The sequence below is a fragment of the Gobio gobio genome (assembly GCF_949357685.1).
Source record: "Gobio gobio genome assembly, chromosome: 4".
NCBI lineage: Eukaryota > Metazoa > Chordata > Actinopteri > Cypriniformes > Gobionidae > Gobio > Gobio gobio.
The window spans coordinates 57,609,577-57,828,927 of record NC_137100.1 but is presented as its reverse complement, the minus strand read 5'-3'; the positions used below and the strand labels follow the sequence as shown (position 1 = coordinate 57,828,927).

Here is a 219,351-nt window from a genome sequence, read left to right as displayed (position 1 = left end):
AATTTAAATATAGAGCATAAGTTGTGAAGATTCCTCCAAATTCTGTTTTTGTTCCACAGAAATATAATAACATCATACAGGTTTGGACCGACACGAGGGGGAGTAAATAACAACCAAATTATCTTTTTATTTTGGGATGAACTATTGCTTTACTTTGAATGCAAGTCATTATTTCTAAGAAAAAGTCATTCAGTTCAATCCGTCACAATATATATATATTTTTTTAAAATAATTTCAATGATTGAGTGGTGACTCACATCACAGTGTACAAGCTGTGAACATAGACTTCAGTTCCCTCTTTCCTTTCTGTTGACAAGCCAGTAGCATTTCCTTTATGAGCATCATGCTCAGTCTCAATTAAGCGTTCATGTAAGAAACACTTATTATCTACATTCTTCCTGCATCTCGCCTTTCTTGGCAGCATGAAACGCATATGGCCTCGTGTGAACAACTACTGTCCAATTTTGTCGAAATGCGACATTTCTAATTCAGATTTAGAGTCGTGGAAAGAGACATTGCAATTATAGAGACTGTTTTGCAATGAAGAACAGGAAAAAAAACACAACTAACAATTGCACTGCAGCTTCACGGCATGATCTAATAACTTTTTTATTTATAATACACTTGTTTTCAAGGACTACTTGTGGATGATAAAATAACAAAAACGCATTTGTTATAGACTACAATGACATATCCCACTGAGAAAAGCATAAGCTCTTAAAGGAACACAGTACATCCCTCTATTAGTATAGACTTATTGACATTTTGCTGGTAGGACGCACTGTGAAAAATCTGCTTCATTGTGGTGTCTTACCTGGTTTTATTCAAGACAACATTTTTATTTGAACTATTTAATATGTCTGAATCAACCTGACTACACTCGGTTTCATTATTGAAAGCAATTTAACTGTCAGATCAGGTAAATAGCTCATATTTGTTCAAACATGTATTGATGAATCTTGTGATATTATCCTAATAATAGCATGATTTACCAAGATGTATGATACAAAATTCCCAAAGTAAGAAAGTTTGTTTTACTATTTTTTATTTGATTTCATCAGATACAGATGCTTTGCACACAGATAACGAGGTAACTATTAATTAATTGATGAAATCAGTAAACCATTGGAATAATGTTTAAATAAATCTCATGCACATATATTTCTGCTATAAAGCAGAAAAAGGTAAATAAATAGGCTACTATAAAGAGCATACTTCAAACCTGTTCAAGTTCCCTAATCTTAATATAGAAACACATGCTTACAGTTCTCAAAAGCAGGCAAGAACTTCACATGCAGAAAGACACTCAATCACTTTTAGCTTATAGTCCTTTTTTTAAACCAAATGATAATGTGCGTTAACTATATGAGGAGTTATCAGAAGCACTGACCTGCAGCCATGCATGCATGTTCAACAGGACACACCAGTTGCATCACGAGCTACAGCAACACCACATGCCCATTTCACAAAGCATCGTCGTATATACAGTATGCATTTCACAAAACATGTGGAGTTAATAAAAAAATATACTTTTGACAGTAAAAAAAAACCGCGAACGCAACTTACCTTTCCACTTTCAAAAGCTATAAATATCGCCTCAAACAGTGCGGTTATCCCCTTGCCAATATTCCGATGCAAGGTTAAGACTTTTGTTTCTTGATGTCCCACTCAGAAGACTCGTGGCATGTCTGAGCGAGCCGCTGTGCAGCGCGTGAGAAGCTCTGCGCTCCTGCCGCTCCGGTACGCGAGCATTTATTCCGCGCGCACTGCTGTCATTCTGTCATCCATCCCTCCCGACGCTCTGCCTCCCTCAATGGGAGGGTTTTACAACCCCAGTGCACTGGCAGATATGGGAATGAATGATATGCACAGTAATATGTCTTCATCTTCAGACTAAACACGATGAATAATATAACTGAAACGTCTAAAATTACAGCAGAAATCAATATTATTTGAAATGGGGGAGGAGAGGATTGTAAGTTGACCAAGTTGAACCTTAAATATTAGCTAAACAAGTTAAATCACTATCATACATGACCAACACAGTACAAATATATAGCTACAGCATCTGCAGGATAAAAATCAATTTTGAGGTAAGCAAGTAAAAGGTCAGGTCTGGTTTATAATGTGATTTGTGATGAGACATTCTGTTATGTTTTTAGATGTATGCTTTTCTACATGCATTTGCAACTTAACTTTTGTGTAAGCAGATTAGCACAACTGCATTTTTTTACGGTTTCAACTCACCCTGGTCCTGTAACTACAGTACTTGTTGTATATTTGATATTAGCTAATATACACTATAGATTTCTAAACTATTTTAAATTGACAAAATGCTACAAAATGTAGTACTGCAACAAAATCACGCATGCATTTTGCAGCCTTTTCAATGAGTTGAAATAATTCAAATACAGTTTTCAGTGACAATGCTGAATTCATATGCAACATGAAGATCTGTTGATCAAAGTTTTATTTTTCATTTGGCATTTATTTAAAAACACTTTGGCTTAATCAGCAGATAAATTATTAAGTTGATCAAAAATAAAACTGTCCAACGGTCATTCTTAACATTCTTGTTATGAAAAACAGCAAGATCAAATGAATGCCTTCAAAGATTGTGTCAAAGGTTTCCAGCAATAAATGGTCAAGCAGCAGAAGAGAAGAACACACCATGAACCACACACATGCACGCACACTATCACACGCACACACACATCTTTTTGGGGACTCTCAATAGACGTAATGGTTATATACTGTACAAACTGTATATTCTCTCCCCTTACACTAACACTACCCGTCACACAAAACACACTGCATTTTTAAATTTTCAAAAACACTCATTCTGTATGATGTATAAGCTTGCTTCCTCATGGGGACCTCAATTTAGTTCCCCACGGTGGCACGAGTCCCCATGAGTCAGTGTGCATTCAGGTTAAAGTCCCCACCGGGGTAGAAAAACATGTTTTTTCCATAGACATGATGATTTTTTTTTTATACTGTACACAGTATATTCTATCCCCTAACCCAAATCTACCCAAAACCAAAAACGTTCTGCATTTTTACATTTTCAAAAAATATAATTTAATCAGTTCCTCATGGGGACCAAAAAAATGTCCCGACATTGACATTTTGTCCTCATAACGTAAGGTTTACCTGAACCACACACACACTTTCCATAACACATTACGTACTGTAGTGTTAATTAGCACAAATTATACAAAATGAATAATTATGCATTATGAATGCATTATGAAGTTTAATCTGCCAATTTTCTATATGAGAACAGCTTGTATATTTGAGTTTACAACTTTATTTTAGCAACACCCACACAATGTACAAAAACATGTTTTCATTCAATGAGAGGTTAAACCTAGGTCATAAGTTTTTTATTTTATTTCGGGTTTTTTGGTAAGATGCTTTTTCCACTAAATAAATCTCTCGATGCAGCCAAACAAACTGAATCTAGTCTTCATTCAATAGTCATAATGAATTTGAATGAAGGTTTTTGGTGTCAACGCCTGCTATGCATACATTGCAAGCTAGATGTCCTTTCATAAGCCCTAATATTATTTTTGCAATATATCATTCAGACGGGATCTTTATTTAAACAGGCAGCATAAACAGAGGAATATGAATTTGCACTGCAGGAGGAGAGACACGTTTAACAAGATCCAGACTGACCACAGACTCACATCAGAGATTCTGATTACTTTATTAATCAAGACTGTATTTATTACAAACAAAACTTATAAGAATAAATAAGTTATGCAATGTGCAGGGGGGTCCTCCTATTACTCGGCCTACATTTAACTGAGATGATGCCCCCACTCTGAGTCTCCCGGCCACCAACACCAGACGTCCAGATCAGCCTGACTACCATCCCCTTCTCTCTTCCCCTTCATCCTCTCCCTATTCATCCCTAACTCCTTCGATAAATAATTCTCCAACATTCATGGTTGTGGCGTGGTCCTTTGCTCGTTAATCAAATATTAAAAGTATTAGACTTATGTGAGAGCACCGGATAATGTTTTACTCATCTACTAACTTTCAAAATAACACTTAAAGGCATGTTTACCAGCTATAAACGCATAATTGTTTTAAACACTTTTAAATTAAATTATTTTCCTTTTCTACCCATTAAATTATGAAATTAACCTCACTCAAACACATGAATTAAACAGGCAAAATCTGAGGGGATTCTGTGCATGGGCAAGTGCATAGGAGATTTTCAATCTGTGAACAAATGCAAACACACACACACACACACACACACACACACACAGCCTGTCGGCCTGGTCGAGCCATTATGTCAGTCACTTCCGACTTGAGTGCTGCCATCTGCCCCCTAATGAAACCGTGCACTGTGGCTCATCACTCACACACACACACACACACGCTTTCTTCTTACACCCATCTAATTCACACACACACACACACACACACAGCAGCAGCAAACAAACATTTACACATGCACTCTCTCAATGAAAGCTGAAGAAACTCGAGACGTTTAGCTAAAATTACAAATGTTACTATTTTGGCATTTCTTTTTATAGCCGTATAATCAGTTTGCGAGGGATTGTGGGTAGTGTCACATTGCAACACATTGCCAGTTCTTGTCTGTGGTGATATATAGTATGCTTGCCGTGAATTTACCATACTATATTATACTCATCCTACATTCCCAAAAAATATGATTTGTCCTGTTTTGCCTCAGATTTCACACAGGTAAAACACACACACATGCACAACAATATTTAAAGTGCTCAGGTATGACTAAAACATAATTATTTCTGTGACTGTATCATTTTTTCTTTACCTCTGGTTGCCATGGAAACTTTTTTCATTGTTGTTATGTCGTTCTTTCTCGTAGTCAGAAAATTCCCCCTATTGTTTATTTCAAGTAACACATTTTTATTTATTTAAAGGTTTATATGCTATAATAACCCTGGGTAGTACAACATAAAAACCATTTAACCTTGTTAAAATAGTGCAAGAATTTTAATTTGTTTCATTTTTTCAGTTTGACCAAGGGAACTGAATGAAGCTGAATGGTAATATTTCACATGACAAATCTATGATAGCAGCCCTCTGACGTCGTAGCGGTGTATTTTTAACAAAACTCGTATATTTGTAGAGTGCCCTTCGGTAGATTTGTGACAGGTCAGCTGCATTTCAGGTAGATAACTGTATGTTCGAGATAAATGTGACAGATGTTGCCTGTGATCATAGTCTCAGTGGCATGTCAGGCATGAGAGCGACTGCAGTGCAGCCCCTGGACCTCTGAAGTCAGAAACGCTCCTCACTCACTCATTCTGCTCTCATGCGATGCTCTGATCTCATAGTCTGAAGGGTAACAGTATAGTATATTATACATAACTGTTTATATTCCACTCTTGCATATCTATCTGATGAAGCTTCAGTTGTCAGACCTCCACACAACTGATTTATACAGGGATGTAGCAAAGGGTTTCACATCGGCTTTCGAAAAGTAATGCATATCTCCCATAATTATGATGGTTGCTACCGATTTAAAGCAATAGTTCACCCAAAATTATCCCATAGTTTACTCACCCTCAAGCCATCCTAGGTGTATATGACTTTCTTCTTTCAGCCAAACATAATCAGGGTAATATTAAATAATATCCCGGCTCTTACCAGCTTTGTAATGGCATTGAATAAAGTTTCTGAAGCTCCAAAAAGCGCATCCATCCATCATAAATCCATCCTCAAATACAGTAATCTGACTCCTGTGGGTTAATACATGCCTTCTGAAGTGAAACGATGGGTTTTTGTAAGAAAAATATCCATATTTAAAACTTTATAAACTATAATCACTGGCTTCTGGAAGCAGCCGTATATGCACGTTCACAAGAGAGTCGAGTTCGATCCGACTTTAACGTGCAGACGTGGCTCCTCCAACATTTTAGACTTCTAATTCATGACCGATGTTTTGTCTTGCTCTATCCGCTTTCGCATTCGTTAATTGTCACCTAGGCTAAAGCTACACCTACATATCACCCTGTATTCCAAAGCCCTATTTGGATGGGATTAGTTTTACAAGGGTAGATGGAGAAATTTAATTTTACCACAGGACGTCTGTAATATTAAATGGCCAATGCGTACGGGATAAGAAATCTCAGTAAAACTAGCAGAAGTGCACCGCCGTCACCTCCCTGTCGTCATGTGCAATTGTGCATATTAAGTTGCTTCCTGATATCATGTACACAAACACATATAACCTATATACAGGCATGACATTATGATCTCTTCAGCACGGCACCTGTAGGTGGGATATATTAGGCAGCAAGTGAACATTTTGTCCTCAAAGTTGATGTTAGAAGCAGGAAAAATGGGCAAGCGTAAGGATTTGAGCGACTTTGACAAGGGCCAAATTGTGATGGCTAGACGACTGTGTCAGAGCATCTCCAAAACTGCAGTTCTTGTGGGGTGTTACCAGTCTGCAGTGGTCAGTATCTATCAAAAGTGGTTCAAGGAAGGAACAGTGGTGAACCTGCGACAGGGTCATGGGCGGCCAAGGCTCATTAATGCATGTGGGGAGCGAAGGCTGGTCCGTGTGGTCCGATCAATCAGACGAGCTACTGTAGCTCAAATTGCTCAAGAAGTTAATGCTGGTTCTGATAGAAAGGTGTCAATACACAGTGCATCGCAGTTTGTTGCGCATGGAGCTGCATAGCCACAGACCAGTCAGGGAGCCCATGCTGAGCCCTGTTCACTGCCGAAAGTGCCAACAGTGGGCACGTGAGCATCAGAACTGGACCACGGAGCAATGGAAGAAGGTGGCCTGGTCTGAGGAATCACTGCCATACATGTGGATGTGACACGTACCACCTACCTAAGCATTGTTGCAGACCATGTACATCCTTTCATGGAAACGGTATTCCCTGGTGGCTGTGGCGTCTTTCAGCAGGATAATGCGCCCTGGTTCAGGAATGGTTTGAGGAGCACAACGAGTTTGAGGTGTTGAACTGGCCTCCAAATTCCCCAGATCTCAATCCAATCGAGCATCTGTGGAATGTGCTGAACAAACAAGTCCGATCCATGTGCGGTCGAACGATTCGTTAATTAAATTCTGATTGGATTCTGTTGATAATTGGCACTTACCTAGTGCTAAAAGCAGTTTCATGCCACTGACAAGGGCTTTCAACTTTTTTGTTTTGTTTTTTCTGAATGTAACCAGAAAACATTGAGGTTTGCCACAGACTTGTCCCACTGCCTATAATCCAATGGAATGCTTTTTCCAAGCTCCTCTATACTATTGAGAAAAATCGCTGAAAACTACTTTTAAACAGGAAATGACGGAATATTAACTTACATATTTACAACAGGTCTATTCGCAAAGGATTAGTACTACCTGAGGTAATAATCTTTTTACAGAAGGTAAAAGTCATGAATCATTGGGAAGCTCTGATAAGAATTACTTTACCCCACCTCTCCATGTTAAATGAATCACGTCCGAATAGGGCCCAAGTCTGGTGGCCCACTGAAGCTAAGCAGGGTTGAGCCTGGTCAGTACCTGGATGGGAGACCTCCTGGGAAAACTAGGTAGTTGCTGGAAGAGGTGTTAGTGAGGCCAGCAGGGGGTGCTCACCCTGTGGTCTGTGTGGGTCCTAATGGCCGAGTATAGTAATGGGGACACTATACTGTCAAAAAGCTCTGTCAATTGAATGAGATGTTAAACCGAGGTCCTGACTCTCTGTAGTCAAAAAAAAAAAAAAAAAAGAGTAGGGGTTTAACCCTGGCATCCTGGCCAAATTTGCCCATTGGCCTCTGTCCATCATCATGGCCATCTTATCATCCCCATATATAATGATTGTCTCCTCTCCACCAATAAGCTGGTGTGTGGTGGGCGTCCTGGTGCACTATGGCTGCCGTCGCATCATCCAGGTGGATGCACACACTTGTGGTATTTGAGGAGATTCCCCCCTTCTATATGTAAAGAGATTTGAGTGCCAAGAAAAGCATTATATAAATGTACCAAATTATTATTATTATTATTAGATCATACATCCAACGTCATACATTGGGTCAGGTCACCCTTCCACCAGGAATCAGTTGCTTTCATTTGGAACAACCCCACAAATACCATCCCTTTCACGAGTGCCCTTCGAATGCAACCCATTCTCACTCCCAAGGTGTCAAAATCTGAAGCATGGTCAAGTGCCTTCCTTGTCACAATGAAGACGCTAAAGGTACCCCTAGGTGTCATTTTTCAACCTGCAGGGTGCTCCATTGATTTCAATGAGAAACGTTTGGCGTCATACACAGACACGTTGGGCATGTTATTGTCAAAATTTCAAAAATTGCCACCCGAAGAAACGTTACATCAGATTTCATAGTGAAACGTCATTGGCTCTCGTATGTCTCGTGACCAATTGCGTCATTACGTCAGCTTTGATTGTAAAATGTCATTGGCTCTTGTGTGTCTTGTGACCGATTGTGCCATGCTCAAGAGTCAGGTGTATCTTTTGAATGAGATATGACTGACGGCGGCGGGATCATCATTTCAGCGATTAAAACATTAAAATCAACTCTGTTCTTTGCATGAAGATATCATATTACTTCAGAAGACTTGGAATGCAACATGAGTTAATACTTTTATACTGTTTTTGGTCAGTTTTTTCAATAAATACCTGTGACTGGACTTTTATTTGCCTGTTACGTGTTTTATATTGTTTAGAAGTGGGTAGGTTTAGTAGATCTGCCGATGATTTGATTTCGCCCTGCAACTCAGTCTGGAAACCTGTACATTCATTTCTACTGCTTCTGTTACACTTTTGCGGGAACCAATCACAGACTGGCTTATCTACCTGGCGTGCTATTGGCAGGTTTAACACGATGATGGATAGAGAAGCGATGGTTCGTTGCCCATTGATTGGTTGAAGGACTATCCAATTGCATACAGAGTCATTTGAATTATGCTCGTTTATCACGCCTCTTGTGGTCTGATTGGCTGAAGGACTATCCAATTGCGTACAGAGTCATTTAATTTATGCTCGTTTATCATGCCTCTTGTGCAGTAGAAAATACACAGCAGACTACCCAGACCAATGTTCAATCTTAAATTGTGCTTGGTCTTGTGATAGCCAGACAATAGGTTTGGGGTAGGAGTGGGGTTAGTTGCTCCAAAATATAAAAGTAGCCTATACATATTTATAAAATCATGTCTGCTTTTACAAATGCAAAGAATTAAATGTGTCTTGATCTGACGCAGTGGGCAAACAATTGAAATCAAGGTTTGAAATCAAACCTTTAGCGTCTTCATTGTGACGTGGAGGGCACTTGACCATGCTTCAGATTTTGACGCATTTGACAAATGACATTTGGAATTGGCTTTTTTTTTTGTATTGTGTTGAGTAGCTCCATCTACAATTTAAATCTCACTGGTAAAAATTTGTGCTCTACATCATTAATGTTGTCAAACATTTATATTTTACATTTGCTGGAGTAGACTGAGTGCTTGCTTCTTGCATTGTCAATACAAGATCTTGACCAAAAATGGATGCACTGTATCGGTTTTCTCCACGCACCACAGGATCAGACCCAAATAAAGAGAAACACCAGCAATGCCTTTTTTGGGTGTTTACTGCAAACATAAAATGTCCATTAATCAAGACACACACCTCTCTTCAGAGTGCTACCCGCAAACTGAAGAGTTCTGTACCATTAATCAAAGAGAGGGGGTTATACCAAATTGGCTACACGATTTTTCAAATCAAGCACATGTAATACCGGGCAGTACGCAAATCATTATGTTCGATAGGCACCTGGAATAATGCTGTGTATAACAGTTACAATTCCCATACTGTGTAAATGTTATTATACCAACCTCCTCCCCCACCTTAACGAAATAATGGATCAACCTTTGCGCAATCCCTCTGCACTTGATTGAGAAGCAACTTATCTATTTAACAAAGTTTGATGAATTATAACATTTTCACTCTATTACAGCACCTCTTGATGGAAATTACTTCATAACATTTATTTCCATGAAGAGGTGCATCAAATTTTGGTCAAGATCTTGTATTGACAATGCAAGAGACCAGCACTCTGTAAAGTCTCCTCCAGCACATCCCAAAGTCTTTCAATGGATTTAAGGTCTGGACTCAGAGGTGCCAATTCATGCGAGAAAATGATTCTTCATGCTCCCTCCCAACCATTCTTTCACAATTTGAGCCTGATGAATCTTGACATAGTCATCCTGGAATATGGCCATGATGTGTCTGCCTACATGGTTGTTTAAGAAATGAAAAACTACACACTCCATTAATTAGGGTTGGAAGAACTGTTGCCAAACATAGCACATGCTAGAAACATAATAATCATTGCAATAATGATCCAATCATAGATTTCTGGCCAGGCAGTGTACAGGTTTATGAGACAACTAGGAAGCAAACGAGAGAAGAGAAGAAATGCAGACAGGAAACAGTTATTTTTTTCTTATTTTTAGACAGCGTGTAGACTGATGTTCTATCATTTAAAAAAACAAGCATGTTTTTCTTGTGAAGAGTGCTTTCTTTTAAATAAATGGCATTTGGTTTGACATTTAATCTAATGCAATGACATTTTTGCATTTAAAGAATGTGTGGCTTAAGTGTGCAAACATGTTTAAGGGCCACCGTAATGATATATCATTAAATATATATATAATTTCTGCACTACTTTCACGGGTTCAACTGGGATTCACCTCTTTTGGGGCAGCAAATAGTTTGAAAAGGTATGTCAAAAGAACATGCCATGAATTGTGATTGGCCGACTGGCTTTGATCTTCCTGGGCAATGCTTTTTGGACAACCTGTCAGGCCACTATATATACATACAAACATCAATAGCTAACCTGGAGAAATATCTGAGGAATGCTTTAACCAATCATAAATATGTTTTTATTGAGTCGTGGTGCATGACAGGCATGGTGATGGTGTCCTTATATCTTTACTTTAAAAATGAATTACTACATGAACTATATGTGCCATGCAAATACATCATATGGTTAATGCATTCAAACCAATGGACGATGCATGAATTATCACCATTATACCCTTGAGCAACACACTTAACCCCAGGTTGCCCCATATAGTGACTGTCCCTGTTTTTCAACCTGTCAAGTTTGCAATTTATGGTTAAGATTATATTTATGGTTGACCACTTAGTGACAGTGCCCACAAGCAATCGGTGACATTAAACGTAACTGATAGGAAAAAAGTCCATTTGATGTTGACCCTTACTAACCAGCCCTACCCTGGCCATCTGGATTCATGTAAATTCTCAACTATACGAGAGAGAAAAGCTTTTAAGAAACCCCAATCTTTTCTGCATGAACTAATTTATTCCAGTAAATAGTACAACCAAATGATTCTTAAACATCTGGTTTCTCTCCATATCTTGCCAAATAAATGTACTTTATATTACCATTCTTAAGATTTTTTTGAAGAAATTAATACTTTTATTCAGCACGAATGCATTAATTAATCAAAAGTGAGAGTAAAGACATGTATAATGTTAGAAAAGATTTACAGTATATATTTCAAATAAATGCTGTTCTTTTGAACGTTCTATGAATCAAAGAATCCTGAAAAAATGTATCACCGTTTTCACAAAAATATTAAGCAGCACAACTGTTTTCAACATTGATAATATTAAGAAATGTTTCTTGAGCAGCAAATCATCATATTAGAATGATTTCTGAAGGATCATGTGACACTGAAGACTGGAGTAACGATGTTGAAAATTCAGCTTTGATTTTATAAAATATTAAAATAGTAACTTTTTAAAAATATATATAAATAAAAGAAGTCCTTGTTGAGAATAAGATACTTCTTTATAAAGCATTTTACCAACCCCAGACTTTTAGCCTATGTTCCATAGAAATTATCTTATAAAAGACTTCATTACACTTTTTGCATAATGATGAATGCGTGAATACGTCACACTATCAATCAGTTCATGTTGAGGGAAGCACTACAGTATATCTGTTGGGACCTTGTCTTCACCGCTTTATCTAAGTACTAAGATTTACATAACGTTGATCTGTCCAGACCAGTATACCAATATATTATATAGTGACTATCTTATGACTAAAAACTGAACATCACGGCCCGGTTTCACAGACAGGTCTTAGACTAAGCCAGGATTAGTTTAATTAGGGCAAAAAAACATTACTGGTTTGCATGTTGAGTCATATTTTAAGATATGTCAGTGTAAGTTCCTTTCAGTTAAAACAGCTCAAACATGCATTTTAGTCTGGGACTAGACTTATGCCTTTTTTGTGAAACCAGGGGTAAACATGGCAAACTCTGCAACAAAAAAAAATATTACTCAGTTGTCACGAGTAAACAACTATACATTTAACAAACAATTAAATGAAGAATGAAACTACATTTATAGCAATTGATCAATTATATGTATAATGGAGGCACATAATAAAACAAGCCTTACCTTAAAGGTAGGGCAGGTAGGATTTGGTTAAAAAAGTTTTTTTTCCAAATTTGTTTAAACTTTCTTTATATATCAATACATAATTAAAATGTAAGTGCTCAGAAAAAGAAAGTATAAAAATTGAGTGTCTGTAAACCTCTCACGACTGTTTTAAAGACAGCTCATTATTTCCATTCACTCCACCTTCTCCCTTCTGGGCTCTTTCCAAAGCCACGCCCCCAAAACACATGAACGCGCTACGCCGACCGCGATCAGCTCAGCTGAAAGACGCATTATTTACCTGAGACGAGCGGAGAAGAAGTGCATGTAGTGACATCATGTCAGAATCACATGTAATAAAAAATCGAACTTTATCATTATGAATATAAACAAATAAGATGTCTTTTAGTACTCACTATCAAGCTAGAATAATGATACTGGTAAAATTTAAAATGCACACACAACACTGTCTACGACACACACAGATACAAGATAAAAACATCAACATAAACATTGGTAGAGTATATAAAAACAAACCAAGGGCCAAAATAAACGTGCAGGTAAAGTTCCCGGTGAACATGGTAAAAGAGTTTAGACAGAGGGTAGTAGCTAAAGCTAACTTAGTTCTAAAAAAAAGTTCCTGGATGTGGTGTACTAGCTTTTACACATGCATTTTGTTATCTAAAGTTACATTTTGTGCAATTTAACACGACAGCGATCAACTTGAGCTAAAGATATTGAGTATTTATCATCTCTACTAATGGTTCGCTAAGTGTAGCTATAACATTGTAACTTTATGCTAAGTAATGTTATGTTAGCTATGTAAACATAAACCAAAAAAATATATAATCAAAATGAAAGATTACCTGTCCAGCAGAAATACAGCCTCTTGAACTCAAATCAAACGGGTGCGCCAGGGTTGCCAGGTTTTCACAACAAAATCCGCCCAATTGCTACTCAAAACAAGCCCAAAACAAGCCCAATCGTGTTTCTCCGGTAAAAATCGCGTTTGGGGGGTAAAATATGTGTCTTTTTGGTAGGGCTGCCTGCTAAAATTCGCAAATCCCGGGGCAAAACATCACATAATTGGGGTCGCTTCAACCCGCGGACATGAAAAACAGCCCGCGGCAACAGTGTTTGAAGTAGCCCGACTTGGCAACAGTGGGGTGCGTGCATGTGGGCAGATCCTGTAGCAAAAGCGGTGGTAGCCATGGTAGCGAGAGAGAGTGACAGTCGCCCAAGCCAATCACTTGTTTAGGCCCGAACGAAAATAATGAGCGGTGTTTATGGCAGATTAAAAAGTCTAGAGTCACTCGATTTTTATACTCTCTTCTTCAGAGTACTTCAATTTTAATTATGTATTGACATATAAAGAAAGTGTAAACAAATTTGGACAAAAGTGTTTTAGATCATTCTTACCTACCCTACCTTTAAGCTGACATAGATGGTCCGCAAATGTAACAATGAATTTACATGTATGGTTCAAATTCGATGATTTATTTGTGCATTCAATGTCACAAATTGATTTGTGTTTTTGTATTGTATTGTTATCTCATATTTGTGTATTTTAATGTGCTTTTTAACCATATTGTGTACATGCAACTGTCTAAAAATTAATAGTCAATTTAATAGTCAGGATGTTGAGAACACTTACATCCTTATCTTTTCCAAACACTGCCCATTTTAGATTCCTCCATGACCTGAATATAACCTACTTGACCTGAAATGGTGGTGTCTACGGAAGCCCTGAAGTGAAAAAATTAAAGTACCTTCATGAATCAGCTTTTTTTGCTGTTTAACAGCACAACACATTATAGATCTTTCCCTAAATATTAGTTCAATGTCACTTGAAGTTATAAAAAATATATATATTTATATGAAAATTAATTCATTAGATTTTTGCAAACAATATGCATGCAGAGTCAAACTTGTATTTTTGGTTGTAACAAGCCTTCAGGTTAGAGACAAATTAAATTGATCTTCAAGGGCTGGATTATATGGAAGCTTGTTTCCACCACATAATAATAATAATAATAATAATAATAATAATAATAATAATAATAATAATAATAATAATAATAATAATAATAATAATAATAATAATAATAATAATAATAATAATAATAATAATAATAATAATAATAAAAGGCATTTGTGACTTTTTATCTCACAATCCTGACGTTTTTCTTGCAATTGCAAGTTTACATTTTATAATTCTGACTTTTTCCTCAGAATATAAACTCCAAATATAGAAATTGGACTTTATAACTCAAAATTGTGATTTTATGTCATGAATTCAAGTCAGAATTGTGAGGAAAAAAGTTTGAATTGTGAGATATAAACTCACAATTGCGAGAAAAAAGTTTATATCTCGCAATTCTGATTTTATAACTCAAAATGTATTAATTATATCACGCAATTCTGTGTTATAAAAAAGTCAGAATTGTGAGAAAAAGTCAGAAATGCGAGATATAAACTCGTAATTGCGAGAAAAAAGTTTATATCTCGCAATTCTGACTTTATAACTCGCAATTGCAAGTTTACATCACACAACTCTGAGAAAAAGGTCAGAATTGTGAGAAAAAGTCAGAATTGCGAGATATAAACTCGTAATTGCGAGAAAAAGTTTATATCTCGCAATTCTGACTTTATAACTCAAAATTGCAAGTTTACATCACACAACAAGAAAAAAGTCAGAAATGTGAGAAAAAAGTCGCAATTACCTTTTTTATTTTTTATTCTGTGGTGCAAACAAGCTTCCGTAGGATTGAGAAACACTTTGGCAGTATTATATATCTAGAATACTAACAAATTATATTCTCTCATTGGGTTGATTGCATCCAGGTGTTTTATACTTATACTAATGCTACGTTAGCATTATGTGTACTTAAAAGTAGATAATATGGATTGACAGAATTAATTGTGTAATATAGGAAAACAAGCATCAGCATTTCTGTTTTTTTAATATGCAGATTCATCACCAGTTCAATATGGCGTGGCCTTTCTGTTTGAAGGGCCTTATGGTTTTGTTCCCGCTGCACCCTCAGATAATATGCTACCATAGTAATTTTGTCCAGACTCTAAAGGGCAAGCCTGGCATTTGTTGCAATATATGCTGAAGAATAGCAATTATCTGTATTTGGATTTAAAAATAGTTTCATGCAGAGAAACTGGACATGTGCATGCTGAATTCATGAGACAAGACTGTGGCAGCACTGAAGCTATCAATACTTTTGGAATCAAATTAGTTTTAGGTACAATAAAAAGTATACTAAAGTAGTAGTTTCTCTTGCTTCATCCATCATTTTGAATGGAATTGTTAACAGAGGTTTTTGCACTGCATTATGGGATTGTCTTATCTGTGAAGGATACAGTAATTTTGAATTTGGCTAAAATGTTGCAGATAAGATCCAGTAGTTTTTGTTCTGCTGAAAATGACCAGCATCAGTATAGATACCCTTACAAAAAAAGAAGTTTATTAAATTGTGCTATATGCTTCTTTTAATCTAAAAAGAAGCAAGTGTACTTTCAGTCTACTTTTACGTACTTCTCAGAAATATAACTCAAATTACACTTAAAGCTGCAGTCCGTAACTTTTTGCGCTCTAGCGGTTAATAAACAGAACTGCATGCGTCTTGCGGAAGAACATTGCAGCCGGAGCTACTTCTCTCTTTTTATGTATATGGCGAGTCAGGGAATGACAGGGAATGTGCTCCTCCACAGCGGTTCCTACCAGAACGGTCTGAAATAGTCCCAATATAAACACTTATTATAAGTGTACCATAAGGATTCAGGGTAAGACAAAAACACAGTTTGGAAAATGGATTCACGTTGTACATTCTCATTATATATTTTTTGTAAATCTTGAAAACAAGTATACTTGACTTATACTGACAGAAACTAAGTATATAGTTATATTTGGCCTATTTGTATCTTTTGATTGAGATACTTAACCTTTAACTGTACTTTAAGTAGATTTGAAGAAAATTCCTATGTACACTACCAACAAGTGAACAACACAAAAATTCACATTTGCAGAATTAGGAACATATATGTTTCACAGACTAAATAAAATGTGCTTACAAACTTAATCAGTATACCTATAATTCCCTTATAGTTGCAGTTCATATGAAAAAATATGCATAAAAGTATACATTTATACACTAAAAGGGGAGCCTATTTAGTCCCAGGTAGTATTGAAATAGTTCACTTATGGCAGTGCGGTACGGTTCAGTACAGTACAATTCGGGACCGTAAACCCTGATCCGGCTTGTGTTTCCACCGCCAACAGTACCCTTATAATAGGTGTGGTGTAGCAATCAACATCATTCTTGCATGAAGAAGAAAGCGACACAGTCAACAACAATGGACGACATACAGGTCTTGTTCTTGCTTCTCGGCATGTGGCTGTTGTCACAAGAAGAAGACACACTTTGTTTGAGCCAAGGCTGCAGACTGCAAGGAAAAACACAGCCGAAAAAGCACGCGCAAGTGACAATTCTCTGTCAACCAATCAACGTTCTGCAGTGAGTCCAGCTCCACCCTTTAGTACCGGAGTACTGTGCCAGGTACCCCAACGGAAGGGTGCCAAAAAAGTGGTACAGTACGTTTCAGAATTAGGGTACCATTCACAATTTCTGACAATGGAAATGGCAAAAATTGCATACCGTACTGAACTGGGCTGCGTTTCCCAAAAGCATCGTAAGCCTAAGTTGATCGTAAAAACGATCGTACGAGTGATCTTAATATTATGGTCTGTTTCCCAAAAGCATCTTAACTTAAGTAGCACTTGAAAATGATCGTAGATCTACGAGTGCTCTGGAGTAATAGTAAAGCTCTAAGTGTATCGTAAGAAGACAGAGTTATGAGGTCACCTACAGGACAACCGGCAGATTACACCTTTAACTTTATTCAAGTGCATGGTGATAATACTATAAGGTTTTGATTGTACTTTATTGTACACTTTTTTATTATTATTTTTATTTTAATATTCTCATTATTATCAATGTTGATTAAAAAAAACAGTTCTGCTGCTTAATATTTTTGTGGAAACTGACTTTATGATCACTGGATTTTTTTTTTATTTTTATGAGGGCAGGTAACAAACAAAAAAATATATAAATACACATCTGAATTAAATGAGGATATTTATTTCGTCTTTTTGAAAGGTATCTTTTCTTGGGTTTTTTTGTTCAGCCATTTTGTCAGTGCCTCAGCCCGTAGGTAGTTGCTTTATACAGACGTGTTTTGATTGCTAATCCACATCAGATGACAATTATTAGGTGAAACGTTCAGAGGAAACGATTCCATATAAGGTTATATTTCAGCACTTCGCAAATGGACAGCGACTCTTAAGTAGCACTTAGAGCGCGTTCTCGCGCGTTCATGTTAAGTAAATTTTTGGGAAACGCACGTGGAATTGCTGCGAGTGATCGTAACTTCGCTCGTAGAACATGCTCTTTAGAGCTAAGATACATCGTTATTGGGAAACCCGGCCCTGTACTGAACCGTACCGCTCGGTGGAAACGAGCCATTACAAGTATACAAGTAAACTTTACTTAAGTAAACTTAAAAAAATGAAAACATTTTCACAATATTACTGCATTCACTGTATTTTTGATCAAATAAAAGAAGCCTTGTTGAGCATAAAGAGATAGCCTATCTTTAAAAAGCATTTCAAAAATGTTTACCTCCCCTAAACTTTTGAACAGTACACTGTAAAAAAAAAAATCAGGTCTCCAATTGAACATTTTCTAGTGACCCATCACATCAAAAAAAATTTTGTTGGCCAAATTGAATTTCTTAAATTTTAACTGAATTAAATTGCATCAATTCACAGAAATTCAATTTGGCCAACTGAAAAATTTAGATGTGATCGGTCACTAGAAAAGTTTTTTTTTACAGTGTAGCGTAAGTTCAGAATGTGTGATTATGTTCAAACAATCAGTCAATAGATGTTGAGGGATGGACCAATGAACCTTGTAGACACTTTAAAAATGTGTGGGTGTATCACAAGTTAGAGAGTTACCTGTCAATGAGATTAATGGTTTTTATGACAGGTGCAAGACAAGTTTAACCAGACTGCCGGTATGTTTGAACAGTAAACTTCAGTATCCTGTGATTATGTTGTGACTTTCTGCTCTTTCAAAATGATGATGCTCCCCGTTAGCGCAGGGTTGCATCACTTTGGGCTTCAGAATGTAGAGAGAGCAATGTCATAAGTTAATCACAGCGTTCGGAAATATATGTTCCAATGGAACATTCAGTGGCTCAGAGAGAGCAAAAGGCATAAAATTTAAATGTTGGCAGAGTTCTCTAGTTCTCTATTCATGTCATTGACAGAATCCAGTTCCTTTGCTCAAACACTAAAAGAGATTGACTTACTGTATAAAATTGTATGAAACCCACACATACCACAGGCATGTATCATTACATCATTTTTTATATTTTATATTGCTGCATGATGGCATGATGTATATATATATACATTTATATTACATTAACATTTTATTTATTTATATTATTTACATTATATATATATTAGGCATAACATTATGACAGGTGAAGTGAATAACACTGATTATCTCTTCATCACGGCACCAAAGTGGGTTAGTGGGTGGGATATATTAGACAGTAAGTGAACATTTTGTCCTGAAAGTTGAGGTATTAGAAGGAGGAAAAATGGGCAAGCGTAAGGATTTGAGCAAGTTTGACCAGGGCTCATTGATGCACGTGGGGTGCGAAGGCTGGCCCGTGTGGTCCAATCAAACAGACGAGCTACTGTAGCTCAAATTGCTCAAGAAGTCGAATCCTGGTTCTGATAGAAAGGTGTCAGAATACACAGTGCATCGTAGTTTTTTGCGTATGGGGCTGCATAGCCGCAGACCAGCCAGAGGTCCCATGCTGACCCCTGTCCACCACCGAAAGTGCCAATAGTGGGCACGTGAACATCAGAACTGGACCACGGAGCAATGGAAGAAGGTGGCCTGGTCTGATGAATCACGTTTTCTTTTACATCACGTGGATGGCCGGGTGTGTGTGCGTCGCTTACCTGGGGAACACATGGCACCAGGATGCACTATGGGAAGAAGGCAAGTCGGCGGAGGCAGTGTGATGCTTTGGGCAAAGTTCTGCTGGGAAACCTTGGGTCTTGCCATCCATGTGGATGTTACTTTGACATGTACCAGCACTGTTGCAGAACATGTTCATCCTTTTATGGAAACGGTATTCCCTAGTGGCTGTGGCATCTTTCAGCAGGATAATGTGCCCTGCCACGAAGCAAAAATGGTTCAGGAATGGTTTGAGGAGCACAACAATGAGTTTGAGGTGTTGACTTGGCCTCCAAATCCCCAAATATCAATCCAATCGAGCATCTATGGGATGTGCTGAGCAATCAAGTCTGATCCATGGAGTCCCCATCTCGCAACTTACAGGACTTAACGGATCTGCTGCTAACATCTTGGTGCCAGATACCACAGCACACCTTCAGGGGTCTAGTGGAGTCCATGCTTCAATGGGTCAGAGCTGTTTTGTCAGCAAAAGGAGGGACCAACACAATATTAGGTGGTCATAGTGTTATGCCGGATCTGTGTATATATCTAATATATTGAGTTCATCACATGGACATGTCCAATTTATATATATGAAATCAACCTCCTTAAAATCGTACAAAAATATGAATCTGTTAGATAGCCAACAGGCAAAATAGCCTATGTCAATTCATTCAAAATAAAACCATTTTTACAAGAATTATGTTGCATTAATGATCTAATTTCAATATCAGTACAAGGACGGAAATTTGAAAGATTAATACTTTCTGGAGGCAAGTTATGACTCACACCACTGAGCCACTATACAGTTAACCTGCACTATACTTTTTGCTCAAAAACGTATTCCTAGCAGGGTGTCACATGCAGTGCCTGAACAAAAAAAGATGGCTAACTTCATTTCAGACCCTGCAAAGTTTTCAAAACTCAACTTTCATCATCAATCCAATGTGACATCTGGTCACGTATTCTTTTTCTAGGCCACTGATATGACTGCCGTTTTCTTCTCATGTGCGTTTTCAAAGTTTTCAAAGTGCACGCAAAATCAATTTGTCGCTGGTTTCGATAAATAAGTCTTTATTTCTGCGGGCAAAAGTAGAACCTGACCAAAAGCAGCACAACAGAAACACATATTTGGCAACAAGGCCTGCAGCGGTCCAGAGCTGACATTCATGACATCTGCTGTTATAAATACAAGAGTAGAAAAACTATAGAAATATCACTGTACAATATGTACACAGCCATTTATCCTCATTTTTTGCACAATATGTGATTTTCATTCACAATGTTTTGTGAAAGGAAACTCTGAGAGTAGGTGAAATGTGTGGGAAAGGAGTTTGGAGCACAGTTAGATTGACTTTGAGATCATTAATCATTATGAATGGCATGAAAAAAAAAAAAAAGGTTTTGCTTCTGTGAAAGCTTCTGAAGAGGCCTGAAACAGAAACATGTTGTATATGAAATGTAATTTTTGTATTTTACTTCATTTTAGGTTCATTATAATAACCATTAAAAAGCTCATTACAAATGTATACTGTACGAGTGAATGGAGTCGTTTTATAATGAATTCTGGAGAAGTACCTTTGCTCAAGCATGGTGTGAATGCTTTTCCCTAATTGCTCTAGGGCAGGGGTGTCCAATCCTGCTCCTGGAGGACCACTATCCTGTAGAGATCAGCTCCAACCCCAATTAAACATACCTGGACCAGCTAATTAAGGTCTTAGTCATGCTAGAAACTTTCAGATTGGTGTGTTGAGGCCAGTTGAAGCTAAACTCTGCAGGACAGAGGCCCTCCAGGACCGAGTTCGGACACCCCTGATCTAGAGTATTTAAGTAGAACTGAAGCTCCCCTGCGGTTTCGCTAGTTGTTTGAGTTTTAATGGTGAGAGTCTTTGGCAACTATGCCGCTTTCATCTTTGCATTCCTTCTTTGAAGTTGAGGGTTGCATTCTCCCCCTGGAATTACTGGTATATCGAAGGTCTTAGTTGATATCCTCCCTTTGGTAGGCTACTCCCTTAGGAATTTGTCAAAGTGCTGACATAGCTGGGCCATCTTCCCTTAGAGTTCTGCTCTTGGGACCTTATAAGGCTAACGCCTGTCCCGCAAGACAGAGGGGGAAGGTTGTATAGCCCGGGACTTCTATAGAGAATAGATGCTTGGGTATCTTCTCTTGCTGTTGGGGGATTTTGGCTTATGGAATAATAGTGCCACCAAGTAGTCTTTGAGTCATATTGGATGCGCCCTTGGGGTTGATGCGCTTTGACTCTAGCTAGGTAATCCTATGCTATGCCCACTATCTTTGTGCACATTTTTATGCTGTGGGAAGTGCCATTCCACTTCGAAAGGGAATGTCTTGGTTACACCAGTTCGCCGTGAAGGGGAACGAGACGCTGTGTAGGGCTTGTCTGTGCGTCTCCTTCAGACGAAAGAGTTGATGATGTTTATACTCATAGGCACCAATGAATTGGTGTGTTTGGTACATGTGCTTCAGACACCGGTCACGAGGATGGTGTTCCCCATAGCATGAACTCCATGATGCAGCATCTCGTTCCCCTTGTCAGGGAACCAGGGTTACTTAACCTAGACCAGGGGTAGGCAATGTCGGTCCTGGAGAGCCACTGTCCTGCAGAGTTTAAGCTCCAACCCTAATCAAACACACCTGAACACACTCTAAAAAATGCTGCGTTAAAAACAACCCAAGTTGGGTTGAAAATGGACTAACCCAGCAATTGGGTTGTTTTAACCCAGTGAATGGATTGTTTTAACCCAGCAATTGGGTTGTTTTAACCCAGTGAATGGATTGTTTTAACCCAGCAATTGGGTTGTTTTAACCCAGTGAATGTTTTTTTTTTTAACCCAGCATTTTTTAGAGTGCAAGCTAATCAATGGCTGCGTCCGCAATCACATACTCTCTTGAGTAGGGACTTATTTTGAATAAGTAATTACTTCACGATCGCTTAAAAAAATCTGTTCTATATAGTATGAATGTGTGTAGTATGAATGTAATCTGGACATAGCTACTACATTCGCCATGTTGTCTTTATCATGTGACCTACCAGTGTCAGTTTCATCGCTTCACTGCCATTCATAAATCCTCTCCTGTGGCCTCATGGGATAGTAAAGTGTCCATTGTATGCACACTTCAGAATCTCACCAGAAGTAGTAGGTCATGCAGGTACTTTTTGTCTACTTTTATGAGTACTGTGAATTCGGACATACTTCTTTTATCATATATTGTTTTTCGCCTACTATATAGTACCCAAATGTCTTCAAGATTACTAAGGATGCAGGCAGGTGAGTTTTTTTCTGGGTTGGAGCTATACTCTGCAGGACAATGGCTCTAAGGGACCGATGTTGCTTACCCCTGATCTAGACATTATGAAATAAATCTTACAACACTTGAGTATTTACAGCATGTAGTAAAAGTTTAAAGGCCCCACTTTATATTAGGTGGCCTTAAGTACTACGTACTTACATCAAAAAATAAGTACAATGTACTTACTGTATTCAAATTGTATTGCAAAACACCTTTGCTGATATTGAGGTGGGATATGGGTAGGGTTAGGGACAGGTGTGGTGGTATGGGTAAGTTTAAGGGTAGGGTTAGGGACAGGTGTGGTGGTATGGGTAAGTTTAAGGGTAGGGTTAGGGACAGGTGTGGTGGTATGGGTAAGTTTAAGGGTAGGGTTAGGTGTAAGGGAAGTGTCAACTGTGTAACTACAAATGTAACAGAAATTAATTACAGACGTAATTACATGCAGGTATTTTTAAAAATGTAAGTACAATGTAAAAACATGTATGTACACAATAAGTGCATTGTATCAAATTATTAATTAAAATGTTAGTACATAGTAGTTAAGGCCACCTAATATAAAGTGGGTCCAGTTTAAAACATGTTATAAAGTATTTCATAATTCACTGATGTAAACTTATATATATACTCACATTGGTAACTCGTTTGAATGCACATTATTTAGGAATATCTAAAATAGAATTTAATAGTCAAGTTCTAATCTGGTTGGTTGGCATTTGCAGCTTCTGAGAGGTCAGTCAAATGCTCTCTTACCATTTAAGTGGGCGGTTCTTGGCCAGACTAGTAATATTTCTATCAATGGTTGATGGTGCAACTCTCTGCAATGATGTTTATTTACGTGTTTCCTTTCATCCTTTTTTTGCAGCACAAGGGAATCTGGGATACATTCGAGGTTCTCACGGCAGGAACTTTTCCCGTCCGCCGCTGCACTTCCAGCAAATACAGCACAGTTTACTGACCCAGGCCGTATGACTATTCATGGCAAGTATACTGATAATAATTGCCAAAATCTTGGGCAAATCAAGCACTGTGTACACAGGGAGGCCATAGGGCACATTTCAGAATACAGATTTACAGGAAATCTACAGTAAAGGTTGAATGTGATTCATTACTTAAATCACATTCAACAGAACGGGCCACATGAAATGAAATGTAAATAACCGTAATGAACTGATTAAAGAAAAACAAAGATTTCTCTAGGAAACGTTCAGAAAGCTAATCAGATGATATACAAAGTGTCTTACAAATGAGATGGAATGTGTGATATGCCTTTCAAGCGAAGCATCAGAGGTGAAGATTGTTAATGAATTCTCTTGCTCACAGGGTTGTTTGGTCTAATTATCCGGAATGTGAATTATTTGCTAATTATCAAAGCGGCAAATCATTCGCCTACGTTGAAAATTACATGAAAATGTGCCTCAAAGCATGGTGCATTGAAAAATTAACAATTTTGCATTGGTTAACGACTTGTGGAATTATAAAATCAGCTGTTGTGTGTGTTTGTGTGTGTGTGTGTGGGGGGGTATTTTATGCCATAACGGGATGGTAAACACGTCCCGTCATAAGTAATTAAATGCTTTGCATTTTAATCAGATGCTTCTGAGAGGCATGTTGACTGTGCGGCGGGTTCAGGTTATTGTTGACGATGTTAATGCTGCACAGCTCAATCAGCCCATCTTCCTGCTCTACAAATGCTAATAATCAAACACTCCCACTGTCAGAAAAAGAATGAGAACAATGGTTAAAACTTCATACATTAAGATCAAACATTATTACATTGCATATTGCTTATCAGATCATTAGTTAATGTGCATTTTATAGAGCCCCTAAATGGACATGGAATAATTTGGTTGATTCATTTTGGTTGATTGTTTGAAACAATCTGTATTGTATAAAGGTGCTATAAAAATAAAGGTGACTTGACTTGACCTTTGCATTCACTCGCAAAACCTTTGCATTCCCTTGCAAGTGAACGTGAAAGCATGAAATGTATTTTTTTCTCCAATCTCATATATTTTCCATCACCATGTCCCTTTAGGCCTCTGTGGCGTTCAAATTTTCATATTTTTTTTATTGTATTCCTGTAGCTGAAAGAGTTGTGCTATGTCAGGGTCATGGGTTAGATTTCCAGGGAACGCATGAACTGATAAAATGTATATGTACTGTAAGTCACATCTGCCAAATGCATAAATGTAAATTTTCATAAAAATTAGTTATATATATAGTGATGTTTGACTGTGCAAAACTCACTGCCACAGTGGCAGGGTGTTGTCAGTGGTCGCCTATTTTATCATCCATCAGAAGAAAATCATAAGTTTGAAAAACAAAATAATGCACAAATGATATGGTATCCCTTTAACTTGTTACGTATGTGGAATAGTAATTGTGATGTTTGGCTTTGCAAACACCACTAATAATGTGTGCTGATGACTTATAAGTTTTACCAAAGATATTTGACATTACTCATAAATTAAGCACATCCCACTTGTCTGCCCTTCCTCTTACCTCTCTTGTATGAGTCTGACTAATGCAATAATTTATTATGCTGAAAGATAAAGTTCAACTAGAAATGTCTGTCCAATGGGCAGAAAATGTCAGTGAGATCATTTTACTGTCCTGAGTGCAAAAAGTAATGTAATTAAATGAGGGCTTGTGCGGCTGCATACCTGAAAAGCTCCTGCCTAGACACTGACTCATCAGACGACAGAGACAGAGCATAGTTTGGGCAAGTGTAAGCGCCTATTTGTGTATGTTTTACCTGTTTAAGTCGCCTGGGCATTGAAGCAGCATATGCAGTGATGTATAGCACAGAGGTAGAAATGAAAATAAAGATGAAAGGAAGCCGATATTAAAGGTGAAGTGTGTAATTGCATAAATAATGAGTGTTTTCAAACAGGTTTCTCAAACAGTTGTTCCCTTCTCATAGTGCAGCAGTTGGTTTCAAAAGTAAATATTCTTTCCAGCTGGTGAGAATCGGTTATTTTATACCTAGGTGTGTCTACTTCTGTACTAGCAACAAAGGCTATCCCAATTCGAAGGCTCCTTCAAATGCGGCCTCCAAATGCATCCATCGGTTTCCGTGAAATGAAGGATACAACAGATGGATCCTTCACTACCCCAGAATTCATTGTACGCTAGTGATGATGGGATTTTTTGGGAGAAATTACCGAATTACACATTTAAACATAAATATTAGGTTTCAATTTACTCAAATCTCTAAAGGGGTAAAATTTTATGAAAATTTAACAACGCTCAATTTGATCTTTAATGGGATTCCGCTCTCACACTAAGGCTGTGTGTCCACCAAAGCGGTTTTTCGCAAGGCTGGCTGGCGTATCCTATTGTTTTCAATGGGAGCGCCACGTTTTTAGAACGCCATGAGCGCAACGAGGCGCTAAGTGTCTAATTTATGCTCAAGCGCATTTTTACTGGTCGCCGAGAGTTGAAGAATGTTTAACTTTAAACACAGCGCTCAGCACTGTCACTTTTTATCTAGCCGACCAATCACAGTGGAGGAGGGGCGGGACAAATAAAACACTGACCAACCGCCGTACAACTTCAACAGATGACAACAACAAGCATAATAACGGAACAAATGTATTTAAAACAAGAGCCAGAGCATTATATCGGCATTTTTCTTTTTGTTCACTTGATTTGTACCAGTTTTCTGATGTTCAAATATTTTTTTGATTTGAATCTAAAGTGGTAATGTGATTCATCTTAATGAATGGTGCTCTTGATTCAAGGCTCAGAACACTATTTGAAGAATTATTGAAATCCCTAGAGGAAATGAATGAGTGAAATACCTAGAGTGAAATATCTAGAGTCGTGGCTGCTGAAAAAGTCACAGTTACATTCAATTGCTCGAATAAACGAATAAACTTGTTTATTGCCTTGTCTTTACACATTTAACTTGGATATTATAGCATAAAAAAAATCACACTTCACCTTTAATACAGCATGAATATCCCCAGAATGGTTGTGATGTTGATAGCTGACATGTTTGATATGGAGGACAGATATGGGCTTTGTCTATGCAGATTACGAAGAGGATGCAGCTTTTTGAAATCAAAATCTAACCAATGGTACCAGTCATATTCCGCATAGAATAACAGAGCAATACTGAACTTAGTCCGTCAATCATAAGGGCCACAGGAAGCCATCGTCAAGATTTCCTGTCATGTGACTGATGAGGTAAGAACTCGCTCCAGGGCTTGATTGATTGTGACAATGCAGTCCAGATGAGATAATAAGAGAGAGAAAGGCCTTCTGAAGAACAGGAACCCATCGCTGTCACAGCCTATGGAAAGGAAAACAGATGAAGTTAAACCAGCAAGAGAAAATATGCTTATTTCCTCCTCTTCTGATGGGACACATTTAAAAATATACACATAGAAACACATTAACTCCAAATCCTAGTGAGCTGCCTACCTAGACAACATTTTGTAGACATCATGGAGTGCATATGACACAAAGCTGTTTCTAAACGTATCCAGCAACACCATGCCTTCTTTAGTTCAGATTCTAAGTCTATGTGTATGCTTATTGCGTTGTGTCAATAGCTTAGCGACATGCTAACATAAGCCATTGGAATCAACTGTGAGTGTTTGCTGAGTTAAAGATGAAGTTTTTAGGCTTTTAGTATGAATGTTAGCCTTTATATATAAGCTAGTGTGCTCCAAAACAAGGCAGTGGCTATTTGCACTAAGTGAAAATAGCAATAGGGGGCAAGCAAAGATTCGCATTTAGAAGATATAAGCATTCAAAACGTATAGTCTCTCACTTCCGCCAATATGGGTCAATGATTTTGATGACATCACTCTGTCTAATATTGGTCACTTGTTCACACGTTTACTATTTTCTACATGGTGAATGGCACATAGTGCACTATATAGGGGATAGTAATGAGTCAGACGAATTAAGTCTGTTTTCACGTTAGGGCACACAGTCTGCTCTGGTCCAGAGACACATTAGCACAGAGTGGATGATATGCTCGAGTCGGCGCAGACCAGAAAATGTATATCGGACCCATTTGATTTGCACAGAATTCTATATTTTAAAGCGATATGGAGGAGGAAATGTTTTCCTATTTCAGTGAAAATTAGATCAACACATTGAATAATGCTGTGCGTTTCAAGTACTTTAGTGGGCCTTTAATTAAGGAGCATTATTTGTGTTCAGTTAGCATTAGTTAAACATTTAACTATAGTCCCCTTTAGAAATCAATGGTCCTCCTTAGACATTCCACTAACTGTCAGTTAACTCGAGCCTGTTCACACGAAAATGCGTATAAATAATACGGGTGTGCAATGTCGTGGAATGTATACACCAAAATGAGTTTTGGCGTGCATATGGTACACAGTTCCCATTCAGTCGGTCACGTTCGACGTACGTCGGACGTACCGACGAATTGGGATCACTTCTGGGAGCCCCTATCAGCTTCGAGATATCTAGAACCGGCCAATGAACAATTGGCGTGCAAGATTTGCATCTCGCGCTCCGCCCCACGCCGCGGGTATAAACAGGAAGCGAGAGCGAATGCACGCTGTCATTCACTTCGGAGCCAAACGGCGAATCGAAGACCACTCAACATTGAGTTAAAACTGCTATCAGCGAGACAAGAGAGTAAGGAACCGGAGAAGAGGAGAAACGCGTGTTGGAGAGACGGCACATTCCAGCGGGATCGCGGAAGACTCATCTGCTGCCTCTGTAGTACAGAGAAAACTGCTGTTCTCACAGCAACAAATTTCTGTTGGTCTGGTGGGCGTTTTCCCTGTTTGAGTACAGGCACGGGCTGCACTAAACCCCGTGCGCTGTCGCGTTTCCCCCTGAGTGCTTCAGCACAGAGCATTTCCTCACAAAAAGAGCTTCACGGGTGACGTGGCGTCTTTTTCAAGATGTCTTACCACCCGTGCGTTTCTGGATGCGGTCGTTCCCTGTCCCCTGCTGACGGTCACAATCGCTGTCTCACGTGTTTGGGCACTGCGGGAACATGACTATCTCGGAGCTAAGATCGAGACTCTCCTACCTCCGGGCTGGGGGAGTCCCCTTACCCATCCCACGAACTAGTTCTACCCCTAACCCGGGTAGACCTACTTCTTTGGATGGCCAGGGTGATCTGAGGATTACGTTTAGGGCAAACCCGCCGAGTGAACCTCCGCAGGCCCCTAATCCCTCAGCTCCGCAGCCGGTAGAGCCTCCGAGAGAAACCGCTGGACCCTCCCACGGGAGACCAGTGGTGACTTTTGGAGCTCCAGCGGACGAACAGATGTCGATCGCTGCATCGGAGGGGGAGTTTCAGTCCTCGGAGGATGAAGGGTCAGTTGTACTGCCTCCCTCTGGGAGAGTGGCAACGGCTGCCCCGGACCCCGAGATGGCTGCTATGCTTGCCCGGGCCGCCGACAGGGTTGGGCTCGTGTGGAACCCTCCACCGTGTCCCGAACCCTCTAGGTTGGACGATTGGTTCCTCGGGGCGGGTCGCGCTGGTTCTCACCTTTCTTCCCAGAGGTGCATGAGGAGCTCATGAGGTCGTGGACGGCACCTTTTTCTGCCAGAAACCGACCGAGTGACTCCTCCCCCCTCACTACCCTCGACGGCGGACCAGCCAAGGGTTACGTGGGGATCCCGCCAGTGGAGCGCGCCGTCGCGATGCAACTGTGTCCGGCAACCGCCTCTAACTGGCGCGGTGACCCACGTCTCCCATCCCGGGCCTGTAAGTTCTCTTCCGGTCTGACCGGGAAGGCTTACAAGGCTTGCGGACAGGCTGCGTCCGCCTTGCATGGCATGGCGTTGCTGCAGGTCCACCAGGCCCAGGCACTCCTTGACATGCACGAGGGTAGGCCTGACCCAGAGCTCCTCCGGGAGCTCCGGACGGCGACGGACCTCGCCCTCCGGGCGACGAAAGTCACCGCCCGTGCCATTGGTTAGGCGATGTCCACACTTGTGGTCCAGGAGCGGCATCTCTGGCTTAACCTGGCTGATATGAGGGAGACCGATAAATATCGGTTCCTGGACTCCCCCATCTCGTCAGCTGGGTTATTCGGCGACGCGGTCGAGAGCTTCGCCCAACAGTTCTCGGCCGCCCAGAAGCAGACGGAGGCGATCAAACACATCCTGCCCCGGCGGCCCGCTGCTGCCTCCACCCCGCCGCCGGTGGCAGCGCCTCCGGCTACTCGTCGCCGAGGACGTCCACCAGCCGCCGCCTCCGCCCCCGCCAAGGCACCGCAGCAGCCTAACACCAGCCGACGGTGTGGGGCCGGCCGTGGGAAGGATGTCCAGCCCGCTCAGGCCGCTGCCAAGCCAGGTGGCAAGCGTCGTCGCAAGCGACCCTGAGACAGGCCGCCCAGAGATGGAGGAAACTGCTCTACGGGAGATGGCTGCAGCACCACTCCCTTCCCCGGAGGAGGGCCGGGGGAGAATCTTTTGTTTGTCTGTTCAACCTTTTGTTTGTCTGTTCCAAAACTTCAATAAAAGAGCAGTTTCCAATATCTCTGGGTGCCAAGAGAGCGCGCTTGGCGGTGGTCGACGCTCCCATGCCTTGCCACCCTCAAGTACCTCTCCCTTCGCCAGCAGGGGACGTCGGCTGTCGGGACGCACACAAGCGGCCTCCCCACACTCGCACGTCCCCTCCGCGGATGCAGGTAAGTGTTGCACAGCACACTCAGATCCCGCTTCGGGCCGCTCCCATGCCATCCGAGCCGGATCCCTGTGTTCCGCCTTGCTGCCCCGCTGCGGGTACGTCTGTGGTGCCGATGATCCCCCTTGCTTGGAGTCTGGGAGCCTGGCTAGCGCTTCCCAGCCCGTCTCGGTGGCTCCTCCGTACCATCAGACTCGGCTATGCGATTCAGTTCGCCCGGTGTCCCCCCAAGTTCAGGGGCGTTCACTTCATGACTGTAGTGGAGGCGAACGCCCCCGTGCTCAGAGCGGAGATCGCTGTCCTACTGGCGAAGGACGCGATAGAGCCGGTCCCTCAAGCCGATATGAGGTCCGGGTTCTACAGCCCGTACTTCATTGTACCCAAGAAAGGCGGCGGGTTACGACCGATCTTGGACCTGCGATTCCTGAACCGGTCCCTTCACAGGCTGCCGTTCACGATGTTAACGCAGAATCGCATCTTCAGGTGCATCCGTCCCCGAGATTGGTTTGCAGCGATCGACCTGAAGGACGCGTACTTTCATGTCTCGATTCTCCCTCGACACCAGCCCTTTCTGCGCTTCGCGTTCGAGGGACGGGCATATCAGTACCGCGTCTTACCCTTCGGCCTGTCCCTGTTGCCCCGCGTCTTTACGAAGGTTGCGGAGGCGGCCATTGCTCCCATGTGAGAGCATGGTGTTCGCATCCATAACTACCTCGACGACTGGCTGATCCTTGCCCAGTCGCAAGAGCAGTTGTGCGAACACAGGGACAAGGTACTCAGTCACCTCAGCCAGTTGGGACTTCGGGTCAACTGGGAGAAGAGCAAATTCTGTCCCACACAGAGGATCTCTTTTCTCGGTATGGAGCGCGTCCAGTCAGTGTTGAACTGCTTGAATTCGTTCCAAGGCAGGACAGCGGTACCACTGAAACATTTTCAGAGGCTCCTGGGGCATATGGCATCCGCAGCCGCAGTAACGCCGCTCGGGCTACACGATCGAGTCCCGAGATGGGCGTGTCACAGCGGTTCCCTCCGCGTCCAAGTGACTACACGATCGTGCCGCCAAACCTTCGGCCCGTGGTCGGACCCTCCGTTTCTCCGGGCGGGAGTTCCCCTAGAACAAGTGTCCAGGCACTCCGTTGTCTCCACGGATGCCTCATCCACGGGTTGGGGTGCCACGTACAACGGGCTTGCAGTTTCGGGTCTGTGGACGGGGCCTAAACTGCAATGGCATATCAATTGCCTCGAGTTGTTAGTAGTTCGTTTTGCACTCAGCCGCTTCAAAGTGCCGCTTAGAGGCAAGCACGTTCTGGTCCGGACGACAACACTGCGACCATAGCGTACATCAACAAACAGGGTGGTCTACGCTCCTGTCGCATGTCGCAACTTGCCCGCCATCTCCTCTTCTGGAGTCTGAAGCATCTGAGGTCGCTTCGTGCCGTTCACATTCCGGGCCTGCTCAGTCGTGCGGCCGACGAGCTGTCACGTCAGCAGGTGCTTCCGGGAGAATGGCGACTCCATCCCCAGGCGGTCCAGCTAATCTGGAGTCGTTTCGGGGCCACACAGGTAGACCTGTTTGCCTCCCCAGAGACGACCCACTGTCAGTGGTTTTATTCCTTGACCGAGGGGACCCTCGGGTCGGATGCCCTGGCCTACAGCTGGCCCCGGGAAGAACGCAAGTATGCGTTTCCCCCAGTGAGCCTTCTTGCGCAGACACTGTGCAAAGTCAGGGAGGACGAGGAGCAGGTCCTGTTGGTCGCTCCGTATTGGCCCAACCGGACTTGGTTCCCGGAACTAGTGCTCCTTGCGACAGCACCTCCCTGGCCCATTCCTCTGAGAAAGGACCTCCTGACTCAGAGACGGGGCACCCTATGGCACCCGCGTCCAGACCTCTAGAAACTCCATGTCTGGTCCCTGGACGAGACGCAGAGGTTCTAGGTGTCCTACCGCAAGCGGTAGTTGACACCATTACTTCCGCTAGAGCTCCCTCTACGAGGCGCCTCTATGCGTTGAAAGGGAACCTGTTCGTCGATTGGTGCTCTTCTCGCCGAGAAGACCCCCGAAGGTGTTCGATCGGATCTGTGCTTACCTTTCTACAAGATGGGTTGGAGCAAAGGCTGTCTCCCTCCACCCTCAAAGTCTATGTTGCTGCTATCGCCGCTAATCATGAGCTCGTAGATGGAAAATCTCTAGGTAAGCATGATGTGGTCGTCAGGTTCCTTAGGGGAGCGAGGAGATTAAATCCGCCTCCGCCAACTCTGGTGCTAACTGCACTACAGAGAGAACCCTTTGAGCCTCTGCAGTCAGCTGAGTTGAAAGTTCTGTCGTTAAAGACAATACTCCTGACTGCGTTGGCCTCCATCAAGAGGGTAGGGGACCTGCAGGCATTTTCGGTCGACGAATCGTGCCTGGAATTCGGGCCCGGTAACTCTCATGTGATCATGAGACCCCGGCCTGGATATGTGCCCAAGGTTCCCACTACTTCCTTCCGGGACCAAGTGGTGAGCCTGCAAACGCTGCCTTCGGAGGAGGCAGACCCAGCCCTAGCTTTTCTCTGTCCCGTCCGTGCTCTCCGGACTTACGTGGACAGAACGCAAAGCTTCAGGACCTCAGAGCAGCTCTTCGTCTGTTACGGAGGACAGCAGAAGGGAAAGGCTGTCTCCAAGCAGAGGATGGCCCACTGGATAGTGGAGGCCATCGTCTTGGCTTATCAGTCCCAAGACGTGCCCTGCCCGCTCGGGTTAAGAGCCCACTCCACTAGGGGTGTTGCCTCTTCCTGGGCGCTGGCTTGTGGCGCCTCGCTGACAGATATTTGTAGATCTGCGGGCTGGGCGACACCCAACACGTTCGCTAGATTCTATAGCCTCCGTGTAGAGCCGGTATCTTCCTGTGTGCTCACTTCCCATAGTCAGTAACACCGACGTGCCTGTTCTAGTGTCGGCTTGCTGCGCCATTCCCTCCCCTATGGTAGACGGATTGCGTACGCTTATTTTGCTCCAGTCGAGTTCCCCTGAACGGCGAACCCTGTAGAGTCCTCCGCAACCCGCGGCAGTCGGACGTGGCGGAGCGTTCGACGCCAGGTCTAACACTCGTATGCATTGGTGGAACTTGTGTCGGTCAGCCCATACGTGTATTCTCCGTGTATAACTCCCTCTGGGCATGATGTGGCTTCCGCAGCTGCCTTCACAGGCACGCTTTCCCAGCGTTATCCAATACAGTCAGCTGAATGGGTCTTGCGGAACAGCAGCTTGGACTCTCCCTGCGTGAACTTTCCCGCCCGCATCAGATCGGGGTCTGAGGGGCTCATCGCTGGGCGCTGGAAGTGGTAGTAACTATGGCGTTTTCCATAGGGATCCCAATTCGTCGGTACGTCCGACGTACGTCGTACGTGACCGACTGAATGGGAACGTCTCGGTTACGTATGGTAACCCTCGTTCCCTGAAGGAGGGAACGGAGACGTATGTCCCGTCGCCACAGTTGCTGTACCATCACTGCAGGTTGAGCCACTACGTTTGGCTCCTCAGTGAAAAACAGGGTGCATTCGCTCTCACTTCCTGTTTATACCCGCGGCGCGGGACGGAGCACGAGATGCAAATCTCACACGCCAATTGTTCATTGGCCGGTTCTAGATAGCTCGAAGCTGATAGGGGCTCCCAGAAGTGATCCCAATTCGTCGGTACGTCCGATGTACGTCTCCGTTCCCTCCTTCAGGGAACGAGGGTTACCATACGTAACCGAGACGTTTTTCGCGTGCATATGATACGCACTTATTGGCGTATTATACGCGCTAACCTGCCACCCTCCACCCCCATCCTACCCAAGAGCGTGTCATATACACACCTTAAAGTACGTATCATATGCACATGAAAAACTGCGTACCATTTGCATGCCAAAACGCATTTTGGCGTGTACATTCCACAACATTGCACACATTCTCATGTGATCGTGTTGGTTAACTCACATTACTTTCCAACTATATGTCAACTAGAGTATTAGTAGACCCTTAAGTTAGGTTTTAGGGTTAGTAGAATAAGTTGACATGTAGTTGCAAAGTTACTTAAAGTTAGTAAAATGTCTAAAATGGACTATCGAAATAAAGCGCTACTGACACTTATTTTATTATATAGGCAACATTTCTCATTTTAGCAGGTTCAGTTGAGCTTCTGTGTATGTTCGCTGATCAATGTTTAAATGTGAATAAAGACCTTTTTCAATCTGTAAATCATATAAAGCGATCGAGTCTCTTCAGACAATTTGGACTAAACTGCTCAATTCATTTGATTTGTTTTACGATCTCTTTATGAACTTTTTAAAGAGTTAAAGAAGGCAGTTTAATTGTCAATTTCATTGACCTTCAATGGAAAGTCCTGCTGATCAAGTTAGAAATGTATCAAACTGTCAAGGTGTAGTTAGCTATCTGAATAACAACAATAATTACGTAAAGTTATTTTTTGCCACAAAAATACACACTTACAAGGACTGTGCACTTGCAATGCTTTGGCCACAGGATTTACATCTGCATTTGTGCACTTGTGTTGAGTGTGTTTTTGGCCTTAAACCCTAAAATACGCACAATATAACAATAAACACTGCGTTAGCATTCTCGCCCATCATTGCTAGTGGATCTCCAGCCTGCATAATGTGTTGTACAATATTACCACTCTTTTATCACCCACTTTTAAATCTAACCTTTTCTCAATCTCTCACAGCTCTCTCCTTTTTTGTCCCAAGTTCGTGACTAATCAGCACAAGCTCAGTGAAGTGTGTGGGTGTCATCAGCGAGGTAAAGAAAAACCTTGACTCTCCTGCGCATATGACTTTTAAACTAGACACCTGAAGCATGAAATTGGTCAGATAGTCCTCCCACATAGACAAGACATGTATTGATACAGTACCTGTGACTGGACACCTTTTAGATTGGAGTGAAAATGCTCATTTTCAGTGCAAACTCAGCTTAAGGCCATGAATCCAGTTCCAACTTTCACAAATGTGAGTGAAGTAGCAACAAGGTTTGGAAATGTAATTTACCCCCAGGCCTGTTTTTTGCATCCCAGTTCATTCAGAACGACTTATTATGGATGAGAGAAAGGATATGTGGAGGTAGGTAAAACAGTTGAAAAGTTGACAAAGAAAGGTTCAAAACTTTTCAACAGAAGGCCAAGTTCAACACTTGCAGTTTCGGACATTGGACAAAAGCACAAAATTATCTCTTTTAATTGATTTTTGTTCTGTGCTTCTGAATACAAGCTCTGTTACGAATCCTAGTGTGCCACCTTTCTGTCTGCTGTCTACACAGGCAGCTGCCTTCTAAGGGAGAATCATAAATTAAATGGAACCTCATAAGTGACACTCTGTAGAGTCCTTCAAGCAAAAAGTCTTGTCAGCGACTATTTACATAAATCTTTTAACCAGCCATGAAAATTCACAATTCTCTTTTCCAATTTTGATACCACAACTAATACTACTATTAACTAATAGGCTATAAATATAAATATACTGAAGTCTGCATTGTCTTCACTATATAAATTAAACATAAATGAATTATATGTAAAACTATGTTTTTTCAAATATCCCCTTTCATGCAGTGTGTAATATAGCTGTTTGTTAATGTAAGCATTCTGCAAAGTGCACAATAAATAAACGTATTGTCTCCCAAAAGAAAGAATCGACTCTGAACCACGTATACGAGTCATTTGTAATTTGAATCTCACTGTGTGACGGTTCTACATACCTAGAAAAATCAATTTGCATAATTCCCGCCTATGTTGTACGTTGTCAAACACTTACGACTGCTTCTCAAATCTCGAAGTTCAACGCCGGTGGACCAGGATATTTTACAAACGCTTATGTTACATCAGTCATTCAAGTTAGTCCTTGGCTTGCTCAGTTGGGACACAACATTTTCAACTAAATATCCAAATAAATCTGATTAGTAAACTAAATTAACAATATAAACTAAATTACTGATCTGCCCACATTGTCACTGTATGATAATTGAAATGAGCTGATGACATCACCGTTTTCTTCGGAGCGGCTGTACGGCCGAATCAAATTATGTTGCATTATTTTACTGTTTAACACTGTGAAGTTGCTTTGAAACAATCTGCATTGTTAAAAGCGCTAGATAAATAAAGTTGACTTGACTAGTCCTTGGTTAACGTTAGCCCTTGGCTAATTATTGATACAGTTTCCGCATGTGTACCGCAATAAATTAGAAATATACGCATGGGTTTGTTGATGGACATACAGTTGGTGAGGAATTACAGTTGCATCATCTCCTAATATACCTCAAAATGAGTAGTGTATCACTGAGAAACGTCCTGCTCGAGTCCTCCTTGTGATGGAGGTTCGGGTTGAATAACTAGTTCTTCCAATGTTTTAACAATGGACTCGCGCTCGGATTGATGCTCAACATCATCATTACTGCCTTTATAGAAGCCTCCGGAGCTGAAGTTCAGTTATGGTAATGGGTGTTTAGCTTTTGAAACACGTGGTAGACCAATCACAACAGACTGGGCCATCTGGCCAATCAGAGTAGAGTAGGCTCTTGAAAGGAGGGATTTATTCCTTCGAGTCGTTTGAGAATCATTGAAAAAATGTGGTGATGTGCAATGTACATTATGAGAAAATAAAACAGTTTTTTGACCTTTGATGCATGTAAACATGTTGTAGGAGACTTCCATAACAAAATTAGGAGCCTTTAAAATAGCATAATAGGGGCAAGTTACAAAAGTTATTTAGTCAAGAGCAGCGAGTGATTTTTACTTTGTACTTTTTTGTTTGATGAGCATTAAAAACGTAGACAGCAGCAGGAATGTTAGGCTGCTATCACTTTAAGACCTAAACATGCATTTTATTTCTCAACTGTTTACATTCACTTAAGACATAATCGGCTATGTTTACTGGGATACTGCCAGAGATAATTTTGTAAATTTGTCCGTTCAAGTGCAAGAAGGTGTAAAAGAGAGCTCAGTTTAGTATTTGCGTGCTGTCTGAGAGATGCAGATTTCTGGGCGCACTCTACAGATGTGTGAGTAAAGAATTGAGTTTCCTTTTTGCGTCTTCTTTTGCTTGAATAACTAAATTGGCAAGGCTTAAACGTTTGTGATGATGCAGTGCTGGCTGTCAACTGTCCCAAATGGAATTCAAGTTTGTTCACGTTCACGTTATCACAATATTGCATTGTAGGAATTCATCATAATGTTACTGGCCAACTGGCAATTGACACCATTTCATATACTTATCAACGCATTATCGATTGCATTCCCTGAAAATGATACAAGGCAGCATACACTCTCAAAAAAAAAAATACAAAATTGCACCTTTAAAGGTACAAGTGGCTGTCACTGGGGTGGTACCCTTAAGGGTAAGTTTTTGTACCTCTAAGTCAGGAGTAGGCAAGTTCGGTACTAGAGAGCTGATGTCCTGCAGAGTTTAGCTCCAACCCTACTAAGCCACCATAGTATAAAACTCATGGCTCCCAGCATGCATTGCAGCATTAAGTATGTCCCCATTGTTGCGATTCATATGCTGATTCTTGATATCTGTGTGCTTCTAAAAAAAATTCCCCCTAGAATGTATTTAAAAATCTAAATTCAGAATGTCTGATCTGTGGCAAGAAAGTATTGTTGGTGAATATTATTTATTAACATTTTTAGTCAGTGATGAGTTTAATCAAACATTTTTCTTCATGATAATTTGTGTGTGGCTTCTTTTGATTTGAACAGACTATGTGTTTTGTTAACACTGTAACAAAAACGTCTAAGGTTACGTATGTAACCTCTGTTCCCTGAGAACAGGGAACGAGCGCTGCGTCTAGCTGACGCTATGGGGGGGAACGCCCTCGGCGTGACTGGTGTCTGAAGCTACTATCGAATCACGGCAAAGTCTTTGACCGACGTCAGCCCATGACGTCATCAACGTGCGACCCGGAAGTATAAAAGGGCGCCGTGCCAACACATACACATCTTCTCGTCTGAAGGGACTGTATGGCAGATAGGCCCTGAAGCATGGCAACGCGACGCAGCGCTCGTTCCCTGTTCTCAGGGAACAGAGGTTACATACGTAACCTTAGACGTTCCCTTTCGAAAGGGAACTCTCGCTGCGTCTAGCTGACGCTATGGGGAACGATATACCAACGCCGCCATGCTGAGGGGAGTGTCTGCCATTGGCAGTGACAACTGTCAACTCAAGTAATTCATAGAAAAAACCTGAGCGATTCCCCCTCAGGTCCTGGGCTGACAGTGACAGCACTCCCTACGGTCATAGCCCAAGCTATACAACTAAACGGAACCCTAACGCACTGCGTGGAGTTCCATCTAGACAGCTCGAAGGCCCGGGACCACTACTTCCAAAGAAGGGGTCCCTTCAAGGGAATGTGGCTAGGGGACCCGAAGGAACCCCAGCCAGTCACTACTCGGGAAATGTTCTCCCGAGTGCCACCAGGGAGGCCTGACCTGGTGCCCTAAGTGTTATGGACACTTCGGTTTAGCCAACCCTGTCTGTTCAAACAGAGCCTCTGGATGGTGCCCAAGGGGCGTCCAAGCTAAGGGACTGAAACACAGGCAGTCTTACTTAGCCCGGAACTCAGAGACGGGTTATCCAAGAGAGCAACACTCAGCGTAGTGCTTTTCAACCCTTGCTATCGAGGGGAGTCTGCCTGCTCAAATCAAGGATCTACCAGGTGCTTGTGTTTCAAAGCAGTAGGGAGGCCGAAAGGGCCTTAATGACTGATCTAACAGGGAGGCCTCATGAGAGGCCTACGACCGTCTGACCAGGCTCAGGCGGCTGAGCACTCATAGACGACCCTCATTGAGGGGAGCAGCTGAGCCTGCCTGGCGAGTAACCTCCAGCTGTAGGCCCAACTACCACAAGTTCTCACAGAGAACTGGTAATCAAAGTGCCTAGCTCAGGAACTTCAACTTCAAGGAGGCCCTGTGGGCCTACTACTTGATAGCGGGTATTCCAGGGAGGCCTATAGAGGCCTACTACCTAACCGCAAGCCATGCTGGAAACCCAAGCATCCAGGCTCGGGACTCCGTCCTCAGGGAGGCCTTAGTGAGGCCTACTACCTGACAGCAATACCGCCTGCTGAGGTTACCCTTGTTTTCTCAAGGAGGCCTAATGGAGGCCTACTACTTGACAGTCAAGCTACGCAGGCTAGTCGGGCATCCTGTTTAAGGAACCCGTCCTCAAGGGAGGCCTATTAAGGCCTACTACCTGATAACCAGCCTTTAGGGAGGCCTGGAGAGGCCTACTACCTGATTGCAATACGTGCCAAATGACTGGGTCCCAGGAACACCTCAGGGAGGCCTGATGGGGCCTACTACCTCGTTCGAGTGACCACCATCTGGGACTCGACAGTCAAGCTACGCAGGCTTTTCGAGCATCCTGATTAAGGAACTCGCCCTCAAGGGAGGCCTATTAAGGCCTACTACCTGATAAGCAGCCTTCAGGGAGGCCTGGAGAGGCCTGCTACCTGTATGCAATGCGTGCTAACTGTTTTCAGATGACTGGACCCCAGGAACACCTTAGGGAGGCCTGATGGGGCCTACTACCTTGTTCGAGTCAGGGAGGCCTATTAAGGCCTAGAATTAACAGCAGGCTCTCAGGGAGGCCTGATGAGGCCTACAACCTGCCTCTGAGAGTGACCACAATCCGGGAACTCACCCTCAGGAAAGCCTAGTAAGGTCTTAGAGTTAACAGCAGGCCTTTCAGGGAGGCCTGATGAAGCCTACAACCTGCTTCTGGTAGTGATCACAACCTGAGAGCTCACCCTCAAGGAGGCCTAGTAAGGCCTTACACCTACCAGCGGGCCTTCGGGGAGGCCTGATGAGGCCTACAACCTGATAGCCTCCAGGCTAGCTGTCCTGATGCGCACATCGGTACATACCTCCAGTGAGGCCTGTTTGAGGCCTTCCAACTGATAATGCGCCTTGTTCAAGAGGCCTACTGAGGCCTACAATTGACAGCCGACCTTCAGGAGAGCGTATTCACCCCTATTTAACCTGATAGCCAGCTAGGCTAGTAGTACCTTGATGCTTAAGCATTGTCACCTGCCTTACTAGAGGCCTGATAAGGCCTACCACTATCACCGTTATTCTTGAGAACGGTGCAATCCTTCCTGCTAACTGGGACAGCCATATTTGAAAAATGTGGGTTGTAGTAATATTAGACCCAACGGCTCGTTTTCATGGAGGCCTGCTGAGGCCTAACACATGATAGCTACCCATTACAATGGGGACCCGTTCCAGGGAGGCTTGTAGAAACCTACAAGCTGTACGAGTTTCGCAAAAACGAGAAATAACTGCCAGACAAACAAACTGACTGCTATTAAACCCAACGACTCTCAATGAGAGGAGGCCTCTGATCTAAGTACAACACAAAAGGTGACGGTGCCTCAGCAACGCGCCTCCTTTACCCACATACCAACTGACGCCGTAGCGCTCAGTCGTAACAGAGACAAACTAATCCAACCTGCAGTGGCTTAGGGGACCGAAGACACATAATAACCCTAGGCGGTAGACAACCACTACATTCTAACAGAAAAGTGTGCTACCGCCTAGTAATCCGCAAACATTTCAAAGAAAAGAGCGGCGGCCTAACAATACTCTCAAATGAGAGGAGGCCCATCTTCTGATAACCATAAGCGGTGGCCTATCTGGCGCCATCTTGACCAACCAGGGAAAGCCAACACACGCTCACACACATAGCCCAGATAATGGTGCTGTGTTGAAGCCTAACTAAGCAGGGGAAAGACAGTTCTCTCTGATGAATACCCAACTCTATACAGGAACCTGGGGTCTGTAAGAAATACATATTTTTAGTATAACATACAAAAAAGACCACTCTCACCTGCGGCATGCTGAGCGAAGACTCATTGTGCAGTTCTCACCACCATGTTCTACCGCCCATGAATGCCTGAAAGGGGCGTTCTCACTTTCCGGACGGGCCATCAGAACATAGTACTACTCATCATAGGCCCGCCTCAGGCCTGATGTAAGAAGCGCCTGGGTAAAAAGTCATAAAAAGACATAGAAAGGAAAAAGGAGAGGGCTATGATGTAACCGCCCTCAAGGGAAGTGACCCATTACCAACGCCTTCGTTGGGAACGTTTGTCCTGGATTACCTCCCTTAAATCCTTTTTCCCCCCGCGGGAGTCCCGTCTCCTCTGTGCCCTGCTCCTCCAAGGAGGGGGGGCACGAGAGGAGACGCTAGCCCTCTGGTCCTGCCTACGGTCCTCAGACCGTGAAGGACCAGGTCCCGCCTGCCTGGGTGGGGGCGCGGATCTCAGCGGTATGCATGTTTTAAATGCCGCTGAGCGCGCCTTCGCCTCCCTGAACTTTCCAACCACCGCCTCCACGGAGGTGCCGAATAGCTCAGTAGGCGAAACCGGTGAATCGAGGAGAAAACCCTTTTCTTTCTCCCCGATATCAGCCAGGCCCAACCACAGATGCCTCTCCGTAACCACCATAGCCGCCATAGAGCGGCCGATAGCAGCAGCAGTCTGCTTGGTGGCCCGGAGAGACAGATCTGTGGTGCGGCGCAGCTCAGCAACCGCCTCAGGGGACAGCCCGGCCCCCTGGTCGAGATCCTCCAGCAGGTCCGCCTGGTACGCCTGCAACACCGCCATCGTGTGCAGGGTCGCACCAGCCTGACCTGCTGCCGCGTATGCCCTGCCATTCAACCGCGAGGTAGTTTTCAGCGGTTTGGATGGCAGAGATGGAGCTCTCAGTGTCGACACCTGCCCAGAGACGAGATAGTTCGCAAACGTCTCGTCTATGGGAGGCATCGACACATACCCGTGCTTACCCACTCCCTCGACATCAGCAAAGCTTGCCCGCTGATGTCGGTGAATGCGGGCAGAGAACGGGTTCTTCCATGCCGCCTGGACCTCAGTATGGAGGTCCGGTAGGAATGGAAGGCTCATCTGAGGTGCTGGTGTATGACCGGGGAGAAATCGATCGTCGAGCCGTCCACGAGCGACCTCTCCCCCAGCGCGCAGCCAGGGCAGCCTCAGCCTGTCCGTGGCGCGCTCCATAGCATCCAGCAACTCGGCATACGCGGGACAGGGTGGCTGAGAGGGTCCAGGCAGGTCCTGGTCGCTCTCATCATCCTCCTCAGCCATCTCCTGCCCGTCCCGAAGAGCACCCGCTGCAGGTCTCGGCGGAGAACCATCGTTCTCCACATCGACCTGCAGGTCGCTCTCGTCAGCCGTTTGATCGTCCGAGAGTACCACACCTCTCTCCAGACGATCAGCGAGCTCCATCTGGGAACCCCATGAAGTGCGCCGCCGCTCCGCCTCAGCGCGAGCGGAACTCACATCAGCAGCCCCAGATGTTGCACCCTCTTCCCTCGAGAAGAGGGCCAGACGAGAACGGAGCGTTCTAACTGGAAATTGCTCACAGTTTGCACAGGCAGCTCCCTCGAGAACTGCCTGTGCATGCTCTTCGCCCAGGCAATAAACGCACAGAGAATGTGTGTCTCCCGGTGTCAGAAATCTCTGACACGGGTCAACACACTTTCTAAAGCTCTGCCTCTTCTCTGTGCGTTTCATCCTTTTCCTAGTTTAGTAATACTTTACCAGATCTGCAGATACCGCTTCAAACAAACAGTCCCTGAAGACGAAAAAGATGTGTATGTGTTGGCACGGCGCCCTTTTATACTTCCGGGTCGCACGTTGATGACGTCATGGGCTGACGTCGGTCAAAGACTTTGCCGTGATTCGATAGTAGCTTCAGACACCAGTCACGCCGAGGGCGTTCCCCCCCATAGCGTCAGCTAGACGCAGCGAGAGTTCCCTTTCGAAAGGGAACCACAAACTCACATAAAAAACAAAGAGTCAAACTGCCCAACTAAAGGAAACACTGATCACCATAATGATGATTTTCAAACATTTTCATTAAAAAATCAACATCTAAACCGCTATTCATTCTCAATAAGAGCTTCTATAGATGTCTTTCAGGGTTGGAGCCAAACTCTGCAGGACAGCAACTCACTAGAACCAAACTTGCCTACCCCTGTCTCTAAGTAGAGGAAAACAATGGTATAATTGTACCATAAGGACCAATTGTGTACCTTTAAAGGTAGTTATACGTTTTGTTCACCAAGGAACAAAATTGTACCCCTACTGTACCTTTTTTTCAGAGAGTGTAGTAAAGTTACTAATCGAAACAGCCTTAGCACGGTAACGTGATTATGACGCCTCAAAATGCTCCCTCTTAAAATGCTCCCCCTAAATCTACTATGAAATGCAGCATATATGCATATGTGGTTTACACTGAAAAGACAGCTAGTTACAACATTCCCTATTCACTTCCTTTTCTCTCTCTCTCTCTCTCTCTCTCTCTCTCTCTCTCTCTCTCTCTCTCTCTCTCTCTCTCTCTCTCTCTCTGCTCCTAATTCAATTAAGGATCCCCTGCTAATAATCTTGTGTGATTTGGCGATTTATCGTCTTTTATGATAGCACTCCACGGGTCTTTCTTTAGCACTAATGCTCACCTGACTCTGATCCAGGGAATTTGTAATTGAAGGATCTCAGAGGTGCTTCTTGTTGAAGGCTTCAGGTCGGTTTGTTCTCTGAATATTTCTATTGTGTTGAGTGAAACCAAGGTTTTTGAAACAAAACATTGATATTTTTATAATCGCTGTTAGATAATCTGTTTTGAATTGACATACTTATTAACTACTTGTCTTACTTGTAATTATAGGAGGCATTAAAAATATGTATTATATAGTATATTATTACTAATAATTATTTAAACTTACATAATTTTAAAAATTTCAGACTCACCTCATTTAGCATTTTACACAGTGATTTGCCCTAATTAAACTCATCAGCTGAGGGAGAGATTGGGAGCAACAGGAGCAGATCATTCTCTCATTATAGAAAGACTAGCCAATAGACATTTGCAGTCACATGCTGTCTGTTTCCCAGAACCTTAAAGGGATAGTTCACCCCAAAATGAAAATGACATGTAATTTCAAGCATGTATGAATTTCATACTTCTGTGGATAACGTAGGGGTGCGTAAGAAAAACGGCACGGGAATGAGCAACCAGTACATTATGTAATATGCGCATTTTCCCACAGAACAAAGAAATGCATAGGTTTGGAAGGACATGTCAACCTTTTAAATACACTACATTTTTAGCTCTGGATGTTGGCCCTTCTTGTCTTAAGCCTTTGAGATTTAATAAAAAAAAAATGGGTTACACTTTATTTGATGGTACCCTTTTGACATTCTGTAAGCAATGTTGCTCCTACATGTCTACTAACTCTCTTTATAGAGTATTAGTTGAGTACCCTCACGAAAAATATGTTTATTCAAGTGTGCAGTAGTATTAGCCTGGCTAAATAGCTAACGTTTTGGTCGTGACGTTTGTCATCTTAAACTATAGCTTACAACATCAATGTCATCGTTCTCAGCCACTCCCTCTGTTCGCTGATTGGACTGGTTAAAATTTGAAGTGAACTGAAGGAAAATGAAAAGTGAGTGGAAGTACGTAGGAGGGCGGTCCTACGTACTTCCACTCAATTTTCATTTTCCTTCAGTACTCCGTCTGGGAATGTGGTATATTCTCTGGTTTTCTCTGGTCAAATTTTAATCAGTCCAATTAGCGAACGGAGGAAGTGGCTGAGAACGATGACGTTGATGTTGTAAGCTATAGTTTAAGATGACATACGTCATGACCAAACGTTAGCGATTGGTTATGGCAGATCCAGAGTGGCTCTGGGAAGATCCAATAGTTTTAAACTTCAACAGAGTACCCGCCTTCAAGGAAGTTAACGCTTGTCAATGGAGAGTGGCCAGACTCTCTGCACAAAGGAAAATGAAATGTACAAGAGTCTGGTATAGGACCAAGCTACATTAGTATACTTATTTTAAATACTGTTTTCAAATAGTTTTATATACTGTCATATAAACTTATATTGATTTATAAAGAAAACAGATATGTTCCTAATTCTAAGTATCTGAATTTTTGTGTAGACTAGTCCACTGGTAGTGTACATAGGAATTTACTTCAAATCGATTTTACTACTTTACTCTTTCCTCACCATTGACTGAATTCTATGGCTATCCATATGCTATTATGCATCTTCTGAACGAGTACAGAATCTCCGGATTAAAACATAGGTGAAGAAGAAGCAGAAACAAGTGATAGAAGATTGCTTCCGCAAATGTAAAATAACACAATCATCAAGCATTAAACGGCATACAAATCAAAACTGGCAAACGTTACCGAATGAAATGTCGACCCATGAAGAGGAAATGACTGTGAGCTTTGGGGGTGTTGATGGACTCGATCTACTCCATCTGTGTTTTGATCATCATACTGAATCCAGTCCGGATGTTGTCTTTGACAAAAATATGCTTTTCTTGACTTTTTGTTTGCTTTTTTTTTTTAATGAAATTTAAGTGTTAAAGGAACACGCCACTATTTTTGAGAATAGGCTCATTTTCCAACTCCCCTAGAGTTAAACAGTTGAGTTTTACTGTTTTCGAATCCATTCAGCCGATCTCCGGGTCTGGCGGTAGCACTTTTAGCATAGCTTAGCATAGATTATTGAATCTGATTAGACCGTTAGCATCTCGCTCAAAAATGACCAAAGAGTTTTGATATTTTTCCTATTTAAAACTTGACTCTTCTGCAGTTACATTGTGTACTAAGTAAGACCGACGGAAAATGAAAAGTTGCGATTTTCTAGGCCGATATGGCTTGGAACTAAACTCTCATTCCTGCGTAATGATCAAGGAATTTTGCTGCCATACCATGGGTGCAGCGGCACAATGATATTACACAGCGCCTGAAAATAGGCTAACTTCCGTCAACATAACCAACATGACAACCTGCTTGCACAGGAAGTGTACTTGGGACAATTTTCAGGCGCTGCGTAATATCATTGCGCCTGCTGCAGTGCACCCATAAACAAATTTTCATAAACAAAGTTCAGGAGGAGTATGTTCAAATTATCTATCCAATCATATGTATATACACACATACAGCCGACTCACCTAGTTACCTCAACAGTTTTCTGCATCCCTCTGCCACCCCGACTCCTCACTCTCGGCTGGTTCCTATTCCCACTCTGGGTATGGGCTAAATTCAGAGCTTGGAGCTTCCCCTCAGACACTCTATTTGATCATTTGTAAGTTTGATCTTGTGAAACAACTCCAACCGGTAATCAGGCCTTATTTTCCTATTTATTTAGTAATTTTTCAAATTAAATTTTTAATTTTGCCATTTTTATTATGATAGGACAGTGAGTAGACAGGAAGTGAAGTGGAAGAAAGAAAGGGGGGACAGGAACGGGAAAGGTCCATGAGCTGGAACTCGAAATCGGATCACTCGAGCTGCCCACAAGGCTGTAAGCGCAGACGGTAGGACATTATATTCAAATTGACTACAATGTTTTATTCTCCATCATTCAATGCATATTGCCTGTACATAAATTAACCTTTATGTTATGTCATCAGAGATTCAAATCTATGAATAAAAATATTTATTGCATTTATGAAGAAAATTCTCAGCACCCAAGCCTATACACAAGGTGTATAGTGTCTTTTGGCGGATTGCCATCAACAGCCTTTAGGATTGTTTGTGATTTGGTCTTAGTGATTTAGGAGTCCTTTTACTCCTTTTCATAGATTTAGGAGCTGGTTTTAGCACTAAAATGCTTTGTGAAATACTCTTAGAGCTAAAATTTAGGAGTCCTAAAATTAGGACTGACACGGCCATTATTTTTAAGAGTTTCTCCTAAATCTGCAAGTTAGGAGCTACTTTTAGCCTGAAAGGGTTAGTTCACCCCCCAAAAAATAAAAAATTAGCCCATGATTTACTCACCCTCAAGCCATCCTAGGTGTATATGACATTCTTCTTTCAGACAAATACAATCAGAGTTATATTAAAAAATGTCCTGGTTAATCCAAGCAGTGAATGGGAGTCCAAAACGTGCATCCATCCATTATAAAAGTAAGTAACTCCAATTTTATTTGCCTGAAAGAAGAATGTCATATACACCTAGGATGGCTTGAGGAGGGTGAGTAAATCATGGGCTAAATTTCATTTTTGAGTGAACTATCCCATTAAGTTATGTGAATACGGCCCCTGAAGTTTTAACCCATATGTTTATCTCATTATGAATTCTTAGGCTAAATCTGATATCAAGAATCATTTTAATAAATACATTTTATTAATTGGGAATATTTGTAAATATTTATAGTGTGATTGTCACTTTTTTAGTATAGTTGGTCAAAATTGTTAAAGGGATAGTTCACCCAAAAATGAAAATTAGCCCATAATTTACTCACCCTCAAGTCATCCTTGGTGAATATGACATTCTTCTTTCAGACGAATAAAATCTGAGTTATTACATAAATCCAGGCTAATCCAAGCATCAGAATTGGATTTATAGTTGCTCTGTTTTAAAGTCCATAAAAAGTGCATCTGCCCATCAAATAACGTTCTCCACACGGCTCTGTGGTGTTAATAAAGGCCTCCCAAGCGAATCGACGCGTTTGTGTAAGAAAAACATCCATATTTAAAACTTTATAAAGTAAACTTTCGGCCTCCGCCTTCCATGGAAAATTGTTGAATGTTGAAAGTGAAACTCAAGATGCGTTCGTGACGTCATGACGAGCGGACCTGGTCGCGTTAGTCTTTCGATCGGCAGGGGAACTTTCAACAATTTTTCCATAAATTGAACAGGGAAGGCGGTCGGCCAAAAGTTTACTTTATAAAGTTTTAAATATGAATATTTTTCTTACACAAACACATCGATTCGCTTCAGAAGGCCTTTATTAACATTTTCTTACACAAACGCATCGATTCACTTCAGAAGGCCTTTATTAACATTTTCTTACACAAACGCATCGATTCACTTCAGAAGGCCTTTATTAACACCCCAGAGCTGCGTGGAGCAGTTATTTGATGGACAGATGCACTTTTTATGGACTTCAAAAACAGAGCAACTATTAAATCCAATTCTAATGCTTGGATTAGCCTGGACTTTTGTAATATAACTCTGAAAGAAGAATGTCATATACACCTAGGATGACTTGAGGGTGAGTAAATTAAAGGCTAATTTTCATTTTTGGGTGAACTATCCCTTTAAGTTTAAGTGAAAGACTTAAGAACTTATCATACAACGTTTAAAGCTTTTACATAATGCAATATAGATTTTCTGTGAACATAAAACATGAATCATGACAAGGAGCAAAAAGAAATGACGAACAAAAAACTAAAGTCCAAAATCAACACCTTTTTATTTATTTCATAAAGGATGAGTGCAAAGAAAGAGCTTGTGATGTGTACCAGTCGCTAAGCCATGGACCATAAGGCATCAGTAAATACAAGCTTTATATATACTTACAACAAATACAGAATACAAAAACTCAATCATGGAGGCCATCAAAGAAATCTGCGAAGACACGCACACAATATCAGAAAAGAAACGTAAACCAGAGCGATGGTAAATAATCAACGACCACCAAGTAAATGCATGGATGGATGGATAGTAGGACAAAAGAAAAGAAAAGAAAACAACGTTAACAACAACACACACACACACAGGACAATTCATACATTCATAATGGGGCAGAAATAGATGACAATGAGGTCGGATTCAGTGACTGGAATATTAATTACAGCAACAGATTATTAAGCAAAATCTACAGCCTGTTAAATAGGCCTGATATGGAAGCTGCTAATAATGGTCGTTAACAAGATCCCATCTTCTCGTGATTTCCCATCATTCCCAGCGTGAAAACACTGTCCCGACACATCCTCATAGCCCCCGTTTCAAAAAAATATATATAAACATTATAGCACAGTTATTTATTTATAGGTTTAAAATTGTGCCTTGCAATGCCTGATCATATTTGTATTACTTTCTCAGGTTATCACATAAGCTGTCATTTTATTTAGTCATAGTTTGTAAAACTACCACGTGTGGTACTGTATTCGGGGGGAGGGGGGTCCGTAACATGAACAAATCCCCTAAAAATGTTCTCATGCATGTAAAAACGGTCGACCGTACAAATATAAACGCCCACTTAACAACATCTGTATTTTTGTGATCCTAAAATATACTTCAAAAAGAACAGCAGCAACAAGTTTTGTGAGCACTGGCACTGTTTATGACCCAAAAACCATGGCTTTACAAGTGAGCAGATTGTCTGTACCCAGAGTGCATGGTGCGGAGATGGATAGCGGTTCTGTTTAAGCCATACCTAGCTAGCGACACCAACCTTCACACTCATTTTGACATGATCACCGTTCCGTGTTACAACATGGACACTCCAGAACTTGCAACATGCAACAGTCATATTAATGAGATGTGATCTATAATAATATACAAATGCCGTCGTGGGTGAAAAGTGCACTATTACTCGTGGTACTGTATATTCTCTACGATAGAACAATGTGTAGCCTAGTACAAACAACGCAAAGCTTTAAATTATGCTAAAACATTCGTAAGTATGCACTGATAAGAAAAGGTTTGTAAGTGTGATAGATACAGTCCGTTATATCTATCCCTTTCTTTGTAGGCTCAGGAATAGCAGTTCTGTTTTTGTCACAGTTAGGCATGATACAATTCAAGTGTCGATAATATACATACGTAGGTGCCTCGTGGCGGCACGCTCGATTGCGGCGCCATTGTACGAGCGCATCTTTCGATATAGGCGACGCTGACCGCGCAAGTAAATGAGTGACGGCTGTACGCACTACCTTATCTACAATGCGACAGGAAGGGAGAGAAATGATTCACATTCCCTGCGTTGCGGTAAAGCTTTGTGATCGAACGGATGGAATTCTGTGAAACATATACAGCATGGATGACAGAGAAGAAACAAGTGTCAAACAACTCCAAAGGGTACATTTTTCAAAATCGAAACAAAATTAAATACATTCATCCAATGACTAAATTCAGAAAGGAAAAAAACAATACAGACAAAAACTCGAATAACACTAGTTTCAGTTGTTTATAAAAATGCAGTGCAGAGGTTCAACGAAAGAAAACATTCACTGAAAGTGGACTCGTTCAAGATAATGAGAAATAATCACAAGCAGTTGATATATGCAAAACAGATCAAACATTTAGCAAAAACAACAACTGGAAAAAAAAAGAGAAGAGAAAACAACTCTCTTTCATGACCAAACGATACACCAGAAAATACTGTGTGCTCTAAATATTTTAAATGACCACTGCTTTTAGGAAACGCTGCTAAATACAGCAGAATACATGCACCATCCAGCAGCGACTCTCGCGTCGACTGACTCCATTTTAACGTTACCTCATGATTGTTTTGTTGGGGTTATTTTTTGAATGAACTGGCATTTTTGAGTTTAGCTCATTTCACATACTCAGCTGATTTCCAGAAGTGTACTGGGTGAGACAGGCGACGGTTGCGTTTCGGCAGTTTCTCTAGTAGATCCACGAGCTTGGAGAAGCTGGGCCGCTCTTCCTGTTCATACGCCCAACAAAACAGCAGGATGTCCTACACAGGAAAGAAGAATCTGTTCATAAACTTCGACGCACTCTAAAAGCCAGGCAAGCATGCCTGAGTCCGGCTTTTCCAATAAAAATAGATTGAATAGCCTCTTTCGGGACATTCATGCTCCATAAAAGCACAATAAAAGTGGTTCATGTGACTCGTACGCTATATTCGAACAGCTTTGTTGCTAGTATTCAGACTTTCCCATATGTTTTGCTTATCTGCAATAGTCTGGACTCCAGAGCCTGTGAGGTATATGGAAATACTCACGGATATCTCCTTGCCCATGCCTATCTGAGTGAGGTTGGGCTTCATTCCACTTCCCACTTGCCAGATAATGACTTCAGCTGGCTGGTTCTTAAAGGGCCACTCACGTGCATGGAGCTCGTACCAGATAGTTCTGAAACATATGACACAAAGAGTGTTAATATGCATGTACTGGTTTCTCTATACTTGTGAGGGACAATTGTATAAAAGGGTTGTAACTAATATAATAAAACCCGTCAAAAGCAAATAAAAAAGGTTTGTGAATGGGCTTAAAGTGCCCCTATTTCAGATAAAGTGCCCATATTTTAACAAATGTAACTTTACATTTACATTTATGCATTTGGCAGACACTTTTATCCAAAGTGACTTACAGTGCCCTTATTACAGGGACAATCCCCCTGGAGCAACATGGAGTAAAGTGCCTTGCTCAAGGACACACTGGTGGTGATCGAACCAGTGACCTTCTGCGTATCAGTTCCATGGTTTAACCCACTGGACCACCATCTCACAACTAATGTAAAAGGTCTGTCGTCAGTAATTCCAGTCTTACTTCCTGCGTGAATCGAACAAATTTGAATAACGCAAGCCTATGGGCTTCAATTCCCGCAAACGTTGGGTGTGTTCGACATCGGCTGCGGCTGGATGCAAGCGATCGGCGAGAGTAGCCGCGTGCAGGCGGGGAGGAACTGCAAACGGAGACGTGAAGTCGGACAATTTCTGCTTCCCGCAGTGACGCTCGCGCGGTGTTTGCATACTTTATCACAGCTGAAGTGAAATAAATGCAATATTTGCCAAATACACAGATGTTTCAGAGACATTTTCATTTATGTAGGCTACTGCTTAAAGGGTTAGTTCACCCAAAAATGAAAATTCTGTCATTAATTACTCACCCTCACGTCGTTCGAGACCCGTAAGACCTCCGTTCATATTCGGAACACAAATGAAGATATTTTTGTTGAAAGCTGATGGCTGAGAAAGGCTTCAGATAGGCCTCCATTGGCATTCAGTACACTTATACTCCCAAGACGGATAAAAGGCACTCAAAACATCGTTACAAAGTCCATCTCACCACAGTGACTCTACAATAATCTTACGATGCGACGACAATAGTTTTTGTGCACAAAAAAAATCAAAATAACACCTTTTTCCAACTTGTTCTTGTCTTCCGTGTGTGCCTCCACGACGCATGCGCGAGAATATGACGCAGATCCGGCGTTCGGACAGATGACCCAGAAGTGATTTGTTTACAATCAGAGGAAGACGCGCGTGTCTAAGCTGTTGGATTCTACATTGATCGTGCTTTAGGTCTCGGCGTAGTGCTCAAAATGGGGTTAAAGTGTGCATTTCATGGAATCCCGAGCCCCGGCGCTACGTCATATTCTCGCGCATGCGTCGTGGAGGCACACGCGGAAGGCAATAACAAGCTGGATAAAGGTGTTATTTAGATTTTTTTTTGCGCACAAAAACTATTGTCGTCGCATCGTAAGATTATTGTAGAGTCACTGTGGTGAGATGGACTTTGTAATGACATTTTAAGTGCCTTTTATCGGTCTTGGGAGTATAAGTGTACTGAATGCCAATGGAGGCCTAACTGAAGCCTTTCTCAGCCATCAGCTTTCAACAAAAATATCTTCATTTGTGTTCCGAATATGAACGGAGGTCTTACGGGTCTCGAACGACATAAGGGTGAGTAATTAATGACAGAATTTTCATTTTTTGGGTGAACTAACCCTTTAATACAGCGTCTGTTTGTAAAGTTCAACATATAAGCCTACACTATTAATGAAGTGGGGTCTACTCTATCTTTTTTATCCATTTTATTTTGATTAACATGACAATATAACATTGCGACTACATGACAAGCCATTTTACTGTTATAAAAAACTGATTTGTGAGCATTAGTGGAACTGAAGGTTTTAGAATAAACACGAAACACACGTGATCGCTGTCATGCGGTGAATCCGGCCAATCGTGGAACAGCTGTGTCCTTGTGCAGTCGCTCTGGAGAAGCTGCGCAAAATGCACCAGCCGGCTGCTCTCGAATCGTTTTAGCGGCACTTGGTTGACATACGTCAGTCACGTGGCAGCACTGCCTCAAGTCGGACAAAATTTCTAGCCGGCATGCACTGCTTCAAGTCAGCCACCGATCGGCCTGCGCATCGCTGCATGAAGTCGAACAAGCCTAATGCTTACTTTGACAAGCCCCAAGGAACAACAGACTAAGCCATCTGGCCAATCAGAGCAGAGTAGGCTCTCAGAAAGGAGGGGTTTAGAGCAGGGCCGTGCAGAGAGTTCTTCAGAGGCAGGGGCTCAAATGTAAAAAAGGGGCAATATGTAAATATATTATATTAGGGGTGTAACGGTACACAAAACTAACGGTTCGGTACGTACCTCGGTTTTGAAGTCACGGTTCGGTACGGATTCGGTACAGCAGTTTTACAAAATTGCGTTTTATTAATTTTTATTCAACAGTGGTTTAATAAAAAAAAAAAACTGTCTGTCCTTAAATGAATTCAATTATAACTAAAAGTTTCTTAAAGATAATGCTGTAAACTATATAGGGAGCCCTTACATATTGCTATTAAAGATTAACAACAGAGCCCAAACTATTAGCCTAAATTAATTTGCTATTTATTTTTAGATATAATAATCAACACTCATAAGCTTCACATAAGGCAGTTTTTGCATTAATATCTAAATCGAATTATTATTATTTTTTTATTTATTTGTTGAAATATAATCATTTAGTGGCTGTAATTTTCATGACAGGTTTATTTAAACATACATTAAATAAACAAGACATCACTAACAGGCAAAGTGGAATATAATGAATATACTGTATATAGGCTAATATAACGAATATATAGCCTAATATAGTGCATGTATTCAGTGAAAGAGTTAACCTCTCTAGTGAACTCACAGCTGTAGACACTGAATGACTTCTGAGGTAAATGTGATTCTACATGACATTGTTTGTTTACAAGCTATTTTATTGTCTTTCCGCGGTTGAAACACCGATGGAGCGATTACACAACACATGATACGTTTCAGTAAGTTGTAATGTATCCTCAACATACCTTTAGATATTCATTTCTTTAGGAAGAGATGATCACGTTCAGCCGCGCTGCCGCTTGAAGTTGAACTGATACGCGTCTCTCTGTCACGTCACATAATAGAGCGTTAAAAAGGCATTTATGGTTTGAATTTCGTGATAAAATGGACTGAATACTTAATATGTTCGTGTGGGATCTCGGATTGAAGTGTGTTCCGCGCTTTAAACAAGCCGACTGTTATACTGACTGTTAACTGTTTGTTACATTCATAACCGTTCGGTACACGCGCGCACCGTACCGAAACGTTAGTTCGTCTGTCCATGTAGTTTTCAACCGATTTATGAATAAGAAAATAAAATTACCGCTCCACTTCACATGCCCAATGGAATTTGAACTTGCTTTGCCAGATCACGATTGGTTGGTGTATATACATGACAAACGGCATTGGTGAATTGTGTAATACTTTAAAATATATAATATATAGATTTGTAATTAAATCAACACATTAGCTCTGATTATGGATGAAAAAAAATATTGGTTTACTTTTTTCCACGTAAGGCCACACACTCTCTGAAATATTTATTTCAGACCATATTTGGCTCGAGAACAGCTTCCGAACAGAGGAAAATCAGCTGTCAATCAAAATGCACGCAACCCATAGCAACGCGTTATGGCAACGCCTCAACAGAAATTGTCCGACTTTTGAGCCGTTCGTTACTATTGTATACATTGTAATCAATGTCATGTTATAATAATCACATTTATGTAGTTTTATTGACCACGGTATTATCATTGATATTTGTCTGAGAGGGGCACTTTTGATTCTTTTTGAAAAAGGGCAGGGGCTCGAGCACCCAAAGCCCCCCCCTCTGCACGTGCCTGGTTTAGAGAGACTGAATCACTGTGAGAAATGAGGTGATGTGCAATGTATGTTATGAGAAAATTATAGTGTTTTTTAACTTGGATGCATGTAAATCTACTGCACTGTAAAAAAAAAAAAAAATCAGGTCTCCAATTGAAAATTTTCTAGTGACCGATCACATCTAAAATTTTCAGTTGGCCAAATTGAATTTCTGTGAATTGATGCAATTTAATTCACAGAAATTCAATTTGGCCAAATCATTTTTTTTTTATGTGATCAGTCACTAGAAAATTTTCAATTGGAGACCTGATTTTATTTTACAGTGTGTAGGAGACCTCTAAAACAAAGAAATAGGAACATTTGAGCATAGGGAAAATCACTACATAAAATATTAATACATCTATAAATCTTAATTCTAATATGACTTTTAAGAACCTTTAAGAACAATAGTGATTATTACAAGTCTATTTGCATAAATGTGAGTGTGGGTGTTGTGAGGGCCAAAAATAAATAAATAAATAAATAAATACACAGTAAATGTCTTTTATATGCATGTTATTTATATTATATAAAATTAATAAACCTACAAATCCTAATAAATTTAATGTAATTCTTAATTTAAACGTAAACATACAGTAAAATTCTTAAAATCTAAATGTTTGTAAATGGGTCAAATAATGTCTTTATTAAAATGTATTATTTAAATGATACAAAATTCTTCAAATCCTAATACATTTAATTTAATTCTTAATTTATTTGGTAACACTTTAGAATAATGGTCATTAGTTAACTACATTAGTTAACATTAACTAATAATGAACTGCACTTATAAAGCGTTTATTAATCTTTGTTAATGTTAATTTCAACATTTACTAATGCATCATTAAAATCTTGTTAACATTAGTTAATGCACTGTGAACTAACATGAACAAACCATGAACAGCTGGATTTATATTAACTAACGTTAACAAAGATGAACAAATACAGTAACAAATGTACTGCTCATGGTTAGTTCATATTAGTTAACACATTAACTAATGTTAACTAATGACCATTATTCTAAAGTGTTACCATTTATTTTTAATATAAATGTAAATATACAGTAAAACTCTTGAAAACAAAATGTTTGTAAATGAGCCAAGTAATGTCTTTATTAAAATATATTATTTAATTTTATAAAATGAATAAATCAACAAATCCTTGTAAATTTAATCTAATTCTTAATTTAAGATTGCATTTCTGAAAATGCCCTGACGTATTTAGTAAACCCTCTCAAAAACAAATAAAAGGGTTTATAAATGGGCAAAAAAGTCTTAAATGAGTAATATTATATTATTTATATAAACTAAAACAAATTAATATATAATTCTTAATTGTCATTTGCTTAATTTAAGAATGATAGGATATAGTTATTTTCCAAGTATGTGTTTACAAGTTTTGTCTACACCTGTTTTGCATTTGCATTGCATTTGCATTTGCATTTATGCATTTGGCAGACGCTTTTATCCAAAGCGACTTACATTGCATTCAAGAAACACATTTTTTTACATTTTTTCTCAATTCTTGCTTTCCCTGGGAATCGAACCCATGACCTTGGCGTTGCTAGCGCCATGCTCTACTGTTTGAGCTATAGGAAAGCTAAAGTTTTGCTACAGTATATATGCCCATGAGGGCCAAATTTCTAAGAAATGTTCCAAAAATATAGTAAAATCTTTTTAAGCTAAATATTACAGATGTGTGATGTGCCAAATAATGCATGTTAAAATCATTATATAAATTATATATTAGATCTCAATTATAATTTGTTTAATTTATGAAGAACTAAAAGTCAGATGGAACTCCTCACAAGCTTGAGTATGTGTGTGCGTGTGTGTGTGTGTGTGTGTGTGTGTGTGTGTGTGTGTGTGTGTGTGTGTGTAAAGCCGAGGACTCGTGCCTCCCAGAGGGGCCTCAGTACAGCATTTCAAAAGCTTTAAAGCACTTCTGATGCATCACATCACTTTGCATTCCCTGAAGCCGATATAGTCAGAAGTCATCAGAGATAATTAATAAATGACTTTGAGGTGCTGTTGACTGCTGGAAAACACAGTATTCTGCTCTAAAGAACATGCTCGTGTTAAAGTTTACTAAACCGCACTTAAGAGCTAATTAACAATCATTGAACGAAGAGCCCTGCTGAAAAGGCCAATCATCCCAGCTCTGCAATTTAAAGCCAAACGTGAAACGTGCAGCTTGCTGAGACTGCTGAGAAAGGGGAAAAAATGCTATAATTGAGATGGCTTTTGCGATACTGAAGTGGGGAATTCACTAAGAATGAACTGCATTTGCAACCAATGATAGTGTCATTTATTTGCATGTAAAAAACCTGTGCTGAATGCAGTTTTCATGGCACATTTCCAGTCTTGCAGGTGCTTTCTTAGTGCTCGGTTGTAAATGATGCACCAGACTACCTGATCTGGTGTATACTTTACTGAGACTGTATCACTTTGCCACTGTGATCCAGACACCTGAATCATCTCTTAAAAATGCTGAAAGTGCGCTGGTGCACACCGCGAATCTGGACACATGCCAGGTTATAGTCTTCTACACCATTTGATCATCATTTCATGAATTACCACTGCCATGATCGCTAGAAACCGTATATGTATGTGTGTATATATATATATATATATATATACACACACACACACACACACACACACACACACACACACACACACACACACACACACACACACACACACACACACACACACACACACACACACACACACACACACACACACACACACACACACACACACACACACACACACACACACACACACACACACACACACACACATCTCCTTTAATCATTTACCGCCCACAAGCCAAGTTGATTGTACCAGGCAAATAGTGCTGAATAATGCGCATACTATAATTAGCCTAATTTACATAGAAAGAATGACAATGGATTGGTGGTTAGAAAATAAGGCCATTTAGTACATTTCAGCACAACATACTCTACAATACATGGTTAAAATTGTAGAATAATTAGGGTTTTTAATGTTTTTGAAAGAAGTCTCTTATGCTCATTAAGGATGCATTTATTTATTTTATCATATCATTTTCTCAACACACTGAGGAAGGCATGTGAGCCAAAACATCTGTTTTATTCCCCTGTTGATCATATAATTTTGTAAAATATAATTTAAAACTGTTTTCTATTTTAATACATTTATTAAATGTAATTTATTCCTGTGATCAAAGTTGAATTTTCAGGATCATTAATCCAGTCTTCAGTGTCATATGATCCTTCAGAAATCTAATATGATGATTTGCTGCTCAAGAAACATTTCTTATTATTATTAATGTTAAAAAAATATATATTTTTGCTACTAAATATTTATGTTGAAACCATGATACACTACCATTCAAAGGTGTGGGGTAATAATTTTTTTTTATTTATTAATACTTTTATTCAGCAAGGATGCATTAAATTGATCCAAAGTGACAGGAAAGACACTTACAACAGAAAAAAAAATATATATATTTTGAACTTTCTATTCATCAAAGAATTCTGAAAAAACATTGATAAGAAGAACCGTTAACCAATATTTGAGCACCAATAATTACTGATATTATTTAAACAGCAAATCGGCATATTAGAATGATTTCTGAAGGGTCATGCGACACTGAAGACTGGAGTAATGATGCTTAAACTTTAGTTATTTTAGAATGAAACAATATTTCACAATATTACTGATATTTTTTAATCAAATAACTGCAGCTTTGGTCTGCCTAAAATACTTCTTTCAAAAACATCTTAATTCAAATCCTAATTATTCCAGACTTTTCACCAGTAGTGTATTGTACAGTACATACTGTATGTACAGATAAATGTATATATCAAAAAAAGTCCATAAAACAGAACACGAGAGCGTTACAGGCATAAAATATCCCACAGCTGCTGCCATAAGCTAATGCGAACTCTCTGCCGCATTAAAACCCGGCACTCGCAGAGAACAACGGAAGTGAAAAGAGGAGGCAGAAGGGACAATAGGGAGAATCGCTTTGGGGTCACCTCTAGGTAATGTCCCTTTAGTGTGACCAGCTGGACAGCTTGCGTGGGTGCTGTATTTGGCTCCCATAGAGTGACAGTGTGACAGAGCCTCCATATGGAGAGAACAGCTGAGGACGCAATTGTGTTAGGACCCAACAGAGCAGCATTCCTTCATTTCGTCAACCGCCCATCCATCCATTCTTTTATTCATTTGGCCCACACACTCACTGCCTCTGGAAAGGCCCGGGTCAGGTAGAAATAAGTACAGATGGAGGTTCAGTTCTGCATACGGTCTCGTGTGAATACATTCTGATTAGTGAAGGCTGAGCACTGCGTGAATCAATTCTGATAATACTCACCCTAAACGAGCCATATACTCTTGATGTGTATTATTGTGATTTCATGATCTTGTGAGGTCATTCACAATGTCATTTTCATATCGTTTGATACTATAGCATATGTCTACTGTATAGCAATTAATAGGACAGATTTAAATGGAAAACATTTCGGTTGATCTGATTGGATAGACAAAATATATTTATTTTTTCATTTTCATTTAAGTGAATCTAGTGTTATTATTGCTGGTGCCCAGTCACGAACCATGACTCCACAGCAAACAGAACCGAACCGTGGCTCCAAAACTGTAGCATTACTGTCACTTTTGATTATTTTATGCATCCTTGTTGAATAAAATGATAATTTTATCAAATATTTATATTAATTAAAAGATATATTAATTCCTTTAAAAAATCTTACTGACCCCAAACTTTTGAGCAGTAGTGTATATCTATTATTATATCATTTAACCCTTGTGTTATGTTGCGGGTCAATTTGACCCGTTTTGATTTTTAAGTTGTCAGAAATATCAGTTAACCTATGTTTTTTTTTTCTTTAAATTTTGTGACTTTTTCTCATTTAGGGTCATGAACATGCATGCAAAGTTTCAACACGCTGATGTGTTTTACACCCAAATATAAATGTGACATACACACTAGTACTGTTACGTTCGTGATGTTCATATTTTAATGTTCTAAGGCAATTGTAGAGACCCAAAATAATAACATTTCTTGGTTATATTTTGTTATTTTAGTTTTTTACTAACCTATGAAGCTAAAACAATTAGCTTTTCCCAGTTTTTTCAATACAGAAATATTTTTTGTATGTCACAAATGGTAAAAATTAGCTATAATTTCTTTTTTCAATCTATCTGAAATACTATCTAACCTACATTGTTTTTCTTGAAATTGTGTGACATTTTCTCATTTAGGGTCATTAACATGCAGGCAAAGTTTCAACATGCTGATGCGTTGTGAAATGTGCATATCAAAATTGTATACACTCTTGCTGTTTGTGGGTCAATTTGACCCATATAGGACAGCTATTCAAAAGCAACTGTACAGACACAAAATACAAAACACTTTGTTGTATGTCAGAGCTCTTCAACTCTAGTCCTGAAGTGCCAGAGTCTTGCTGATATAAACAACTTCATCAAGCAGTGTTTTGAAATCGGCCATCACTGTATAAGTAAGTTATAGAAGTTTATGAACATGTAAAATATATAACATATATTTATTTTTATTTTATTTAAAATATACATTTTAAAAAACATGTTCAATTCTATAACCTCAAGAAAATCAAAGCTAAATATCTGAACAAATTCTGTACCACATTTTCGGTTGATATCTCAAAAAAAAAAAGTTTTTGTGCACAGTACCGTTTTCCACTAGATGACGTGTAGACTCTTCAATTTCCATATATGGTTTGAGTGATCTGAACGTTATATTTTCATACTTTTCAAAATATCTATGAAGTAGACATTCTATTCAGAAGTAGTTTGGGCAGTAATGTTAACATTGGATTTGAATTCAATCTCTAAAATGCATATAAAAAAAAATCAGTTGAAAATCAGTCACCAAATATGAAAATTAGAGTCTGAAAGCTTTAAAATGCTATATAGTTGGTCAAGATTACTTTAGGTTTAGACTAAGATATTATTGTTTTAAATGTATAAAGGCAAGTGTCCTAAGGGCCAATCTTAAAAACAGTGGTTAAAAGTATTTTTATAAATCGTAAATTCAGATATTTATTCTTTGTAATGTGTGAAAAGTATTGATATTAAAAGTGAATTGTATGTGTTTTTTCATAGTGTGATTTTTGGGGAATTGTATTGAATCCAATTAGGGTCAATTTGACCCGGACCATAACGAGTGTAACCAGAAATCGAACAGTGCACGAGGGTTAAAAATAAACAAACCCAAACAAACTTATTTTTGATAATTTTTTTGCTTACTTTCAAATAAATGCCACTTAGTTTGAAACTGTCCTATATTAATGCAATGCAAAGTTTTAAACACTTTTTTCCAAACAAAATGTTATTACATTCTAGATTTAGTATCCAAAAATGGTTTTGCTGACACTATAAGGGCACATTAAATGTGGCTTATTTATATAAATAAAAAAAAATGGATTCTGTTGGTTTCCTGAGTGACAAAAGGCAGAGAAGTGAAAACACAGGTTCTGAGAGGGCGACAGAGAGGGACCCACCCAAAGGCAAAGACGTCAGACTGTTTGGAGAAGGGAAGCTGGTTTTCTGCCGTCTCGGGGGAGAGCTGACGGATGAGCTCAGGAGCGAGATGACACAGCCAGCCGCTTGGGATCCGCAGCTTATCCTTTCTCCTGCTGGAGAGAGAGACAGAGAAGAACCTGGAGTTTAAAACATAATCAGTCACAGCACACTACTGCTTTGAGTTCGATTTATTTTGTACTATGCAAAAGGTCAGAAAACAAACAAGAAGACCATTATAGTGAAACAATACTGTCAAAGAAATACAATAGAGGGCAAGAAACTATTAGTCTCACATAGTCTGATTATCGACAAAGTCTAGTCTACAAATGAGATCACTTTTTGAACTTTCCCCCCCGACAGCAATGAGATCAAATGAAGAGCAAAATGGAGACTTTTGCTTTAATCTCCTGTTTCAAACATTTTCTCCTAAAACAGATACTCAGAAATCTCAGATGTATCTTCTGTAGTGCTTCAGATCTCAACAAAGAAATTTCTCATCATAATCTGAGCTACACAAATCAGTTTTTAGCTCCATACGCCTATTGTATGTCTACTTTTATTTCTAAATCGATTTCTAATTTAAAATACAAAAAATGTTAAATACAAAGTCGACACGTTACAAAGATTGAATGGCGAGAAACTAGCAACTTTTTTTTTCTTAGAAGTACACAGTGCTGCAGTTTCTACACAACTTTGTTTCCCACTGGACCGATTAAAAACCTGTGAACCCTCTACAATGATAAAGTAGTTGCCTCGTTCTCAAGTGTGAGACATGGACTTGGAAGTGGTCTATCACTGACAGACATAGAGCTGTTTCAGCTTGACTGAGTCTCTGATCCAAGTAAAAACAAACTCACTCACCCATGATATATAATATACCTTCAAAACCAGGGGCAGAAATGAATGGGGGCTTGGGGAAAAATGTCATCGAAATTGACAAAAAATATTTGACACAATTATTTTCTTAACATATTTTTTCTTATTATTATCAATGTTGAAAACAGGTGTGCTGCATAATATTTTTGTGGAAACCATATTACACTACCAGTCAAAACTATGATATTAAAAAAATTGTTATTTAGCAAGGACATTACATTTTCAAAAGTGAAATTTATAATGTGACAAAACATTTCTTTTTCAAATTAATTATTTTATGTTGATAGAAGAATCATGAAAAATAAATGAAAATAAAAATAAATACATTTAAATGTTTCCACAAAAATATGAAGCAGAAACTTAAAAACATTGATATATACATTATATTGCCAAAAGTATTGGGACACCCATCCAAATCATTGAATTCAGGTGTTCCAATCACTTCCATGGCCACAGGTGTATAAAATCAAGCACCTACACATTCAGACGCTTCTACAAACATTTGTGAAAGAATGGGGCGCTCTCAGGAGCTCAGTGAATTCAAGCATAGTACTGTGATAGGTTGCCCCCAGTGCAATAGGTCCATTTGCAAAATTTCCTCACTACAAAAAATTCCATGGTCAGCTGTTAGTGGTATTATAACAAACGTGGAAGCAATTGGCAACAACAGCAACTCAGCCACGAATTGGTAGGCCACGTAAAATCATAGAGGGGGGTCAGCGCATGCTGAAGTGCACAGTGCGCAGAAGTCGCCAACTTTCTGCTGAGTCAATAGCTACAGACCTCCAAATTTCGTGTGGCCTTTAGATTAGCTCAAGAACAGTGCATAGAGAGCTTCACGGAATGGGTTTCCATGGCCGAGCAGTTGCATCCAAGCCTTACATCACCAAGTGCAATGCAAAGCATCAGATGCAGTGGTGTAAAGCATGCCACCACTGGACTCAGTGGACCAGTGGAGACGTGTTCTCTGGAGTGACCAATCACGCTTCTATGTCTGGCAATCCAATGGACGAGTCTGGGTTTGGCAGTTGCCAGGAGAACAGTACTTGCCTGACTGCATTGTGCCCAGTGTAAAGTTTGGTGAAGGGGGGATTATGGGGTGGGGTTGTTTTTCAGGGGTTGGGCTTGGCCTCTTAGTTCCAGTGAAAGGAACTCTTAATGCTTCAGCACAGTGGTCTTCGCTATTTTTTTCAGGAGAGCCACACTGATAGGACAAAATCAGTAGGAGAGCCACTTTTACCGCAAAGTTTCAAGTCTGCTTATCAGTCTGTCATCCCTGAACATACAATATGCTCTGCAATAAATACAAAAGGTAGATAGATAGTGGGTAGGCATAATATATTTTTAATGTCAACTTTCTTTTCATGTGCCCAGTCTATTCTCTGCTATATGCGTCAACCTAAAATGAACACTTTTCACAATGTTGAAGTAGCCTATTAAAATCATTCAGATATTGCGTGCCCTTGCGTTATGCATATTGCGATATGTACATTTGCGATATTTCGATCATTTCTATATATTGCGCAGCCCTAGTAGTTAGTGCTGCTGTGACTTTAAGATCTGCCGCTGCCGAACGTGACACAGATCTGGCGCACTGTCACACGAGCGTCCTCACAACTCTTTAAGTTAATTTAAGATGTTATTTAACTAATTTAAAATAGTTCTTCTGAGGATACTGGACAAACGGACATTTAGGCATAATTCTGTGTGTTATAGTTTGTTCAAGAGCGAAAGAGAACTGGATTCTGGCACACTGTCTGTGCTCATGATGCTGGCACGTAACCCACACCACTCAACCTAGTTGACAATGCGTATCATATGCACGTAAAAAGTCATTTTGGCGGATAAATTGCACGATAAATACAAATTGTGTTATAGATACGCATTTCATGAGAACGTGTTGATCTATAAAGGCACATTCGCCGTTAAAAGGGGGAAAAACAGCCAAAACGGACATCTCTGCAGTGAGTCATGGGCGTAAGGGCAGAGCAAGTTTAAATATCCTTTCTAGTCTGTATTTCCATCTTGTAATGCCGCTGTTTTGGGGTATTTTTTTGGGACACTTTGAGTTTTTGTTAAAGCCCAGCTTGTCTTTATGAAATATGACTGCATGATCATTTCACCGTATTATGTACTGCCATGCGAGCCGCAGATTACGCTGGTGCGAGCCGCTCAATGAGTAACACTGCTTCAGCATATCAAGACATTTTGGACAATTTCATGCTCTCAACTTTGTGGGAACAGTATGGGGATGGCCTCTTCCTATCCCAACATGACTGCGCACCAGTGCACAAAGCAAGGTCCATAAAGACATGGATGAGTGAGTTTGGTGTGGAGGAACTTGACGGGCCTGTACAGAGTCCTGACCTCAACCCGATTGGGATGAATTAGAGCGGAGACTGAAAGCCAGGCCTTCTCGTCCAACATCAGTGCCTGACCTCACACAGTGCTTCTAGAAAAATGGTCAAAAATAAAATTCCCATTCCCATAAACACACTCCTACACCTTGTGGAAAGCCTTCCAAGAAAGGGTGGGCCAACTCCATATTAAAGCCTACAGATTAAGAATGGGATGTCATTAAAGTTTATGTGCATGTAAAGGCAGGCGTCCCAAAACTTTTGGCAATATAGTGTATATATAAAAAATACTATATATATATAAAAATGTCAAATAAATATTTTTATATTCAAAAACCTATTCAATTATGCAGGGTAAGACTTGATTTTAATAAAATAATGCAATCTATCAATTTGGCATAAATATGACATACAGTGTTTTTATTTTATAACAAATAAATAATAATAATAAAAATCTAAATCAGGGGCAAATATTGGCCCTTAATTACGACAAGAATCAAGACTAAAGACAGCAGTTATATTATGGAAGACCTAAGAGGTCGTACTTTTTTCTATCGTCTCAAATCTGAGCAGCCTGTCAGACTGTCCGGAGTAAAATTCCAATGACTTTACCTCTCAAAAAGCATCATGAAATGTCATGGTTTCTTTATGAGGGTTTGAGTTCATCCACAGCCTCACTAGCCTCTCGTACCTGCTAAAGGTTGACTTGCATGGATGTGATTTCAAACAGAATCCCAGAATAATCAGATCCTATTACAATACCCAGTCAGGTCCTGAGTCATAATACATAACTAATGTAAAATCATGTTATTAAGATCCAGACGTGTGCCTTACAGATAAACAAATCATAATTATGCTAGAGCTTGCATGTCTCTAATGGCCACTCTCAAATACTATCCCTTCCTCCTAATAACTCCTGATAATAATTCACATGGCTGCGGAGGTGTTGAAGTGGGCTGATCAGAACGGCAACAGTGAGCCGATCCAAGAGACTTCATCAACAATGGCTGCAATGTAAACCTGTCGCTGTGGAGACGTCGTTTTTTTCCCGGTAATCACTGCCAACATACGTAAACACACTTGTGCGAAATCAGCCTCATAATCAGATGAACCGATGTGTGCGAGTGTTTGTAATATCGCTCCATCGGGGATGTTGATTTACTGCTTGCAATGCCAATGAAAACATTTTCAAAGAGGCGAGATGCACAAACACAAACGGGACGAGCGCCAAAACAACATCATCACGGTCATCAGTGGTGGCAAACGCTTCATGTTGCCCCAGATAATTTACTCTCATTTTCAGCACTTACAGAGCCAAAGAATTATAAACATATAAAATCGAAACAAAGAAGTAGAATTTCTTCATGAAAAGAAATTGGGTTTCAGGACTGTTAATTGGTGACTGCAAGAACTGAACACGTTGCTGAATCTCACTAAACCTGTCAAGAACATATTTCATCTCAAAAGAAAGAAATTATTCTGTTTTTGATGCTTAAAGTCTCATTAATTGTCCATTAAATGACATCTTATTTATCACATTCATCATATTTTTACTTATTCTCATTACTGTAACTCTGGTAAAAGTCATTACTATACATGTTAAAGATAAACAATTATTTAAATAATTAAGTGTGTATAAATCATGGCAGTATTAAAATATATTAGCATGGTAACATATTTATCACATTAATCATATTTCCCACATTCTCATTAATGTAATGCTGAAAAAATAAAAAAAACTGTATTATTATAAACGTACAAATTATAAAATTATATAAGCATGGTAAAGTTTGTATAAATCATGGCAGTATTAAATTACATTAACATGACATTATATTTAATAATAATAATAATAAATACATTTTATTTATAAGCGCCTTTTACGACACTCAAGGTCACCTATTTATCACGTTTATAATTTATCTCATTCTCATTACTGTAATGCTGGGAAAAAAATATTATTATAAAATATAGTATAAATGGCAGAATAAAATAAAATAAAAGGATCATGACATCGCATTTCCCTCATTCTCATTGCTGTAATGCTGGAATGTTATTACTATAAAATGTAAAGATTATATGATTATATAGTTATTATATGGTAATGTATATATCATGGCAATAATAAAATGAAAATTAACATGAAATGTTATTCCATTCTAAAAGTAATTATTATACATTTAAATGTTTTCAATTATATATTTATTCAAAAGGAGAGTGTGAGGTCAAGACAGCATTATTAAATTAAATTAAATAACACGTGCTTGAAAATAATGTCAATGCCAGAACATCTTAATATTCCTAAACTGTTTTTCTGCCAAATAAAATATCCTATTTTTTGTTGTGATTTTGCAGTGTAACCTGTCAAATTCAATGCACTGTAACATACTCTTATAACTCTTGCCTTTGCTCATTCAAAACTGATGAATAATCAAGATATATGAAGTATGTCACAGATTTACAAAACAAATCAAACGTCTGCCACTGTTCTCAGTGATTCAATGGCCTTGCCTGGAGGAAGGAATGTCTTCGAGTTCATTCGACCTTAAAGAAGAGGATGTTTCATCTTCACACATTTCCTCTTCATACATTAAGACAGCAACAAAACGCATACATCAGACACCCTTTTCATGGGATTTCCTGTTCAAAGGAGTGTGGCGGAGAAAGGCTTCTTTTAAGTCTTTGTCTCTTGAAGGAGACAGAAATAAGGTCCTATCTGTAAGGACTGTGTGGTGCTCAATTAAGAAGGTGGTGGAGGTGATTAGTACGGAGCCAAACAGCCTCCCCCTCAGGTAGCTGTTATTCAGCACTGATCTGAGAATTTTTTTTTTTTTGCTTTTTCCTTATGCTCTGTATTATGACACTCAATCATAAATCAATTTACGCCAAAATCCTCATCCGCATCACATACACAGGCGGAATTGAATTAATTCCTTGCCGAAAATGGCAATAAAACATAATTAACTGAATATTTGTAACACTGAATATTGATTTGAAATTTAAACTGAAATGAAGTGACCCTAAGGGAAACGCTTGCTCAGTTGATAGACCAAAAAATATCGCTCATCGTCATCTGAACGGAAACGCCTCTAGCTGTGCAAACTCGATTTCACAGATTGTTGCGTTCTGTGTAACGTTAAAGGGATGGTTCACACAAAAATGAAAATCCTGTCATCATTTTCTCACGCTCATGTTGTTCCAAACCTGTATGATTTTCTTCCTTTAGTGAAACATAAAAGAATACATTTTGGATGTTTTTTTGTCCATAAAATGTAAATCATTGGAAAGTCAAACAATGTTGTTTTTGACCCGAAACATTCTTCAAAATACTTTCTTCTGCAGATAAAATGAAGTTGTACAGGTTTGGAATAACATGAGGGTGAGTAAAAAAATAACTAGAATAGGGTTTCATGCTTGAATGATCAAAAAACAACTTATTTTTCATATATTTATACATTGTAGCAGCACCTCTCTTGCAGTCTGTGAGTAACGCTCTGTTTAGTTCCTGTCTCTGTGAAGCCCCTCCTTCTGAAAAGGGCAACTTGCTCTGATTGGTTGGCTGGACTGTGTTGTGATTGGTCAACTGCTTCGAGTGTGTTTCGGAAATATCACGCTCCTAACCACAATTGCGAGATTCAATACACTACAGCTCAACCAGGCCTCGTCCCCTTTATTTTGCAATTGCCTTGGGCTGGAATTATTTAAATGAGGAATATTGTGATGTGTACGTTCCTGGAAGAAAATTCCAAAACTACAATAGAGGCAATTCAGGGAGTACAGAAACCGTGCTTACTGATATTGAGAATAATTCCCTTTGGAGTGACTTTGTAGGGCTGTAGACCTTTTTCATGCTCAAACAACATTACACACTAAAGAAAGCATATAAAAAAGCATAATAGGTCCCCTTTAAATATGTAAAATGAGAATGTACTGTAAGATTACAAATTTATACATTGTTATATCTAGGTTCCAATGTAATAGAATATAACTGAAAACATTATCTATATTTGTGTTTTACATTTTGAAGTAAACTTGAGGAAATTCTAAGGAGATTACGTCAGGCCGTGTAAGTGTTTGAGACATTAAGTATTTTGTCTTTATGCACTTCCTGACTATTTACCATGACAAGTTTAGAGAAATACTGCCTGAGTGATTGGATTAGCATCTATGCATTTGAATGACACTGTTATGCTGATTGAATTAGGACGGGTCACACCGTTATGTCTAAGGTTTGTCCTTTACCTACACAACATTTGCATTCCTTTGTATTCATTTGCCCGTCCTTTGTATTGTCTCCTCCCATGGTGTATAATCCCTCCCCCTGAAATGTAGATAAATTGCATTGTTTTGTACTGTTAAGTTAGACTTGATAACCTCAGCCGAAAGACAGCACGTTTTCTCATAAACGAATCCTTCTGAAGAACCTATCCAAGTCTCCTGGCCTCTTCTTCAAACGAGGAAAAGGAAATTCACAACAGTACGTATACAATCTGTTGGCCAGGCATTCAAGTTTTTCATGTAATGGCGTGAAGTGTTTCTGGCTTTATACTGTCAAGCTTTAGAAAGGACAAAAACAGCACCATATTGTGCATTGTATATAAACTTTTTTCTGTTTAGACATGAATATCTGGTTGATGCAGCCCTTTTCATCTATTCATTATTTTTGCAGTGCATTGAAAATACCTTGCTAGAGGGTGTTTCCCTGATAAAAGTTATTGAAGTCATGTAAACGCTTGTGTGTCGATAACATCTGCTGCTACTTCAACTCATTGAAGCATACATTTATCAAAAACCATGAGAAAACTGAAGGTCAAACTGCATTTAGCTCTGTGGCCCACACTCTAATAATTACAGGCCTTGGTTTTAATAAGCAGTTCTGAAAGTCATTACGGGATTTAAGGATGTTATTAATGGCCTGCCGCAAGTATAGTGTGATGGGTTCTACATTTGTCACTCTACAGACGACAGATCAGAGCTCAGGCGACTACTCTCGATTTCAGCTAGAGAACAACCTATCTAGACAGCATTTTATGGCATCACAGGATCACACACACGAAGAGAAGGCAGTTAAAGTTGTTGCCTTCTTAGGCTACGTTCACACTGCGAGCCTTAGTGCTAAGTTCCGACTTATTGATCAGAGCCTATTTTTTGTTTAGCCGTTCACATTGTTGTTTTAAATGTGGCCAATATCAGATTCCAATTTGAACAGATCATGGTCCTGAACTGACCCGCATGCGGAAAATAAAAATAAAAAAATGTCCCCCAGCACGCTGTCATACAGAAGTAAACACGGAGGACATTAAAGGTTGGGTCTAATGCTATTTCATGCATTCTGACTTATTGGATTCTCATGCTAAACATGGCCAAAATGTTAAAAAAAATTATTTGGACGTATGACGGAGTATTTCTGTGCCAAGTACACACCTTCAGAATTCAAATACGTTTCGTAAAGTTTTTTTTTTTAGTATGGCCCTGTATGATGTCATAAAGGGCAGAAATCCTTGTATGGGCATTTGTCCCGGATGAGCGTGTGCACATGTAAGAGATGCTCTAGCGACTGACGGTAGAGGTTGCAGCCTTTAGCCTCCTTGTTAGAGCGTCCGACTCTCATGCCGGCGGACCCGGATTCGAGTCCCGCTTCGAGCGGGCGGTTTGAACAGGAGGGGTTACATTGGTTCCGTGACCCGGATGGGAGTGAGGTTTAGGGGGGTGAGTGTAACGGAGGCCAGCTAGTAGTTGCTGTGCGAGTAAACCTCACTCCTCTGATCTCAAGAGATGCTCTAGCGACTGACGCTAGAGGTTGCAGCCTTTAGCCTCCTTGTTAGAGCGTCCGACTCTCATGCCGGCAAACCCGGGTTCGAGTCCCGCTTAGAGTGGGCGGTTTGAACAGGTGGTTACACACACATCAACCAGAGCAAGAGCACGTCCATCAACGAGTTTTATTCAGGTTTACGGAAACCTTCGGCAGCGCTGTCATTTTGTTTTTAGACCACGAAATCAAGACCACTAAAGAAGTGTGTTTCTGGTTGTGAGGGAAAGATAACCTTACCCAGTGTTAAGGAAACAGTGGATGCAGTTTGTTTTTTTGGAGCAGCGAGTTCTGCAAGTGTGTTTGTTTGTTCCCGGTCATGAGTCGCTGCAGGCGGTGAGTGCAACTGCATCAAATGTCGCTGCCGCCGAAGCCAGCGAATTTATGCACAGGTAATATAAAAACAAAGACAAGGGTGTGAAAAAAAGCAGGGTTTTTAAATATTTATGATACGAGCCCTCATGTTTTGCTTGTATATAGAGCTGTCGCTGTAATACTTATGAGTTCTGACACATCACTGTCCTTCACTGACTACCTTTCGCAACTGTCTATACTGTATATATATATATATATATATATATATATCTGTCTGATAACATCAGGTATGTAAAATCGTGACTCCCATGAACGCACAATTGTGATGAATGATGATCTAGGGTGACATAAATGGGAGTGGCACAAATCAGAATAGAGAAGATCAGATTTCATGTGGTTTATGCTGCTCACACTGTCATGAGAAAAACAGATCTGAGTCACGTGAGAAAATTTGGGACGCATTTACCTGCAGACTGAACGTAGCCTTATACACCTCATTTTGGCCAGTATTTAAGGCAATTTCAATATGTATTCTATGCAAACGAGGCAATTACAGAGTACACTACAATAAGCTCAGTGATAAAATTAATACAAGATGAAAATGTTGATTTATTCGATAACAAAAGTATTGATAAATTCACTAGTGGTCAAAAGTTTTTGTCTCTTCTGGTCACCAAAGCTGAATTCATTTGATCAAAAATAGTGCAAACAGTAATATTGAGAAATATTTAATGATGCTGAAAATCCAGCTTTGCATCACAGGAATAAATTACATTTGAAAATATATTCACATAGATAACAGTTATTTTAAATTGTAATACAATTTCGCAATATTACTGTTTTTACTGTATTTTTGATCAAATAAATGCAGCCGTGGCGAGCATAAAAGACTTCTTTCAAAAACATTAAAAGTCTTAATGTGTTTTATGAATGTTTGTGCGTATTTTTACGTACCTGCCTGCTTGTAGAACACCAGATATTGTGAACAGGCCAAAGTCAGTGATGACCACTTTCCCGTTGTCATAAAATACATTCTTGGATTTCATATCTTTGTGAAGGATCCCTTTGGCATGTAGGTAGCCCATGCCCTGGAAAAAAAGAAGTTCATGTAATTAGGGCTTTTCTGATAAAACTTGCAATTTAAAATGTGATTAAAAAGGGGGGGCTCCATGTTTGCTATGCTTGTTTGTAGCAAATTCCCAAATGCATATTATAAGCAAAAAATAAATTATTTTGGTTTTATTTTGATTAATGCCCAGCCCTAAGTGTAATCACATGCTGTATAAAGGAACAGCACATGTACAGGTACACTTCCCAACACGAAGCTTTCAAAATCAAAGCCAAAGACTGCAAAATGACTGCTGAATCAATTTTAGCTGACATTTAGCAAACAGTCTTCACATTGACTTCACATCAATTACTCTTACCTTCACCATCTCTTGTGCGATTTGTCTAGTCTTATTCACGTCGAGAACAACTTTTGCATCTCGTACCACTGAGTAGAGGGTCCTGCCCTTACACAAGCTACAACAGAGAAAAACAACAAAAAACACTTATTAGACATCAGCCGTGACAATAACATTAAAATATGTTCATTTCATGTAGACTGGAAAGCTGCTTGTGCTGATTACAGGTTTTCAAAACAATCTTTGCAGAAATAAAGAACAGTAGCAGTACAGTCTCATACAGATTCAATGCATAAAACAACACCCAAATATGAATCTAAGGGTCAGATTTACTAACAGCTTGCACCAACGCAAACCATCTTTTTGCCTTAAAAAACTACTGTCAGGTTTTACTAAGGACATGCAGTGAAAAAGTAGCACTGAAAAGGTGTGGATAAAGCAGTGGTCCCAGTCCCTTTAATCATGAAAGTGCCCTTTTCGTTTGTACCGCAGTGCCCCCGCGACGAACGCGATTTCTAATTTCTACCGGAGGCATTCGTCATGGGAGCACTTTCACTTTCACGATTTCTAAACCAAAGTGTGTTTCAACATGTCAGCGGGAAACTTACAAACTCATATATTCTCCTCTCATGCAGTTACAGATGCATTATTTTGAACTTGGCACTTCTGCACGAGATGAAACACATTTGTATGTCTTGCGTCAAGAAAGAGTCGGAGTTTGCGATTTATTTCCTCCTACCCCTACCGCGAAACACTCACTCTGTCTGGATGTGTTTAAATACACAGTAAGGATGCTTTCCTGTAGCCTGACAAGCCAGACCCACATCAAGATGTTGGGTCTGGGAACACACCATTGGCAGGACTAAATCCGAGGGGTGGGATAAACGGTTGTCTTTCAAATTCCCTCTGCACGCAATTGGATAGCGCTTCAACCAACCAGAACGCTATCAGTGGTGACAACAATCACAAGCGGGTTGTGACTGAGTCCCATGTGTTTTCCCACCAGTGGAGCTAGTTGATAGATTAAACTTTTGCAGTATCCGGTCGGCAAAACTCAGAACACGTCTTCTTTTTTTAAGAATGACTTCAGTGCCGTAACGTTATTTGTTAGCACTTGGATTTCACACGGAACCATCACAACTCTGCCGTCATTATGTTAAGCCCGCCCACCGACTCTACTGTATACACGCGGTGATTGGCCAGACTAGAGTTTGGTTTTTCAAGCTCGCAAGCCAACGGAGAGTTGCTAGACGACCCTGGCTGCAAATTACATTTGCTGCCGCTAGGGTGCGTCTAGATTTCTAGGCTAGCTTTCCTGTCACATATCACAAATGCGCATTTCAGTAAGCCGACAGAATGCAGGTTAATACGTTAACATGCCAGGAGAAATTGAAGCAAAAATGTAGCTGTGTCGATCGGTTTATGCTTAAGCCGTTACTTTACTCCAATAAGGAAAACGGGTTCATGCGTTTACATGACCAAATGCATTGCCGGCTTATTAAGCATAATCAGGGTAAGTGCACGTAGACACGCTCAGTGTCAAATATGGAGAAAATAAAATAGTCCCATGACATGAAAATGTCACTTCATGAGGTTTTTTAACATTAATATGAGTTCCTCTAGCCTGTATATGGTCCCCCAGTGGCTAGAAATAGAGATAGGTGTAAACCAAGCCCTGGGTATCCTGCTCTGCCTTTGAGAAAATGAAAGCTCAGATGGCCAATCTGGAATCTTCCCTTTATGTCATCATACGGGGAAAGGTTACCTCCCCTTTCTCTACTTTGCCTGCCCAGAGAATTTGGAGAAAATGGATTCAGTTTATTTTTTACATTAAATTAAGTCAAAATGTCAGCACAGGCTTTACAAACAGACTTTTACGATATGGAATCGACAGCACCGCCACAAACAGTGAGCAACAGTGTTCATTAATGCCTGATCTGTGATCAGTGATTTCTGATGTGTAGCTAATTATTCAAGTTCACACAGACTTTCTTTCTAAATCGTTTAATACTGTTTATGCATCAGTGAATCAAGCCAGTGACTAAACGATCAACTTCACATTGTTTCTCTTAGTAGCATGAAACAAATCTGTTATTTAAATTGTGATTAAACTACAGAGATTGATCAAAGAACACTCTCTTTATAATGGCTGAGGCTGTCAATCACACGTCGCGAGTGTATCTGCACACTTTCCCAAACCGCCGTTATAATGCATGACGCTGTTATGCTGCACAACGAAGCTCTTACTGTATTCATATCGATGTTGTGTTTGCTGTTAGTTGAGGTGAAAGCATTTTGTGAGAGAAATAGTGTTGCAATGACGAGATCACTGCATTCACGCGATAAACAGACTCAATGCTCATCACTGCAGCCTTTCATGTGATGGGAAAAGATCTCAAAATAATGCTATAAACCAAAACATTCACGATTCGTTCATCTTGACAGCTGTAATAGTAAAAAAATGTAGTACAAGTATTAGAGAGGGGTTCCACATGTAATACTAATTTCAAATGTAAAGATGTCAGCCAATCACAACAGTGGGCGTTTACACTGAAGTCTTACTGCAGACACGCCCCTTCAAACAGAGCATTCAAGCCAGAGGGCTAAAATCAGGATAGAAAAATTATGACATTTTATGATGTAAAAATCATACTAACTATATAATTACACCTACACCTACACCTAAAATAATAAAAAATCCACATCATGGGACCTTTAACATTTAAGCATGAAAACCTATTCTAGTAGACCCCAAAAAACAAAATCAAGACTTTGGAAAAGTGCATATGTCTTTTTTAAAACATTCAAACTTTTTTTGCCACGCTTTCTCAAGCCAACATCAAAGTTTGCTTTGGACGTTTTCATCTAGTTAAGTTTTAAATTATGCGATGTTTAAATTGCAATAAAGCTCACCAAAAAATACAACTCATGAATGCAGTAGTCAAAATACATTATTATGTATTTTATCTTTTTTTATTATTGTACTGCATTGACACAGAGAATGATGGGAAATTAAGTAAGGGTCATTTGACAAGCCAGCTCAAAAAACCTGTGGTTGAACAATCTAGCTCACTGATAAAAGTTCATGGATCACCACTTGCAGTGTTTGAACCTACAACCTACATTATCATATGACATGTGTTAGCACAGGAATGATACGTGTTCATACTTCAACATGCCGTTCTGTATTTACATATAGCAGATTTGTGCGCTGTCACTAATGATGCTGAGTGAGCCATGAACTTCACCTCGGCAGGAAGGAGAAAGATACCCAAGCTCCTACTGTGCCACCTGACAAAGACGTGTGCGTCTTTCCCCGGGCTGCCCTCTTCCTCCATTTATACATATTCATAAAGGCATCAGGGTACGACGCTCATTTTTAGCATCACTCTGGCCTTTTGGCCTTCTGCAGTGTGGGACCGCTCAAATATGTGACGTACAAATGCAAATGCTGAACTCTGTATATATGCCGTCACCAAGGAAATGTCTTGCGTGCATCACAGTTCAGCTGTTAGCACTAATAATGTCAAGGCAGGCTATTCCAAATAATGACAGGCTCTGACATTCCAGTGCAATTATGTTATATACGCTGCATTTTTTGAGAAAAAGCCAAACTTTCATTCCACACTGCAGGGGTGATATGGAAAGCAATCAATGCATAATGACTCATGACAATGCTAAGACAAACAATCAATATTTATGTCAATGTTTATTTTTAAGAAAGAGCCCATTTCTAGCAATTATTTCTCAATTTGTTTGTTTGGGCCTGCTTTGCTGTGATTAAGGACTATGAATAAAATCATTAGAACTTTTGTCTGTGTTAATAGTAATACACAAAATCATGCACTAAAATTTGTTAGGATTAGACATTAATAAATGTCTACCAGTGTCTGGCCAAATGAAAACTATTTATCAATAAGGTAAGAACAATAAACTGAATTGATTCTTGTTTAACTATTTTTACTGGAAATGAACAAATACTGAAAAAGTCAGATCAACATTAAAAAATTGGCTAATATATTATTATTCATTGTTTATTGTTTGTGTGTGTGTAAACACACTCACCATCCACTTTATAGAGTGGTGCAGGTATCACTTTGTAGGCCAATCGGCAGTTAGCATCACACTGGTTCCCTCGAGAAAAACCCAATAGGATTTTTCCATAGGCTTTTGGATTATCTCAATCTCTGTCAAGCACATACCTTATTTCAGCCATTTAATTAAAATCCCATTCAAAAAACCCTTCGGGACCATGGAACCAGAAGTGCTAAAATGCTAACTCATACCTGCACCACTCTTTTAGGTACACCTGTTCAACTGCTTGTTAACACAAATATCTAATCAGCCAATCACATGGCAGCAACTCAATGCATTTAGGCATGAAGATATGGTCAAGACTATCGCTGCGTCCCAAACGGTGACGGGATGCACGTAACTAAGCAACAGAGTCCGTTAAAGATGACGAAATAGTATGTCCCAAAGCTTGCATACTCTTTTGCTACACACTCAAAAGTATGTACTTTTTCTACACAAAAAGAGTACATACTTTTAGGTCGTAGTATAAGTAGGCGAATTGGGACGCAGCATAGGGGTGGGCGATATACCGGTAAACACAATAAACCGGTAGAAATTTGTCAACAATTTTGGAATACCGTCTATATCGCGGTTACGCTCACGTGGCGTTGCTGTGCTGCGCCGTCACAAAAGCTTATCATTTGCATGCGCTTTTAAACATTGCTGTTTAAAGACAAGTGATTTTAAACCATTCAAGTGCAATAAGAGGCGAAAGAGAACGCATTTCGGTATATGCGCGCATTGTCTGAGAGACACGCACACATGAAGCCGCTGCTCATAGAGAGAGTTCTTTTTGCCGCCTTAATAGGCTGAAAACGGTCAAATACACACACTTATGTGTCATAATCAGGGGTGTCAAAAATAGGGTTTAAAGGTGAACTATGTAGGATTTTTGCAGTAAAATATCCAGAAACCACTAGGCCAGTGTTATATATTTTGTTCAGTTGAGTACTTAGAATATCCCAAATGTTTCCAACTATTTGTAAATCGTGAGAAATTGCTATTTTAACCAAGGAACCGGGACGTGTGAGCTATGCGTGTGAGGGAGTCGCCTGTCGATTGCGTCATATCTGCGTCACCCTCGGTTTCCGGTTTTATTCAGTGAAACACTTTACTCTCACTGCAGTGTGAACAAGTGTCATAGCAGCCGCTGAGCGAACGTCATAACTTCCTTTTCAACACACTCAGATATATCTAATACGATTAACAGAGTTGCGTTGCCTCATACTCATGACTGGAAAAGAGGAAGTGGCGCCGGCAACCGTGTCATAATAAAAGTCCCGCCGGCGACTATGCCATAATAAAAGTCCCGCTCTTCAATCACTCCTGCAGCCTTGCTCAGCTCCACAACACTCGGTCCTGCTTCTGCTTCATCCTACAGTAATGTTAATAATCGCATCCATGAACATGATTTCTGCCCGAGGCTGGCTGTGAGGTGAAGACCACATGTCCCAAGATTCTGCGCTCAAACGTGGCGTCATCAAATACGCCTTTGTTTTGAACAGGCGACCTCTAGTGGACGGAAAAGTTACATAGTGTAGCTTTAAAAAGATTTCTGTAGAAGTTGAAGTATCAACTCAAGCTTTTTACTCAAGTAAAAGTGTAAAAGTACTGGTTTCAAAACTACTTAAAGTATAAAAGTAATGTAGGCCTAAGGGAAAAAATGCCATTAAGGACAAAAGCTTAGGCCGCGCCACAGGGGCCTATAGTGCACAACCCCACCATTTCTCTAAAGGCCATAATAATTTAATAATGATTTGTGTCATGTGCAGGTGCGATGGATCACGTACAAACCAATAGGGTGTCGGAATGGTATATGTTTATACTTCTCATCCAACCACAATCAAATTCACTCAATCTGGATGGCGTGATTTATCTGGATAGGTTTTTTTTTTTTTGAGCGATGACAAGCCGGAATGAAAACAATCCAAAATGAAATCGCAGTAAAGAGGCTATTTTTAAAATGTAAGGAGTAGAAAGTACACATAATTGCGTGAAAATGTTAGCCTAGAAATCTAGACGCACCCTAGCTGCAGAAAATGTATTTTGCCGCGAGTGTAGTCTAGCAACTCTCGGTAGACCTGAGAGCTGGAAAAAAACAAACTCTGGTCAGGTCAATCACAGCGTGTGTAGAGTCGGTGGGCGGGCTTAACATAATGACGGCAGGCTATGAAAATGTAAGGAGTAGAAGTAAAAAGTCGGCTGAAAAATAATTACTCCAGTAAAGTATAGATACCCAAAATTTCTATTTAATTAAGGTAACAAAGTATTTGTACTTCATTACTTGACACCCCTGGTCATAATGGCCATCTTTGCTTGTAGCCTCGTAAACACAGTCATTTTTGTCTTAAGTGAACGTAAACAGTTGAAAGAGCATGTGTATCAGTATATATTAGATCAGTGCATTCGGTCTTAAAGTGACAGCTGCTGTTTTTATCATTATTGTTAGTCAAACAACAAAATACAAAGAGAAAATCCCTCACGGCTGACTATGCAGTGTTTTTTGTATACATTTAATTACTTTAAACAATTTATGTAGTAGGCTATTTCTTATTCATTGCTTGTAGTTTTTCAGAAAGGTCTATTTCATTTGTGTCTTTGTTCTATTCTAGTTTTGTCCTATTGCTGTAATTAGTTTCTTTGTTAATTTATAACTGACTGTTTACTTGTCTTCAGTAAGTTTGAGTTGGGTTTTTTAAATTTTTTGTATTAGGCTAGTATTAGTTTTTTGTGATATTGAAGTTGATGATGAGAATTATTAGTTTCAATTGTATCAAAAATTGTTAACACTTTGATTATAGAAAAATATAGTTTTTATCTTTTTAATCATTTATTGGCTGTGGCCATGCAGCTCAGCATCTGCTTGCAGACAAACAAACAGGAAGCACCAATTTGTATTGCAGGAGGAAGGAAATAATAATGGCCATCTCCTGTTCAGACTGTAAAGTAGCACTTGTTTTTCATAGCTCTCTCCATTCCTACGCTGACATGTCTTCCGAGAATCATGAGAAGTGAAAAAATTCAGCCACTTAAGTTTACATTTGTGGACAATGACATGTCATTTCATTTTAGGCTGAAAGCAGCAACTAATGCAAGCTATGAGGTCATGCTGATTAGAGAAGATCAGGAAAATTGAGTCAACTTCCCACTGAGATATAGTCAGGCCCCTGGAAATATTGAGCTGTGGTTGCTCAAATTCTGTTCAAGCCTACCTGGTGATGATGGCCAGATGAGGGGGTCTCATACACGCTCCCATGAAGAGAACCACGTTTTCATGCCGCGTGTTCCTGTATGCCATCACCTCTCTTTTAAATGCTTTCAGCTGTTCTTCATTGTCTCTTTCAATGTCAATTAGTCGTATGGCCACTTCTCCGTGCCAGCGTCCATGGTAGACCTGTCCAAACCGGCCTTTCCCAATCAGCTCTCCGATCTCCAGCTGCTCCATGGGAATGTCCCACTCTTGCAGGAAAATGCTGGTCTGGCTGGCCTTACGTGGGAAGTTTCGTGCGGACAAGAGGGAGAGATTCATCTCCTCGAACTCATCCGCTGAGCCCTCGGCCTCATCGTTGCCTTCCTCGTTCTGATAGTTCAAACAGACATACAGATCATAGAGTGATAGAAATAAAGAATAATAGATAGAAACGATGGATGGATGGATGGACAGATTAACAGACAGATGATAGAGCGATAGATATAAAGAATAATGGATGTATGGAATCTTCAAACTCTTAAATATAAAGGTTCTAAAAGGGGTCTTCACAGCAATGCCATAGAAGAACTATTTTTGGTTCCCCAAAGAACCTTTCAGTAAACAGTTCTTTAAAGAACTAGTTAGCTTACTGTGAAGAACATTCTAATACAACGTTGGGACAGTATGGAAAACGCAAAAAAAAAAAAAGAAGTGATTTCTAAATTTACTTTGACTTGTATTTCATTGCAGACAATATGAACAAAAATATTTCATGTTTTGTCTGGTCAACTTCATGTCATTTGTAAATATGCATCCTTTCCTGTCATTCAGACCTGCAACACATTTCAAAAAAAGTTGGGACAGTAAAGCATTTACCACTTTGTAATGTTGCCATTCCTTTTCACAACACTTAAAAGACGTTTAGGGACTGAAGACACCAAGTGATGAAGTGTTTCAGGTGTAATTTTGTCCCATTCTTCCTGCAAACAAGTCTTAAGGTGGGCAACAGTACGGGGTCTTCGTTGTCGCATTTTGCGCTTCAAAATTCTCTAATGGAGACAGGTCGGGACTGCAGGCAGGCCAGTCAAGTACCCGTACCCTCTTCCTCCGCAGCCAGGACTTTGTAACGTGTGGAGAATGTGGTTTTGCATTGTCTTGTTGAAATATGCATGGACGTCCCTGGAAAAGATGTCTTCTTGAAGGCAGCATATTATGCTCCAAAATCTCTATGTACTTTTCAGCATTAATGGTGCCTTCACAGAAGTGCAAGTTACCTTTGCCAAGGGCACTGACACAACCCCATACCATGACAGACCCTGGCTTTTGGACTTGTTGCTGGTAACAGTCTGGATGATCCTTTTCTTCTTTGGTCCGGAGCACACGGCGTCCATTCCTCCCAAAAAATACCTGAAATACTGATTCATCTGACCACAGTACACGTTTCCACTGTGATGGTCCATCCCAGATGCCTCAGAGCCCAGAGAAGTTGACGGCGCTTCTGGACACTGTTAACATAGGGCTTCCTTTTGGCACAGTACAGTTTTAACTGGCATTTGTGGATGTAACTACGTATTGTGGTACTTGACAAAGGTTTGCCAAAGTTGTCCTGAGCCCATGTGGTGATAGCGCTTATAGATGAATGACGATTCTTGATGCAGTGCCACCTGAGGGATCGGAGATCACGGTTGTTCAGATTAGGCTTGCGCCCTTGTCCTTTACGCACTGAAATTCCTCCAGATTCCTTGAATCTTTTAATTATGTTATGCACTGTTGAATGCGAAATATCCAAATCTCTTCCTATCTTTCTTTGAGGAACATTGTTTTTAAACATTTCAATAATTTTCTCACGTATTTGTTGGCAAACTGGCGATCCTCAGCCCATCTTTGCTCCTAAAGTATTAGACCTTTCTTGGATGCTGCTTTTGTACCAAATCATAATTACAATCACCTGTTGACATCACCTGTTTCAAATCACATCATTATTTAACCATTTGACCTCATTACTAGCCCTAAATTGCTCCTGTCCCAACTTTTTTTGAAATGTGTTGCAGGTCTGAATGACAGGAAAGGATGCATATTAACAAATGACATGAAGTTGACCAGACAAAACATGAAATATTTTGTGTTCATATTGTCTGCAATGAAATACAAGTCAAAGTAAATTTAGAAATCACTTCTTTTTTTTTTTTTTTGCGTTTTCCATACTGTCCCAACTTTTTCTGATTTTGGGTTGTAATATAAAGGCCCTTTTTCACTATAAAGAACCTTTTGTGCAATGGAAACATTCCATGAGGAAGGGTTATCGATGCCAATAAAGAACCTTTTTTTTTTAAGAGTGTTTGTATTCAGGTTTTAGCACATGATTGTACACATTTGCTATAGAAGCAGGATGACTCACATCAGATGTTGGCTCAACTTCAATTTGTAGCAAGGGACTCACTTTGGTTCTGTGTGAAGAGAAAACAGAAAATGTGTTTGCGCAGGGAGGGTCATTTACCTCAGCAAAATGAACCAATGTTTCATTTTCAAAGACCTGTAATCTAATTAAAATCCATTGTTTACTTAACGCCACCTAAAAGGATCACATAAAAAATTCTGCTTTCATCTTCGTATTTTTAGCTTCTACACAAGTGGTTCATATAGGCTCTACAGCTTAGTCAGCTTCAGTTAGCATCCTAAATGTAAGGTAACCTCTCCTATAGCTAAGCTGGCAATAGAGTGGTGCAGGAATGACATCAAAACCCAGAAGACTAAGGCCCTGTGTACACTAGTACGTTTTCGTTTTAGAGGCCGTAACTCTTGTTATACTTGGAGTCCACACTACTCCAGAGTTTTCGACCCTCGGAAACAGACATTTGGAAATGCTGCAGACCCCGTTTTAGTAAACTCTGGGGCTGTGTTTCAGGTTAGACGGACCACATTTCCCTGGCCTCAAGAGACACGCTAGTGGCTGCAGTCTTTAGTGTCTTTGTTAGCACGCCACCTCCCACGACGGGGACCCTGGTTCAAAGCCATGACCCGGATGGGAGTGAGGTTTAGGGGGGTGAGTGTAACAGATAAATGTTAATTTATATAGAACGTTTCATACACAATGGTAATTCAAAGTGCTTAACATAGAAAAGTTATCAAAATAATGATTAAATAATCACAACATATCCATAAGAAATTAAAATAATTGTATTTAACAAAAGGCTAGAATACTATTCCTGACTAAATTCGGGGCTCCTCTGTCTGAATAGAAGAGTCAGAGAGCTTTGGTTTGTGATACACTTGTAGCAACTAGGCTTCCTTGTGACCTCCTACCCTTCAATAGGGAGGAGTTATTCCGACACCTTCTGCCTCTGATGGCTTCCAGTGCCCCTCTGAACCCTCAATGGAGTGGAGTCCTCCATCCCATTTATGGAGTGGAGTTATCACCCACCGTCTGCCTCTGATGGATTTCGGCAATACACCCAAGGACCTGATGTCCCACACACACATCTGAGCATGTACATAAACTCACCGTCTCACTTCCAAATTTTCTCAACTTTTCCGACCAGACAGCAGGGGCAGCCCTAACCAAAAATAAAAAAAATCTAGGCCAGTAAGAGCTGTGCGTGTAAACATCACTCTCTTGATATCAAGAGGCGCTGATCTCAACTGACGCAAGGGGCTGTGGTCTTTAGCCTCCTTGTTAGAGCACCGCTTCTGACGCCGGAGACCCTGGTTCAAATCCTACTCGAAGTGGGTCAAGTAGGACCTGTTACATTTGGTGCCGTGACCTGGATAGGAGTAAGGTTTAGGGGGCTTGAGTGTAACAGACCTAGGCCAGTAATGCCGCTTTCCCACTGGGTGGAATGACTCGGTGCGGTTCGCTTTATTTTGGCTCGGTTTGTTTTTCCAAAGTAGTCAAACTGATGTAGGCCAGAAAGAGCTGTGCGTGTAAACCTTACTCCCCTGGCCTCAAGAGGGTCACTAGTAGCTGCAGTCTTTAGCGTTCCTGGTTCGAATCCCGCTTGCAGTGGGTTGAGTAGGACCAGTTACATCTGCATTTTATAATACAGCAGCTGCCTACATGCTCAAGAGGCAAGCTATTATTAGAGCAATCTGCAACCGTTGGCAACTGTTAAACTTGTGTTCATGAATATTTCATTTCACATTTATTTGTATAGCGCTTTTCACAATACATATCGTTTCAAAGCAGCTTCACAGAAAATGCATGCGTCTACATTACAATTTAAAGTGATTTCTCCACGTTATACATTTCAGAAATGCACATATACAAAGCACACAGATTAGCTAACAATGTATTATTAATCAATATAATAATTAAATTAAGGCACAGAAATAAGTGAAATAAGAATAGTCATGTGGCACGACCTCAAGATTTTTCTATGTGGTTTTATAATGAGGTTTCCCTTTCGTTCAGTCACTACGACGTACGTTAGTGACTAACGAATGGGGGTTTCGCTTAGAAGCCAATCATCTTCATCGTATTCAACAGCGCCCAATGGCAGTGCCAATGCCATGGGCATGCGGAATTTGCATGCGTAACTCCGCCCCACCTCGTGGGTATATAAGGAAGTACGCTGCGAACATCGCATTATGTTTCTGCTTTGGAGCCAAGAGGATCTCTTCACTCCTACAAGCCTGATCTGAGTCATCGACAGCTTTCGAGACGAGCAGCTTTCCAGAGGCGTTGGTGTTACGGCGCGTTCCAGTGATCATCATACTGCCTGCCTGCTGATCTGCGCAGTGGTCCGCTAGACAGCTGGTGTGTGGTCCCTGGGCGCTTCGGCGTTCTCTGCGAAGCTTCCTCTCATAAAAGAGCTTACACGTGACGCGTCCTTTTCAGGATGTCTCGTCCGTGTACTTCTGGGTGTGGTCGGTTGCTTTCCTCTTCTGATGGGCACGAACACTGTCTGATATGTTTGGGCTTTCAGCATGCTCAGACAGCGTTCGCGGATGAGTCATGTTCTCACTGCGGGAACATGACCATCGCAATGTTGCGGTCAAGACTCCATGACCTTCGTACTGAAGTGAGAGTCCCCTCTACCACACCCCGATCTACTGAGTCCCAGAGGCCCAGTACTTCGGCTGGTGGTCAGGGTGACTTGACGGTTACGGTGTGGAACAAAGCCCCGACGCTCATGCCTCGGGCCACACCCCCGTCTTGCACATTGCAACCCGCGAGTGTTCAGATGCAGATCGCGGGGCCGGCTCCGGCCCCCCCGCGCATCTCATTTGGCGCTCCAGAGGAGGATGCGATGTCGATCACCGCATCACAAGGTGGGCTCGAGTCCTCTGGAGATGACGACTCGGCTGTGCTGCCGCCCTCGGGCGTGCCAGCATTGCCCGAGTCAGATCCAGAGCTGACAGCCATGTTGTCTCGGGCAGCCGCGAGTTTAGGGATCGAGTGGAACCCTCCACCCTGTCCCGAACGCTCAAGGCTCGATGATTGGTTTTTGGGGGCTCGCGCTGACACCCGTCAGTCCTTGCCCTCAATACCTTTCTTTCCCGAGCTGCATGAGGAACTCACGCGGTCCTGGAAGTCCCCGTTGTCTTCCCGTGACCGTTCACTGACTTCCTCCGCCTTCTCCGTCCTCGATGGGGCGGCAGCTAAAGGGTACACTGGGGTCCCTCCAGTTGAACGTTCTGTTGCGATGCAACTGTGTCCTCAGAGCGCTTCAACCTGGCGTGGTGATCCTAAGCACCCCTCCAAAGCCTGTCGATTCACATCAACCTTGGTGGCGAAATCGCACAGAGCCGCGGGGCAGGCTGCCGCTTCGCTGCATGCCATGGCGATCCTCCAGGTCTACCAGGCCAGGATCCTCAAGGACATGCACGAGGGTGGAGTTGATCCGGGGCTCTTAAATGAGCTGCGTGCCGCCACCGACCTCGCTCTCCGGGCGACGAAGGTGACCGCACGCTCCCTGGGTCAAGTGATGTCCACAAATGTGGTCCAGGAGCGTCACCTGTGGCTGAACCTGGCCGATATGCGGGACACCGAGCGAACCCGGTTCCTCGATGCCCCCATATCCCAGGCCGGCCTCTTCGGCGGGGCGGTTGAGGACTTCGCCCAACAGTTCTCAATCGCCCAGAAGCAGACTGAGGCTATTAAGCACGTACTGCCCCGGCGGCCAGCTGCTGCCTCCACCCCGCCGCCGGCGCAGTCAACTCAGTCTGCTCCACGCCGAGGACGCCCTCCTAAGGCTCCCGCCCCTCCCACCCGGTCCAAGCAGCAGCCTTCACCCGGGCCGGGTCGCGGAGGAAGCCGTAGGAAGGCGTCCAAGTCCCCTCAGGCCGCCCCGCGCCCCGCTAAACGCCAGGCCAAGCGGCGCTCCTGAGACGGACGGCTCAGGGATGGGAAATTCTTTCGAGGAGATGGTAGCAGGACCACTCCTTCCCCCGGTGGAGGGCCGGGGGAGAATCCTTTGTTCAGCTGCTGGCCCCCGGGTCAGCAGCACCCTATGTTGGTCAAAGAAAGAATTAACACTCCCATCCCTGAGCCCACAGAGTCCGGTGATGACGGTGCGCGCCACCCACGGGTCCCGCCACTCGCATCCCACTCTGTCGCCAGCCTCCTGGCAGAGCAGACCCCAGTGGAACGCTGGTCCTTCCCTGGTCTCCTCTGTCAGGACGCAGCTGTCAACCGTGCCCCCGCACCGGGACGCCCCACAGCCTCCCATGTCCGGGCCGGTGACGCTGCATCGCTGCAAGCCCACACCGGGTACGTCTGTACACCGTATGACCCCGCTGGTGCAGTTTCTGGATGTCTGGCTTCAGCTTCCAGGGCTGTCCCGCTGGGTCGAGCGGACCGTCAGGCGCGGCTATGCGATTCAGTTCGCACGGGTTCCTCCCTGCTTCCAGGGAGTCCGTTCCACCATGATCGGGGCCAACGCCCCCGTCATGCGAGCGGAGATTGCCACCCTACTGGCGAAGGGTGCGATCGAACCTGTCCCTCCAGCCGAGATGAATTGCGGGTTTTACAGCCCGTACTTCATTGTACCCAAAAAGACCGGTGGGCTACGGCCAATCCTGGACCTGCGCATCCTGAACCGTTACCTTCACCGGTTTCCGTTCAAGATGTTGACAGCGAAACGCCTTTTCGAATGCGTTCGTCCTCACGATTGGTTTGCAGCGATCGACCTGAAGGACGCCTACTTCCATGTCTCCATTTTGCCTCGACACAGACCGTTCCTACGGTTTGCTTTCGAGGGGCGGGCATATCAGTACGCAGTTCTACCATTCGGGCTATCTCTGTCCCCTCGCGTCTTTACGAAGATTGCCGAGGCAGCCCTTGCGCCCCTTCGGCAGCACGGGGTCCGCATCCTGAACTACCTCGACGACTGGCTCATACTGGGTCCCTCTCGAGAGCAGGTTTGCGGACACAGAGATCTGGTGCTCCATCACCTAGCCCGTCTGGGCCTTCGGGTCAACTGGGAGAAGAGCAAACTTTGCCCCGCGCAGAGGATCTCTTTTCTCGGTATGGATATCGACTCGGTCGCCATGTGCGCGCAGCTTTCGAGCGAGCGCGCGCAGTCTCTGCTGACTGCCCTTCGACAGGTCGAGGGCCAGAGTGCGGTTCCACTGAAACATTTTCAGAGGCTCCTGGGGCATATGGCATCTGCAGCCGCGGTAACGCCGCTCGGATTGCTTCATATGAGACCGCTTCAGCACTGGCTACGCGATCGAGTCCCGAGATGGGCATGGCGGTCTGGCACGCTCCGGGTCCCAGTGACTCGGGCCTGCTTACAGACACTCACCCCGTGGTCGAACCTCAAGTTTCTACGGACCGGAGTGTCCTTAGAACGAGCTTCCAGGCATGTTGTTGTGACAACAGATGCATCATCCACGGGCTGGGGTGCCATGTGCAATGGACAAGCAGCCGCGGGCTCCTGGACAGGACCCCAGCGCCTTCTGCATGTCAATTGCCTCGAGTTACTGGCTGTACGGTTCGCCCTGCACCGCTTCCGAGCGTTGCTGAAGGGTCAACATGTGCTAGTCAGGACAGACAACACGGCCGTAGTAGCGTACATCAACCACCAGGGCGGTCTACGCTCCCACCGTATGTCTCAACTCGCCCGCCATCTCGTTTTGTGGAGTCAGAAGCGCCTGAGGTCCCTTCGTGCTGTCCACATCCCTGGAGACCTGAACTGTGCAGCCGACGAGCTGTCACGGTTTCAGCCTCTCCCCGGAGAGTGGAGACTCCACCCCCAGACGATCCAGCTGATATGGGAACGGTTCGGCGACGCACAGGTAGATCTGTTTGCCTCCCAGGACTCTTCCCATTGCTCCCTGTATTATTCCCTGACCGAGGGCACCCTCGGCACGGATGCACTGGCGCACAGCTGGCCGTCCGGGCTACGCAAGTATGCGTTTCCCCCAGTGAGCCTTCTTGCACGGGTACTGTGCAAGATCAGGGAGGACAAGGAGCAGGTCGTCTTGGTCGCCCCGCTTTGGCACGGCCAGACCTGGTTCCCAGAACTCTTACTCCTTGCGACAGCCCCTCCCTGGCCTATCCCTCTGAGACCAGACCTTCTGACTCAGAGACGGGGCACCTTTTGGCACCCGCGTCCAGCGTTCTGGAAGCTCCACGTGTGGCTTCTGGACGGGACACGGCAGGTTTGAGTAGCCTTCCACCTGCGGTGGTCGCTACCATCACTTCCGCTAGAGCTGAGTCTACACGACGTCTCTACGCGTTGAAGTGGAACCTCTTCGTCACATGGTGCTCTTCCCGCCAAGAAGACCCCTGGAAATGCCCGATCGGGTCCGTGCTATCGTTTCTCCAGGAGGGGGTGGAGCGAAGGCTGTCTCCCTCCACCCTGAAAGTGTACGTGGCCGCAATATCTGCCTACCACGATCTCCTGGGAGACAAAAAGGTAAGTCAGCACGACCTGGTCATCAGGTTCCTGAGGGGAGCGAGGAGACTGAATCCTCCTCGCTCTCCTCTCGTTCCCTCTTGGGACCTCTCAGTAGTCTTAAGTGCTCTGCAGAGGCCTCCCTTTGAGCCTTTGCGGTCGGCCGAGATTAAGTTCTTGTCTATGAAGACGGCTCTGCTGACCGCATTGGCCTCGCTTAAGAGGGTCGGGGACCTGCAAGCATTTTCGGTTGACGAAGCGTGCCTTGAGTTCGGGCCGGCTAACTCTCACGTGATCCTGAGACCCCGGCCTGGATATGTGCCCAAGGTTCCTACCACTCCGTTCCGAGATCAGGTGGTGAACCTGCAAGCGCTGCCTTTGGAGGAGGCAGACCCAGCCTTGGCATTGCTCTGTCCAGTACGCGCTCTCCGCGCCTACGTAGACATGACGCAGTGTTTCAGGACCTCAGACCAGCTCTTTGTCTGTTATGGTGGAGAGCGGAAGGGAAGTGCTCTCTCAAAGCAGAGGTTGTCTCACTGGGTGGTGGACACCATTGTTTTGGCTTACCAGCAGCAAGGTCGACCATGTCCCCTTGGTGTGAGGGCACACTCCACCCGGAGTGTGGCCTCCTCTTGGGCTCTAGCGCATGGCGCCTCGCTAACAGACATCTGCAGAGCTGCAGGCTGGGCGACACCCAACACATTCGCCAGATTCTACAATCTCCGAGTGGAGCCAGTGTCCGACTTTGTACTCGCCCCCCCGAGGGGCCGGTAATGGACCACGCTCAGGTGTCTTCGCTTGCTCGCCATTCCACTCCCATGACTGGATACGTGCGATATTTTCCTCAGGTGAGCTCCCCGAGAGCCCTGAGCTCCTCCAGCACTGTCGACGCCGACATCAGTTCAGTCTGCCCTTTCGAGCCCAGACCCTCATGTCCGGCCAGGTGCTCCGTGTGCATGGTTCCCCTCTGGCGACCCCCACACGAGTATTCCCACCGTAAGCCTCCTCAGTGAGCAGGTGTCTTTCCCTTGGCAAGTCCCTGCCACCCCTAGGGTTAAAAATCCACCTTCGGCTGGTACCCTAGAGATCTTCCATATGCAACCCTCAGCGGGTCATATGTGTATTCTCTAAGTCCTCCCTACGGTAGGCATCTTGGCATTCCCTCACTGGGATATGCTTCCCAGTGTACCTTGGTAATCCTGTGATAAGTGGGAGTCCTAGGGCCTTAAGTGGCGGGATCTCACACTTACGCAGGGCACTGGTTGACAGCTGAGTGGCGCTGTTTTACAGGTTCCCCCATTCGTTAGTCACTAACGTACGTCGTAGTGACTGAACGAAAGGGAACGTCCGGTTACGTATGTAACCCTCGTTCCCTGAGGAGGGAACGGAGACGTACGTTTCCTTAGCCACGTCAGCTGTGCTGCCTGGAACGCTAGGAGTTCAGTCTTGGCTCCTGCAGCAGTAACATAATGCGATGTTCGCAGCGTACTTCCTTATATACCCACGAGGTGGGGCGGAGTTACGCATGCAAATTCCGCATGCCCATGGCATTGGCACTGCCATTGGGCGCTGTTGAATACGATGAAGATGATTGGCTTCTAAGCGAAACCCCCATTCGTTAGTCACTAACGTACGTCTCCGTTCCCTCCTCAGGGAACGAGGGTTACATACGTAACCGGACGTTTTCCATTTATGAGGAAAATAAGGTCTGTGGGGAACATAACTTGACGATACTTGAAAGTTTTGCGCAACAACACAAATTACACTCACCTATATAAAAAAAAAACTATATTAGGGGTGTAACGGTACACAAAACTGACGGTTCGGTATGTACCTCGGTTTTGAAGTCACGGTTCGATACGGGTTCGGTACAGCAGTTTTACAAAATTGCTTTTTATTTATTTTTATCAAACAGTGGTTTACTGAAGAAAAAAATGTCTGTCTTTAAATGAATTAAATTATAACTAAAAGTTTATTTGAGATATTGCTGTAAACTATATAGGGAGCACTTACTTGCACATTAATATTAAAGGTTAACAACAGAGCCCAAACTATTAGCCTAAATTCAGTTGATAGTTATTTTTAGGTATAATTATCAACACTCAATTAACACCGTATACAAACATGTAAACTTCACATTAGGCAGTTTTTGCAATAACTTCTAAATCTAATGATAAAATAGTTTTCTCCAATTCGTTGTTGAAATATAATCATTTACACACAGTGTCTGTCATTTTTCATGACAGGTTTATTTATACATGAAATGATCAAGACGTACATCACTAACAGGTTCAGATGAATATAATGAATAGGCTTATATAGTGTATATATTTAGTGAAAGAGTTGATTTCTCTAGGGAATAAAATTCTGTGGACACTGAATGACTGCCTGAGGTAAATGTGATACTACATGACATTGTTTCGTTTACAAGCAGTTATATTGAGGTCATTCCGCCGTTGAAACACTGATTTAGCGATTACACCACATATGATAAGTGACAGTAAGTTGTAATGTATCCTCAACATACCTTCAGATGTTCATTCATGTTTATTCTTTAGGAAGAGATGATCGATCGCGCTCACAGATGATCGCGTTCACGCGCATCGCACGGCTGCTGGAACTTTGATCATTTATCAGTCACGTCACATTAAAGAGCGTCAAAACGGCATTTATCGTTTGAATTTCGTGATAAAATGGACTGAATACTTAATATGTTCGTGTGGGAACTCGGATTGAAGTGTGTCCCGCTCTTAAAACAAGCCGACTGTTAACTGTAAAGATTGCACTCGGAACCGTTCGGTATGCGCGTGCACCGAACCGAAAGCCCTGTACCGAAACGGTTCGGTACGAATACGTGTGTACCGTGTACCGTTACACCCCTACTTTCTATATATATATATATATATATATATATATATATATATATATAGCCCCGTTTCCACAAAAATTACCCGGAACAATTTGTACCAGGAACTTTTTTTACAGGACCCCCTCGCGGTACTACCAAGTACTACCTCGCGAGCAGGGACTCTCGGAGGGGGAAATATTTTCATTTAGACCCTGGTTCCTGCAGTCGAAACACACACCCACTCACGAGTACCACCCCAAAGTTCCTAGTTCCTGGGGAAAGTTCCTGCGGTGGAAACGCAGCTTATATATATTTCTAATATGTAACTAGACAGGGCGTGTGAGTGTGTGCAGTTTACTTTGTAGAACAAAACTTTCAAGTATCGTCAAGTTAAGTTTACCACAGACTTTATTTTACCTATTATAAAACCAGTGGCGAATTAGTCTTCCAGGTTTTGACATATCCACAAAAACCAGCAAGCCAAATCGACTTGACCTGTACAATCAGTTTGAGTTGATTTACCTTTTTCTTTAGGAAACAAGGTATCGTAGAAGGCAGCTTTGTGACCTTATTTGCCAGTACAGCATATAATCATCATCATCTTCCACTTACAAAAAGAGATTCAGTGTCTAAAACTGCATAAATCTCAAGGCCTTATTCAGTCTGGATGACTTGCCTTATACTTGTCTGTGGTAAGAAATGTGTTTGTTAATACGCCTTTGACCCTTGTTTGAGTTGAAAAATATGGGAGGACAGTGCCGGAAGATCTGTCAGGGCATTTATCCGTACATGCCTGTAAACAACTGCACTCTACAGCTATGTCAAACAACTAATTTCAGCTGCATTACGATACACCATAACGCTACATACTGCTGTCAAAGCACTACAGAAACTGAAATGCATTTTTTTTTGTTCATTATAAAGTTTTTGCATCTTGATTTAGTTCATTAAAGAGGCAATTTTTCTTTATGGGTCTTCGAGTTTTCCAAAACATACACAGATATGGTTGACATCATCGCTGTAGCTTGAAGCCCCACTCTTTGTTTGGTGAAAGAGTATGTGTGTGTGTGTGTGTGACTTGTCTTCAGTCACATCAACTATTGCACCACAAATATTTTTGCTCTAATAATTCTGTAATCTAAAATGCCCATATATGCCATAAATAGACACAAGCCATGGCGTAACTGTCTGACATGTCTGTGGCCTTTCACTGGGCATCGCTCTAAATATGCACACTGACAGTACAGGACAGAACATGACATTTCAGACACTTTTGTACATTAATAAACAATGTTAAATGGTCTTGGCATGTCTTTATAAGTGACAAAATAATAATAATTCCACATTTTACAGTGTTTGACCTTGATCTAAAGCGGCAAGAAATCAACATAACAATATATACAGTAATTACATTTTATGCTACTAATTTTGCATTCAGAATGAACAGAAGCTGATTAACATGTGACCTTTAGAGAACACTGTTAGGTTAAATAAAACTAGAGATAATTAGAGCCTTTTTTAGCTCATGCTTTAGCTCATCTAGACTGTTTTAGGTTTGACAGTGAACAAATCTTTTTCCGAAAACTAGATTTTTTTTTGCCAATCAGAATCAAAACATGACCAGAATTTATTTTTACATTACAATAAGGTTCAATTTCTTAACATTAGTTGACATGAACTAACAATGAAAAATACTTCTAAAGCATTTATTAATCATGGTTAATGTTAATTTCAAATTTTACTAATACATTATTTAATCAAAAGTTGTATCGGTAACACTTTATAATAAGGTTGTGTTAGTTAACATTACTTAATGCATTAGTTAACATGAACTAATCATGAACAACACCTCTGTTCATCATTAGTTAATCTTTGTTAACGTTAGTTAATAAAAATCCAGCTGTTCATGGTTTGTTCTTGTTAGTTCACAGTGCATTAACTAATGTTAGCAAGATTTAAATAATGCATTGGTAAATGTTGAAATTAACATTAACAACGATAAATAAATGCTTTATAAGTGCAGTTCATTATTAGTGTCACGGCGGGTATGGGTGAAAGGAGCGAGGACTCATATGCAGGAAGAATAGTGGTTTATTTAATAATAAACAAAACACCCACGAGGGGGAAAACCAAACTTGACTATGACAAAACACAAGGATCAGGAACATGAAGCAGATCAGAAGCACGTGATGGGAACAGAAACAATGATCCAGCACAGTATAGCAAACACAAGGACACCAAATAGGGAACAAATCAGTAAAATGATTGTTAGGCTGCATTAACTAGGTCAGCCGTAACCGGGAACACTTCCCATAACACCTGATGTTCTTGTTACATCATGAAAAAAATGGCATCTACGCTAATGTTAGTCTCTCTGTTTATCCCGAGGTTTACTGCAGTCAGCCGGATCTGGGCCGTATCCAGATCAGATGGTGGACCTGCGCCCAGACATGACCAACGCATCCCTGAAGTGTCTGCAGAGACGTTTAAATTAGACTCCCTCCTGAAATTGCCTCATCAACATGGCATCCTCAATAAACCTGTCTCTGGTGTGATGACTCCGATCTTTCGAAGAATCCAATCTAATAATTGCCTCACCCGTCACGGCATCCTCAATAAACCCGTCTCCGGCGTGATGACTCCGATCTTTCGAATATTCCTATCTAATAATTGCCTCACCGACACGGCTTCCTCAATAAACCCTCTCCGCGTGATGACTCCAATCTTTTGAATATTCCTATCTAATAATTGCCTCACCGACACGGCATCCTCAATAAACCCGTCTCCGGCGTGATGACTCCGATCTTTCGAATATTCCTATCTAATAATTGCCTCACTTGACACGGCATCCTCAATAAACCCTCTCCGCGTGATGACTCCAATCTTTTGAATATTCCTATCTAATAATTGCCTCACCGACACGACATCATCAATAAACCCGTCTCCGGTGTGATGACTCCGATCTTTTGAATATTCCTATATAATAATTGCCTCACTTGACACGACATCCTCAATAAACCCGTCTCCAGCGTGATGACTCCGATCTTTCGAATATTCCTATCTAATAATTGCCTCACCGACATGGCATCCTCAATAAACCCGTCTCCGGCGTGATGACTCCGATCTTTCGAATATTCCTATCTAATAATTGCCTCACCTGACACGGCATCCTCAATAAACCCGTCTCCGGCGTGATGACTCCAATCTTTCGAATATTCCTATCTAATAATTGCCTCACCTGACACGGCATCCTCAATAAACCCGTCTCCAGCGTGATGACTCCGATCTTTCGAATATTCCTATCTAATAATTGCCTCACCGACACGCCATCCTCAATAAACCCTCTCCGGCGTGATGACTCCGATCTTTCGAATATTCCTATCTAATAATTGCCTCACCGACACGGCATCCTCAATAAACCCTCTCCGGCGTGATGCCTCCGATCTTTCGAATATTCCTATCTAATAATTGCCTCACCGACACGGCATCCTCAATAAACACCTGATGTTCTTGTGACATCATGAAAAGAATGGCATCTACGCTAATGTTAGTCTCTCTGTTTATCCCGAGGTTTACTGCAGTCAGCCGGATCTGGGCCGTATCCAGATCAGATGGTGGACCTGCGCCCAGACATGACCAACGCATCCCTGAAGTGTCTGCAGAGACGTTTAAATTAGACTCCCTCCTGAAATTGCCTCATCAACATGGCATCCTCAATAAACCTGTCTCTGGTGTGATGACTCCGATCTTTCGAAGATTCCAATCTAATAATTGCCTCACCTGTCACGGCATCCTCAATAAACCCGTCTCCGGCGTGATGACTCCGATCTTTCGAATATTCCTATCTAATAATTGCCTCACCGACACGGCATCCTCAATAAACCCTCTCCGCGTGATGACTCCAATCTTTTGAATATTCCTATCTAATAATTGCCTCACCGACACGGCATCCTCAATAAACCCGTCTCCGGCGTGATGACTCCGATCTTTCGAATATTCCTATCTAATAATTGCCTCACTTGACACGGCATCCTCAATAAACCCTCTCCGCGTGATGACTCCAATCTTTTGAATATTCCTATCTAATAATTGCCTCACCGACACGACATCATCAATAAACCCGTCTCCGGTGTGATGACTCCGATCTTTTGAATATTCCTATATAATAATTGCCTCACTTGACACGACATCCTCAATAAACCCGTCTCCGGCGTGATGACTCCGATCTTTCGAATATTCCTATCTAATAATTGCCTCACCGACATGGCATCCTCAATTAAGCCGTCTCCGGCGTGATGACTCCGATCTTTCGAATATTCCTATCTAATAATTGCCTCACCTGACACGACATCCTCAATAAACCCGCCTCCGGCGTGATGACTCCGATCTTTCGAATATTCCTATCTAATAATTGCCTCACCGACATGGCATCCTCAATTAAGCCGTCTCCGGCGTGATGACTCCGATCTTTCGAAGATTCCAATCTAATAATTGCCTCACCTGTCACGGCATCCTCAATAAACCCGTCTCCGGCGTGATGACTCCGATCTTTCGAATATTCCTATCTAATAATTGCCTCACCGACACGGCATCCTCAATAAACCCTCTCCGCGTGATGACTCCAATCTTTTGAATATTCCTATCTAATAATTGCCTCACCGACACGGCATCCTCAATAAACCCGTCTCCGGCGTGATGACTCCGATCTTTCGAATATTCCTATCTAATAATTGCCTCACTTGACACGGCATCCTCAATAAACCCTCTCCGCGTGATGACTCCAATCTTTTGAATATTCCTATCTAATAATTGCCTCACCGACACGACATCATCAATAAACCCGTCTCCGGTGTGATGACTCCGATCTTTTGAATATTCCTATATAATAATTGCCTCACTTGACACGACATCCTCAATAAACCCGTCTCCGGCGTGATGACTCCGATCTTTCGAATATTCCTATCTAATAATTGCCTCACCGACATGGCATCCTCAATTAAGCCGTCTCCGGCGTGATGACTCCGATCTTTCGAATATTCCTATCTAATAATTGCCTCACCTGACACGACATCCTCAATAAACCCGCCTCCGGCGTGATGACTCCGATCTTTCGAATATTCCTATCTAATAATTGCCTCACCGACATGGCATCCTCAATTAAGCCGTCTCCGGCGTGATGACTCCGATCTTTCGAATATTCATATCTAATAATTGCCTCACCGACACGACATCATCAATAAACCCGTCTCCGGCGTGATGACTCCGATCTTTCGAATATTCCTATCTAATAATTGCCTCACCTGACACGGCATCCTCAATAAACCCGTCTCCGGCGTGATGACTCCAATCTTTCGAATATTCCTATCTAATAATTGCCTCACCTGACACGGCATCCTCACTAAACCCGTCTCCAGCGTGATGACTCCGATCTTTCGAATATTCCTATCTAATAATTGCCTCACCGACACGGCATCCTCAATAAACCCTCTCCGGCGTGATGCCTCCGATCTTTCGAATATTCCTATCTAATAATTGCCTCATCAACATGGCATCCTCAATAAACCTGTCTCCGGTGTGATGACTCCGATCTTTCGAATATTCCTATCTAATAATTGCCTCATCAACATGGCATCCTCAATAAACCCTCTCCGGCGTGATGCCTCCGATCTTTCGAATATTCCTATCTAATAATTGCCCCATCAACATGGCATCCTCAATAAACCCTCTCCGGCGTGATGCCTCCGATCTTTCGAATATTCCTATCTAATAATTGCCTCATCAACATGGCATCCTCAATAAACCTGTCTCCGGTGTGATGACTCCAATCTTTCGAATATCCCTATCTAATAATTGCCTCACCGACACGGCATCCTCAATAAACCTGTCTCCGGCGTGATGACTCCGATCCTTCGAATATCCCTATCTAATAATTGCCTCATCAACACAGTATCCTCAATAAACCTGTCTACGGTGTGTTGACTCCGATCTTTCGAATATCCCTATCTAATAATTGCCTCATCGACACGACATCCTCAATAAACCTGTCTCCGGCATGATGACTCCGATCCTTCGAATATCCCAATCTGATAATTGCCTCATCGACACAACATCCTCAATAAACCTGTCTCTGGTGTGATGACTCCGATCTTTCGAATATCCCTATCTAATAATTGCCTCACTGACATGGCATGATGGCCAGAGGAGAACTGGCACCCTGATTGAGCCTGGTTTCTCCCAAGGTTTATTTTTTCTCCTTTATGCCACCTGATGGAGTTTTGGTTCCTTGCCACTGTCGCCTTTGGCTTGGCTTGCTCAGTTGGGCACACTAAATTTTCAATGAAATATTCAAATAAATGTTCAATTAAATTACTGATCTGCCCACATTGTCACTATGTGATAATTGAAATGAGCTGCAAAACATCACTGTTTTCTCCAGAGCAGCTGTACAGCCGAATCAAAATCTGTTGCATTATTTTCCTGTCTAACACTGTGAAGCTGCTTTGAAACAATTGGCATTGTAAAAAGTGCTAGATAAATAAAGGTGACTTGACTTTACTTGACAAACAAGGCAGGTAATGAGGGAGAACAGGTGGGGGAAATAAATCAATAATCAGATAACAAGATGGGCGGGGTTAGACAATAGAACAAGGAACATGTGACAAGCCATGTGCTCACACCAAACATGACAAACACAAGCACATGGCCAGCAATGACAAATACAAGCCATGTTCTCACACAAAGACAAGACAGACATGTGAAAAATTAGTTCATGTTAACTAATGTAGTTAACTAATGAACCTTATTGTAAAGTGTTACCAAGATGCCATTGCAACAAATATGTAAAATATACTGTCTTTAAGTTGTTTCTACATTAATTTGGAGAGTAACTGTGAAATTACAATGTACAAATATTAAAAACTCTGATTTTTTAATTGCAATTAATTACAGAAAAACTGTGCAATTAATAAGTTAATTGTTTTAATCGACTGACAGCACTAGTTTAAATGCATCCTAAAATGTCATATCAACATAAACTCACATACACATATGAACACACACACACACACTTACCCAGGCTCAGTCAGAACAGGGTGTAGAATGACTTGAGGGGCCCTGGGGGGAACCTCAGGGGCCACATCTACAAAGAAGAAGAGTTCAAAGATAAGTCATGAGGTAAAGATGAGAGAGAAAATACCATAATTTGTAAAAGCGTGTATTTTTATAGACTAATAGAGAAATAAATTAATGGAAACAGGCAGAGGTACTGCTGAGAACAACATTTAACTCTTTACACTGTGACAGTCAAAAGCTGCTTAGATGTCAAATGTTTGGGGTCAGAAAGATAGATATAGAAAATAGAGTAAAGACATTTATAATGTTTATATTTCAAATAAATGCTGTTCATCAAAGAATTCTGATGAATTAATCACTTTTCTATGGGGTTTTATAATAGGGTAATGGGGTAAAATAAAGTCTGTGGTTATGATGTTGAAAAATCAGCTTTGCCATCTGAGGAATATATTACATTTTAAGATATATTAAAACAGGAAACAGTTATTTTAAATTGTAATAATATTTCACAATATTACTGTGTCCACGCCTTTTCATTGCTATTATTGTTTGCTATTATTCATTGTAATGTTTTTACTGTACGTTTGATCTAATAAATACATTATTCAGTTGAAAAACCAACCAATGATTATGTCTAATGGACAAAACTGTCCGTATGTTCCCTTCTTAAAGGTACAATGGTGACTGATCTCAGTAGCTCACATAGGTTACCTCTCATTGGAATTAAACCAGCGAAATTGACTTTATTTCAAACTATCAGGCTAGCAACAACATCATGGCTTTCCTCCCTCCACACGCTCATCAAAAACATGCAGCGAGCTGAGTGCCTCCCACAGAATACAGGCACTTATCAGCCTTTATTTGTCAGCGAAGCGCAGGCGACCTCGCCTTTAAAAGAACCATCATTATAGAATACAGCATTGCTGGTTAATAGACGACAAGAAGAGGAAAGAAAGACAGAGGGAGAGGGTTTGTTGCACCTCAAAGAAAAGATGGCATAAAAATGACATCAAAAAAGTTTGCCTCTGCATGTCATGGTGCATTATGGGTAGGAGTAATGACCAATTATGACACACTTACCAGGGAAGATGAACTGCTGCTTGTATTTGTAGAAATGAGAAGCTGAGAAGAGCACAGGAGAGAAGCAGGAAGAATTCAATAAAATTCAACAAACCCCCAGATGATTATTGGTGTGTGTTATTGCTCTGCACAATTCACCACAGTTTATCACAAAGAGAACATAGAAATACTGACTTTTAGGATACAGAAAAGTCTGAGACCACACTAAAAATCTGGGATTTAATCATGCACATTCTTAAGCGTTTATGCTTGATAAGCCAACAATGCATGTGGTCATGTAAACGCATTAACCCGTTTTCTTTTATCGGACTAATGTCATAAGTGTATCCTCCATAACTGGCTGCAAACTGGCATTCAGATCTGCATTTAGTTAGAAACGCCCAACTTCCTAGCATCCAATCAATTCCAGAAGGACGATTTTTTTTTTCTCATTCCAGAAGCCGTTTCACTCGGATATGCGTCACAATAGGGAAGAAAAGACTAACGCAATTTCCATGTCATGGATCGATCGACAGATTTTCGCCCCTTACCCTGATTTCGCCTGGCATTTAAACACATTAATCTGTGTTCTTTTGGCTTTTTGAAATGCACATGTGTGATATGTGACAGGAAAGCGTCCTTACTGTGGATTTAAACACACAGGAGTGAGTGTTTCGTGGTAGGGGTAGGAGGAAATATATCGCAAACTCGGATTCTTTCTTGACACAAGAAATTATAAAAATGTGTTCTCATCTCATGAAGAGTGGAAGAGTCAAAACGCTACATCCATAACTGCATGAGAGGAGAATATGAGTCCGTACGTTTCCTGCTGACATTTTGGAATACTCTTGGGTTTTCAGTGCTTTATTTAACATCACAACTGACATAACATATGAAATACTCAGAGTGAGATACATGAATGATTACACTTTGATATCACCACCGCGGAATAACCTGATTTATTAATAAAGTCTTGTAAACGTGGTTTACTTGCGTTGCCGGGTTATTGGTTTGCATGTAAACTGGGACAACGGGTTATTTCAATAATCATTATCAGCATATTGGTGTGCATGTAAACGTGCCATCTAATTTAAATCAGGAAATAAATAGAACATTTTATGATTTTGAAAAATTTATAACATTCAATTCAATTCAATTCACATTTACTTGTATAGCGCTTTTCACAATACATATCGTTTCTAAGCAGCTTTACAGAAAATAGCGATAGATTATTTTTACACTATGTAAAAATAGCAGTATTTTCTTTGCAATAAGTGTAAATAGACGTTAGATGCTATTTATACTTATCAATAGTGGCATATACTATTTGCACCTCACTGTTGTTGTACATCAAACGGTATGCTATAATAACAGAGTGTAAATTATTATATTTATTAAATGGATGGCACCTTATTGGGACAATAAAGCCCCCCAAAAAACATTTTGCCATGCGCATTAACCCTGCACTATTGCTACTGTTGACAACCCCACATCTTCCGTAATTTTGTCTGGCCCAACCAGACGTCAGTGAGCGGAGTAAGTGTAAATAGCCTCTGCCAACAAGGCAGACTATTTGACCTTTGACCCATTAACAAATATTTATATTCCTGGTCATATTTCTATATCACTCATCCAATAAGCAATTTATGATGATGTCATGTGAACTAAAATGTTCTCATTTTCTATTCTTTGGCTCATTCTCAAATTATGCTTGCAGGGCTCCATACCACGATTAAAAGAATATTTAAATGGCACACGTGCAACAATTTAAGGCCAGTTCACACTGCACTGACAAACGGCAACCAACAACGACAGACACTTTGGGTTTTGGGTTTTTCCGATCAGTGTGTTACCCCTGTCGACGTCTGTTGCTTTTGGTCATCTTTTGGTCACCAAAAGAACATGCTGAATCGGCATTTGTCAGGTCGTGTCTAGGAAGGCGTCTGTCGGTGCAGTGTGAATTGTCCTTTAAAGCCTAGTTGCCATTAGCAACAGTAAAGAAAACTTTGGCTCTTTACTCTCTTGAGTAGGTACTTATTTTGAATAAGTAATTTAGCCTTTGTGTGTGTCCAGCCTTTGTGTGTGTCCATACAGTATAACCATATTAGACTGCGCACTAGTGTTCCCTGCATGCAACGCAACAACAAACACAGTCAGTCCAAAAGATTCACAAAACGTTTTGAATCTGACTCACTAAGATAAGGGCTGTATCTGAAATGGCATACTTCCCTACTGTATAGTAGGTGAAAAACAGTATGTGACAAAATAAGTATGTGTGCATATGATGGACACTTTACTATCCCATGAGGCCATGGTAGAAGATTTATGAATGGCAGTGAATTGACGTAACTGACGCTGGTAGGTCACATGGTGACCTAATGACAACATGGCGCATGGCATGTACGTCCAGATTACATTCATACTATATAGAACATACTTTTTGTGAAAGTCGTGAAGTAATTATTTATTCAAAATAAGTACCTACACAAGAGAGTATACAATTACGGATACAAATTATCACTCAAATTGTTATGCTGATATAATTTGTAATGCATTTTTTTGCATTGTTTTACTAAATAAGATAATATAAGCACTGTCTTTAAGCAATTATTATTTGAAATTCAGTGGAAAAAATCATCTTATATTTTGGGTTGGTACCTGTAAGGTTGGACTGTTTCTGCTGTCTGGCGCTCTGTGGGGAAGGGTGCAGAGGAGACGGGGGCGTCGCGCTGGGCGGCAGAGGGGGAGCAGGAGATGAAGGGGTGGAGGAGGTGGTGGAGGAGGGGTTGCTGCTGGAGTCGGGCTGATATGGCACAGGGATGTGGTCCTGAAACAGAGAGAAACAGACCTTTCTTAACACACAGAAACACTCCCTACACCTTGCTCATTACTGGCACGGTCAGACATCAGTAAACCTGGCTTCATTCTCACGGTCAGTTAAAGATTAATCAAAAACCAGGGATGTGGCGGCTGTAGACCAGATCTCCCATGGGCTGAAAACTGGACAGTCGTGCTATATTCGAAAAAAACGTCCAACATTGTGTTAGAAAGAGGAACACATCATTAGCCAGCATGACTGAGTGCCCTGTATATTTGATAAGACAACAAAAAAAGCAAAAGAGAAAAGACCTATTCTATGCTATGCCAGTCGTTATGCCAAGCTTTTTGCTTACTATTTCTGATGATTAAGGGCTAAAAAGGGCACATTAGTGTGAGACCACAATCCCATAAAAGTGCTGATGGGAGTGTAAAGTTATTTAGGTGATCTACTGACAATGATAAAAAAAAAAAGAACACAGACGCAGCAGCTCAATTCCATTATGACTAACACAATCTACAGAGAGCAGCGTAAATTAGCATAGGGTCCCAAACAATCAAAGCCGTTGATAATCAGGTAATCTACTTACTAACAACACAGTGTAAAGGCCGCTACATACTCTGCAAGAACAGAGAAAAAAGTTCTCGCTCCCAGGGCTGCGAGAACAAAATTACGTAATTTTGTTCTCGCAGCCCTGGTTTGGGAGTTCTCGCAGCTCGTTCTCGACACATCGTCTGAGCAGAACTTTTTTCTTGTGGGTGTCCGAGAACTATTGTGTGATTGGTCAGAATTTTAAAGTGGACGGGGTTAATGCGGAGAAACGATACTCGGTTACTTAACGTAACCTCGGTTCTCTCTAGAAGAGGGAACGAGTATTGCGTAAGTTCCTTATGCATCGGGAAAGTATTCTTTCTTCGAGATTTCTGAAAAACCCAAAATTATCCTTAATTTTGTAACATTGTCAACGCAGTGCGGCAGCCTGGCAGACCATAGCAGGCTATTCCAGCGTGCTATTGCCTGCTCTGCTGGCAACTGCAGCAGCCTATCGGTGAGCCCGCGTGACGTGGCGACCAATGAGGGCGCTTCGCGCCCACCTGGCTTCATTTGCCTACAGGTGGGGCGTGGCCACGTGTATATAAGCAGGGCTCACGGGCTGCATATTCGGTTTTCGTAGTTCTGAAGCGTAAAAGCCCACGGGGCGCACGGCAAGGAACGCAATACTCGTTCCCTCTTCTAGAGAGAACCGAGGTTACGTTAAGTAACCGAGTATCGTTCTCTTACGAGAGGTTCTCTCGTATTGCGTAAGTTCCTTACGCATCGGGAACACATTGTCAACGCCGTGCGCACCTCGCGTACAGCATATGTATCCCAGGGTACCATAACACTGCTCGGGCAGGGTGGCCGGTAAGGAAAACGGGCCACCACATATACAGACACTTCGTTCGAACTGACGGGTGGTTACAACGGGTGGTTACAACACCCTGTCTTATGAATGAGGGAACGGCACCTGCCGGTCGCCTTCAAATTCACCACACCTTGTCTCATGAATGAGGGAACGGCAACGCCGGTCGCCTTCAAATTCACAATATCTTGTCATATGAGTGAGGTAACGGCACCGCCGGTCACCTTCAAATTTACATAAGCCTCGTACCGAACTTACTACCAGTATGTGAGCTATGTCTGCGCAGAATCACTGGGCAGAACCAACAGCCTTATTGAACTGATAACACTTTCGCCTGTAAGGCAGGAACTTCCAGATTGTAAAATCTCACGAACGTAGACGGGGAGGCCCAGCCTGCCGCCATACAGATATCGTGGATGGAAATCCCTCTGGCCCAAGCCCACGAAGAGGCCATGCCTCTAGTGGAGTGTGCTCTGACACCTAGCGGGCACTGCAGGTGTTTGGAAGCGTAAGCTACTGCAATCGCGTCCACTATCCACCTGGACAGGGTCTGTTTCGAGGAGGCGAGACCTTTAGTGCGCCCTCCAAACGAAACAAATAGCTGCTCAGAACGCCTGAAGGTGGCGGAGCGTGTGACGTAAACCCTCAATGCCCTGACAGGGCAGAGGACATTGCCACCGTCCCCCTCGTCGGGTGCTGGCAGAGCCGAGAGGGAGACAATCTGCGCCCTGAAGGGAGTGCCTATCGCTTTGGGGACATAACCACGCCTCGGCCTAAGAATGACCTTGGAGTCATTTGGGCCGAACTCCACTCACTGAGAGCGCGTGTAGATCCCCCACACGTTTTACTGAAGCCAGAGCTATCAGGAACGCGGTTTTTAGCGAAAGGAACCTTGGTTCCACAGTCTCGAGCGGTTCGAAAGGATGAGCCTTCATGGACGGATGATGAGCTCGTTCCTTCCTAGCGTGCTGCCTAGCGTCGTCTGAGCGAACGCTGCTATGGCCGCTACATACACTTTGAGCGTGGAAGGGGACCTGCCCAGTTCCAACAGCTCCTGGAGGAAGGAGAGCACCCGCTGGACCCCACATTGCTGTGGATCCAATCCCTTGGAAGCACACCACTAAGTGAACACCGACCACTTAGAACTATATAACCGCCTTGTCGAGGGGGCTCTAGAGTGTGAAATCGTGTTCATAACCCCTTCGGGCAGGTCAACGGGTATCCGTTGGTCACCCATACATGCAGAGACCATCGCTCTGGATGGGGATGCCAAACTGACCCTCCTGCTTGAGAGAGGAGGTCTGCTCTCAGCGGAACTGGCCAGGGGGGTGAGTGCGACAGCTTCACCAGCTCTGGGTACCAAATCTGGTTCTCCCAGCGCGGCGCTATAAGGAGCACCGGGCGGCGCGTCTCCCTGATTTTCGCAAATCGGAAATCGGCGGGAAAGCATACAGCAGGAGGCTGGGCCAAGGTTGGGACAGCGCATCCTCGCTTTTGGACAGAAACGTCGGGCAGCGGGCGTTCTCTTTTGTTGCAAAGAGGTCGAGCTCCGCTCTGCCGAATAGGCGCCATACCAGCTGGACTGTCTGGGGGTGCAGGGACCATTCTCCTGGGAGAATGAGGCCCCTGGACAGCTTGTCCGGGCCCACATTGAGGTGGCCCGGTACGTGCGCAGCTCTCAGCGAGCGCAGCGAGCTGTGTGCCCACACAAGCAGGCGTTCCGTCAGATTGCCCAGACACCTGGACCTGACACCGCCCTGCCTGTTCACGTAGGACACCACCGTGGTATTGTCCGACCGGACCAACACGTGGTGTCCTCGTATAAACGGGAGAAACTGCTTGAGCGCGTTCTCTACCGCTATCATCTCCAAACAGTTTATGTGTAGGAGTTTTTCTCCGCTCGACCAGAGGCCCGAGGCCCGAACGGAAGGACGGTGTATTGATAAGCCTGGCCGTCGAAGGCGAATCGTAAGAATGGCCTGTGACGCGGCGTTATCTTGATTTGAAAATATGCATCTTTCAAATCTAGGGAAATTAGCCAGTCTCTCGGGCGAATATGCGCGAGGATCTGCTTGGTCGTGAGCATCTTGAACGATCTCCTCATAAGAGCTTTGTTCAGACGCCTCAGATCCAGAATCGGTCTGAGCGACCCATCCCTTTTTGGCACGAGAAAATACCGGCTGTAAAAGCCTGACTCGCTCATAGAATGGGGAACCGGTTCTATAGCCCCTTTGCACAGCAGCGTGGCTATCTCCGCTCGAAGTAGATGTGCTACTTCCTCGCTCACTCTCGTCTCTGTACGCGCACAGAAGCGCGGAGGGCGGCGAGCGAACTGCAGAGTGTAGCCGTGCTTCACTGTTCTCAGCACCCATTCTGATACACCTGGAATGGCTTCCCACGCTTTCGCGTGTGCCACACGGGATAGAACGGCCTCCGGGCTCGAAACGCCGCGCTTCGCGGGTTTGACGGCCTGTATAGGAGGGGCGGGCGCGGTGCGCGCGCTCTCTGTGCTGTGGGCCAGCCGATCGCTCTCGATGGCTGGCCGCCTTACACACTGTATCTCTGCCGCTTTGAGCGGGGAATGGCTTGTGTGTGGCCCTACACTCATCGCTCCGGCCACCCTGGACGGAGAACAAATGGTGTGTGGCGCGGCGCGTAGCGTCTGAGGCATAATGTTCGCGAAAATGTGTGAGCGTGTTTGAGCGGGCACAACTCTTACGCGTGGAACATGACCGGTAAAGAGTGGCTGTGTGACAGCGCGTGTGGTGGCTAGGCGTGGATGCAAACAAGCGGACACGTGACCTAACTCTAGCACTCGAGCGGCCGGTGGCCGCTTTATGTGAGTGGGGGACACGGGGTTTATAGTGCTTGTGTGCAGGGGTGAACACAGAAAAGTGGGCACATTTACTGCATTTGAAACACATATGGCGTGAGCCGTGCAACCAGAAATAATGCAACTTTTGTGATTTCTCTGGTTCGCCGTAAAAACGGCAGTTATTGACAGGTGAGAGGGCATTTTTGCCGGCTCGTTGGCTGCGTGAAATCCATCTGCAGCAGCCACAGTGGTGGGGGCTGACAGGAAAGAGAGTTTTGACGGTGGTCCGGCCGCGGCGGGACTTAACCTTCGTTTCTTGCCTCTGGCTAGGAGGACTTTGGAGGCTCGGACTTCAGCGTGATCCTAGGCCGGGGGCCCCGAGGGGGAGGCGGCTTACCACGGCTGGAAGAGCGCGATCTGGGGCGGCCGCTCGGTCTTCGCTGAGACGAAGGGGGGCCGCGCTGGGCGCTGCGCCGAGCTCGGTGCTGGCTGGTCGCGAGGACGCCGAGCAACGGAGCTATTGCTGGCGCCGGGGCATCGAGGCAGGAAGAGGTTCATGGCCTGCGTCGTTTTCTGTACTTCAGAGAAACGATCGACGATCCCCTTGACCGCTGGTCCGAAGAGCCCAGACGGGGAGAGCGGGGCGTTTAGGAAGGCCAGAGGTGGCGCTCAGCTACCGTGAGGGAGGCCATGGAGCGTCCGAGGGCCTGTGCTGCGGTCTTGGTAGCGCAGAGGGAGCAATCCGTCGCGCTTCGCAAATCCGTGATCAACTCAGCGTCACAGCTTTTCTCGTCCAGGTCGCGGAGGAGATTGGCTTGGAGGATTTGCAGCACGGCCATAGAGTGCAGAGCAGATGCAGCTTGACCGGAGGCAGCGAAAGCGCGGCCGATCAGCGATGACGTCACTCTGCAGGCCTTAGACGGGAGGGCAGCCTTTGAGCGCCAACCAGAAGGCGGGCAAAGGTGCGCTGCGACCGCCTCTTCCACCGGAGGGATAGCATTGTAGCCTTTCTCAGCCGCGCCGTCAACTTGTGAGAGCGTCGAAGAAGCCTGAGACGAGACCCTCGCGGAGAATGGCGCGTTCCAGGACTTCGCGAGCTCCTCGTGAAGCTCTGGCAGAAAAGGTGCAGTCCTGGAGGTGGGCGCACGGCGGCGACTGTTTAGGAAGCATCTGTCAAGTCGATTCGGCGCTGCCACCTTGGGCGGGGCCCATTCGAGGCCTAGCTGCTCGACAGCCCGGGTGAGAAGGCGCAACAGTTCGGCGTCCTCACCCGCTCGAGAGCGTCCGGAGGCTCGGACTGAAGAGGTCGCGGAAGACCATTCCTCGCTGTCGGAAGCCATGATGGAGCAGCTGTCGGCGCGTTCCGCGGCCGCATCCGCCTCATCCCCGGAGGCGGCAACAGAAAAGGCGGCCTGGGGTGGGGGCGGGGAAGGCGAGAGTGAAGCGGGCGGGAAGGGATCCGGCGAGCTTCTCTCAGCGAACTCTGGAGTCCGCTGCGAGCGGCGCTTCTTTCTGCGCGGCTTAGCAGAGACTGGAGGGATGTCGTCCTCGAACTGATCGAGTCGAGCCCGCAGGGTCGACATAGTCAGTTCCTCGCACTCCGGGCATCCGCCGGCGAGAAGTGCGGCGGCGGCGTGATCACGGCCCAGGCAGAGAGCGCAGATCACATGGCGGTCCCCGGAACTGAGCTGCGCGTGACACGAGCCGCAGGTGGAACGAGACATTTTGGAACAAACGCTCGGCTCTGTTTGAGAAAGTGTGACGCAGCGGCGACAACACTGAGCGAGAAAAAGGATATGGGCTGCCGGATAGCAGAGCAGGCACGGATGGCTGAAGGTGGCGCGATGCTGCCGGCTTCTTCAGGCGCTATCCTCTGCTTGCTCGTCTGCACGATCACGGCGGCGGGTTCCAGATCCAGCGATGCGAAGGGCTTCGCTGAAGAAAAGAAAATCGAATATGCAGCCCGTGAGCCCTGCTTATATACACGTGGCCACGCCCCGGATGTAGGCAAATGAAGCCAGGTGCTCATTGGTCGCCACGTCACGCGGGCTCACCGATAGGCAGCTGCAGTTGCCAGCAGAGCAGCCAATAGCACGCTGGAATAGCCTGCTATGGTCTGCCAGGCTGCCGCACTGCGTTGACAATGTTACAAAATTAAGGATAATTTTGGGTTTTTCAGAAATCTCGAAGAAAGAATACTTTCCCGATGCGTAAGGAACTTCGTAAGGAAAAGAATCTCTCGTAAGAGAACAGAGATGTTCGGCACCTGCTTTTCGCGTGAAGTATGGAATGTCCTGGCCAGAACGAACTTTGTTCTTGTTCTTGCCACCTCGAGAAAACGAATAAATTTCTTTGTTCTTGCAGATGTATGTACCAAGCTTAACATGTATGTTCTGTTTTAGGGTACCTTTACAAAACAACAATATGCTTAAAACGGAGACGGTTTTTCCTTTGAGTTTTCTGTGTACAGACGAGACCACTGTCAAAACCATCACCATTCACATGGATCTGCGAAAATGACAAAAAACGATGTGCATACCGTCATCGTTTTCACAGATTCAATGAACAGCCAAAACGCATTAAAAGTTTTACGTTTTTAGTAGGGCTGGGCTGGGCAAATGAACGCGTTAACGCAGGCGATTAATTTTTTCAGCTTAACGCATTCAAAATATTGTACGCAAATAACGCAGCATCCGTTTTTATTTCCATTTTTGCCTAGCGTTAAATGATCACGACTGTCGTGAGGTGTTCGTGCAGTGTACAGGGGGAAACGAGAGGCGACAAACCTCTCCCAATCAGCAATCGGATGGTCGGGTGAATTTCTGGTCGCTCCTCGTGAGGTTATTAAACAGCTGAAGCAGAGCTACGAACTGATTGCCCTATTTCTCATCACTGCGCCTGCGCGAAAGCAGAAGTTGAACCATGAATCTTTAATGCAGCAAGAAAGAAAACGAAAAGAGGGAGATCTTTAAGTTCTGTAGGCAGTTATCAAATAGCAGAAATTTAGCAAACTGTTGCTTGCCTCCAGTTCGTGTTGTAAAATGGATAATCTAAGACGTTCAAAATGCCGTGTTTAGCCTATGATCAGTGCCTCTTTTATTAATTTAACTTTGAATATTAATTTACTTTATTTACTTTATTTTATTTACTATTATTTAATATTTACTTAATTTTATTATCATGGGAAAAATGTGAATCGTTGTCCATCATTTGACAAAAGAAAAGAAGGAAAAATGTCACGGCGCAATATAGATTTTTTTTTTTTACTTTTCGTTTTAAATCATGAATGCGAGTCAGTGGATATCACACAAAAACACAATGTGCGCGAAAGTCGGTGAAAGTGAAAGTAAAATCTGACGAGCTTTCGGCGCATATATTCTCACAGAGACAAGATTCATTCATTCAGTCTTAATTTATATTCTTAATATTTCTCTTGTGGCCCATATTGTGAAACAAATTATAGGCCCATTTCGTGTTAAACAAGTTGTTTTTGAAATAAAGCTGCTCTTACTTTCTGATATTATTGCAGTGTTATGAAATATTTTAGACTGATAATCATTTTAATTATAGGCCTATAATTCCTTGTTTAATTGGGCAAAATGTATTTAAATAATGAGGAGTAATTAAACTAATCTATCTATTCTTTTATTATGCAGAGTATCGGTTATGCATTAATGTTGTAAAATTAGCGCGGGGCAATAAATGTAATATCAATTTAATAATAAAGTAGGCCTACCCTAATAATAATGTTCATTTATATACATAAATTGTAAATGCTAAATGCTCTTGATATCGATAGCTGATGCATTTGATAGGCTATCTCTCTATTATAGGTTTTTTCGCGCATATTTCACTCGTACAGTATGAGCAGACAAGTCGCGCTCGACAATCGGACCGCACAGTGGCCCTCATTTATCAATCTTGCGTAGAAACGGGCGTATATGTTGGCGTAAGATTATGCTTACACTCCTCTCACCGTCTGATTTATGAAGCTGTGCGCACCTCTGAAATCCAGGTGTACGCAAAACCTGCCATTGTCATTAGAATAACACGCCCCTATATATTCAAGTCTCTGCCTCCCCCACGCCCTCATTTTACGCCATGGATACACGGAAGACGGCAAAGAAGCGAAACTTCTCTGACGTGGAGATCGAGACCATCACCGGGGAAGTGAAAAAAAAAAAAAAAAAAATTATTTGGGAGTTTAAAGAGTGGGATTAAAGGCGCCCACAAAAAGGTGTACGGTGGAAATCCAGTTTAAATAGCTGTTTGGATGAGAAATTACCTATCACAATTCATTATTTTACAGCACGTGTTTTGAAATAATTAGCATTTAATTTCGTATCACGTCACATGTATTGGGGTGTACAATAGTGATGATGATGATAATGATGTGATGTGGAGTACCATTCATTCACATTAATAATTGCATGACAATTTGTAAGATTCTTATTATTATTATTATGATTTGTATTATTAATGACGCTTATTGTTATTTAGAAGAAGAATGTCGTTATTATTATTATTTATTTTATTATTATTTAAATGAAGAAGAATGTAATTTTTATTATTTTGTCAGTCTGAATTATTTTCAGTCCCAGTCCGTGCGCAGCTGCCGGGCCTGAAACGTCAGGTAAAGCACACAGGCTCGCAACTGGAGGAATACATATACAAATCAAATGCTTTGGTAAAGTCACACAAATTAAACATTGAAGTCCATGTTGCACAAAAATAAACACTGAAGTTTATAATTACTATATCCCTATTCGCACGGGATTAGTAGCCTATTATGTGGGGACCTCTGGTGATTTGTAATAATTGCAGAGAATGTCTGTGATCTTAATCCCGTGCGAATCGGCCATGTCTGTAATATGTAAAGTAAAAATTCCCCCGCAAATGACCTACCATATTTCGCCAAACACTGAGGTCCTGTGATAACATTAGTCCTGTGCGAATCGGCATCTATTTGGCCGGGATTAGGCGGATCGTATATCATTTTTGCAAGGTTTTTGTTTCCTGTGCGTATTTTTATCTTTATCTTTCACGAAGAATGGAGCTAGGCTGCATATAATGCGCACCGTTATGAATTCCGTGCGGCCGCGCGGATTATACTTTCACTTTAGAATGAGCAATTTGGGAGTAAATTGCTTGAATGGTGTGTTTAATATTATTCTTAATGAAAAACACAAAAACAGAACAGTACAATGACAACTCGCTTAAATGGGCGCTTTTACATTTAGCTTTGAAACTGAATCTTCCGTCGTATATTGTTATTATATTGCTCAGTTACGTTTTTAATTGCGTCTGTTCTCTAACTGAACAAAATTATTTGTATTACTATAAAACAATCAAAATGATATTGATACGACTGTTTATAATTTCATACAGCTATATCTATAACGAAAAAACATTTTCAAGTCTTTACATCATATCCGGGAGATAAGTCAGTAAATTCGAGTAAAATCACAGGCTTGCTTATATCGTGCGAATGCGCCACGCAAAATTCAGATGATGGGTAGTCATTTCTAAATCACACGAGGTCCCCAGATAATAGCGTAGGCTACTTATCCAGTGCGAATAGGGCTTTAGTTGTTGTTGTTTTCACAGTGGGTCATAATATAGCATATCTTTGTCAGTGCGTTTTGTGGTGTTAGGAATTGTTTTCTGCGCATTTTCGCACTAACTCAAAACATGCGTCCACCACCTCCTGAGCTGGCGTAGGATTTGAGCGTGCCGTACGCCAACGTCCATATTGATAAATCTCAAAGTCACCGTGGTTTTGGGTGTACGCCAGGTGTACACTGGAAATTTGGTGTACGCACTTTTGATAAATGAGGGCCAGTGTGAGCACATAAATCGTGAGCTTTGGCTTTACATCGCATGCGATCTACTCGTACAGTGTGAGTAGGTAACATTGCTGAAATCGCACAGAAATCGCACAGTGTATGTCCAGCTTTACTATATAGAACAAACTTTTTTAGTGGTTGTGAAGTAATTACTTATACAAAAAAGTACCTACTCAAGAGAGTATGTGTTTTCAGATGCAGCCTCTGTTTGTCTGAGTTCCTAGTTAGTTCCCTTGTTTGTTAATTAGTACCCACACCTGTTCCGTTTTATCCTTGATTATGCTGTCTGCATATAAGCCCCGAGTTTCCTTAGTTCATTTATCTGTTATTGTCTATGCTAATGTGGTGTGCTTGATTTATTATTCCTGTTATCTCCAGTGATCTCCTGAGTGTTCATTTTGGATTTATTAAAGACTGTTTTTGTTCCTACTCCGTCGTGCATTTCAATACAGCCACCGTGACACACAGGTGCAGCAAATTAAATATAATGTGGCTTGTAAAACGATATTCTCTGACATTCTAAATAAATGAACACAAGTGGAGAAGAATTCTCCCCTTTCTCAAGCGCAAAATGAGTTAAGACAAGCTTTTTTAGGTGCTAAATAATGGCACAAATACCAATAATTTGACTACCACAAAACTTAGTGAATCATGTTGCATAATGTATTCAAATACTCTCCTCTCATACATTTTGTATCTGAAAGGGAAACTCCTACAAATACAAATGCAATATGATCAGGCAAAAAAATACTTTTTCATTGCAAAATTTTCACTGTGTCTTCCATAAATCCTGACAGTAGTTTTTAACACCAAAATAGGGTTTGGCTTGAGTCTGAGGTTTTGGGGCAAAACAAAATGCAGATATGAAACATAATGCAATATAAAATCCTGTGATATAAAACCGCCACTGTGCTCAAAAGCACCTGCAAGAGTGGAACAATAACTGTTGTATTGAAACTTCAATATTGTCTGAAAAGGCTCAGAGACTGAAAATGCAAGGAGATTAAAATAGCAGTTTAGGTCAGGTTAACCCAGATATGATACAGTTTTCAGGACCACAAAATAAAGATGTTTTTACGGCTCATACAGTGGTTGCAAAAAGTATCACTTAATCTACACTTGATTTATAACAGTCATTGCATACATCATTAAGATTTTTTAAATATCCGTTCCATACACAATTTTCCATAATAAATAGACATAATTTTACATATTAACTGAAAAAGATGTAGACTTAGTTTACCTAGATCTCTTTCATTATAATTCTAATGAGACTTATAAGTATATCTAACATATTTTGCAATGCAGAAGTAAGCTATTTTCTGTGAATGTGTGAGAATTCCAAATTATTAGCCGCTACAGAACCAAAAGAATAACAAAGTACAATAAAGGGTAAAACTATTTGTCTACAAACCAGTGTGTTTATGATTATGACTATTATGAAGAATATGATAAATACCAGTTTGCAATAACAAGCAGCACAGCAGGCTGTTTTTGAATTGCAAGTTTATATCTCACAATTCTGAGAAAAGAAGCCCAAATTGCAAGATACTGTATAAATGTGAGTTATATCTCGCAATTCTGACTTTATAACTTGCAATTGGGAGTTTACACAATCAGGCATAACATTATGACCTAATATTGTGTTGGTCCCACTTTTGTTGCCAAAACAGCCCTGACCCGTCGAGGCATGGACTCCACAAGACCCCTGAAGGTGTGCTGTGGTATCTAATACTATGATGTTAGCAGCAGATCCTTTGAGTCCTTTAAGTTGCGAGGTGGGACCTCCATGTATCTGACTTTTTTGTTCAGCACATCCCACAGAGGCTCGATTGGATTGAGATCTGGGGATTTTGGAGGCCAAGTCAACACCTCAAACTCGTTGTTGTGCTCCTCAAACCATTTCTGAACCATTTTTGCTTTGTGGCAGGGCACATTAACCTGCTGAAAGAGCCACAGCCACCAGGGAATACCGTTTCCATGAAAGGATGTACATGGTCTGCAACAATGCTTAGGTAGGTGGTACGTGTCAAAGTAACTGGCATGCAGGACCAAAGGTTTCCCAGCAGAAAATTGCCCAAAGCATTACACTGCCCCCGCCGACTCACACGCACACACACCCGGCCATCCATGTGATGTAAAAGAAAACGTGATTCACCAGAACACATTCTTCCATTGCTCCGTGGTCCAGTTCTGATGTTCACGTGCCCACTTGTTGCTGCTTTTGGCGATGGACAGAGGTCAGCATGGTCATCCTGACTGGTCTGCGGCTATGCATCCCCATACACAACAAACTGAGATGCACTGTGTATTCTGACACCTTTCTATCAGAACCAGCATTAACTTCTTGAGCAATCTGAGCTACAGTAGCTCGGACCACATGGGCCAGCCTTTGCTCCCCACGTGCATCAATGAGCCTTGGCCACCCATGACCCTGTCACTGGTTCACCACTGTTCCTTCCTTAGACCACTTTTGATAGATACTGACCACTGCAGACCGGGAAAACCCCATAAGAGCTGCAGTTTTGCTCTGACCAAGTCGTCTAGCCATCACAATTTGGCCCTTGTCAAACTTTCTCAAATTTTTGCGTTTGCCCATTTTCAATATTTAATAATAATTTAATATTTTATTCCACACAAGCTTCCATACACCAGAACTGTCTTACTTTAAAAATAAGGTGGTGGTGGTGGTGGTGTTGGGGGAGGGGGGCGGGGGGGGGTGCTCTGAAAGTCACCATGAAATGTCAAAATTAACATTTCTTATTTTATTTGGAATATTGCTTATTTTATTACACATGATTTACCCATGCATATCATTCTTTTTTCTTTTTCTTTTTTTATTACGTGCCCTCAATTTTTAATCAAAATAACTTCCCCTCCCTCTTGCATTGACATCTCTTCAAGGGCGGAGCAACTTGTCACTCACATGAGATCCACCAATAGCAAACCATCCAAGCATCCAATCAATTCCTGATGGACAAAATCAAGTCCTGCATAAAAACATTTTCTTGGTCGAGAAGCTTACACTTAAATATACACAAATTCAAAATAGAGAAGAAAAAATACCACAACTTCCATTTCATCCCGACATTAAGACTTCCATACAGTACAAGGGTGCCAAACTGAAAGTTACACGTTTCATACATTAATGCAATCGTTTCAAGTTTTACATGTATAAATTATATATTTGTCTGTCATTAAACATTTTTTAAATCTGTAGTGAACTACAGTCACAGTTATTCTACAATATCGCCCCTTTGACAGATATATTAGGTACGAAATATCAAACATACTGTAGCAGCATATTCTTTTGCAATTACTTTTTACCAGCTTGTTCTATCAAGTGATTTTTATTTGATATGAAGTCAGCTCCCTTCACACAGGAGTTTATGGAGAGCACAGACACAGGACGTGTTCTTGCATTTAAAAGCAGCTAAATAAAGCGCAACGGAGCGGAATTGAAAGCAGGGTTTTCAAGACACGTTTTTAAACATAGGCTTGTTTTAAAAATGTCACGCTCATCTTGTCGAGTTTTTCAATATACATATAAGAAAACCAGTTGTGCCGAAAATTACAGGAAGGTTGTTTGGTCTTGGTCTGCAAAAATTGCTTTCGATGAAAGTTGTTTCAATAAAAAGCAAATGCAAACATGTTGTGCTAAAAATTACAGGAAGGACCTGTAGTGCCAATCTGCCTGAGATAGTTTTGTGATAATGTTGACAGTGGAGGGATGTAACCGGGGTGAGATGTGTTTGCTTAGACGTAATGGTGCGTAACTATTCTTACCTTGTTGATTTTGTTGGTCTTGGGGAGAGTCTGGCTAATGTGGAGGTCTGAGTACCTGAGGGGGTTGTTTATGTCACATGGTACCGACTCGGTCCTGACGAGCTGACGAGCTGAGAGAGAGAGAGAGAGAGAGAGAGAGAGAGAGAGAGTGAGAGAAACAGCATAGTATCCACGGTAACAAGAGGCAGTTGTCACGGTAACAGAAAAACTCTGAAAAGTCTTGTCACATTTTAATGGAAGAGCCACTAAACCATGTATTATGTACAGTATATATCAGAAATATCATATGGAAATTCAACAGCAAAGACCAGGGCATATGAAATATCATAGTTCACTTCTTCCAGCAGAGAAACGATCCATTAAATTTAAGTGGAAAGAATTTTTTACGTTTTACATTTTTTCATATATTGTAATACGTACATGTGAACCTGGACCCCAAAACCAGCCATAAGGGTACATTTTATAACAAAAGAGGCAGGTCTTGAAAGCAACTCTCTATATTTGCAGGGCTCAATGCAAAGGAGCTTTTCTACAGGTTCATTCTGGTCCAGATTTTTACTTGCTCAGCAAAAATTTGAACTGGCCCCACCACAAAAAAGTATTAGTATTTTAATAAATATTAAGACTAAATTAGAACAAATTACAAGCAGTAGCACAAATAAATAGAATCACTGGGGGGGACTTGGGGGCCCTGGGCTTGAGTTTATGTTTGGGCCCTATACGCTTCACATGACCTCAACTAGACCTCAACTAATCGTTATAGAGTAGCAAAAAATTGGGATTGGGCTGTGCATGCATATACGGACAAGTTCTCCGTTTAGGATTAGAACAAATTCAACAAAAATGCTCTTTGGTGACATGGATGATTACGCTACTGTTGATCATCTGTCCATCATCGTATAAAGCCCGCTCTGACAATTTGATTGGTCCGAACAGCTCTGGTTCGAGCATAGTTGCTCCACAACGGATCAAATCCAGTCCGAACTTCCCGACCTCAAATGTTGTGGGCGGGGGTTGGGCTGGCATCCAGGCTAGTATTGTTGGCTATTGCCACAAATATATCTGTGTTACTTATGACTGGTTTTGTGGTCCAGGGTCACATATTGATATACAATACCTTTCAAAAGAATGGGGTCAATACGAATTTTTCTTTAAAGAAATAAATACTTTTATTCATCAAGGACACATTAAATTGTTCAAAAATGACAGTAAAGATATTAATAATGTTAGAAAAGATTTCTACATTAAATAAATGCTGTTCTTTTGATCACTTCATTAAAAAATCCTGATATCACTGTTTCAAAAATATTAAGCAACACAACTGTTTTTTTAACATTGATAATAAGAAATATTTCTTGAGCAGCAAATCAGCATATTAGAATGATTTCTGAAGGATCATGTGACACTGAAGACTGGAGTAATGCTGCTGAAAGTCCAGCTTTGCATTACAGAAATAAGTGACATTTCAAAATGTGTTATATAATATTTCACACTATTACTGTTTTTTTTTTTATCAGCTAAATGTAGCCTTGGTGAACAGAAGAGACTTCTTTTAAAACATTAACAAATCTCACAGACCCCAAACTTTTGAACGGTAGTGTGTATATTTTGTCTGGCTATCACCAGACCAAGCTCAATTTAAGATTGAACATTGGTCTGGGAAGTCTGCTATGTATTTTCTACTGCACAAGAGGCGCGATAAACGAGCATAATTCAAATGACTCTGTACGCAATTGGATAGTCCTTCAGCCAATCAGACCACAAGAGGAGTGATCAACGGGCAACGACCCATCGCTTCTCTATCCGTCATCGTGTTAAACCCGTCAATAGTGCGCCAGGTGGACAAGCCACTTTGTGATTGGTTCACACAAAAGTGTAACAGAAGCAGTAGAAATGAATGTACAGGTTTCCAGACTGAGTTGCAGGGCGAAATCAAATCGCCGGCAGATCAGGCTGGGTTTACCCCACTTGACACTTGGAACATAAACACAAAACTGAAGGAATGAACAAGGACATAATGTGCTTGAAGAGCACAAACCTGCTCCCTCACCTTGAGATGTTCCTTGATCTGCAACATCACGAATGAAGTAAAGATGAGGTGGTGAAAACAGAAAAAAGGAAGAGAAAAATGGTAAGAAGTTTGCAGAACGAAGGTTTAACATACTGCTTTACAGGAAACAAGACGATTTGTTTAGTCCATTAATACAATGTGAAGTCACTAACAATGACAGTCTTTTAAAAAATACATTCTTCATTGTTCCAAGAATTATTCCCTTTAAATGCATTCTCTTGTTTGGGAACCAATTTTCAAAAATGCAATGTCTTCAGAATATACAGATAAAGCCTGTAATTAAATATGTTCAAGTGAATATAAAGGAATTATGAGGTTGAAATAAGAATGCTGCTGTTTCTGAAATCATATTTGAACCATAATTAATGGCCTGCCTTGTGTATAGTACTTATGGATTTAAGCATTCATGGAGTTCAAAAAAAGAAGAAAAGAAGAAAACATTAAAGTTTAAATACCTCTGAACGAGTCCCTACCTCCTCTGTGGTATATGAGTAAATGACAGGGCGGTGCTTCTTTGGTGCATTTGTTGTGGCACTTCAATCTGACAAAAGAAAGCATGACAGAAATGTTTATTAGTTTGCTCTTGTAAAAGCAAATCAATGAATATTCAAAACAAACACTTAATATGCAGCCATCATTTTGAGGGTGTCAAAAGCCAGCAAGTATCTTAGTAACAAGATGCCATAGTCAAGGGTGGTAGAGTGGAAACTATTAGGTAGGTAATTTATTCAAATAATCTTTTAATGATAATGATAATTATGCTCAATTTGAATGTTCAGACACTACTGCAGGCACAAAGTGTCTAGCGCTGAATTCTAAAGAGGCTTTGATGCAAACCAAAACATCAAAAAATCTAATCTTTACAAAGGAATTTTCATTTTCAGAGATTTGTATGATCATAAGAGATGGTTTAAGAAATGGTAATAAATAGTGGAGTATATATTTAACATTTGACATTCATGGTCTACATGATGCACAAAGATTCAGAGTGTGATTTCATCATCAGAAGCGGCACCAGACAGAATTACAACAATAACTTGATTTGTATGATCTTTTGCTCTAAAAGAAAACGTTAAGTGGTGTTTGCCCATGACAAACTCATCAAAACGATTGCTAGGGTGCTAAGATGTGAATTTTAGCACTCTGCTATTATAAAAAAAAAAACTGGTTACTCGTCCAAATTGTGATCTACAGATATAGTTTCGATATCAGTCTATGGGATTTTTTGCCCGTTGTGAATTTTCAGCTGATAATAAAACAGGTGAAAAATGTCACATACTAACATTGAAGGAGCCATATTCTAATTAGCTAATAATCATTTCCTAACAGGTTTCTCAAACACAGCCCCTCTTTTGCCATTGTTCCGAATCAGACAGGTTGTTGAGCCGTCTATGCTATGCTAAAACAAACAACAACACTGTTTGGTGCCACTAAAGGGTTAGGAAATGACACACAGCCAAAATAATATGAAATTATAATGTTAAATTATCTAGCATTTATAGGCGTTGAACAGGCTAATCAAGGTCTAGAATTATTTTCAGACACCTTTGGAACAATTAACAAACATAATTAATAAAACGGTGTGCTCTGTCAATTCATTATATACTTGAACATATGGAAACCCATTTATACCACATAAGAAAAAATTACTTGAAAAGTCCCAATTATGACATAAAGGCCCAGTTTCACAAACAGGGCTTAGACTAAGCCAGGATTAGTCCTTAGTTCAATTAGGGCATTTTAGTAGCTATTGTTAACATACCTTAGAAAAAAACATTACTGGTGTGCATGTTGAGTCAAAACAATGGCAATGATATATTTTAATATATTTATATATTTGTCAGTGCAAGTTGCCTTCAGTTAAAATGGCTCAAACATGCATTTTAGTCTAGGACTAGCTTAAGCCTTGTCTGTGAAACCAGGGGAAAATGTCGAAATTATGACATAAAAATTATTTGGAATTATAAGATACATTATAACTGTTTTATGACCAACATTTTGTCTCAATTATGACTTCTTATATCAATTTTGACTTGAATTTTGTCACCATTGAGTTATCTAATAATAATGTCATAATTATGAGATAAAACGTCACATTTATGACAAACATTTTAATTATGAGATAAAAAGGTCATAATTATGACATAAATCATAAAGCCATAATTTAGAATTTTGTCTCAATTATGACTTTTTTATACTTATGTCTGACTTATCTAATAATTTCGACCTTTTGTGTCATAATTTCGACCTTTTATCATATAATTACGACAGTATGTGACTTTCTAATAATTTAGATTTTTTTAAAGTCATGATTGTTTTTGTCACAACTAAAACATTTACATCATAATTTCGACTTTTTATCTCATAATTAAGATTTAGTATCTCATAATTGAAACTTTTTATGTCATGCTTATGATTTTTTTTTTCCTTTTGTGGCATTTTAGCACTTACTTGCAGTTTTTGCATTTCAAGCCGAATAGCATTCCTTTCCCGCACACGATACACGTCTGCGACATCCAATACTTTGTGGAAAACCTGCAAAGCACAAATGAGTGGCGCGATTCATTACTGACACTTTTTGAGGCACTTTCCCAGGGAAAAAAACGGAACTAATTTCATCCATTTTTAAAATGCATGCGGCCATATGGGTTTGTTTTGCTTCGCTGTCAAACTATCAGCAGATGGTTCTGACCTTTTGACAACCACTCCTAAACTCTTCAGATGAAAGAGCGAATGTGTCACTGCAGCGATCAGCGATGCAGCGTTTGCCAAGTAACCTTTTCATCGAGAGACAGATATGTGCGGCATATGCCCAAAGATAGACACTTTGGCGTGGAGAGTAATTTAATTGTAACTGAGTGTCTCTGAATATCTCCTTTGCACTCAACTGTGCATCCGCACTTGACAAATATACGTGAGGACAAAGGCCATATGGATGCATTGGCGATTGTTTAGCAGAATTGCATAGAAAGCGCTCATTATTCTTAAGTTTTTTCTATCTCTATCTCTTTTTGTTTACACGTAGTCGCCGCATTTACCGTTCTCCACAAAGAAAGGGCCATTCAAATCTCCTGCAATGGAGTTCCTCTGAAGGGTCACTGTGCATTTGCCAATCTATTTCTCTGATATGAACAGAAGCTGACAGTTAATCGAATATGACTAATGGGCTCTGACAGTGTCAAAGTGTCTTCATTAGATTGAAGGCGTGCTGTCTCATAAAAGAAGAGGCTGGCTTTAGTACGCAGCTCACATCACCGTAGCCATCTCAGTTTAAAGTTGACATGAGCGTTTCAATTTTTTGGATCTGTTTATCTGCTTGCGTTTTGAAACTGTGGCGGTTGTCCATCTATGATGAGATGAATTTCCACACCTGCGTTCCAGTCTGAAGGGCTCATCCCTATATGCCCTAATCCCTTCCAAAGGGCTTCGGAGGGATGAAGGGTTTAGTGGACCAAAAAACTTCTGAATCAAAAAACTGAATCAGTTATACCTTTCGAAACCTTTCATTCTGGCCCTGTCCCAAATGGCACCCTAAACACTTGCAGTCTTTCCTATGAGTCCGCACTTTTGCAACGGTGCTTTGACTGTCGGGTAGAGTTCTGCTGTGGAGCTCACTTCTGTGCGGGCTCTGAAAAAATGTGCATCGAGGGTGCATACTGGCTGCAAAGGGGGCACTTGTGAGAATCTTTCTGAAATGTAAAATGACAAATGGGACACCCTACGGTCTTGAGGACTTACAATGACCGCCACATGACCGTGAAGTCCACAAGACCATAGGGTGTCCCATTTGTCATTGCATATGAAATAGGGCTGGGTATTGAGACAAATTTCACGATTCGATTTCGATTCGCAAGCTTGCGATTCAATTCTGATTAATTTCGATGGATTATTTTGGATATAGATATAAATCAGGTATAGTACATTGCAAATTTTCTCAAGGAAAACAAATCTCTCAACTAATGCTTTAAACTATATGGGAGTCAGTTGGTACTATAGAGACAGAGCACATTTAGGCCATGCCCCCACACCGGCAATCCAACGCTCTTCATTGACTTTGAATTGCGTGAAGCGGCCTCCTTGTCATTTCTGTCTTATAACAAAAAACGGAACAATGTCTAAAAGCTGATATGTGACAAGGTGTACAGCAAACAAGCTAAAAAACACAGAAATACGTTTTTATAAGCTGTAGACCCAAAAAAAATTTGTGTTTAAGGAGACAAAAGTGGATACAGGCAATGCGATGTAAGGCATCAGCAGGAAGAATGGGTACATTTTGGGATCCTGACACTCAGTATGCCTGTGTGTGCAGTAAACATGTTGTCACTGTTAAGTCAAATATCCAAATGTCAGTTTTATATATTATATTTCCTGCCGCTGATTACATTCTCCTCCAGTGGGTGTAGTTCTCAGTGTAATATAACATGATGCGCTCTGTCTCAATTGCCTGTATCCACTTTTGTGTCCTTAAACGTTCGTTTTTTGGGTCAAGAGTCTCAGGGTTCTCCTCTGACAGCTCTGTATGTTTTGTCTTTGTTTAATGTGTCTTTGTTTGTGTTGTGCATGAACACATGGCTTTGTCTTGGTTTGTGTTTGCCATGTGCTCCCTGTGTCCTGCCTCCTTGTTTCCTGTTACCTCGCCCCCTTGTTTAGTCCTTGTCTAGTCCTCATTGATTAACTGATTGTGTGCTCACCTGTTCCTTGTCTGAGTGTGCTCACCCTTTCCTCATGTTTTCTGCTCCTTGTTTGTCTGAGTGTGTTCACCTGTTCCTCATGTTTTCTGCTCCTTGTTTGTCTGAGTGTGTTCACCTGTTCCTCTTGTTCTCTGCTCCCTTTATAAGGTGTGTTCTTTCCCTCATGTGGTTGCTGGTTCGTTATACGTTATACCTACGTGTGTTATACTAGTAGTGCTAAGTTTTGTGCTGCCTTTTGGTCTTGTCTCCTCTTGTTTTCTGTCTCTAGTTCCTGTCCTGCAAGTAGTGATGGGCAGACCGAGGCTTCGTGAAGCACTGAAGCAGTTGAAGCAAATGTGTCATATTGTTTCGAAGCTTCGAATCAATCTGACACCTGTCTCTACGGCGCCATCTAGTGGTCATTTCCATGTGTTGATCTGAAATACCTTGACAATTATCGACAAAAAAAATGTTTAACATCTGTCTGACAACTACATGATCTTGGTTTTGTAACCTGTAGCCTCGTCATTGTAAAGAACTATATATATTTTGTTTGTTATACAAAATGAACATTAATAAAATAAATAAAGCCACAATGTGTCACATTTGTCACAAAACATTTTTATTCAAAAATATGAATTGCTCTGCTGTTGAAGGACTCAGCTGACTTCTTTTTTTACATATAATTTCTCCAGCCTTTGAAAAATTCCTCTCACAAGGGACACTTGTTGCTGGCATGCACAAATATTTTTGGATGATGTAAATACATGGATTATGTATTGTTGCAGAAGGCTAGCTGCCTATCACAATACACACATCTCACTTTATTTGGTGCTTCCAAATGGAAATGCTCCCACACCACAGATGTACGGCATCTCTTGCGTGCAGCCTCCATTTTTATATATTCTATTAATATATCTATCTATATATCACCTATGTATCTATATCTATATAATTCTATATATCTAACTTATGCTGTGCTATCTATCTGTCACTATCTAACTTAGCCTATATGAATGTGTCACTATATCTATCCTAACTATATGTCACTGTCTACCTATCAGTCAATATATCTAATTTAAATCTAGCCTAAATATAACTAACCAAAGCGCACTATAAATCTCACTGCTATCACAAAATCACTGCTATCACAAAATCACTCTCCTCTCACAAAAACCCACGAGGTGAAGATGGATTTACTTCACTTTTAAACTGTGGTGAATTAGGTTTATACAGATGTGTGGCTTGTTCCCGCCCCCTTTAATCAACGCAGTTTCGGAAGGCGCCACCTGATGAAACACTTTGAAGCTTCATTTAGCCATAGTCACGTGACATGGGTGTTTCGAATCACAGTTCGGAGCAGTGTTTCGAAACATCTGCGCTTCGGGATCTCGGCAAAGCCCCGAAACGTCTGTTTCGCGTCTGCCATCCCTACCTGCAAGTAGAGCTTCCCTGGCAGCTTGCTTTCCTTGCCTAGCTGAAAGCTTGGTGAGTTTCCTGATATGACCTGACTGCATTACCCTAGGAATCCTGCCTGGCCATCGCTGGTATCCTCTGGTCTCATGCTGCTCTGTCAGAACTGCTCTCCCATCTACCACCTTCTGGAGCTAGTTATTGTGGCTGCTCTTCCTGCCTGTGATTGTGCTCCTAACCCGCCTACTGTTTGGACTGTTCACCTCCTCACCATGTCTTGTCTGCTGTTTGTCAATAAACCCCTGATCACTCATTCCTGCATTTGAGTCCTCTCTCATAGAACTGTGACAAAGAGCTTATAAAAACTTCAAGGTTTTTGGTTCTGGGTTTTGTTTAGCTTGTTTTCTGCACTCTTTGTCACATATAAGCTTTTAGACATTGTTCTGTTTTTTTCTGTTATAATACAAACTTTACAATTACATAATTATATTTCTACTCAAATTAATATTTTGAAATATAACCATTTAAATGGTGGCTTTCAACTTGACGGATTTAGTCAAACATGTATTATATAGGCTATTGAAGAACATAAAAAATGATATTGATGTAATATGGTGCATAGGCCTATATTCAGCAAAATGCTCCTCTCAAGAATAATAAATTTTTTAGTTTATGGTCACCGAATATGGTTTTTCTGAGGTAAATGTGATGTTACGTGACATTGTTTGCAAGCTTTCCTTTGTTGAAACTCTGATTGAACGATTACATGAGAAGGTAACATACCTTCATATGTTCATTCATGTTTATTTCGCATTGTAACTGGTATTAAAGCGGAGATGATCAGTTTATGTGCGAACTGAGGCACTACAGCGATGCCACACTAAACAGAGCCAAAAACGGTATATATTTTTTGAATTTCGTAGTAAAATGGACAGAATTTGAGACTTTGTTTCATTTCAAAGGTAACAAAGCACAAAGCTTATTGCAATTTATTTGTACATGCTACAATGTGTAAACAGGATAGATTAATCAATTCTTGGGATTTAAGTATCGATATCAGTTCCTAAAAAAGAGAATCAATTAAAATCGAGAAATCAATAGTTTTTACGCAGCCCTAATATGAAGTGAGCCATTTGGGGCAGAGCCTCTGTAGGGCCCTTTGAAGTGGCCAGTTTTGAGCACTTCGGTTTGCAAAGACCCTTCAATATGGTAGCCATGATTGTTCTCATTCAAGTGCCCTTCGGAGATGGATTTATCCCATTTGGAATGCAGCCAACATCCAAAGTATGAGAAAAAGGAAACATGAAAAAACAAGATTTTTTTTAGCCTTGGTGAACTTTACATGTCTTTTGACGGGTAAACCATGGCAAGATCTCATCATAACCTTTATAAATTGCATCACAAAATCTGCCGTGTATCCTGGTCTAAACGCAAACGCAGGCTCTTTGTTTGACGTGGGATCGGTGGTATTTAGGGTAATCAAGTCGTCAGATGTGAGAAGGCATGACTGGAGTTGCACAACCACATGAGTTAATTGGCTTGACATATTGTAACCGCTACCACACACTCACACGTGCGCAAGACTCACCTGTGTTTTATAGAGTTGCCGAGGTCTCTACGAGGTATCTGAGGGGACCAGCGCGGAACAGACAGAGTATCTAAAACAGACAAACACGAGAAAAGAGAATTAAAGCTTGCAAACACAGATTACAAAGTATTAAAACACCAAGACCTTAAAGGGCACCTATTATGCCCCTTTTTACAAGCTCTAATATAAGTCTCAGGTGTCCCCAGAGTGAGTCTGTGAAGTTTCAGATCAAAATTCCAAACAGATATATATATAGCCTGCCATTTTGAAAATGCCAATTTTGGGGTTTAAGAAAAATTAGCTGTTTTGTGTGTGTCTCCTTAAAATGCAAAGGGCGGAGCTTTCACAGCTCGTGAACACGAAAACTGAAACATGATACATCTTTTTATTTTGATGATCATATCTATCGCAGACACGCTCAAGTGACATTGCAGTTCCTCATCATCATGAAATATTATCATTTGCATGCGTTTTAAAGCCTTATCACTCTCAACTTGAGCACACACACCCGACGCATGCGCACAGAGAGCTGGATGTCGACGTGTCCATGAGTAGGCTTTTAAACTAGACAAGTTCTCTTTCATGTGTCATTGCGATTAAACTGTCAAATGCTCACAAGGTTATGTCAGAAACACACAAAGTTCACATGAACTTGGTTATGTCTGTGCACGTATGCAGCAAGTAAGTAACAGAAATCCCGTGTGTATATTAGATCTGTGTAACGTTACTAAAGTGAAAGCAGTGCAATATACAGTACCTACTGCTATATCTGCTGTTAATATGAATCAAACAACAGAAGATAAACAGAAAATCACTCACTGCCCTTGACTGAATTAACTTTAGTAACTTTAAGAACACATTTCTTACTTGAATGCTGCTGTTAAATGCTCTGGTGAGGAGATAAACATGGAGGACTGTGTACAGCTCTCTGAGGGCGGGGTCTATGCTAATACAGCAGTGTCCATAAACACTCGTGGGCGGGGCCTGTGACATGTGACGTCACTTTGCCAGGAATCTGCAAACGGCTTGTTCTGAGACACTGCTTATGATTTATGGGGATTTAAAAAAAAAGGAGTGGGTGGATTTTTACTATTATAAGGTGGTTGTGTACACACGCTGCCAACACACATTTATGTTCAAACACCTTATAAAAGTGAATTTTGCATAAAAGGTGCCCTTTAAAATCACTTTCATAAAGTGCATAAAAGAGGTATTATAATTCTGGTTTCCCAAACCTGACTGGATGAGCTCAAACAGTGGTAACAGTAATATGATAAAATACACAAATGTTTAAAAATATATATATATTTATCAATCATGAACTATTACTTGGATTAACAAAGGTTGTTTATGAATACCCAGAATCTTGACACATTAATTGTCACATCCACGCCTGTCCCGGACTCCAGTTCCCATGATCCTCCCTGTCTCACACCTGAACTCACTTCCTCATCGTCTCGCCCACTCTCCCTGGATTCCCTGCACCTGGTTGTCCTGTCATTAGCACTCCTTTATATTGTACTCCCTCCCTGCACTCCTTGTCTGTTCTTAATGTTATGTTGGCTTGGTTATTTGTTCCTGGTTTGATTAAACCCATCTTTGTTTGAAGTTCTGATTCTGACTCTTCCCTCCTGCACCCAGCAACTGTAACATTAATATGGAATTCAATTTATTTGCAGTCAGACGTTTGCACATATCAGGTATTGTACAAGCAATGTATATATTTTTATTTATATATATACACTCTAAAAAAAGGGGGTGCTATATGGCACTAAAAGTGGTTCTTGGCTCGTAATCATAGGGGAACCTTTTAGCACCAATCTTGGTGCTTCAGTGGTTCTTCAGCGGCGTAGTGTGTTACTAATGGTTTTCTTTGAGACTGTGGTCCCAGCTCTCTTCAGGTCATTGACCAGGTCCTGCCGTGTAGTTCTGGGCTGATCCCTCACCTTCCTCATGATCATTGATGCCCCACGAGGTGAGATCTTGCATGGTGCCCCAGACTGAGGGAGATTGACCATCATCTTGAACTTCTTCCACTTTCTAATAATTGCGCCAACAGTTGTTGCCTTCTCACCAAGCTGCTTGCCTATTGTCCTGTAGCCCACCCCAGCCTTGTGCAGGTCTACAATTTTTACCCCTGATGTCCTCACACAGCTCTCTGGTCTTGGCCATTGTGGAGAGGTTGGAGTCTGTTTGATTGAGTGTGTGGACAGGTGTCTTTTACACAGGTAACGAGTTCAAACAGGTGCAGTTAATACAGGTAATGAGTGGAGAACAGGAGGGCTTCTGAAAGAAAAACTAACAGGTCTGTGAGAGCCGGAATTCTTACTGGTTGGTAGGTGATCAAATACTTATGTCATGCAATAAAATGCTAATTAATTATTTAAAAATAATTCAATAATTTTGTTTTAAATTCCGTCACTCACAGTTGAAGTGTACCTATGATAAAAATTACAGACCTCTACATGCTTCGTAAGTAGGAAAACCTGCAAAATCGGCAGTGTATCAAATACTTGCTCTCCCCACTGTATGTATGTATTAGTATATTTATTATATATTGTATTGTATTTACACAACCGTTCAAAAGTTTGGAGTCATGAATTTTCTTCTTTTGTACTTTCTATTCATAAAAAAAATCCTGAAAAGATTGATCATGGTTTCCAAAAAAATATTAAGGAGCACAACTGATTTCATCATTGATAATAATAAGAAATGTTTCTTGAGCAGCAAATCATCATATTAGAATGATTTCTGAAGGATCATGTGACACTGAAGACTGGAGTAAAGATGCTGAAAATCCAGCTTTGCATCACATGATTAAATTACATTTGATAAATATATTAATATAGAAAAGTTATTTTTAATTGAAATAATATTTTACAATCTTTTTTTTACTGTATTAATAAATGCAGCCAATAAATGTTTTAAAAAACATTTTAAAAATCTTACAGACCCAAACTTTTGAAAAGTAGTGACTTAATTATGTTCATGGAAATAAAATAAAAAACTGGGATCGTTATTTAATATATAAATCCTTAAGATATATCTGATAGAATTTGATGATTTGAAATTTGATGTCTTCTGTCATTGCTCAAATGGAAGAGATCTGATAAAACCTAAATGGAGACTTGTAAGACAATAATTGCATTTGCTTCCCACAGCACTGGTAGTTCAAAAGACCATTCATCAGATTGTCCACACTCAATTATACTCCATTTGTTTATGATCAACAGGGAGATACGAGGACAAGTACACATGCACACACACAAACAGGATAAGCTTCTCTGCCTTATTCTAAAAGCATACAATACTGTATATGAGCCTTGCGTTCATAACCAGATTTCTGCATTTGATCGCATCCACTTATTCACTTGCGATTCCTAATGACTGCCTCTGTCAATGTGCATTTCATGATGCTTATATCAAATATGGATGCGAGTGTGTCTCTATTGTGACCACTGCATTCTGCTCGGCTGCATCTTTCAGGTGGATCAAGGATGTACACAGTGTTCCAGATTAGATCAGAGCTTTGATATGATCTTTGTTCTGGATTCCTGGACCTCTAATGAAACACAAGTGATCTTGAGGGGAAAAACAACATAAATATAAGAGTGTTTCTCCGACTATGGACACTTTAATGCCCCAGGAGTTGATTTGTATCAAAACTTTTCATTTAAACTTTTTGTTATATGAAGCAATTAACTTTTTTTACATTTTACTTTTGCTTTTAGTACTTTTGCTTGTTTTACTCTTGCCCCTGTCCCAATTATTTAATCTACAATATCACAGTCTGCAAGCTCTGATATACATGAAAGCTAGAAAATAAGCTGACATGTTTTTCAAAGAGGATGGAAGAGTACAAAAAAGGAGTCCTTAAACCTTCTAGAAAATAATGAAATTGAATGGAGAATAATGGTGAAGTGAATAACACTGATTATCTCTTCATCACGGCACCTGTTAGTGTGTGTGATATATATCAGGCAGCAAGTGAACATTTTGTCCTCAAAGTTGATGTGTTAGAAGCAGGAAAAATGGGCAAGCGTAAGATTGAGAGAGAGTTTGACAAGGGCCTAATTGTGATGGCTAGACGTCTGGGTCAGAGCATCTCCAAAACTGCAGCTCTTGTGGGATGTTCCTGGTCTGCAGTGGTCAGGATCTATCAAAAGTGGTCCAAGGAAGGAACAGTGGTGAACCGGCGACAGGGTCATGGGCGGCCAAGCCTCATTGATGCACGTGGGGAGCGAAGGCTGGTCCGTGTGGTCCGATCAAACAGACGAGCTACTGTAGCTCAAATTGCTCAAGAAGTTAATGCTGGTTCTGATAGAAAGGTGTCAGAATACACAGTGCATCGCAGTTTGTTGTGTATGGGGATGCATAGCCACAGACCAGTCAGGATGACCATGCTGACCCCTGTCCACCGCCGAAAACAGCAACAGTGGGCACGTGAGCATCAGAAATGGACCACGGAGCAATGGAAGAAGGTGGCCTGGTCTGATGAACCACGTTTTCTTTTACATCACGTGGAAGGCTGGGTGCGTGTGCGTCGCTTACCTGGGGATCACATGGCACCAGGATGCACTATGGGAAGAAGGCAAGCCGGCGGAGGCAGTGATGCTTTGGGCAATGTTCTGCTGGGAAACCTTGGGTCCTGCCGTCCATGTGGATGTTATCTTAACACATACCACCAACCTAAGCACTGTTGCAGACCATGTACACCCTTTCATGGAAATGGTATTCCCTGGTGGCTGTGGCTCTTTCAGCAGATAATGTGCCCTGCCACAAAGCAAAAATGGTTCAGGAATGGTTTGAGGAGCACAACAAAGAGTTTGAGGTGTTGACTTGGCCTCCAAATTCCCCAGATCTCAATCCAGTCGAGCCTCTGTGGGATGTGCTGAACAAACAAGTCCGATCCATGGAGGCCCCACCTCGCAACTTACAGGACTTAAAGGATCTGCTGCTAACATCTTGGTTCCAGATACCACAGCACACCTTCAGGGGTCTAGTGTAGTCCGAGCCTCAACAGGTCAGGGCAGTTTGGGCAGCAAAAGGGGGACCAACAGAATAATAAAATAATGTTATGCCTGATCGGTGTATATATAAACAAACGGCATATATCCATTATAAAATATCACATTCTAAATGCTCTGATATATATGGAAGCCACGGAATAAAAAAATAAAAAAGGTAATGGTGACTATTTAACTCACAACTGCAAGTTTACATCTCTCAAAAAAAGGCAAAATTGTGAGCTATTACTTAAGATTTTTAAAGTAGTGCTATGCACTATGATTAAAAATAATGAAAAATTATTTAAAAATGGTTAAAGTGAGTCAATACTAATAGGTGAAAACAAACGACCAACACTAGTATTACAAACTACATTATACTGCAGTGATAATGTTAAACAAAACCCTACCTTGCCTGTTTCTATGGTAACCCCTCAAAGTTTTAAAGGAGATGATGCAGATTATAACGAACTCCTGAAATTTGACAAAACTAATCTTACATTTACTATAGTAATAAAATACATAGGTAAAGATTAAACTAAAACAAAAGCCAATTGAGACTTTCAAACAGCAGTTTGAGAGCATCCATCAAAAAAATTACTGCGGCGACGAAAAGGTATACGGAGGGTTTCAAATAATACCTGTACCATAATAGTACTTTGATATGGTACAGAATGATTACCATATACCATGGCAAGTACATGCTACTTGAGATCCTTTCATCCTATGAAGAAACGGAGAGAAAGAGAGTCTTTCATTATAGACCAGAGTTAAAAGTTTACCTGACAAACTCACATCATCTCACAGCAGGTAAATGTTTCATCCGCAGGCGTAGAAACAGACTTACTTGTCAATACAAACCAGCATCAGTACAGAGCAGGCGAATTTGTGTTTAATTGGTGCAAATATTGCTAAAAATAACAAAACTACCAGAGGCAGGTGTCTAATTTGCAGAAAAAAAACATTATATGTTTCTCTCTTTCGCTCTTTGAACCAACAACCAGTCATTAAAAACCACCATGTTGACTCAATTAACTATCAAATTGAGACATGACAAGACCAACTGGAGTTTGTTCAAGCCAGATGAAGCAACAGTTGGACAATTTTCATGATCGACCAATCACATGCCAGTATTAGTGATATAAATATCACAGGCATCTCACAAACAGACAGACTAAACAAAATTATTTGTAAAACAATGACTAACATAGTGAACCGCCTCTCAGTCCTCTCCAGAACACAATAAAGCTCCATTATTAGATTTAAAGTTTGATAAGATTTCAACTGAGAGGTTTTTTTCAATAGGGAAATATGAGTGAGTGACGGTAAGTACATTTAACATCTGCTATTGACCTGCTCTTAAACAACTCTATGGATTTGACTGACAGCCAGAAAAATGACGTTATAAAGGTGCTGCACTGCGTCTTTGTGTCATGAGAATAAATTGTCAAGAGTTGGCTTTTGCATTCGTTTAAATTCTTTCTATATAACTAGAAAATAAGCTGACACATTCTTTAAACTGTATGGAAGAGTACAAAAAGAGTTTCTAGAAAGTAATAAAATCTGCACTAGAAAATGTTATTAGGTATGGTCTGTCTACCTAAGGAAACCTCACAACAAAGTTATTGTATATCATATGAACTGTTAGGAAAACAATAGGGCATAGAGACTATCTTAGCATTAAGTCTCTTGTTTATGAACAATATGCATTTAAAGGAACACGGCACTATTTTTGAAAATAGGCTCGTTTTCCAACTCCCTGATATTACACAGCGCCTGGAAATAGGCTAACTTCCGTCAACATAACCAACGTGACAACCTGATCTTCAGTGTACTCAAATATGGCTCAGGATCTACACCAAAGTAAATATCTTCTGAATCGTTTCTCACAAATGTCTCCATGGTTATAAGGCACGCTCCCTGTGCAAACAGGTTGTCACGTTGGTTATGTTGACGGAAGTTAGCCTATTTTCAGGCGCTGCGTAATATCATTGCGCCTGATGCACCAATGGTACGGCAGCAAAGTTCCTTGATCATTACGCAGGAATGAGAGAATAGTTCCTAGCCATATTGGCCTAGAAAATCGCAACTTTTAATTTTTCGTCTGTCTTAGTACACAATGTAACTACAGAAGAGTCAAGTTTTAAATAGGAAAAATATCAAAACTCTTTGGTCATTTTTTGAGCGAGATGCTAACGGTCTAATCAGATTCAATAATCTATGCTAAGCTATGCTAAAAGTGCTACCACCAGACCCGAAGATCGGCTGAATGGATTCGAAAACAGTAAAACTCAACTGTTTAACTCTAGGGGAGTTGGAAAATGAGCCTATTTTCAAAAATAGTGGCGTGTTCCTTTAAGGAAGGATTTTGAGGGATCCGTCCCATGTACTCCATTCTTGCTATGAACTGCTACCCTTGAGGAAAAGGTACAGAATTCCTCGATGTAAATTGAACAGGTTTAAAAATGTGTTTGTGCCAGTATCAATTAAACTGTTAAATAAGGACTAGTAATACTTCCTATCCTTTTATATATTAGCAGTCATCCGCGTGTGTGGTGAATGTGAATGTACGTAGTTGTAATGTAATGTATGTAGTAATGTATGTAAAGTATTGTGTGGCCTTCAGATTAGCTCAAGATCAGTGTGTAGAGAGCTTCATGGAATGGGTTTCCATGGCCGAGCAGCTGCATCCAAGCCTTACATAACCAAGTGCAATGCAAAGCGTCAGACGCAGTGGTGTAAAGCACGCCGCCACTGGACTCTAGAGCAGTGGAGACGTGTTCTCTGAAGTGACCAATCACGCTTCTCTGTCTGGCAACCTGATGGACGAGTCTGGGTTTGCCGGTTGCCAGGAGAACAGTACTTGCCTGACTGCATTGTGCCAAGTGTAAAGTTTAGTGGAGGGGGGTTCCATATTAAACCCTACGGATTAAGAAGGGGATGTCATTAAGGTTCATGTGCATGTAAAGGTAGGCGTCCCGAAACTTTTGGCAATATATATATATATATATACTTTGCACTACTGTGCAAAAGTCGTAGGCACGTTAGTATTTTCACCAGAAAATGGTTTTAAGAAAATGGTTATTTATATTGACATTTATATGTCATTTGGAAAAATAAGTTTAAATTTTCAAACATTCCTTTTGCCATTAATTGTAATAATCCAGTGAGATTGTTTTGTATACACAATGAGTCTGACAACTGTGATCTGATCTCACCATCATCGAGTCTGTCTGTGATTACATGAAAAAACTGAGACAGACTAAATTCAGAAGATGCTTTAAGAAATTGCCAAGATATCAAACAAGATATCAAAATCTGCAATCAAAAGTTAGAGATTTCAATAAGAATGCAAATTATTTGAATTTCAAGAGAAACAGATTCTTAAATGAAACAAACTCCATCAGGTCTCCAGAGCTATGAAAGAGCCAAACAACATTTCATTTCAGTTGTGATGTTAACACAGTTAAACTGCACGTAAGCATTTCATAGCATTGCACACACTATTTGTATCCTGTATGCATGTCAAGAAACTTGAAACCGTGAAGCACAGGCCCCGGGCACACAGTTGCTTGCTGTGTACAATAATACTGTCACCACATGCAGAAAAACAGAGGACGCATTACCAGGGCTGACGACACTCGTGAGGCCTGGTTACTGCCACTGTGTCCGGCCTGGAGCCCCATCGGGAGGTCCAGAACGCGAGTAATGCCATTACAGAGGCTGCCACAAACCCAATGAGATTATAAACCTGCAGCTGGTTTATCGGAAATTCAACTATAACGTTCTTTTTCATCTTGTTTCACGACAAGCCCTTGCGTCCCAAACTCTGGAGGAATTTGGTTGTTTGGGTCAAAAAGATTTTTTCGCTTATATGTATGATTTAATTGGATCATCGAAGATCAACAGCAAGGATATTGGTTAATAAAGTGAGATTAAATACATAAAGTCAAAGCACTAAAATTACTCACTGGAAATAAAATTTAAATAAAACAGAAATAAAAATAAATGAAACCAAAATACTAATATTTAGACAAACAAAGACTAATACAAATTACAAAAGCACATGAAAACTGAAAGTATAAAAATAAAAGCTAATTTTAATAAATACCATAATAGTATATAAATAATACTACAACCCTAAATCAGAAAAAGTTGGGACAGTATGGAAAACGCAAAAAAAAAGTGATTTCTAAATTTACTTTGACTTGTATTTTATTGCAGACAATATGAACACAAAATATTTCATGTTTTGTCTGGTCAACTTCATGTCATTTGTAAATATGCATCCTTTCCTGTCATTCAGACCTGCAACACATTTCAAAAAAAGTTGGGACAGGAGCAATTTAGGGCTAGTAATGAGGTAAAATGGTTAAATAATGATGTGATTTGAAACAGGTGATGTCAACAGGTGATTGTAATTATGATTTGGTACAAAAGCAGCATCCAAGAAAGGTCTAATCCTTTAGGAGCAAAGATGGGCTGAGGATCGCCAGTTTGCCAACAAATACGTGAGAAAATTATTGAAATGTTTAAAAACAATGTTCCTCAAAGAAAGATAGGAAGAGATTTGGATATTTCACATTCAACAGTGCATAACATAATTAAAAGATTCAAGGAATCTGGAGGAATTTCAGTGCGTAATGGACAAGGGCGCAAGCCTAAGCTGAACAACCGTGATCTCCGATCCCTCAGGTGGCACTGCATCAAGAATCGTCACTCATCTATAAGCGATATCACCACATGGGCTCAAGACTACTTTGGCAAACCTTTGTCAAGTACCACAATACATAGTTACATCCACAAATGCCAGTTAAAACTGTACTGTGCCAAAAGGAAGCCCTATGTTAACAGTGTCCAGAAGCGCCGTCGACTTCTCTGGGCTCGGAGGCATCTGGGATGGACCATCACACGGTGGAAACGTGTACTGTGGTCAGATGAATCAGTATTTGAGGTATTTTTTGGGAGGAATGGACGCCGTGTGCTCCGGACCAAAGAAGAAAAGGATCATCCAGACTGTTACCAGCAACAAGTCCAAAAGCCAGGGTCTGTCATGGTATGGGGTTGTGTCAGTGCCCTTGGCAAAGGTAACTTGCACTTCTGTGAAGGCACCATTAATGCTGAAAAGTACATAGAGATTTTGGAGCATAATATGCTGCCTTCAAGAAGACATCTTTTCCAGGGACGTCCATGCATATTTCAACAAGACAATGCAAAACCACATTCTGCACACGTTACAAAGTCCTGGCTGCGGAGGAAGAGGGTACGGGTACTTGACTGGCCTGCCTGCAGTCCCGACCTGTCTCCAATAGAGAATGTGTGGCGCATTTTGAAGCGCAAAATGCGACAACGAAGACCCCGTACTGTTGCCCACCTTAAGACTTGTTTGCAGGAAGAATGGGACAAAAATACACCTGAAACACTTCATCACTTGGTGTCTTCAGTCCCTAAACATCTTTTAAGTGTTGTGAAAAGGAATGGCAACATTACAAAGTGGTAAATGCTTTACTGTCCCAACTTTTTTTTAAATGTGTTGCAGGTCTGAATGACAGGAAAGGATGCATATTTACAAATGACATGAAGTTGACCAGACAAAACATGAAATATTTTTTGTTCATATTGTTTGCAATGAAATACAAGTCAAAGTAAATATTAGAAATCACTTCTTTTTTTTTTTTTTTTTGCGTTTTCCATACTGTCCCAACTTTTTCTGATTTGGGGTTGTAAAATAACTGCTCAACTGTGGTTGGATTTCACTAACAGTCAAAAAATCAATTGAAGTATCAATTCGTCAAAACTATCAAAACAGGAGTATGTGGGAAAAAAATATATACTAACAGTTACCTCTCCGGATATTTTACAATGTACAAAGCAGATTGCCAAAGCTTGGAGGGGATCTATCATTCATAATTCTGGAAAACTTTTCCCTCCATCTGTACAATAATCTCATTCCAAAACGGAGTCTTCTGCGTCATTCTTGTGTCATTCCCAGTCTTCTCACATCCACACTGCTTCCGTTCGGCCCATTATTCCTCTAATAGCCCATGCTAAGAGGCCCCCGGAGTAGATATTGGGCTTGGACAATATGCGCTTACACGCTGCCAGGTGTCCTGGGACACGTGTAGGTTTGGGACGCTGCCCTTTATTAGGTGATGAGATGGGAAGTCACATTGTGAAAGGAAACGACAAAGAAAGTTGTAATTGCTGATGTGCGTCATCAGACATCTATTCATTCATTTCAATCATTAGTGTATCTTTGGGTAAAGCATCCTTGATGCTTCTGTGTTTACTTGATAATGATGATGCCAGATTGCTGTAGTGTTCAATCTGGATATTCACACGTTTGTTTACAAGCAAAGAATCACACGTACCATGCAGGGAGGCATGCAAGATTATTCAGAAGTTAAATCATCATCAACTGTGTTTAAGGTAGGACTGAACTGAGAAGCCAAAATAATGTATTGTCTCACACAGAGGTTAATGGTTGTGTTTACTCACTTGCTGAGGGGGTGTCGGAGTGAACCGGTGGTGTCGAAGGGACATAATTAGGGAAAAAGAAGGAGCGAAGTGAGTGGTCGGAATGGAGAGGAGAGCGCTGGGTCGGCAAGTTTTCACAGCTCCCAGCCACACTGCTGTGGATCTTCAGGTTCAACGGCTTGTTCTTTTTTTTTGTTCTACAAAGAGAGTCAGAGGAAAAACAAATGAGCCCAAAATAAGACAAGAGCACAATGTTTACAATTGAAGAAAAAAACAAGCACTTGCACGTCAAGCTCCGGGACAGATTTAGCTTCAAAATGGATGGAAACCCAACTGAGACTGTGCATATGTTCCGTTACACTTCCCTACCCCACTAACTTGCCAGATCCGTCACCCTCCAACCTTTTAGAATTTACAAATTAAGCACTGATTATACCATTCAAATCCAGTTAGATCCATTTATTTTCTGTGTATGGGTGCATGTTTGCAAGTGCACATCTCTTGCTGTTTAGAGAATATCTCTGAAATTGTCATCATGTCACCTTTCTCTTAAATTCAGTAAGTCTATCATTTTAATAATCAACACAATAATCTAATAATTAAATAGACTTGTATGGAATCCACTATGAAATTTGCTCCAAATAACTGTAAAGTAGGCCTGTCGCAATAATCAATATATTGCACAATATATGTACATGACCTCAATAATTTTTTGGGATACAATATATCGCCCATTATGTTTACATGATAATGAATGTCACCAACATTTTACTCGATTGTGCTGTCATCTTGTATGTTTTCTGTGACGGAGGCGAAAGTGGTTCTCGGGGAGTTCCTTCATACACAGAGCGGTTATCGACAGGTGCCATTTGAGCAGGGGCGGGTCTAGACAATTTTTTGTGGGGGGGCCAGACTGGGGCACAGACTCAGAGAGGGGTGGCACATTTAAATGCATGTAAACAGTGAACCAGTATAAATAGCCCTACACTGGAGGTAATAATACTGCATATTATTGATAACAAAACGTATTATAATGAGTGAAAAGGAATTCAAAATGAGCAACTTCAAATGTGATTTGAAATAACAAATAACTCAACAGTAGTAGAAGCACATGGACTGTGGTAAATGCAATGCAAGCAAGATTTTTTCCATCATAGTTGTATAAAGTTTTAAACAAGATACACCAACATATTTGACAACAGTAGAAAGGCTTTTGAGCTCAACAAGAAGCTGTAGCAGTGTTTATTCATATTTATATTACATTATAAGTATATTATTTTTGTTTCCCACAGGATTTTGTGAGACTGTGCTGGGTAGACATTGGTCCCTCTAGGCTAGGGGGTGCTCCCCAAAAGAAAATTTTGTTCATTTTAAATTTAAAAGCATAAATCTGGTGCATTTTGAGAGCAAAATTAAGTGACTAGATCCATGAAGAAATTTGTTTTTTGTAAACAATTTAGTACTTTAGAAGTAATTTTTATGGTTGCATAGATATGAATGGTGATGGTATCGGGCACATAAATGATAGTTCATAAATGGTAAAACATGTAGGAGTATGCATTCGAACCATCAAAAATATGTAGCAAAAGAGGTTACCTTCGTTGAATTAACTTATTTCTAAATAATTAGTGGGGGCCTGTAATACATATTTATTATGGGAATATTTAGGCTACTAGGGGTCTAACTGTTCAAATTACTAATTATGGTTCAGTCTGTATGTGCTATATTCAGGGAAAAAAGAACTACTGACAAATAAAAATAAAGAAAATAAAAACAAATAATCTAACTATGCAAAAGCACAAATAAATACAATCAGAGCAAAGATACTTATAAAATAAACAGTGCTTTTCAGGTTTTTCTAGTAGGTCTAACATTAGTTCTCAGGTACAGAAATTGAAAATCAGTAATCAAATTTAAAATAGCATTGCATATTTGACTGTATAAATGAAAGATCGTTATTAAAGTTACAAAAGCTAGAGCAGTGAGTGAGTCTTTTGTTGTTAGATTAACATTAAAAACACAGACAGCAGGAATATTAGTTTGCTAGAATACTCCGTTCATCTGAATTTGTCCGTTTAAGCCCAAGACTCGAAAGAGAACCAACTACCGCACTTCGCCGTCCGTTTGCGCCCACTATTTACTCCGATAACAACACGTCACGGTAGAGTGGTTCCTCCCCAGTGCGGAGGCGCTCCACAACAACAACAGGGGGATGAGTGCAGTGGCCACTTGCATGCATAAAATTAAATATAAATAAATCAATGCACTGTAAAATATTAGTTTTAGTTAAGAAAACTGCTAAAACTACTAGTAAAGAATTAATACTGACAAGTCCAACAACATATTACCTTCCGACTCTGAGTGGGGGGGCACTTGGGGTGGCCAATTACATTTTGGGGGTGGCAAAATGTATGGGGGGCCAAGCCCCCCCCCCCCCTCCCCCCTCTGGCCCCGCCCCTGCATTTGAGGCGTTATAGTGTTTTCCTGACAACTACTGACAGTTTGGAAGCCCAAATGGACTCGATTTCAAAGCCGCAATACCCTGTTCCGGTGCACATATAAATGTCAACGCAGAATGACAAGTGTTAAAGCGTTTCACAAGGGAAAATGATTATTTACTATTTATTCAAAAATAAAATAAATTATTAAGGATAATATACTTTTTTACCCTTAATTTCCACGATCTAACGAATTAAAAGGTTGTCATTTGAAAGTGTGTAGGTCTACTTGCATTATTATGCTGTTATATTAGGATTATATATTCAGTGGCATAAAATAGTCTTAAAATGACAATAATACCATTTATCGCAACTATTTCTGGGACAATATATCGCGAAACAAAAAGTAGTTATCGTGACAGGCCTACTGTAAAGGCAAATATTATTGCTTTGAGCGACCCAGAGGGAAAATGAACTGTGCTGTTTTAAGACAAATTTGCACGTATGTTCAAGTGCCATGCGTAATTAAAAGCGTTTCTTTTACATGCTTGCATGCATTTCTCAATTCTATGTACTCTTTTTCAAAATGATTCAAATTCTTCCAGCATGCATTTTCACACGTCAGTTTATGTTATTGCAAAATGCCTTAATCAACCCCATTGTTTCATAGAGCAAACATTCCAAGACAGTCCTGTGTGTAAAGGTGATGATACACAGGGCAACTTTTTGAGCAATATTGCTCGACAATGTTGCCATCAACATGCAACCAATTGAGACACAGGGCCCACGACTGATCTAAAGTATCCTGAAAGAAATTTGTTGACCATTCTCAATGGTAAAGTGCCCAAGCAACATCGCTTGGCAACATTAGAAAGTTGCCTTGTGTATCATCACCTTCACCTGGTTTCCCAATGGCGGCAACATTGCCCAGCAACATTCCTAAAAAAGTAGTATCATCAACTTAAAAGGGGTTGTACATTTTGAGTGAGATAACATTTTATGAATCCAAATGTGGTGATTAAATGCATTATGTATCAAAAGAAAGACAAAATGATCCAGAGTTTACTCCACAGACACCGTGGTTATTGAGAAATGCACATAAACAATTGTTTAAAAAAACAAGAATGTAAGATTTAGGGCCCTATCTTGCACCCAGCGCAATTGACTTTGTACACCGACGCATGTGTCATTCCTATTTTGCACCCGCGCAAAGCGCGCTTTTCCCTCCACAGAAGCACGTCGCTAAACTAGTGAATGAACTTGCGCTACCTGGGCGGTTCAGCGCAAAAAAGGAGGCGTGTTCCGGCGCAAACAATCCCTGGTGCTATTTTGCTGTTCCATTAAACAATTGCGCCACTGACCAGAAAAAACCTAGTCTAAAGTCAGTGGCGCGTTGCGCGTTGTTCATTATGCTATTTTAAGGGCGCATGCTTGACCATAATGTATAGCGTGCACAACGCGCATACACTTTGCTCATGTAATCTACACAGATGCAACAGTTATTTTTGCAAATCATAAATTGTTACACTAAAAAATATTAACACATGAGATGACGGAAATCATTGTGGTGTGCCACGAAGATGTGAAAAAATAGGCATAAATCTAGCTTACAAATGATTCAGGCTAATTGTAGTCTAATAATTAAGGAGACCTGTTTGCCCAATAGTGGCAACTTCTGGCAAGACATATATGTATATAAGGACATCTGACAAATTGGTTTGTCCGTCAAGAACCAGGAAAAAAAATCGGTGAGGGTGGACGCAGCGATGTCCTCTGCTGGCGTCAGGTCCTGAGTAGAGGCAGATCCACCTCCCGTTACACGGCGTGCCCGATTGATGCTGGCAAGCTTGGACTTTCCCCGTCTTCTGATGTCATTGTAGCGCTTGCGGCACTGGTGCGACGTCCTGGGAATGCCAGCTGATGAAACAATTGTGGCTATTTCCTCCCACGCCTGTTTAACCGACGCTATTTTGGGTGGGTTTCTCCCATCCCCATACAACACAACTTCTCTGTCTTTCACTGCTCTTACAAGAACATCAGTCTCCTCGGCTGTGAACCGCTCCTGGCGTGCGCCTGGTAAATACGCCATAATAATAGCAATCCATAATGGAACTTGCGCACCTGCTTTTACAGAGAATGTTGGATGACGCTCTGATTGGTTTATTCACGTTACGCCCAAAGCACACCTATGAATAATGAAGCTACTTCAGACCAACCCATTTTAGATTTGCGCCGGGCGCAAGAGCCATTTATCCCGCCGGGAAAATAGCAACAGCGCCGAGACCCGCCCACAAAGTTACTTGCGCTTCGCGCTTTGACACTTGCATTTCAGATCATTAAAATAGGGCCCTAAATGGGATAGTTCACCCAAAAATGACAATTCAACCCTCAAGTTGTGCTAAATCGTATAGATTTCTTTCTTCTGTGGAACACAAAAGAAGATTTTTTTGAAGAATTTCGGTAACCAAACAGTTGATGGGGCCCACTGGCAGATTTTTTTTTTCTTTCTTTCATATGGAAGTCAATGGTTTGGTTACCCATATACTTCAAAATATCTTCAGCAGAAGAATGACATTCATACAGGTTTGGAACAGCTTGAAAGTATGTAAATGATGACAGAATTTAAATTTTTGGGTGAACTATCCCTTTAACAAAGGCTTCCTCAAACTCAGTCCTGGAGGGCCGCTGTCCTGCAGAGTTTAGCTCCAACCCTGATCAAACACACCTTCCTGTGATTTTCTAGGGATCCTGAAGACCTTGATTAGCTTGCTCAGGTGTGTTTGATCAGGGTTGGAGCTAAACTCTGCAGGACAGCGGCCCTCCAGGACCGAGTTTGAAGAGTCCTGCTTTAACACATAACACATCAAATTGAAAAGGTGTATCTGTCCTGCTGTAACTAAAGATACAACATCATGAATATATCATATTGATATAATAAATAAACAGCATAATAATAAAACAAATCCTCTCAAATCATCTTCTGGGCCAGATTGGACTCCGAATTTGTGTTTGACAACCCAATATTAAAGTCTAACTAGACTGCGAAACATTTTTTATCATAAGAGAAAGAGCTTGAGTTGACATCAAAAGAAAAGTGTGGGCATCAAAACATCCCTGATTGGTTCTTTTCATTGGTCAGATTGCTCATTGAAGCCACTTCTAAATGTAATCAATGACCACATTGCATTTGATTTGACCCTGTTTAAAAGTGTTGTAAAAGCATTGACGTTTATGAAGCTTTGAACTAGGAGGGAGAGACAGACATGTGAACTAATAGTGATTTAAAATGGAAACACTTCCAACATTATGCAAATCATTAACATGAAGATTATTTTAATCCAAAAAAGAGAACTAATGTTCACCAATGGTTAGATATTTTGGTGCATTGTGAGTGTGTATCTACCGCCGATGACAAAGATGTGCAAGACTCTGAGAGGCGAGCACAATGCATTAATGTGTGGATATGACAAATACTGACAGTGTGTGTGAGAAGCTTTCTTATTGTGCAGGTATAAGCAGAACGGTGAGGTGTGTGAATACAAAAGAGAAGAAAAAAAGGGAGATGGAGAACAGGGGACAAACAAACAGACAGACAAAAAAAGATGGATCAACAGGGTGACAGGCAGAACAACTGACTGGCAGCAAACTACTGATGACAGTGTTTTATTCTTTCTTTTATACATTTTTCTTTTTATTTATTTATTTATTTTTTGCCATCCCGCTTTTATTTTGTTGTATTGCAGTTTAAGACTAGGTGTCAAGTGCCAAATAGTCTGACATTTTATTAAAATGTTACACAGTGTGAGGTCTGACATGGATGTTACAACAAAACAAAAATCAATAGGGCAGTCAACTGATTGATACAAATTGTAATTAAATAAAATCACATGTGACATTTGCTGAGAAAGGCCCCCAAAAATGAAGATAATTCAAACATAACCAAATCACTTAATAGACTTTTAAAAAGTAAAATCAAATTAGTATATTAATAAATAATTTCCATATCACTAAATATAAGTCTATAACTGACCTACAGGACACAGAACAAACAGAATGTTCTAATTAAAATAATGTCATTATTCTCATGATGCATTTTTGCATACGAATTGTTAATTTGGGTGGAACTATCCTTTTAAATGTAAAAAAAAATTATTCTAATTTAAAAATGTATAATTTATATTACATTTTAGAAACATAACTGTTAATGGAATATATATATATAAAGAGAGAGAGAGAGATTATATATGTGCGTGTGGGTGTATGCGTGCGTGCGTGCGTGCGTGCGTGCGTGCGAGTGTGCGTGCGTGCGTGTGTGCGTGTGTGTGTGTGTGTGTGTGTGTGTGTGTGTGTGTGAAGAGAGAGAAATATATCTAAAACATTTATTGTTTTTGCTTTTACATTTAAAGGGATAGTAACCGCAAAAACAATATAATGTGAAATAATCCAAAAAAGAATGCATTTTAATAACATATATTAAATTAATATTTATAGTTATATATAAATAAAATGTATTTCCAAATAGGGAAAATAATGCAACTCCAATGCTTTACTGACTGCGTTTATGAAAGCAGCCCCAGTGAGCGTGTTGTTTTTGTAGAGCTGTCAAAGTTTTTTGGAAATGATCTGTTTGTTTTGTGCGTGTGTGGCAATGCTGTCACTGATGACAATGATATGAAAGTGTCCAAGCGCACAAGGCGTCAGTGTGTGGATATGACACATACTGACGGCAGATGTTCTTGAAGGTGTGAGTGTGTGAGTGAATGTGTGTTTGTGAGTGTGTGTTTGTGAGTGTGAGTGTGTGAGGAGGTACTGAAGGTTTTTGGAACATGACGCAAGCAGGAAACAGGTGACAGGGAGAGACCTTGACATGCTGTTACTCCTAACCTCAGAAACTATATTTAAAAGAGAAAAAGATCAAGCAGCTAGTAACTTGAGGCCATCTCTACAAAATGAAACCCAATTAGCTTCCCTACAACAGGTATTTTTAGAAATCATGCACATGTGATACTAACAGTTCACATATCAGGAGATAAACTAAATGTAAAACAATGAACGCAACTTTCACAATGTGAATTAAAGTTTAATCCTTAAAATTGGGGGTTTGTTCAAATAACTAACTCATTAGCAATAATATTAGTTACGCCTCCCTTCAAAAGCACCACAAATAATCGAAATAACGGATACTTTAAGGGCCTCAGTAAAACTCTAGTCTCAGCATCAGACATCACACCCACAGACCGTTGGCTGAACATCTGATACATATGGCACACAAAATGGGAAACACTTAAGGAGTTTCAAAGTCGTCATCTGATTGGTTAAATTCTACAGGATTTCCGAGAGACATCTTTAACGGTTCGCCTGGAAACAAAGCTGTCGTGACACCAAACCCCCCATGGTGTTTACAACTGTGACAATGAGCACTTATCAGGATCATCTAAACACTGGGTTTGGCTGGCTTTCCATCGATCTATCCATTCACCCACCCACCCTTCCATCCACTCATCCATCCATCAATCCATCTTATTTCAAAACATTCAAAAAACATTTTGTCAAGCCAGCATTCATGTATATTGGCAAACTTTTCTTTTCTACACTGTAAAAAAAGATTTTTCGAACACTGCAAAAAAAGTAGCCTGACGTCGTCATACTCAATTCTAGTCAGAATATGAGTCTGATACTGCTCCATTGGGCTGTGATTATGAGGCGTGTTTCAACCGAACCAGGAAAGAAAATGCCTCTGCACTCAATTGGATAGACCTACAACCAATCAGAGCAACGGATTAAGTGACGTTTTGAGCGACGCAAAGTTGTCAACAGAACTCAACTGCACGCACGCTGGAAGTAGAAGATGAGTGTAAACAATCTTTGCTGGTGTTGTAAAAATAATTTAGGGATACACGGAGTACTTATCAACACGATCATCATTTTTGAGAGAAATAGTAAAGGTGAATGCATTTACGAACAAGTTCTCCGTTTAGTAAACAAATTCAACCCAAGTTGAATGTGGATGTTTACATTACTGTTGATCATCTGTCCATCATTGTATAAAGCCTGCCCTGACAATTTGTTTGGGACAATTTGATTTGATTTGACAATTTGATTGGTCCGAACAGCTCTGTTCGAGTATAGTTCGAACAACATAGGGTTCATAGACAATTGGAAAAGCTTTTGGGGCAGACCTGAACTGTTGAAGAAGGATGGCATCCATCCTTCTTGGGGTGGTGCCGCTCTTCTCTCTAATAATTTGGCACATATTCTTAGAGCTAAACCTTGACTAACTAGGGCCCAGGTCAGGAAGCCGACAAACTGGCTAAACCGACCGTCTGCTAGCTGTCTCATGTCACAGAAGTCAGATAAATCCCAGCACATAGAGACTCTTTCACCTCGATATAATCACATAGAGACTACATCTGTTACCCGAATTACCAAATACAAAAAAACACCAAAACCATTCAACAGTAAAAATTTAATTGATGTCCAACAAATAAACAATAGATATAATACAGATGAATGAATTATAAAGCTCGGGTTGCTGAATATTCGATCCTTCTCCCCGAAAGTGCTTACAGTTAATGATATGATTACAGATAATAATCTAGATGTGCTGTGTTTGACAGAAACCTGGCTAAAACCTGACGACTACATTACTTTAAATGAGTCCACCCCCCAAGATTACTGTTATAAACACGAGCCGCGTCTGAAAGGTAAAGGGGGAGGGGTTGCTGTAATGTATAATAATATCTTCAGTATTACTCAGAAGTCTAGTTTCACATATAATTCCTTTGAAGTCCTGGTGCTTTATGTAACGGTATGTAGTGTAACTGATAAATCCCGTTTAACATTTGTGTTGGCTACTGTATACAGGACACCAGGGCACCACAACACTGTGAAGCTGCTTTGAAACAATCTGCATTGTAAAAAGCGCTATATAAATGAAGTTGACTTCACTTCACTTCACTTCACTTGATAGTTGCTTCACAACGGATCAAGTCCAGACCGAACTTCCCGACCTCAAATGTTGTGGGCGGGGCTAAGTTCGGCTGGCATCCAGGCTACAAAAACAGTATTTTTGTCTCGTTTCTAGTACAAATATAAAAAAAATCTTAAATCAAGATGCATTTACTAGATAAGTAAAATGGCATTAGATATTATGTCTTATTTTCTGGAAAAAGAGTTCAAAACAAGCTAAATTATCTACCAATGGTGTAAGAAAAATAATCTTGTTACCGTTTGAATTTTTGCAGTGAAGTTGTAAATAAAAAACAAAGATTAGATTTGACAAGACAATACTATTTCAGTTTTTCTACTTCAAAGATGTTTAATACAAGGAGTTGCTTACAGTTTACTAGCAATATCAGGAGTGAAACATTTGACCAATTATTTTTCAGCATAGTTCCATATTAGTTTGTATTAGTTAGTATTATGAATTCCTTTGAATTTGACCTTTCAAATTTGAATTGCAATTCTGTATTTTATTTGCTACCTCAATTATAGGAAATAATTGGATTGGAATTCAAAAGGCATTCTCAATTCAATTCTGAATGGCGCACAACCCAGGCCTACGACACAAAATCTGCCCATAAACATCACATTATTGAAACAAACTGCAGCTGGCCACTTTATATCGGTCAAATGGCGTCTTCCTGCCTAAGTGGGCGGTTCTTATCTGGACAAAGCAGTAATGAGCAGCAGACTCCATGCCGCTACACTGGTTATGTGAGACTGAAGCGTAATGCCTGCCGTGGACTCTCCCCTCAGTAAGACCAGTGCTAATAGGGAGGAACATGGATAGTTAAGCTTCATTACACCTCGGCTACGCTCATTATTTGCAACTCTGCTCTGCGGAATGAAGGGAAAAATGTGCCATATAAAGGTGAAAGAGGAGCAAAAGGGCAATATAATTTATCTATTCAATTTATCTCTGTGTTTTACATTCAAGAGAATCACAACATGGACTGTAAATGAGCAAGAAACTAATTTCGTAATTAAATTTGTGTGCGTGAGAATATGAAAGAGTGAAAAAGAAAATGTACCATGGTAACCATAGTTTCAGCTATTAAACATCATATTATTATTTCTCACACTTGTTTTTTTAAAACACCTAAAAGTAACAAGAAGCAGTATTTATTACATTTTTCAAGGTGAAGATAGGCTAATAACTTTGTTGTGGCTTTTTCTTCTTTTCTTATTAAGCTAATGAGGACAGTGAAGAAATAAAAAAGCGATATTATATAAAAGGGAATTTCATAACATAAACTAATAAATTACTGCATGTCTCTTTAAATGAGAAACATTTCAAACTGTGATGGACGTAATAATTCAGATCTCAGTCAGTCTGCACTGCATACATATGACTGAGATGAAAGGCAGATAGGAAGTGGGATCTGATTCATTGATATAGCTGGTCTCTAGATAGTCGTTCAGGGTCTCCTGGCAGGTTTGTGTCCGACAGCTCGACTCCCATCAGTAGGGCACGGCTGTGATAAATCAATGATACGCAGGGATGCAACTGAGGCCCGGGCCCTCTTAAACACTCATTTAAATTCGCAATCATGACTCCAATCTGCGCGGGAGGGAGAAGAGAGCGGCTCATTACGAAGGCCAGACTGGGGAAAGGAAACCAGCCACACTGGCGCTTATATGCCTTTAACCTGACCGCTCATTAATGGGACGGAGAAAGAAAAGGCCTGGCATTAACATGGATGAGGTTTGCTTAATGGTCCAATCCCTCAAACACTTAAACACATGTGCAGAGCAATGTACAGCTTAACACATATAACACATAGAAAAATTAAGAGAGAAAAGTCAGAGAGAAGAGAGTAAGTCAGATTCACTGTAAGAAAAAACTGTGGCTGGGTGAAACTCATGACGCCTGTCAAAGAACACGCTCAGGTCTTATTTAAAGGGTTAGTTCACCCAAAAATTAAAATTAGCCCATGATTTACTCACCCTCAAGCCATCCTAGTTGTATATGACATTCTAATTTCAGACCAACACAATCAGAGTTACAGTGGGTAAAGAAAAGAATCACCCCTCTTTAAAATAATCACATTTTGTTGCTTTGCAGCCTAAAATTAAGAGAGACACCGTTTTGTTTTATTCAGCTGTATTTACTTATAACTTCCAAGTGAAAGATATAACACCAACAAAAAAAAAACACAATCACTGAGTTGGAAAAAGGATCACCTCCTTGTTTCAGTATTTTGTTGAACCACCTTTTGCTTTACAGCCTTTAGTCTGTTGGGATATGTCTCTACTAACTTTGCACATCTAGACGTTGCAATATTTGACCACTCTTCTTTGCAGAACTGCTCAAGTTCAGTTAAATTTGATGGTGACCGTTTGTGGACTGCTGTCTTCAAGTCATTCCACAGATTTTCAATGGGGTTTAAGTCTGGGCTCTGACTAGGCCATGCAAGGACATTCACTTTTATTATTTGACGGACAGATGTACTTTTTACGGACCTTAAAAAACAGAGCAACTATAAATCCAATTCTAATGCTTGGATTAGCCTGGACTTTTGTAATATAACTCAGATTTTATTTGTCTGAAAGAAGAATGTCATATACACCTAGGATGACTTGAGGGTGAGTAAATTATGGGCCAATTTTCATTTTTGGGTGAACTATCCCTTTAACTTCACCTGATTGGTCTTACAAGTCATTTTTAAGAGGGGGGGGGGGGGGGGGGGGATTCTTTTTCCAACTCAGTGATTCTGTTTTTTCATTTGGAATTTTTTTTTCGAACAAAGTTGGTATTATATCTTTCACTTGGATGTTATAAGTTGTATATACAGCTGAATAAAACAAAAACAGTTTTGTCCGTTTTCATTTCAGGCTACAAAGCAACAAAATGTGATTATTTTAAAAGGGGGGTGATTCTTTTCTACACCCACTGTATAGTAAAAATGTCCTGGCTCTTCCAAGCTTTATAATGGCAGTGACTGTTGGGTCATTTTTGAAGTCCATAAAAGTGCATCGCCTTCCGTATTCAACTTACGGAAAAAGTGTAACGCCTCTCGCAGTTCAAAATGCTTACGCTACGTCTGACGAGCGTAACTGGTGTGCAATGTCGTCAGATTGCATTTTTTTAAGCATTTTGAACTGCGAGAGGCACAACATTTTTTCCGTAAGTTGAATACGGAAGGCAATTCGCCGGAAGCTAGATAACTTACTTTATAAAGTTTTAAATATGGATTTTTTTTTTTACACAAATGCATCGATTCGCTTCAGAAGGCCTTTATTAACCCCCCAGAGCCGTGTGGAGCAGTTTTATAACGGACAGAGGCACTTTTAGGATGGATAGATGCACTTTTATGGACTTCAAAAATGACCCAACAGTCACTGTCATTATAAAGCCTGGAAGAGCCAGGACATTTTTATATAACTCAATAATTTTTAATATTTAATATAACGATGTTATTCGTCTTAACGAAGAATGTCATATACACCTAGGATGACTTTAGGGTGAGTAAATCATGGGATAATTTTCATTTTTGGATGAACTAACCCTTTAACACTAAATTGAAAAGGAGAAAAAAAATGAAATGGACCCTTTTCACATTTCCGGCTTTCTAAAAAAAGAAAAAAAGAGAAAAATCCATGATAGCATTTCCCAAAAGAGGAAAAATAAAAGCGAGATTGATTATGTTGGTCAGAAGAGATGCATTAGAAACACTCACACAGCAAACTAACTGATAAACTAGTTTTCTGAAATTGAATCCCAACTTGCCAAGGTTATAAAACACAAAGTATAGTGTTATAAATTTACATGAAATTAAAAAAAGTAAATATATATATATATATATTTACTTTTTTTAGTTTCATGTGAATTTAACATAACCTAATTTTTTAAATTACAAATATTCCAAGTGTTCCGAGGCCAAACAATTGATTTGAGTGAAGAAAATCCCCAAAAGCGATCAGCGTTGAGTCCATCCGCCGAAGATCATGAACACATTTAAAAAATTGCCGCCTGAAGAAACGTTACGTCAGCTTTGACAGCATTGGCTGTCGTATGTCAAGTGACCAATTGCGTCATTACGTCAGCTTTGATTGCAAAATGTCATTGGCTCTCGTGTGTCTCGTGACTGATCACGTCATTTGAATGCATTTGAATGAGATTTGACTGAGTGTGTGTGTGTGTGTGTGCGTTCACGGAGCGGCGGGATCATCATTTCAGCAATTAAAACATTAAGATCAACTCTGTTCTTCACATGAAGATATCGTATGACTTCAGAAGACTTGGAATGCAACATGAGTTAATAATTTTATCCTGTCTTTGGTCATTTTTTGCAATAAATACATGTGACTGTACTTTTATTTGCCTGTTATGTGTTTTATATTGTTGAGAAGTTGATTTAGGGTAGGAGTGGGGTTAGTTGCTCCAAAATATAAAAGTAGCCAGCCTATAAATATTCATAAAATCCTGTGTACTTTTACAAATGAGTCTTGATCTGATGCATTGGGCAAACAACTGAAATCAAATAGAGGACCCTGTGCGTCGGAAAAAGACGCTAAAGGAGTACCTGTGCGTTAAAAAGTGACGCAGAGGGGTCCTGGCCAAGCGTCAATATGTGACGATAGGAGTGAGACCGTGTTGGTTCACTACTCACAACTCTAATGTGTGTGCACTAACTTGGATGGGTTAAATGCAGAGGACAAATTCCAAGTATGGGTTACCATACTTGATCTTCACATGTCACTTTCTAAATTTCGAATGAGTTCCAGGTGTGCGTGGTTAGGTGCCAGAGAGGATGATGGGAAATGCAGTCCATGACACTAACATAATGATATTTTTCTTACAAAAACCCATTGCTTAGCTTCCGAAGGCTTTTTTTGGCCTTCAAAATCTCCCCATTCACTCCCATTATAAAGCTTGGACGAGCCATGATATTTTTAAATATAACTCTGATTGTGTTTGGTTGAAAGAAGAAAGTCATATTCACCTAGGATGGCTTGAGGGTGAGTAAATTATGGGATAATCTTCAGTTTTGGGTGAACTAACCCTTTAAAGGGGTCATAGAATGACATTTTTGTACAAGTTAATATGATTCTTTAGTGTCTAAATGAAAAGTTTGTAATATACTTTAATTAAAAATTCTCATTAGTATTGTAAGAAAACACTCAATTTACCTGGTCAAAACCAGCCCAGTTTTCAGCAAGTCATTTCAGTGTATGTGACTTTAAATGATAATGAGCTTTGCTCACCCCGCCCCCTCTGCTCTGTGGGGCGTTCGGTTCGACCCGACACAACACCACAACACACGTGGAGTGTTGCCTTGACAACATTTGAGGGTATATTTTCGAGAAATAATGGCAACGGGAGTCTCTGAGGACACATCTAAGCAACCTTATCATTTTGAACCGGAGTCGGACCAGGAACAGATGACGAACGTTTCTGAATGGTTGGTTAACGTCATGTCACTTTGATCTATCTTTGTACTGGCAGAGTAGTGTAGTTGCTATGTGTTTACTGATGTATATGTTAGTTCATTGACAGATTGATGTTATGTTATAAGATTTTTTTTTTTACATTACTTCTTAATCAGTAACAGACACCGTTATAAACCATGTACAAAAGTAAGCTTAGTGTAGTGTTACCACGTTAACTCTATCACCCGAGTACACAGTTTGTAATAACAAACATAACGCGTTGTTCATTATAAACGTGGGATTATGAATTATATTGAGAACGTCATACACAGAAAGCATGCCGTAATGTAACTTACCCTGTAAACTTTAGCCTCATTCATCGTGAAGCGTGCAAGCGATTTGCAAAGATTAATATAAAGGTTAATAAAACACAACACCACAATCGCTTAGACGCCATTCTGCTGCAGCGTATCAACAATGGCGGACTGATGACAGCTCGCTCAGGGCGGGTCTGTGTTGAAACGCTGCTGTCAATCAACAATCTTAGGAGGGGCGTACACCGTGTAACGTCACACGGTCAGACGGCTCGATTTGAGACAGGGGAAAATATATAAGGAGATTAAAAAAAAACACTGGATGTATTTTTATCATTATAGGATGGTTGTGTACAGGCACTGCCAACACACATTTCCGTATAATCAACTTGTAAAAGTGCATGTACCATTCTATGACCCCTTTAAGTGTCAAAATACCTGTATATTGAGTTCTATACAATTCTTCACCAACCTCTAAAAACAAACGTGCATGATTCAACACCAGCCTCAGTCACTCTATTTCACAATTACTATTTAAAAATTGACTATGCAACTCAATACCACAGAAAGTCTTTTATTCATAAGCAACTTCAATCTTCCACTGACCGAGAACAAACATTTGCTGTTAGATCAAAATGTTGATGGAAGTACAATACTAGGTAATAGAAATCGATTTCCCAGAACCAGAAATTTAGAAAAGATTTCATCACACATCAACTACAAATTTAATGTAAATCACTTTTCATTGTGTAAAGGTGATTCTGTCTGTGTGTATTCTTTATTGAACATTACATGACTCCCTCTGCATGATAATACAGTATTTTGGATTTTCAAAAATAACGTTTCATTAAAGTCTTTATACAAAAATCAGTATGATTACACAACTAAAATTTGGACTTTCAGTTTATACAATGTTAATACAAATCTAATATTTATATACATCTACACAAATTGTGTATTGGCATTCCGTTGCATCATAATATGCTTGATTCTCTCACTTTTGTATGACTTCTGTGAGCCCAAGGCAACATGATCCCATTTCCATATCCTTTAGATTGAAGCCACGATGCCGCAATAGACCTGAACTAAACACGATGATCAAACACAGGTCTGCTCCTCATCTCATTTCAAAAGTTTTCAGCAATAAAAAACACTCTCATTAAAAGTGAGAGCTGTGGAGGGAGAGGGAGTAAAGGGGAGGTAACAGACCTAATCAATCCAAACACAGCGGCTCGTATTGAAGCGAATGCAAATTTCTCAATTTCAAGTAATCCACGGTGGAATTACTTGAAGAAAAGGCTTCACAGCGTGATTCATGCGCCTCCTCCTTCGTCTTCCACCCTGTTCCCTGTCCCCTCTCCTGTATTTACTCCATTTCTCCATCAGAGTCTCCCGAGCTCATCAGAATAAATAAAGGAGTGCTTAACATTTGCCATAAAGACAGCCGTTCCCACGCATAGACACACTCTCATTAAGTACTGCGCAAACACGTCTTAACTTTCATAAAGGAGTGTGCACACATATATTCTTTTAGACAATTTTATAAAAGTAAGCTTTCTCACATACAGTACATGTATAAAGTTGGATGCGCTGTCTAGCGTTCACTCGTTTTCAATAGGATTAGTAAATGTCATCTGCGTGACGAAGTTCTAGACTTCTACAGGGCAACTTAAAGAGGTCATATTGAGCTCTTTTACAACGTCTTGAATTTTTTGGGGGGGTCTACTAGAATGTCCAAAAAACACTTTATTTTTCACATATTTTACATTGATGCAGGCTTGAGGCTCCTCCCTTCCCAGTCTGTCAGTAACGCTCTGGGGTGCGTTTTCCGAAAACATCATTAGCCAAGTTCTGTCGTTAGTCCCAAAACCATAGTTCCAACGAACATTCACAAGCAGCATCGCAAAGTTATGTGGTTGGAACGACAGAGATGCGGTTAGAAGTATAGTTTTAGTTTTTTATGACATGTGGACTCAATAAATCCTTATCTTGAGCAAAATAAGCAAGCTGACATTCAGTACAATCTATAGCTTTTATTTAGAATATATACATATGTCATTTACATCTTTTCGTATGTCAAGAGATTTAACCCTCTGGGGCTCTTCGGTCATTTCTGACCCGAATTTTTTAAAATATATATATATATATTTTAATCGTAGCTTCATCGGAATGTTACGAAACTAGGTGACTTTATTGGTACTTGGTATATGAACACACACAAAAATTGGGGACAGGATTTGAAAAGTCTTAGTGGTCGTAAAAAAAATAGTCACACTCAGGGTCTTCAGGTCAAAAATGACCCCCATAGGAAATTAATGGGAAATTGGCAAAAATATGAAAATACAGTTTTTTTGAAAAATCTACAAATCAGCTATGATGCAGAAACAAAGCAGACAACAGTTAAGGGGTGAATCTCTAAAACATCAAGAGTGCAAAACAGACAAGTACACTCACACACACACACACACACACACACTTATACACACAAAAACACACGCACACACAAATGAACGTGTGTCATTGCAAAAGCTAATTTTGTGAAAAGTGTGAAATAAAAGCAATTATTCATCAATGTAAGAAATAAAGCGCATAGCAATGAAAGCATGTGTATTTATATATATATATACATTTTCTATTATATTTAATGGGAAAAAATTGATCATAATTATTGCATAAATATGAATTATTATCATAAAATTCTTTCAAAACACAAAAAAAAGAAAGAAAAATATTATTGAACAAAAATACATTTAATTGATTTTTATCAGGGGCCGGGTCACTTTTGACCCGAAGGTCCTGAGTGTGACAACGAAGAACCTCAGAGGGTTAAAGCACTGTTTTTGCACACTGAGGCCCCGATCACACAGAACGCGTTTTTCAGGTTCGAAAACACGAGGTGCACCGCACTGCCTTTTTTGGTTGACGTTTTTTCATTTAGAAACGAGCATTGAGCTGCGGTTTTTTATGTTGCTAGGAAACCCCCGAATCAGCTGTCCTGTCAGTCTAATCAAGGTAACGGTCGCCACAACGGAAGACCCGCCTCTCCATTAATTCGATTGGACAATAGAAAAAAAACGTGATGACGTCGGGCACTTTTCCACTCAGAGTTGATTTTTTTCAACTTCATGCGCTCAGAGCGCTCCTTCTAAAACGCGAGGCGCAGTAGGCGTTTAAAACACGCGGCGCCTGGGGCGCATAAGCAGCGCGCATAACGCTCTCTGCCAACAGAAATCTATTCAAAAAAGGCGTCTCTCACTGCAAAAACGCGTTCTGTCTGATCGGGGCCTGAGTGTGCATGTGCGTAGGTGCTCTAGTATGTAAGAACGAGCCTATGATTGAATATGGAAATAAAGCAAAATAAGAATTATTCCTCAGAGGCCAAGTCCGTAATTTATAGCAAAAAAAAAACATAATTAACCACCGTGAACGTTGAACGACAAACTTGCGACAATGCTGTTTCGGGAAGCAGTCATGACTAGCTAGTCGATTTCTATGAAGATGCATCGTACTATGGTAGTTAAAGGTGTTTGAAATGGTTACAGCAGTCCAAATTCAAAATATTGTTTGCCCCGCCCCCGCCCCCTCCTCCTCTGACTAATGCACGCAACAGGAAAGAACGCAATTGACAATAGAAGGCGAGGGGACTTACACACTGGAAGTTGATGAGTTGATTTGACTGCGTTTAATGCGCCAACTGGCAACCTGTGGTGTCGAAATACTTTTGGGTAAAATGGCAACGTGGTATCGCACAGAGCAAAACAAAAATAGACATTCCGACACGGAATGCACGTAAAATAACTGGCTGTAGCATTGTTTTTCAGAGAAACAAGTATGTGAACTTAGCATGTTTCCTAAATATCTGCAAATATATTATGGTATTTTTATGCTTTAGCAGTTAAAAACTTACACACAGCACCGTTAAGCAGCGAGTTACGTCGTTGTACGGAAAACACACCCCTGTTTAGTAGCACAATGTGCTCTGATTGATCAGCTGGACTAGTGTGTTGTGATTGGTCAAACGCGTTCCCTGGGAATCAATCCTATAAATATTAACTTTAAAAAAAATCTTCAATGCAGTTTGACTGTATAGTTCCTTTAAATCACAAGTAACATGTAACTTGGGAAATTACAGTTTTAAAGTAGCTAACTGTCATCCGGCTCATCAAATAGTTGACTAGCACAGAGGCCTGGAGAGACATTGGCCTTTATGCAGATGCATGTTGACGCTCATTAGCATAGCAAATAAGCCTTGCTAATTATCTCTACAGCTGAGAGGAGCACTCAGCTTGAAAAGGGCAGAGAGAGAGGTGGCCCGGGTACATAAGCAAAATTAATAGCCATCCACTCCACACTAAAAAAAAGTTTAATAGGGGACAGGAGTGTGTTTAAATTGAGAATGTGACGACTGCTGAGCGTTGCAAAGATGGGCTGAGAATCAAGTGAATTACCTCAGGAATTCACCAAAATGTATTTTATTTATGTATAGTTTTTAATATATTATAAAGGTATATATAAAAATATATACTTTTTAAAATATATATATATATATAGAAATATATAATATTTGTTTTAATTTATAACAAACATTTGATATCTACAAAAATATATATAGATATAGACATATAGAGACATACATATACACTACTGTTCAAAAGTTTGAGCTTGTTAAATGTTTTAATGTTTTAGAAAGAAGTCTCTTATGCTCATAAAGGCTGCATTTATTTGATCTAAAATACAGTTAAAACAGTAATATTGTTAAATATTATTAAATTTTAAAATAACTGTTTCTATTTTATTATTTTTTCAAATGTAATATACTACTGTGATGCAAAGTTGATTTTTCAGTGTCTTCAGTGTCACATGATCCTTCAGAAATCATAATATGCAGATGCTGATGTGTGTGTGCATATATTGAAAACATTTTAATTAAAGATAAAAAAATTCACTAATTAATTGCAAGTTTTTTCTGTAATGAATTGTGATTAATAGCGATTAATAGACCTAACATTAAAGTTTTAATATATTTTATATTGTAATAATTTCACATTTAATCTCCAAATTAACGTATAAACAACATAAAGACAGTAGCCTATATTTAAAATAAAATGATGTTGCATTATTTTCCTGTTTAACACTGTGAAGCTGCTTTGAAACAATCTGCATTGTAAAAAGCGCTATATAAATAAAGTTGACTTGACTTGACTATATTTAAAATATCTGTTTAATGGCATATTTACATGAAAGAAGGCCAGTATCACCATTACCAATACTTTCTCTACTAGATAATAGTTTTTTTTTCCTCAGTTTTAGACATTATAGGAATTCAGCATTACAGTACAATTGAAAGCTCTCATTTTCTTTAAACATTTATTAGACTTTAAATAAGATCATATTTAATTGAAGTGAACTTAAAACAATCTTCACATAAACCTATTATAATAAATGTCACATTTACCTGTGTTGGGTACATTACCCAATATATCAGGGCTCAATTTTTTCTATTGGCCCAGTCAGACCAGTTCAGATTTTTGCTTACCCTGTCAAAATGCATAAAAAATTATTGTTTTCGTTATTGTTTACCCATGTAACCTTGAAAACAGTACTTTAAGATTCTCAGGTAGGACTAACAGGTAGGATAAGCCTAAATACAGAAAATTAATAAAGTTATTAAACACTTCACAGTCTTCACTGCATACATTATAAATTATATAAAAGTAAAAACATTATTCAGTCAAGAGCAGATGAACTTGAATGATATCCCATTCTTAATCCGTAGGGTTTAATATGGAGTTGGCCCACCCTTTGCAGCTAAAACAGCTGCAACTCTTCTGGGAAGGCTTTCCACAAGGTTTAAGAGTGTGTTTATGGGAATTTTTGACCATTCTTCTAGAAGCGCGTTTGTATGGTCAGGCACTGATGTTGGACGAGAAGGCCTGGCTCTCAGTCTCCGCTCTAATTCATCCCAAAGGTGTTCTATCGGGTTGAGGTCAGGACTCTGTGCAGGCCAGTCAAGTTCCTCCACACCAAACTCGCTCATCCATGTCTTTATGGACCTTGCTTTGTTCACTGGTGCGCAGTCATGTTGGAACAGGAAGGGGCCATTCCCAAACTGTTCCCACAAAGTTGGGAGCATGAAATTGTCCCCCTCCAACAAACTTTACTCTTGGCACAATGCAGACAGACAAATACTGTTCTCTTGGCAACTGCCAAACCCAGACTCGTCCATCGGATTGCCAGACAGAGAAGCATGATTCATCAGGGAACACTTTGCATTGCACTTGGTGATGTAAGGCTTGGATGCAGCTGCTCGGCCATGGAAACCCTTTCCATGAAGCTCTCTACACACTGTTCTTGGGCTAATCTGAAGGCCACACAAAGTTTGGAGGTCTGTTAGCGAAGTTGGCGACTTCTGCGCACTGTGCACCTCAGCATGCGCTGACCCCGCTCTGCGATTTTACATAGCCAACCACTTCCTGGCTGAGTTGCTGTTATTCCCAATTGCTTCCATTTTGTTATAATACCACTAACAGCTGACCATGGAATATTTAGTAGTGAGGAAATTTCACACATGGACTTCTTGCACAGGTGGCAACCTATCACGGTACCACGCTTGAGTTCACTGAGCTCCTGAGAGCGACTCATTCTTTCACAAATGTTTGTAGAAGCGTCTGCATACCTAGGTGCTTGATTTTATACACCTGTGGCCATGGAAGTGCTTGGAATAGCTGAATTCAGTCATTTGGAGGGGTGTCCCAATACTTTTGGCAATGTATATGCACATGCATGTAAAAGAATTGCAGAGATTAAACACATTCTGATTTCATCCTAATTCACAACCAACAATTTGAAAACCCACTAATATCCTATTTTGAAAAGGCTCTCAAAAACACTGAAACTGACACACTTCATACTAGCCGATGCTGATACTGTCGAATACTGATGAATCAGGCTGGCCAATATATCTGTCTACCACAAACACTGACATAGAATATGTATGATACATAAAAATGGACACAGATGAAAGACCATTGAAATCATATTCAACAGATTACAATGGCAAACGAATCTTAAAAAATCCTATCAGTTACAATCCAATCACAAAGGCGGAATCAGATGACATGCAAATCAAACAACACTAATTTCATCATCTCCTGCTTCTCCGTTCCAGCCAGTTTTCGCCTTCAAACCTGCCAGATATAATAGAACAGCTGTCACACATTCTACGTTTCAAGCGCCTTTCTAAAATATCTCCATACACACATACACATGATACAATACAGGAGCCAGCAAATAGAAAGAATGCTGCAGAGTGCAAATGACACCATGAATGATGACCAGAGAGAAAATAACATTCATGTTAGCTCTTTACGAGACGACGAAAGGATAGACACATTCTCACAGTCTCCATAAAAAGGATTCTTCTCATATAATCAGAGGGAATGCCGTGCTAGATTCACATTTGAATGGTGAGAGAATTCCTCTGTCCGGACTCATTAAAAATCCCTCATTAGGAATTCTGGGGTGAGTGTGAGCGTGAGTGCCTCAGTGTGTGAGGGTCATAGGTTAATGTAAGCTGTCAAAAGGTCTGTAATTATGAGGAAGAAACATGGTAAGCTAAGGTTTATGACCACTTTTGTCCCTTGAGACGATGAACATTTTTCCAGAGCGTCGAAAAGAGCCCATTCCTGAAGAGAAACACAATTTCAGACTCCAAACAACCTGTCTCTGAGCTCTCGAATATAAAAGTTCTTTAATAAAGGTTAGTAGATGATTGTTGAGTTTTATCTTGGGTTTTTTTTAATTAACATGGAGCAGATTTGGAGTCGTGATATGGCAATATTAGTCTTGTGTGTATATGTATATATATATATATATATATAGATATAGATATAGATATAGATATATATTAGGTAGAAACAACTGTACAACTGTTTCATCACCATCAATAAATGTTTTTTGAGCAACAAAACGCCAAATGATTTTTGGAGGATCGCGTGACACTGAAGAATAAAAGTAATGATGCTGAAAATTAAGCTTTGCCATCACAGGAATAAATACATTTAAAAATATATTAAAACAAAAACGCTTATTTAAAATTGTAATAATATTTCATAGTATTGCTGTTTTTACTGTATTTTGATCATATTAATGCAGCCTTGGTGAGCAGAGATTTCTTTCAAAAACATTACAAAAATCTTCCGGACCCCAAACTTTTGAACAGTAGTGTAAACAATAAAAAACAGTGGACTTGTAGAATTATTCACAAAATTCATTCATCCACAAGACAAGCAACATGCTTTAAGAAAGTGCATTTATCATTGAACTGTCAATATCGGACTATGACAGTGCCTTGCCAAGATGCATTCATAATCAATCTGCATATAGCACATGCTGCACACAAGCTAAGCATCTGTCATTCGTTGTGATCCTATCAAATCAACAGAAAATCCAAATCCATTGTGACTGAAAAAGGAAGTCGGTGTACCTGTCCTGACAGTTTCGTCTTTTTATGATTCAGCTAAACAGCTGTTCTAATGAGATATCTGTAGCACCACACGTCATTTATTAAGGTAGGAATTGAAAACACAGCTTTCTCAATCAGCTTAAGCAAATATGTAAATCCGGCCATAAAATATTTGTGGTTTGAATGTCCTGCAACTGGTGATGAAACGAACCATTATGAGGCACTAAGGCTTTATACAGAAAGCACACCTCGACAATAGCAGTGAAACAATGTGGGTTTGACAGACAAGCTCATTAGCTGTTTCAAAAAATAAATAAACCTCCATGAATATCTAATATTCTGGAAGAATTGTGGAAAGTTGTTTTGGAGAGTCTTTAGGCCCGTTCACACCAAGGACGATGACTATAATGATAGATATAGTTCTAAAATTCATTCTAAATATAAAAGACCACCACAACTATAACAAAAACGGCAATCACTTTCAGAATAATAATTGTTTTCAGCTAATGAGTGGTAAAAACATTAGAATCCACCCTGCTTTAAAGAGCTTGTGCATTTAAGGCTGCAGATGACAAAACTGCAGCACGCGCTTAGAATAAACAGAACGATATTGTCCGCTGGTGTGGACACTAATATAGTTATCTTTATAGTTATCGTTCTTGGTGTGAACAGGCCTTTTAGCACAATATTTCATTTGGTCTTCACATAAGATCAAAGATGCTGGAAAACTAAATCAAGGAGATTTGACGAGAACCTAAAGCAGGGCTCGCAAAATCCCTAACCCGACGTCCCGCCGCCTGCGACTAATGTGTTTTCCAGTTGGACTACCAAAATGTATCACCGCCCTGCCCGAAGGCCTATCTTATACAGTGAAATAACATTCCTTTCTTGATGTACGTTGTTCACTCTCTTGGAACAATACGATCGTGGAAGTTTTGATCATGACGATTTGACCACAGTGAAGTTTAGCTGATCGGTTTCACACCGCACGCACAAGTAGTGTGGAGGCAGCGCAGAAACTGTGCATATGGAGAGCGGGAGCAGCGCACGCCCATTGTGCTTTTCACATTGGCAGCTTTTTTTGCATGCAGCTGAACCGCTGCGCTTGTTAACTATATAGACGAGTATTGTCCATTCTGTCACATTTTCCGGTGTTCTCCTCCGACCCTCGTCTGTCTCGTTTTGATTTATTATCAGCAGCATACAACCCCAAATCAGAAAAAGTTGGGACAGTATGGAAAACGCAAAAAAATAAAAAAAGAAGTTACTTCTAAATTTACTTTGACTTGTATTTAATTGCAGACAATATGAACACAAAATATTTCATGTTTTGTCTGGTCAACTTCATGTCATTTGTAAATATGCATCCTTTCCTGTCATTCAGACCTGCAACACATTTCAAAAAAAGTTGGGACAGTAAAGCATTTACCACTTTGTAATGTTGCCATTCCTTTTCACAACACTTAAAAGACGTTTAGGGACTGAAGACACCAAGTGATGAAGTGTTTTAGGTGTAATTTTGTCCCATTCTTCCTGCAAGCAAGTCTTAAGGTGGGCAACAGTACGGGGTCTTCGTTGTCGCATTTTGCGCTTCAAAATTCTCTATTGGAGACAGGTCGGGACTGCAGGCAGGCCAGTCAAGTACCCGTACCCTCTTCCTCCGCAGCCAGGACTTTGTAATGTGTGCAGAATGTGGTTTTGCATTGTCTTGTTGAAATATGCATGGACGTCCCTGGAAAAGATGTCTTCTTGAAGGCAGCATATTATGCTCCAAAATCTCTATGTACTTTTCAGCATTACTGGTGCCTTCACAGAAGTGCAAGTTACCTTTGCCAAGGGCACTGACACAACCTCATACCATGACAGACCCTGGCTTTTGGACTTGTTGCTGGTACCAGTCTGGATGATCCTTTTCTTCTTTGGTCCGGAGCACACGGCGTCCATTCCTCCCAAAAAATACCTCAAATACTGATTCATCTGACCACAGTACACGTTTCCACCATGTGATGGTCCATCCCAGATGCCTCCGAGCCCAGAGAAGTCGACGGCGCTTCTGGACACTGTTAACGTAGGGCTTCCTTTTGGGACAGTACAGTTTTAACTGGCATTTGTGGATGTAACTACGTATTGTGGTACTTGACAAAGGTTTGCCAAAGTAGTCCTGAGCACATGTGGTGATATCGCTTTTAGATGAATGACGATTCTTGATGCAGTGCCGCCTGAGGGATCGGAGATCACGGTTGTTCAGCTTAGGCTTGCGCCCTTGTCCTTTACGCACTGAAATTCCTCCAGATTCCTTGAATCTTTTAATTATGTTATGCACTGTTGAATGTGAAATATCCAAATCTCTTCCTAACTTGAGGAACATTGTTTTTAAACATTTCAATAATTTTCTCACGTATTTGTTGGCAAACTGGCGATCCTCTGCCCATCTTTGCTCCTAAAGGATTAGACCTTTCTTGGATGCTGCTTTTGTACCAAATCATAATTACAATCACCTGTTGACATCACCTGTTTCAAATCACATCATTATTTAACCATTTTACCTCATTACTAGCCCTAAATTGCTCCTGTCCCAACTTTTTTTGAAATGTGTTGCAGGTCTGAATGACAGGAAAGGATGCATATTTACAAATGACATGAAGTTTACCAGACAAAACATGAAATAGTTTGTGTTCATATTGTCTGCAATGAAATACAAGTCAAAGTAAATTTAGAAATCACTTATTTTTTAATTTTTTTGCGTTTTCCATACTGTCCCAACTTTTTCTGATTTGGGGTTGTATATCTGCTGAGAATGCAACCGTGTTCCCCTCTGTCCCAAACACATATGCATATACATGCTGTATATAGGTAGTTTACATGATAAAAGTAGCCTTAAAGTTAAAGCTACACTGTGTAACTTTTTTAGTTTATTCTTAGCTAAAAACACTTAGTTCTTTCAAAAATATATGTGCTCATTAATGTATATTTACTTCTTTCAAGTAATAAAGTATTCTCGTAAGTTTATAATATGCCATTGAAAATACATAAGGGTGAGGGGTTCGAATGCGGGTCGCCATGTTGCCCCTCCATCTTGAAAGTACATTAGCCAAAGAGGGACATACCCGTAAATTCAAGCTTCGCCTTTCGCGTTTTAACACTCGAAGGCACCGTGTCGAATGTGGACGAGGTCGAACTGGAAGCCATGTTAATCTTGGACTAAATATAATAGTAAACTAATATAAACTAATATTCACTGGATGGTCATATACCTTTTCACCGCTAGATGGGGGAAAATATCACACAGTGTAGCTTTAAGATATGCCTCTAGTTTGAATCATTTAAAGACGTACTTCAGCGCTGGGAAGAATGTGTATTTAAACTGGGTCATTTATGCAGTAGAAATGTGAAATTATTTTTGAATTTAGTGACTTCTAGACCGAGAAAAGTATCATGTGGATGAAAGACAACAACTCCCAGAATGCACTTGCTTCGCTGCCCTTCGAGGCCATTCCCAAAGCCACGGCTACTGGTTATCACTTGCCCACCATGACACCGCCCCTACCGTTGTTTTGATATTCATAGTAATAGAATAATTTCGTTCAGTTAGGCAACAGACACTACAATTAAAAACTGAACGTGTCTTTTCAATAAAGTGTGAGTGAGCCGAACGAAGATTTCATTCATCACGAGAAGAGCTGAGCAGAGCTGAGGTAAGCGCGGCTGTCATTCTCAGCGCCTGTCCAGTCTGGCGCGTTTTCAGATCATGCATATGGAAGCTTAACTTTCATAGGAATTCATTGAAAAGTTGAAATACTCACTTTGCTCCGTACCGCTCCGTTAATAATGCCCGAGGCCATTTTTTTATTTGTTGCTGAATGAAAGAGAATACATGCGCAATCGATGACGTGTGTGTGTGTGTGTGTGGGCATGTTTTTGTGAAATATCAGGACACAAATGTGTATAATGACATGGGTATGACATAGGTATTACAAAAAGAGGGTGAAATATGAGAACGTTACCCATGTCCTCACTTTTCAAAATGCTTATAAATCATACAGAATGAGTTTTTTTTCACAGAAAGTAAACTGCAGTTTCCTGTGAGGGGTAGGTTTAGGGGCAGGGGCAGTGTAAGGGGATAGAAAATACGGTTTGTACGATATAAAAATCATTACGCCTATGGAATGTCCCCACATTTCACAAAAACCCCCCTGAGTGTGTGTGTGTGTGTGTGTGTGTGTGTGTGTGTGTGTGTGTGTGTGTGTGTGTGTGTGTGTGTGTGTGTGTGTGTGTGTGTGTGTGTGTGTGTGTGTGTGTGTGTGTGTGTGTGTGTGTGTGTGTGTGTGTGTGTGTGTGTGTGTGTGTGTGTGTGTGTCTGTGTGTGTGTGTGTGTGTGTGTGAGAGAGAGCAAATGTTAAGAGGCGCATGGATTCACACCGATATTTCAGTTCGGCTGATCCAAAAAAGACAGGTCAGGATAAAAATTCATAAAAATTTCAGTTCAGTTAGAACCAAATACATGTGTTTTTGTTTTTGTTTTTGATTGATATTTCGACTCCAGTCTAATTTTTTTTATTTTGGCTAGTTAAATTGTTTTCGGGTTACCAAAATCTTAAGAGTGCCTGCCCGAAGGGCTACCAGGGATTTCAAAATTTTGCGAGCCCTGTGAAGCTAAAATGTAGTACAACTTGATTCACAACTGATAGCTAGACAACTCTGATTTACAAATGACAACCAAATTCCAGTTCTAGTCATAAATTTACATCCAACAACAGGCCATTACAAAGAGACATGCTTGGCATTTTTTGTATGCCATGCATGTTCACTCCTAAATGTACTGCTTCATAAGACAAAGGTTGATTATACAATACGATGACCTCTTTGCGCAAACATATCAGTGCCTGGTCACAAACAGTCCTCTGCATACAATCAGCGAAGTCTCAAATGAACAATACAAGTCCCAAATCAGGTCTAGTGGAGGTATCGAAATAGCTTTGTCCTGATTGGATTTCCCTATTTGCTGGCATTCTCAGCATCCAGGCCCTTATTAAAGGGACATGGAAAGGGTCTGGATCACATCAGAAGAAGGGGACTGGTAATCACTGATCTAATGCCATTTAATCCAGTTTACTGATCTAAGTTAGGACGTAATGTCTCTCTATTCTTCTATTTCTCTCTTTCTCTCAAGACAACACAAGGCACATGAGCATCATGAAACCACATACATTACACTCTAAAATGGTCACTCATGCACGCCACACAATAACTGCACGAGAATCTAGAGACTCTTTGCATGTTCCTGAAATTTTACATGATACTAAAATAAAACTAAATATACAAATAGTTTAAATCAGCGTTCTTTTAGTATTATTGATATACTATTAAATTTGTATTAATATTTTGAATTAGTTAAACATTTTATATTTATTGTTTTATTTTTAGATAAAATTGTAGTGATTTTGTAATGTTTTTGTCATTTGTATTAGTTTAAAAAATATATATGTATATACTTATTAATTTTAGTTTTTTAGTTAGTTTAGTATTTAAAGTTAAACTAAATGAAAATAAGAAATGATGTCTAGGCAACTAGCTGAAATACATTTAGTTTATTACACATATGTATGTGTGTGTACTGTGTATAATTGTTATGTATACATAAATACACACACATGCATGTATATATTTAAGAAAAATATGTTATATTTGTATAAAAAACTTAGATTTATATATACAATAAATTATATATACAGTATATATATGCAAATACATAATTATAATTATACACAGTAAATACACATGTATTATGTACACACAAAATTTTATTTTGGATGCGATTAATTTTTCCCCAGCACTAAAAATATATATATATATATATATATATATCATTTAAAACAATCCCAGAATGCATTACACTGAGCTTGTCTGAACTTTCATTCAAGATGGGGAAATTGCATATATTTACAATTTTTTTTTAAATGAAATACATATATGCTGATTAATTAATCAATCAGTGCATTCTGGCATTGTAACTGTGAAGGATTACATGCAATGAGCGATGTATCTTAGAAGGGAAGCCTAATTTTGCTTCTTAACTTTTGGCCTTTGTGTCAAAAGCATGTTTATGACCCATTCAAATGCTCTCGAAGTGGGTAGCTCACTTGGTTTTGCTGAGCTATAGACTAACATGTGGCCCTCACACCGAAAAAAATATCTACTGCACAATGCATTACACTGAACACTGTATAATGTAGTGTGACTCACTTGGGTGTCTGTGCGTCATCTATTCTGTTCCCCAGCTGGAACTCGTGGGATTTGCTGCGGTGCAGAGCCGTGAACCCCGGCAGAAGGTGAATGAGCTTCCGGCTGGCGGGCGGTGGGGTTCCGGGGGCCTTCAGTTTATTCCTACGCCTGACCTGTGGCGTCCCTGGAGGGGTCATGGTGTTCACTACTAAGGGAGTCCGCGGAGGGGTGTGGGCAAAGTGCCTCTGTCTGGGGGAAGGAGGGAGAGAGTGATGTCCCGTCTCCAGAGGCGAGGGGAAGAGGCCAGAGTGAGGGTCTACGGTCAGCCGGTCCGAATGCAGGTGAGGGGAGTAAAAGGGGGGCACCAAGGCCTGGGGACTCTGGCTTAAGTGCTGGCTATAGCGCGAGTGCAATTTGGGGCTCTGGGAGAGCTGGAGACGGACCCACTGACTCGGGTCCGACGGCCCCACTGGGGTGTTCTCTTTACCCGACTCAGACGTGGGCCACTGAATGGACCAGTCCTGCTTGGATCCTGTGGACACAGTGTGAGAGGTGGAGGTTTGTACTGGCCAGAATAAAGAGGCACAGGTAAGGTAGAGAAGACGCACTTAAACTTAAAAAAAGAAGAGATGAGATAAGATGAGAAGAAATAAGAAAAGAAAAGATGATCAGTTTGAACATATAAATTAAACTGGACCCACTTTATATTAGGTGGCCTTAACTACTATGTACAAACATTTTAATTAATAATTTGATACATTGCGCTTATTGTGTACATACATGTTTTTACATTGTACTTACATTTTTGTAAATACCTGCATGTAATTACATCTGTAATTAATTTCTGTAGTTACATTTGTAATTACACTGTTGTCACTTCCCTTACACCTAACCCTACCCTAAACTTACCCATACCACCACACCTGTCCCTAACCCTACCCGTATCCCACCTCAATATCAGCAAAGGTGTTTTGCAGAACACAGTAAGTACATTGTACTTATTTTTTGATGTAAGTACATAGTAGTTAAGGCCACCTAATATAAAGTGGAGGCATTAAACTTCAAAAATAATTTTGAACAAATACATTTAACTTGATAAAAACAAATATGTAAAAGTAATATTTATTTTACATATTTACTAAATTAATTTGAAACAATTAATTTGGAAATTAATCCATTTGAAAATAAAAACAAACAAAAAACAAATCTGTAAATTAAACGTTTATTTTTACATCATATTTACTAATATAATTTTACATAATTAAAAAAAATCTATTTGAACAAATGAACTTGAAACATTTAAACATATTTTACATTATATTAACTACAATTATGTGAAATTAATTAATTAATTAATTAATTAATTACTGAACTTGATAAAAATTCTGTAAAATAAATATCTATATTTTACTAAAGTAATTTGAATTCATTTGAAAATGAATTTGTTTAAACAAATAGATTGAACTTGATTAAAAAATTAAACTGTAAAATAAATATTTATTTCACATCAAATTTACCAAAATAATTTAGAATAATTCAAAAATGTATAGATTAAAAAAAGACGGCTTTAATCATAATAAAAAAACAGACTCTGTAATCCTTAATCAGACGAACAGAAAAACTTACCGGCCGATGCCGATAATTAAAAAATGATTGGCAATATATGACCACCAGACAAAAAGAGAAGAGACAGCGTGAGATGACTAGATAAAAGAGAAATGAAAAGATGAGATTGAGATGAGATGAGCCTAGAAGAGAAGAGAAGAGAAGAGGAGAGGAGAGGAGAGGAGAGGAGAGGAGAGGAGAGGAGAGGAGAGGAGAGGAGAGGAGAGGAGAGGAGAGGAGAGGAGAGGAGAGGAGAGGAGAGGAGAGGAGAGGAGAGGAGAGGAGAGGAGAGAAGTTCGATACCAAGTGCCAGATGAAGGATGTCAACAGTGAAGAGACTCAGACTGCATCTATCATGACAAACAGACAGAAAGATGAAAGGATACGTGTGATTGAGAACAAAGTGATTCTGAAATGTCTCAATGTAATGAGTACTGAAGTTGACTGATACGCAAACACACTACTATGACAACAGACAAACTTGACAAAGAGAAACTGATGGTGCCTCACCTCCATTACTGTGTAATTTGTCATCCTCAAGTTGTTCTTGAAAAAAAAACATAATGCATATTCATTAATACATATTCAAATGCAATTCAATACATATTCATTTGATTTCAAAAAACAAAAGAAAAAAACAATACTAATGCAATTAAGAAATGATGCCATCTGTGAGTATCATTTATATAAGTTATTAAATTCAGGTAGATTTGTCTTTGGATTATCATTAATGATTATGTTGAGCACAAAACAATCTTATATTTAGCCCTCTTTGAATTTCTGAGAAAATCCGATTTATAATGGAACCACCAACACCATTAAAGTAGAAGAACTAAAGAGGGAAATTAAAAGATGACACAAACACAAAGCTCATAGTGAACTTCATCTATTAGTGATCCACCTTTTGTTCCATTATCCATCATGTCCTGTTTTTCACAATCTCTCTAGCTCTCTCTATTTATTTTCCTTCTCTCAAAAATGATTTTGTGTTGACGTAAATTTCAGTGCATTGACGGTAAACTCTGCATTACAGCGAACAAACAGAAAACCAGCAGACTGACATTAAACACGTCTAAACTCTAGAGTCTATGGGGTTCTTTTAGGTTTAACCCATTTTCTGAGTATATGATTTGTCTGGAGACTGAAAAGTGAGCGAGCTGAAGAAAATGTCTTCAACTCTGGGAGAGCAGCTAGGCTGCTGTGATTTGATTGATGGTGGCTTTATTTAGAATAGCTGAAAGACAGGAAGATGGATGGAAACCCATACGATCAAATGTGCTACAGAATATCAATTCTTTTCAAACAAGATTAATTGTAAAAGTGGTTCAATTTTTCATTTAAGTATATTGTTTTAATTCTGCACTTTATTAAATTATGTATTCCCAATTTCGTTGTAGATACAGTCAAGGCCGTAACCATGTCTTGAATATTGGGGGGACCAATGTTTTTATTTTTATAAAGCATAAAGAAACAGAACAGTGAACGAAACTCGCGGTCTAATTCTAGGTGGGAAATAATCATTTTGGGACTATTTGCAAGTAATATTTGCACTAATTTGCATCAAATATGTTGTTAGTCTCAAGATTTTTCCCGTTAGTGAATAAATTCACAGATCTGCTGTTGATCAGGGGCAGTCGTGGCCTAATGGTTAGAGAGTCGGACTTGTAACCCACAGGTTGCAGGTTCGAGGTTCAGGTCCGGCAGGAATTGTCAGTGGGGGGAGTGAATACCAGCGCTCTCCTCCACCCTCAATACCACGACTGAGGTGAGACCCTTGAGCAAGGCACCGAACTCCCAATTGCTCCCCGGGCACCACAGCAATATGATTGCCCACTGCTCCGGGTGTGTGTTCACGGTGTGTGTGTGTTCACTACTGTGTGTGTTCACTAGGATGGGCACAAATTCCAAGTATGGAATTCCACACGTCACTTCACTTCACTTGACATTCGAATTCCTTAGTGGTCTGGTGGTCAAATTTTTGTAAACCGTGTCAAAGGTTCCAGGCTCTAATCCACCCTCATATAGTTTTTTTTCTTCATTAAATTCAAAGATGTTCAATGATTGTATATTAAGAGCAGGGACACGTTTGTGGGCATTTTGTTTTGTGATTTCACCGGAAAGAATGGAGTCTCTGCAACGGCATTAAGCAATATATTGACGCGCTCGTCTGTGTGAAGACTGTGCACGAGCCAAAAGAGAATGTACACCCTGCTTACTTTGATTTGATTGGCCATCTCAATCATTTTGACATTGATGAGCGCTGTTAGACCTGAGGCAGACCAGACTAAAAAAGTAACTTTAAAACCTTTTTGTCATCCTAACATACAGAGCGCTGCGTAATGAAGTGCAGTGCAAGAATTTCAAATATGGGGGGGGGGGGGCAATTTGGCCATTTCTATTTATTGGGGGGGGACTTGTCCCTGGTCTATGTCACTTGTCCCACTTGTCTATGGTGTTTACGGCCCTGGATACAGTGGCCTCCACAAATATTGACAACCTTGGTAAATATGAGCAAAACTAATTGTGAAAATGAGTTTTTGCTAATTCTCCTCTTACACCGTGTCTACACCGGACGCGAGTAGTGCGATGCGACAAAAGACAATATAACCCATTATAATCAGTGATGTTGTCTACACTGGATGCGGCATGACGCGACACGACAAATCCCTGACAGTAAACTGATGCCTCGTTCTATTTAATGACGTACAGACATGAAGGACAAATAATAATAATAATTTGTTAAATTTTATTTTATTTTTATTTTACCAGCAGCAACCTAGTTTTCCCAGTTGGTCTCCCATCCAGGTACTGACCAGGCTCCGCCCTGCTTAGCTTCAGTGTGAAACCAGTGTTGGGCTACAGGGTGATATGGCTGCTGGCATATGCTTTGCAACGTTCGCTTTGTCGCGTCTAGTGTAGACAGCTTCTAGCGCCTCAACGGTCCCATCCGGTGTAGACACGGTGTTAGTCTTTCATTCAAAATATTCATAAAAAAATACCTTTAATTAAATTCAAATAGTGGAAAATAATAATAATTTTGTGCATGAAATATATACTGTGATTTAGAATCCTTTTGCCCTCACATGAAATTCTAAATCGCATGGATTCCTATTGCAATGACTGCATTTTATCCATGAAAATTCCCTGAACAACAGACACATTAGATAAGTTTCAGCCTGGTTTTAGACAACATCACAGTACAGAGTCAGCTTTACTGAAGGTGTTGAATGATCTTTTGTTAGCTGTAGACTCAGGTAACTGTGTAATTCTGGTCCTCCTGGACCTCAGTGCGGCTTTTCACAACATTGACCGTGCTAGTCCTGCTTGATTCTTGAATTCGATAAACAAGAGCCTTTTATCTGATCGATTGCGAATTTGAAAGCGTTTTTATCAGTAAAGGATTTGGAGACTTTATTTCCTCTAGGCTGGATTACTGTAACTCACTGTACCTTGGTGTACTTTTTTTGCCTACATTTTATTAATAAAGAATAAGGTCAGGAAATATCACAGGCCAGATTTGAATGCATGACACTCACATGGGCATCAGAGATGTCAGGGTAAATGTAGTAATATTTAGGCCACATTGCAAAACACATTTCAAAACTATAGCTTTACTAAGTTATGGTTTACAAATAAAACTTTCTGGAAAAAAGAGAGAAACATTTCAAAAAATGGTCAGTTTCCGTCAGAGATTGTTAATCAGTAATTGCTTGGAATCCACAATCCACCAACTCCACACACACAAACATCATTACAGGACCTTCCCTCTTGAGGTTTCTACCTGGACCGCGGCTCAGCGGTCACCGTTCACTGCGCACAAATGATTCCAAGGGCCCTTAACAACCCCCCAACCCCCTTACAAGACACGCTTGCTCTAGGGGACACACTCCCACTCTTGGAGCATGATGGGAGATAAGTGTTTGCTACTCCTAAGGAGGTCCAGTGGGCACAGCTGAAGGACACTTCTCATAGTCCCCCCATGACCTGGAAGATGCTCAAATTAGCATTTTTAATTACAGCAAAGAGATGACAAACAAGCTACTCGAAGTTTCAAAGTTTCAGGTATGGCCACCACTTGACCCGCTGAGAGATGTGTGAAGTTTGCGATGTCTAGGTGCGTGCATGATTGAGAAATCAATCACTAACTACTTGGCTAGTTGACAAGTACTGATACTTTGCATAGCCTCGAAGGAACATCAAACAACATCATTCTCCTTCTTAGTGTGATTTCTAAGGAGTGACAAACAAACAACAACCCTAAACAATTACCCTACACGTGTAGGTCATTTTAAAAGTGTGACATTGACCAGAAATGACAATATATTAACTTAGAATGAAGTTGAAGACTTTGGGCCAGATTTACTAAACAGGGTGAATTAGCGTGCAGCTGCAATCTAAAAAAAGTGCCAATGGGAGTGATGATTTACTGGCAATGTGAAAATTCAGTGCCATGTCTGGCACAAAATGGGTTAAGACATTTTTTCTTGGGTGGTAAATAATGGTGCAAATACCAGTAAATTGACTACCGCAAACCTTAGTGAATCAGGTTGCACAATTCATTAAAATGCTTTCCTCCCATAAATTTTGCATCCGAAAGGTAAACTCCTACAAATGCAACATGGTCGGCCACAAAATAACTGTGTCCATGTCTAAGTCCTCTGTACAGACCCTATGGCCAGCTTCAACTCCCCTCCCACCAAGGATGAAGCTGGATGAAATTTTGGATGAAAATTTAATTGAATTGAAAAAGTAACATTTTAAACAAAAAGCTGAGAAAAATCGCATTTTTGTCAAAAGCCGCGTTTCCACCGAAATTACCCGGAACTTTTTCCCCAGGAACTTTTTCTCCCCCAGACCTGCTACTATCTGCGTTTCCACCGTGGTCTAAAGTACCGGGAAGATTAGGCAAATTATTCCGGTGACGTGGGAATGCGCGCGACTGCTCCTCCAAGTCACCGACGGACAGTAATAACTTTTGCGCGATACTGTCTGCTACAATAACAAGTGGAGGAGATGCAAGCAGCGCTGCTTTTGCTAGTATACACATTACCAACACTGCTTATTTAAACGTGCACTTTCACCTGGTTTGACCATTTTAATGCAAAATGGGATGATGGGCAATCCAAAATCTGAATGTGTTGTAATAGCTCAATTCCAAAACAAAATATTTTCTATAAAAGGATAATGAGGTTTCAATCATTCATGACAGATGTGTGAAAAGTTAATTGAATGAAAACAATAGACTGAATTAAGCGGTTGAAAGATTAGGTACTAGACTGCAAGTATTTTATTTTTTATCACAATAACATCTCATAACATTCACAAAAAAAAAAAAAATCACATGACTAGTATTACAATATGCTTCATTAAATGCATAATTTTAGAGACTTCTTCCTCAAATTTGAAATGAAGCAGGACCACACTTATGGCTTCACTTAAGTTGTGGTTATAAGTTATTATACTACATTCACATAGTTATACATTTAAAAATATAATATTTGGGTTTTCTAGATATGTTTATGTGCATATTCAGAAAGACTTGCGAGCAGCAGCCCTTTTATTTGCTTCCTACACTATATGTATACAATTAGAATGTGGTTATATAGTTAGAATGTGGAAATTAAAGACACAGTGACATTTTAGACATTTTACTTTATTTTCATATACTATATTTTTATAACAGCTGAATATATTGGTCTCGCTGTTCTTGGCCATGCTGCAGGACGGCCCGGTTAACATCCTCCATGTCCCTCAGTGCATCAAGAAAGTCACAGTCCCTTTTCCTTTTCTCTAAGAAAGATTGCACAGAAACACATGGAAATTAATACACAAGGCAACCATGAAACAATAGAAACCATCAATTAATTATTTAAAGTGTTTTCACTACAAATAATGAACAATTGTTTGCCCAGCTTGAACAATGCAGTGTGCAATTTTTATCATGGCCAATTTAAGTTTACAATTAAAAACAACAAAACTACTCAAAACCATTAAGGATTACACATCTTTTTTTTATATATATTTTCACATTTTTATCAGCTTTATACCTCGGTGTGTGTGTGTTTCGGCAGGAGACACGGGACGAGGGCTAACGTGTACTGGTGACCGCGGGGGAAAACACGCTGGTCTCCGTTGCCATCTGGAAAAGCACGTTGAAAAAAGTTACTGCAACGTGTTTAAACACTGCAACAAGTTTAACAGATGATACCAAGATGAGATATTTACCTTCAACCCACTCGGATTCCTAGATGGTTTCCAATAACGCACTAGCCGAGTCTTTCGTTACCGCTGCACCAGAAAAGGACGCTCTGTGTCCCAACAACGCGTCCAGGCGGTCATACCACTTGTTGATACACCGGTCGGAACCGCTCCGGTTGTTATGATCCTTTAATTTCTTGTAATCTTGTCTTTAACTTCTCTCTGCACTTTTTTCCAGTGTGACTGGAACCGAGTCGATATCTTCAGGTATACCTTTTCATTGCGGGTCGCCGTTTCCAGTTCCCGCTGGATGTCCTCCTCCGCATATATGCTCAATAAAGCCTGAACCTCGTCGTCGGCCCATCGGTCGAATTTTTTGTTGAACTCCATTGTTGCAAAGAAAATATTTACTGAACGCAGAACCCACCTCGCAAAAGACTTGTAAAAATGGCGGTGGAAAAAAAAAATGCTGCGAGAGCTCAACCAATCAGCATGTTCAGCGCCCAAGTCCCACCCCCGAAAGTTCCAGAACTTTTGAAAAGTACCACCTCGCAAGCAGGGCCGTTTGGAGGGGGAAATATTTACCCGGAACTTCATTTAGACCCTGGTTCCTACGGTCGAAACACACCGAGTTCCCCCCAAAGTTCCTAGTTCCGGGGGAAAGTTCCTGCGGTGGAAACGCGGCTAAAGACTACATCCAGTTCGGATTCAGAACAATGATCAAAACACAGATGGAGGAGATCGAGTCTATCAACACCCCCCAGGTTAACCATTCCTGGGTCGACATTTCATTCTGTAACATTATGCAGTTTTGAACTTATATGCTGTTTACCCCTTAAATACATACCTCGGGTCTTTAGTGATCCGGGATGTCATTCACTACCCTACTCCTCCTCATTCATTTTTTAAAGTTAGATATCAACCTTCTTTGTATTTCTCAATCAATTCATTAAAACAATATAACAAGAAAAACATAACATTTTTAAAGAATGCCTGTTTTTCCATTAGTATTTTGTTAAAGTTGTATAGGGTCGCTAACGGCCCAAGGTGTGTAAGAGTGTAAGTATATATTTTTTTCTGCACAACAATAAATTAATCTATAATGACAAAATAAGTGCAATTCACCTTTATTCTACAAGGTGGCTATGATACACAATGATGAAGTGACGTTTCACTCATAGTTACTTCAGACAGAAAACGAAACAATAATAATTAAAATCTGCAAAACCTGAAATGGCTCAGCGATTTACTGCAGAGCTAGTACAGAACACAATCAAATATTAGTGTCACTGTCACTTGATGGTGGATCTGGTGAAGAAGCTGTCAGCGATCAAAATATTGATTTTGAAGACTTGAAAATTAGTTTTGAGAATATGTTTGAGATCGCGAATATGAGCGAGATGCTGAATGTACTGGGAAATGAGCTCTAATGAAGACAGTGATGATGATGGTATAAAACATCTACTCAAACTGAACCCTTCAAAGCTCCAAAAGGTAACGAAATATGCTTTATTTTATTCTTCTGTAATTGTTACTCTAATATAAGGAGTTTTATATGTTATCATGACAGGTAGAGATCTATCCATGTTAGATATAGATCTGGGTCGCTAAAGACCCGAATATGTAAGAAAGATTGGCGAAACATTCATGCATTTAAGGGTTAATGTTTGATGATAGGGTTTATTACATTTGCGTGAGCAATCTTCTATCACTTGTTTCTGCTTCTTTTTCACTTGTGTTTTGATCTGGAGATTGTGTACTAGAAGAAGCGTAATAGCACCCCCCTACCATATAACAGTGTAAACATAGATAGCCAGAAAATTTGTGGAAAATTTGAGGCAAGTGAAAAATACTGCACCATTGACCAACAAAAACTTGGTCTAAAGGCAATATTTTTTGTGTTATTTAAAGGGCGTGTTAGTAATATGCGCCTATAGACAGTGTTACAGTCGAGACCAGCTCGTTCGAGTCCGAGTCAAGACCAAGCCAGAGAGGTTTGAGTCCGAGTCGAGGCCGAGACCAGAGAAAATCCACAAACAACATTAGAACTCAATTTGATTAACTTTTTAGCAATGGAGGGTGTGCACAAGAGTGACTGCAAAAAAATTGCAGGTGGACACAACTTAAAATAGAAGCGAGAGAAGGGTCATGGGTGTGGAAGAGAGCCTGGCAGGAGTCAGCGTAAGTCTCAAGTCATGCACATAGGGATGAAACTATTACCGGTTTCACGATAAACCACGATAAAATTTAGTGACGGTTAGTAATATCGTTTAAAATTTAATTATCATTAAAACCACGTGTGATTATCACGATTTTGAAAACTCGTGGTAAATCTTGTCCAGTCAGCGTCAGTCTGGTGCAGGCCGCAGCGCACCGCTGTTTTTTGAATGAGAAGAAATGGCAGAAGGCAGTGAAAGCACTCACAGGATTGTTCAGCCTTCTAAAAGGACCAAATCTGAGGCGTTGTCATATTTTGGCTTTTACAAAAGTCCTGAGGGAAACTTAATCTAAGATGGTCACCCTGTCTGCAGAACATGCCAGAAGAAAGTCGCTGTAATAGGGGGAACACTTCAAAACGCAAGGCAAGTGGACTTTGACCTCAATACCAAAACTACGTCTAGGAAATAACAAGAAGTGAACGAACAAATTCAGACAAGACTAGGGTGACATTTAAGGGATAATAATCAGGGCTTGACATTAACAACCGCCATTTGCGGGTGTAACGTTTCGGCTGCACACGACACTAGCCACTTTGGCAGTTAAACTTATTATAGTCTTCTCAAAAGTCATCTGTTATAATCGCGTTGCACATTATAACCACTCACACGTGTTTCTATTGAGTTTATGAATGCAATGTCTCATAATCAGAGGCGTTCAGATTAGCTGGAGTTTTGTTCAGAGCGCGCGCTCACTCGCTGAAATCTACACTCAAAGCAGAGATAAACGTGCGATGTACGCAGGAGATTCCCTCATCATACAGTGGTTGACTGTTTTTGTTCTATTTCAGCAGCGAAAATAGTTTCAAACAAACACAGCAGAACCACAGCGCATCTGATATGACTGGCATAAAGTTGGCGAATTTAGGGACCGTCTCTAAAGTGACATACAACATTGTTAACGTAACAGTTACACGTTTCAAACTTCAATAGCATTTGAAGGGAATGACAGTCATAAAACTGACTGTAAAGTGTTCATCTAGGTGTCAGGTATGATGCACACATTTTGATATTTAATCAAATAAACTGTCAAATCATATGGAAATATGGATATGCATTATTTCACTAGGATACTGTTTGGGCTCTTACACAAAATATGCTAGATTTAAATGCATCATTGCTGAACACTGTAAATATATTCTCAAGCAATATTCTCATCAGAGATAATATTAGAGATTATATTTACACCAAATGATTATCATTTATGCGTTGTTATTGACGACGGCCATTTTAAGGAAGGAAATCCCACAGAATCTTGCTTAAAAAAGTGCATAGAGCTGCTTGATTTATTTAGTTTGTTGATTTTCAAATATAAAACTTGTTGAAATGTTTTAAGTGTGTGCATCTGTTCTTTTTGAACACTTTCATCTCATTTGAACAAAACCGTGATAATATTGAAAACATGATAATTTGGGTCACTATAATCGTGATGTGAAATTTCCATACCGTTTCATCCCTACATGCACATGTATCAGAATTACCTATTTGCTGTAATGACGAATTAAATTGGCTACTTATTTAACCAATTGTGGCAATACACACATGTATTTAAACTGACTTGTCAGGTTGAGGGTGTCTATATTCCACCATGTAAATAGCACTCTATGGTGGTGCGAGCGCAACTGGCTCTTAAAGGGAATGGGAGATGAGACTCTGATTGGTTTATAGCACGTTATGCTCAAAACACACCCATTACTCATTAAGCGAATAGAGACCATGCGCTGGGCGAGGCGACCATTTGTCCCGTCGTTAAAGGGATAGTTCACCCAAAAATGAAAATTAGCCCATAATTTACTCACCCTCAAGTCATCCTAGGTGTGTATGACATTCTTCTTTCAGATGAATACAGTCTGAGTTATATTACAAAAGTCCAGCCTAATCCATGCATTAGAATTTGATTAATAGTTGCTCTGTTTTTGAAGTCCATAAAAAGTGCATCTGTCTGTCAAATGACGTGCTCCACGCAGCTCTGGGGTGTTAATAAAGGCCTTCTGAAGCGAATCGACGCGTTTCTGTAAGAAAAATATATATTTAAAAATTGATCAAGTAAACTTTCGGCCGACCGCCTTCCGTGGAAAAGCGTTGAATGTTGAAAGTGAAACTCAAGATGCGTACGTGACGTCATGACGGGCCGTCTGGTCGCGTTAGTCTTTCGATCGGCAGGGGAACTTTCAACAATTTTTCCATAAATTGAACAGGGAAGGCGGTCGGCCGAAAGTTTACTTTATAACATTTTAAATATGGATATTTTTCTTACACAAACGCATCGATTCACTTCAGAAGGCCTTATTAATACCCCAGAGCCGCGTGGAGCACGTTTTTTGACGGACAGATGCACTTTTTATGGACTTCAAAAACAGAGCAACTATTAATCAAATTATAATGCTTGGATTAGCCTGGACTTTTGTAATATAACTCTGATTGTATTCGTCTGAAAGAAGAATGTCATATACACCTAGGATGACTTGAGGGTGAGTAAATTATGGGCTAATTTTCATATTTGGGTGAACTATCCCTTTAAACTAGAAACAGTGGATTCGGACATGCCCTAAGTGCTCTTGCGGACCATGCGCTTACAACCCCAAATCAGAAAAAGTTGGGACAGTATGTAAAACGTAAATAAAAAAAATTAATTTACTAAATTTACTTTGACTTGTATTTCATTGCAGACAATATGAACACAAAATATTTCATGTTTTGTCTGGTTAACTTCATGTCATTTGTAAATATGCATCCTTTCCTGTCATTCAGACCTGCAACACATTTCAAAAAAAGTTGGGACAGTAAAGCATTTACCACTTTGTAATGTTGCCATTCCTTTTCACAACACTTAAAAGACGTTTAGGGACTGAATACACCAAGTGATGAAGTGTTTTAGGTGTAATTTTGTCCCATTCTTCCTGCAAACAAGTCTTAAGGTGGGCAACAGTACGGGGTCTTCGTTGTCACATTTTGCGCTTCAAAATGCACCACACATTCTCTATTGGAGACAGGTCGGGACTGCAGGCAGGCCAGTCAAGTACCCGTACCCTCTTCCTCCGCAGCCAGGACTTTGTAACGTGTGCAGAATGTGGTTTTGCATTGTCTTATTGAAATATGCATGGACGTCCCTGGAAAAGATGTCTTCTTGAAGGCAGCATATTATGCTCCAAAATCTCTATGTACTTTTCAGCATTAATGGTGCCTTCACAGAAGTACAAGTTACCTTTGCCAAGGGCACTGACACAACCTCATACCATGACAGACCCTGGCTTTTGGACTTGTTGCTGGTAACAGTCTGGATGATCCTTTTCTTCTTTGGTCCGGAGCACACGGCGTCCATTCCTCCCAAAAAATACCTCAAATACTGATTCATCTGACCACAGTACACGTTTCCACTGTGTGCTGGTCCATCCCAGATGCCTCCGAGCCCAGAGAAGTCGACGGCGCTTCTGGACACTGTTAATATAGGGCTTCCTTTTGGCACAGTACAGTTTTAACTGGCATTTGTGGATGTAACTACGTATTGTGGTACTTGACAAAGGTTTGCCAAAGTAGTCCTGAGCCCATGTGGTGATATCGCTTATAGATGAATGACGATTCTTGATGCAGTGCCGCCTGAGGGATCGGAGATCACGGTTGTTCAGCTTAGGCTTGCGCCCTTGTCCTTTACGCACTGAAATTCCTCCAGATTCCTTGAATCTTTTAATTATGTTATGCACTGTTGAATGTGAAATATCCAAATCTCTTCCTATCTTTCTTTGAGGAACATTGTTTTTAAACATTTCACTAATTTTCTCACATATATGTTGGCAAACTGGCAATCCTCGGCCCATCTTTGCTCCTAAAGGATTAGACCTTTCTTGGATGCTGCTTTTGCACCAAATCATAATTACAATTACCTGTTGACATCACCTGTTTCAAATCACATCATTATTTACCTCATTACTAGCCCTAACTTGCTCCTGTCCCAACTTTTTTTGAAATGTGTTGCAGGTCTGAATGACAGGAAAGGATGCATATTTACAAATGACATGAAGTTGACCAGACAAAACATGAAATATTTCATATTGTCTGCAATGAAATACAAGTCAAAGTAAATTTAGAAATCACTTCTTTTTTTATTATTTGCGTTTTCCATACTGTCCCAACTTTTTCTGATTTGGGGTTGTAGATCATTAAAATAGGGCCCTTAGACTTTTCTGTCAGTATAAGTCTTGTATACATAAGTGCAATTTTAAGTATATTTCTGAGAAGTACATAGAAAGTAGACTGAAAGTATACTTAAAAGTAGTATAATAATAGCACACATCAACACTGTCAGAAAAAAGGTACATTGCTGTCACTGGGGTGGTACCCTAAGGTACAAAACCAAAAAGGTACTAATATGTACCTTTAAGGTACTAATATGCACTCTTAAAGTACTGATATGTCCCTTTCAAGGTACTAATATGTACCATTTAGGGGTTAAAGATGTACCTTTTCACTTTTGTATACCTTAGGCTACCGCCCCAGTGACAGCACTGTACCTTTTTTTTCTGAGAGTGAATAAACTTCTTTTTCGTAAGGGTAGTAACACCTTGAAATGAGTACAAAGATAAAAAATAAAAAAACAGTTTGTTCTCCAAAAAAGCTGTTATAAGTATTTTTTTAAACATCCTCATCTCAGCACCCCATGGTAGTTTTGTCTGTCGTCAATTTTCAACCTTAAGATTCACCTCTGTCTTGCTACAGAAAGGTGCGAATGAATCCGTCTGTTGTGCAGTAGATTGTGTCAACAGCTGTCAATAATTCCTCAGTGTTTGCTCTCCTGAAATGATGAATGTGTCTTATTAAAGCAAGCAACAAAGGTTCAAAGATTTAGTTCTACATAATCAATATCACTTGAAGACGCGTTGCCTCGTAGTAAGTGTTGCAAACATTCTTCCTGATTAGTTTCATCACATTTTTGGGTTAGAAATCAACTCCTCTCATGTGTAGAACTTGACGCCACAAGGCTAGAGTTTTCTGGGAGTTTGCCAAGGCATTGCTATGAGGTTGCTAAGGTGTTTTGAGCGGTTGTTAATATATTGTTATGCAGTTGCTTGGTATTCTGCATGCTCATTCGTTTACAAATGCAAATCTATGGGATTATTTTGACTGGTTCATCATCCACCAGGTCAAAATTATTGCACAAGTGCTAAAAAATTAAGCCGCTCCATTTTAAATTTCATTTAGGTCTGTTGCACAAACAGTGTGTGACGAGTTGCATGACTAAATTGAATACTTAGGGTAAAAGGTAAAATCCTTAATCCTAACTACAAGCCTTATAACACCACTAATGACATAATGCCCAGCCTACAGAACACAAAGTAGAAAAGTCGACCAATAATGATCCATCCAGCAAATCCTAATGAGAACAAGTCAACATTTCTGAAACAATACATTTGCAGTCACAACCATTGCCTAGCAACAGTGCCTTATGCAACTGCTACAAAGGGACACATGGATACTTCTATTAGCATCTCGATTAGCAATGCCATTATCACAAGTCAAAGATACTGCCATTAATGTCACAAAACAACTCATGAGAGGTGTCAAGACGACTCGTCACCCCCGTGGTTTGCCCATACATTATCATTTCGCAATACCGTTAATTAGGTTCTGCTCTAATAATAAAGCAATATGACTTTGATTACATGACACAATGACTATGCATATGACTTAGCAGCGATATTTGTGTCAAGACAGAGCTAATTATAAAGGCTCTCAGCCTACAGAGTGGACAGAATCCTGAAAGACAGGAAATGACACATGCATCAGATCAAAAAGACATTTGAAGTATTTTGAAATGACTAAGTCTCTCCAACCAAAAATGCTTTTAACCAAGAGGATCTGGATAGGCTTCACTGAGACAATGAACAAACCTTCTGTCAACCTGCAAATCAAGTATATAATTCCTCTGTAGACTTTTATTTATTTATTTATTTTTACTATTTTTCTACTACTTCTTTGCTTTACATGCATATAAAAGGCATTGTATGTGTTACACTTTACAATAGCATCCAAAGGTTTGGGGTCAGTAAGTTTTTAAAAAAATATATTTTAATCAATTTTATTCAGCAAGGATGCATTAAATTGATCAAAAGCGCCAGTAAAGACATTTATAATGTTACAAAAGATGCAAAATGCTGTTCTTTTGAACTTTCTACTCAAGGTATCCTGATAAAATAAATTTAAAAAATCATCACAGTTTCCACAAAAATATTAAGCAGCACAACAGTTTTCAACACTGATAATATTAATAATGAGAAGAAATGTTTCTTGAGCTGAAAATCTAAATATTAGAATAATTTCTGAAGGATCATGTCTGAAAACTGGAATAATAATGCTGAAAATTCAGCTATGCATCACAGGAATAAATTACATTTTAAAATATATATTCAACGAGAAAACAGCTATTTTATATTGTAATATTTCAGAATATTTTACTGTGTTTTGATCAAATAAATGCAGCCTTTGTGACTATACAGTAAGAGACTTCTTTCAAAAACATTAAAAACTTTGAACGGTATAAAGTATAAGCTCTATTGACAGAATCTTTTCCTAGTACAAAAATGTAGTCACACTTTAGGGTTCAATTCTCACTATTAACTAACTATTAACTATGACTTTTGCTTCAATAAACTCCTAATTACTTCTTATTAATAGTTAGTGAGGTAATTGTTACCTCGGGTAGGATTAAGGGATGTAGAATATGGTCATGCAGAGTAAGGCATTAATATGTGCTAATAAACAGATAATATCCTAGTAATATGCAAGCTAATAAGCATGCTAATTAATAGTGATAATTGGACCCTAAACTAAAGTGCTACCAAAAATTCGAACAGATCGTTACACTGAAATTCTAAATGGAATTTTTCCAGGTAATTTTGTACCATGATGTACAATTCTAAGTACTGGACACATATTGTGTTTTTGTTTAAAGCCAGGTATAATGAGAAGTAAAAACATCATGGTTTATATAAATTCTTTTTACTGTTTGTACATGTTTCTTTTATGAAAACAGCCACTTTCGGCCAGATATTTGTGGCAATGACTCTTCTGAAAAACAGATTACTTGTAAAGCTGTTTGAGGGGCTGCATTTGTGGGCAATTGAAAACATACTTCCCAATTACACACTAATATGGATGATAAGCAGCATTTACAATGAGGAAGCCTGCAGGGGAGGATTGTGGGTAAAACAAAGACACAATTAGAATCCTGAATGTGACTCACCAGCATGCTAACTGACTCAAGAAATATTTGAACAGAATTTTTAGAAGGCGTTTATCTCAATGAAAAATATATTCTTTTCCGATTACTTTGCTTACTTAAAGGGTTAGTTCACCCAAAAATGAAAATCACCCTATGATGTACCCCATGAATCACCCTCAAGCCATCCTAGGTGCATATGACATATACACTTTCTTCGTAAGCCGTATGGGTTACTTTTATAATGGATGGATGCACTATTTTGGTCTTCACATTTTGGGCTGCCATTCACTGCCATTATAAAGCTTGGAAGAGCCAGGACATATTTTAATATAACTACGAATATTATTCGTCTGAAAGAAGATTGTCATATACAGGGTGGCTTGAGGGTGAGTAAATTATGGGATAATTTTCACTTTTGGGTGAACTATCCCTTTAACTCACAAGTATTTAAGCGTTGCCTCCAGCACAGCCTTCAAATCAGATGCGCTCAACATGAATAAATATCTCTACAAAGTCAGTAAAGTAGGGTTTTTTAACTCTTGGTATAGATTGAAAACAGCACTAATAATTTATTTAGTGCTTTTGAAAACATCATACTCATCTGGAGCAAATACAAACAAGTAAACTCATTTTGTACAAAAGGATTTTTCTGAGAAATTTTGGGCACTTAATGTTGGAAATAACATTATGTGAACACATTAATGTTTTATGCCGATTATGGTGATTTGGTCAAACAGCTGCTCAAGGGGAAGGTAGTAATAAACAAAACTGCTGAACAATAATGTATAAACTGCCTGTTCAAAAGTGAATTAGACGAAGCCCAGTGAAAGAGAGTTTTGTCTGTCAATGGGAGGTCAATAAAATAGCAAGATGAGCAGTATTATACACCTGATCTTTATAAACTGTAGATATATAAATGCTGACATGCTGAACATGAAATTGGTACATGGAAAGGTCTTGGGAAATGGCTGAGATGTGACTTTCCACTTTCGCTATGGTGTATGTCTTTTAAAAGATAAGACAGAAATCCCTCAAACCAGAAAAAGTGCTTTCTCCCCTTTATATCGAGGGAATGTTACAGCAGCCGACAGATTCTATTCTAGAAAGAGTCAGAACCCCCTACAATTACGGTGTGGATAAATGTTAAAAAAATATTTGAGAGAACTTTGCTTTATATATATATTTAAATTGAATTGTATTAGGTAACAAAAAAGGATAGATTATTGATTCCCTCGCACTGCTTTGCTCTGCCAACAAGAACCCTGTTTAGCAAAATTACTTTTTTTCTCTGGAGAGCTGTGAGGTCTCAAACTCACTAAAATCACATGGAACACAAAACGAAAAGTTTAAATTAACATCTGAGTTGCTTCTTTCTTACACTTAAGATGAATGGTGACCAAGGGCTACACAAAAGTTCCATAAAGCATCAAAAAGTAGTCCATATGACTCATGTACAGTACTATATTATACACTGATCAGGCATAGCATTATGACCGGTGAAGTGAATTACACTTATTATCTCTTCATCACGGCACCTGTTACTAGCGGGTGGGATACATTAGGCAGCAAGTGGACATTTTGTCCTCAACGTTGATGTGTTAGAAGCAGGAAAAATGGGCAAGCGTAAGAATTTAAGCGAGTTTGACATGGGCCAAATTGTGATGGTTAGACGACTGGGTCAGAGCATCTCCAAAACTGCAGCTCTTGTGGGATGTTCCTGGTCTGCAGTGGTCAGTATCTATCAAAAGTGCTCCAAGGAAGGAACAGTGGTGAACCTGCGACAGGGTCATGGGCGGCCAAGCCTCATTGATGCACGTGGGGAGCGAAGGCTGGTCCGTGTGGTCCGATCAAACAGACGAGCTACTGTAGCTCAAATTGCTCAAGAAGTTAATGCTGGTTCTGATAGAAAGGTGTCAGAATACACAGTGCATCGCAGTTTCTTGCGTATGGAGCTGCATAGCCACAGACCAGTCAGGGTTCCCATGCTGACCCCTGTCCACCACCGAAAGTGCCAATAGCGGGCACTTTAGCATCAGAACTGGACCATGGAGCAATGGAAGAAGATGGCCTGGTTTGATGGACCACGTTTTCTTTTACATCACGTGGATGGCCGGGTGCATGTGCGTTGCTTACCTGGGGATCACAAGGCATCAGGATGCACTATGGGAAGAAGGCAAGCCGGCGGAGGCAGTGTAATGCTTTGGGCAATGTTCTGTAGGGAAACCTTGGGTTCTGCCATCCATGTGGATGTTACTTTGACACGTACCAGCACTGTTGCAGAACATGTACATCGTTTCATGGAAATGGTATTCCCTGGTGGCTGTGGCTCTTTCAGCAGATAACGCACCCTGCCACAAAGCAAAAATGGTTCAGGAATGGTTTGAGGAGCACAAGTTTGAGGTGTTGACTTGGCCTCCAAATTCCCCAGATCTCAGTCCAATCTAGCATCTGTGGGATGTGCTGAACAAACAAGTCCGATCCATGGCATGGATGCCCCACCTTACAGGACTTAAAGCATCTGCTGCTAACATCTTGGTGCCAGATACCACAGCACACCTTCAGGGGTCTAGTGGAGTCCGTGCCTTGATGGTTTAGGGCTTTTCTGGCAGCAAAAGGGGGACCAAAACAATATTAGGTCATAATGTAATGCCTGATCGGTGTATTTAAGTCTTCTTAATCCTTATAATAGCATAATGTGAGGAACACACCGACATCTGTATAAGTGTTCATTTAATGATAATCTTGCTCGACATCTTGGTCACCATTCACTTTCCTTGGATGATAAGAGCAGCTTGGATCACAGAAGAAACAATGTCCCAAGTGGGTTTGGAATGACATGAGAGTGAGTAAATGGTGACAGAATTCTCATGTTTAGGTGAACTATTCATTTAAATGAATCAGAGTCTGAATAAAGACACAGCAGAGATAAGAACAAGGGGGGTATAGTGGCAGACGGAGAAGGAGAGCGAGAAAGAAAAAGAAATCAAGATGAAGAGAGGTGCGATTTCTAAATTATACACCATGCTCTCGTGACAGCTGGAATCCCCCACAGTCCATGTGTGGCACCTCTGATGAACCCTGAAGGAGCCCGTGCTGTGTCCTCAACAAGCTACCCGCATCTTAAAGGCATCTCTAAGCCTGTCTTTAAACAAAGCAATCGGTGGTTAGCGCTGTGTCTGAACACTATCACAGCGGGAATCCACGTTTGAGAAAATCCAGACACTCCAAGGCGGCCGCACTAACGCTACTCAATGCAAACACAGAGTCAATAGAGGAAAGAAATATCCGATGAGAGGGTACCACGGAATTGGTGAAGAGATTCAATGACAACAAACTGCATTACATTTTATCGCATTTACATACCTGCAGTTTTACTTTTGTAAAAAAGCACCATAAGGCTTGTGCAAAGTAGTATGCGTGATATAATTCACCTGCAAAAGAACATGCCAGAATAGTTCTCCTTTGTTTTCTCACAGTCCTTAGTCTAACATTTACACCACATATTATCAGACCGAAAAAGCTTTGCTGCCCTCTGTTGGTCAACAGAGACATTTTTAAATTTCCCAGAGGTAACTTTTTGTTTTTGACCCTTGGTAAATATGAACAAAGACTGTGAAAATGTTAATCCTTTTGACCGTTTATTAAAAAAAAATCATAAAAATCTTTCATTAGATTTTAAAGTAAAACAATTGAAAATGGGGGGGGGTCTCTTTATTAAATAAATGTTTTTCTCTAATGCACATTGACCATAATAATTATATTCCATACGTTTTGCAACCTATTTTTTGCAAAGATAACAGCTCTGAGTCTTCTTCTATAATGCCCGATGAGTTTGGAGAACACCTGACAAGAAATCAGAGACCATTCCTCCATACAGAATCTCTCCAGATCCTTCAGATTTCCAGCTCCATGTTGGTGCTTCTTCTCTTCAGTTCAGCTCACTCATTTTCTATAGGGTTCAGGTCAGGGACTGGGATGGTCATGGCAGAAGCTTCATTTTGTGCTCAGTGACACACTCGTGTGTTGATTTTGATGTTTGTTTTGGATCATTGTACGATTGTACGATCATACGATTTCTAGCAGAGGCCGTGAGGTTTTTATTTTTTATCAGTTTTTTTTTTTTTTATCTATTTGCTAGAATCCATGATGTATCTGAACAAGATGTCCAGAATCTCCAGCGAAAAAATAGCCCTACAACATTAAAGATCCAGCGGTATATTTAACCGTGGGCATGGGGTACTTTTTATCCCCGTTTGCACCAAACACATCTGGCTTTTTATAATTTCATCTGACCACAGAATCGGGTCCCTTTTGAATTTACAGTCGTGTCTGAAACCTGAATATGCTGGAGTTTGTTTTTTGTTTCTATTATTAATTTGGCTGATATATCAATCAAATCACTAAAGGTACATTTGCAAAATATTAACTTACATGCATGCATCGGTGCAGGATGTGGTATTATAATACGTGAAAGATGTGGTAACACTTTACAGATCTATGGATCAGTTAAGGACAATATGCAAAAATCACTAGAGTTCATTAAGCAGGAGACTCCAGTCCTTCAAGTGATTTAGCATCAGTTATCAAGCTCTATCAACATCTGCAGAAATTCCTTCCTAAGAGAAGGAACAACAATCATCTGCAGCTTTGAAGGCAGAGGACAAACACTGCGAGAACGATCTTTCCGTTCATTTAAAGTGTGATGTTACCTAACGCCGTTATCAAACTGTGCTGTTTTTCAGAGCATTAGGCTATACAATGCTGCCCTCCAGTGGTAGAAACACTGAGCAGAGGCTGTATAAACACAGCCCTGAAGCTCACTGTAATGAAAACATCTGGTGAAAAGCCTGAAAATCTTTCAATTGAATGAATTTATGAACTAGAGATTGAATTAAGTCACTCATTTAGTTGTTTTTTTGTTTGCTTATTCCAAGCATATCATATAGGCTACTGCTGGAAATTAGATCAAATGTATAATTTGTTGTACTATGGCGAATGATTTTTAAATATGAGATTTATGGGGTAACAGATTATAAAATTTCTGCAAATAATTTCCAAATATTAATTATTTGTATTAATAGTGGCAGTAGTATGGAGGGTTTGCCGCTGAGTGGCAAAAAGATTGGCAGCACTAGTGTTCAGCGTTAATGCCGCGAAAAACACACAAAACACATCTGAAATGGGAAAGAGCTTTGTGATTGACTGTAAAAATTATACCTCAGATTTCTTATCAAATCTATTTGTACAGACAGCCGAAAGCTACAGAAAAGAGAAGCAAATGGATGGCTGCAATTCACAGAAACAACTGGACTCCATGCAGCCAAACGTGATCAGCCGGATTTAGACATGCCTATATTGTATGTTCACAGGCAAAATTTGCTTCATGTATTTCCTCTGCGTTGAAATCAGGCACATATAAATGTCAGGAAACACGATTCCTGGATGCATGTCAATATCCATGGATCACTGGATCTTTGGTTAGTTGTAAGGAACACTATATGAAGTCCAAACTTTAGTTTAAACTGATAATTTCGAAATTTTCCCCTATTAAATCCATTCATGCAGCAACTCTTCTGCCACTGTTCCGGCAGGAAAGTGACGTCCACTTTATTAGGTATACATGTTCAAATGCTCATTAATGCAAGTATCAGCCAATCACATGGCAGCAGCTCAGTGCATTTAGGCATGTAGACATGGTCAAGATGATCTGCTGAAATCCAAGCTGAGCATCAGAATGGGGAAGAAAGGTGATTTAAGTGACTTTGAACGTGGCATGGTTGTTGGTGCCAGACGAGCTAGTCTGAGTATTTCAGAAACTGCTGATCTCCTGGGATTTTTCACGTACAACCATCTCTAGGGTTTACAGACAATGAAGCGAAAAAGAGAAAATATCCAGTGTGCGGCAGTTCTGTCTTGTTGATGCCAGAGGTCAGAGGAGAATGGCCAGAATGATTCCAGCTGATAGAAAGGCAACAGTAACCACTCGTTCCAACCGAGGTCTGCAGAAGAGCCTTGATGGGCTACAGCAGCAGAAGACCACATCAGTGCCACTCCTGCCAGCTAAAAAGGACTTCCATTTCAAATAAATGTTCATCAAAGAATCTTGAAAAATATCCCGGTTTCCACAAACATATTAAGCAGCACAACTGCTTTCAACATTGATAATAATGAGAAATGTTTCTTGAGCATCTAATCAGTATTTTAGAATGATTTCTGAAGGATCACGTGTCACTGAAGACTGGAGTAATGATGCTGAAAATTCAGCTTTGACATAACGGGAACAAATGGCATTTCAAAATGTATTTCCGGACCCACTTTATATTAGGTGGCCTTAACTACTATGTACTAACATTTTAATTAATCATTTGATACAATGCATTTATTGTGTACATGCATGTTTTTACATTGTACTTACATTTTTAAAAATACCTTCATCGGTAATTAATTGATGTAATTACATTTGTAATTACAATGTTGACACTTCCCTTACACCTAACCCTACCCTAAACTTACCCATACCACCACACCTGTCCTTAACTTTACCCGTATCCCACCTCAATATCAGCAAAGGTGTTTTGCGGAACATAGTAAGTACATTGTACTTATTTTTTGATGTAAGTACATAGTAGTTAAAGGGATAGTTCACCCAAAAATGAAAATTAGCCCATAATTTACTCACCCTCAAGTCATCCTAGGTGTGTATGACATTCTTCTTTCAGACGAATAAAATCGGAGTTATATTACAAAAGTCCAGGCAAATCCAAGCATTAGAATTGGATTCATAGTTGCTCTGTTTTTGAAGTCCATAAAAAGTGCATCTGTCCGTCAAATAACGTGCTGCACGCAGCTCTGGGGTGTTAATAAAGGCCTTCTGAAGTGAATTGACGCGTTTGTGTAAGAAAAATATTCATATTTAAAACTTAATCAAGTAAACATTCGGCCGACTGCCTTCCGTGGAAAAGTGTTGAATGTTGAAAGTGAAACTCAAGATGCGTATGTGACGTCATGACGAGCGGACCTGGTCGTGTTAGTCTTTCGATCGGCAGGGGAACTTTCAACAATTTTTCCATAAATTGAACAGGGAAGGCGGTCGGCCGAAAGTTTACTTGATAAAGTTTTAAATATACGCATCGATTCACTTCAGAAGGCCTTTATTAACACCCCAGAGCTGCGTGTAGCACGTTATTAGATAGGCAGATGCACTTTTTATGGACTTTTGTAATGTAACTCAGATTTTATTCGTCTGAAAGAAGAATGTCATACACACCTAGGATGACTTGAGGGTGAGTAAATTATGGGCTAATTTTTATTTTTGAGTGAACTATCCCTTTAAGGCCACCTAATACAAAGTGGGGCCGTATTTACAAATAACTTTATTACTTTATCACAATATTACTGTTTTTACCATATTTTTGTTCAAATAAATGCAGTCTTGATGAGCACAATAGACTTCTTTTAAAAACATTGAAAGATCTTATCGACCCCAAGTGCAAAGCTCCCTCCCCAGTCCACCCCATTGTAATTCATAAACTGAAATACAAAATAAACACTTCACACAAAAACAAAAACAACCTTCTATACCACTAAATGCATCATATCAAGTAAAAATCAGATGCATGATATGAAACTGAGTTACATAAAGATATTTTTACACCCCGGTCCATAATAATGAAACTCAGCATTGGGTTGCCCTCTACTGGATGTTCACACCAGATGTTTTCACACCAGAGCTTAACTATGTGAACAAAAGTATGAATACTCCATTCTAATAATCTATTCCAGTCATTCTCTACAATGTGCTTTTATACTTTTCTGTACTTTTTGCCATAAAGTGTAGACAGAAAGACAGACAGAAAAACAGACAGATAGACAGATAGATAGATAGATAGATAGATAGATAGATAGATAGATAGATAGATAGATAGATAGATAGATAGATAGATAGATAGATAGATAGATAGATAGATAGATAGATAGATAGATAGATAGATAGATAGATGATAGATGATAGATAGATAGATAGATAGATAGATAGATAGATAGATAGATAGATAGATAGATAGATAGATAGATAGATAGATAGATAGATAGATAGATAGATAGATAGATAGATAGATAAACAGACCACCACTACATTTCTAATAGCACTGTCAGTAATTCAGAACAGTTTGAAGGCTTACAGAACAGTCTGGTGGTATTTTTAGCTGCATCCTGTGAACTCACCTGATTTGTGGGCTGATCGTAGACATGTGAGCGAGGCATTGAGCCGAGCACATTCTTCATCACTCGCTCCAAACTTCTGCAGCGCCTCACACACCTGCTCATCCGACATCTCAAATAAAGCCTCGAGAGTCAGCTCACCTGGGGAGATCTCCTACAACAAAGACACGTACACACAACCGATCAGTGATGGAGACCAGTCAGGCCTCAACTGAAAAGCCAAGTGGATTTTGAATACAACTTCCAAAAAATACTACACTATCATTCAAAAGTTCAGGGTCAGTTTTTTGAATAGGCTACTTTTATTCAGAGTGGATGAGTTAAATTGATGACAGTAACCTTTACGTTGTAAAAAAAAAAAAAGGGATCTCTATTTCAAATAAAGATTCTGTTCTTCCGAACTTTCTAATCAAAGTATCGTGAAAAAAGGCATCATGATTTCCACAAAAATATTAAGCAGCAAAACCGTTTCCAACATTGATAATAATAGGAAATGTTTCTTGAGCAGGAAATCATCATATTAGAATGATTTCTGAAGGATCGTGTGACACTGAAGACTGGAGTAATGATGCTGACAATTCAGCTTTACATCACAGGAACAAATTGACAGTAAACAGTAAACTGTCATTTTAAATGTAATAAATAGTTTTTACTGTATTTTTGATCAAATAAATTCAGCCTTGGTGAGCATGTATCGAAGAGAAATGAAATTGCAGAAGAAATATTCACAGGGCATTAATGGAATGAAAAATATGTCTGTGTAAAAAATAATTAATAAATGAGTCATTTTAAAAATATGTGATGTATGATAAAATGATCTTTTATACAGTGCTATTATTTTTACACATAAAATGTGTAAATGTGCATTTGAAATAATACCTCTTTTTAAGTAAATTAAATTCATTAAATTATTTGAAAGTGTTTATAAAACTAACCTACAGAATATAAGAAAAAAATTGGGTGACCTATCCCTTTAAATTGTACTCAATACAAAACATTAAATTACTGATGCTGTGATCAACAATAAATTACAATAAACTTATGGGCTTAGAGAAACCTGAGCTTAAGTCCTTTTCTCAGTGGTGACAGGTTCAAACCTACAACCATTCAGCTTGCAAGATGCCAAACAACTGCATTAAAATTCAAATATTAAACGCTCAATTTCAGCATTTTTTTCTTGGGAGATGTATAAAATAAATATGACATATAACATCGTTTTGGCTTTTAATTCACACAAAATGTTTTTTTTGGCATTCACTTTTTCAATAGGGAAAAAGGGTCATAGGCCATGAACCAACCAGCTGTGAGTTGAATCAAAGCATTAATAACATTAACTTGAAACAAAAAGTATTTGAAAAATCGGACAAAATTGCAAAGTTACAAGACAGTGTACTTAACGGCTTTAATGAGGGGAAAGAACTACAATATCATGAACCACTTCGAATGATATAATCAATTTGGAAAAATGGAGAAATATAAAACTATTGATTTAAATATGTAGATTATACTGTATATACAGAAACAAATATGGAAAAAATAATATGGGTTGATGGCTTAATAAAAAACGACTAAAAAAAATAGTAGGTCAGTCTTTAAATGTTTATTAGTTACTGTTCAAAATCGGTTCCCCCTATGAAGAAAAATGAATATGATATTGGAATAGGATAAATTAATATGAATATTATTATTCCTGGAACCTGACTGTTGCGCTATAGCTGCAATTCCTTCTCCACATCAGCAGGGGGCTTCAGCACATTGGACAGCGCCAACACTTCAGCACTAAGGACAGCGACACAGGTGAAAAAAACTCAAGGCCTTCAGAGTATCTTCTGCTATAGACCTTCTGTTTACAACCTTTCAGCCCATCAGATGGGAAATATTTAGAGATGTACAGCATGGGTTACTTGCCTCAAAAGCTCCTGATCCTTCATAAAGATGCTCTCACTAGCCAATCGTAAACCACTGACACATTTACATTTAAATACACTTAATCGCTCCACACACTCATGTCTAAATTTCACTTCAGTGTGCAATATCTAGATATTTCTATTTCTATCCCATTAGCTATGGCTTTTTTCTTAATTCCTTTTGCAAAGACATGTTTGAAATACATTTCACTGCCATCCCATTTGAGCATGTCGCAACTTGGCCGAAACTCTGAAATGTGTGTAATTTGTTAGCCTTCTTAAAGAGCACCTATCATGGCATTTAAAATGTTCCAAATATTGTTTTAGAAGTCCCCAACAACAGTTCTGCATGCATGCAATGACAAAAAAGACTTTAGTTTTCTTATAATATGCATTTATTTTTACCTGTTTTGACAGCGATTCTCAAATGATTCCTTTAGTGATTCACTTTTCAAAACCCCGCCTTTACGTGACGCTAATCTGCGGTGATTGGTCAGATGACTCAGTCAGTTGTGATTGGTATAGTCTGTGCAGATATTTTCGGAAACGGAACGCCCATCAAAGTCTTATAGTGACAGTAATTTGTTAATATGTGTCAGGAGTTATGAATATGAAAACCGCATCGGAACCGTTTGATTGTAATATGAGCCTCAGCTGATCTCATTCATAAAAAAACTCCTCTATTCTCCTCACGAAGACTCGCGACAAATCAACATCCCTCAGGGCTTTTAGTTCAAAAGTGTGCAGATGAGGAGACATATTGATAGATTCTCATATGTCTGTGTCAAATTTCTAAACAGAGGAGTATTTTTTATTCAATACTTCCTCAAAATGCGCAGATGTATCCTAATCATGAGCGATGGAGTCTCTTATGTGTTGTTTTCAATTCATCCTGGCAGCCGGAGGGCGCTCTGTGCACATGTAGTCCATATATGGTACAGACAGACGAAGAAGATACCATGTGCCACAATAAAAGTCCATAATAAAAGCTTCCTGAGATCGCGAGACATGCAAATAGAGACATTTGACGATTAAATAAACACACAATCGCGACAATGTATGGTTTGTCTTCAAGCCACTTAGTCTTCAAATGCTCATCCTTGGGCAGATGAAAAAAGTTTGCTTTTGAGTGACACTTCAGAACACAGCGTCTCGTCGCCATGATGTTTTCTAGTTTTCACTGGCGTCTTGGAGCGCAATAAGTGGGCGTATCGTATTCAAATAACTTGACAAGTTGACGTCATCTAGTCAGAGAAAAAGCTTCGGTCTTCTAACGATTCTTAAAAATGACTCAGAGTCGCCTCTTACTTTTGAAAGAAAATAACTATATATACGGTGAACTGTCATATTTCAAACTTTGCAGGATGTTTTTGTTCACTTAGATCTATGTTACACACTACATGAAAGGTAAATTTCAAAATTCCATGATAGGTGCTCTTTAAGATTCTGTTTATTTTTCTGCGAATTTCCTATTATCAATTTCAGCTTGGAATCAAACACTGAGAATGAAACAATATGATGTATACTCTTAAGGTTCCACGAAGAACCTTTAACATCCATAGAGCCTTTCCGTTGTGCAAAAGGTTCTTTACAGTGGAAATAAGTTCTTTAGGGTGTGTTCACACTAGTAGCTCAGTTTACTGCTAAACAACATTTGCTAAAAAAACATTTAGTCCTGGTCCGCTAAACGTTTACGTTGGTATTTTACCCCGAACCTAAAGATACTGAACCTAAAGGCATAGGGACACGTTCACAGCCTGATTGGTTGGCTTTTTATTAAGTACATTTCACGAGGGAACTTACTGAGCATCCATAATAATAATGTGTGCTGGGCTAAATGTATGCATCTACATATGATGGTATTTTGACCAGCTGAGAACTCGTGAAGAGCTTATGAACAGCGGCAGGAATCCATCGGTCACACACACAAACAAAGATCTGCTGTGAGGAGACGCGGTTCTGATGCCTGTACTGAACTGTGATGGGCAACATCGCGACTATGGTTTATCCCACCCCTCTCAAACCGATTACAATTTCTTTTTTATTCCGATTGAGGTGTTTATATAGAGCATTTTCATTTGGTTTGGACTTTTAAACCAATTACAGTGCTCCATGTAAACGCACCTACATGCCATGGCATAAATTACTTTAGTTATTGTTAAACTAAAATGTTCTGTTATGCAGTGTTGGGCACGTTACTTTAAAAAAGTAATTAGTTGTAGTTACTAGTTACTTCTTACAAATAGTAACTGAGTTAGTAACTGAGTTACATCATTATAAAAGTAACTTATTACCAGGGAAAGTAACTACTGTGTTACTTTTTTTTTTCAAATGCTCAAATATGTCAAATAACTTGGATGCCCCCAATATTAAATATGTTAAATGAATGAATTTGACACTAAATAGAATAAATTATTATTTAAAACATTGTACATTAATGTACACTATTGTAATGTTGCTGTGGGACAATGTATCAAATTCAATACATTATTGTAAATATTATCAGTAGACCTACTATAGTGTAAATATTGTGTAAACATTATCAGTACTATACTACTCTTTTGGTAGTGGAGCTCACGTTATCACCTGGGTTTTTAGCCACTCATTTTGTGGCGGCATATGATGATGTGAGACGCTTTATTAGATTAGAATTACTTGCCATCGTCGTGGAGAGACTCTTTCTTCCTGGGCATAAGTTGCACGTTACATAAACATTCTTACCTTTCACCTCAACGAGGGAAAAGTAGTGCTTATACTTCCCGTTTGCGAAAGCTACCTTTGAAGTCGTTGGACTTGCCATTGCTCTGACTCCTCCTGGTGGTTGGTGTGTGTGACTGTGCATATGCGTGTGTGTGTGTGTGTGTGTGTGTGTGTGTGTGAACTCAACCTATCAACCTCAACCTTGTCTCCCACCCACCAATCATCATCAGTTATGTGTACCAAAACACGCATGGCACGCCCGCACGCACACACACACACACACCAACCAAAAAAAAAACGTTGCAGGTCCGACTGACAGAGAGCCTGCTCGGATGAAAACTGCTTCAGTGAGCTCAATTATAGTAACGCCACATTTTATTCTCAGTAAGGCTAACGGCGTTGTAACGGGAGAAACAGCAATTCGTTTGATTACTCGTTAAATAAATAATTCCATCACTGATGTTATGTTATAGTTTTACTTAAAGGTGCACTATGTAACTTTTCCATCCGCTAGAGGTCGCCTGTTCAAAACAAAGGCGTATTTGATGATGCCAAGTTTGAGCGCAGAATCTTGGGACATGTGGTCTTCACCTCACAGCCAGCCTCGGGCAGAAATCATGTTCATGGATGCGATTATTAACGTTACTGTAGTATGAAGCAGAGCAGGACCGAGTGTTGTGGAGCTGAGCAAGGCCGCTGGAGTGATTGTTAATAAGATGAAGGCAACACACGCCTCCTGAGCAGCGGGACTTTTATTATGCCACAGTCGCCGCCCCCACTTCCGCTTTTCTAGTCATGAGTATGAGGTAACGCAGCTCTGTTTATCATACAATATACATCTGAGTGTGTTGAAAATTATGTTATGACGTTACTCTATGCGTTCACTCGGCGGCTGCTTTGACTCTTGTTCACACTGCAGTAAGAGTAAAGCGTTTCTGCAAAACAAACTGGAAACCGAGGGTAACGCAGATATGACGCAATTGACAGGCGACTCCCTCACACGTCCCGGGTTCCTTGGTTAAAACAGTTAAAACAATGTTCTCACGATTTACAAATAGTTGGAAACATTTTAGATGGTGTAAGTACTCAACTGAACAAAATATATAACACTGGCCTAGTGGTTTTTGGATATTTTACTGAAAAAATGTTACATAGTTCACCTTTAAGATTTCCAGTGAAAACACTAATAACTTGTACCAAGCCTAATTTGCTTTCATTTGACTCATGCTGTGTGTGACTTTAATCAGGGTTTCTGCAGGTTTCATCAAGTCAAATTTAAGACTTTTTAAGACCTTTTTAAGACCATTATGAATTAAATTTAAGACCTATATCACACAATAAAAAAAACATTTATTAATATATACACACTTTTTTTTATAGATTAAAATGTGGTAAATTTTCCCACTTAGAGTGGGAAATATGATCAAAGTCTTACAAGTAAACCACAAAAATAAGCAATTATTTAAAGTAATTAAGTAATCAATTAAACAGTCAGTAATAAAATAAGAACTTCTGACACACGATAGCTGAAAAAAAGTGTAGGTAAAACAAAAAGTTGAGTGGTTGTTTTTACTAATAGCGTTTAAGGACGGTTGAGATGGCTTTGAAACTATAAAATAACTATATCATGACATATATCGTTTTAATGAAATAAAATGACTCATGTCGTGATTTAATATTTTGAACATATCACCCATCCCTGTTTGCACTTAACTGGTTGAGGACACAACACACAGGATTGTACATACCTCAATAACCTCTTTCCTCATGTTAACAATGCGGAACCAATGTCCCAGACGCGGGAATCCATCCAGTTCCACATTCCGCTCCTGTAAGGACACTTTACGCTTGCAAGAGAGCTGCCGACTGAAATACTTCACCAGTTTACCCTGGAAAGAAAAAAAGAAAGAACTTCATACGCCACTCATTAACCTATACAATATTTAACATTTCTATGTTATAAGTTAGAGAATTTACACCAATGTGTCACAGAATGTGCTTAAAATTCTGAAATAGCAACAGAATTTGAAGACCTGTCACTCGGAAAGTTCAGAATGAAATCTGCCGATACAGGGAAAAATAAATCTCTCCCAACTAATGCTGTAAACTGTCATTTGGAACCCTGTCATTTGGTACATTACTATAATATTCATTCAGCGTGCGACTCTCACTGTGCATTATGGGTATTCTCTAGCCGTTGAGCATACCTCAGTTGTACACTCGTTATTGCGGTGTATTGTGGGATTGAAGGAGTGCATTCAATAACGTCCACTATGGTTTCGGACACCACTACAAATGACTGTCCCCTCAAATAGTGCCCTATTTAAGGGTATAGGGGGCGATTTCGGACACAACCAGTGGTTTAGCTCCAACCCTAAATAAACACACCTGATCCAGTTGATCAAGGTCTTCGGGATTTCTAGAAACTTCCAGGCAGGTGAGTTGGAGCTGGTTTAAGACAAGTTTTTTCACAAGCTGTTTTATTGATGTCTTTCCGTGGTTGAAACACTGATTGAGCGATTAAATGAGACTTAATTTGATAAGTTGTACCGTATCTTTCAACATACCATTTGATGACCCTGCATGACCCCGTTTTTCCACGCTGTAACTTGTATTGAAGGGTTAGTTCACCCAAAAATTAGCCCATGATTTACTCACCCTCAAGTCATCCTAGGTCAGGGGGTGTCCAAACTTTTTAAAAAGGGGGCCAGATTCGATGTTGTGGACATACTTGGGGGCCGGTCCCTTTTCTATTATATATATGACATGTTTTGTTGAAACATGACAGATTTGACAAAAGCTTGAGCTGATAGTAGAGTAGCTTGAGATAGGACAAAGGAAATGTATAGATATTTAACAATATCTGTAAAGCTTCCATCAACCAAAAAGTTTTAATGGGTGAAATTTAAATATTATTACTGAGTTCAAACTCTATTCTTATTTAAATTTAACAAGTGCTCTATTTAAATCACCACAGGTAAAACCACACTACAAAACATGCTTTTCTGACTTGGTATTTCTGTCTTTTTTCCAGTCCAAATATCAAAAAATTCTTGAATCAAGATGCTTTTACTAAGGAAAATTACATATTTTTTTCTTGATTCCTGGGGGGAAAAAAATCTAAATGAATTGAGTTTTTGCTTGAAACAAACTAAATTATCTGCCAATGGATTAGAAAAATAATCTTCCAAAATCTTCCTTAAAGATTCCAAACAGAAACATTATTTTTCTTACCCCATTGACAGATATATGTGCTTGTTTTAAACAAAAACTCACTTCAATTTAATTTTCCAGAAAACAAGAAAAAATATCTAATGTCATTTAACTTATCTCGTAACAGCTTTAACATCTTGATTTAAGAATTTTTAGATATATTTAGACTAGAAACAAGACAAAAATAATATAAGACAGCATTTTTTGCAGTGCACACAAGGCAAAATTAATACATACATATATATATATATATATATATATATATATATATATATATATATATATATATATATATATATATATATATATATATATATATATATATAAATATAATGGTATTTAGTCTATAGACATATAAATACAAATGCACAAAACTGCAAGTTTATGACAAAAAATAGTCTGCAATTTGGCCTTTATTAATCATTTAATACATGTCTACATTACAAATTAAATAAAATTAGATATTAACCTACATTTCTGACAAATTACCGGTTACAGGTGTTACCACAGTAAACGCATGATAAATTCGAAATGCAAATTGTTGTTTGAAAAAATATTTGGAATCGGCTCAGCTGATTTGCACGTTAGTGTTGTTTATTAAGTCAGCGCAATTTAACTGGATTTAAATTAAATCAAATCACAGAGAGATTCGCAGCTCGTACCGGAAACCTCTGCGCTGAACTCGAACACTTCTCACGGGCTTCGGAAGGCTGTTCAGTGGGCGCGTGATCGAGACACTCAGCAGGTATACACATTTGTTCAGAGTCGGAGCTCGCGAGTTGCGCAGAACACAAGCATAGACCGTAAAAAAAGCAGCGCTGTTTCGTTCCGCTTTGGGCGCTGTTTCCCTGGCCTAAAGTCTAGTACTGCCACCTTGCGGTGACATCTTGAAACTGCATGATTTGTAAATGATCCGTGGCGGGCCACATATAATACATTTTAAGAGACGTGCTGAGGGCTGTTTGAAATTCATCCCCGGGCCGCATTTGGCCCGCGGGCCGGACTTTTGACACCCCTGTCCTAGGTGTATATGACATTTTTCTTTCAGATGAGTAAAATCGGAGTTATATTACAAAAGTCCTGGCTCTTCCAAACTTTATAATAGCATTGACTCGATGGGTCCTTTTTGAAGTCCTAAAAGTGCATCTATTCATCATATAACTGCTCCACACGGCTCCAGGGGGTTAATAAAGTCCTTCTGAAGCAAAGTGGCGCATTTGTGTAAGAAAAATATCCATATTTAAAACTTTATAAGCTAAAATAATCTATCTATCTATCTATCTATCTATCTATCTATCTATCTATCTATCTATCTATCTATCTATCTATCTATCTATCTATCTATCTATCTATCTATCTATCTATCTATCTATCTGTCTGTCTGTCTGTCTGTCTGTCTGTCTGTCTGTCTGTCTGTCTGTCTGTCTGTCTGTCTGTCTGTCTGTCTGTCTATCTGTCTGTCTGTCTGTCCATCGCCCTGATCATCAGCTGTTTTTAGTTTAGTTTATTGATTTATAAAGCATATTTTAAAACAACAGATGTTGAAACCAAAGTGCTGTGCAGGAAATATAAAACAGATTTAAAATATATAATTAAAATATAAAACAAATTAAAAGACTAGACAAAAAAAACAAAAAAGGACAAAACTCAATTAAAACATAAAGAATACAAATAGGTCTTCAAAGAGTATTTAAACAAACGGAAGGGAAAGATCTAATGTAGAGAGGAAGACTTTTTTTTTTAAAGCCTAGGAGCAGCCACCGAGAAAGCCCGGTCACCTTTAGCCTTAAAAAGTGAACGAGGAACTGAGAGTAGTAATTGACTGGATGATCGAAGGGATCTTGAAGCAGTGTATGGGGTGAGAAGATCATACATATACTGAGGAGCAAGTCCATGCAAAGCTTTAAAAACAAAAAGCTTAAAGGGTTAGTTCACCCAAAAATGAAAATTCTGTCATTAATTACTCATCCTCCTGTCGTTCGACACCCGTAAGACCTCCGTTCATATTCGGAACACAAATGAAGATATTTTTGTTGAAAGCTGATGGCTGAGAAAGGCTTCAGATAGGCCTCCATTGGCATTCAGTACACTTATACTCCCAAGACCGATAAAAGGCACTTAAAATGTCATTACAAAGTCCATCTCACCACAGTGACTCTACAATAATCTTACGATGCGACGACAATAGTTTTTGTGCGCAAAAAAAAATCAAAATAACATCTTTATCCAGCTTGTTATTGCCTTCCGCGTGTGCCTCCACGACGCATGCGCGAGAATATGACGTAGCGCCGGGGCTCGGGATTCCATGAAATGCACACTCTAACCCCATTTTGAGCACTACGCCGAGACCTAAAGCACGATCAATGTAGAATCCAACAGCTTAGACACGCGCGTCTTCCTCTGATTGTAAACAAATCACTTCTGGGTCATCTGTCCGAACGCCGGATCTGCGTCATATTCTCGCGCATGCGTCGTGGAGGCACACACGGAAGGCAGTAACAAGTTGGAAAAAGGTGTTATTTTGATTTTTTTTGCGCACAAAAACTATTGTCGTCGCATCGTAAGATTATTGTAGAGTCACTGTGGTGAGATGGACTTTGTAACGATGATTTGAGTGTCTTTTATCCGTCTTGGGAGTATAAGTGTACTGAATGCCAATGGAGGCCTTTCTCAGCCATCAGCTTTCAACAAAAATATCTTCATTTGTGTTCTGAATATGAACGGAGGTCTTACGGGTCTCGAACGACATGAGGGTGAGTAATTAATGACAGAATTTTCATTTTTGGGTGAACTAACCCTTTAACTGGAACTTAACCGTGCTCACATGTGCTCACGTTTTTCAGTGCTAGTCCGTAATCTGGCTGCCGCATTTTGTACCATTTGTGAAAGATCCCACTGTAAAAAATGATCGGTAAAAGACTGTACAAATGCTACGGTTAAAAACAGTTAACTGGTTAACAGAAAGTTTCCGTACTACGGTGAATAACTGTAATAGATCTAACCTTACATTTAATTTTACAGTAAAATACTGTTAAATTTACGTGAAAAAGAACCAGTCATTTACAGTGAAAAAACGTAAATTGACATTCCCAGAATTCCATGCGTGACACTTCACATTTGATGTATTTTCGTTGAAATAACTGTTTCTTCTTAGTTTTCTCTAATCAGTTATGTACATTAGGGTTTTATGTTACATTTAATGTTGTTAAATTAATGTTTATTGCATTTTTAAAATTTAATGCGTGTTGCCAAGATGGTGTTTAGTGTTTAGTGTTTGTGTGAATGACACTGTGCACCTTCTATATATTAGTATTGTCCTCCTAAAAGCTGCTTGTGATGAGCTTTGATTCCTCATGTGACTCTCATCACCACTGTGATTGGTGGTTGTCAGTATATATATATAAAAGGTACTTTTATTAAAGTAAATATTAGTATTTCAATAGATTGGTAATTTAACATTATTTCAGTTTATGAAATAAAGAAATAATTTAACATAAATCTGTAAAACCTAAAATATTGCTATACTGTATTTTTTACGGTAAAGTTCTGGCAGCTTTCGTTTTTTTACCGTAAATTTTAGGGGGATTTTTTTTACAGTGAGAGAGCATCATCTTGATTCTAGCAATAGATCTTAACTGAAAGAAACTGCTTTTCACAACAGCACTAATCTGATTATCAAAACACAGAGTGGAACCAAACATAACACCAAGGTTTTTGACACAGTCGCGCACATTAGAAAAGAGAGGACCAAGCTGAAAGACAATGTCAGAGCTGATGGGCCAAAGATGATTATTATTTTATTTTTTTATTATTTAGCTGTAAAAACAATAGGCCGATAGCTGATTATCTGATGAACAGATGTATCAGCCAATAACCTATATCAGCTGATTATCTGATTATGCATTTGAATTTTAAAAAATAATAATAATTATATGCATGTATAAATGATTTATAATAAATACTGCAATATTACAGAATTTTCGATTTTGATTTCATGTTGACCTTCAAATGTGTGCAGACTCCATGTAGGCCAAACAAAGTAACTGTGTTTTTTATTGTTGAAGTATAGTTATATGACACACAAGCAGATCCGTAAGCAAACTCTAAATGCAATGCTTGGCATTTCATCTGTCCTTAATGTCACTCAATATTTTATGATCTCTTTGAACTGATTCTAAGCATGTTGAAAAAAACATGAATATTCTAAACTGGACAAGTTTCCCAAGACAGTGATGTCACTGTAATGTTCGTGCAGGGAAACAAGGAGGCAACATTTAAAGCGTTGTTAGTACTTTCATAAATAAGCATAACACACGAAAACCTCACAGGAGGCACTAGTTATTTTCTATAGCATTTTCCACTTCCCTTTTATGTATTATATACAGTATCTCTCTTTGTGGTTTAAATAGCATCCATTTGTTTACAAGGATGCAGTGTTGTAGAAATGGTAGAATTCTAGCATACATTAAAATTAAATAAAACATTAGTATATACACAAACACACATTAGCAAAACTATTTTGCAGACAATTCACACAACTTTTAAAAAGCATAAATGCACTACACTGTAAAAAAAATATTCTTACATCAAGTAAATGTTGCTAAAAAAAAATGTTAAGCACAGCAGGTGAGTTAGATTAATGCATTTTTGAGTTCATGTAGGTCTACAAGGAAAAAAGATTTTGTGGTTCAGCTCCATTCCCAGCATGCACTGGGGTGTGAATAATTAATATGATCGCACTGTTTACCAATTTTATTCACACAGTTGTTGTGGGGTTTGTTGTCACGTTTAGAAATGTAAGGTATTTTATGAGCAGTTTTGTCCCATATGATTTCACGTGAACATACACTGAAAAAAATGTTTGGTGTAGAAGCAATTTTCACTCAGAAATTGCAAGTAAATTTCACAAATAATTACAAAGATATGGCAAGTAACGCACTGAATTAAACATGACATTTTGAAGTGGAAAGACTGAAATAGTATTTTCTTGTAAAACATATCAATCTTTGTTTTATTTACAACTTCAAAAATTATTTAGAATGTTAATTTATAGAAAACATAAGAGGAAGCACAAATGATTGAAAGAACGATTTGCAAAAAAAACTAAATATACGTTCACTCAAACATTGACTTATGACTTAATTATTCAACTCAAAAGTAATGCAAACTATTTACTTTTTTTACATTCCATAATTTTTTTTACAATGTACAAAAAGTATAACATACTGCAAAACATGTTTTGTCCACAAGGAAAGAGGTAATGAATGTCACACACATTCATGAAAAAAGGATTATGGTTGACAAATCACCCAGAAGATCCCATCAAGATACATTATGACCTTTTAAAGAGCACCTATCATGGCATTTAAAATGTTCCAAATATTGTTTTAGAAGTCCCCAACAACAGTTTTGCATGCATGCAATGACAAAAAAGACTTTAGTTTTCTTATAATATGCATTTATTTTTACCTGTTTTGACAGCGATTCTCAAATGATTCCTTTAGTGATTCACTTTTCAAAACCCCGCCTTTACGTGACGCTAATCTGCGGTGATTGGTCCGATGACCCAGTCAGTTGTGATTGGTATAGTCTGTGCAGATATTCTCGGAAACGGAACGCCCATCAAAGTCTTATAGTGACAGTAATTTGTTAATTTGTGTCAGGAGTTATGAATATGAAAACCGCGTCGGTACCGTTTGATTGTAATATGAGCCTCAGCTGATCTCATTCATAAAAAAACTCCTCACGAAGACTCGCGACAAATCAACATCCCTCAGGGCTTTTAGTTCAAAAGTGTGCAGATGAGGAGACATATTGATAGATTCTCATATGTCTGTGTCAAATTTCTAAACAGAGGAGTATTTTTTATTCAATACTTCCTCAAAATGGGCAGAAATAGCCTAATCATGAGCGATTGAGTCTCGTGTTGTTTTCAATTCATACTGGCAGCCGGAGGGCGCTCTGTGCACATGTAGTCCATATATGGTACAGACAGACGAAGAAGATACCATGTGCCATAATAAAAGTCCATAATAAAAGCTTCCTGAGATCGCGAAACATACATTTGACGACTAATAATAAACACTCAATCGCGACGATGTATGGTTTGTCTTCAAGCCACTTAGTCTTCAAATGCTCATCCTTGGGCAGATGAAAAAAGTTTGCTTTTGAGTCGCACTTCAGAACACAGCGTCTCGTCGCCATGATGTTTTCTAGTTTTCACTGGCGTCTTGGAGCGCAATAAGTGGGCGTATCGTATTCAAATAACTTGACAAGTTGACGTCATCTAGTCAGAGAAAAAGCTTCGGTCTTCTAACGATTCTTAAAAATGACTCCGAGTCGACTCTTACTTTTGAAAGAAAATAACTATATATACGGTGCACTGTCATATTTCAAGCTATCACAGGATGTTTTTGTTCACTTAGATCTATGTTACACACTACATGAAAGGTAAATTTCAAAATTCCATGATAGGTGCTCTTTAAACTAATGAGTAAATAAGAATCAGCTATTTGATCATTTCAGCCTTAGCAGTTTATTGAACACTGTCCATCTACAGTTTATTCTGTTTCATTTGTGTTGGGTTGATCGCCCTTGGCAACACTGTTTGCTGAATGTTACTGCATGAAAATAAAGCACTTTGTCTGTGGGTCCCAGATTAAAGCCTAAAGATGTTCTTTAAAAAGCATTTTCTCTCAAAGTTTTCAATTTACTACCTGAACTAAATGGCCTTTCTGAACTGGAAAAAATAACTGACCCAAATCCAGGAAAACTGAATTATAAACTCACAATACACATCACTCTCTTGTTATTTTGGAACAGCTGCACTCTGCGTGCATCCGGAAAGTATTCACAGCGCTTCACTTTTTCCACATTTTGTTATGTTACAGCCTTATTCCAAAATTGATTAAATTCCTTATGTTTTCCTCATTTTTACAAACAATATCCCATAATGGCAACGTGAAAGAAATTTGTTTGAAATCTTTGCACATTTATTAAAAATAAAACACAAAAAAAATCACATGTACATAAGTACTCACAGCCTTTGCCATGACACTCCAATACCATCCCTACAGTGAAGCATGGTGGTGGCAGCATCATGCTGTGGGGATGTTTTCAGTGGCAGGAACTGGGAGACTAGTTAGGATCGAGGGAAAGATGATTGCAATGTACAGAGACTGTCAGGGTGTGGTACATGAAAAGGGAGCGAGGACTCAAGTGCAAATAAAGATGGGATTTATTAAATAGAAAATTAAACAAACCCAAACAAAACGTTCACGTGGGAAGTCAAACTAGAAATACTTAAACACAAGGACCAGGAACATGTAGCAGGACAGAGAACAGACGACATCTGACTTAAGACAACGATCCAGCACAGAACTGCAGACACGAGGAGATTATAAAGAGTGACAAATCAGGCAGGAAATTTGGGAGAACAGGTGGGGCAAATTAACCAATAATCAGATAACAAGAAAAAGGGCAGGGTGACAAGGGACCAGAGACATGACATCACACCAGAACCACCACATGTGCTGCACAGGACAAGACAGACATGTGACAGAGACATCCTTGATGAAAACCTGCTCCAGAGCGTTCTGGACCTCAGACTCCAACAGGACAGCGACCCTAAGCACACAGCCAAGATAGCAAAGGAGTGGCTACGGGACAACTCTGTGAATGTCCTTGAGTGGCCAGCCAGAGCCCACACTTGAACCCGATTGAACATCTCTGGAGAAATCTGAAAATGGCTGTGCACCGACACTCCCCGTCCAACCTGATGGAGCTTGAGAGGTCCTGCAAAGAAGAATGGGAGAAACTGCCCAAAAATAGGTGTGCCAAGCTTGTAGTACCATATTCAAAAAGACTTGAGGCTGTAATTGGTGCCAAAGGTGCTTCAACAAAGTATTGAGCAAAGGCTGTAAATACTTTTTTTTTTTTCCCCGTTTTTTATTTTTAATAAATTTGCAAAGATTTCAATCAAACTTCTTTCACGTTGTCATTATGGGATATTGTTTGTAGAATTGAGGAAAAAAATAATGAATTTAATACATTTTGGAATAAGGTTTTAACATAACAAAATGTGGAAAAAGTGAAGCGCTGTGAATACTGTTACATGTCTGGTCTGTTTCTGTTGTGTTATTTTTCATGCATCACATGTTCTCATGTTCAGTTTCCCGCCTCTTGTCTGCCTCCCCGGTTAACATCATTATTAGTTCATCTATGTCAGCTGTGTGTAGTTCATTATCATCTGTGTCACCTGTGCCCCTCGTTATTTCAGTGATCTGTGTTTGTATATAAGTTCCTCTTGTGCACTCTGTCTTTGTCCGGTCACTGTTATGTATACCCGCGATGTGATACTGTTATACCACCCACTATGCAATCCCTGTATGTGTTTTTGAACCTTCCCTCAGTAAACTACGTTTGAGATAGTGATGTGGAAATGAAGCCTCATGAAGCAGTGAGGCTTTACCCTGACTGTTTCGGGAAAAGATTCAAAGCTTCGAGAGTGTCAAGAACAGTGCCATCTGGTGCTTATTTAAAATAAAGCAGGCAGAAGTCTGTGGAAGAACCTCTGTCAGATGAAGCAACCACAACACACTCCATCGTTTCAATGCTATGTGTACAAATAAAAGCTTATGTTTGTGTTTAATGTGTCCAGTAAATAAATTAATTTACCCATTAAAGTGTGTCAATAAAATATAATATGAGCTTATATGATTCAATAAGATGTAACGTAGGCCTACTCTCTCCACACACACACACACACACACACACACACACACACACACACACACACACACACACACACACACACACAAAATAAGGACATTGTGTGATAGGATCATCTGTAATTAAATGTGCTTATGACACTTGGCAGTGATAGTGCTTGTGTAACAGTAGGAATGACAGTAAGGCAAATATTTTACCAAAATACAAAGACACAACTCCAACAAACAAAAAATAGTAAATAGTGACAAATAAATGTTTATCTAAATGTAATATATTATTTAACTTTCAAAGTACAGCACTCTCCTCACAAAACCATCAACCAGACTGAGGCAACAAGGACTTGTTAAGTAAGATCTGGGGGTTCGAACGAAGCTTCTGACACGCAAAGTGAAACGCGCACGTGATTGGACAGAAAGTGAGGCTTCATTTGTCATCGGTCACGTGACTCTAGGAAACCAATACACACCCCGATACGGAGCTTCACTACAAAATGTGTCGCATGCGCGATACGCGCATCGACGCTTCAGTGTCATACGTAACATCACTAGTTTGAGATACTCCTCTGCCTCTCCTTGTCTTCCTGCCTGAGCCAAACTGTAACAAATACTTTCCGGGTGCACTGTATTTTGTGACAAAAACAAACTTCTTTTTTTTTTTTTCTTCTTCTTCAGCTGAACCCTTTTGACCTAAAATATTTACCTGAAGTATCCCAGAGATTTTGACTTAATATTTCAATAATTTAACCACACATTCCCATTCTTCATGATTAATGGTCATATGGAAAGCAGGTAATAAAAGGATGTTTTTAGTATGTTTTATTTTTTTGCATTGTTATTTGTTAATTAATAATTTTAATCGTTTGGTAAACCCTGCTTTAATCCTTTTATGTCAAGTCAACCTTTATATCTATAGCACATTTAAAAACAACAGAAGTTGACCCAAAGGGCTTTACAGATCAAGCAAGAATTACATTTAAAACCATACAATAAATTAAAATACAAAACCATGGCCCGGTTTCACAGACAGGGCTTAGATTAAGCCAGGATCGGGCCTTAGTTTAATTATTAGGACATTTAAGCTTTTAGAAACATGCCTTAGAAAAAAACATTACTGGCATATTTTAAAGCAGCACTAGGTAGGTTTTGCTCTCGGGGTCCCCCTACAGTTGGGAAACAGTATTGACCTCTAACGTTACTACTGTCGTGAACTGTCATCATCTTACATCAGTGGATGCATCGCACGTGCATTTATTGACATGGCAACTATGATAGCCCTGAACACTGCCGGAGTTCACATGCAGGTGTTCTGCTTGCGTCGCGTGTGAAATGTCTTCATCCCAGGTACAGTGGCATATGTTTCAGCATGTCATATGAATATAATTTCATGGGTTTTATTTTTTTCAAACGCCAAATGAAATTTATTTAATTGTTTTAACCCATAACATACAATGAATGTTATGATCTTAGGAGATATCATACTATAATCAATTATGATCCCTGATTAGAAAATACTGAAACTATCTGATGCATTTGAAGGACAGAGTTTGTCTAGACTAGTGTTAGACCGATATATCGGGCCGATATTTGCGATTTTTACATGTATCGGCTTCGGCCGATACAAGGCTGCTGCATTCGCCGATATTTTTTTTCAAGAGATTAAGTTAAGTGTTTCTAAGCATTAAAGGGGCTATATGCGTTTTTCTGAAATTTAAACTCGCGACTGACACCTGTGGCCAAAAAACAGAACTGCTCTCATTTTCTGCTCGCTCTCGCAGCGGTGGTGACGTCACATCCGCAGACAGCGCGGGAAAAGACGACCCGCCAGAAAATAGGAAAAATAGGATACAGGCTTATAGGTGCACCCACTGTGAGCGGACAAGGTGTCAGTATGTTCATCAGGAGATGTTTGAGTCATAAATGGTAAAATAAAAAGGCTATTGTTACGTTTATTTGGGGGGAAAAGTTGCATATAGCCCCTTTAAATTACTAGGTTGTAAATAATTTTAAAAGTATAAAAGTTTTAAGTATAGTACAGTCAGTGTGCACTTTATTATGCTGCTTGCTTGTTGATACTGTGTGCAATAGTGTAATTATTTTATTTATGCTTAAATATTTATTTTCAGAATTTAGTTTCACCACTGAACTCTTTTTTTCTTGTTCTACCTCACCTGTTTTTACTATTTGTTAAATATTTTTTTTTTAGTTCAATAAATGTTCCTTTTATAAATTTTAAATTGTTAACATCCTGATCATTGTGTCATTTTTATGATGTAAATTGAGGGAGCAAAAGCAGTATCGGCTCCAAACATCGGCTCAAGAAAATCGGCAGCCCGTATTGGTCATCGGCTAAAAAATCCAGCACTAAAAAAATCCATATCGGTCGATCCCTAGTATAGACCACAAATATAGGCTACTTTAAAAGGTGCAGTAAGCAATTTCTGATAATCGTTTTTGAACACTGTTGATATTTGAAATCAATCCAAACAAACACACCCCTGCCTTTATATTTTTCCACAAACACACTATGTAAGAGTAAATGTCTCTTTATCATAGCAGAAGAGAAGCGAAATAAAGCTTCGCGAAAAATGACGATCAAAGATCAAAAAATAAACATTCAGTACAGTACTCAGGAGAATATACAAGCAAGAGTTTGTTGTTAGTCGCCAGCAGAGCACACTCAAAACCAATGTTACTCACGCATAGAGCAGAAACAAAGCAACCTCAGACTTCCTGCTTCGGTCTCTCCAGCACTGGAAAGCTTTTCTAATATTAACGCCGGTCCTAAAGCTCTTGCCTGATCATAACCCTTCTTTCCCCAGTGATATTCCTCTGAGTTTTCTCTTTTGTAATGTCTCTCAGCCATCTCTCCTTTCTACAGTTTGTCTTCAAATCTCCCTCTTGCTCACTCACTCTCTTCCCCCATACTTTTTTTTATTTTAGATATCCTTTCTTTTACCAGGAAATAATCCCATTGAGATATAAATCTCTTCTACCAGGGAGTCCTGGCCAAAATGACAGCAAAAAGTAATCACAACAAAAGTAAACAAATCCAAAAGATACACAAAACGAGAAATACAAAATACAAAAAAGTCCTGCCCAGCACTCGTATAATTACAGTTCTTAATAATGACTAAAAATATATATATAAATAACCATAAAATATAACATTATGTAAAACATGAACATGATTTTCAAATAAACCTCTAAAAGGTTTCTACGAATATTTAAAGATGGGAGCACTTCTAGCATCAAAATACTCTGCATTTCATTCCATAGCCTAGGAGCATAAGAGGAAAAGGCAGTTTTGCCAAATTCAGGATACGATCTAGGCACAATTAAAAGTAATTTTGAAGATGATCTGGTTTTATAAGTACAAGTACAGTATGATGAAAGACTACAGATATATGAAGGCAATTTGCCTAACAGAGCCTTAGCAGTAAACAGCAGCATATGCATTTTTCTCCTCTGATACAAGGACCAACCAACCAGTTCATACAAAGTACAATGATGAGTACGTGTAGGAACACCAGTCACAAATCGTATTGCAGCATGATATATACGATCAAATTTTTTTTTAGTGAAGACAGATTTGCATGCATATAGATCACATCACCATAATCCAGCACAGGATTTTGGATGATTCTCTTTTTAGATTCTCTGGGTTAAAGGGTTAGTTCACCCAAAAATGTAAATTCTGTCATTAATTCTTCACCCTCATGTCGTTCGACACCCGTTAGACCTCCGTTCATATTCGGAACACAAATGAAGATATTTTTGTTGAAAGCTGATGGCTGAGAAAGGCTTCAGATAGGCCTCCATTGGCATTCAGTACATTTACACTCCCAAGACCCATAAAAGGCACTAAAAACGTCGTTACAAAGTCCATCTCACCACAGTGGCTCTACAATAATTTTACGATGCGACAACAATAGTTTTTGTGCGCAAAAAAAAATCTAAATAACACCTTTATCCAACTTGTTCTTGTCTTCCGTGTGTGCCTCCACGACGCATGCGCGAGAATATGACGCAGATCCGGCGTTCGGACACATGACCCAGAAGCGATTTGTTTACAAGCAGAGGAAGATGCGCGTATCTAAGCTGTTGAATTCTACATTGATCGTGCTTTAGGTCTCGGCGTAGTGCTCAAAATGGGGTTAAAGTGTGCATTTCATGGATTCCCGAACCCCGGATCTGCGTCATATTCTCACGCATGCGTCGTGGAGGCACACACGGAAGACAAGAACAAGTTGGATAAAGGTGTTATTTTGATTTTTTTTTGCGCACAAAAACTATTGTCGTCGCATCGTAAAATTATTGTAGAGTCACTGTGGTGAGATGGACTTTGTAACGACGTTTTAAGTGCCTTTTATGGATCTTGGGAGTGTAAATGTACTGAATGCCAATGGAGGCCTATCTGAAGCCTTTCTCAGCCATCAGCTTTCAACTAAAATATCTTCATTTGTGTTCCGAATATGAACGGAGGTCTTACGGGTGTCGAACGACAGGAGGATGAGTAATTAATGACAGAATTTTCATTTTTGGGTGAACTAACCCTTTAAGGTTTCATGATAATGGACAAGCCCCAACTGATTGGCTACAAGTGTGTTGTGGTGCTCTGACCAATCCAATTTCGGCAGTGTTTCTCAGAAATCCCTTACTGCACCTTTAAACCTTGAATGAATTTCCATCATCTGGGGGGAGCATGTATAGTTAAAGAGGGATCACTGTATCGATGTAACCGAATGGCATTACGCTTTGAGCATCACTGGTGTTTGGTAAATTGAGGATGCTAATGCACGTCCATCACCAGGTAAACAAGCAAGAACCCCCAGATAATATCTAATGTTTGTAATTATTATTCCATCAACATGAACAAACAAAGTGCTTCATTGTGACATGCTGACACGGGTGACGGCTGCAATCAACAGCCAACGGGAAAATGGGTTTCCCCACGTCAAGAAAACAGAGCACAAAAACACTGGAGCTGTTGAAAAGCAGACTATACGGTGGAGTAAAAAAAAAAAAGGATAAATCCAATGCCAACACACATGCAACAGCACATGATCAAAAGTATAATCTTACACAAAAAAACGAATAAAGCAATACTAGATTATAAAAGACAAATGACTGACTATAGCCAAAATACTGGCTTAAAGAATACAGTAAGTGTCATATGTACAGAAACATCTGGCCTACACATCAACCTCGTGAGCATTGATCACTTTTAGGACAGACCCAGTCTAATGTAAAGCGTTATTTGAAGCCTAAACATGCAATAGAAGACAAACAACTGACTGCTGGGAGGAAATCTGTGCCAAATAACACAGAACTGCAGTTGGATGTGGTTACGTGTCAAATTCCCCATCCACTCAGACAGGTGCCCGGGGATACGTGTCCAACAGGGAAGTTGTCACAAGGATCACTATATCTCTGTAACTATAAGGTTTCAAGTTACACAACTGTGTTTTCTCTAGCAGTGGTTTTGTAGGTTGGTTTCAAGCACACAATTCGAAAACTGTTTTAAATGGATAGTTCACCCAAAAATGAAAAATAGCCCATCATTTACTCACCCCCAAGTCATCCGAGGTGTATATGACATTCATCTTTCAGACGAATAAAATCAGAGTTATATTACAAAAGTCCAGGCTAATCCAAGCATTAGAATTGGATTCATAGTTGCTCTGTTTTTGAAGTCCATAAAAAGGGCATCTGTTCGTCAAATAACGTGCTACACGCAGCTCCGGGGTGTTAATAAAGGCCTTCTGAAGCGAATCGATGCGTTTGTGTAAGAAAAATATTCATATTTAAAACTTTATCACGTAAACTTTCGGCCTCCGCCTTCCATGGAAAAGTGTTGAATGCTGAAAGTGAAACTCAAGATGCGTACGTGACGTCATGACGAGCGGACCTGGTCGTGTTAGTCTTTCGATCGGCAGAGGCACTTTCAACAATTTTTCCATTAATTGAACAGGGAAGGCGGGCGGCCGACAGTTTACTTGATAAAGTTTTAAATATGGATATTTTTCTTACATAAACGCGTCAATTCGCTTCAGAAGGCCTTTATTAACACCCCAGAGCCGCGTGGAGCATGTTATTTGACGGACAGAGGCACTTTTTATGGACTTCAAAAACAGAGCAACTATTAATCCAATTCTAATGCTTGGATTAGCCTGGACTTTTGTAATGTAACTCCGAAATTATTAGTCTGAAAGAAGAATGTCATATACACCTAGGATGACTTGAGGGTGAGTAAATTATGGGCTAATTTTCGTTTTTGGGTGAACTATCCCTTTAAATGTTCATTTTAAACAATGTATTAATTGCAGCGTCTCTTAAAACACTAGTCTGATATGTTAGGATACATTTTTACTGTTTAATTGATTTTTTGTCTACATTTTGCTAAAAAGCCTACAGCAAAAATGTAGGTTATTTTTAGTAGCTTAAATCAGAAACATACTGCATGGCCAATATATTCGGATAGATTATATTGTCGTAAGACCTTCGTTCATCTCCGGAACACAAATTAAAATCTTTTTGATGAAATTTGAGAGCTTTCTGTCCCTCCATTGACAGCTATGCAACTGACTCTTTGACGCTTAAAAGTTCATAAAGAGATCGTAAAACTAATCCAAATGAATCGAAATGGTTTAGTCCAAATTTGATCGCTTTATATGATGAACAAATTGAATTAAGGCTTTTATTCACATATAAACATTCAGCAACTCACACATCATGGTAAATTGAAGCTCAAGCATGTTCACTTAACGTGCGAGAACCAATGAGGTTCATTCTCGTGTGTTACGCAGCACGTTTGAGCTTCAGCAAGGACCAATGAGGTTCATTCTCGTGTGTTACGCATCACGTTTGAGCTTCAGCAAGGACCAATGAGGTTCATTCTCGTGTGTTACGCATCACGTTTGAGCTTCAGCAAGGACCAATGAGGTTCATTCTCGTGTGTTACGCAGCACGTTTGAGCTTCAGCAAGGACCAATGAGGTTCTTTCTCGTGTGTTGCGCAGAACGTTTGAGCTTCAGCAAGATCCAATGAGGTTCCTTCTCGTGTGTTGCGCAGCACGTTTGAGCTTCAGCAAGATCCAATGAGGTTCCTTCTCGTGTGTTGCGCAGCACGTTTGAGATTCCTCAAGGACCAATGAGGTTCATTCTCGTGTGTTGCGCAGCACGTTTGAGATTCCTCAAGGACCAATGAGGTTCATTCTCGTGTGTTGCGCAGCACGTTTGAGCTTCAGCAAGAACCAATGAGGTTCATTCTCGTGTGTTACGCATCACGTTTGAGCTTCAGCAAGAACCAATGAGGTTCATTCTTGTGTGTTACGCATCACGTTTGAGCTTCAGCAAGAACCAATGAGGTTCACTCTTGTGTGTTACGCATCACGTTTGAGCTTCAGCAAGAACCAATGAGGTTCATTCTTGTGTGTTACGCATCACGTTTGAGCTTCAGCAAGAACCAATGAGGTTCATTCTCGTGTTACGCAGCACGTTTGAGCTTCAGCAAGAGGTTTGTTCTTGCACATCAAGCAGTTTCGGTTGAGCTTCTGTTTATGTTTGCTGATCAATGTTTATATGTGAATAAAAGCCTAAATTAAATATGTCCATCATATAAAGTGATCGAGTCCCTTCAGACAACTTGGACTAAGCCCCTCAATTCATATGGTTTCTTTTTTTGATCTTTTTATGAACTTTTTGAAGCTTCAAAGTGGTAGTTGTGTAGCTATCAATGGAGGAACAAAATCTCTAAGATTTCATCAAAAAGATCTTCATTTGGGTTCCAAAGATGAACGAAAGTCTTACGGGTTTGGAATGACATGAGGGTGAGAAAAATTTACATTTTTGGGTGAACTAACCCTATAAATCAGCATGAAATCAAATTGAATGGCTAATAGAACATAAAGATAAAGACATAAAGAAAAAAAACAACAACAGTTAAAGACATTAAAACAACAAGCCAAACTGCATTTTTTTATGGGACACTCTGATCTAGATATCTTGCCTTTGAAAAACCCATATTTGGTCGACCACTATAGTAGATAGGCTACACTATACTGCCATCATGCCAAACGAATATATCTGGGACATTAACTCTAATTACATAATATAATTTAAAACAATGCAGTGTTTATATTGTACGTACGAATGTTTTAATGACGCTGATGATTTAAAAACGAGGATATAAATTAATGTCAACAATAGGCCCCTTTCGGTATCCATGTTAGCAGCGCGAGCGCACGATCGAGCCACCTTCTTCACCACCTGCAGAATGCGCAAGCTCGCGCCTCTCACTGCAGCGCGAGCTTCTTCCTTTATTACGCCAATACAGTCAATCCCCGAGATGCAACTTTAATATGAAACGCATTTAAAGATGCAACATTGTTTAATGTGCATGCACACATATGCTCTCGTGACATTTGTACAAACGCAGGGGGCTGGGGTGCAAAATTCACATTTGGGCTCGGGCAAATGGATGCTTGCTTACCTCCAGCGTTCGGATTTCTTTTTGTGTCAAGTCGTTGGATGTGGCACATTTGGTCCTCAGACCTTCCAGGCTGGAGATACTAATGTCAATCATGTTTTGCACCAGTTCGCACTGCTGCAAGGCTTTTTGCAAACTCAGATGATGCTCGTCGCTTTTGGTCATATTCTCCTCGTCCATAATTTGTGAGCAGTGGTCCTTTTCTTATGTGCAGGCTACTTTTTTCGCTCAATCAGATCAGAAAACACTTTTGATAGTGCGTTTAATGGTGTGATCATGAAAACCTAGACTCTACGTGTAAGGCGATTCCATTGTTGATATCCTGGTCTCCTGACGGTGTTGTCATCAGGGTTGCACAGTTTATGTTTGATGCTCCAGCTTGACTCTACCATAATACACAGATATTGAAGGAAGGAAGGAAAAAATAAAAATCAGATCCTCGCTGCGGTGGCATCAGCTAGATCCATTGCGCGCTTGTGAAATGCAACTCAAACTGAGACATCTTTGTCATAGATGATTAAGGAGAACGATAGGTGATCTTTCTTAACGATAACGTCTGATTTGACTGCCTGTATTCCCCTTCTGGAGCATCATCAGCTGCATCCCGGCGCTCCCCCATCACACCGACATGTTCGCGTCAATCAAATTCACAGCAACAGCATCAGCAGCATCGCATCGCATCGCCGACACAAGCAGGGGAGAGAGTTCTCGCGAGATAAGCATCAATGCAGTGAGCTCACTGTTTGAACTCGGAGGACCTTTTCTAATCAAACCACTTATATGTTCATGCTTTATAAAAGTAGTTTAACTGCCGTTCGAATGAACGTACTGCCCGGCCCCTAATGCATTTCCAAGTGTACTTTACAATTGACACGATCCACTCCAAAAATTATGATGACAAGATTCAACCTGATAACATTGACTTACACAGCAATAAAAGTCATTTTAAAAGGCAGGAAATAAGTCAGGTTCACCTTTTACAGGGCTATAGCCTATTATAGAGTGATTTGTTTTTTATAAAACAAAAAAACAAAAACAAGACGGTTTGCTGGTCTTTAGCTGATTTACACTGCATGGTCTAACAACCTGACCAAGTGCCAAAGTGCCCAGCAGCCACCTGAGCAAGTGTTAAAAAAAAATATATAATAATAATAATAATAATAATAATACAAAAATAATTATATATATATATATATATATATATATATATATATATATATATATATATATATATATATATATATATATATATATATATATATAAAATACAAACACACAAATACATTGTGTGTGCGTGTGTGTGTGTGTGTGTGTGTGTATGTGTGGTTTGTTCAGGTTGCAAACAAACCTGCACAAATTATAAGTGGTCTTTTTTTTAAACATTTTTTTCACACACGTACATATTTGAGGTCTTTTATTTTTAATTAGACTATGTATTACGGATTTATTTACGGATTTTTATATTATTAAGTGTTGCTTTTTACATCTATTTATATCTAATTATGTTTTTTAAATAATACCCTTACTTTGTAACCTCTAATTTTTAATTAATTTTAATTCACACCTAATGAAATTACATTTCTTACCACAGTATCAA

General features: G+C 40.0%; 1 protein-coding gene across 1 annotated transcript; it reads right to left on the bottom strand.

Annotated features, from left to right (window-relative positions):
• Positions 1-48,665: 48,665 nt before the first annotated feature.
• On the bottom strand, positions 48,666-218,414 carry ksr2 (kinase suppressor of ras 2). The gene is made up of 21 exons (XM_079815181.1): positions 217,758-218,414; positions 199,074-199,214; positions 192,722-192,872; positions 169,379-169,414; positions 167,285-167,795; positions 137,472-137,647; positions 125,968-126,037; positions 120,748-120,831; positions 118,752-118,837; positions 118,276-118,293; positions 116,226-116,335; positions 102,217-102,385; positions 99,580-99,621; positions 98,500-98,566; positions 82,139-82,187; positions 79,763-80,130; positions 72,498-72,594; positions 72,025-72,158; positions 61,692-61,826; positions 51,191-51,320; positions 48,666-50,923 (listed from the first exon to the last, which is right to left on the bottom strand). The coding sequence occupies exons 1-21, from the start codon at positions 217,932-217,934 to the stop codon at positions 50,777-50,779; spliced, it is 2,898 nt and encodes a 965-aa protein (XP_079671307.1). The 5' UTR covers positions 217,935-218,414; the 3' UTR covers positions 48,666-50,776.
• Between the last annotated feature and the right edge of the window lie 937 nt (positions 218,415-219,351).

Coding starts and splice junctions, on each gene's coding strand:
- ksr2 (XM_079815181.1), bottom strand. CDS start 217,934: ATGGACGAGGAGAATATGACCAAAAGCGACGAGCATCATCTGAGTTTG. Junction 199,215..217,757: donor AAGAAATCCGAACGCTGGAG/GTAAGCAAGCAT, acceptor TTTTCTTTCCAG/GGTAAACTGGTGAAGTATTT. Junction 51,321..61,691: donor TCTGACGTCTTTGCCTTTGG/GTGGGTCCCTCT, acceptor CATATGTTTCAG/AACTATCTGGTACGAGCTCC.